The 231,470-nt window shown below is 36.6% G+C and overlaps 7 protein-coding genes across 12 annotated transcripts; 5 read left to right on the forward strand and 2 right to left on the reverse strand.

The window, feature by feature from the left end:
• Window positions 1-1,076: 1,076 nt before the first annotated feature.
• Window positions 1,077-14,393, forward strand: GLIPR2_3 (Golgi-associated plant pathoproteinsis- protein 1). 2 transcript variants are annotated; one of them, XM_051212400.1, is made up of 4 exons: window positions 1,077-1,266; window positions 4,701-4,882; window positions 12,347-12,421; window positions 13,518-14,393. In XM_051212400.1, the coding sequence occupies exons 1-4, from the start codon at window positions 1,211-1,213 to the stop codon at window positions 13,676-13,678; spliced, it is 474 nt and encodes a 157-aa protein (XP_051073346.1). In that variant the 5' UTR covers window positions 1,077-1,210; the 3' UTR covers window positions 13,679-14,393. The 2 variants fall into 2 exon arrangements, with proteins under 2 accessions (XP_051073346.1, XP_051073345.1); XM_051212399.1 differs by lacking the exon at window positions 12,347-12,421.
• Window positions 14,394-14,851: 458 nt separating this feature from the next.
• On the reverse strand, window positions 14,852-30,301 carry NMD3 (ribosome-binding protein). The gene is made up of 12 exons (XM_012941806.3): window positions 30,223-30,301; window positions 29,534-29,610; window positions 29,366-29,500; window positions 29,174-29,333; window positions 26,081-26,227; window positions 25,144-25,234; window positions 23,165-23,243; window positions 20,708-20,804; window positions 19,643-19,760; window positions 18,908-19,241; window positions 17,245-17,552; window positions 14,852-15,883 (listed from the first exon to the last, which is right to left on the reverse strand). The coding sequence occupies exons 2-12, from the start codon at window positions 29,557-29,559 to the stop codon at window positions 15,855-15,857; spliced, it is 1,524 nt and encodes a 507-aa protein (XP_012797260.3). The 5' UTR covers window positions 29,560-29,610; window positions 30,223-30,301; the 3' UTR covers window positions 14,852-15,854.
• Window positions 30,302-43,710: 13,409 nt separating this feature from the next.
• On the forward strand, window positions 43,711-56,299 carry POLD2 (DNA polymerase delta subunit 2). Its single transcript, XM_051212418.1, has 7 exons — window positions 43,711-44,597; window positions 45,819-45,922; window positions 45,966-46,234; window positions 48,076-48,337; window positions 50,845-51,206; window positions 52,199-52,533; window positions 55,356-56,299. Exons 3-7 carry the CDS (start codon window positions 45,974-45,976, stop codon window positions 55,738-55,740), a joined length of 1,605 nt encoding a protein of 534 aa, XP_051073347.1. The 5' UTR covers window positions 43,711-44,597; window positions 45,819-45,922; window positions 45,966-45,973; the 3' UTR covers window positions 55,741-56,299.
• A 2,467-nt stretch (window positions 56,300-58,766) lies between these two features.
• Window positions 58,767-146,584, forward strand: MS3_00004507 (uncharacterized protein). 3 transcript variants are annotated; one of them, XM_035734119.2, is made up of 29 exons: window positions 58,767-58,841; window positions 63,798-63,908; window positions 65,285-65,697; window positions 75,350-75,649; window positions 77,946-78,020; window positions 81,398-81,446; window positions 82,599-82,660; window positions 87,310-87,400; window positions 90,467-90,539; window positions 99,849-100,225; window positions 102,810-103,336; window positions 112,297-112,707; window positions 115,725-116,060; window positions 117,194-117,551; window positions 120,514-120,725; window positions 123,950-124,978; window positions 125,478-126,520; window positions 126,947-127,168; window positions 130,453-130,576; window positions 133,272-133,416; window positions 134,754-135,076; window positions 137,269-137,659; window positions 139,816-139,961; window positions 141,217-141,283; window positions 141,917-142,017; window positions 143,758-143,907; window positions 144,549-144,627; window positions 145,121-145,341; window positions 146,241-146,584. In XM_035734119.2, exons 4-29 carry the CDS (start codon window positions 75,434-75,436, stop codon window positions 146,310-146,312), a joined length of 6,900 nt encoding a protein of 2,299 aa, XP_035589166.2. In that variant the 5' UTR covers window positions 58,767-58,841; window positions 63,798-63,908; window positions 65,285-65,697; window positions 75,350-75,433; the 3' UTR covers window positions 146,313-146,584. The 3 variants fall into 3 exon arrangements, with proteins under 3 accessions (XP_035589166.2, XP_051073348.1, XP_051073349.1); XM_051212429.1 differs by lacking the exons at window positions 58,767-58,841; window positions 63,798-63,908; window positions 65,285-65,697; ... (14 more) ...; window positions 145,121-145,341; window positions 146,241-146,584 and having other exon boundaries at window positions 101,009-103,336; window positions 115,884-116,060; window positions 120,514-126,520; window positions 126,947-130,576; window positions 134,754-135,964; XM_051212430.1 differs by lacking the exons at window positions 58,767-58,841; window positions 63,798-63,908; window positions 65,285-65,697; ... (21 more) ...; window positions 145,121-145,341; window positions 146,241-146,584 and having other exon boundaries at window positions 109,248-112,707; window positions 115,884-116,060; window positions 117,194-119,854.
• Window positions 146,585-150,722: 4,138 nt separating this feature from the next.
• MS3_00004517 (uncharacterized protein) lies at window positions 150,723-161,813 on the reverse strand. Of its 3 annotated transcripts, XM_051212444.1 has the most exons (7): window positions 161,591-161,813; window positions 161,360-161,555; window positions 155,829-156,322; window positions 155,692-155,795; window positions 151,707-152,268; window positions 151,538-151,670; window positions 150,725-151,068 (listed from the first exon to the last, which is right to left on the reverse strand). In XM_051212444.1, the coding sequence occupies exons 3-6, from the start codon at window positions 156,009-156,011 to the stop codon at window positions 151,593-151,595; spliced, it is 927 nt and encodes a 308-aa protein (XP_051073351.1). In that variant the 5' UTR covers window positions 156,012-156,322; window positions 161,360-161,555; window positions 161,591-161,813; the 3' UTR covers window positions 150,725-151,068; window positions 151,538-151,592. The 3 variants fall into 3 exon arrangements, with proteins under 3 accessions (XP_051073350.1, XP_051073351.1, XP_051073352.1); XM_051212445.1 differs by lacking the exons at window positions 151,538-151,670; window positions 161,360-161,555 and having other exon boundaries at window positions 150,730-151,068; XM_051212446.1 differs by lacking the exons at window positions 151,538-151,670; window positions 161,360-161,555 and having other exon boundaries at window positions 150,723-151,068; window positions 155,692-156,322.
• An 8,876-nt stretch (window positions 161,814-170,689) lies between these two features.
• On the forward strand, window positions 170,690-187,566 carry PPP2R3C_1 (Serine/threonine-protein phosphatase 2A regulatory subunit B'' subunit gamma). Its single transcript, XM_051212459.1, has 8 exons — window positions 170,690-170,751; window positions 172,575-172,667; window positions 172,706-172,806; window positions 172,845-172,894; window positions 172,928-172,982; window positions 173,020-173,132; window positions 174,115-174,331; window positions 183,490-187,566. The coding sequence occupies exons 2-8, from the start codon at window positions 172,658-172,660 to the stop codon at window positions 183,772-183,774; spliced, it is 831 nt and encodes a 276-aa protein (XP_051073353.1). The 5' UTR covers window positions 170,690-170,751; window positions 172,575-172,657; the 3' UTR covers window positions 183,775-187,566.
• A 22,391-nt stretch (window positions 187,567-209,957) lies between these two features.
• On the forward strand, window positions 209,958-227,944 carry PPP2R3C_2 (Serine/threonine-protein phosphatase 2A regulatory subunit B'' subunit gamma). Its single transcript, XM_051212487.1, has 6 exons — window positions 209,958-211,163; window positions 211,202-211,627; window positions 212,610-214,987; window positions 218,880-218,955; window positions 220,202-220,467; window positions 223,550-227,944. Exons 3-6 carry the CDS (start codon window positions 214,746-214,748, stop codon window positions 223,656-223,658), a joined length of 693 nt encoding a protein of 230 aa, XP_051073354.1. The 5' UTR covers window positions 209,958-211,163; window positions 211,202-211,627; window positions 212,610-214,745; the 3' UTR covers window positions 223,659-227,944.
• The last annotated feature ends 3,526 nt before the right edge of the window (window positions 227,945-231,470 follow it).

A 231,470-nucleotide genomic window follows, 5' to 3' on the forward strand; every position in this document is an offset into this window, starting at 1 on the left:
ACTATGTTCTACTTTATTTGTATAAAACACGGTCATTAAGGAATGAGAATATTCATAAGTTACTAGTATTTGATGATAAGTGTCTCTGAATCATTGCTCACGTATTTCGAGACCACTGAATAAGCTATGTTGATATTAGGTGTGTGAAACTAGGTAACATTGGCAAATTGGTTGATGAGGTAGTGAATCCTCACAAATTGGTATGGCTGAGACATGTCTTATATAAGCCCAAACATCGCCTATCTCGACCGGCGAAATTCGTTAGAGGACAAGTAGGTTGTAAGAAATATAGGGGCTGGAAACTAAGATATAGGACCAGTCTATGAATCCAGAAACTGTAGGATTGAGCCCTGTATGTATAAACTATCATGTTATTGTCTGTACAATTAGCGTAACCAGTAATCAAACACTTTAAGTAATATGGCTTAGATTCACTCACAATAGTTCAGGTACATTCAGTCTTTGTCCTCCCTTAGATATTAAGTTCCAAAATCCTCCTATGCTTGTTTTCTTTTTCCTATATATAATCTCTACTAATACTACCAGCACTACTTCGAGTGATGCTATTATTACTTTGACTAAACTGAAATTCGTCATAATGATTTTACATCAGTTTACTAATATGGTGTAAGAACTTGAATTGATGCAAATCTGTTCGAAGTTGTGTTTTTTTTCTTATATAACTGGCAACCAAGCTACGACCAAGAGAATTATTGGGGCAATTATAAAACAAACTCATTAATATATTTAAAAATGATTAATTAAGTACTGTATTCGACAATAATAGGATAGTACAAATTATTATAATAATATTGAGCTTGAATAGTAATAATAATAATAATAATAATAATACATTATTCATTTCCTCTCTCTAAACAATCAGAAGTACATTTTGTATATGGAAATATGATTGGCAAGATTTGAATAGTGTCAAACGACCTTCAATCTTTTTTTTAATTATTTTTCAATAAATGACTATGATTAAGAATCAATTACATAAGTTTACTCAATTACATTAATATAAACCAATTGTATTTGTCCGTTTCTTTTTCTTTTCTTTTTTGTTTGTTTGTTTGTTTGTTTGTTCTTAGATATTTAAAAATCAACAGGATATAAATTTGATTTTTATTAGAAATATCTTCATTAAATTAATTGATACAAAGGGTATTTATTTAGTTAGTTAGTTACTAAATCAACTTGTACACTCAATATGCCAAGTGATTTAGATATAGAGTTTAATGAAGAATGCATTATTGAACATAATCGGTTAGTTGATTAATCAAAATTTCATTATAAAATCATAATATAATTCATGTTTTATGTAGTTTGAATTGATTTACAATTATACTAATAAACTATGATTATTGTTGGTATCATTATCAAAGTTTGATCTGATAATTTTAAACATATTAAGTATTGATTAGATTGTTAGATGCACATTGCTGAGGAGTCCCACAATAAAAACGAAACGGCCGTCCAATGCTTTCAGGTTTTCCATGGTGGTCTAGTTTCAATTGACTCATGAATTAAACTAGTAAAATTACTACAATCTCCACAAAACCCCTTCTGAGATTGTTATAAATAAGTTATTATATTTGAAAATATTCCAATGAGTAGAAAAATTAATATTTTTGCGTTGTTCTTTTGTATTATTTAAATTTGGATTAATTTTGATTTAGTTATTTATTCTCTGAAGAAGCAGCTTACACCGACTCATGAAACATCAGAAAGTTTAATTTTTCTACTCATTGGAATATTATAAATATAATAACTTATTTATATGATTGTTGCTGTCTGAAAAACGCCAAGTTAAATATAAATGATAAACAATATAGTATAGTCGAATTGTGATAATAGATTACTACAATTTATACACATAGTTCCCTTTATTATTTTAAAGAGAGCAAGAACAAAGGTTAGTGCAGAATAATATGGATTCATTTTATTTCGTTAGGTTCTCATCAGCTGCTTACAACCTAATAAATTGTGAAATTCAAAATTATTACAGATATTGACATACTTATACAACAGAGGGCGATGAAGGATGAATATATGTGACATAATGTAGCAAACATTTCGTTAGAGTTAGTGAAGTCATAAAATTTTGTTTCGAATATATAGAGTTTGGGAGGGAAAGTTCCAGAAAATTGAGATAGTGATTAGAAATCATGGAATTAAAACACATCAGACGATTATGTAATGAAGTAACTGAAAATAGATTAATGTTAATAAAGAGAGATATGAATTGAAATTCGTCAGTTATGAATGCTGTAATTATAAAATTCAGAAAGAGTTGGAATGACGTAATAAAAAGAAATAAAAATAAAAGAGGGTGGAGTGAATGTTACCAGGGCAAAGAAAGATTTATTACTGTTTCTTTTTGTATACAAAGATCTGGTTTTAAATGTTTGATTGCTATTGCTTCGGCGAATTTCAAAAGGTTTGAATTCGATTGCTTGTTGATCACCTTGAAATGCTGATGTTTTAATTATTGAAAAGAATAAAATAATAAATATACTTTAAGATCGTCAAGGAGATTGATTTTGACAAAAGTTTGTCAAAATTATGAGTTGCTAGTATCTTATGAGGGTAAATATGACGAAATTACTCGTGTACTTTAAAATTCCTTCATTGAAATGTAATTCATCCTATCGAAGCTAATATCTAAAGTCATTTCATTCACAGTACCGGTAGATTGGAGATTACATAACAATGTTATAAGCATAACTAATAGATATTTTTTTAATGGTATTTTTTATACCAGTCTACTGTAATCTGAATAGTTTGGTCTTATTGAGTTCCTTAAGACTACAAACACAATATTCAGATAAGTGTCATTTGTTTTCTTCAGGATAAAGATGATCTGGTTGATATTTCAAAAAATGAACGAAAAAATAACTTAAAAATCAGTCTAGCTAATAAATATGTCAAGACATAACACACTTATGTCACTGTACTGAATTTTTTTTATAAACATTAAAAATAGAAGGTAAAGAAGATTAGAATGCGTATAGATTTCAGTCTCATAGTAAACAAGTTAAAACAATGGATCAGTAAATCAGGTTCAAGTGGTTTGAGTTCTGAAAGAACAATGATATTTTATGCCAAACTCTCTCTCTCTCTATATATATATATATATATATGAAATCCTTCACCTAAGTGAATAATCGAAGGATTCTTAGATGTAATAAACACTATTGAAAGTTTTGATCTAGAATTTATTAAGTTTCAGCATTAAATGCTTATGATAATGACATTTTAGAGGACTTTTAAATTATCAAAATTAAATTTTGAGAAAAAACAATAAGGCAATTGTAAAATGACTGAAGCATTAATTTAATGTTAGTTGAAATATAAAAACCATGGACAAATTGTATGATCTTTTAGTTATCCAATAAATATCCTACAAAAGATGCTCACATACCAAAAATACTAGCTTGTGTGAAAGTATTAGTGATGAGTAGTATTATGTAATTTCTTCTGATGGTTGATGGGATTATAAAAATCTCCACATCTTAAGGACAGCATCGAATACAGTGGACAGGTTGGATGCAACTAGACGATTTGGACTTTGGAGATGACGTACCTCTTCTATTCCATACACATCAGTAAATACAAATCAAGACAAACAGTGTAGCAGCAGTCTCTGAATCAGTAGGACTCCACATACACAAAGAAATAAGAAAGATCCTCAAATACAACACAGAGAACACCAACCAAATCATATTTGATGCAGAAACTCTGAAACAGGTGGAAAGTGTCACGCATCTAAGCAGCACCTTTGATGAGTGTGGAAGATCTGACGAAGACGTAAATGCGAGGACTGGCAAAACAACGATAGCATTCCCACAGTTGAAGAACATATGAAATTCAGAACAGCTGTCAACCAATATCAAAGTGATAAACTTTAATACGAACGTCAAAACAGTTCTACTGTAAGGAGCTGAAACTTCGAGAATTACCACAACCATCACCAAAAGAGTATACGTATATTACTGAATTTCCGTTCGTCGGATACGATCATCAACAGCATACTATAATAGAGAACAAACCAGGTTCGAGCTGAGAAAGAAATTAGGAAAAGACGCTGGAATTGGATAAGACACACATTGGGGAAAACACCAAACTGTATCATGAGGCAAGCGTTAACTTGGAATCCTGTAGTGAAACGAATAAGAAGAAGGGAACAAATGGCCTATGAACCAATCGTTGGTCACCGGCTACCATAGGACGGCATCTCCTTACGATGCTCCACTGCCTTGTGGGTCAGACCTTTAGGTCAAAGATTCGGGGTGTGCCCCCCTAAGAAAACCACCTGGTTCGGTCTGGGCACGCGGGCAGTGTCACAGCCCATACACAAATATAATGATAGTGAAAATGATGGTATTTACTGAGAACTCTATTCCCGCTTTGATTTACAGTCAAACAATTCACATTATAGTGTGGCGCATATATATGTGGTGCCCTCTTGTACCAATATTTATGTGTTCAAATAAATAAATAAATAAATATATTGTCATTAGTAATACTAGCAAATATGGTGGTCTAGCTTAAGTCGACTCATGAATTCAACTATTCAATTAATACAATCTCTACGAAATTCCTTTCTGATAAAATTCAATATTTCTCTTTTTTTTCTCTTAATCATCAATAGTTTTATTACTTAAAATCATCATATAATTTCTTTTTATATAATTCAGTCTAAGAGCTTTACATGGATGTCCAGAATTAATCCTTGATTATGAATTAGCTAAAGATGCACAAAAATATGCAGAACATTTGGCAAGTGTTAATGAACTTGAACATTGTACAGATACTGATTCAGGGGAGAATTTAGCTTTTTTTACAACTACTACAGTTGCTCAGAAAAAAGATTTTACAGGTAAATTACTTGATATTTCTTAATAATGTATATATTTATTGAATATATACTTAAGTTAACAAATTGTGGTTTAGTTGAAGTTAGACATTAACACCGTTGGATACCCGCTCAGTGGTCTACTTGGTTAAGCGCCTGGCGCGAGACTGATAGGTCCTGGGTTCGAATCTCGCGGGCTGCGGGATCGTGGATGCGCACTGCTGAGGAGTACCATTCTAGGACGAAACGGCAGCCCAGTACTTCCAGGTTTTCCATGGTGGTCTAGCTTTAATGGACTCATGATTTCAATCTGTGAAATTGTATATTAAATATGTATGGTTATAGTATCTTATATATTCATAATTAGTTTATATAAAGCGATTTATGTTTAAAATTAAAATTTCTGAGCACAAAATAAGTGCTATTGCAATGAACTTCGGTTTTATATTTATCTAGTTTGTGAATATTCCAACAACAAAAAAGGCATATGAAATTTCTTTGAAAAGTGACCAGCACTATTCATCGTCATCTATGAATGTTTTTCATTAGTTTTCTCTTTTCAAACTTCTTTTCATTGATGTATGGATTCCATTTAAGAGATCATCTCTTATTTATCCAAAGAACAGATGAGATGATAAATCTACCATTATTGTAATATTTTGATTTATGATGTGTTGCAAGCTTTTTATAAAAGTACTTGAGTATATACAGGTCATATTCTTAAATTAATCCGTTTAAATAGGAAACATTTACACGGTTGAAAATAAGATTCTTAAAAGTTTAATGAAACAAACAGTATCATATTTAACCACCAGAGTAGTATTTTATGAATTTAGATCAAAGATATCCATGATTTAATCCAATAATTGGGATTATCTTAAACACTTCTAAGTGTATAATAAAAATGTGTTTGTATGTTAGAAACTTATGGTCTATTCAAATTTAATAGAGATTTCGGTTAGGGTTAGGGTAAACAATACTGTAACTGAATGGTATCTTATTACTGAACCAAGTTAATGAATAGATGCAATAAATTTTAAAACAAAAAGAGTTGTTATATATATATATATATATATATATATATATATATATATATATATATATAAACTACATAATGAGTCCTATCAGAAACCATGTCAGTTCATCTGAAAAACATAATGATTATGACTATTTACAAGATGTCCGTAAGTGATGGTAATAAACAATTTAGGTTACTTAAATGATTAGTGTTTTTTTTCTAATACCCTGCCGAAGTAAATCGATCACGATTAAAAGAAGTTCTAGTTCAACTAAATAAACTAATCAGAAGTTAATAGTAGAAGCGATGATGTAATTAGAATAATCCGATGAGTAGAGAATAAAATTTCCGATGTTTTGTGATTCATTTTAGGACATTTCTTCAAAGTATAAATAATTTTTTTGTTTTTATGGATAACAATCTACATAGTGCTAAATGTATTTGAAATTATATAGTCAAACTTTGGTAATTATACCCATGATCAGAAGTGATTTGACTAGTTAATCTATTATAATCAACCAGATCACCTATATCATAGTGATTTGACCATAGTTAGTATTCACATTTAGTTTATTCGTATTAATTAAAATTTCGATAAAGATTTTCAGATATTCAACCATTAACTTTGATCTGCGTCTGATTCTACGTTAGATTTTTCAACATACTGATATAGATTATCCTCTAAATTTATCACATCGATATAAAAACCCTGTGATTAACATCTTAATTATTTCCTGTATAATTATTAACACATTATTTAAAGAGAATAAATCAAAACATAATGTACAGTCATAATGTTCAGAACATACTGTATAGGATGTTAAAAGTTTTAATACAAAACTTAATGTTATGTTATTCTTAACAATTTCCTTCTTTTTAAATCAAAAAAAAACTTTAAGGATTTGATATAATACAAACTTAAACTATTAGTTGATTAAAAGCAATTGATGACAATTCTTAGAAGTAGATTTCGTGCAACTTATAATCTATCAGTAGGACGTATTCATCATATTGAGAGAACTGAAGAATTTTAAATGTATACTATACCTGGTAATGCTGCCAATTAGTTAAATGGTCAGCGATTGGACGACGATGAGTATTAAATCTAGGTTCATGACTTTATATTAATTGCCTTTATCCGCCTAACATCATAGAAAGTGTAACATTGTCGAATCGCTTAGACTAAGGGGGGGGGTAGTTTGATGAAAAAGACTTACTATGTCCGCTTTTGAGTTCAGAACTGTAAGTGCGATAATCGTGATTCTTGAACCTAAATCACTATATGGTTTATCTCAATGGTTACTTACTTGCCCATTTAAGCTTGATACTCCTCTTGGGGCATAGGCAACCGACCAAGGATCTGTTAGCACCTCTTCCTTAGCTCTCCTTTCCAGTTTTGTCAAGTGGCATCCATGATCATAATGTCTGCCTTCAATGTGTTCTTCGGTCTTTTTCTTTTCCCTAGAGGATTCTAGTTCAGGACTGGTCTTTTGATACAGTTTGATGGTTTCTGTTGAGTCTTTCCTGTTCACCTCCAGAGTCTTTTTCTAATTCCCCTCCCCATAAATGGTAGCTAGTTCGCTGACTGACAGAGTAGAGTATTGTTAATGGTCTCTGTTCAATGGATTGAAAGTATATTGAGTAAGCAGTTGTTTAAGAAAGCGGTGATCTTAATCAGACCAACAACTAGGAGAAAGAGAAGCGGCGTAAGAAGACACCTTTTTCCAACACCAGTCTTCACTCAGAATGGATCTGTGAGCTGCATTAAACTTTTGTAATATTGCTTGTCGAACTACACAATATTTTGTATGCTTCGGTTTTGGCTTAACTATCACCAGGTGTTGATCTAAAGCTACACTAGCTCCTCTATTTGTCTTGGCATTTTCCGTAGACATGTATTTTTGTTGATGCAGGCCCGATCGATCTAATTCTCTGTAGTGAAATCTACTGAAACCTATGTAGCCTGTTGTCTGAGTTTGCGGGGTAAAGTAGTGGCACTTATCAAGAAACCACTGTCTCAGGAGTTTTCTAAAGCAAAAGAATTCAACGAAATTCTTTGGCCTCAGATGAACATAAAAACATACATATTTTCAAGTTTTAAAATCTATAGACTTTACTTAGATTTATTATATTCAAAGTTTGATACTACCACCAGACAACATCAAAATAATTGAGTTGTACTCTTTCAGTTCATCGATATATGTTGACACAAAATGATAATTTTAGTTAATCTGATGAATTTACGTGGGAATCCATCTTTGATGAATATTTGTCGAAGTTGAAGCAGTTGGTCGCTTTTTTTTTTGTTATAATAGTATAGTAGCCTAGTCCTCGAGGATAAATAGTTAGTCAGGTTTCCCCTTCTACAGCTTAAGTAAGTGACTTCTTCTAATAGAAGGTCCTTGACTGATCATTGAAAAATATAATGAGAATACAGAGACAGTTTATCAGCAATAACCTACAACTTCTTACGTACGTACATCAGTTCGAGTTGTCACATCACATCAGCACAAAGATGCAGTTGTCGATTCAGATCCCGTAATGGTAGAGGCGGTAAGAGTATAAGCAGTAATCAGAAAGATTAGGGTTCGAAGATGTTATTCAAGGAGTATAATCCAGTGAAATAAATTTGGAAAGAGAAAAAAGGAAGGGACATGAAGAATTCAGAAGATTAGAATTTGGGAGAACACAAAGAATGGATGCACCTGCGCCATTGCAAACGACATTGAACCGTGTCATTCAAGGTCTCTAACCATCGGTTGCTATCATCTCGCAGTCCCCAACCAGGTAGTCTACACCTACCAATATGACTCAGTCCACTTGTCAGTGACTTCATGGATTTGTGCCATGTTTTGGTCTGGCCGCCCCTAGTTTTCTTCCAACGTACTCCTACACCATAAAACATCGCACGTCGAGGCATTCAGTGGTTGGGCATACGTAACACGTGTCCCAGCCATCTCAACTGATGAAGTTTCACTACTTCATCAATTGATTTGCCATCCTTACCTAGTAGCCGTTTCCTAACAACTGCTTTACTTACTCGATGGTCCCAGGATATACGAGCAATATTTCGAAGATACCTATGATCGAATACCAGTAACCTACGAATATCCTCTACCCTTATTGGCCACGTTTCACTGCCATAAAGTAGGACGGAACGAACTGCTGTGCAGTAAACACGTCCTTTGGTTGATAGACGGATATCTCGCCTACGCCATAAATGACGCAAGGGGGAGAATCGCATCCCGAATATGCTTGCACTGTTGCTTACGGTGAACAGAAGACTCTGCATTTTGTCAGCGTCCTCACCAAATAGAACTATGTCATCAGCATATTCTAAGTCAAAAAGTGGATCTCCCGGTAAAACTTCAACTCCTGGAAATTTAGATGAAGGAAGTATTATCTCTAAAAGCACATCAACGACAAAGTTAAACAAGAATAGAGACGGTGGACAGCCCTGACGAATACCACTTGAGGTTATCAATTCTGATAACAGTTTGCCATAAACTTTCACTCGACCAGTTGTGTTCGAATAAAGAAACTTGTATAAGGTTAATTTACTTCTTTAGTACTCTTTTCAGTGATAAACCTAATGATACATTGACTTACTTAAATTATATGAAGTAAAATAAGTTATCATTAATCGGCATTAAATTTCTGCAATACGAAATATTAACTCAAATAATCCAAAACAATATGTATAAAAACAACAACATAGTATCTTCGAAATATTTACCTAAAAAGTAAGCTTTACTGTAAATTTTGTCGAAAATATTTATACACTTGAGATTATGAGTTAATTGAAGCTAGACCACCATGGAAAACCTGGAAGCACTGGACGGTCGTTTCGTCCTGTTGTGAGAAGCAGTGACCAGTGGAGTTCAACAGGGTCACTTGTGAGGTAGTAATTCACTAATGACAATGGTGGATGTGTCGCTCAATGTCGTGGATTAGTTGAAGTTAGACATTAACACCATTGGTTGCCGGCTCAGTGGTCTAGTTGATTAAGCGCCTGGCGCGAGACTGATAGGTCTTGGGTTCGAACCCCGCGAGGCGGGGTCGTGGATGGGCACTGTTGAGGAGTCCCACAACAGGACGAAACGGTCGTCCAATGCTTCCAGGTTTTCCATGATGGTCTAGCTTCAATTGACTCATGATCTCAACTGTTTAAAATTACTACAATTTCCACAAAACGCCTTCTGATACTAAAAATATTTATGTAAATGCATAATGAGTCAAAAACTAAACAGAGAGGAGTCCCATACTAGGACAAAATAACCGTCCAGTACTTCCAGGTTTTCCATGATGGTCTAGCTTCAATGGACTCATGATTTTAACTAGTGAAATTTCTAAAATCTCCACAAAATCCCTTCTGAAATAGGAAATAGTCAAAATATATGTAAATATAATTAATAAAATAACACACAACTGTCATTAAATAATAAAATTTAATTAATAGAGAAAATAAGTAAATTAGATAAGAATGAATTGAATAGATTTGTTGTTAATGTAAAATTCATAAATCAAATGTATGAAAAAGAAAATCAATTATAAAATTTTCATATTGATTTTCATTTAATTAACCGAAAACTTATTTCTGTTTTTGTTTTATTAATTTATTACCAATAAATTCTGTTCATTGGTTTTCACCTTGTTTTGATTAATCATTATGTAGTTAGTTATTTGATCTTCCATGTATTGATTAAATCACTGTGACTTTTTTGTGTACAGTGATAATGACCCGGTGATTGAATTGAGTAATCTTTAATCATTGAATCAATATGTATAATTAGAGAGGGGTTTTGTGAAGATTGTAGTAATTTAATAATTGAATTTATGAATCAGTGGAAGTTAGACCATCATGAAAAACCTGGAACCACTAGATCGCCGTTTCATCCTAGTATGGGATGTATAATATAATTAATTTAAATGTAAATTCATTATTCTGAGTTCTCGATCAACAAATCTTTCAAACAAAAACTGAATTTCTTTCTTCAATTAATGGGGATGGAAGAATAGAACAGAAATAGTCCTATTCATCATACTGAAGTTGTGAAATAGTAGCTTAGTGCATAAACGCATGACCAATAAGTCAGATACATTTCAGTCAAAATGATCTTAATTCAATTCAAGTTTCCAATTACTGAGTCAAGTTGGCTTGATAAAAAAATAAGGACTGAGGCCGAGATGTAATCTAATGTGATTAATGATAAAATAATTCAAAGAAAAGTAATAATAACTTCGGTTGTGCGGAATATCTACGAATAACAAATTTAAGTCACAATTCAGAGCCAATAAAACTCACGACGTATTATCCCATTGAGTGTTAATAATAGTTTATAGGTTAACAAGACTGAACTGTGGTAAGAGAAACTTTGTATTATTTTGGTATGTATATCATTCTTAAAGTAGTTCATGAAAGTATCCTCAATTGTTAGGTTTCCTACCTATATATGTAGTATACTCACTCAGAATATTTTCAAGAACTCGCCAATAATCTTAACTGAAATCAATCACTCGTTAATTTATACCGAATATTCCCAATCCAACCATGTATCGTTCTCTTGGCCGTTTGAGTTCCAATGCTTCGATCTTAATTTTAAGGAGAAACTTATTCGAATTCTAAGAGGAGTGTTCACATTGATGGTTTTCATTGGTTCTGTGGAGTCTATTCTCCAACATACTAATTCTTATTGGAATGGTAACAGATGAATGATCTGGTTTAAACAAAATATATCAGTAACTATTCATCGTCATCGACGACTACAATTCACTATCCATCTATGAAACAAACAATAAGACAGATATTCAAGAGTATAAATCACTAAAATATCTTACGTAGGTAGCACTTACAATGTCGGTTTGAAAGTTCTTTATTAGTTTCAGAAAGCCAATCATGATATGTGGATTACACAAAAGCAATACTCCGTGAAAAACTAAAACACAAATCCTGCTCCTAAGACATCATTTTCTGTTTATCACAAATTAGAACGATGGTCTTGAAACTGTGTAATCGTTCCATTGATTTAGTTATGTAAAATACAGTAAGTAGTCCGTTGATGATACACTACTTCGAGCCACATGTGACAAAGTTCTAAGGGATGTAATCAAGTGATAACTTTGGTTCATATTGATATAACGATACAATGTCGTTTTTGTGATCAATGTTAACCAATTAGGAACTGAGTCAAACTGTGTGTGGAAGCGAGCGATACTATCTGGTTGCTGAAACTAAATCATGTACAGACAGGTCTGAGCTTGAAAACTATTGTTGAGAGATGCCGACTCCTTAAAAAAACACTAAATGATGGAATTAATTTTCTGGAATAATGGATCCACTTTCATTCAAGTTGTTTTAGATGCAGACAAATGTATTCAGTGAATTTCAGTATGATTATAACTTTAAATTTAGTTTAATCTGATGTGAAAATCTACTTCTTAATTTGAATTTGAAAAAAAATAACAACTAGGCGTAGATGCTACGAAAACATGGTATCAAGAAATAGAGGATTACGATTTCAAAAAGGAAAATCAATTCCCTTGTGGTAAGCTTTCCTTGACTTACCTTGTCGATAATAAATTTGTGAATTATGATATATATAATCACGGATAAGGAAAATCGTCGTAGATTAGGCTGACCTAAACTAATACTACTGATATGATCGTAATATCACAGTGATAGATTCAGTAATTCAATACGATATTTTGATCCAACATTTTAACAGAGATAATTAACAGACATATACTTAATGCTGGGTCGGCAGTTACTTAGTTACATGAAATATACTATTCAAAATCTCTCTGGACGGTTTTAGTCGCCTTGGTATCAAAAAGTTGTATCCAGTTACTAATCAAAATGCCTTCCGTTTTTATTTTAGGGGTTAAATCCATGTTAATCATATTGCTGCCACAGGAAAATATTTTCCAAGTCAATCAGCTTATGTTAGTATTTTCAATGTGAAGGGAAGGAGAAATTCAGATAATTCGGGGTAATCAGTTGTTACTGCATAACGGGTAAGTTACTTGGGTAGTAATCGACTGTTCCATAGCGAACTCATTAGTTGCAGAGAGCCTTAGTTATACTAACTTAGCTGGTCATTAAAAGAATACGAATAAGTAAAATGAAGATGGTGTACACATTTGAGTACCAGGCTTAGAAACAGAGATAAAATCAAAATACCATTCAGCTGTCTAAATGGGAGTGGGTCTTTCAGATCAAATAAGGAATGTTATTAAATCGGGTAAAAAGAATAGGCTCTAACAAGCAACACACTGGTTGCAAGTTGACTGCTAAAGTATAGGGACAGAAAAAGGCTCATTTTAGATCATAATAACAATAACAAATCCTCTTATTTCTATTTGAACAGAAGACTTTAGATGATTTATGGGAATTATTAGCACGTCATAGAATACATGTGTACTACTTTTCCGTGCTACGATAGTTGTAGCTGTTTATCGAGTTAATCATTCACATTCGGATTTATTGAGGAAGTACGGGTAGTAACTAAAAACATTAGTTTTTAGAAAGCTCCCAACTAGAGAAAATGATTTTCGAATTAGCGACGTTTGAATTTTGAGTGTTTTTCACACTCGTTACAATTAGTCTTGAAGCACTTCTTTTTAATGTTTCTGTTTAAAAAGGACATTTTACACAAGTAGTATGGAAGTCGACTACAACAGCTGGATTTGGTAGAGCTTGGTCAAAAGATCGTCATAGTATTTATGTCGTTGGCAGATACGATCCACCTGGGAATTTTTCGGACGAATTTCTTGAAAATGTCCCACCTTTAATTAGTAAGTAGAAACTATCTTGATTTAAACAAAATCACTTTGACGTATACGAATAAAAAAGGTATGACCACTGGTCAGCAACTGACCAGTTGTGATTAATAGTCGTTTGATTTGTATTTGTTTTTAATGTCAATAATAAGGATAGTTCAGATAATTTAAATATATCCCAAGTTTTGATCGTTATGTATATTAATTTATTCTTTTATAAATATTTAGTGAATCTGAGATCTGATTAAGTTTGGATCCACTAGTTCAGTTAGTAGATGATTTAGTCAATAATGTGAAGATAACTAGTTTGAATTTTTCCACAACTCACACGTTTTAAATGCTAATTATTACGCCTAGTAGGCTAAAGATGGAGTCAATTTTCTTCGTTTGAGTACTTGTTTTAATTGTAAACCAGTAAACAAGTTTGCACAACACTGAAATTGTTTGCTTGTCGGCTTAGTGATGAGGACATTAGACTTCCACCCGTAATTTTGAGAGCTCAGTAGTATAACAAACGCCATGAACCTTTAATTTTTTCGCTTGAACGTGTCACTACTACTATACAACACAGCGTTGTTACGTGGGCTTGGTAAAAGCTAACGAACACAAATATGATCGAAGATGTACAAAGTTTGGATTTTGTTGGATAATTATAAACAATTGGCAAAGAATACACGCTGATCTAAACAGAAACTACTTGTTGTTGTGGATGCTTTCAAGAAGTGACTGGAAATACACGAAATGCCGAACACGACGTCAGAGAATACAAGAAGAAAATTGTTAGGAATGTTCGCTTGTTTCGGGATTCCAGAGCTTAGTAACTAACAATGGTACTGAGTTCATGTCATGGTTCTGCAGAGGAAATGGTACTGCGCATCTACAATCTCCTCTGTACCATCTCCAGTTGAATGACCAAGTAGAAAAATTCGCGGATACGATAAAAAGGCTTCTAATTAAAGCCGAAGGGAAGAGTATTCCAGCATAAGTGGTCAGTTACTTCTTAATAGCCTACAGAGTTACACCCAATTCGGCAGTGCCAGAGGGGGAGTTCAGACAGTCTTTAATAGAATATTGCCACCCAGGAAGACAAATAAACCTACGAATGAGTATCGGACGGTCACATGCAGCTTCCAGGTGGGCGTAAGGGTACTTATCATTAGTATCAAAGTAATAGGGAACGGGGACCAGATGTTATAGAACGTCGGATTGGAAATGGACTGCACTTAGTTCGGAGAAGTGTTTGGACTTTTATAAGATATGTCAATCAAATTCAAAAGGAATAACGATTAGACAAAGTCGACTCCCGTTTTAAATGCTCGTGGATTCATCTCAAAAAAGCCGTAAAGAGAACGAAAGCAGATGTAAAATACGAAATGCCAAGACAGTGCCAACTTCAAGAGTGACGGACAGCAAGAGAAAGGCGGTAACCAAATTTCAAGTGAACAGGAGCAGAAAGTCTTATACAAAAGTGTGGGGACGGCCCCCAGTGAACTTCAGGAAGCCCTGAAAGAGCCGAAGACATTCCACCCAATCATCTTTTGGAATATTCTAGAATCTTGATGTGTACCTTTTCGACTGGATAAATGCTAAAAATCACTGCATGCGGGTTGGATGACTATAATGATGATTTCGTTTATACTAAAAACTGCAAACACCCGAGTGTTTTGTACCATATTTGACACTGTCTGGAACAAGATTCCCTTCCGCTCGTCTTGTCTTCTAACTTGCGTTCGAGTGCTTAAATTGTACAAATTCTATATGTAACACTATCCTTACGATGGACGAAAATTTTTTTACTTAAAGACATTGAGAAATATAAGTTACGCTTGTTTCCTATGCTACTGTGTGATTATTTGCAAGTTTTCACACGAGATAAACTGTGAATGTTTACTTCAAACACAAAATCTGTAACCATCGACCTTAACATAAAAAGAAGAAAGAAAGCAACGACAATGTCCAACAAACGTTGAATAAAAAAAACTACAACATAACTTTATTCAGACAAGAAAAGAGATGAATCACTTTATCACTTTAACATAATGATATGACTGATATAAACAAAATTGTTGTTGAAATCAGTATTTATTTATGAGAAATCATCCGAAAATAATATCAATAAAAAGCAAAATAAATACAACAGTGAATTATAAATACACCTCTGAGAGTTTCATTATTGTGTTAGGTTTCATGAAACTATGGCTAATTTAATGATGTTCCTTCATTGGGTTCTATGAAGAGTAAGAGAAAAAGAGGCATCAGTAGAATTTAAAAGTGAAAAACCTGAATGCAAGGGTTATATAAATAAACAAGAGAAATTTTGTTTACAACTGTTTATTACCCTTCAATACCTTTAAATTGTCAAAAATATCATTATTCCATTTAGGACAAGAAATCATCTTACACAAACTGTAAGATACACTAGAAATTATACACATGATGTAACTTGTTCAAAACGATTTAAGATTCATTACTTCAAAAAACCGACTGACGAGATAGTGAATCTTTATCGACCGAGATGGTTAAGATATGTATGACGCATGCCTAAACATTGACTACCTTGATGGCTGGTGTAAGAATAGGTTGAAGGAAAGTTAAAGGTTGACCGAACTAAAATATAGTATCAGTCCATGAAAACCCTGAATATAGAACTGAGTCATGTAGGTAGGTCAAGACTACCTGATTGGGTTTCATGCAATTATCGTAGCCAATGACTAAAGACTTTGAGTGACATGGCTCAAAAACATTCACCAAGGTGTAGGGCGCATTTAATCTTTGCTTTCTCTTACATCCTAAGTTTCTGAATTACCTTATAAATTTTTTTTGTTTTATTCCACCGATCTAAACTTTCTACTTAGATCGTATCACTGACACTTAATCTTTTCCACTACAACTAATACTGTTACTACCGTTACAACTCTTGGATTTACCTTGACTACTTTATCTCGCTGCATTGATGGGGTGTGGCAACTTGAACTGATGAGCACATGTGCCAGATTCCACGTTGAATATGACCGATTTAAGATTAATAGGTTGATTATTGTATTATATATATATATATATAACAGTCTGAGATTTGTAGATATTTTTTGTACATGTACTTAATTTTCGACTGTTAATAATATAACCTTACACATTTTGATTGTAACAATCGGTGTTATGATTAGTTGTCAGACATGAGACTAAACCAAGTACAGTCTATAATTCGAAAGTGAATAGCTGAGTTACATTAATTGATCATAGCATTAAACCATCCCACTCCTGAAAGTTAGGCAAGAGGAACATTGTTTAAATGTATATCATACTTATCAGGCTAGATATAAAGGTAATATCATAACTATTGAGACAAACTGAATTTGAATCTGTGACAAAACAATTACAAGTCCACTATTTATTCCACTGACCCACAGATGAAAAATATATTCAAGAGATACGAAAAATTTGGTTTATAACATCTTTTCTAATACAATATTCTTAACACCAATTTTTAGGTGCATCAAATCTGAGTTTACTTAAACTTAACAAGTAGTTATAAAATGTATAAACCAATAAATTTAAAAATAACTTCGCAAGATTTCTGCAAAACACTCACCATCAAAACTAGTGTCCATATTGAAAAATTCAAGTGTTTCATCCTCGTCCTCCTCACCGAATGACACATACTCATCCTCTGATGATGAGAAGTTTGTATTCACTGCCTGGGTAGAAGTATCACATTCAGAATCTGCTGCATTCAATGAATGTTTTCGAATGCGCTTACGTTTACTTGGTCCGTTGTTTTTATCCCCAGCTGCATTCTTTGACTGGCTGGGACGTAAAACTAGTATGATGTCAGGAATTTTATCTTCTGGAAGTTTTTCAAATTCTGTATTGTTTATATTGCAATTTCGCAAATCTAACCTGAGTATAGTAATTTTATACACATTTGAATATACAGTAAGGTTAGAAATCAGTGTTACATAAAAATTTCTGTATAACAAAACAATTTTATTTACTGCTTAACAAAATGAGTAGCTGAAAATAATTCGAGCTAATATTCACCACTAGAACGATTATACGAGATTACGTCTAGTTCCCAGACTTAAGCTAATATTACAGTCAATCTGACAGCTGGAAATGAACCACTATATCAGGACCTGTTGTTCTTTCTCTCTTCAAATTAGATATAGCATTTATAACCTCACGAAGAGTTTGACAACTGTTATCAAGTTATCATACAGGTTGGTTGGAGGTAATAGTTATCTTACGGAATAGCTGGAGGCCAGTTGAACTATCCTCTTAAGGGTTTCGCCCATTGGTCTAATCTTCTGGACTGAGTTAATAATGGCTCCATCTTCTTCCGAAACAGTCTAACATCTGGCTTATTAATATGTTTTATTGATAAGTGGGTATGGTTGTCTAGTACTACTATCGCAGCTACCTTTTCCATCCCTTTTTATTTCGTTACCTGCCATCATTACACAAACATTTCTAGCCTATGTTTGGGTTGTTGTCGCTCTTCATCACACTTTGAGTATATTGTGATGAGTTTTCGAGCATCTATCAAGTCAGTGAATGTCTTTCCTAATCCTTTGATGAAAGTTGTAAGTTGATGTCATCGTAGGTATTTACAGTTACTTGGATATCATTCCAAGCTCCGCGACTAACTAGGTGTTTATCTAATTTTTCATTATATGCACTCCTAACCCTTTTATCCCTGAACTGATATCTAAGGAGCCTTTCTGCTGTGACTTTCCTATGTCCAGTAGAACGCATGGAAATGAGTGCTTTCACTAGGACATGGTTGAAATCCAAGTATGTGTTCAATAAAGAGAGATAGTCCTCCATACTGAAAGTTTTGAGAATGATTTCTACCTAATTTCAACAAAGCTAACAATTTCTCAATAACACTATTCATCAAAATTGAATCTTTATCAGCATCTTGACTACAGTAGGATCGGATCGATCAACTACTACATAGTCTTAAACATCACATCAGCGCATTCGATCATGGTACATTTAATCTTTTTTAAACTAAGGTGTGATTAAAACACTCTATAGGGCTTTTAGGCAACCTTTTTAACTCAATAGGTTAATTAATTTAAATGTCTAGATAAAAACGTTAAAAGCATTATGACAAGCACACAATAATTATGAGGTGTTGATGAACAATATGAAACGGAATGGAAGAATAAAATCATATACCTGATTGACATGTAGTGTAGTAAAATTCGTATCAAAAAACAAGGTAATAAACTTGAAGTTGTCAAACTTACCCAAGTACTTTATCTCCAGGATGTAAAATACGGCCAAGATGTGATCTAGTATGAATTATACCACAATCCGATTCATTATCAAGCTGGACTAAACCTGTCTCGTTAGATGGATCTTTCATTACCCATACAGAAACCGGTGAGTGTTTTTGAGACAACTTTGCACCGACGGGGTATGAAGTACTTGATGTAGTGTATGATTTTTTGGAAGAATTCATTTGGCTAGAATCATCTCTTTGTTCTTCAATTTCAAGTACGACAAATGGTGAAAAGCGTTTTTGTGTTGTAATTGACATGAATGGAGATGAGAAATAAGCCTTACTGTCTACATAACAAACTAAAAAAAAAGTGAATTACATACAAAAAATGGTTTTAAAATGAGGTTAAACAAATGTAGTTAGAAGGACAAATATCAATTAGTTAATAGTTAATAAAATTTGTTTAGGGATTCAGAATATTTGGTAGGTATTATTTATCACCTTAAAGTCAGATGAACATTCGCTATGATGCCAAACCAAAATGAAGACACCGATTGTCGACCATCTATCCAAACAACTACTAAAAATCGAACTCCTTCTACTATTGGCAAAAAAATCTGAATAGTTATGGACGCTGACTGATGTCAAAATTAACTGACATTTACGTACAATAAAATGTCAAAGAATGAAAAAATGACAATATAAAAATTAAAACCTCAAACATGGAGTAGCTTGTAATTAAAGAAAAAAAACAACTTACCTTGACAAGTTAAAGGATCGATTAAGTGAATGGCATCGGTAACTTTGCTGACAACACACAACTGACTGATACCACCCAACTTTTGTGACTGAGCTCGAGATAAGCAAACTATGTCATTCTTAGAAAAAAAAGTAGATGCGGAGATAGTTTTCAATAAAATAACGAAAGATTACAGAGGATTTAGAAAAACACCTAAACGTAAGTATGACTCATTTTAAAATATATTAGACTCTCACAGGCGATTCCTTCTTTAATGGCCTTAATAGGTTACTGGTAAAAGTCAAAGAATGAAACTTGAATACTGATAGCAGGTGATGACAAACGGTATCTAGATAATGACTGTATCAAAAATGTGGTTATATTTACTTTTTATTTATCTAAACAAATAAATATTGGTACAATGAGGCACCAAAATATATGCGCAAAACAAATCATTTGATTCGTATCAGGGCTTGGATGCTGTCCGGGCGCCCAAACCGAAGCAGGAGTGAATCAGAAAATGCGATGATTGGCAGTCCCCTACACAAGGTTATATTTACAATAAGTATTGAAACTAAAAATTTTCCTATTATTATTTAGATTTAAAGATTTGTCAGTTACTTACATCATACAAAAAAAATAGAAATAGACACTCATACGCCAAATCAAGAAACCCGATTTCATTCATATTACTTATCTCTTCAGTATATCAAAACCCTGTTAAATGAATAAAGTTTCAAAAATTTAGTTCCAATAAGTAAGAGCACACGTAAAGACGGTATTAAGTGGGATATATAGATGAAAAGTCACCTGGTACTTAGTGAGTGCTTACCAACATGGAGACTACCGTAAGAGATAAATCAGCCGTATATAAATAAAGTTGCTACTACATTCTTAACGGTAATAGTCCAGTTTTGAACAGAATAGTGTAAATTCAGTCTTAAACTATAGAAAATAATGAAATAAGGTTTATTAATGAAATAGTGATTATGTAGAGGATTTCAACAGTTTGCTTAAAACATAGGCCAATTTAAATGAACAATAGTAATTAATTATTTATTTAAATGATCTCTATGATACACTTACTTTACAAACTGGTGCAATTTCCACAGAAAATGTGTATTTGTAATTGTAAGTATTATTGTTTACATCATGCGACTTTAAATGTTGTGCAGTTTGATAGCTGAAGATGAAAACGAACAGAATAATATAAATAAATAAGAGTTGATAGGACATTTGAGAAATGTACCAGAATGAGAACAATACCTAACTCGTATGAAATAATCAGTCAAATCAAATGTTTAAGCGACCGAAAACGTGAACTGAAATTTATGATTTGGAAGTTGTGAATTGATTTTTTTAATATCTGAGGGACTTTATGATCAGACTAATGAACAATATTCTTATTTGCACATAATTAAGAACCTCAAAAAACCAATTGTTTCTGTCATAAACAATGACTTTATTAGACTCGTATTTGGTCAAATATTTAATCAAATGAATTAGTGGAAAATTAAATCATGGATAGATAAATACATGGAATACATTACAGAGAATTTAGAAAAATCACTTATCCATTATCTAGATATATAATGAGGCTGACGAGTGCCATGTAGGACGCAATATAGGTTCAATGTCCTAATAATTTTTCTGTTTAGCTTTTGTTGACAACGTTCTTCATTACGGAATGGGGTTAACAACCCTATCGGCAACCCTCTTATATCCGGGTTTGGGACCGGTAATAATCCTAAAAGGGCTCCAAGTGGACAACTCTCATATAACACCAAAGCCAGGATTTTCAATACAAACGACAAGATAGATCTATTGTACAAAGCTGGAACTTTGGAAATTACTACAACCAACATCAAAAAAGGACAGATGTCTATAAACATGCCTACTCAAGATACTTCATATCCGTTGGCCGGACACCGTTAGCAACAACCTACTGTGGCACAGAACAAACCAGATTCCAACTGAAGAGGGAATTATAGAAAGAAGCTGGAGGTGGACAGAACACACATTGAGAGAATTATCAAACTGTATCACAAAGCACTCCCTTACTTGGAACCCTCAAGGCAAAAGGAAGAGGCAAACCGAAGGGCATTAAAAGAATAAATAGCACTGGAAAACAATTGGAAAAGGGATTCCAGAACAGAGAAGGTTGGAGATTGCTAATCGGTGGCCTATGCTCCACGAGGGTTATCGGACGTAAGTAATAAGTAAATTGAGAATATTTTTCAAACCTAATATTTACATGAAACCATGAAGAGTGTATACAGAAAATGCGGAAACGTTTAACATTCAAAAAATACAACATATGTATAATTGAGTGATCCGAAGGTTTAATGACGGATCAGAACCTTGGATAGCTAGAATGAACAAAATCAAGGTATCAAAAATCGAGTTACAAAATAATAACCATCGCATTCTAATTAAGTTAATTCCAGAAATTTCGAAGTTTCGATAGTGGTTAAAATCAGTTATTATTTAGGCTTTTTTAAGATGAGTGAAGAAAGCAATTCACCGGTTTCTAGACACTAATAATTCCTTAGTTTGTAACTAAATACACGCGGAAATTATGAAAATTGGCAAAAACTTGTATACCACGATACACTGATATTTTATGGTAAACTATGTGTCCAGAACATATTTATAATAAATAGCCATAGAGAAAACAGTTGCTGCAATAGAAAAAAATATATTACATTGTATATTGAGTAGTGGGTGACATATCTTTTACATTTAATGAGATACATAACTTTTTAATTTCTAATGAAGTGACCCAGTGATTTTCGTTTCGAAAATTTTCTTCTTGGTATTGACAACTACTAAGAGACATTTTTATTAGAAATAGGGTAGTATACAAAAATGTTAATAAAAAACCAATAAAACAATCAGATTGGAATTCGAACATTGAATAAAGAAAATTTTATTACAGGAGATATGATTTAACCAGCTCGAATGATGACTGAATAGCATCTTGTATTAATCAAAGGAACTTTAAACCAAAACACGTGAGTTAGACCAAGAGCATGTGAACTTTCAGTCAATGCATATGCTATAATCACTATTTTATTAGTCCAGTAAAGAATTCTAAAATTTCTTGATAACCAAGCTGCAACTAAAATAGTGACCTGATAGGAAATTGATTCATTTTACTGAACTTTATTTTTGAAGTTCAGGAAAATTCTGATGGAATTTATTTGAGATAAGAGTATGTTTTAAGCCAGACGGTGTAGAGAAGAATATAAACCAATATCACATTAGGTAACGTTTTTAAGTATTACTGCCACTTTTAAATATTCAAATCCCAGAAAACTATTATATCTTCAGAAAAATAGATGAAAAATTCGATCTATAGGTAAAACAAAATGCAACAGAAAATCGATTAATCTATGTTATCAATGTTTCAGGAGTATGAGAAATAAACGGGATTGTTGACTGTATCAAAAAAGGAACGAAGCTCTAAAGACAAAGGATTGAAGTATATATAGTCAGTGAATTTAAGAAATTAAAAATAAGATGGCAAAATTATCTACTTACCGGCAAGGAGAACGTTTGGAGAGAAAATTCACAAACGTGACTGCTTGTGAACGAGTGCTGAAAAAGAAGTCAATACCTCCTGAAAATTGTAAGAAGAAAACCAGGTATAAAAGGAAGAGAAATTATAGGCAAGTTGAAATATTCAGGGTATCCCTATAAAATTGGGGTCGTAAATATACCTAGACAATGTGAAATTCGCATATTGTAACCATACTACTTATGAGCACCCAGAATTGTTTCTTGTAGTTTGTTGATTAAACCGTAGATAAACTGACCGCTTTCTTATTGATTAATACATGTTCCAATGAGACAGCCCTATTGAATCGGTCATAAATGTGCCTGTCTGTGTTGAAAAGTGACTGTTGTTTCTGAATTTACTTCCTTGAATGTGAGTTTTAAGCTAATTACTGTCTATTGTAGAATCATTTATTACTTATATATTTTAAATACATAAATATTTACGAGAAGCCAAAATGGTCTTTTTACTTTATTTGACCTCTGGCGAACCTGACAGTTATTTAAGCAAACGTCAACAATACCACGACGAAATGGCCAGGATCATACATGCAGCTGGAGAAAGAAGAGAATTTCAACACAAACCATCGTGCAAACATTTATGCAAAGTAAATAGAACTGCAATTAGTCAAGCTCAGAATACAGCTTGAAAAATGGATTAGGTTGCAGAAGCTACGAGATCAGTTTCTGACTCTCATGAGGTTCGTGTAATTAAAAGGTTTAATGAACCTATATATAACGTGTTTTAGAATTTATTAAGTCAAAACTTCAGAAGTTTGATGATAATCGAAAAACGTAATGGGCTTTTATGAAGGAATTTCAGAAAGATGTTAAGCAAATAACGAGCGATGACTTTAAATAACTCAATTATCTAGTTCATTTTTATACAGGACAAGCTAAAAAAGACAGAGAATTGTATCATAAAGAATAGCACCGAGAGATTTAGATTAGCTAAGAAAATAATGAGGAAGCGATCCGGACATCCTATGATTGCTGGGTCTTTCACAAACTAAGTAATTGACGAACAACTAATTAAAATGAAAACTGATATCTTTGTGCAATCTGAAATAGATGTAAGCTTGTGAAATCAGGTATGAAAAAATCAAGTTAGGAATCCGATCTAAATGCTAATAGGATGTTAAAAACCATAGTTAAACTATTACCGTGGAATCTCTGAATTAAGTAGGCAGAGGTGGTGATACAGTGAGCCAATCAGAAGTACCTAAGTGGGGTCACTAGGTGACAGACAGAAATGACCTGAACGACAACCGCATATCACTGATTAAGAAATAGACTGATTTTCTAAGGGTTGATAACGTATATATATATATCTGTTACAATTTCTCTTATTACGACTCAGCTACTCCTATTGCTTAGTAATCATGGACACTACTTCACTCGACAAGTCCCCAAATTAGAACACGATTGAACATGAACGAATTATATCCCAAATAAAAAGGTTGGATGGATACCATCGGATACTATCCATCACAACTTGCGCAACTTGTCATGCAGTGAAATACAGTAACTTGCCGATGAACCTTGTATGACTCTTAATGTCAATATTTTTGTTTAATTGATTTGAACCACTGATATATTGGGTTGACATTCGAATTGTACTAAAACTACTAAATCTCAATTTACTAACTAACAACCTTAGTACAGGATAGTGTGATTGAAAAATATTGAAATTACATTTAAAATAGAAATTAATAAACACGAACAATTGTAAACCTTATAATACCTAATAATACCTTACCAGTCACACAGTAAGTATAACAAATATATTTTCTAGGGGAGCTTTTCTAGTCAATTTGAGTATTCTTTTAATGTGGTTTCACAAGGAAAAGTCAATGTCGAAATCTATGATTATGAGAACTCAGACTAGTATAGGAATCAAGCAATAATATTCAAGACCCGAATCACAAATACTTACCATCATATCAAAGTAAATAACTACCTACCTGAAACTTGCTTGATATTTGAACAAGTTTTATGTGCACCAGACCGAAGAATGACTTGTTCTAAATGCAATAGTGTTTTTTTATGATCGACCTAAAGGACGAAATATCGAGATTTAGAACATGTGAATTCATTGGAGAAATTTTACAATGAATCTTAAGTAAGGTGACCCGACAATACTTATTTGCCAAAACTCTAGTACGGACAATGGAAAGAGAACCTGATTCATGACACAAGCAAGATGATTCCGTTGAGTGAATGGTGCTGGGTGCCTTTAACAATCTTAAAAATAAATTACGACATTAACAGCTAAGTAATTTACAAATTGTTTATCGATCCTTTTTTGCAGACATCGTTTCCATCACACAAATGTATCGACTAGTTTAAAATAAGGACCAACGAACAAACCAGAAGCTAGAATACACGGAAAAGTATCGATACAGGAGTGATAAAACTAAGTGTCTGAGCTCATTTGCTAACCAGCATTGTAATGGAAACTTATACTTGTAAGCAACAAAATTAGGAAGGTATTCAGAAGTTTAACCCGTGTTTACAATCTGAAAGCATGCGAAAGACATATTAAAAGTACTTAAAACGAATTCTATGAAAACATTTTTTAAAGGAACGATTGGTAGTATGACCATATAAGTAAAAACAAATGATCTTCTATAGGATGAGACATAAAACCCCGACAGTCAGTTGATGGTAATTCAGTGGAACTGGCTTAACAAGTACGGGTTTGTTAAATGGGTTTTGAGCCATACTTATTGTTTCAGGATCAGAGATATAAAACAGCTGGTCAAGTTAAGATTAAGTCGATACCAAGGATCATCACTATAAGGTATATAAAACAAACGAACATCAGTTACTAATAACCATATAATTACCAACGAAATGTCTATTTATCGCTAAATTTCCTTCAAACAAAATGAAGCTTACTTTTTGACGAACTTGGACGCAGGCATTCCAAAAATCTTTGGCAGCGTTACGAGTACATGAGGTACATTGTTGAGTGTGAACTGTGAAATTGATTGGAATTTGCTGTTCAACACGATCACCTGTTTGTAATGTTCCCTGCACGGTTATCTAGAATATTCCCAAGACGTTAGATTTGAGGTTTAATATGTTTAAAAACCAATAAAATTTAGGGTTATTGAGGAAATATTTATTTGATACCGAATTTTCTCCAGAAATGAACATTCACTCTACATTTATACACATAATTCTAGTAATCGAAATACTTATGTAGTTATGTGTTAGTAAAGGATTGGTATTTTACGGTATTACCCAGAATATCCAAAACCCACTTTTTACCCACTTTGAGTGCTGTCATAGTACAGAATAATGGCAATCTGTAGTTTTGTGATAATAATACGATTAGTTTCTACACCATCTAATTTTTTAACAGAAACCCAAAAAATTCAGAAGTTTAAGGCTTTTAGATAGAATGTTGATATACAGTATGTAAACGAAAGTGTACTCTTAAACAGCGACCTCAATACTTTATCTACCTTCAAAGTAGATACACTAACGAATCTAAATAAAATATCTAGTAGTTCGACTTTTCAAGATATTCAGAGACGTAAGGGAAATAAAAAAACAAAAAGAAGTGTTTCTGCTTAGCCCCAAATGCCCTGGTGTGGCCGAGAGTGGGATGGGCCCGCCCTCCCTCTCGAAATTCTCTCACACGGCCACGCGTACACAGCCTCTGCCAGGGAAGTCATACTCACTACCTTCTTGTGGCGGGGGTGTTGTTTACAAAGGTCTGGGAACTAGAGAGTGTACCAACGTCATGGAATGAGTCGATAGTTGTCCCTATCTTTAAAAAGGGTTCACGTCGTTCCTGTAACAACTATCGGGGGATAGGTCTAATCCCGATTGTGTCCAAAATATTGGCTTCCATCATACTTTGCACGTTGTCCAAAACCCGAGAAAGCTTGACTCGCGAGGAGCAGGCTGGGTTTCGTTCTGGTCCAAGATGTGTTAACCATATCTTCACCCTACGCTAAATGTTAGAACACCGCCATACTTTTCAAAGGCCAACAATCGTAGTGTTTCTTGACATCAGGGCTGTCTTCGATTCGTTGGACAGGACTGTTCTCTGGGATTGTCTATTGAAGAAGGGTGTGCCTGAGAAGTTTATTAAGATCTTAAAGGCCCTATATAAAAACACCTCAGACAGAGTGAGGGCATACAACCACCTTTCTCCATTGTTCCATTCGAGCAGTGGGGTTAGGCAGGGTTGCCCAATCTCACCATTCCTCTTCAACTTTTCCATCGATAACATTCTGGAAACAGCTCTGATGGATATAAGTAATGGCGGTGTGGATCTGTTGCCTGGAGAAAGACTTCTCGACCTTGAGTATGCAGATTATATTGTCTTACTGTGCGATAATGCCCAAGGCATGCAAACCACACTTAATCAGTTGGCAATCAGTGTCCGTAGGTATAGTATGTGCTTTGCACCTTCGAAGTGCAAAGTACTTCTACAAGACTGGCGGGATTCTAATCCTGTACTCACTCTGGATGGTGAGCAGATAGAAGTAGTCGAGAAGTTCGTGTATCTAGGGAGCTGCATAAGTGCTGGTGGGGTGTGAGTGATGAGATCAATGCACGAATAGTGAAAGCCAGAGCGGCTTATGTCAATCTGGGCCATCTTTGGTGCCTTCGTGATGTTAGTCTGGCTGTAAAAGGTCGGATCTACAACGCGTCGGTGAGAGCAGTTTTGCTCTATGCTTGTGAAACCTAGCCTCTCCGAGTCGGGGATGTTAGATGACTCTGTGTTCGATCATCGCTGTCTCCGAAAGACTGCTGACATCCAGTGGCAACACCATGTTAGTAATGCAGAGGTTCGGCATTGTGTGTTCGGGCACAGAGACGATAATCCAATTGGTGTCACCCTCTTGAAACACCAACTTCGGTGGCTTGGACATGTTCTACGAATGTCGTCCCAGAGAATTCCACGTCGTGCATCAGTTGCCGACGCTGGGACTGGTTAGAAGAAGCGGAGAGGTGGCCAGTATATGACATGGTATCGTGGTATTAAATAAAAATGCAAAGGGCTGGCGTGTGTTGGTCCTTCACGACTCCCTGGCTGGGGTCCTAGAGATGGTGCAACACAGTGGCTAGAGACGTTATCAGATAAGGCTCAGAATAGAAGCCAGTGGCGATCCTGCTGTAACCTTCTTTTACTTTCTTCGTAAAAAGTGGTTGTACCTTCCTTAACTGAAAGATTTTTTCTGGTTGTACCTTTCCGTTTCCCCCACTATTACTGTTATTATTACACTACCTTACACTAATCTGGTCGTTATCTTTTTTTTTCTTTTACACTCCTTACCTTCCTTTTTTTTCTCTTCGAATTCTCATTGTTTTGTGTGGCGCATATATATTTGGTGCCCTCTTGTACCAATATTTATGTGTTCAAATAAATAATTAATTAAATTTACTGATTACTAGCTACAGAAATTATCAACTGAGCAATTGTTGCTTGAACGGGAAGCCATAGATAAATATGAAACGAATACATTGAAGGTCAAATGGAAAAAGTTAACGCTGAATAAGTTAATGCCCAATGTTAGTGAATGACAATCACTTTAAATCAATATACAGACTTTGAAGATAATTTCGCCATATTACGTTGCATTCAGGAACACAATTAAGACAAATTCCATTTTCCGTCGTGATATATATTTATATATGTAACAGAATGTTTGTTTTTAGAGATGAATTTGTATCAATCGACTCTGCTTGTATTGAAAGTTATCTATGAACATAAGTACGAAGAGAGCAGCCAAACAGAAAACTATCAAATGGACAGTATCTTTCTACATTCATTACTCAGAATACAGTGCCTGCAGTCAGCCATTAGTCTAGTCCACAATATATGCCCACGATAAGCAAACATGTGAATGAATTTGTACTACTAGAATGATGTAACACAGTTAATGATCTCGATTATTTAGACCATCACCTTAAATTCGTTAGTTTAGCAACAAACTGTTCAGACAAAAAGCAAAACAGATAAATTAGTACCTCTATAGATATTCTTCTACTATGAGGCTCCGTCCACATAAACCTAGCATTCCGAACTTCCAAACCTTTCTTCAGTCCACGGATCTTCTTGATGCATAATGAAAGCAATTCTGGTGACTCTGGTTCGGCAGAAACCCAATTAGATGGTGGATTTAAATAACTGAAAGCAATAACAGAACGCATGTATCCTACCGTTCACATTTCGGACAAAAAGTCACAGTATTTTGACGGTCGATATGTTCAGCAATGTCCGCTTCACTGGATAGGCATGTGAAGCACATGTTTGCAGTATTAGAATAAATTTGAACGCCACATTTGCAGCAGAGACTATATTCAAGTAATTTCTAGTTTTTAACTTACATTAAAGATAAACCTTGATCAGCCATCTTTTACGAATGGATCTCGAGGTATAACACAAGTGAATATTTATTTAGTGGCTGAAAAGGAAACGGATTTAAAAATAAGAAATAGAGTTCATTAGCGAACTACAAGGTTGTGGAATAATTATTTAGTGGCATTTAGAACAAAAATGACCTGGTCAGAAAGATTAGCATAAGCTGACCATGCTAAATAACTACTAAATCTTGATAGATTGAACAGTCCTCCGTAACTTGACTGCCTAGTATTCGTTTGTCCCTTACGAATGCCCGTGAATCGTACATGTTGTTAACTGCCTACCTGCTAATGTACAAAACGCAACAACATACATCCAAAGGGATATTTATGACTAAATTTAAAAACCCCTTGACTGAATAAGGAACTCATGTTCGAAATGCAGCGCTTGGTAGAAATCTAGCAATTTGGCTGCTGTCGTACGCACATGATCACCTTGTTCGCTTGTTGGCTTACAAAATCAATCATGGATAAATCGTCACAGATCTATCTGGAATTGATTTCCATTCTGGGCACTAGACAATACTTAGTAGGGGTAGCAATAACTCAAGTTTATTATTTGACGTTAGCGCAATTGTTCGAAAATACTATTTCCTTAAAAATTGATGATACCTAACATCTATGAAAATTTACATCCAACAGAAAACAGAATTTACTGGTGTTAATGTACAGTAGCTAGAAGTCTACCCGCATCCGAACACACGTGATGTCCTTCTTTTCAAATGTGTGAGACCTTGATAATCTTAATAACAGATTCGATTAACAACTATTATTTCTGGGATACAGAAAACGCTGTTTCTTAACGTCGACATCTCAGGTTTTAGTTATATAAAATATCGATTCTGATTGCGATGCAGCAATGAGACGCAGCTGTTCTTCTTTCACTCACATCATAATGTTATAGAAGGATTCTAGATCTTTGATACCACCCAGTCTGGTCACTTCTGTTCAGCACTCTAAGTGAATTTGAAAAAGTCAAGAATTTGACGATGCCGCATGTATGTAATGTTCCACTCCTCTGGTAATATATTGGCCTTCACTGAAGCCAGAATTAGCTATATGGGATTGACATAACGACGGACAGTACAAATCTATCAGTCGGAAGCGAATCGTCTGACCCAAAGTTCCACCACCACCTAGAAAGTGCGCCAATGCCATTGCCTGACACGGCAAACGGAGTAACGCTTTGCCACTAACCATCCTTAGAATTCGCTTAACCATTAAAATAAGTACCTACTCCCAATCATCTGGGCAAGTCCACGGCACAACTCTGAAATCAGCACGACAACTGGCCAACGGTGACAAAAAACAGTCAATGAAACACGTTTCACCGGTTGTTCATTGCAGACTGTGCGGCCGAATAAAGCGATACCTTCACGCAACAAGGGTCGTCTGGAATTTTCGAAAGACATCTGCAGACGTGCAAATTCATTTTTGTTCGTATTTGTGCCATTAGAAAACCATTTATACTATTTTATGGAGGACCATGACACTTCATCATCGACGAGAATGAAGGGAGGGAAACCATCTAGATAGACAGAATAAAACCTGCTTTTTACAACGATTAACGGAAGTAAGAAAATACTATTTTAGGTTAACAACTTCCACTGTTCGATACAATAAAGCCAGAGAACCACGAGAAACCAAGTAGTGATTATATATTCTCAACACGTCCAGAAAGGAAAGTTAAAAACATACACGCTATTTTCGTTTTGTCAATTAAAAAAGAACGAAATTAATACTGTGGAAAAAAGAATGCTCAGTCCATCCGGCAACGAACATGACCCCGGTAAACTATCTACTGATAGCCTATAAATTTTAGTAGCTTATGGTTGCATTTCTTTACACCAGATTCACACAATGCACAGTGAATATAACTCTGAAAAATTGTTCTTTCAATTGATTGCCATTTTTCCTCGCCTCTTAAACGGTAAACGGTACAATTGCCTATAGAAAAATAACGAAATATGGAAGCGAAGTGAAGATTATAATAATTCTGCATGAATGTATGAGCGTTACTGAAAATTCACATAAAACAGATGGGTATACGTTTATATACCGTGCGGCAGATAGAAAGTTCACTACACAGTGAGAAGTTAGATACCCTTCAGATAATTGTGATATAAGCAGTGTACACTAACACCAAAAAATTGAATTCTTTGTTTTTTTGGAAAAGTCATATATTTTAAAAATGTAAAAAGCGTGATATAGTATACAAAAATAAGATTAAAAAGTGAGTAGGCCATACCATTTCAAACGTACTGAACGTTCATGTGTTCTTAAAACTTCACGGTCCTACCAGAACGTATTGCTTTTTTCCTTTTGTTGGAAACTGGAAACATCTTTATGTGCCCACTGTGTTTTAATACTTTTACAATAACTTTTGTTCCGGTTTCCTGCGATGTAATGAGGATGTCTGTGAAAAAAAGTTGCTTTTCAAGAATATGACTTTCAACCAATTGATGTTGAAATTTTGTTTAGTTTTCTTCTCATCGAGAACAGTGTTTAGATTCATTCACCAGGACATTCTACGCAGCCAATCTTGCGTTAACCTTCTCTTGTCAACCAGCGATGTCTACTCAAACGAAGGATAAGTTACCTGAGTTGGCCTCTTCCATGTGCATTATTAAATTCAGCTGCTCCTGTGGAGATAGCTATATAGGGCGTACTACCAGGCAACTTAACCAACGAATGAGTGAACATCTACCAACTTGGTACATAAAGGGCCAGAGAAAAACTATTCGCAGTTCTATATTGGCACATCTTATTGATAGCGGTCATGCAGTAGATAAATCGGAATCATTTCGAGTTATCTATCGTATACCTCCATCATTTCCCGACGGAGTCCGTTCCCGTCTCCTATATATAGCTGAAGCCATTGGAATTCGTACATATAACCCCAATTTATGTGTACAGAAGAAATACGTGACTCCCCTATCCCTTCCATGGCCAGTTATAACTTAACTAACAATTTTTTTATAATTTTATTTTAAATTTTATTATTATCACTATTTATTTTATTCTATCTGTGTTATCGTTAACCTTATTTCCACATCCATTATTTGTTTGTAATTTTCCGCCTCTTTGTGTTCTTCACTATCTAATTATTTACACACATCTTATTACGTAATGATTTTAATGTCTTGTGATTACTATTCCTAGTCTATTTACCCATGTTTGTTTGACCTTCTATTTCCAACGATTAGCTATTGATAAGAGTCTTGTTATTGTATTTTATTATTCTCACTATCATCAGTTCACCTGTCTTCCTACTACTATCAACTTGTACTTTTACCTATTATGTGTAGTGACTTATTCTATTTCATAGTGATTATTGACCCATGTTGCCTTGATTGGTTTAAAAAATTTTCGTATAAATATTCATGTATATTAGAGTAAAGCCTGATGACGATCTAATTGAAAACAATTGTTCGCTTATATGTGTTGATCCGTTATACTTTGTAAAAGCCATTAAATAACAAATAAAATCCTGCTAGTGAGATGGCTCAAATGAGATGGGAGTCAGTATAATGTAATGTACAAGAGGCTGTAAACAGCAGCATGAACCAGATCCATGACGTAAAATTCATCACTCCTCATTCGTTCTCTTTGACCGTGACCAAACTCTTGGGACATCGGTAATTTCATACACTGCATCCTAGTCCAAAACGTTTGTTCAAAATTCATAAAGATCAGCAGTTGCCGTAATGGCTGCCCTTCGAATGCCATGGTCGGTCAAAGAAGTTATATTATGAGTCTAAACGACGTAAATTCAGTTCAGGTAGAAACATGGAAACTTGGTGAAGGCGTAAGAAAAATAAAAACTATAATAAAATACAAATATTACCAACTCAAATGGAATCGAAACGACTAACAAAATGTACAGACTGCAAGTGTATACATGGAGGGATTTTTATACACAAAGCATTCAAAATGGATCTTAAACCCCAAGTTTTGGGAAAAACGAAACTGCTGAGAATAGAAACCTTACATTCAGAGTAAGACAAAAGATTATTGCCACCGGAAAGTTATATATTAAAAGATCCCAGCGCATACATATTTATACGAATGGTGTCAACTTTTACAGTGTTTAGTGTTAGATCCGTTTTGAATGTTTTTTTGTGTGTGAAAATCCCTCCATGTATATACTTGCACTTTGTTCCTATTGATCTCCTTAGTTGTACATTGTTAGTTTTTTGAAGACATCTGAATTGTTAATATTTGTATTTTTTTATTATAGTTTTTGTTTTTCTTACGCACTTACTAAGTTTTGTGTTTCTTCCCGAACTGCATCTATGTTGTTTTACTTCATACTTGTTCTTGGCAGCAGCCATATTGATTTGCTCCTCCTTTTGTGTGTTCTGTCCAGTCAGGATAGAATGGCGTTCATTTGTTGTGACTGATTTGATTGATTGAGAAATGATTGGTTGAATAGCCAGGTGGTAATATTTGTTTAGGTAACGATTTATATGTAAATTTATGATGAATTACAGAACCGTCATTTACCCGACTACTTGTTTTGATTGTGACGGGCAAGGGCGCGTGTCTAACGTACCTGGACGGCTATTCATCCGTCCAAACCGTAGTTTGGATTCTACATTTAGAGTTACATGACTTTTGAATGCCATATTACTACTATATCGCCTCGTCCAAAGTATTTCCTCATCTCGTTTTTTTCCTTTTACTTATCACTATGTTTGCCCTGAAGAGACACTTATGCTAGTGTTTTACACCTGAATTTATGTGCTATTGTTAAGCGCTAAACCTATCACAACAGCTCTTCTCAAAAAGGCTTTATTGTCTGTTATATATTCTATGTTATGTTATGTTATATATTCTATGCCCCGATATTTTTTAACAGATCAAACCAAAATTTCAGTGGAAGTAGCTGCTACGTACAGAGCAAAGATGAGGCATGTTCTGTATCAATTATCTAAATAGACGATCAAACTGTTTTACTTATCTTTACTATCAATAAAAATACATTGCCAACCCCCAGGAATCCAAGATTAACCATTTGGTGCAGTAGGATTAACAATGTTTATTTCCAGCCAACAAGGAACGTGTTGTTTTTACAAGCACAGTCGATGGTATGTGAAACTTCGCAAAATAAATATGAACTCAATAGGGTTGTTAAAAAGAACACTGAAAGGCTCCAAAAGAAGCTATAGACCAGCTGTATTTTGCAGGATATTGCTTTTGCTGAATTATAATTCGATGATTTGGACGTGACCTTCAGACGCCCTATTAACTCCTCTGTGGGTGAAGTCATCTGTCTTGCGGGAAAACACCCAGTGTCAGACTCATCGCAACTTTACAATAAGCTGGCTGGTGATAAACATTAAAAGTCTTGTTCAAATGGTTTGAAAATTTGGTCTACTTGACGTAGTAATCTATCACTGCTTTGGAAGTTTAGAAGTTTCTTCTTAGGGTTGTTTAATATTCACTCAGAGAAACTAAAGTGGTTTAAATGAGTTTCTAAGAGGAATCCTGCTCGATGTTTATAGATGACCGACTGGGTATTGCCACGACGAACTGATTAGCTATATTCGCCTCACTCGTACAAATGTAATATCCCCTATCTGGATATCCATGGCATCTTTGGATGATAGTCATAAGCTGTAATCCAAATGATTGTTTCAAAATGTGGCTGCTTCATCTGAGATCCATTTTACAAGGTTGCAGCGGACTATTTTAATTGGTCTATTCGAGTCTGCAGTGCACCGATTGTTAGATCTATACATCTATGCAGGTTCAGCCTCTAACGCTATGTATGACGCTTTCTGTTAGTTCTAAATCATTTCGTGAGCCTAACAAAATTATAAAAAAAATTAGTGCGATACTAGTTTTCAGACCGACAGTTACGATACAAGAAACAGAAAAAAATTCGGTCTTCAGTAATAAGGATAGTAAGTTGGTGCACCTGTGGTAATCCTTCAAGATTGTTTTATAATGAAGGTCCAGATCCTCCACGAAAATATCCACTGATGAAGTCGATACCACTTGTTCGAGAAAGAACTTTTAGCTAATAACTACCCGATGAAAAGAACGAAACCTCAATCTCTTTTTATAAAATCGCTATTTCTTTACCTCGTTGTTATAGCTTTGGAGATGATTAGTTCTGGATGGAGCAAAAAGATAGGACATACTAACACCTAAATAGTTATCCAAGATATGGAATCTCAATCTACGGTCACCTCGTTTTCTACGACGCAGTAGGGAGCAGAGGATCGGGCGTTTTAAACGCCCATTGTAAGGGAATTTGGAAAGACCATTCACTAACTGTGTTCCCACATGTTCAACATGCTCAAGTATATTATTATTTTCATCAAAACATGGACTGGCTTCTTGGAAAAAGTACTTTAGTTATCGTCTTACATAGGTGGGATATAAATTTCGAACCGTCTCCTCCTGAAAGTATTCGAATGCTCAGAGAAGCGACTATAACGCCCCAAAACATTCATCAGCTGTGCAGTAGTTGATGAGTAATGACTTCTTGTCACCCCTAAGTCTTCGTATTCCTGCACTCCTGGAAGTGATTTACCGTCAACGGCATAGTGGTACCTCTTACCGGTTCCTATGGGCATTAGTACACCATTTCTAGGCCAACATTTTGAGACCATCTGAATAATTCGCTTAGGTCATCTTGGAGATCAAGACGATCTGCTTCACTACCTATTGTTCTCCAGATTTTGACACCGTCTGTAATAAAAGGCATCCACAACTAATGCAGTTTCGGGTATTTATTGACATAAATAATAAGAAGTAGGTCATTCAGGGTGATGACTTGGAGTACGCTACTTTTGACCGACTTACCATTTATCCTCACATTGTCTTCAGCCATAGAGGAATTTCCTTATCCACTATTGTACAACACCCATTATTCCAAAGCTCAAGAGCTCCTGCATAAACCTCAAGTAGGAAACCTTATCATATGCTTTGCTGAAATCTATGGATATCATATCAAGAGGTAAACCATTAAATTGGTTTTCTGTCCAATCCTCTCTCAGAATTAGTAAGTTGGTTAAGCATGATGCCTATCCCGAAACCCATGTTACTCGGGCGTTGACAGATTGTATGATTCTGTGCGGTTTAGTAACATAACCTCTGTGCTGGTTAGACTGGCAAGTCAGTAGTTATACACGATCTCTCTATACTTAAATATAGAGCTATTCATAGCATCCTCCGGACTCCCACGGAGTTGGGTTAACCAAAGTGACATATGATTTGTTCCGAAATAATGTGCGTGAAGAGTGACAGTTATCGTGAACGTAAGTCATCAGGGGCCATTCACTGATTAGGTCTGAGGTTAACGATCAATCGAAGAACAGTTTCCTTAATAATGTGTACAAGTCCCATAGCTGGTAGCGCAGTGATATAGTTATGACAAGTAATGTTGACAATTCTCGCAGAGTAGACGTAACTGAAGTAGTCTGATAATAACTCAGCCTTGGCCAGATTTTATTCGGCTAGTATACCTGAGTTTTCGTGCGAAAATAATGAAGGAACACCATCAATACTCTTTTTTTCGTTCAATATACGACAACAATTATTTTGGGAGGGTGTGGCTATCATGTGCCAACAATCTTTCCTATGTGATGTGACATCTAGTTGTGCTATTTACACATATATTTCGTATTTTTCGGTATCCATGCTTTAATGATCAGTGGTCTGTAGGTAAAAACAAGTTGCAGAAGTGTTTTCTACGCCTCAGCAACTTTTGAGTCCCCTTATCGATCCATATGGGCAGTATAATAGCCCAAATTTTGACCATGGGATGAATGGCAAAGTTATAGACTCGGATGTGGCTCCAAACTTATTCCATTCGTCTTCCATCGATCAGTCTGCAGTGACCGACCAACCTTTTGAGATGGCACAGACTCTGATTAAGGGAATGCTAGCCCACCAGATAATTAGATGGGGTGAAGCAGGTATGTACTGCACATTATGTGTTCTGAACCTAAAGTACAGTATAACGTGATCACTGGTTGCTAGTGAGGGAAGTATTTAATGTCGTTCTGATCATCATACTGGTGTGTTAAGGCGAAGTCCAAGAAGAACGATTCGTCGCTAATTCAATAAGTGTCAGTTTTGCGATGCATTATACTGATGATGTCACAGGTATTCAGTGTTTGACAACGCTTCTACCAGTAACACCTTCTAATATATTTCGTTCCCACCCAGAGAAATCAAAAGACAGAGTCGAGGAGACCGGAAGAGTATATTTGGCGATGACCAATATATCGGAATTCTCTGATCTAATCTGGCTAGCGATTGCGGTTGATGTTGAGCACGGCGTTACCACACGTGATCTGGTACGGATGCCTGACCGAGCGCCTTCAGCTAGGTGAGTCCACTAAAACATATGGTCAGCATCCAATGTCGAAAACTTAGTGCTATTTATTTTAGGGATTTATTTACCGCTACAGATCACTCCCCCCCCTAGTGGGGCAGTGACGACCCTAAGACGTGGCCAGCCAGAAGTTTAAACCCAACGAGTTTGTCGTTGGTAAACACTCTTCTGATAGCTTACTAAATTTAGCAGCGTCTGGTCGTCTTTCCTTACTATATGGGACGGAGGTACAACATAGTAAAAGAAGAAAATGTACAATGAAAATTTCGGATCCTCATAAACGTCATCGTTCTTTTCCAGCCGTCCTGGAAAAGAAAAAAGAAAATGTAAGTGCATGTCGAAATACACTCGTATGTGTGTAAAAGCACAATGTCGGCGGAAAAAAAATGGAAAATAAACTCATGAACACGTAATAGCATTAAAAAAATTGTTTTTTTTGTTTTGTTTTTTTTTAAATAGAAATAAAAATATATAAGCATATTAAAATTGTTTTTTTTTAAAAAAATAATATAAAATGTCGAGAAGTGCCTTACGTGCAATAGTCGTTTAAATGTTCTGGAAATCTCACCCTTCGTCCAGAACGCGTCGTTTTAAGTTTATTTTCGGATACTGTCGAAGTATCTTCGTGTGTGTTGGTTGTCGGATGAGGTATTGTAAGTATCGGAGTCGTGTCGTTCGATTGTACCGAAGGAAAATCCACGTAGATAGGATTTCCTTCTAAATACGCTGCTTTTAAGCGATCGATGCTGATGCTATCGTTGGTTCCGTTCTTATCGACTATATAGTACTTAGATTCACGTTGAAGAACTTTGAAGGGTCCTTCGTATGCTGATTCGAATGGTCGTCGATGCGAGTCTCGACGAACGAAAAGGTGTGTACTATATCGTAAGTCAGGTTGAACGAAAACATCAGTTGATTGAGGTCGAGTGAAAGCAGGTTTAACTGAACGCATTGCGTTTGTAAGCCTGTTCGTGTAGGAGGTTAGATCCATGTTCATTGAAGAGGATGAAGGATCCACGAATTCTCCTGGAAGTCGAAGTGTCGTTCCATAAACGAGTTGAGCCGCAGTGTATCCAATGTCAGCTTTCACTGCATTGCGGATACCTAGTAAGACGAGTGGAAGAGCGTCGGTCCATTGTGAAACGTTTGCAGCTGATAGCGAAGCTTTCAGTTGTCGGTGAAAACGTTCTACCAACCCGTTTGCTTGTGGATGGTAGGCGGTCGTTCGGAAGCGAGTGATTCCTAAAAGTGTGGTCAGACGACGGAAAAGATCGGATTCAAACTGACGTCCGCGGTCTGTAGTGATGGTTGAAGGGCAACCGAAGTTTGCTACCCATCGTTCGACGAAGGTGCGGGCCACTGTTTCAGCAGTGGTGTCCTTAATAGGTACTGCTTCCGGCCATCGAGTGAAACGGTCAACGCAGGTTAAGAGATAAGAGTATCCATTTGAATCTGGTAAAGGTCCTACCAAATCCAAATGAACATGGTCGAAACGAGCATCGGGAGTCTTAAATGAGCCTAAGGGACATTTATTGTGTCTGATAACCTTAGATTTTTGGCAGCTTACACAGGAGCGTGCCCACTCCCTCACGTCTTTATTCATTCCAGGCCAGCAAAACCGTTCTGCTATAAGCTTGATGGTTGCACGAACACCTGGATGCGAAAGTTTGTGCAATGTGTTGAAGACATTGCGTCGATAATGTTTCGGCACGATTGGGCGATCCCTACCTGTAGATGTGTCACAAAGTAAGGTTTCTTTACCTGTTCCCATCTGTTTGATGCGTAGTTTAAGGGTTGTAGACGATAACTCGTGCTGAAGATCAGTGTCTTCTTTTTGAAGCTCGGCGAGTTTAAGAAGGTCGATTCCTTGGAAACTGTTCAAGGAAGTTATACGAGATAAAGCGTCTGCAACTACATTGTTTGCTCCAGAGATGTGTTGAATATCTGAAGTAAACTGCGAAATGTAGTCCAGTTGTCGAGACTCACGGGGAGAGTACTTGTCGGAAGGAGAGCTTAACGAGAAAGTGAGCGGTCTATGGTCCGTGAAAAGAGTGAATTCACGGCCTTCGATATAGTGTTGGAAATGCCGTACAGCACAATACATAGCTACGAGTTCCCTACCGAATGTGCTGTACCTCGATTCGGTGTCTAGCAACCTTCTAGAGAAAAATGCCAAGGGTTGCCAGGAGTTGTTAACCCATTGTTGTAAGACTCCTCCGATTGCTGAGTCGGATGCGTCTACTGCGATGCTAATGGGTGCTCGGGTGTCCTGATGTGCGAGCATTGTTGCTTTAGCAATCAGTTCCTTAACTGTGGAGAGTGCTTTTCGTGCGATGTCGTCCAAATTAATGGATTTCGCATTTCCACGAAGTTGGTCGGTCAGAGGTTTCATAAGTAATGCGCATTTGGGTATGAAACGTCTATAGAAACTTACGAGGCCGTTGAACGTGCGTAATTGCTTGACGGTGATCGGTTCTGGGTAATCCAGAATGGCCGCCACTTTGGTCCTAAGAGGTCGAATGCCTTGAGCATCGATAGTGTGTCCCAGAAAGTCTAACGAGTCGGTTCCGAATTGGCATTTCTGAACGTTTACAGTAATGCCATGTTTTTGAAGCCGTTCGAAAACAAGATCCAGATGCTTGAGATGTGTTTCTCTGTCCGGACTTGCGATTAGACAGTCGTCAACATACGCATGTACAAAGTTAAGACCTCGAAAAACGTCGTCTATGAATCTTTGGAATGTTTGAGCAGCATTCCTTAGACAGAAAGGCATTCGCAAAAATTCAGAGTCCGAAAGGAGCTATGATAGCTGTTTTCGGTATGTCGTCAGTAGCCATAGGGATTTGGTTATACGCTTTAACCAAGTCGATTTTCGAAAAGACAGTTGTACCTTTCAAGGTAGCCGTCAAATCGTGAATGTGAGGCAACGGGTAACGATCGGGAATGGTTTTCGCGTTCAATCGCCGATAGTCACCAGTTGGACGCCAATCGTTGCTGTCCTTTTTAGGGACCATGTGCAACGGAGATGCATATGGGCTACTTGACGGTCGTATGATTCCTAAGTCCATCATGTGATCGAATTCGTTTTTCGCTAACCTTAGCTTTTCAGGAGCTAGTCGTCGTGCTTTAGAGAATACAGGTGGTCCTGTAGTCGTGATGTGATGTGTAACGTTGCTGGTTACACACGGTAGTTCCGGTTGAGTTTGTTGTATCCCAGGGTACTTATCGAGTAGTGGTTGATAGAGTGGGTCTATCATATGTTTAACTGTGACTGGGGATACTCTACAACCAGTAAAAGAAGTTACGCAAACGGACAAATTAGTGTTCCCGTCTACTAGCCTCCGTTTGCGCGTATCGATGATCAGATTGTGGTGTTGTAGAAGGTCCATACCAATGATTGGTATAGAAACATCTGCAACAACGAAAATCCAGTGTATGGGTTTGCGTAAACCCACGTTAAGGTAAACGTACCTTTTGCCATACGTAGCGATCGGTTTTCCGTTTGCCGCCTGTAAGTTTAGGGTCGATTCGTGAAGCCGGTCGTTAGGATTTGCTGGGAGAACGCTAACTTCTGCGCCAGTGTCGACGAGGTAGCGAACTCTCGTTGTCACATCTGTGACGAATAACAGACGGCTTTGTTCGCCGGCTACGGTTGCAGTTAACGCGTGCCGGCTTGGAAGTTTCCCGAATTGTTTTTCGAATCAGTCGGTTTCGTGTTGGGAAAATTGCAGGGTTTTCTGCAATTTCTGGAAAGCTTTCCATACTGGTTATGATACCAGCACCAGTCGGGGTTATCTGTCTCTCGTGGTCTAGAGACAGATCGCTTACGAGAAATGCTTCTACGTGGTGTGCGCGATCTCTTACGGTCGGTACGAAGACTAAGATAACGCGTGAGTGTGTGACATAAGTCGGTTATATCATTCTGAGTCGTGTGAGGCTTTTCTTTGACTGAAAATACCTCGGTAGTAGGTTTCGTAATTTCTAGAATGCGGTCGGCAGATGCAGCTAGCTCGTCTAAGCCGTTGTTCTGGAACGAGACCAGAACTGCTTGCACCTGTTGGGGAAGTTTTGACAAGAAGAGTTGTTTGAATAGACCTTCGTCGAAAGTTCTTAGGCCTATAACCTCTCTCATCCGTTGCAACATGTCTGTCGCAGAACCGTGTTGCAGGTCGATGTTATTGAAGAGTTGATCTAACCTTTGTCGATCGGTTAGATCTCCTCGTTTAAGAATTGAGCGTTTTAAGATTTCGTAAGGATCGGAAACATCACTAGTAAACATACTAGGTGTTACGTACCTGTTGAATTCGCGCGGTAGTGCCTTGACTACTGCGAGGAATTGTGCACGTGTGTCGATCACGCCGTGCTCGGAGAAGTCGGCTTCTGCGTAGCAAAACCAGGCTTCGATGTTGTCGGGCCAGAAAGGCATCAGTTGAAACGAAGGTGGGGACAAAGTCTTAAGCTTGAGTACTTTAGGTGTCTGTTCAGTCATGATGAAATATGAAGTACGATATTGAACGAGGGGAAAATATATATATATCCAAGAAAAAACACGAAAAAAAATCACAATGTTTAAAAAAAAATAAAAAATAAGGCAATGATATATAAAAAATCCCAAAAAGGAACAGACTCACAGTTGCAATTAGGTGTACCAGATCACGTCGGGCTCGCCAATGATGATGTCACAGGTATTCAGTGTTTGACAACGCTTCTACCAGTAACACCTAATATATTTCGTTCCCACCCAGAGAAATCAAAAGACAGAGTCGAGGAGACCGGAAGAGTATATTTGGCGATGACCAATATATCGGAATTCTCTGATCTAATCTGGCTAGCGATTGCGGTTGATGTTGAGCACGGCGTTACCACACGTGATCTGGTGCGGATGCCTGACCGAGCGCCTTCAGCTAGGTGAGTCCACTAAAACATATGGTCAGCATCCAATGTCGAAAACTTAGTGCTATTTATTTTAGGGATTTATTTACCGCTACAATACCATTGAGCATCGAATAATGATTGACAGTCGGCCTCTGTTAAAACATCCACCTGAATTTGCAAGCTCCATCTGGTTGATCTGCAGCCCACTGAAATCTCCGACGACGAGGCAATTATCGACCTAACTCTGAGAACAGATATGACTGAAGGAAAAGCCGTCAACAAGACAGTGTGGACTACGGATTTCTACTTCTACAGTCACTAACCCACAACCATACAACAAGCTACCTAGTATGTGCCACAATCATGCGCCTCTGATATGCTCGACTGTACGGGAAAGTGATCTCTGAAGTATAGTATTATACCTTTACCCTTACACTTTATAACTATATCATTTCTAATACAGATGTAACGTTCAATGGTTGGACAACAGTCTATATCTACAATGAGCCACTTTTTCGTGACAACAATTATATCGGAACCTAATTAACTATGATGATTAGAAGTATTCAAATTATTGTATGAACTAGGAATCACTGGAACAGTGCAATTTATGCCAAAAACAACTAGGTGAGCACAAGCGAACGAATTGTATTTAGAATTCGAACTCAACCACAAATCAAGTACAAAATGATAATTAGTTCGGACAAACACCACATTCACTTATCGTCAAACCGAACTAGGACATTTTATTTCTAAGACTACAAGCATTTTCGTAGCGTACATTTAAGATGTTTCGAGAACCACTCAATCTGCCCTTACAAATCTCGGAATCATTGACATCCATGACCTGACTACTCAAAAACCGTGGATATTAAAACTTGTTTCGTCATCTTGCCTCCGAGTTTTAACTCGGTAGAGACATTCTTCCACTTGATTTGATTCTCAAGTGACCAATCTGGTCAGATACTAATACATAGATAGCGAGTTTTGTGTGCGTTATTTTCTATAATGTCCCCTTCTTCGTAACTTCCGAGTACTAACTTCAAGATCATTCTTCATGAAGTTTCATTTCATTCCGCTTTCCGAGTCCTATTACTTCAGTAATACGTACTCCTGAAACTCCTTGTTGTATATTTCTGATAGCAGATCCTACTAACTCCAAATAGTGTTCATGCCCTTGGGTAGGGTCGTTTACTCTTGACTCCTCCAGACTCCAAATAATAAAACCGGTAAAAGATTTGACTTCTTTGAAAACCGTATTCAAAGCTCTCAATTGCGTTGCCATTTCTTGACTATGAACTTATGAAAGCTTTTCTTTAGCTTCTTTTGGATCCGAGCGGTTTGAGTTGAGAAAATTACTCATTATAATATACGAGTAGATCAAACTTTCCAACCACAACAGGATTAAGTCTAGTCTTGCTTCGGGACCTTGATGGAGTATTCTGTGACTTGGATTTTCTGTCTACCACAGACTTAACAACCGAATGGCGTTGCTTGTGGCCACTTTCCAATCCTTGTTTGTTTTTAAAGGCACACATTATTATTATTACTATTAATGGCTTTATAAATATGCACTAAGAAATGTTGAGATAGAAATTGTGTTTTTTGAAGTGAGTCGCAGGATTTTAAGACATCAACAGAATACCTTGACATCCGAACTCTGAAAGACTACGCAAACCCACACACTTTTAACTGACCTCTAGCACTTCAAATGAGGAATGTCCGCGTGAATCTGACTACTCAAGGTTGTTGAAATAAAAGAAGGTTGGATTTAATTGCATGGGATTGAAGTGGGCTTGATAAGTAAGTCTTGTGTTTTCTTGTCTACTTACTTCCACTGCCACGCATATATATTTTGTCACATTTTGATTGTGCTTCGTACTCAAATTTAGGTTTAAAAATGTCTCAGCCGAGATTTACTAGAGTAGTAGATACAGTGGTATCATATCCCTACATGGAGTGTTTTTTCTTACTGCCATCGGAGTAATTGCTTCTGTGAACTTATTGTTCATCTTGTGTTAATGAGGTATGGCAACTTGAACTGATGCATATATGTGTCTGGTTCTACGTTGTAGCTGACTGGCTGACTCAACTATCTACTAGGAAGCTTCATGTTATTAGTGAAATGTATTTATTGTGAAACGTCAAGCATGATGTAATACAAACACCAAAGAGCTTAGATTTCTATTTCATGAAATCTTAGGGCATTCAAATTGAATTTAAAGGATGTAAGACTGCGGATAGATAATTCATTCGTGGCTCAGTTTCTATTTATTTATTTTAACACATAGATATTGGAACAGGGAGGCACCGAATACATATAAGCCACACAAGTCACTTGGTTTGTGAGTAGGCTGTAATACTGCCCGGGTGCCCAAACCGAATCAGGTCGTTTTCTTAGGGGGCCACACCCAGAGCCTTCGACCTGAAGGTCTGATCCACAGGGCAGTGGAGCATCGTAAGGAGATGCAGTCCCATGGTAGCCGGTGACCAACGATTGGTCCATAGGCCATTTGTTACTTCAGGATACTGGAGCCCATGTGCACCACTGGTTTGAAATCAGGGTTTTCCAACTCCCCATAGGTGTGTACAAGATGTGAACTACTGGCTGGTGCATAAATAAATTTTCAATCTTACACTTCCTGAGTCAATCCATACCAGTCTTTTTCTATTTATCTAAGTAGAAAGAAACTAGCGTCCGCAGAATACTTATAATCTACTCGTTTCCATTGTCTTCCGTGTCGAGGTAATTTAATCTATTCAACACTATTGTTTGTTATGAAGCATCTGGTACAGGTATTTTGTCGACTTTCAGTTGTTACATCATAAAGTAAAATTTTGTACCATTTATTAGGACTTGATTGCTACATAGAGTTTTTAGCACCTGTAATCTTTTAAGCTATGTGTGATTACTGATTACTGGTTATTCTTTACAAAAAATATTTTTTAGGTAAATAAACCATTTGTTATGTTTAGGAATCTAAAGCTTACCTATCGTGTTTTCATTTTCTCTAAATTGTTCAGATTTCTTTGTTCTATTTTGGATTGATTGGACTCATTTTTATCAAGTGTTGTGAACCAGTACATTTTCAGTTACGGTTGTTGACTTCCTAACTACTGTTTACCAAGTATGATAATTGTAATTAACTCTGTTTCTACTCACGTGTTTAGGTTGAGTAATGACAATTTCGTCGATAGTAGAGCATAGTAGCCACATATGTAGCCGATTTCAAGTCACGCCTAATTCATTCAGCTTTAATCGTCAATATACCCAGATCTATTTGGCACGTCTTACTGCAGCCAAGGCAGTGTTGAAAACGTTGGCTGAACAGAGATGGTCAACTTCATCTACAAAATCTGAGGCTTCGCATTTCCCCGTTCGAACATTAGCTGAGCTAAATGGAGATGAAAAATGCATAATAATCGGCACACTTTTCAAGGTACAAGTTTGCTTTCGAAAATTCCTACCATTATTTATTGTGCTTTAGAAGCGTAGATCCTTCATTATAACTTCTCTTGATGTTATTTTTATACAAAGTATTCATTGATTATTTCCATGAGCGATTTGCGGAGCAATCTAATACCGAGCGGAGCAGTAATCAAATACCAGTCAGTTAGTCAGCAACAACGTAGAACTTTGTACGTACGTGCATCAATCCCAGTTGCCATACCACATTAGCACAGATGCAGTGGTCGATTCAGATCCCGTAGTGGTAGAGGTAGTCAAAGTATAAGCAGTAATCGGGAAGATTAGGGTTTGAAGATGTTATTCAAGGAGTATAGTCCAGTGAAATAAATTTGGAAAGAGAAAAAAGAGAGACAAGGAGGAATCAGGAGATTAGAACTTGGAAGAACACAAAGAATGGATGCACCTGCGCCATTGCAAACTATTTTGAACCATGTCATTCAGGGTCTCTAACCATCGGTTGCTATCATCTCGCGGTCCCCAACCAGGTAGTCTACACCTACCAATATGACTCAGTCCACTTGTCAGTGACTTCATGGACTTGTGCCATGTTTTGGTCTGGCCGCCCCTAGCTTCCTTCCAACCTACTCCTATACCACTGAACATCGCACGTCGAGGCATTCGGTGGTTGGGCATACATAACACGTGTCCCAGCCATCTCAACTGATGAAGTTTCACTACTTCATCAATTGATTTGCCATCCTTACCTAGTACCCGTTTCCTAACAACTGCTTTACTTACTCGATGGTCCCAGGATATACGAGCAATGTTTCGAAGATACCTATGATCGGATACTAGTAACCTGCTAATATTCTCTACTCTTACCGGCCACGTTTCATTGCCATAAAGTGGGACGGAACAAACTGCTGTGCAGTAAACACGTCCTTTGGTTGATAGACGGATATCTCGCCTACGCCATAAATGACGCAAGTTGGTAAAAGCTAGTCGAGCCTTCTGTATCCGTGCTGGGGCACCTTGTAATAGCTACACTCTGAACTCCATATCAGTGAATGGAAGCAGATAGGGTTTTTTACCTATTTGTCTGGACACTAGGCTAGCAGCTTTATATTTGAAGCTTACAAAATGATTCTATATTTTTCGAACCGAGTAACAATGTAGTGTAGTGAATCGATACGCCGGACCAAAACATGGCACAAGTCCATGAAGTCACTGACAAGTGGACTGAGTCATATTGGTAGGTGTAGACTACCTGGTTGGGGACCGCGAGATGGTAGCAACCGATGGTTAGAGACCCTGAATGACATGGTTCAAAATAGTTTGCAATGGCGCAGGTGCATCCATTCTTTGTGTTCTTCCAAGTTCTAATCTCCTGATTCCTCCTTGTCTCTCTTTTTTCTCTTTCCAAATTTATTTCACTGGATTATACTCCTTGAATAACATCTTCAAACCCTAATCTTCCCGATTACTGCTTATACTTTGACTACCTCTACCACTACGGGATCTGAATCGACAACTGCATCCGTGTGCTAATGTGGTATGACAACTCGAACTGATGTATATACATACGAAGTTCTACGTTGTTACTGACTGACTGATTACAAGGTGCTAAGTCTAGTATTGAAAGTTTTGTGGTTTCTTTTTACACGCAGTTTTCAAATTTATGGTTAGTTCTATAATTTCGTTTAGTGATTGTAAACATTGACAAGGAATATCTAGCAAACAAGATTTTTTCCCAATAAACTGTTATGTTTATTTCACGGTAAATATTGAAGTACCACTCAAATAATCGTAGATTGTTAGAGGACTTAATTTTATTTCAAATCATTACCGAAACATTTTGTTTTTTCACTCTAGGAAATGCGTTTAAAACCTAGTGTACTACATGATATTGCAGCCGTAGAAATTGAAAATGTTGAATCAGACATTCGCATTTCTTCAACTGATACTCACTCTTTGGTTCATCTCACATCGGACGATGATTTACTTTTTCTTGAAGATGAAGTACAACGTATTGCTTTGAGTTTTTGTAGCCAGACTTCAAAACTTTGGTCTCCAGCTAATCTGGTTACAGGAGTTGTAGTTGCAGCTCTTGGTTACGAGCCTGAATCTCAACCCGGTAATTTCATAATATGCTCTATATTCATGAATACCTCTACTCATTTTTCATGTTCATGTTCATTCTGATGATCGATGTAAACAAGCACAGAATTTAGTCAAGTGATTTTCAGCACTCATCGGATCACAAACTGGTGAGCACTCGACACATCTTCATGATTGTTATTTAACTAAATGTATAAACCGAAGCAAATTCCTAGTTAACATCTGCAAATCAATTTGCACATGTTTTCTAAATTCAACAAATATACTTTATGAGCAAATAAGCTGCGTTTTCGAAGGACGACTCTTAATTCAGCATAGTTTCCATGTTTTAGACATAAATTTTCTTCCAACAATGATAGTCATAAAGTTAAATTAGTACTTTGTTTATTTCTTTATTGTTGCCCTAAGATAAAAAAAAACAGGTTGTGCATTAAGATTCGTAATCGTACATATTCAGGAAGTGTGTTATCAAAATCGAGCTTCATTCCTAGTATAAATATTTCCCTCATGTTAGCGTTTTACGTTGAGCTACAAAAGATGTTCTTCAACTCTTACAGCTTTGATGAGTATCAGCAATACTCAGCTGACATTATGCATAATTTACTTTTATTTAGGTTATTTCATTATTAAACATTTGTAGAAACTAATCATACTCATACTTTACATATTGTAAATAACTATTTTGCGAAGGCGAAAGTATATGTAATTTCTTCAATGAAACAAGTGATTTTGCGTGATTCAGTTTGTTTATGTAGTGTGAATATATTAATTTATAGTGAATTTTATTTTCGAAATACTTCAGAATGCCATGGAACATAAGTGAATGTTCTTCAAATGTGTGTATTATAACTACATTGTTTATAAGTAACTAGAATTTATTCCTTCGCTTGTATTTCACTAATCAATCGTAAACTCTTATTGTTCGACACAATTTTTACCTTTCCGGCCACTATGAACCAATCATTTTTGTACCTGTATGCGTTGAAATTCAACTGTTGTTGTGTTCATTTCTTTGAATTTGAGTTTAACATTTACCGATTATTATTTGTTTTTGGGACTACTTAGTATTTATGCATATTCATCTATAAATATTCCGAGAACCTAAGATAGTCTTTTGATTGAATTGACTTCAGTTAAGTTGTTCCGATAAATCTAACACTCATGTACATGGAGAACATTTTACTGTTTGTGTTAAATACATCTTTTTATAAAGGAGGGATGATCGATAAACGAGATGCAATGATACAATATGATTGAGTGATAATTGCTCACGAATCTGAATCATTCCCACAAACTTGTGAATGATGTAAGATTAAAAACACGACCGTCAGCCAAAGTAATGGGTTTTTTTAGTAAAATGACATGCTTAAATCTCATGAACGGCTGGAGAATATCAGTTTTGAAGTGGGTGTGACTATTAGGCTTAATTCCTGCCCATCGTTTCATTTATTTTTTAAATTTTGAGTGAAGTTTAAGATAATATTTTAGCACGAAGTCTGTTTTTATGGATCAAAGTCCACTAATTCTACTCTTTTGAATCACAGAACATGACATCCTAAATAGAAATGAAAACCGTACCCGGAGAAATTCATTCCTGAAACAATTTCATCCTATGTATAATGAAGTATAAACATCAGTAATGAAGTCCCAAAAATAGTGGCAAAGTTGTAACAGCTGCTAAAAACTCCCTTCACTTACAAAACCGTCAACCCATGTCGCAACAATTGGAAGTCATACATCAGATCATTCGCGAGTTTTGTTTGTGAACGTAATTGTAGCAATACATGCTTTGCGTACATGAGAACTAGATAGCGCTGTGTCTTTCACAGCGTACTCGGGTTTTTAACACCTATTTTGGAAAGTGCTAGAAAAGAGTAACATTTGTGGCATAATAGAATCATGTAAATCTCCTCTCGTCAACAAGCCTTTTTATACACTGTGCTTTTGCCTGTTAGATGAAATGGTCAATAAATATTAGGAATACATCCACGTAACCCTCTTCGTCTCTTGTCATCTCAATAAAAGTAGTAAAAAAGTTCGGACAGCATTAGTGTGAGTGATATAAGAAAAATGTTGGTTGAAAGTTACACTTATATCCATTCAATATTATTAATAATTTACCACCTAAGTCAATTGTTTCTTAATCTTAGGTTGATTGATACCAGTGCTTAGTATCTAATTACAAAACAGTGGATTATTTAGTGGTCGTGTACTATTTACATAGTGTATGGGCTACAAATATTCTGAGATCTGAATTTTTTACCCAGTTACCTATTAAATCTGTAGATGGATTGGAGTTCGATTACATGAGTCCTTAACTGCCTCAAATTTCCCAACAATAACTTCTGTTTTCGGTCCACTGTATTTGTAGCAAGATAATGCAAACATTTCATTTAATACATTTCAATAAAAACAGTTTACTCAGCTTTGTTTTCTTAAGAAATATCAACTCACAGCATAATGTAATTTGATTTCAAAATAATTTAAAATCACTGAAAATACCATTTTTGTTAATAATCACAGGTTCTTTCTACATTGAAGACATGTTATTCTTAGAACCTCAACCTGAAAAACCTATTCATGTTCAAGAAATTTCCCATATTGACGTTAACACAACAGATTTTCGCAACTCTGGACCTTGGGTTGGTGTTGTTAGTGCCTTAGGTTTTGCAGGTAATGGTCAAGTAAAACCGGGACATTCAATAGCTCTTCAACTTCTTGCCGATTGGATACGTTGTGCTGGAGACTTCCATGGTTCATCAGAGTTACACACTGACTCTGGTTTGATACATCTTCTGATTTTGGGTGATTCAATTCAGGCATCAAAATCAAGTATAGATAATGATGGTGATAAGTGCACTCCAGCTGTACGTCTTACACAGCGTGTAAGTTTAAAAAGTCATTTACTTTCATTTGTCATGAAGTACCTTATTTACAAGTCATTCAGGTCGAAATATTTACGAGTTCAAGAATTTTAAAGTGTGGATTACTTTTGAAATAATAACACCAAATTCACTGTACTCATCAGTGAAGACTGATAGTACAGCTAGCTTGGAGTCAGGAATCTTTTATCCTTGTAGCATAAATAACGCAATATATATTCAAATGGTTGGGATTGGATTTTAAAATTAGAAAATCTATATGTATTTATTAAAAAATATGAAACTCACAGAATTCGATATGCACTAGCGCGAAACAGCTGTCTAGTCTTTTTTTAGTTTTTAATGGTTGTTCAAAAATAATCAGTCCATGATGCAAATTATGAACCTTAACTACCTCAATGAATCTGACAAACCTTATGGTAATAATTACCAGATTTCAGAAAATCATAGTTCTTGGGATTTATTTAGGCGGCACTTTTTCCAACTACTCAAGTCTATGAAAGTTCGAAGATAATATAGTTTTTCTGTTAGGTATCTGAAGTGCTCACAAAATAATTCCTTGTAAAACTTTCTATTTAAAGCACTCGCAGATTACTATAATCTTTGTACACGGTTATAGTTTGAAAACATTTTATGTAAATGTATAATGGGGTTGACAAACATTATTTAACCATTGATTTTCGGCATATTGTCCCAGTCACAACATGCTTTTCGTGATGTTTAAAAGTTCTTAGCTGATAAAAGGTGATATGCTAAAAAACCATATCTTTGGTTTTTATGGGTTTTTCCAAGGGATTTTCTTGATGACGATTGCCCATCATCTATTTTCTATTTTCGCTAGTGTAATTACTGCCAGTATGGTAGTACAAGTCACACAGCACTGAATAAATACCGACTAATTTTCCTTGTTTTGGAAATCATAAAGGCATGAAACAAATTGAAATCTAGTCATTTTTGTATGTGTCAGTTTTTGAGTTAATTGTCTTCCTATTCAGGCTCGCTACTTAACTCGTAATGCCGATGCAGAAACTGTGACCGCTATGGCTCGTTTTGATCAGTGGTTAGCCAGTCTCCCTATAGGATCAGGTTGTAAAGATAATGGCACTGATTTTAATGGTATATCGATAGATTTGTTGCCGGGACCATCTGATCCTACTTCAGTCCTCATGCCACAACAACCGATTCATTCAGCCGCCTTACCTTGTGCCGTTTCTCGTTCTGGTGGTGTTGGCAGTGGAAGTTTATGTGGTCGAACAAATCCTTATAGTTTTATGTTGAGAAATCGAAATATTCTGGCTACTTCTGGTCAGGGTGTAAATGAGTTATATAGGTAAGACTTTCCCGTTCAGTTGTATAACACACTACTATTCATATATACGTGTAGGAAACAATTATTTAATTATCAATGATATTAGTGGTTTTTATTCCACATATTTCCAGAAAATGGCTGGTATAGTCAACCTCTTCATTTAAGCTTGAAATAATTTACGGGTCTGAATTATGGAAGATAATTGTCCAATTGACAGATTTGAAGAAAAAGGACGTCATAATAATAAAAACTGAATAATAATGAAGAAAACTTGTTTAAGGGTAATAATAAATGAATTGCTTTCTCAAGCCGGTCTACCATTCATGGATGTGTTAAAGATGAACTTCCTTTTTGCACCACATCAATGTGCATCTATAAATTTGCTTGCTTATGTGGGACAGGTTACATTGGCCTCACAAAACGATCACTTTCCAAACGCATCTCAGAGCATCCGATATGGCTTTTAAAAGAAGAATGCAAAATAATTACTAGTTCAATGCAGGAGCATTTGTCAACTATGGACACATTGCTCCAAAGGAGTCTTCTTTTAAAATAGTCTACACGTCAAAGGGATTGGATCGAAGGGAGGTCGAATCAAAATCGTATGCATCGCTAAGGCATTGGCAATCCACCAACTCAAGCCCAAACTTTGCGTGCAAAAGCGATACGTCCAACCTCTCATCCTTGTTCGTCCCTAATTCCCTTTTGTAGTTTTTCTCGATTTTTTTCATTTTTTATTTTTGTCATTACTATTGATTTTTTTAAAGTAGTGTTTTGTAATCGGTTATTATTATTATCCTTAAACAAGTTTTCTTCATTATGATTATTCAGTTTTTATTATTATGACGTTTATGTTTGTCCTTTTTCTTCATATCCGTCAATTGGACAATTATCTTCCATAATTCAGACCCATAAATTATTTCCAGTCTTATATTCTTCTCTTATTCCTAAAGTATTTTGTTAAATAAAGAAGGCTAAAACTTGGAATCAATCTAGGTTTTATACTGTTGCGTGTTATAATAGATTCTTTGGTAGTTATGTATGTTTGTTTCGCTCATTACACTACTGAATTAAAGTGATATAATTATGATTTTGAGTAAAATCATTTCTTTCTACAACTGAAATCTGTGCTTTATTTCGTTGTAATAACAAAACTCTGTTATTTGAGTAAATTTGTTGTTCAGTCTATGTACTGATATATTTGTCCAGTCGTTTTCTTTCATTCTAATATTATCCATCCATAGCCTAGTCCAGTGCAGATTATCAGAATGAACTACTGGTTTATCCAAATTTTGCATAGATCTAATTCACAATGTTTGGAGTGGTTGTAAAGTGAAATGAAATACAAAAAGTATTGGAAGTAGTATGTTTGGGAAATACGACAGGTGATTCGTTGGAAATTGTGTTGAATTTTAAGACAGTTTAACAGAGAGAGATGATGATTTCTATCCATCGGTCTTTGAGCTAGATTCTCATTTAAGTAATGTTAATTCTACAGGTTTTCTCGATTATTTTTAAACCTCCAGGCTAGTTAGTTAAGACTTATGGTTAAGTATAAAATGCTAAATTAAAAAGCTTTGATCCAGTTCTTAACGTAGTGTGTTTTCAATTACCAGACTGTAATTTTTAACTCAGTTTCATGTATTTTGTTTTGGGTTACCATGTATTACCCTCAGCTCATAAAGAAGTGCGGGTAAAAGGAGGCACATGGGCTTGTGCTTGCTTACCAAGTTAACTTAATAGCGTACTGTACTTCATTAAAAACTAACTCACCTGATCACCGAATTAAGCGAATTCTGAACCTAGCTGGTACTTGTGGAACAGTGGTTTAGCGGATAAAACACGTGTTTTTCAACCACAGAGCCACAGGTTGAAAACTAAGCTCACCTACCTTAGTTTGGACAGCTAAGTCAGATCATTAGGCCGCATCCAAAAATTATGACTCAAAGTCAGTTGCATGAAGATGATCTTAGTTATGGAAATTATATAGGTAATTTCAGGATTCGTTTTCCAAAATAGCAAATATTTACACCTCCCAGTTATACTAGTGAACAGAGAAAGTTGTCTTTGTACGTTCGTGTAACTATTACGGTCATACTTTTCAGTCGAATTTGTACGTTGTCAACTGGTCAATCGTAATTCAGTTTATTTACTTTGACTTATTTGATTTAAAAATCTATCCTCACTATCGTCTCTGCGATTTCGTACAGTTGGTCAAACTTGCCTTCAGAATTAAGGTGAGTACTATTCTTTGATTTAGGTCGAGAATTAGTGTTTGGGATATATATATATATATATATATATATATATATATATATATATATATAATGACTACAGAGCATTTCGAATGCTATTGAGACTAAAGCTACAAATTAAAAAGGTGATTCCGTTCATTGTTTTCTCTTTTGATGCTGCACTTAATACACTCGGTTATCCAAAGTTTAATAATTTTAAAATTGGATACAATTATTGAGTAAATTTAGCAGACATATTTAATGTGTGAGTGATATTTGAAATGCTAAATATCCAATATTTAACAAAGTATATATAGATTACTAACTAACATGCCTTTCTATATAATCACCTAACTTTATCTTTTAAACAAATGAGATTGGTTGATATTATAGTTTTCATGTAAAAACTATGTTGGGACAAAACAATCTAAAGAATTATGCTTTAAGCAATATACTATTGTTATATAACACAGCTCAGAAGACAATTATTAACATCTCAACTAGACTGTTTCTTATATAGTTTGATAGTTAATTGTTTACATTTTTAAACCATGAAATTTGTATTCTGTCATTTACCGCATTAATATTTTTTATTATAAATTTTGTTAGATATACAAAATTAGAGAATGCTTGTGACAGGATGGAAGCTACTTTACTGTGGGGTCACTTAGCTCCTACTTGTCCTGATACTCTTGGAGGGTATCCGATGACCAATGTCGATCCACTTCTTCTCCGTTCATCTTCCACTTCATCTGCTCAAAACTTTAGTCCTGACTATCCTGACATATACATAGCTGGTTGTCAATCTGAAGATCAGCCATCTTGGCGACGTGCTCGCTTAAAGTGGAGTGAGGAGATAGATAAAAATAACTGTGGTTGCTTATTGGTATCTGTACCACGTTTTGATTCGACTTTCTCTTTCGTACTTATCAACTTAAAATCACTTGATTGTCGTGTAGTTCGCTTTGATTCAAGTTTGTTAGATGAAAATTGATGACAAGAGTATAAATATATCATCTTACTTTTGTATGATTGTTAGCACTTTTTAGTAACCTATGTGTGCTACTAACGCAATATTAGTGTGTTTTGCGATGTTAATTCCTTGCGGTCACCTGGATAACTTTCCGATATATGTTGAGAATTTTTTATGAGTAACCAAAACATCCTACTGAGGCAACCTATACTCTTTCGGTGGTTACCAAATATGTCGATTTTTGCACAAACCAAAAATTCCACTTAAAGAGAAGTTGAAAGACTTTGGAATAAATATTGAAAGATAATGTCCTGTGACATGACGACGTACTCAATGATTTGTGGCTGTACGGCATCTGATATCAGATTACTCACACTGATATGGTAAGCCAATCAGAAATAGCCAGATGAGAAGGTCAATCGATGGTAATACGAAGTGGCCTGAAGGACAATTGCACTCCACTGGCTAAGAAGTGGATTGGTTCCCTCGATGGTAGAGTTGCATTTGTATAAATGAGTATTTGTGCATTTAATTCAGTAGCCCAATTTGCCTTCTTGTCCACTCTTGAGTTTTCATCTAACTAGTTGGGGGGGTAGCTCTTAGAAAGTCCTTAATCCGTTTCAGATTCCCATAAACTAGTACGCCTCATGTAACATTGTTATCTGAAGATAAATTATTATTATATAGGTAGCACCACCCTAGGACTCTTCAAATAATAGCCTAGACTTTAGTGGTCCAGAAATCTTCGCAGGGACTATTTAAGGTGTGGGTAGTAACAGAATGCGCGTTCCGTAAGTGATAATGGGTTACAATCTAGTCAGTAACAAAATGTTTACTAGGAAGTATATGTAGATGTTTGCTCTCGAATGGCGAGCACGATAACTGAGGTCGTCCACCACTCGGATGACGTCACCTGCGGAAGGATTAAGTTTGTCGCGCAACAGTGCTTTTCATTACCTTACCGGCAGCGATTAGGGAGATTGTCATTTTCTTATTCGTAACAGGCTCTTCTACTTCTCTCTGTCTTTCTTGCGTCTCACGTGTTTTGTCGTACTCGTGTTTATGTTGTGTGCGCTTTAGCGTCTCCATCTTTGTGGGAAATGCGATAATCCGAACTAATTTCATTATATTCTGTTTCGCATTATCTTCCAATCTCCATCTACCAAGAATTAATGGTCTTTCGTCCAATTTCGTTATCATATTGCGAACAAACCGTTTGCAGAGAGCGAATCTTCTCAGTATTTTGGATCAGGTCTGAATAACTCCCTGTGGATGTTTCGCGTAGCTCTCCCGGAAATAAATGGACTAGAACAAGGTTCTCCTCGCCTGAATCCGGCCGGGCATTCTCGTTCTAAAAGTTAGTTCCGCGAAACCACTCATTTGGTTTAATGCTATCATCTAATGGCAATCCACACGAAGAATGCTACTTGGAGTTCTGTTTACTTTTAGCATGTCGCCGTTAGCAGTTCGTGAGTCATTGGTGATCTGTCGCTTTCAATCCTGGTTGCGTTTCCTATGCAATGGAGTACGATTAACGAATCCGTCCATTAAGTGACAAAAGAGATAGGGACACATAATTGTTGCTCCACGCGTTTTCTAATCTTAGCACACAGTACGGCAGTTGTTAATTTCATTCTAGAGATAGTGGTAGGTTTCAGTGGTGCAATCCTGGATTTAGCTAATAGAAGGGAACAGTGAACTTGATGAGAGACATCTTCAAAACGAGTGTACGCCGCAATAGGCATTGGCAAAGTAATGAATTTGAATAGCCAGATTTTGTCGGCTAATATGCTGTAATACTAATTTAGCTGGTATAACATCTAGGGCTATAAACCGAACCGGGTCGAATATAGGAGCTACGTATCACAAAATGACACTACTGGTAGGGGTCGCTTCGGATTCGCGCACTCTAAAGCAGATCGTATCCTTCCAAACATTGCACTTTACTCCTAGAGCCCTTTTGTTTCTTTCCATAGATAAACATGTCTGTGTTTCTTTCTCTGGAGTAGGCTCCATTACATCAAAAGTGCTGCTGGCCCATTCGGTCTGATTAAAGCCATATAGACGTACAATGTTCTTCAACTGAGAATACATTAATTTAGCTTCTTCTAATACATCAACACTGGCCAATAAATCTTCAACGTAGAATTGTTTCCTTGCTCTCTGTATTATACACTCGGGAAACTTAGGCTTGTTATCTAAGATAGACCTGTGTAGAGCAAACGTAGCGCAGCTTGGTGAGTAGGTTGCTTCAAACGAATCTACTTTCATCCTATAAGTTTCTGGTTCAGTTCTTCTGTCACCTTGTGGTCACTATAAGGGGCATCTAGATCCTGTGGTGGGACAATCACTTGATGAAACATAACCACAGTATCTACCGTGGGACCTATTGCACGCTGCCAAAATCTGGTGAAGACACTTAGCAGATTATTGACTAAATTCGGTCCATAATACAAGCTTTGACTTAGGGATATCCCGGAGTATTGTGCCGTACAGCTTACTAAGCTTTTTCGAATAAAAGATGCGGTGGTGTGGCAAGTACCGAGCCCGACACCTAATGCAGTTCTCTGTAAACTTCTCGGCGTAGGCCCGTTCAACATATAGTGCCATCAAACTACTATACTCCTTGTGTAATATCTGCTCACGGATAAGCCGGCTTCTCGAAGAATTTAGTCAACTCATTGCTAGTTTTCTATTATTAGGTAGGCTAAACACAAGACAACTGCGAAAATAGATGTTCAGTATTTTACGCAAGGAAAACCCCAATTATGGAAAAGGCGGGAAGAAGGAACTGATATAATTTGGGTTGATCGGATGGCATGGCTCGGCCTTGCAGGCATGGCCTCTGTTGGATGTTACTTTATATCTTTTATTCATATTAAATATATTGTCCTATCTCTAGTTTTAGCCTGTTCTCCATCAGGTGTTGGTGATTGTTATGATGCAATGAGTTGGTGTAGATGTTGCAACATCTACATCATGATGTGACTTCCACGTAAGATCTTATAGATTACGCAGTTATATCATGAAAAATCTACAATTTTAGGATCAGCCTATTATTCGAGAAGTACTAATAATGAAGCAGACCGTAATCCCACAGGGTAAATTCCTACGTGACGCAGGTAAGGAGGGAACTTCTAGATAGACTTCTGTACAACAAAATGTAAACTGTATCCAGCGTTTTTAATAAAAGTGTCTTGAGCTCTCCCTTTAAAACCAGACTTCTAGCTAAATCCTCTGTAATAATTGAAGCGTCTGTGCTGATGTCTATGAAAGAGCAAGTTTGTACTGCCCTTTCTCTCTATTTTTCCACCAATACACGTACTATTTCAAATGGTACTTGTCTTTGTACACACTTAGCAATTTCCTCCATACGGAGTTAGGTATTGGTGTGGATATTACTATTTTTTTCCTATATAACAAGAACTGGTGTCTCCAGTCATATCCTTCTATGGTACATTGCCTCGGTGCGTGGCAGCCTCTTGCTATGTGGTTCAAATTCAGACAGATAATTCACAACTTCCTTAGTATAAACTCTATCCTTTCATTAATGCTGTTATCTCCAGATCTTCCTTATTGGTCTAAGGGATGGTTTTCGGTACACAGTAAACATGACAATCCAAGAATGTTTCGTCCTATGTGTTAGTGTATTAGGGGTTTCAAAAACATGCTCTCGATATCATTTGTAGAATTCAGACCGGATACACGTCTCATCCACCTGCGTCCCACGAGAAAGTCTTCTTAAATTATCTGGATTATTCCCAAATACCAGTAATAATCAGCATCTTATCAATAAATGTACGAGCTACGATATAATTCTGATTGAACGTTTACTCGAGTAGCACTTACTCCTTACGATAGCTGTCTTCTGGTTCGGGCAAGGCATAATGAACAATTGTAGCCGTGGCTTTATCATCACATTACTGAATCAGATATTTTTTAATGTAAATCAGCATCTAACACATTGGTCGAAACAGTCTTCAAATTTCCGTATGAAATTCCAAGTTGCAAATGAGGAGACTTAAGACGAGTGAGAACAAATGCTGTTCTCAACAGTGTCAAACATAGTACAAAACTTTCAGATATTTGTAGTTTTTAGCAAAAACGAAATCATCATTTTAGTTATCCAATCCGCATACAGGGGGTTTTACCATTTGTCCAATAAGGGAGCTACACGTAGAGATTTGGGAATATTCTTCCTAAAGATGATTGGATGGAATAGCTTCGGGTCTTTCTGAAATTCTTAGAGCCTACTCGACTTCATCCAACGTCTGTTTTCACAACATATTTGTTGTCCAGTCTTTTCCAGGAGGAACTGAGCATGTGGCAGATATAAACTCGTATGACATCACCTTTTCAGCCACAGCCTGACTATAATGTTCTCTAACGCCTTGATATAACCTCCCAAGCTTTATTTCTCTCTCTGTCTGAGCTAAGCGTGCTTTAGCTCATTACAACTCCAACAAAGGTTCAATTCCGTATCCGTCTCCTTCAAACCGCACATCAGTTTGAGTTTCTGGATAGTGGGAAGACAATCCAGGAATCTGATTAGTCTTATGGTTTTCCTTCATAGACACTTAACAGCATTCAACTAACGTATTTCTGATGGGTCACTGGTCGAAACTTTGTAGAATTTAATATACTCTACAGATATCTTACCAGTACTGTAAATACAATACTGACGACTCAGAGTCTATGTGAAAGTCATAGTCAGAACAAAAACAACTTAGCTTTAAATGTTATCTCTTTGTAAACGTAAAAACACCCCGATTAGTACAGTAATTAAAGGAATTATGGTCACCAAGTGGATTACACAAACATACCGAGCAGTGTTGCGTGTCTTATTGAAATCAACGGAAAAATATGAGTCGCAGTCAAACTAATATGATAAGATAATAATATCTTTCAGTTGGCAAGTCACATGCAACAGGGGTATTTTACGGACATGTCAGAAAAGGTTGACGTGATATGCGTTTAGGCAGCGATTTTATTGGCTATATCTATCGGATAATCTAAATTTCGGAAAGTAATGCGGGCGAGTTTAAATAATTTGCTGGATGGCTTAACATGTTAGTGGTGCTCCTTAACATACACGTTTTTCCACTTAGACTAGCCGTATATATTTCTTATGAACCACTCTCCAAACGGTTTTCAGTACAAGATATATTTAGCGGCTTCAAGTGACATACAACTATGAGTGTGTCATTTTCAGGGAAGCCATATTAAGCTGAACATTAATTGTCACATCCTGGTTCTGGTCATCATTGCTACATAGTCATGATGGTCGCAACCTCCAATTTGTACCTAATTTTGCCAATATATTTTTATAGCAGCGTCCTTTGTGTTACACGGTTTTCAAAGCGGCCGTTGTACCTTGATACGACGAAGGGGTAATCCACGTTTGGTGCTTACTGCGAGGTATGACTTCAAAGCTAGTTAGTTCGTCACATCTTTCCCTTCTAACTCGAGTAGGCCCCCAATCATCCGACATACATAATCGGTGTTGGTGATCTACATTCACATAATTATCACTTATTACGTATTGAAAGAATTTTCTAACCATTCATATGCATCAGTAGTTTAAATAATTCCTATCGTAGTTAAGCAATAGTGAGGTCGAGATCTCACAGTAAATAAATAGTCCGTATTAAACTCAACAAACTAACGGAAACACTAGCTGAAATTCTTCCTATGCACATTATGCTTTTAGTTCAGTCGGCGTACTGATGAAAATGCAATTGTAAATCAACTCATATGGATAGGATATCGACATGAACATTAAATGACTTTCTAATTTAAACCAAAGACAACACCAATATCAACACTTCTACAATATTGATTGCTTTTCGATCTCTCAGTACAAAGTACACATACTGTCTTTAAGTTAAGCTATTAATCAACGGCTGTTACAACGCATTTCTATAACATTGTTATCTGAGAATATATTGTTATTATAAATATAGGATGAGGTGTTTCGAGATGCTAATTACTTTATCTTAAATAATCTATAAACAGTTTTATTGTCCTTTTTCCGTTATCAGTGTAGGGATTTAGTTAGTGGAGTTGGTTATGGAGAGTTGCTGTGAAACTGCTGAGCTGAAATTGCCGTACATTCCGTGGTCATGTCAGTAATTGGTCAATCCATTCTATTCACCCATGGCCTTAATAAAGTTTGGCAAACCACTAGACATCCAACGGTTATTTAATGACATTTATAAGTTCACCTAGACTAGTTATTTGGGTGGGATTTAGTGATATTTCACTAATCTTTCATTACTCTCATGTCAAAATCATTTTATTACTACATAATTTCAAGTAAATTAAGCATTGGGTAGAAAACCAATGACAAATATATTTTTTGTGATATCCCAACGAGCAAAAAATTATTTCTGACATTTTTTCACTCAATGCAAGTGCATTGATGAATAGTTTAAATGTTTAAATGACTTGGCCTTGCTCTTCACTGGCTTTCTGTCAGCCGTAATCACTGTTCCAAACAGAATCTAGAGGAAAATTTCTGATTTTGCGATGTAACAAGAGACTAATGTTAGTCTAAGAAATACGCGATGTGGAAGTCGATGAGATGTCACTCTCAATTCGTGTGCAAGCCACCAAAGTAAGCGTTTTTAGATGGTAATGACAATTTATTTTTGTCACCGCTCGAGAACACGTACTATCAAAATCTATCGCCCCTAAAATAGTACTGTCACTGAATATCAGAGATCCTTTAGAAACAACGATAACAAGTACTGAGAGTCGCTGAACATCATTGCCTCGGATGCGCTAGGTTTCAAATGGAAGGAAAACTCTTCTACAGCAGAAAATTCCAGGGAATGTCTCCAACTTACAAACCATAACTCATCTAGGACAAAGTGACACAACGATGTTGACCTGGAATTAATGTGACGGTGTCTTGAAATTTGACACGGCATGGAGATATAATCGATTCATGGACAATGAGGGTGTAAACGAGCCTTCTCTCACCGAGCAAGGATTTCACAGGTTTTAAATATTATCCAAATTACGACAGAGATCAATGGTTTGAATGCAGTGAGAAACAGAGTGATAGAGCCGTAGTTACTGTATAAAATTTATTGGTAATTATTTCGTTCTGTAATTCAGTGTTTTATTGAGTGACATTTTTCACTCATTATTCTTCCGTCCTGTCTTGTATTTTAACCTTATACTTTGACCTTCGTTATGAAGTTTTGTTGCCTCATGACGCTACGCAGTTGATAATAAGGTCGTGTTTGACCAGACTCGTGGTTGCTGAATGATTCTGTTAACCATTGCTGACCTTTGACTGCCTGCTGAATACTGTTACCATGATCCTTGCAGCTTGATATCAGATCCTATCCTGTTGGGAATACTCATGTTAATCCTCAGGTGCTAAACTCCCATTTACCAACTACACTTTTGTTTAGTATTTCGTCTTGTACCAGGCTGTACAATCTGTATCGTCCAGAGTATTTTGTAACTTCGATAAAATTTGTTTTCCTCGTTAGATGAAAACCGAATAAATTAAGCATATATTTTGCGTGCTGAAATAATTTAATGCGAGTGATTCAAAAAGGCCTTGTACTCTACATAGAACAAAATATTTTGGCTGAGCCTAATAAACTTTGGTGTGTTGGTCCCCTGGGTTCTGATTAAGTACTGGAAATTAGGTTGTCACACTGAGACTCCTAAACCTTTCCGAATAAGTCAGTTATCTCGGTGCCTTTTTTAGAATACCATCAATGTAGGTTAATGATCTGCAGTGGTTTAGAGGTTTAGGTTTTTCGAGGCTACAACCTAGGTTGATGGCTCATTTACCACTGATCAAAGATATTGTTTAAGGTTCCTGGGTTATAAGTATGTGTAATTTCTTTATATCCCCAGTCGGTAGACATCGTTTATGTCTGTGGTAATAGACGAGGCTATATGTGCGCACATCAAATAAATCAGAGGTCAAACATCCAATAAAGTGAAGCAGTGGATTTATCATTTGTAGCACTCATAACGATATTATTATTGGATAGCTTGATACTTTCACACACTGTCCGTGATATATCTACATTTCCTCTGTTTCTTTCTAGATTGGCATCACGTTTTGCACGATGAGGCACATGAATGAAATGGAATGGCCAAAACGCTGCACTGTAAAACTGTTTTTTCTACCAAATATTTTACAAGATCAGTATTTCGGAGTAATTCATAATTTTATTGGAGTCATTCCTTCACTAGCTTTGGTTTAGGAATAGCCCAAGTGGCCATACTATTCTGTTACTCTCTATCTTGGTCCACGCCAACCTTAGTGGACAGGTTAATTTACTTCTTTAATATACTTAGTGGACATAAAAATTCTTTCTAGATGGATTTGTATTTAAATGAAATGATAATAAAAAGGTAGTGATATTTATTAAGATCATAAAATAAGTAGTGTCAGACCACTTGTTAAACTCTTATCACGAGTGACAATGAGTAGTGTAACTAAGAAGACTATAGTTACCAGACACTACAAAATTGAACTCTATTTGAACAGGTCTCACAAAAACCTGCATATTAATCCTATCAGAAGTATAACTCCGAACACAATACCAAGACGTCCACATAGACAAATATACAATTTTGGGATTTGATGTATTGTCGTGGTAACAAAGATAAATGTACTAGTACCGCATTACACCATAATGCCACAGGTGTTCAAAATGAATTTTATGTCAGGGCTGGATGGAAAGTATTGCACAGTACTCGGGATTAAACCATAGAAAATGTGATTACAGTGTCTTTGATTACTGTCGCTGACTCTAAACATGACGCATAATAAAATGAGTAACTTTTGACACGTCAGCTAAACAGTATTCCGTTACATCCGGAATTTCCGTCTTTGAGGTAGTCTTTAACAAGTTATACACCACAGAGCAAATAATAGTGTGGCGTACAGTGTCTTAAATCTGATACTGATACATGGTGTGCTGCGCGCTAACCTACTAGCTGACTACTTTAGCGATGAAGTGTATTGGACTGCCGAATGAAGTGTACAAATGCCCATTCATATATATACCACTATACCTTGGGAAATAGACCCATTAACCCGATAAAATGTACCTGAATTTCGGACCATCTCTGATTGTCATCGATTAAACTTTTCACTAAACTACTTCCGATTTTCCATATCGATACTCACACGGAGTCGGCTTTAATCACTACAGGTTCTTCGTGTCTGAAACGCTCATCTAGTAACCTTGGCAGCATTCACTTCCATGACCAGTTTTAGAAGTACGACAGTTCTGTAGAAACTAACAGTATCCTATCTATCACACGTAGCAGAATTAAAGTTACACATAAAAACCGGATACGACATTTTTATAATCATTAAACTTCTCAATCTATCCAGTGAGATCGACACCAACATCGTTTATTATTATCCATGACACCTTACATACCCTTTCTTACCCCTTACATCTACCTTTTATTTTCTTTGTTGATATATTCTTCTTCTTTCTAACTATGAACTTGTTTATGCATTTTGGTTATTTATATACCTTGAACTTGTACCTTTCTCAACTTCTTTTTATTCCAGTTTTGAAACATTTCGTATTACAGCCAACTTGCAACGTAGCGTCAACTGATAGTAACTGTTAAGCTTTTGTGGGGAAAACGAGCTTATCTGTGTTTAGGAAGTACTAACCTTTGAATAACTGTCGGATCCAGTGGAACTAATTTAACCAAGTTGCCCAATTATCCTCATCGAATGATAACAAGGACTTGGAACCTCGCCACAAGGTCGAGTAGCAAAAATTAGGAATTCGGCTGGTTTCAATTAGCTCTACACAAAGGTAGTGGATACTGGAAGAAAATCCCAGGAATTGGCTTTATTCGAGTACGATGTCGGGTTACTTTTCTACGCGCCATGTGTAAAAGTGTTCGCTTCTTTCTTTGCTGGAAGTATTAGTTGTTTACTGTCTATGATCAGGAGTAATTATAATGTTAAATGTATGCCATCCTTATGTCTTTACGTACTTTTGTGAGTCTGAGTGTTTTCGTCTCATCTAATCATTTCGTTCTCTTGTGGTACCGCTTAACTTATTTGTGTAACTGCATAATGTACTTGTAATTTATGAGGCATAAAAAACCTAGTTTCCACGTTCTCAATCGGTGGATTTTACATAGTAATATAATAATAATAAGTTCTGTGTCTAGAGACAAATCATTCCGAAAAATCTTTTTCATTCTGTTGACATCACTAAAATATTTTCAAGTCATGTGGAATGGACGAGAAACGGTAAATACTTAGCGGATACCCAATGTTTATTTTATGGATTGTTTCTAACTACTTTGGCTTTTGAGCACCAGGTAAATAGCTTCGCTCCCACGTCCTGACCATTCGTAAAGGTTTGATTCGTGAACCTAATATTGCGGTATAAACCGTAATAAACATCCAAAGTCTTATATGGAATACGATGGGGTAATTTACATCCGCTACTTCGCTGAAAACTACGAAAACTTCGAAGTGACTTTGATGTTGAAATTTTTCATCATAAACTGTAACAGAACCAAGCTTTTGTTCCACGTATTAGTCACCAATAATTTTTACTTAGAATGTCGTTAACTTCGTATACAATCGTTTTTTTTTCAGCAAGTTAGGAATTTCGGACTCGTTTCTGTTACTATTACTCAGTAAATACACAAACCTTTGTAAATATAGCTATTCGCTCTTAAGCAGTATCTAATTAGGTTTCTTATTATCTCGTTAAGTTATGCTGATATATACACATATTCTTGTACCATAACTGTAATTAAATTCCTAGTAAACACATTCAAATGAATTTTCAAGGCATCTGGTAACAAAGTTTAGGTGGTTTCACTAGTGCATTCGATAGAGCTAAACTTTGAGGATGAGCTTCAGCGACACTAAGTCTATTTATTTATTTATTTGAACACATAAATATTGGTACAAGAGGGCACCAAATATACATGCGCGGCACAAAGCAATGAGAATTTGAGAAGAAAAAAGGAAGGTAAGGAGTGTAAGAGAAAAAAAAGGATAACGACTAGATTAGTGTAAGATAGTGTAATAATAATAGTAATAATGGGGGAAGTCAATAGCTTGGATGCAATTGGAAGTAGACTTATCCCCCGATAGTTGTTACAGGAACGACGTGAACCCCTTTTAAAGATAGGGACAACTATCGACTCATTATATGACGTTGGTGCACTCTCTAGTTCCCAGACCTTTGTAAACAACACAGTCAGTTTCTTAGCCAGAAAGTCACCACCATCTTTAAAAAGAGCGGGAGGTAAGTCATCTGGACCTGGTAATTTGTAGCGCTTCAAGAGTTGGAGTTTTTTGCTGGCTTCCACCTCATTTGGTGGATCAGTCTTCACCGGCCATGGAGGGCAGGACAGTCTGACCGATGCCGTCGCAGAAGACCAGTTGAACTGCCCTTCGGAGGATTCTGCTCATCGTCCAAGACGTCGATGGATGTTAGTGATTGGCATCCCGTCATCCTCACAGATTGTTTCGCTCACACCAGACTTCTTGTTGCCAGTGGCTCGGATGAGTTGGAAGAGCTTCCGGTGGTTACCAGATGCAGCTGCTGCTTCCAGCTCATTAGCACGCATCGACCACCAGGCTTCTCGGTCCTTACGCAAGCTTTGCCCGATTTCATTACGTAACAGCCTTCGTTTATGGTCAAACTCACAGTAACCCGGAGATCGACAGGCTTCGATGAGTTGTAAGGGGCCTGAAGAAACACAGTGCTTATAAGGGGGACGTTTCGCGAAGGCAGGTGGTAGAATTCATCGTTGATTGCATCCGGACTGGGATCTGTCAAGGCATAGGCGGAGATGACGAAAAGACATCGTTCCTCACGCCGATTTCTTCTCACTTTGATGGAACTTTCTAATTTAACAGCACATAACCGACTGTTAATGGGGATCCAATCGATTAGTGCTTCCTCAGCTCTAGCGCTTAGTGCGACACCAACGCCAGCAAGACCAGACGAATATGCCATAGGGTCCCCGGATAAACGCACGTAAAACAAGCTTATTGAAACGACAGATGGAGAGCGAATTTATAGTACTTCACCAGAGTCTTGAATACGGGTCTCGGATAGACAACAAACGTCGATATTAAGACTTTCCAAAGACATAGCCAGCCCTATCTGTTGTTCGACCTGCATAAGTGTGCGAACGTTGAAGGCAGCCAGTTTGAATGGTGCACGTAGTTTCAGAAAAACTTTCAGTATTCGTATTTGGTGGTAGCATACAATTTTCAATCAGTCAGTGACTCGAGAACGTTTAGATAGAACCGAGTTTCCACCATAGGCGAGCTGCTGTATAAGTCGAAAAATAAGGATACATAAAGTGGTAATAAAAGAGAGTGAATAAATGACGCAATAAATAAAAATAATGTGAATCGTTTGATTTTTAATCGAAGCAAGACAAGTATTTTCCATAAATATCGACATTTTCCTTTTATTTGTGTGTGGGCTGTGATACTACCCGGGTTCCCAGACCGAACCAGGTGGTTTTCTTAGGGGGCCACACCCCGAGCCTTTGACTTAAAGGTCTGACCCACAAGGCAGTGGAGCATCGTAAGGAGATGCATTCCCATGGTAGCCGGTGACCAACGATTGGTTCATAGGCCATTTGTTCCCGCAGGATACTGGAGCCCGTGTGCAAGATTGGTTTGGGATCCGGTTAAAGCGCCGGACATTCGCTTTTCGTCCTCTCATTTTCGTAAAGAAAACCCCCGCCACGAGAAGGCAGTGAGTAGGACTTCCCTGTCAGAGGCTGTATACACGTGGCCGTGTGAGAGCATTTCGAGAGGGAGGGTGGGCACTCTCGGCTATACCAGGGCATTTGGGGACACTAAGTAGTTCTTGCAAATTGCAACACTACGGATCATCGTCGAACAATCAGTTGAGTGGAACTCGTCACTATACATCAACTTCATTGATTATGAAAAGGCATTCGACAGTGTAGATAGGAGGACATTATGGAAACTTCTTCGACACTACGGAGTTCCTGAGAAGATTGTCACTATTATCCGGAACTCATACGACGGACTACAGTGCAAAGTAGTGCATGGAGGACAGCTGACAGATGCATTCCAAGTAAGGACCGGAGTCAGACAAGGCTGTTTACTCTCTCCCTTCCTCTTTCTTCTGGTGGTCGACTGGATTATGAAGACCTCGACATCTGAAGGAAAACACGGAATACAATGGACAGCTCAGAACCAATTAGACGATCTGGACTTCGCAGATGACCTAGCCCTCCTATCACGTACACGTGAACAGATTCAGATAAAGACAGCCAATGTAGCAGCAGTCTCTGCATCAGTAGGCCTCAGCATACACAAAGGGAAAACCAAGGTCCTCAAATTCAAAGCGGAGAACAGCAATCCAATCACCCTTGATGGCGAAACTCTGGAAGATGTAGAATCCTTCACATATCTGGGAAGCATCGTCGATAGACATGGAGGTTCAGATGCAGACGTAAAGGCGAGGATTGGCAAAGCAAGGGCCGCATTCCTACAATTGAAGAACATATGGAACTCAAAACAACTTTCAACCAATATCAAAGTGAGAATCTTCAATACGAACGTCAAGGCAATTCTACTGTACGGAGCTGAAACTTGGAGAACTACAACAACCACAATCAAGAAAGTACAAGTATTTATAAATAGCTGTCTACGCAAGATACTCAACATCCATTGGCCGGATACCATCAGCAATAGCCTTGTGTGGGAGAGAACAAACCAACTTCCAGCTGAAGAGGAAATTAGGAAAAGACGATGGAAATGGATAGGACATACATTACGCAAATCGTCAAACTGCATCACGAGGCAAGCTCTAACTTGGAATCCTGAAAGGAAGCGGAAAAGAGGAAGGCCAAAGAACACATTACGTCGGATAATAGAAGCAGATATGAAAAGGATGAATTACAACTGGAAGGAGCTGGAAAGGATTGCCCAGGACAGGGTTGGATGGAGAATGCTGGTGAGCGACCTATGCTCCTTCACGAGGAGTAACAGGTGTAAGTAAGTAAGTAAGTAGTTCTTGACTACATTCAGCTGGTAAAAATATGAAGGAATGATTCAGAAACTCAGAATTAGGATTTACAGTTAGGATCATGGTTCTACGATTCATAATTTGAGGTCATAACTAGGGTCGGCATTGCGTGTGTTGCGGATTTAAGAATATCATTTACTGTTAGAGTGTACGAAACCTAGGGTTACATTTGAGATTAAGGCAGTAGGAATGTGCTTAATGGACAGAGCAATGAGGATAAAAATGATGAGTTTCTTTCATGAATTTCAGAGCACTGTGACGGGTAGTTTGTACTTCATCAAGAGCTCAGTTAAAATTGCTGATATTTAGTTCTTAAGATATTTAATATTAGTAAATATATATACTGCAAAACTGTGCGGTGAATGTAACATAATGTGTGAGTTGAACTGCAATAAACATGTGCTGTTCATCAAGATTTTGTCCGAAACGCTTATTATTGGTTGAAGGTACTCGGTATTACTCGGAGAATTATCTAGGGTGTTTATGAGATCTCATAGTGATCCGTGCATCACGACCTAACCGGCGCAGAAAAATAATTAAGCATTAGTTGATTGTAAGTGATATAATCATCGGGTCACCGTTCGTATGCGCTATCTTGTCGGTCCTAATAACGTGTTGATATTAATGCTTAATCAGTGCAGTTACGATTAAAGAACCGCATATAGCCTTACAAAGGTTCTAAAGGTAAAATGAACTCTAGTAATATGGACGACATTCCGTATCACACTAAAGTTGATTTTCATACCTACGAGCTGATTACGGACTCCAACAAATTCATTAATCATGCGCAAACCGTATATACATTTTAATTTTCTGGGTTGTTAATAAATTATTGATTTGTATCACGTATCGTTGTTGGCCAAAAGGTCGCTGAGGGTCGTCCATAAAGTATAGTTCCACTAGTCGAGGCCATAACTAAATATTAGTCTCAACCTTAAGGTTACGTATCTAAAAATGTTTTTGTTATCAAAAACTACTATTTATGTTTGATAGACATTTTGTTCCAATATATGCACCGTGAACTTTGATTGACTTGCTCGTTCCAGATTGACTCTCCCTAACAGTTCAACTTTGGTCTTTGTCAACTTCGTGAAGAAACGCTTGTATCCACATTTGTAGGTTGGCACAGATTGAGAATATTGATTTGGAGTTGGGACCCCACACTCGTTTCATAAGTTTCACCACCTTAAAGAACGTAGGCTATATCATGGTCACCTAAGTCGATGTTACTTGACAGCTTTATCAACTGACTAGGATTTCTAACCTGGCGCCTTACATTTGACCTCACCTCTAAGTCCGTAGTGTTATTTGTTTTTAATTCGCCTCTTAGGAGTCTCGACAATTACATAGTATTACTTTTGTGACCTCCCTTTCGTACAAGTTTTGCTTTTGATGTTTACCACTAAGGATTATCGCACATATATTTTTATGTCTACATATGGGAATAATTACAGGAACCTGATTATTGTTATATTTTTCGGTTTGAAAGCCGCATTTTGCCTTGTTGGTTGATGAGTTTTATGGTAGTGGGTCATCAGGTGTACTGAAGTTCTAAATACTTTTCACTTGAATATATATATATATATATATATATATATATATATATATATATATATATATATATATATATATATATATATATATATATATATAAACTCTCAGGCCCTTCTTTATCACAGAATATCTTCGTAAGTTGAATAATAATTGACTGGTAGTCAATAAACTATTTTCTTGTTCTATTCAGTGTCCGGTTATTGCCCTATGTATGTATGTATGTATTTTTCCCTAAAGTAAATTTGTTGAAATACTTTATGCAAAGTGAATCTTAAAAAAGTGAGGTTTTACATTATCAATCCAGGAGATTGGATCGATGGGCAGAACACTTTAGGGATCAGTTCAACTGGCCTTCAGCCACACTCCGGTTTCCCACGATCTCCAGTCAACCTGAATGGCAAGTTAATGTAGGTCCTCCGCCTCCTTACAAATTTGAAAAAGCCATAGGAAATCTGAAGCGAGGGAGAGCAGCAGGCCCTGACACGTTTACTCCTGAGATTTTTAAGGATGGTGGTCCAGTATTAGCAGTGAGATTAACTGAGGTCTTAGGTAGAATTTGGGAACTGGACGTAATCCCTTCTGACTGGTCTCAATCACTGATTGTGCCAGTTTTTAAGAAAGGACAAAAGTCCTCTTGTGACAATCATAGAGGAATCAGTTTGACAAATATAGTGTCTAAAATATTCGCTTCAATAATACTTCGACGCCTAAACAAAGCTCGTGAAAAGCTAGTTTTCGACCTGGACGTGGTTGTATAAACCAGATATTCACACTACGTCAGGTCCTAGTACATAGATACACATTCAGACGCCCCACAATCGTAGTATTTCACGACCTTAGAGTGGCATTTGACACTGTTAATCGTGAGGTTCTACGGCAGTGTTTGTCATTGGAAGGAGTACCAAAGAAGTACATTAACTTTATAAAGGCTCTCTACTCGAACACAAATGGTCGAGTGAGAGCTTATGGTGAACTGTCATCAGAATTGATTACCTCAAGTGGTGTTCGTCAGGGCTGCCCACTCTCTCCATTCTTGTTTAACTTTGTCGTCGACGTACTTTTAGAGATAACACATCCCTCATCTAAATTTCCAGGGGTTGAATTTCTACCGAGAGATTCACTTGTTGACTTGGAATATGCTGATGACAGCTCTATTTGGTGAAGTGGCTGACAAAACACAGAGTCTTCTGACCACTCTAATCAACAATGCAAGCATGTTCGGGATGCGATTCTCTCCCTCGAAATGCAAAATGTTGCTTCAGGATTGGGTTACATCGACACCCGAACTAGTGATACGGAGTGAAGTAGTTGAGTGTGTCGACCGCTTCACTTATCTTGGAAGTCTCATCAGCCCTTTTGGTGTGGTGTGTGACGAAATCTCAGCACGGATACAGAAGGCTCGACTAGCTTTTGCCAACTTGCGTCATTTATGGCGTAGGCGAGATATCCGTCTATCAACCAAAGGACGTGTTTACTGCACAGCAGTTCGTTCTGTCCTACTTTATGGCAGTGAAACATGGCCGGTAAGAGTAGAGGATATTCGTAGGTTACTAGTATTTGATCATAGGTGTCTTCGAAATATTGCTCGTATATCCTGGGACCATCGAGTAAGTAAAGCAGTTGTTAGGAAACGGGTACTAGGTAAGGATGGCAAATCAATTGATGAAGTAGTGAAACTTCATCAGTTGAGATGGCTGGGACACGTGTTATGTATGCCCAACCACCGAATGCCTCGATGTGCGATGTTCAGTGGTATAGGAGTAGGTTGGAAGGAAGCTAGTGGCGGCCAGACCAAAACATGGCACAAGTCCATGAAGTCACTGACAAGTGGATTGAGTCATATTGGTAGGTGTAGACTACCTGGTTGGGGACCGCGAGATGGTAGCAACCGATGGTTAGAGACCCTGAATGACATGGTTCAAAACAGTTTGCAATGGCGCAGGTGCATCCATTCTTTGTGTTCTTCCAAGTTCTAATCTCCTGATTCCTCCTTGTCTCTCTTTTTTCTCTTTCCAAATTTATTTCACTGGATTATACTCCTTGAATAACATCTTCAAACCCTAATTTTCCCGATTACTGCTTATACTTTGACTATCTCTACCACTACGGGATCTGAATCGACAATTGCATCTCTGTGCTAATGTGGTATGGCAACTGGTATTGATGCACGTGCGTACGAAGTTCTACGTTGTTATTGAGTGACTGACTACCGTGCTGTTTACAATTTTTAGTGTGGTAACGTCTATATATGGTCACTGATATATTAATTCTTCGAGCATCTTTATCATTGTTTTGAAGAGTAGTTTTGGTCATTTATTATAATTGGTGTTCTGTGAAATGCTTTAGGTAGAGAAAGTCGATCATTTGTATTGGTTAACAACTTAATGCATGTGTGATTGTTGAGATAAAGTAATGTATATGGCTGACTAGTTGGCCTCAATCTGTGTCGTTGGCCGAAGTATAGGTAATAGTAAACAAGTTTTTATTATCGCATCAGTTTACGAAGTCAATGGTTGTTACTGGGAGTTCTTTCTTACCAATCCAGTTAGTGTAGAAGTTTAAATCAAATATATTAGAATTTCTCAATTTTGTAAACATGTTTTCCAAAATATCCAAACTCTATTCATTCAGTTTTAGTTTATGGTCGTCTGGTTTTAATGGAGTGCGATTTATTGTCGTTTTAGTGTTTGATTTACTATATAAATACCTAGATACAGTTTGTACAAAATCTATAATAACTGTTTTCAACATTTTATTAACCCAGTTGTTTCATTTATTGAAATTATGTCGACTAGTTGCACTGTCAATCCTACATTATTGTTAAGATAAGTATTTATGAGTTTTGTAAAAATGGCTAACATATTTTTTATCACGTTAAAGAAAATCAATTAAGTATTGCAATTTTTCTCTTTAAAGACCCTAAGTGAAATAAAGGATTTCAGATTAAATTCAGTTATTATGAGAAAAATGCGCAGACATGTGATTATTTGGTCGTATCATTAAAGGATTAATCAACTCATGTTTAGTCATGTGTTTATAAACTATCATAAACTAGTAGACAGTAGTGTACCATCAATCAAATAATTAGTTAACAGTTAGACATAATAATCTAGAACCCTGAGGAAGTGTACAAAATCAAGTTACCATAATCCGTAGCATCTTAATGATTATCAAGATAAAAGATATCCAAACGTGAAGAGAGAAGGAATAACGAGTAATGAGTGAATATATCTGCATCATTGTAACAGGTTATAAGCTGTCATCTAGTGTCTCTAATCGCTGACTTTCATCTTCTTGGTAACTCTGTATAGGATGTCTTAACTTTTTTATGCAATTCGGACAAACAAGATAATGACTACAAGTTTTATCGTATTTTTACTATATTAGTCGATGGGCTATTAAGTAACCTTCCGTTCTTACCTGACATAGATATGAACAACATCTGAAACTCAAAACTTGGTGTCGCATCTATTTTCTCATAGTAATTGTGATGGTCTTAAACATCTCGCTTTCTGTCCCTAAGATATTTTGATGTAAACCAAGTTATTTCGTACTATCTGACGTTCTGTAAGGCGAAATTAGTAGATAACAAAGGATCCTTCATCTCGTCACCGTATTCATGACTTGTATTGTCCGTTCAGTTTATGTTGTTCAGAAGTAACTGCTGCGGGAGATGATGATTCGATACATATTGATCTAGATTAGTATGTTTGCTGTAAGTTTGAACACTTGTAACAAAATTTATGTCTAGCGCACCCACCTTGTTTCCACACCAAAAAGCAATTTATTATAAAATCTTACATGTTAGCTTGACTAAACTAAGCAGCAAGTTATCCTCTGAACTATCCTCTATAATAAAATATCAATATTTGAAGGTGATCCGTATAAATAAAGTTTATACCAATAGGTATTAATCGATTAGATCACAAAAATCCAACTTTCTAGTCACTAACTCGTTCTTCATACTCATGTTATACATATTCTTATGAGTGCTTCATTTTCTGTATTTTTCCTAGTAAAACATACTTCAAGTGATTTGGAGACTCCGGTCTAGCTAATTGCTGTTTTTACCTTGGAAATTAAAGATCACCAATAGCAATATGTCCAACAATAGTGGATTAGATATAACAAATTTGGATGATTTACGTGATCCATCGGGAATCTTTTCACTCATCGAAGTTGTGGGTAAAGGTACTTATGGAAATGTATACAAGGGACGATACACGCGAACTGGTCAGCTAGCTGCCATCAAGGTTATGCCAATTACTGAAGAGGATGAGGAAGAAATTAAGCTGGAAATTGATACATTAAAAAAGGTTAGTCTTTCGTCTCATTTGTAGATTAAATAATTATGTTTTGAGGCCTGACAAAATTAGATAAGATTGAGGTTGTTTTGGAAACTATTATATCTATTGGTCGTCGGACAACCGTCCCATCATATTTTGACTCATGTTCTAAGAATGTATGTAGTTGAAATTCGCTTAATTCATTAGGGTTGATGCATTTATTCAACTGTTACCTAATTGTGGTGCGCTTGAATCTATTTCCTAATTTCATATGTACTGACAATATCACGAAACACTGTTAATCCCAGAGTCTATTTTAGTTAATTGCAACCAGAAGCTTAGTCTGTTGATCAGTTGCTTCAGCGCATATTATTTATTTCAACTATTACCTAAAGGGTTTACTTTTGCAGAAATCGATGGTTTTTTGTATGCTCTTTTATATTAAGACATCTTTTTATTCTGTTTATTTTACACAGCCTTTGGTCCGGTCGATAAATCACCGTTCTCTAATTGGCGGTATCATTGCGTTATATATTAATAGGGCACAAAGCCACAAGTTATAACACTTCCCAAGTCCTCTTTAATGTGACAATAGGTCTGACGTTAGGGATCAAAATGGTAATGTATGTCTCATTACGATAAATTGAAATCCACGATTTTATTCAAAGTTATATATTATTAGTTTCTGCTTTCTTATATACTTCGGTTTGGGCACCCGGGCAGTATCCCAGCCCTCACACAAATCGAATGATTTATGTGGCGCATATCTATTTGCTGCCTCCTTGTACCACTGTTTATGTGTTTAAATAAATAAATAAAATAAATATACTATCGACAGTTAACTACATGATCCAGGTTAATAGTCATTGTGAATTTATAAGGTGTTATCATATTTTTCTCCAATCACTTTAATCCTTCATATCCTCTATTGTTTCATTCGGCGGTGATATATAAGGGATACTCACTTATAACACATGCAACCTCTCTAGTGTATTCGAATTTAGTAAAGTTTTACCTGGTGTGGATAAGTGGGCTTTTAAATTATCATATTTCACGTCGGAAAGAGGTATACAGTTCCTAGGACCAACTTTAAAATAAATCAGCGAAAGAAACAAGCAAAAATATACTATGGTTATTAATTAGCAAAATTTTTAAGATTTAGGGAAGTATAGATGTTGGGTTAATGTGCACCATAACTATAGTCTAAGGTTTTCAACTATTAAACACAGCTTCCTTGTAGACGTCAGTCAGGCAGCATACTATCTCACTTGTATCTTGGATCAATGGGTAAAAATTTATGAACTAAAGTCATAGCCTAGTCTAACATCCTACTCTCACTGCAACCTTCATTTAACGAGTTAATGTGTTAACAAGTATACGCGGAGTTAGTTGATGGTTGCCTAAAAACTCATCAACTGATTTGTATTCTTCAACAGTTATTGTTTTCTTGATAGTTCGGGAACTAAATTGAAATAGTTCTTTGAAGGCACGTATTACTGACCACTTGTTATTTGTTGTTTTGTTCTGCTTCCACGATCCGTGTTTCATATCTGTATAGTGAGATAAAATGGACTGTTTGTCAATATACTTATTCTTTGTTAAGGATTCAGATTTATTTTACTTGAAGTCATTCTTCTAAGCTTAACGCGGATCTACCATAATAGATGTAGGTATCTTTTGTGCTTTTAATGTGCTTGTTATTATTGTTTCTCGCTACATATTTCAGGATATAACTAGAGTCAACTAGAATATTTTCTAAAGTCATGTAATACCAAAAAATATCTCCAATTTTTTTATTTCTGGTTTTGGGAATACATAATGTACTTTGTTACTCTATCATAGAAAATGTAGTTATCAACGATACTCACTGAATTTAAGGTGAAAGCAGATAATTCTTAGCTTATACGTATACATTCAACGTATAATATTAATTTTGACTGGGGAAAATGTTATCTCACGGTACTTTGATACATTTTTGTCGATATGACTTCTAGTTTATCCTGCTATTTCATCCTGTACATTCACTTAATTTATCTGTCTGTTATTCACTCAATGAATCACGGATTACAATATTGTTTATATTTACCGAAATTTAATCAATCAAGTTGTACCATTAGACGTTATGTATGATAATAACTTCAATTATTCATATTCATTGTCCAAAATAATGAACAATGTATTGTATGTAGCATTAGTTAAACTGTATTTAGTTAGTCTAAAATCAACATAACAATTTGTAAGATGTGTTTTCTTAAATTCTTTACATTAACATTTGTCAGATTCTTTTTGTATTCACTATTGTTGCTTATTTTCTTGTTTTGTTTAGTTATCGAATCATCGAAATATTGCTAGTTATTATGGTGCATTTATTAAAAAATCTTCACCTCGTGATCATCTTTGGGTAAGATATTTTTTACTAATCATAACAATTTTTAATAAAGTTATCACTATGTTGAATTTGTTCATTTCTTTTTTTACAATGACTTTTGTTTTATTGTAAATATTATTCTGTTTATGGTTTTAGTGTAATTACTTAGTCAAACAAATCTTTCGATTTAGATATTATTATAAACAGAGCAATAGTAATGAAATATATAAAATAAAATGATTTCGATCGTTGTCAAATGTTACCGTCCAACTGCAGTTAAAACAAATATGGTTGGGTTCCAGATACTTGATTTAGTGGAGTTGAGATGCAAGGTATAAACGAATTAGATAGTCAAATTGTGAAGAGGCGTTACAAAATTTAAGTAATATAGTTGACATTGATACATCTTAATATCTGCGTAACCTATTTACACAAATTCAGGGATGTAAGATCATAAGTAATCATAGTAAAAATAAGTGATTAGATGATTAAACAATATAATTAGGATAAAAATTAACTTATTGTGTGATTCACCAGTGACTGAGTTAAAATGCAATTGTGTTTAACACGCTTTCATTCGGTTTACTGAAGTTAGGTCGGGAATATTTGAGAACAATAGGTTATGAAAGGCTAAGTAAATGTGATATTTATTGAACTTTAACTCACTTGGTATTGTTTTACTTGAATCTTCCCATTAATGTTTTAGGACTGAAATTGATCATTCCCAAAACATCAATGGGAAGATTCAAGTGATATTTATTGGTTAAAGTTCTTGTCTGCTATTCTTTAAGTGACTGGGAATCGCACTTACTAAGAATGAAGATTTGATGTTATGTACTAAAAATAATTGACCTGGAACAAAGTACCATTTGAGTCAATTTTCTTCATTCATATCTTAAAATATCCCCACTGATTGGAAGACGGACAAAAATTGATGTTCCACTGATTATCATATATTAATGACTACCAGGATAGCTCATTTTTATTTTGTTATAGATTCCTTAGGGTTATAGTTTACAAAAGACTTTCATTTTACCACTAAACACAAATTTTTTATCATTTTCTACAATTTAACCTTGACTACTTGTTTTCGTATGGATATTTATTCTGTCACTTTATGGTGTTCTCACTTATATTCAGACTTTAACATAAAGTCCTATGAACTCAAGAAAACTAAACATCAAGCAGCTAGGGTACATGTAAACACAGTACGTAATACGATTGATCTCATCATTACAAATCTTTGGAATATGCAAGAAGTGTACGATGTTTAAAAGTTTTTCTTATTGTACTAATATATATACATTCATTTCACTAGCCTGATTTTCCATTTGCTTAGTTTTAACATTGACTTCGCTTCTAACATACGCTTGAATATCACTTGTACGACCACAGAACTCATGTCAAACCATATCTTATCCTGCTCCTTATGAGTAACACCTAGATCATCAGTTTTCGTGTTTATAGTTGGTCGAAAGCGAATCAGACTAGTAGTGTTTTCAAGCTATTCATTGTTTTATGTGTAGCCTCAACAATGCATTAGTCACAAGGTCGTACTTCTTTTCCCATCTAATCTTTGCGTTGTGGACATAGAAATTATGTCTGCCATGTTTTATTCACCTGTCTTGTAATGGAACAAAAAAAAATCAAATCAATCAATAGCTTGACTCATTAGTATAGTACTTGTATGTATACTTTGGACAAAGTAGTGCATTCCTTTTAATTTCTCTATCTTTAGCGTTACACACATATTTCTGATTATTGTCGTGCGTATGTGTTATTTATTCAATAATGCGAAGATGCATCCCACTCACCATGATGGTAAGTGGTGGACACATATTCATACAGACATATTTTGTGTTTATAAAGCAAATATGAAAAGCTTGTGACAATTTCCAGTTTTTTTCTCTACTCCTCCCATAATGTTTGTATAAATATTGAAAACAATTCTATGTTTATCAATTTATCAACCACTTCATACTCTTCATTGTTGTCACTAATATATCGATGGTTGTCTGTTAATGTCTGTTGGGTATAAAGGGAATAGTACAAACAGACAATGGAATAATATGATAAAACTGTTTCACAATATCTTCCCAGTTCTTTGTGTTGTTACAAATTTATGACTGATTCTTCATCTATTCTTTGCTATCCATGATAATAATGATATAGCTTACTAAAGAGAAAACTCAGAAAATCAATCAGGCATCGTTAAGCTAATGATACCAAACACTATGTCCTATGATGAAATTCAATCTATGAGGTTCATGTTTATATATTCGTCTTTGTAACACTTTTCGTAAGGGCTAGTGATAATACTAGACTACTTCTACCAAAACTAACTCAAGCACAGAAGCAACAGGACCAATACTATTGTCCACTTAGCAAAATAAGAACTTTATTAACGAACAGTAATTTACTACTTTTTAAGTCAGTAAAGTTCTCAATTCTACTGAATAGTGTATACATTTTCTTACAGAAAAAGGCTCTCACATAAAATGCACATGTACCGACAAAGACTGATCAAAATTCAGTCAAGATAATCAATAACAGGATAATCCAAACCCCTTCTAATCATGATATGAAAATTACACCCGTTCCACTCTTAACTGGCTATCTGAACTAAGTAGCTCAACGGATAACTCGTTAAGCGTTTGAAGCAAAATGTACTGGGTTCGAGTTCTGATGTAAACACTAACACTGGAATGCAGGCCCGACCAGCTGATTCGGCTCAAATAGGACGAAACGCTCGTCCCAGGTTTCTTTATTAGGCGCAATCCAACTATTCCATAGGGCTTGTAGGACAGGCTGACATTAAAACGACTGTAGTTGTTTTTTCTTTATCTCTAACGATAAATTTTGGGGCAATAACCATATGTATTAACACAAATAATGGTCGATTTAATTGTTATCGGAATATATACTCAATATGTCTAGATGCACACTTTTTTCGCCCAAATATATAGAAATTATAACATACGGAGGAAAAAGTTATCTCTGACTGCAACCACGTTTGAACTCGAATCTAAACTAGTGATAGTGTGATTACTAGAGCTCATTATCATGGTAATCATTACACTAATTATTAGCTTTTATTTCCATCTTAAGACGACAATAATAATTGATCATATCATTCTTAATATTATATTATTGGGTGACAGGTTTGAGGAGTGCACAGAGGGAAGCAATAAAATTTTTTCATCACGCAATGGTGTGTGAATAACAAATTCAAACCACAGTTGTTTTAACGTTGTTCCATTCTTTTTTCTTTTAACTAACCGTACAACAACAGGAGAATGTTTTTGTTTTTCAACTTTTTCGAAGATTTTCCTTGTTCGAGTTTGTTTTTCATCTTAGTGAAACAAGTGTTTGTTTTTTAATTTTGTTTTTAAACAAAAATTAATCCCTAGCTTGCTATGGAATATTGTGGTGCTGGATCAGTGGCTGATTTAATAAAAAGTGAGTAGTTTTTTTAATTGAAGACAAAAGTAGGGATAATGATTTGTATCTTATCCATTGTTACTTTGTTATTTCAATCCTCACCATAATTTCTTTTTATGAATAAACCAAAGGAAAAATAACGTAACGAAAACAAAGTTATCAGTATTAACAAAGAACTAAAAAAACTAGTAGACACAAAAGAAACGCATTTTAAGGAAAGTGCGCTTATTGGCTGAAATAGTATTCAAAATGCCAGGAAAGATAAAATATGATGAATTCATTTGGACCATGAGAACAAATTCTCTGTCTTATTGTTGTAATCTACAACCACCGAACATAGATACACCTGGTGGATCCTACTCACTTATGGTCCCCTATCTAACGTGGGTCAGCGGTTAACAGCACTATAAACTGAACTACAATCCTATTATGTGATATTCATTCACCTTTTCTTAACCTTTTGATATTGCAAGCTGTCTATAAAGAGTTTGCTAGTTGACAAGTGTGCATGACACTGGTCAATATCGTATTAGTTGATGATCATTTTTAAACTCTATAAATTCTTTTGTTCTCTTGATGAGTTAATGGATACACTTGTAATGTGCTATTGTATTTACTTTCAGGAAATATGTCCCACATTTATAGAGTATAATGGTATTATGACAATGAAACATTGTTTTTAGCCGTACAGTCAATTGATTACCTCAACTGTTATTGAAATTACCAGGTGACAATTCCTCATGAATCTTAAATTATTAATGCGTTGCCACGAAAATGAGCTAACATCAGTAAACTGTATAACTAGTGTGAACAAGATAGATTTCTTTTTCCTCTGAAACGACACTTATATACAAGATAATAGACAAAAAATAAATAGTTGATTAACAGTTACATAAGAGTGAGTAAATATAATTAAAAGGAATTTAATGCAAAAATGATTGTATGTTACAAATTTATCAGTGATACTACATAAAGTCTTCCACCTCTTCCACAAATTTGGCTTATATATTTTCTTGTATATATATTTTTTGTCAATATCATCTTGTTGCAAGTAGTAGTGTTTATTTATTTAAGAGTATTTCTTAAAAAGAGTTTTGGTTTTAGTTCACATTATTAGTTTTTCAGACGATTCGTCATCTTGTAATGACATTCTTTTCTCTACTGTTTTAGGTACTCGCACGAAATCACTCAAAGAAGATTGGATTGCTTATATTTGTCGAGAAATTCTCCGAGTAAGTAGATTATTATTATTCCTGTGAACTGATTGAATATGAATAGAACTTGACTACTGTCTTAGAGTATATATATATATATTCCCACTGAAACACGATGATGACCCTAGTCGAAAATACACTGATTTATGTTAATCTAATACTAATACAAAGAATATTGTATCTTGATTAAACATCATACTGTAATATATCAATGTTATGTTGCATACAATAACACATTAACAATAAAATAAATATTACACTGAGTAATCATCATATTAAATTAAAAATGAAAGTAATCTTGAACAAAAAAGTTATAACAAGTTAAAGATGTAATTTTGTTTTCTTATTTTCTCATATCACTATTTAACTCTCTATATATAGGAATATTATATTGAATTTGTACATGTTAAATAATGAATGTGACTTACACCTTAACGAGTCAGTTAGTTACAATGTAGAATCTGGTACGTATGCATATCGGTTCAAGTTGTCAAACCCCATTAGTACAGTGAGATAAAATTGTAAGGCCTAATTCCAGAATAGAAGAGGTAATAACAGTATGAATGGTAATAGGAAGGATTAAGCATCGAAGATAAAACTCTATGAGAAAATATAAATTAGTGAAATATAAAAACACAAGAAGTTAAGGGGAATTTAGCGGATGCACTGCACCATTGCAAACGATTTCGAATCATGTCAATCAAAGTCACTAGCCATTAGTAACGATAACCACATGGACCCCAACTACGTAGTCTACACCTATTAGAATGATTCAATCCAATGATCAGTCTTCATGGACTTGTGCTTTGTTTTCATTTGGCCGCCTCCCTAGCCCTTTTCCAGCTTACTCGTACACCAGACAACATCGATCTTCGATGTAGGCGGTGGTTGAGTATACGTGACACATATGTTCCGACCACCTCAGTTGATGATGATTTACTACCTCATTTATCGATTTACCATCTTTACCTAGCACTCTATTCTTAAACCAGGCATTACTCACACAGGGTTCCAAAAATACATGAACAATGCTTCGAAGATACTTATCATCGAATATCAATAACCTAAGAATATCTTTCATTTTTAATTGCCATGTTTTATATACATAAACTATAGCGGAATGAACAACTGCACGGTAAACTCGTCTTTTATTTGGAAGACGGGTATCTCACTTACTCCACAAATGACGCAAGTTGGTAAAAACTAATCAAGTGTTCTGAATCCTTGCTGAGTTTTCGTCAGATGCCAGACTATCAGAACTGGTTAGACTCCTAAGATAAGTGGAGCAGTCGTTGAGTTCAACCATTTCACTCCCGATCATTAATTCATGGGGTGACGCAAACCATTCTTTAAGTTACATTTTACATTAGGAGGCAAAGAACCTCATCTCAATCCAATGCTATTTTCGTCAGACGTTCTGATGTAATTTGGCTATTTTCAGTTAGTAATAAATCCATGAATGTGGAAAATAGTGTCTATTAAATTGGATGTTGCGATGAATATAATGAACAACTAACTATTAATGTAGATTATGTATCTTTAGACACACGATACAATTGTTTCAAATAAACTTTCAATTGTTTTAACAAAACATAAATAAATAAATAAACTTACAGTTTAAATAACAATTTTCATAAGCAAACTAGTTCCAACGTTATTTGAACATTATAAGGGTGAATACATAACATACTAATCATGATTAGAATCTAGGTATGGCGTCCAGAGAAATGAGATAAATTTTTCATTTATAACGTTCCTATTCTATTCTATGTGGACTAAAATGTTTCTCTGAACATTCGATTTATCACTGTGTGAGTGTACACCTTAGGGTTGTATAGTTTAAATCAATACTATCATAAGATACAATTAGTTTTGTCTTGAAAAAATAATATAAAGTTATTATATTAGTTATGAGGACACTGGAAACCAAATGGTATTGATCAACCTTATGCAAACACAGACGCGAATTTCGCATTTCTACAAACGATATTTATTTCCAACTGATTCTCAACTTGTGCTCATATTTAGACTAATTGTTCTTCAATCATTTCATAAACAGAGATTACTATATGAATAATTCTCTGTCAAATAGTCAGTCAGTCAGTAACAACGTAGAACTTCGTACGTATGTACATCAGTTCAAGTTGCTACACCACATTAGCACAGAGATGCAATTGTCGATTCAGATACCGTAGTGGTAGAGGTAGTCAAAGTATAAGCAGTAATCGGGAAAATTAGGGTTTGAAGATGTTATTCAAGGAGTATAATCCAGTGAAATAAATTTGGAAAGAGAAAAAAGAAAGACAAGGAGGAATCAGGAGATTAGAATTTGGGAGAACACAAAGAATGGATGCACCTGCGCCATTGCAAACGATTTTGAGCCATGTCATTCAGGGTCTCTAACCGTCGGTTGCTATCATCTCGCAGTCCCCAACCAGGTAGTCTACACCTACCAATATGACTCAATCCACTTGTCAGTGACTTCATGGATTTGTGCCATGTTTTGGTCTGGCCGCCACTAGCTTCCTTCCAACCTACTCCTACACCATAAAACAACGCACGTCGAGGCATTCGGTGGTTGGGCATACATAACACGTGTCCCAGCCATCTCAACTGATGAAGTTTCACTACTTCATCAATTGGTTTGCCATCCTTACCTAGTACCCGTTTCCTAACAACTGCTTTACTTACTCGATGGTCCCAGGATATACGAGCAATATTTCGAAGACACCTATGATCAAATACTAGTAACCTACGAATATCCTCTACTCTTACCGGCCATGTTTCACTGCCATAAAGTAGGACAGAACGAACTGCTGTGCAGTAAACACGTTCTTTGGTTGATAGACGGATATCTCGCCTACGCCATAAATGACGCAAGTTGGCAAAAGCTAGTCGAGCCTTCTGTATCCGTGCTGAGATTTCGTCACACACCACACCAAAAGGGCTGATGAGACTTCCAAGATAAGTGAAGCGGTCGACACACTCAACTACTTCACTCCGTATCACTAGTTCGGGTGTCGATGTAACCCAATCCTGAAGCAACATTTTGCATTTCGAGGGAGAGAATCGCATCCCGAACATGCTTGCATTGTTGCTTAGAGTGGTCAAATAATTTCACTTTCAATGAATTTTAATTAAACAATATCTTTTCTCATCAGTAATTAAAATTGTCTTGTAAACTTAGTTTAACAAGGTGGATTGTTTTCGTGTTAAGGAAAGCATTTAAAATTTGTTTTACAGAAAGAGACAACAACAAATTTTAATTACAAAAATGAATTCATGGTTTGCTGGTTTTTTCTTAAAAGTTACTACTCCCAATTTAATCACATCTCTAATAAAAAGATTAAAATTTCAACAATAAAACAGAATAGTTTGAGATGTATCTTTAGTGCAAATATATATATTAATCTTCTAATAGTGGTTTTGAGCTTGTTAGGGTATCGTGAATCCTGGTCAACCGAAGTGGTCGGAACATATGTGTCACGTATACTCAACCACCGCCTACATCGAAGATCGATGTTGTCTGGTGTACGAGTAAGCTGGAAAAGGGCTAGGGAGGCGGCCAAATGAAAACAAAGCACAAGTCCATGAAGACTGATCATTGGATTGAATCATTCTAATAGGTGTAGACTACGTAGTTGGGGTCCATGTGGTTATCGTTACTAATGGCTAGTGACTTTGATTGACATGATTCGAAATCGTTTGCAATGGTGCAGTGCATCCGCTAAATTCCCCTTAACTTCTTGTGTTTTTATATTTCACTAATTTATATTTTCTCATAGAGTTTTATCTTCGATGCTTAATATTTCCTATTATCACTCATAATGTTATTGTAGTGAACAAGAACACAAGTGGGAACAATTGAATTTATTCGAATATAGAATTACAGAACATCTTTGTAAGATCTGAGAACCATACAGTAAATACTTAATTTGCAAAATGTCAATAAGTCGTCTCATACTTCACTGTTCCTTCATTTCTGAAGCAATCATTCACTGTTCTCGCTCCCTTTTCTTCGATCTTCTTAACCCTCTGGTGCTAGGTATTTCAGTTTCGTTTGATGATACATACTACTTATATCTATCGAAATCAGTAGCATACACCACATTACTACCTCTTCTATTCCAGAATTAGGCCTTACAATTTCATTTCACTGAACTAATTAGGTTTGACAACTTGAACTGTTGTGCGTACGTACCAGGTTCTACGTTGTAACTAACCGATTAAATATGAGATATAGCATTCAAACTCACAATAGCTTTTCTTAGAAAAGACATCAATGTGATTTAATTCATCTGTTTTTACATTATGGGTTGCTATTTCATTCCTATGGAGAAACATTTATATGTGATAGTTAGTAATTAACTGTTGTCTATTCAGTTAATGGTGAGTTTTGAAATAAATAAGACTTGCATTTAAAAATCCTATTTTTTAAATTTCAATTTGATATGTTTCAATAATTTTTCTTCGTTTTTAAATTTTTGGCATTAAAAATTCTTTAACTGACACTATAATTTATTAAAATATTATGACCTATATCTGAAAGGTCATTGTTTTATTTTTGGTAAACTTGTTTAGTTCTTAGGTTTGTTTCTTCCTCCATATGCATTCCATTCATTTTTTGAAATATATTTGTTTTAAATAAAATTTACTTTCTTTCCTAGGGTCTTATGCATTTACATGCAAATCGTGTGATTCATCGAGACATTAAAGGTCAAAATGTATTGCTCACTGATAATGCTGAGGTGAAACTTGGTAAGTTCACTATTATCATGATTGTGTTATCATCATCACTGTTGCCGTTTTGGTTGTTGGTTGTGTTTATACATTTTATATTCTTTGATATATAATATAATGTATATATTATCTCAACATAAATAAATTTACATAAAAGAAACGTTCACTTATCCTAACCTATTCTAATTTCCCTTGAATTGTACTATGACTGATATGTAGTGGTTTTCCCATTCACTAACATTGTTCCTGGATTTTAATGTAGTAGGTATTTAGTAAAACTTAAGTCGCTAAAGATAATATTGTTATTCGCTTCTTCTGTCTTAATGTGATGGTCGTACCTTGGTATTATGATGACCCAGTTATGCTACTTTTGCTGGAAAATTTGTTCCTTAATGTCCTCCTACCACACTAGACAGGTCGGTCAGTGTGGTAAAACTAAAAACAACAAACTGCTGGCTGACTGTAAATGACTGTGAAGGCAATAAGGTATTACCCTCAAATATCTGTCAGTTTCAGTGATGCCACCTTCCCAAAACGTAAGGAGATTGGTGAAGATTGACCCTGAAAACAGCTTATCTCACTTTGCTTTAGATTTACATAGTCGGTAGTAAAGCATTGAAAGTAAGGAGCTAAATCATTCATAACTACTCACAAAGAGGTGTTGTGTAACCGGTTTGAAGCAGTTAACCCTTAGACACTAAGTTCACGTTCCCGGGTAGTTAAGACCACATCTAACTCAGTTTCCTTTTCAGATACTCCAATAAGAAGTATCCTTTCATGGCGCAGAGGGAAGTGAGAGAAACTCCTTGAACCGAAAGATGTTTTCTTGGTTGTACCTTTAACTGGACTTTCTATTTTACGCTATTCTCATCCACTTCTTTTCTTACTCATTTATTTGTTGGGATTGTATTCTCCGCCTTTCTTTATTTCGTCACAGTTTCATTCTTTTTATGAGATGCATATTTATTTTGGTACACAGTTGTGTCAATATTAATGTCTTTTAAATGAATAAGTTCATGTCACCAAGCTAACTGTACAACTATATTAGAGTTAAAACGTATGGATTCTAGTTTCAGCCAATGATTCGCGAACATATGAGATTTCCAAAGATAAAGTCACCTATTCAAACCTTTCTAATTGATTTTGTTGACCACTTAATATCATTGAGTTTTATGTAACAGGTTTGCTCCATAACCTAGTGGCTGATTCCTTACTTTCTATTGTTATTGTAAATATTGTTTTTTATGCAATGTGTTACCCATATAACGTGTATTAAAATTAGTTACCGTTTTTTATTTGACTGTATTATGATTTATGCTTTATGAAACTAAATTACATGAGGCTTCTGTGTTAAATTTTTTTGTTTAGTCTTAGATATTAGTAGTTATTGAACAACAAACAAAAGCAAGACATTATTGGAAATTTTGTGATTTGCACATTTACCAACGAGAGCATGACGTATCCGAATCTAAATAAGTTTCACAATGTATTGATTTTTTGGTTAGAACTGACTAACAAACAACAATGTTTTATCGGTTCTAATTCGCGTCACATGAAATTATATAATACTAAGCGAAAGACAACATGCCTAAAACTAGAATTGTCGTTCCGAAATATGTTTAAGCGAATATCTAAAGGTCACTACAGTGCTTTGCCTTATTTTTAGGAAACAACTTATTATTATTTGCTTCTGACGTTTACCAGTTTAGAAACTTGAAATTACAAATATAAATACCTGTATGAATCTTATATTGACTGACTTACCAGACCATTAGCGTTTTATGATCTAATGTCATAAAGGTGTTTTCAGTGATGCCCAGAAGATGTGAATTTTTTTGTTATATTGATGACATTCTCTCACATTTGTCGTGTTCACCCTTCAGGTTATCACTTACACTTCTCGTTTTGAAACTTTTCACGATTGGTAGATTTTTATTTAACCACTTACGGTGTCCTGGAAATAGTATATACTGGCAATCACCGGTTGCTGTATTTATGATATCTTTTACCGTATCTCTATTACTGGTTTGTTGAGTTGATGTGTGATGTCACGATATTACAGAGAAAACGCAAAAAAATCTTCACATTGTTCACATTTGGAAATAAACTAAGTGATTTGCTTATCTGCATACGTATATGTAACGACTTTCGTTGCATTTTAGTTACAGACATCCATGGATTGACATAACTCTATTATCTTTGACTGAACCATGTAAATATGTAGAGATTACCTGACTAGGGTCCACGTGATTATCATAATCAATGATTAGATATTATTAATACTGTTATTACCTCTACCACTCTGTGATTTACCCCGAAAATTTCATCTCTCTGTCTTAACGGGATGTTAGCTACTTGAATTGATGTACTGATGTGTCGAGTTCCACGTTTCATACTACTGTCTTTATCTCAGTACATCAAAAATATTTTTCAACGTGTCAGTTTACCTTCATTCTTAGACATTTTAGAATTGTAAAATTTAATGAATTATAGGTTGGTTTAGTGTGTTTGCATCGTATGTGTGACTCGAGTAATTCGAATAAGTTTCAGTAATGAATCATAAGGGCGATTATTTAGCGTGACATTCAATCTAATGATAGTGTCTAACTCTCTGAGTTTGTTTTACTATCAGTAGCACAGAGCTCATGTCTTTAATTTCTTGATATTTAAAAAACAATCGGTCAAGTTAATTAATTCATATTATTATCTTATCACCACAAAAATTTCTTCATGTTAAGTAATTTAAATGTTACATGTATTAACCGATAATTAACGACTTAAAATAAAAATAAATGGGATTGAGTTCAAATATGTTATTAAGTAATCAGGTAACACTTGGTTACATCATTGAACTGTAGCTATCATGTTATTGTTTGTTTGGGTACATCAGAAGTTTTTTTTTTTAAATTCAATATTTATCAGCTTATGATACTGATAGATTTCTGTTCAGTGTCATACTTAAAGTTTCTGTTGTTAACAGTTCTAATTGTGATATTAATTGTTTTTATTAATTTAGATTACATCAGTTTGTGACTTTTCTGTGTTTTTTTTCTTCGTTTCTATTCCTGTTGCCACTATGTTTAGTCGATTTTGGAGTGAGTGCACAATTAGATAAAACATTTGGTAAACGGAATACATTTATTGGGACCCCGTACTGGTAAGCTGGGTTTTTTTAAATAGCAAAAAGAATCATGATACTTCAGAATTTAATTGTTGGTGTTTCATAATCACAGTCATTTAGACATAGGATGTGTCAATCCCTCAATTTTATTAACATATAATCGTTGTATTGTTTGTAACCCTGTCTTCTTTACCTAGATCTCATAACTTTTGAAAATAGTGTTTCAAAATATACCATTGAGAATTGTATTACTACCAGTTTGTGACCTCTGAGTAATTCCAGAATCCTATTAGATAATATCCCAGCTATTATTGGTTTATTAAAACTAAAATATTATCATTTTTTCACCATTGACTACTTTTCTGAATTATATATATAAAGGTTTACTGTTTTGTCTTTTTTTTTTACAAAAAAGCAATGTGATTGTTTATTTATTAATTCAATTAATTCTTGTCTGTTTTGTATATACATCATTTGATTATCTCTTTTCAATTAATTGTCATCGGAGAATCGATACAATGTGATGATAGAAACCGATGGTTAGAGACCCTGAATGACATGACTCAAAATCGTTTGCAATGGTACAGGTGCATCCACTCTTTCTTCTCCCAAATTTTAATCTCCTGATTCCTCCTTGTCTCTTTTTTCTCTTCCCAAATTTATTTCACTGTTTTATACTCCTTGAATAAAATCTTAAACTCTAATCTTTCCGATTACTGCTTATACTTTGACTACCTCTACCACTATGTGATTTGAATCGACAACTGCATCTCTGTGCTAAGGTGGTGTGGCAACTCGAACTGATGTACGTACGTACGAAGTTCTAAGTTGTTACTGACTGACTGACTACAATGTGATTGAGTTGTAAATTATTATGTTTATAATAAGTTGAAAATAATACAATCCATTTTTTATCTAGAATAAAATTGAATATTATGTTCAGTTTATGATGATAGACAGGATTATGTAGTTTTTCTCAAATATATCGTGTATTACGAATTTTAAACCAAGCTGTAATAAATATTTACACCATCCAAGTGTTATTATTCTTTCAACTATATACAATTAATATTACAAGGTATATAGGACAAAACACTTTAAAATGATTTGTGTTATAAAACGGATATAGTTTTTTTAATTAATATTACCGTAGTAGATTGCTCATGTAAAATACATTAGTTACTAAGTAGGTAGTATTCAGTTTAAGCCTTAGATGAACTATAGATTGAATAGTGAAAGCACTCAGCATTTAAACATTGGATAGAGCTGATTGGGAATTTTCAATACCTATGTCAGTCTAGGTAGTCGAGTGTATTGACCTGTACTTGATAATCTACATTAAATTTCTCATTCACATATTAAGTTTATGATAAATAAGAATAAATTGCTCGCATGTATTTTCGAGCTTGAATCTACTGAGATGTTTATAACACATGTTTGTCATCTTTCTCACCTAAACTAAGCTATTAGCTTGAAAGAATTACAATAAAAATGAAAAATATTTCATTTCAAGTTGATGAGACTAGGTAAACTATTTCATCGAGTAAGTCGTTTTTGATTTAAGTTGTACATGTTAAGTTGTTCAAGACAATCAGCAGTTAGCGTCAGTTATTTGACACTGATCACCAAAAGTTACCTGGAACTATAAAGTAGCTACTGCATTAAGACTATTCGAATTAGTGTTATTCCACCGGGAACTTCTAAACTTTTTCAATCGTGATTAATCTTTACCAAATCTTTTGTATTAATTAACTTCCCATTTTCCCTTGTATCTTCGTGTACTTCGTTAAAATGTTTTCACTTTATTGATTGTTGTTTTGAATGATTTTTTGATATCTTAATATTTGTTCTAGTAGACTTTAACATAGATAAGTTAATCAGTTATCCCTTCTAGCGTGTGTAGAAAATCAAATCAGTGTTTATCATGTATACAACCTTTTTCGTAAAATAATACCTTGTTCCTTGTAGTATAAATAACTTGAGTTACTACTTAGTGACTTTCCACTAGTTCAACTATTATGCTGTTAAAAGTATCAATTATTTCATAAAGTTTCATTCTTTTTCTCTTTTTAATAGAATATTTTTTCAAATTTATGTGACTAAATTTAGTGCACAGAATTTTGACTATGTAATCTTGATTCTACCAACCATAAGTCTTCATTCTACGAAAGAGATTATGCGTTATTTAATTTTTGTCATTAAACGCAATAATCCTGCGTACAATTTTTCTAATTTACATTTTCTTATAACCCTTGTTCTTATCTGATTGGCTGTCACTACTTTTTGTTTGCTAACTTACTGTGCTTCAAGATAATGTTTTTGTTACTACATATAGAAAGTTGAACTATTCCAGCTTGTCTGCCTGAATACCAAGTTTCTTTGCAATTCCACCTTCTTCCTGGATTCCTCAGTTTCAGATTATTGTTGAAGGTTTTCCTTTCAAAAACAGTAAACAACGAAGCATATTAAATAATCATTTACTTATTTTTTTGTTTTTACTTAACATTTACACATGCATGTATATATACAGATATTTTTTTCATTCAATACATCTATTTCATGAAGACAAATAGATTCATTTTGGTTGGTTTCTCGTTTTTTTGCTCATCATATTTTGCAACATAAAACTATTTCCGGTTTATAGTTTATTCGATAAACATTATTTTCTCCCTTGTTTATGTAAGAATGAGAGTTGTTTTGTATGAACCTTTGAAAATTTTATCTATTACAAGTATTTATTTATGCTGAATAGCATCTTATAGTTCCCCTGGTTCTTATAAATATCGAGTGGAAGTTGAACATCTGCATGTGTTATTGTCGATGTAATCTGGACAGAAAATCAGTCCCTGTAAATAGGTACTGTTACCTCTGAAATAACATTAATGACTTTGTTACATCGAAGTGGGATATGGGAACAAAGATGATGAATGTTTCTGACTTTCATTGGTAGAATTGATCACTTATATACTTCTGCAAAATACATAGAAACATTATCTCAGTCGAAATATTCTCTGAATGGAAATACATTTACATTTAATTTGTCAATATTGTCTGAACATAATAAACACCGTTCATTTAGAAGTTCTAAATGTTTTACTTCCATACTTCAGCATCATTTTCGGTAAATGTTCGGAATTTTCATGACTGACAATACTCTATTTCAATAATTATCATTATGACCGCTCTAACATGATTTGTTTTGTACGGCTTTTTCTCGATTCATTTTCTCATTGGTTATTCGAGTCCCAGAGTGAACATCAACTCTTGGATGCAGATACATCCAGCTAACGACTCCCAAGTAGAACGAAACGCGCGTCCTAAAGGCCACTGTTAGACACCATCCATCTATGCTTATTCTGTCTTTTTAGGTTTTGATTTTATCTGTCTCACTCACATTGTAACCTACCATGTTGTGACACCACCTGAAAATTTCTTTTTCAATACAATTTTCGAAATCATCTCACGTGGTGATTACTTACTTACGCATGTTACCCCTAGTCGAGTAGTATAGGCCGCCCACCACGTGGTGATAGTCAGTCGTAAACTGTTTTTATATTTATCTAATCAATTTGACGGAAATTCGGCTCACAACTATTTCATTTGGTATTTCTATTCTGTGCCTGGAACTTTACATATCATTGAGGTCTGAGGGCGAAGTCGTACTGCTGACTATAGAGGGGTGTGACAGCAGTAAGGTGTTTCCTTCAGACAACCAGCATGACAGCGATGCTGCCTTCCCACAAGGGGGGTGGGGTTAGAAAAGGTCGACCCTAAAAATGTCATACCTCACCTTATCTCACGGATTTCCGTCTCCGGCGGTAAGGCCCTTTGAAGAACGGAGCTAACACTTCAAAAATCTTCCACAAAAAGGACGTGTGCGATCGGCCTCAAGCAATTGTCCCCTGGGCTCCGCGGTCACGCTCCCAGGCCGTTAAGGCCGACATTAATCCGAATTCCATATTAGGTTCCTCAAGAAATACGCTTCCACGGTGTGGGCAGCCGGGAAGTGACACCAGCCCTCATATCCGTAACTGCACACGAGACCAAGTTGGTCATGTTCAAATCCCTCCTACACCTCCTAATACTACTCTTATCTCCCCGACTAACCCTTCTCACGTCCTTTTCTCACCTCGCACCACTGGGGCAAACGATTCGAGTACGCGGAACGCCATTCCTGGTCTCCTGAAACCACGCTCTAAACTACACTTAGGAGCTTCTAACGTCCGAACACTGTGCCAAATAGGACAACAGGCTTCCTTAGCTAAGACTTTAGAATCCCGCGCCATCGGTGTGTGCTGCGTCTCCGAAACACGCATACAGGATCCAAGTAGCGTCATTCAGTTGACCTCACCATGCCAAAATAAAGAACCGACTCGTCTCATACTTCGTGTATCTGGAAGCCCTGATTCTGCTTCCCGTGGCCTCACCGGCGTAGGTATAGCATTGAGTCCTAGGGCAGAACTAGCTCTCTTAGAGTGGATCCCAATAGACAGTCGTTTGTGCGCTGTCCGACTAAACGGAACAGTAAGGATCCGGAAAGATAGGGACACTCGTCGTTGCATTTTTGTCGTTTCTGCCTATTCTCCCACTGACTGCAGCTCGGATGATGTAAAAGATGAGTTTTACAGAAAGTTCTCCGACCTTCTCCGAAAAGCTAGGCGCTCGGATGTAGTAATAGTAGCTGGTGACTTTAATGCTCAAGTAGGTAAACTAAGCGATAGGAAAAGACACCTGGGTGGATCTTACAGCATCGTGGCTCAAAGAACAAATAATGGCGACCGTCTGTTGCAGCTATGCTCAGATAACCGCCTCTTTCTTGCAAATACTAACTTTAAGCGTAAGCAAAAACATCTTTTAACATGGCGACCCCCTAATTCGTCCCAACGTTGGACCCAAATAGATCACATTGCTATCAGCCAAAGATGAAGGGGCTCGATAGAAGACTGTCGCTCATTCTGGAGCACATGCCTAGATTCAGATCATGCTCTAGTACGAGCATGTATTTGTCTGCGTCTTACTTGACGTAGAAAAGACGCTGCAAGGAAACCTCTTAGGGGCCTACTTAATGATAGTCACGCAAAGAGAATGTTTGAGGGACAACTAGAAAAAACAGTTAGGCAGCCATGTAAGTGATGCCCAACCCGAGGCAGCATAGAATGATATCCGAAAAGCTGTGGAAACAGTAGTGATATCTGCTAGTAAGGTAAACCAGAAGGTTAGGGAGCAACACTGGATCTCAGCAGCATCTATCTCACTGATAGATGCTCGGAATCTCATTCCACCCGGCTCTGAACATAATGAAGAGCGGAGTCAGCTTAAGAGCAAGCTGACAAGAAGTCTACGCAATGATCGTGAACAGTGGTGGGTAGCAAAAGCAAGAGAGATGGAAAAGGCAGCGGCAATAGGTAATAGCAGACAACTGTTAAGACTTGTTAGTGAAACTGCCATTAGGAAACCGACTGTTAGCGAAACAATCTCAGAGAAAGATGGACATATTATACATGCTCAATCCAGGAGATTGGATCGATGGGCAGAACACTTTAGGGATCAGTTCAACTGGCCTTCAGCCACACTTCGATTCCCTACGATCTCCAGTCAAACTTAATGGCAAGTTAATGTAGGTCCTCCGCCTCCTTACAAATTTGAAAAAGCCATAAGAAATCTGAAGCGAGGGAGAGCAGCAGGCCCTGACACGTTTACTCCTGAGATTTTTAAGGATGGTGGTCCAGTATTAGCAGTGAGATTAACTGAGGTCTTAGGTAGAATTTGGGAACTGGACGTAATCCCTTCTGACTGGTCTCAATCACTGATTGTGCCAGTTTTTAAGAAAGGACAAAAGTCCTCTTGTGACAATCATAGAGGAATCAGTTTGACAAATATAGTGTCTAAAATATTCGCTTCAATAATACTTCGACGCCTAAACAAAGCTCGTGAAAAGCTAGTTTTCGACCTGGACGTGGTTGTATAAACCAGATATTCACACTACGTCAGGTCCTAGAACATAGATACACATTCAGACGCCCCACAATCGTAGTATTTCACGACCTTAGGGTGGCATTTGACACTGTTAATCGTGAGGTTCTACGGCAGTGTTTGTCATTGGAAGGAGTACCAAAGAAGTACATTAACTTTATAAAGGCTCTCTACTCGAACACAAATGGTCGAGTGAGAGCTTATGGTGAACTGTCATCAGAATTGATTACCTCAAGTGGTGTTCGTCAGGGCTGCCCACTCTCTCCATTCTTGTTTAACTTTGTCGTCGACGTACTTTTAGAGATAACACATCCCTCATCTAAATTTCCAGGGGTTGAATTTCTACCGAGAGATTCACTTGTTGACTTGGAATATGCTGATGACAGCTCTATTTGGTGAAGTGGCTGACAAAACACAGAGTCTTCTGACCACTCTAATCAACAATGCAAGCATGTTCGGGATGCGATTCTCTCCCTCGAAATGCAAAATGTTGCTTCAGGATTGGGTTACATCGACACCCGAACTAGTGATACGGAGTGAAGTAGTTGAGTGTGTCGACCGCTTCACTTATCTTGGAAGTCTCATCAGCCCTTTTGGTGTGGTGTGTGACGAAATCTCAGCACGGATACAGAAGGCTCGACTAGCTTTTGCCAACTTGCGTCATTTATGGCGTAGGCGAGATATCCGTCTATCAACCAAAGGACGTGTTTACTGCACAGCAGTTCGTTCTGTCCTACTTTATGGCAGTGAAACATGGCCGGTAAGAGTAGAGGATATTCGTAGGTTACTAGTATTTGATCATAGGTGTCTTCGAAATATTGCTCGTATATCCTGGGACCATCGAGTAAGTAAAGCAGTTGTTAGGAAACGGGTACTAGGTAAGGATGGCAAACCAATTGATGAAGTAGTGAAACTTCATCAGTTGAGATGGCTGGGACACGTGTTATGTATGCCCAACCACCGAATGCCTCGACGTGTGTTGTTTTATGGTGTAGGAGTAGGTTGGAAGGAAGCTAGTGGCGGCCAGACCAAAACATGGCACAAATCCATGAAGTCACTGACAAGTGGATTGAGTCATATTGGTAGGTGTAGACTACCTGGTTGGGGACCGCGAGATGATAGCAACCGATGGTTAGAGACCCTGAATGACATGGTTCAAAATCGTTTGCAATGGCGCAGGTGCATCCATTCTTTGTGTTCTTCCAAGTTCTAATCTCCTGATTCCTCCTTGTCTCTCTTTTTTCTCTTTCCAAATTTATTTCACTGGAATTTACTCCTTGAATAGCATCTTAAAACCCTAATTTTTCTGATTACAGCTTATAATTTTACTACATCTAACACTACGGGATTTGATTTGACCACTGCATCTCTGTGCTAATGTGGTGTAGCAACTTGAACTGATGTACGTACGTACGAAGTTCTACGTTGTTATTGACTGACTGACATATCATTGCAAAATCTATGGTTTCGCTAAGTGTTCGCCATGCTTCAAATGTGTTATAACTGTGTAATATCTGTGTTTCCGATTACATCTCCAACCAATATATACCTACGTTTAACATTACTTTGACCCAATAGGTTACTTTAAATGTTATTTCATATTTTCAGTTTATTCAAAGCCTACGTGACATTTATTAAGAGATTATTCAACATTTCAGTAATATGCTTTGTCTTCTTGAGAATGTGAATACTGATTTTTTTTTATGAATCTCGTTATTTTTTTCATCAGTAAATCTAATGTATCGTAGACTGGCTATATATATATATATATATATGCTGTGTCCGTTTCTTATCTTCTTTTTTTTTCTTTACGTGTCAATTACTAACAGCCAAGAAAAGTTTCTTTTTCACTCTCAATCCCCATTTTGTTTATGCATTTTCATTTCAGCAATTTGAAATCCAATTGGTCAAATTTTGTCATGACCTAACTTTAATTACAACTGTTGACCAGATTCTTTACAAGTATCTAATATGTAATTCATTATAATATAATAAAGTAAAAGACCGCACTGAGTTTATCTATTTACAATGAATAAATTGGCTATTGACTTAAGGTGCTTTGTCTCGAAAAAAATCAGAAAGAAGTGTTAAAGTGAAATATGGATGTAAACTAGATAGTTTAAAGAACAAGTATAAGAAAGTAGTTGAAAAATTGAATAATCAGAGTTTTTGTCACAAAATGATAAGTATATTCACTGTCTAAAAAGATTTTCTGCCATTACGTGTTAATGCACTGGTATGATACAATATAGAATTAGCGTCTTCCTCTGATATACTTTTAGTGAGATTGTAATATGTAATAGTGTTCAAGTCATTTAAATATTTGATTCCCAACGGTTATCTCATGGGTTGGAGAATTACATCCTCGACTTTAGTTTAAAAAATCAGGTAATGTTATTATTTACTTGATAGTTTTAATACAATAATCTACTTAGTGAATGTCAGTACTAACTGAGAGGTAGACTTGATTATATAAGTAAAGTATAGTGTTGCAGTGGTATTGTTACGGCACTGTTACGATAGTAGTATAGTTTCAGCCAGAAATATGATGGTTACGGTAGTGTATTTTGATAATGTTTCTCCATCCATATACATGAGTTTTATGATTTTTCTTCACTACTTACATCTGTTGCCCCTCGTAGAGGAACATAGACCACCCACCAGTATTGTTCATCTAACTCTATCCTGAGCAATCCTTTTCAGTTACCATTCATCCTTTTCATGTTTGCTTTCAATTCTCGTCTCAGTGTGTTCTCTGGTCTTCCTCTTTTCCGTTTCGCTTTAGGATTCCAAGTTAGCACTTTCTCCCTGCTGTAGTTTAGTGATTTACGCAATTTATGTTGTCCATTTCCAACGGCTTTTTTAAATTACCTCCTCATCTGGAAGCTCGTTCGTTCTCTCCCACAATAGGCTGTTGCTGCTGGTATCCGGTCAACGAACAATAAGTACTTTGCGTAATCAATTATTCATAAATACTTGTATTTTTCTGGTGATGGATGTAGTAGTTCTCCTAGTTGCATCTCTCTACAGTAGAACTGTATTAACATTCGTATTAAAGATTCTGACTCCTTTTATTAAATTGTCAAAACTTGAAGTGATACACCGTCCTACTAAATTGTTTATCAGTTGAGTCACACAAATACATTAGTAGTTAGTAACTATCGTGTAATTGTGGCAGAAATAGTTAACTCATGAAATAGAACTGCTACTAATTACTAATCAGTATCGTTAACTTAATTTTCACTCTTGTTCTGCCTAATTGAAGACGTGCTCAAATGAATGATTCCTCCTGATGATATGGTGTATTTTCAGTCGCTATTGCATTATTATTACATTTCATTGCAAGTTTTCTTATTTTTTTGGAATTTATAGGATGGCGCCTGAAGTGATTCATTGCGAACAAGACTCAAGTTGTACATATGATGCTCGTTCAGATATCTGGTCATTGGGTATAACAGCTTTAGAAATGGCTGAAGGTCGACCACCATTATGTGAAATGCATCCAATGCGTGCACTTTTCTTAATTATGCGTAACTCACCACCTCGATTAAAACAATCACCGAACGGATCTAGACATTGGACACCAAGATTTCATGATTTTGTCAATAAATGTTTAACTAAAGATTTCCATAAACGTCCAAATACATCAGAATTATTTCGACATGAATTCATTACAAATTTACCAAATGAAAGACAAATTAGAATTCAACTCAAAGATCATATAGATAGACATAGACGAAATAGGCAAAGTAAATTAACTAACTTTTCGTTACTTATTATGACTTTATCAAAATAACACTATTCTATATCTTATTACAGTGTTTTTACTCCACACCAGTCACTAGAAGATTAATGACATTTTTGTAGCTTTAAAAGACTGAGTGCATTGTGACAACATAATACATGATAAAACAGAACAAGTCATCCTACATAAATTTATATGTAGGTCAGCGGTTAAATTTTTAGTGTTTTCCTTAAGTGCATTATTTTGATATTTTCAGTATTCATTCATGGATCTGATTGTTATAAGTGATATCTTTAATAGAAACATTATTTGAGAAAGTTATATTTGTTTATGATACCTTGAACATATTTGCTAGTGACTTTAAAGTGGCTGGAATATCGATTAGTTGAGTCAAAACTATCATAAGTTCTACTCAAGTAAGTTCATTGAAGATAAACAAAGTAGAAGTCAGTCGTCAACCGAACTACACAGTTCTATTGACACTACGATGCAGGTCCATGTCCCATCGGGGATCATTAGTTCCCTCATTATTACAGATATTCTTTGCTTCCTATTGTCTTCAACCATTTCTCACGATTAAGAGCTCGGATTCGTTAAATATAATTTGTTACACTCATATAGATATTTTTTAAACGGTTATTTATCCATATACATAATATTGTTGGAAAATTGATGAAAATTGAAATCTGTAAAAAAAGAATAACCATTTATCTTTCGAATAAAGCTTCAACACTTTCGTAGAAATAAATAATAAATCAACGTACGCATTTCCAGGACATAATAAAATCATATCAAGGATAAATTAATGGTCTTTTCAGTGAAAACATTTCCAAACATTGAAATTATCAGGTTTAAGAGTTTTAGTTTATTATGATTACATTAAATAGGTGAAGGACAATCGAAATAAAATAACTTATGGTCGGTCATATCGTACATTAAAGTCTATATATTGTACTTTATTTTTAAACGAAGTAACGCTATTATTCCTTTATTATACGGTCACAAACGAATGAATTACTTTTTGTTCTGATGAACAAAGCATCTCGAAATTTCTCTGTAGGTAGGTGATATTAAACTTCATTTCGATAATTCTTGATCATTTAGATTGATACTGATTGCCGAGTGATTATTCGACTGAAGTAGTTAGAACATGGGTTGCGTTTACCCGAACACTTACCTACCTCGACGGGCGATATTTGTTAGTGTGTAAGTAGGTTAAAATAAGCTAGGATCAGCCACAATAAGACATGGCATCGATCCTTGGAGTCATTGACAGCTAGTCTATGTCATGTTAGTTGACGCTGACTAGTACTATTTTGTGTGACGATCCACAATGGCGTTTGTGTATATTTTAACTCGTGTGGTTCAACGCTACAGTTATAGACTTTACTAATCGACTGTTCGGAATACATCTGACTCCTGCATGACTGAATTTTTTAAACTAAATAGTTATGAAATAATGATCATTTTTGTAATATCTATTCGTTAGTACTGACTAAATTTTATGTATTAAATTTGTTTTACGAGTATTTATCTAAGTAGCATAAATGAGAATAGTGAAATATTTACTTGAATAGTGAATAAATACCACAGTTTTCTGTCAGTTTTGCTTCGTATTTACGAAGTTTCCTTATCTATAAAGGTTATTCTTAGGTGAATTACAGTTAAGTATTTTGTCTGATTTTTATTTTCTTCAACTGATCAGTCCTATATGGTGATACAGCAAATTAAGTAATATTTGAAGCAAGTGAGAACGTATAGGCAGTATTTTTAAGGTGCAAGCTTCTTGATACAGTGGTATTTCAAAGTTTGGAAAATTACTGTCCGTTAAGTAATGAGGAAATCTACGGCGAGACTATAGCATAGGGATGAGTTTAAAATGACCTCAACAAATTTTCATCAAATTTCTAGTCAGTCAGAAAGTAGCTTTTGTAAACAGATAGTTCGTATAAGGAAAAACATCTATTAAAGTCTCCTAAAGGTTACTCTAGCTGTAAATTGAAAAAAATTACTTATAAATTTTTCCTTATGGATGTAAAATACTAATCTCGAATTTTTATGAGGACTTGAGTGGATAGGGTTAGGTATGTATAGCAAGAATCAGGGGTTTAAGAACAGGATCTTCATCTCCATCTGATGTCAGATATAATTCAAAAAGGCAGACGAGCGATTTTCGTGCAAAAATACAGTAGGCACTATAAATCTAAAATATAATGTCAGTAGGTTAAGGTATTTGAGGATAGTACCAGTCCTCTGTTTTATACAATCTACAGAGAAAGGGTTGTTCATTTTATGCGTTCAACGCTATCATCTTCACTCTATGATTTTTCGCTATGATTTTAAATGTTTTGAGTAGTGTACGAAGATACTTTGCCTTCTCTTAATAGTTTATATTCTAATTTCTCACAAAATCCTAAAAATCGCGTTTTTTATTCTGATTTGCTTCTTCTTATACTATAATTTTACCAAATCTACTTATCCTATTATAGTAACTCACCAGCAAACAGTTGTACACTTGTGTAAGTGTGAAGTAAATTTTTTGGCACTATCAATATAATCATGTTCTACTTTTTTATTTATCTCATCAGCTGAAGAACATGAAAAAATTTATGAATATGAAGGAAGTGATGAAGAGGAGGAGGAGGAAACTAGTGCAGCTGTTAAAGGAGCTGCTGCCGCTGCTCTAGCTATGTCAGCTGCTGTTAGTGGCAATGGTCAAGCACATCGTTTACCTAGTCAAATTAGCCATCATCCACCTCAATTTCGTCAACCAACGGATAAACCTCCCCATAATCAAGTGCTTCGAACTAGTGGAGTTCCTGATCAAAACGAAGTAGCATCGTTTGTTTCACAACCATCTGTATCTGGATTAAACTATAGACAACATGGACATATGATACAAAGTGGGAATATTGTAAATGATAATGTACCAGTGAATCCTCGATTTATCTCACGAAATCCTATGTCAGTAGTTAATAGGTTACCTGCTGTTACGCCACAATCAATGATGCCGCATAATAGTCGGTTGCCAAGGTTAGATGAAGGTGAGTCAGCAACTGTCAATGCTAAGGAACCAGGTGAAAATACACTTCGTCAAAATTTCGCTCGTTTACAGGTAAGTTGTTTGCTTTGTGTTTGATCCAAAGTTTTCACGTGCTTTTGGTATGATTTGTATCGAATTAGTTCTTTTTATCTGAGAATGCTTAAAAGTTATCTTTTGTTCAGGCTATTTATATTTGTAATTTTATTCTCATATATGCATACTATGCTTGCATAACACTTAGTAGTAAGACAGTTATGTTTCGTAGCTTTTAATCTCCGTTTTAATATTTGTAGGTAACGCTACTCAAAATCTGTGATTGAATAACACAGAAATTCTCAAATCTTAAGATTAAGTCATGAAAACATGATATGTGCCACATATTTATTCTTTTCTTTAAATAATATAAGTATTTTAATAAAAGTGTGACATTTACATCAAAGCAAAATCGTGATGAATGAAATATTTACTGTGTAACTGATTAAAAGATGAGTTCCTTGTCAACTCAACATCAGATATAAAACTACTCGAAATTCAAGTCCTTTCTTCTCAACACTCATTAACAAGTGAGCTATTGCTAGTTGTTGTTTTAAAGATTCTTATGTGATTTTTTAATTTTTGAAATTCATTCAATATTTCCTAATCCCATGAATGTGAAAATGATTACCTAGATATACTGATCGGTTGAATTGTCTCAGTATCAGTCATTATCTAGTTTTTAGATGATGAAGTAGGGATGCTATCGATTCTGTCTAAAAGTTCAACAACATCTTCATTCAGCTCAGAGAACACAACACTAAAAAATACTATATATTGTGAACGGAACATTGTTATGAGTTGAGATTTATCCCTCAGGTTTCTTTTGTCAGTGTATGTTGGTTTATTTGTCCAGAATTCACCTCATAATATTGTGAAAGGTATGATCAATTAATCTTTTTTAATCTATAGAACAAGTGTCCAGTAAATATCTGTATTCACGGGGAGCTTTTCGTATCCATCATTCAAAGACTAGTCTTATGGTTCCTATACAAAAGTTAGAAAGAGGTGCTTTGGAAAAGAATTTTCCCGTGTAGTGAATAAATATTAGGAGAGTTATCGGTTGATAATATGTTCACAAATTTGTTAAAAATCCTTGACATCCTAGATCCCAGAATTTCTTCAACGTATGGTTCCTAATTATAATCCAGTTGGAAATTTATAAATCTAGATTTAAGCTTAGTTTATGTTACCTCGAGATCTAATGGTCGGATTATAAATCCGTTGTGAACAGTAATAATGAGTTATTGTTCAGTCTCTACTGAATATTTTTTCAAAACTTTCATAACTCAGATTAAAAATTCGATCGGCGATAAGCAAATAAAACTAAAATCGTTTTTAGAATTGTGAAATTAGTCAGTTTACCTTGCAGTAATACAACATTAATTGTTTTGTTAGTTACTCATGATCAAATTACTTGATACCGTTATTGTATTATAAAATTTGACCTTAAAAAAAATACACATTCGCTTCTTCCGAGTTAAGGAAACATTTTAATAAGATAACATATTCGTCGAAATTGCTGACTACATAGTTTCGTTACATTGGCATCAAGCGATGTTTCTGTTGTAAAAATACGTTGTATCCATATATTTTTTGGACATAACGAAGTTGCCAAGAATAATAATTGAATGAAATGATATGATTTCTCCACCAACTTAATTTAATTTATTCTACACGGTTTCTCCATGGTTGGACGATAATTAGATATCTAATTATTGCCCTGATATATATATATACATATATATATATATATACTTGTAAGTGAATAAATTTTGTGTTATTTAATAATTCTTGTTAGCCAATGTTTATGTTAGCAATTAACTTTTATTCGGATGGTTATTAATAAATAGAAATGACTCGCTTCTGAATACACATATATTTTTTCTTTTTTGCGTAATACTCTCATTCAGTAACAACGTAAAACTTCGTACGTACATCAGTTTCAATTGCCATGCCACATTAGTACGGAGATGCAATTGTCGATTCAAACCATATAGTGGTAGAGGTAGTAAAAGTATAAACACTGATCGGCAAGATTAGGGTATGAAGATGTTATTCAAGGAGTATAATCCAGTGAAATAAATTTGGAAAGAGAAAAAAGAAAGACAAGGAGGAATCAGGAGATTAGAACTTGGAAGAACACAAAGAATGGATGCACCTGCGCCATTGCAAACGATTTTGAACCATGTCATTCAGGGTCTCTAACCATCGGTTGCTATCATCTCGCGGTCCCCAACCAGGTAGTCTACACCTACCAATATGACTCAATCCACTTGTCAGTGACTTCATGGATTTGTGCCATGTTTTGGTCTGGCCGCCACTAGCTTCCTTCCAACCTACTCCTACACCATAAAACAACGCACGTCGAGGCATTCGGTGGTTGGGCATACATAACACGTGTCCCAGCCATCTCAACTGATGAAGTCTCACTACTTCATCAATTGGTTTGCCATCCTTACCTAGTACCCGTTTCCTAACAACTGCTTTACTTACTCGATGGTCCCAGGATATACGAGCAATATTTCGAAGACACCTATGATCAAATACTAGTAACCTACGAATATCCTCTACTCTTACCGGCCATGTTTCACTGCCATAAAGTAGGACAGAACGAACTGCTGTGCAGTAAACACGTCCTTTGGTTGATAGACGGATATCTCGCCTACGCCATAAATGACGCAAGTTGGCAAAAGCTAGTCGAGCCTTCTGTATCCGTGCTGAGATTTCGTCACACACCACACCAAAAGGGCTGATGAGACTTCCAAGATAAGTGAAGCGGTCGACACACTCAACTACTTCACTCCGTATCACTAGTTCGGGTGTCGATGTAACCCAATCCTGAAGCAACATTTTGCATTTCGAGGGAGAGAATCGCATCCCGAACATGCTTGCATTGTTGATTAGAGTGGTCAGAAGACTCTGTGTTTTGTCAGCCACTTCACCAAATAGAGCTGTCATCAGCATATTCCAAGTCAACAAGTGAATCTCTCGGTAGAAATTCAACCCCTGGAAATTTAGATGAGGGATGTGTTATCTCTAAAAGTACGTCGACGACAAAGTTAAACAAGAATGGAGAGAGTGGGCAGCCCTGACGAACACCACTTGAGGTAATCAATTCTGATGACAGTTCACCATAAGCTCTCACTCGACCATTTGTGTTCGAGTAGAGAGCCTTTATAAAGTTAATGTACTTCTTTGGTACTCCTTCCAATGACAAACACTGCCGTAGAACCTCACGATTAACAGTGTCAAATGCCACTCTAAGGTCGTGAAATACTACGATTGTGGGGCGTCTGAATGTGTATCTATGTTCTAGGACCTGACGTAGTGTGAATATCTGGTTTATACAACCACGTCCAGGTCGAAAACTAGCTTTTCACGAGCTTTGTTTAGGCGTCGAAGTATTATTGAAGCGAATATTTTAGACACTATATTTGTCAAACTGATTCCTCTATGATTGTCACAAGAGGACTTTTGTCCTTTCTTAAAAACTGGCACAATCAGTGATTGAGACCAGTCAGAAGGGATTACGTCCAGTTCCCAAATTCTACCTAAGACCTCAGTTAATCTCACTGCTAATACTGGACCACCATCCTTAAAAATCTCAGGAGTAAACGTGTCAGGGCCTGCTGCTCTCCCTCGCTTCAGATTTCTTATGGCTTTTTCAACTTCGTAAAGAGTCGGAGGACCTACATTAACTTGCCATTAAGTTTGACTGGAGATCGTAGGGAATCGAAGTGTGGCTGAAGGCCAGTTGAACTGATCCCTAAAGTGTTCTGCCCATCGATCCAATCTCCTGGATTGAGCATGTATAATATGTCCATCTTTCTCTGAGATTGTTTCGCTAACAGTCGGTTTCCTAATGGCAGTTTCACTAACAAGTCTTAACAGTTGTCTGCTATTACCTATTGCCGCTGCCTTTTCCATCTCTCTTGCTTTTGCTACCCACCACTGTTCACGATCATTGCGTAGACTTCTTGTCAGCTTGCTCTTAAGCTGACTCCGCTCTTCATTATGTTCAGAGCCGGGTGGAATGAGATTCCGAGCATCTATCAGTGAGATAGATGCTGCTGAGATCCAGTGTTGCTCCCTAACCTTCTGGTTTACCTTACTAGCAGATATCACTACTGTTTCCACAGCTTTTCGGATATCATTCTATGCTGCCTCGGGTTGGGCATCACTTACATGGCTGCCTAACTGTTTTTCTAGTTGTCCCTCAAACATTCTCTTTGCGTGACTATCATTAAGTAGGCCCCTAAGAGGTTTCCTTGCAGCGTCTTTTCTACGTCAAGTAAGACGCAGACAAATACGTGCTCGTACTAGAGCATGATCTGAATCTAGGCATGTGCTCCAGAATGAGCGACAGTCTTCTATCGAGCCCCTTCATCTTTGGCTGATAGCGATGTGATCTATTTGTGTCTAACGTTTGGACGAATTCTGGCGTAATAATATTATTCAGCTCGTAGGTCATTTTATATTGTCACTTAATAGAATTAAAAAAATTAATTTATCCATTTGTTGTTTAGATTGTATTTATATTGTAAAGAAAAGTAACTGATCAAGATACTGAAGTTCGAGATTGTTCTTTTTTGTGCGAAACCAAACTACATGAGCTTTCTTTATACCCTTCCAGCTAAGTGAATAAACCCGTAGGGCAATGCTTAATGTAAGCGTAGTACTATTGAATACTGTTTCTAGTCAAGTGGGTTATGGCATCAGGATTCTAGAGAATAGAATGAACAGCCAGATATTTCCTTTCTTGAAGCACAATCCAACAATGAAAGTTAAATGCTCTCGTGAGAAATAATCATTGTGGCCGAAAAACCTAAGGGGTGTTTATATGGAATAATGACTGAATAACTGATTACTGTATTAGTAGTTATTCACAATTATGTATACGTTCTGTGAATTCCTGTTGTTTCGATACTACCGTAGTGGTCAATATTTTTATCTTATAGTAATATATTCAATAAAATAAATAGTTTAAGATTGTTAAATAATAGGTATTCGATTATTGGATCGTTCTATTTTTGGCGAGACAGCCTTGTCTAGATGAATAACACAGTTATTCATTTCATAGTTCTCAAGACCAATTCACTGTGTTTTCCCTTAAGAATTCCTATAACAACTCAGTTATAAAGGTGTGAGAGGGGACTCAGAGATTTTAACTACTTATTTGATAGATTTCTCTGTGTGTTTCTCTTGCTATTAACGCTCCTATCAAATTGTTGCAATGAATGACGATTTTGATAATAGTTGAATTTTGCATGTGTGTTTATCTATTAGTCTATTTTGTTTCTTGTAAATATTTGCAATCGTATTGTATATTACTTTTGTTATACACAAGTTTGTTTTTATCACATAATGTATACATTATTTATACTGCTACATATATTTTATATAATTTATGCGCTTTGTGAATCATCAGCACGATTACATCATCATAAACACACATATATATATTATAGCTTTCTTTCGTTTAATCTACTCTATTGGTTGTTGTATATTGGATTGTATGGTTTTTAGTGTTGATTTACTTTCCTTCTGTCATACCAAATATATTTTTGTTGTTCATCATATTTAATGTCATTATTTTGAGTAAATTTTGATTATTTCTGCTTGGTTTAAAACAGAAATAAACATATTTTCATATATATGTTTGAATTAGATCATTAACTCTTCTTATCTCATGTGTGAACTCATCTAACTCATTACATACTATTTTTAAGGGTGAATATCAAAATATCTGTTTCATCAAATTTTAACAAATGAGACCCTGTATGAAACTGATGAAATGTAACCATCAAAATATCGTATCTTTAATTTATGTAGCAATTAAACATTTTTATATATATATATATATATATATATATATATATATATATATATATATATATATATATATATATATGAGAGATAGTGGAGAAGATTCGTAGCTCAGGTGGATGATTTTGATGGAGTTTTGTTCTCTGAGCTGGATGGTTTGGTCGTAGAGCTTTTATCGTTCTTCTGAACGACATCATCAGTACAAACTTCAGGTAGAAGTGATGTGTTCGAATTTTTCCATATGTGGTCCACAGCTTGTCCTGTACATCTCGATGTTGATTGGTTTTTATTGAAAATACGTTTGTGCTGATGATGTCGTTCAGAAGAAAGATGAAATCTCCATGACCATGCCATCCAGCTCACAGAACAAAACTCCATCAATATATATATATTTATGCAATGAAATGATTTTCATTGCTTCGATAATCAATTAATTGTGTGCACTTTTATTTATCTAAATAATGTTTCTCTTTCATAATAAATTTTTCTACAATTCATCTTAATTATATCATCATCTGATTGAAAATCATTAAAAAGAGTTATTATTATTATTTATTGGTAATGATCCAATTTTCATGTTGGTTCGTTTTTTTTCTAATAAAAATAAACTAATGACTGTTTTTCACCAAATAATGGTAATAGTGAGAAAATTCTACATTTATCAATTTGTTTCATAAGGCAATTTCATGATGATGTAACAAAAATAGTGTGGTTAATAAAACAAGTTTGCGTTTTTTATATTTTTAATGTGATTTTCGTTATATTATTAACATTTATTCTAATTATTATCATAGTTTGATACACTTGATTATAAATGATATCTGATATATTTATAAAGAATGATTAAACTATCATAATCATATCTAGATTGAAGTTATTACAAATCATTTTTGTATAATGTTAAAGATTTAGTCGTCAAATAAATGATTTTTATCTTCAATATTTTAAGTTATCAGTTATATTTCTTCATTATAATGCTATTTAGACTTTTAGATAAAGTTTTAATATCACTGGGAACTTGTGATTATTAAGTGGCTCAACAAGTAATACATAAACTTAAATATTTTATTTCAACACATAAATATTGGTACAAGAGGGCACCAAATATATATGCCCCATACCATATTTGTGTGTGTGTCGGCTGTGATACTGCCTGGGTGCTAAGACCGAAACAGGTGGTTTTCTTAGGGGGCCACACCCCGAGCCTTTGACCTATAGGTCTAACCCACAAGGCAGTGGAGCATTGTAAGGAGATGCATTCCCATGGTAGCCGGTGACCAACGATTGGTTCATACGCCATTTGTTCCTGCAGGATACTGGAGCCCATGTGCACCATTGGTTTGGGATCCGGTTAAAGCACCGGACATTCGCTTTTCGTCCTCTCATTTTCGTAAACAACACCCGTGGTGCGAGAAGGCAGTGAGTAGGACTTCCCTGTCAGAGGCTGTATACGCGTGGCCGTGTGAGAGCATTTCGAGAGGGAGGGTGGGCCCACCCCACTCTCAGCCATACCAGGGCATTTGGGGGCCAACAAGTAATACAATGGGTAATCAATCAATTTCAGGTACTTACTAGTAAATAAAATTAATTCGTCAGTTGGATAAACAATCTGATACATGTAAGGGGGTTGGTGCAATTAAAGTTGTAGAGAAATATCATTTATGAGGTTTAAACAATAACTACTTAGCGTATGTGTAGAATTTCACCATTTAGGTAGTAATTCCAGATGACAGTAATTCATTCTTGAAAAAGTGATTGATTCATGATATTTCAGTTTACTTGTTCGACTTAGTGTAGAATATAGATAGTGTTCGGAAGGTTGCAGTATTGTTTGTCAATATGATTTATTCTTGAGCATAGTATCTACTATCTGTTGCTTTGAATACTCTATTATTTTACGCTCATTTTCTGTCTATATAAAGCCTAGAATTTGTGCCATCTGAAGAAAATTAAGGATTATTTAATATAATTTGTTCAGTTTTCAGCCATCCTTTTTCAATCTGTGTGTGAATATCTAATTGACTCGTATTCATATTTCTCTTTTCTACGGAACAGCCACAGGCCGTGACTAACTATATTATATTTAGTATTCTTATTTCTCCTAATGTTATTTTTGGTAACATCGGATTAGTTAACAGTTGAATAGTCGATAAATTTGTTATGACTGCAGATTAGAGCGCAGCGAATTATCGATCGAACCAAAGACGCGTAAAACACGTAAGAACGACCTAGAGTCCCGATTGACCCTGCTCCCCTGTCTAGCCCAGCCAGTTAAGTCCAGAACGCAAGTCTCAGCCTCTGATATATGAATCATTATATTTCAAGCATACTGAGTTTATACACCAATGAAACCGACCTCAACGTACCAATAAAATATAAAACAACATTTGTATGAGAACTAGCCAGATGTGGCTGTGAATGAGGGAGGTAGCGATTAACAGACAGGGAATAATTCATGAATGGTAAATCGTATGATAATAGTTCATAGGTCAAAATAAAGCTCATAATAAGATGGGCATGAATATGAACAGTTTAGTTACATAACAATTATACGATAAAAACGTACTCATAATATTGGTCCATAAATGGATCCCAAAAATTACCATTCATTATTCTTATCAGGATACAACAAAATTTTAATGCATAATGTAGCAACACCAAATAATTAAATGTAGTTTTTGGAAAGTTTGATTGTTCGAAGGTTTCCTGGTTAACATACAATAATGTATAGGAGGTTATGGTCAGATCTTAATAGGTTAGTTCATATGTGTGTTTTCTTAATTCTCACTTCGTTGTCTTAATTTTAATTTCATTGAATCAGTTTGTATGTGTATGCTTACGACTTTATTGATTTTCATGTTCATTTATCTGTGTTGTTTTTAAATATGCATACTTTAATTTCTTTCTTTTTACATTTTTGTTCGCACCACATATCTGTGGTATTATAACATTTTTTATATATATTATAGATTTCTCATACTGTTGTCATAGTATTATCAGGGAAGGAATAAATGTGATTATAAAACGTTAGCCTACTTATCCTCTGTTTTACATGATTTATATAATGACCGCGTGTATTGTCAAAACAGGTTTTATCAAATTCTGTCTGTCTATGTACGTATGCATGTAAATGTGTAAATAATCATGTTGATTTATCGTCTTCATCCTAGGAACGTGAACACCATCCATCTGTAGGTGTTGCCCCTCAACGATCTGCCAATGGACGCCCACAATCATCTAGTCATCACTTTCCTCAACATTCACGACCTTTGAATAGTAGTCGTGGACCACCGGCATATAATCAGTCACAACAGCAAATGCATTCGAATCAACCGAAACTGGGTGTCCTAGCTGCTGGGAGTCGTCTAGCTGACGCGGGTGGTTCATCATCTTACGCTGCTACTAATACTACAGTCTCAGATACACCTACAGATAGCCAATCTGTAACTAACAATGAGGTTGTGTCCACGTCATCGTCAGTTAATAATCCGGTCACTACACCCTTATCAGTTATTGGTGCAGTTGGTGATAGTGGGCAACTTTCGCATCATTTTCCCCTACAACATCATAGAGCATCTGTGGTTAGTAGTCGTTGTTGTTCTCGTTGAACATTTCATTAAACTATGTGCTTTGACCTTTTCCCTCATTTTTACTGCTGTGATCAAAAAGCTTATGTAGATAAAATGTATGCATTAAGGGAATTGGATAAGACACTTTTTGATCTCTAATTAGGATGTGTATATTCCATCAGTGATCATAATTGGAAAAAGTCAAATTAATTTGAAAGCTATTACTCATAATATAAAACATAATTAAATAGTCTTTACTAATTTGTCAAGATTCAGCATGTTCTCTTGTGTTTAACACTTAGTTCAGGATTTTTTACTCTGAGTCATAATAAGTTGACTGAAATAGATCGATTAAACTTGATAAAGTTGTTTCCGTTCTCACGTAACAAGATTCTATGTACAGCTTGGTAACCTATTGTTTCCAGTTTTATTTAGTGAATTCCATACTACTCAGTAAGATTTTAGTAACTTCAGTTTAATTCATCAGATCTTATTTCTGAGTTAGCGTTTTATCTTTACCAGCAACTTCTATCGAAGTGCTTCACTATTTGCATGATCTGTTTTCTTATTCACTTTTTCTACTGACTAATTGTCAGTGGAATATAAGTTGTTTATTTCATTTCATCAGTATAATTTAAACATTAAAATATTCACAAATTGTGATTCAAAATCGAATCAAATTCATTTCATTGCATTGAGAAGTGTCTTTATAAAACACAAATTAACTGATCGATAATTCATAACTCAAGATGTTGTTGCTGGACATTATCCTTCAGTTTACTTTTAGTATTTTTCTTCTTGTTTACTATACATTTCTTGTTATTATACATCGTTAGGTTTTCGTTAAATATTGTATTAAATATCGACCTTTTTTGTGTGACGTAGATTTTCTCTTAGATATTGTAGCTTGCTCATTTAATAACTAGAATATAGTTTTTCCTCTAAGTGAATTTCTCTTCAATGCAAACTTCTGTTCCTTTTATTTTGTTGAATTTGCTTTTTCTCAACATAAATTTATCTCATTGGAATTGTTTAGCGTTCAATTAAACTAGGTTTTCTGAAATGTGTTTGTAATTTGATGCATACATTACTAAAAAAATTCGTTATCATGAACTAATTCTTATAGATTAACTAAAACTAGTAGTTATTAGTTTATTCTATAATTATTATCATTAATAAGTCTAATGCCTGTCATGTTCTAAATTGATTACTATGTTCTAATGCGTTTATATATATATATATATATATATATATATATATATAATATACCTATTCATCTGTAGTCAGTCTGTATTATAATTAAGAAGTTCCAACACTGTAGACCATTTTACGTATCAATGCCAAGGTCGGACTTGATAGTTTCAAATAAGTTGAACATTGGGTAGAAAGTTAAAAATAAATATATTTTTTATTAGATGCTAATGAGTAGAGAATTGTATTTAAACCTGTATTAATTAGATTCGGTTATTCATTCACTCTGAAGAAGTGACTTACTTAAAGTCCCGAAACGTCAGAAATACAATTTTCTACTCATCGGGATAAAAAAATATATTTATTATAACTGTAGAATATTAATTGTAATCAATAATTATGTACTAGTTAATTCAATATTGATCAGTAAAGCAGTTAACTTTTTGCCCTGAGTTCTAAAGGTCAGCCATTTATACTTTGTATTTAATCAATCAATTTGTTGGAGAAGTTTTAGCTTAGTGTGTGTATCAAAACACTAACGATCTTAACGGTTTGTCCATAGAATGTGACTGATTTAATCCTAATTCTCGAGTATTGCTTATGTGAACGTTATTGCTTTCTGTCTATTTGCATCATGCTAAGTTATATTTTCATATAGTTTAACAAAAAAAATGGGTGAATGACTTCTCTAGGAGTATAGTTATATATATAAACTAACTATAGGGAGGTTGTTGAATTTTCTAGTTGGAGCCGTGGATACGCATTGCTGAAGAGTCGCATATTATGACGAAACAGTCATACAGTGCTTTTTAGTTTTAAATAGTTGTTTAATTAAGTTCAATCCGTAATGTTAGATATAAAATATGCATACTTTTGTTAGTGAAATGAATCCTCAGAATAACTGGACAAATTTGTGTATTCTAAAATATAGTAAGACTGTTGATTGTAGCTAAATAGTTTCTGCACTCTTCAGTTAATCTCAATAAATCTATGTTAAAAAATCATTGCATTTCGTTAACTTTCGTCAAATTGTACCATCGTCAGTGTACACATTTGCTTATCACCCAGTATTGGTTTATTGGTCACAATTATCAACTGAATATAGTTTCAAATTCCTTAAATAGTTTATTAAATCTCGATATTTTGTATTACTAAGTGCCTACATGGGGATTTAACCGTTAAGGAATTCATTTATTCATGTTACTTTTTGTGTAGATGCAAAATGTGTTTTGTATTTTTGGGTATTTTTTCAGAACGTATTTTTGAGACGCTTTGGTGAAATCCATAAATACATATCGTGTTTTGACTAAAAAATTGCACGCTTTGTGAATGTTGTTAGGTCACACCGCATCCAATCACACTGGAAGTTTAAATACATCTTAGTAAAATTGCGTATAAAACTAAATTCAGAAAAATAATCCGAAACCATTGTAAGGAATCCATTTTATGTAGACCCACTGTTCATGATAAGTATATCACTTTAATTTTATAACGTAAGTTGTCATTTTGTATAAGAATTATATGAGTTAAAGGAACCGATTTCATTAGGTTTACTGTAATGTCTTTTTCTCTGTTGAGTATTCGCCCGTATTTTCGTGTCATATAGTTCATAAGGTTTAATATACATACAAAGTCAATAACCTTCTCTCGTCATTCCACTTTGTTTTCATTTCGTTGTTCTTTTTTCTTTTTGCATGTGTAAGTTTGTAATTTAAGTTTTTTCTTCTTCTTTCATGTATTATTGCTTGCTGTTTTTTGGCTTGACGCATGTTGATTATATTGATGGTGATGCTGGTACTTTCTTTTGTAACAATTCATATGATACCTAATACTCATAGCCAAATCCACCCAACTCTTTTCATCCTACTGTTGTTACTTCTTGTTCCTCATCGTCATCACCATCGATATTTTCAAATGATCATTTGGGCAATTTACTTATTTCACCATTTCGTGCAAAACTTGCCAATCCTGGTCCACCACCCATTCCACTTCATCAGCAGGTTCGTATTAATAATTGTGGATTGAACGGGGGATTACATAATGCTTCAGGAGTGCAACATCAAACTGATGAAGTGAATGGTTCATCTAGTATAGTTGGCATGGGTAACCCTGCTAGTTCTCGTCTTCAGCACATTGTCGCACCGAAGTTTCCATCAACCCGTCCAACAAGCCAGGTATTTTTAATCTCTTATTTTTCCTGTTGAGTTCTCTAAATAATTATCATATAAACTATTTGTTTGTGTTTAGAAAATATCGTTTAGTAAAAAGTTATTTAATGTCTGTCTTTGTAATAGTGATGATACATTGTTGAAATATTTCAACTATTCTTTATACGGATAAATCCAAATATATCTTGAACAAAGTGGTTTCCAACTAACTATCGGGTGAATTTTAGAATTCTTATTATAATAAGTGACTAGTTAGATGAATCAGTTATGTTAATAATACAATGAATGAATGTATGTGGCTTTGGTACTTTATATAGCTGAAGACTGCTCTTAAATATACTAACAACTGTAGATTGTTGTGTTAAAATTATGTGATTGTGAACAATCTACCCTGCTATTTGATTTGTTAGGACGCAAAGACCATCATAACGTTCAACATTTAAAAGTAATAATATTCTCAGTCGTATTGTCAAAATACATTAATGAGCCTTCTGTCTCATTTTCACAATCTTGTCAGTAGAACTAATACTTACATGTAGTGAACATAATGCCTTCAACCATTTTTTTTCCTTGTCAAAATTCACTACCACAATTCTATAATATTTAAGAGAATACGTTTTTTCAATCGAACTTCGATTTTGTGGCGAAAACTTCCACAAAATGAAAACAACAGTTATTAGTTAAACTGGAAAATAATTGTTTAGAATACAAAAGATTAATATAATTTTGGAAATGATGCTGTTCATTCCTTATGTACACTAGACTATAATTAGTTATATTCATATGCCTATTCATATATGACCATTGTTCAATTTTATTATCTGCTAATTTAATATCCCTTTCCCTTTGATAGCGTTGATTTCTCTCAGTTAAATGATTTAATCAGGGAGCTTTCATTGTCATTCTGAACAAGATTTTCAGCCCCTACTTCATATTATTCCATAAGTGTTATCAGTTCATTCCGATGGCCTTGTTTGTCACTTTCATATGAAGTAGGCTCGGAAAATCTTGTCCAGAATTACAGTGAGAGCTCTATATTCGAACCATCTAATTCAGAAAACTCTGCGTCACCAAAATGATCTCCCTGGGCTGAGAATTCCCTCCACTGTTTCAAAAATATCCTTTATCTCTTTGAACAGGCTGTACCACATTTAGATCTTCGTAAACCACCATTAGAATCAGCTTTACCCCAATCAATCATCACATCAACTAGTCCAGTTGCTAACCAACCCAAGTCATCGGTAAACGCAAGTATATCGAGCCCTGTTAATCGGTCTAGTGGAGCTGCAATGGCTTTTGCTGTTACAACTAGTACTACCACCACCACGACTACGACAACATCAGTGCCAACTAGTACAACAACAATGACGACGGTGACGACAACAACAAGTGACGTTTTTAATTCTAACTTTGCTCGTCAATCAGCAACATCAAATTTACTATCTGGATTCAGCAATCGATCTTCAGCACACCAAATATCCTTACTTGGTGAAAATGGTTAGTTTTAATAGTTCTTTCAGCGTATTATTTGCGTGAATATGTATGTAAGCTTCATATAAACTTAAATACTATCCTCTCTGCAATAAAATTGTCTCCTAAATATAGCAGCATATAAATACTTACAATTACTATCACGTAAAACTAAATATTAGTTCAGTTGTCTGTCATAGTCAACATAGAGGCCTGGCATTAGTGTAATCCATGTCACCCAACTCCATTCACTGATCACTATAATCGCGCGCACCTCAACCAGACGGTATGCATCTACCAACATGATTCAGTCCAACAGTCACTGATATCATGGACTGATACCACCTTTTGATTTGGTTGCCTATAACTTTCTTCCAACCTACTTCTATGCAAGCAACCAGCTAATTTGTTAGTTAGATGAATTATCCTCAGTTTGAGCTATTAAGATCTGTTATCCTTAAAACTGTTTCCTACAGCCATAGAGGTATCGATGTTTCTATTCATTTGAAATTGCGATAAATAGGAAGGCTGTTGTTTTGTGAATATTAATAATTAATAAATACATATCCCAAACTAATCAAAAGTTATTAGATGACAAATGCCGTATCCCAACATTATAAAATGTTTTTATTTTCCCTCTAGTAGAATCTATCGTTTTTACAAGGAGTTATTATTGAACACGGAGAAAAAATGAGGGATTTGGATCATTTCTACTCATTGTCACTATTTAGTTCCGAGGACTTTAATCGTGGATTGTATTCTACCTTTTATCATGCCTTTTGACGAGCTTTTATTATCATGTCATAATAATAAATGAACGAAAGAGTAAATGCTCTATCGGTCAATGGAATTTATGTAGTGCCCTACTGGTGATTGCGCGCTAAAGCTAACCAGACGGCTACCAAAAATAAGTCAATTAGCCAAAAAGACTTATTATTAAAGGAATAAATTATCCATTCCAAAACTAAGAATACACATGTTTGGATAAATAGCGTGTTTCTAAGTTAATCTAAGTTACACTCGAATGCGAGTATCCATTTTGTGGATAAAGTAAATCATATTGTTTATCGATTACACGCACCATGCTTTGTATCCGAAGCCGTAAAAATAAGATAAGTTACCGACTTTCGATAAAGTACAGATGTGACTTTGTTTCTGACCAACCAGGTATCAAAATTCAGGTTAATATTCGACAATTGATATCTATTGAAATGGAAGTAATTTTGATAAAATGTTTTAATCATATCTGCTCATCAGTGGTTAATATATGCTTTAAATGACTGTTTAGTTAAATTCTTATGAACTGCGGTCTAACCACATGGGCTATATTGTTTAGTTACTTTTTGTTAAAATTAAATTGATATTAATGTACGGGGATGGTTCACTAAGAATAACATATCAGGTAATATTTAGTTGTAATTAAGGAGAGATGAAAATAAATGTAATCGAATTTCTCGACTTCACATTTGATTTTGATATTTAATTCAATTAGATACTCAAATTTAATACACGATATCATAATACTGTGAATAAATTTCACTTTTATTATCTAAACACATTAAACTAACAAAAAAGTTTTCTACCACATAAGGCTGTTAGTGTGTTTATTGGAATTAATGCTATCAATCGAAACATTAATAAGTTATATTTTACAAAATCTAACATGGTAAGACTTTAATTTATGGACGACCTTTGTGCAACGTCAAAATAACCTTAGAATGTTCACTTATCAAGGTTAAATGAAGGTTATATATAAGTGTGAGGAATTAAGATTAGGATTCACAGTTGAATGTTAGGGCGAGGAATTAGAATGAACATTTTCATCATGAACTGACATAAACTATAATGCCAAAATGGTATTTAGCCAAATGAGTGAATGAATTTCGCGCCAAAATCCAAGATCTGCCATCTTAAATATGATGTATTCGTCCATAAATTATAGTCTCTCTACTAACATTATTCATTCTACAATACAGTTAATGAAAAAACACACAACAAAATTAACCAAATAAAGATAAATTCTGAAAATAGTCTTTCTTCCTTTATAACTGTAGGATAATCACTGTTAATTCTTTCTTTCTCTAAACCTTTGTTTCCATTATATTGATAGATAATAACATTAAAAAAAAGGAATTAACTAGACTTACAAAAAATGACACAAACAGCTATCGAATTTTCGCTTTACTTTCAGTAAAATACATATTTTTTTTATTTAAAAAAAGATACATTGTGTTTCTCTCACTTTTATAGATATGTAAGTTGAGCTCATCATTTTAAGAAAAAATTTCATTCCTATTTACAATATTGATTTTTCTTTAATGATATCAATCGGAAATTATTGTATCATATTAAGTAACTATGCTTCATATGCTCCGTCTTGTAATTTATCATCTTTTTTGTTTTACAATTTCAAGACTTAAAATGAGCTGCTTTATATTTTCGTTTCTTAAAATACCAACTTCATTTGAATGGTAGTCAAAATAAATGTTCTAAATAGAAAATATCAATCGGAACAGTTTATCCATTGAATATTGGTTTTTCTAGCTTACAATCTCTGTGTTTTTTAATCATGGATACCAAATAATTTTATGTAAAGTAGAAAAATGTCTAGATCCACCGTATTTAGACATGATATTGTTGTATGTAATTTTAAGTTATTTTTGTTAACTTTAAACGTGTATAATTACCGGTCATAATGTAATGAGAATACTAGGTGCTGACACAGATTCACACTTTATTTCATTATGCATAATAGGAATTTATTTTTATTCTTTCAATTAAGAAAACATATTTCTTCATTTCGCTTAGAATTTATTAAGCTGTCTCAATTTTGTCTGTTATTGGTTTTACTTATAACAATAATATTATGTATAATAAATTTTAACATAATTAATCGGATATATTTTTGTTTCTCCCCTTTTTCATCTACTCATTCTCATTTGTAATGAATTTCATTCGAACAATATAAATTCAATTATTTTATTAACAGTTTCAACTAAGAACATCACTACAACTGTCACAAATAACAGTACATGTATAAGTAATAATCATAAAATGCATTCAAATCAACCTGGACTTCGTTCACGTGCAAGTAAACAATTGTCTAATCGTCAAAATTCAGGTGTTATCCCCCAAAAATTACATCATGCTCATCATTTACATCAGCAAAACAATCCAAATCACATAAGTAAAAAATCTGAGGTAAGATTTCACATTGTTCTTGTTCATTTAAACTTGATTTGAGTAACTTAATTTGTACAATCAGTCATTGTCTAGCTCAATAGCGTGATATATAATTAAACTTTTTTCAGGGGAAAACAGTTAACAGTAACATACAGTCATGTTTTACATACTGTATTGTAATAGTATAATATCCAGGTTGTAATTTATACTTGTATGTTTGTAGTTAGAAATATTTATCTGTGGGATCAGAACTAGGTTACTGATTATAGCAAAGTATTCGCCAGAAGTTATTGTTTTGTATTTGATCAAGCGAGATGTGATATTTCAATAATTATAATGTTTATTTTATAATTTCCTCCGATTTTTCAGTCGATATGAGCTTGGGTTAATAACCATGTTTAATATTGCTAAATCACCTGCAATCCGTTAATCTGAAATTATAATTTATCTTTTCATTTAATTAGTCTTAATTTTTAACTATTTAAAAGATTCTAAGTCGATGACTATATCATGCTTCTTCATAAGCCGTACCAATACATAAGAATTCTGCAAGTTGAAAGTAATCGGTTACCTCTATAATTCACTTTTTGTTTATACTTTACACTTTGTACGAAAAAGAAAGTGGCATAAATTAGTTTATATATTCGTGATGTACGAAGTACAAAACCCAGTGTCTGTATAAATTTGCCTAGACAGTAATAATAATAATAATAATAATAATAATAATAGCAGCTTTATCATTTTAATATATGCTAACTTATGGTAAATGAATAGATTATATCGATTCAATTATATATGTTTAGTAATGACTTCAATATATTGTTTTCAAATATCATTCACTTTGTATTAACTTAATATGATGATACATGACAACCGGGTTAGAAATCAGTTCATTCATCAGTCCACGGGATATGGGGTTCGTTTTTATTCATCGGTTTATTTTAAGACCTTATTTAGATTTAAGATTGTTATTTTTAAATGCAGATTCCTTAAAAGTTTTTGTTTTAAAAAATATCTAAATCTAAATACCATACTTATTATAATCATATACTTAACATTCCTCAATTTTCCATATTTCCTTCGAAATATATTTTTTATGCGTTATATCCCGATTACTACTACTACTACTTATATTATAATTGTTTTGGGCTTTGTGTTCTTCATTTTGTTCTAATTTCTATCCTCAGTATGTTTATGTGAAGTGTGACAGCTTGAACAACTACATTGTTTATGCTTAATAAATGAATGTATTTTAAAAAAATAATTATGATTCTCTTGAAAATTCCTCTTGATCTTAAAAAAAATGTTCTGGTGGATATTTGTTTGTTGCTACAGCTGATGTAAAATAGTGTCCCTTAAACTTGATTTTCAAGTCTTTTTAAAGTATTATATCTTGTATATGCTTTCTTTTGTTTTATATAAAGTGCTTGCATCAGTTTCTTATTTGTGGTTTTTAGTTTACTAATTTCAATACTAGTGGACGATCGTCATATTTTTATTTCACATTGGGATTAGGGAAATAGTTTTTTTTAACCTTTATTCCATTGAACATTCTTCAAAAGCATTTCTAATGGATTTAATGTAAAAGCAGTGATTTCGTCTACTGATAAAGAGTTGGAAAATTGTATGGAGAATTTGTAGTTTGTATTTCTTTAGATAGAATAACCGATTCAAAAATACTGAGGAATAATATACTTTAGATTTCAACATTGTTACTACACATAACAGTTCTAAATTTCTATATATTGTAGGACAGATGTTGTACACCATTGCAAAGTAGTGCCATGTTAATAGTGTTGTATTCTAAGTACTAAAGGGTTATATAAGGGATTAGTTGATACATTACATTGATCAGAACTTGTCTTTTTTATAGGCATAAAAAGTCATTCATCACATGTTACCGATGCATTTGATTACCTGGTTTTCCCAATAATCACGTCTTACGTATGAATTCACTTGTCTATGTATTAAGTAGTAATGTTTCTCACTACAGGTTATCCATAAAACTTGTAGATTTAGTGGGTAATCATGGTTCTCATTTGACTGTTTCAATGAATATAATTCTTTTTTCGTTTCATATAATATAAAGATATCGCGTCTTGAGGTAAGTGAACTTTGTGGTTTATGTATTGGCGTATATTTGCGAACATGTCTTTTTTAATCAATTGTGTGTGTAAATGTATACGCGTATGTGTGTGTTTGTTTCATTAAATGATTGATAAGGTAAGATTAGCTTTTTTCATCGATTCAATCCGATTCGCTAAAGCCAGTCACACCCCTCCTCTTGCTGGACCCCATAGCCCACATTCCAATTTTCTTGTATGCTCTATAATATGGTATGCTGTACATATGTACCCTTTTTCCTCCCTTCCTTTTACTCTAATTGCTTGACTTATCTAATTAGTTTTGACTAGAATGATTTTCCATAGATATTTGATCAGATTGCTTCATGAGTTAGATCTGTAAACTTTCCATTTTCTTATTTGCATTATCTTATTACAGTTTTACATTTATGTATGTTTTTTTAGAATATAATGTGAAACTAACATATGCCTTTCCCTTTTTTATCTTCTCCCTACTTTTGCTGCGCTTATCTTGCCCATTTTTGCATAATGTACGATTTCGTCGATGGCGGTACCTGTCTTTTACGGATCTGGATGGGTGGGGGTTATGTCATATAATACAATTCACTTTTGATGTTACTTTCTTGTCTTCGTATTCGTTCATCCTCGTTTCATTACGTTTTTGATGTATCACCATAATTTCATTTTCGGCTTGTAATTATGCACCTGTATGTGTATCGTTAATTCGGGTCACTGTGGTATTATACATCTGTTCATCATCTGCTATGTGTTCATCTTCCCTTCTCAAACCTTCATCTTCTTTCACTATATATCATATGGTAAATTATACTGTTCAATGAAACTATCACAACAAACCGATTAATAAAAATGAATGTATTATCACTTCTGCTGTCATTCTTCTATTATTTTGAATTGAAAAATTCTGAATGTTAAAACTTGTGTTGTCCCGTAATTTTGTTTTTTGTTGACACATGGTATCTATATAACATAAACACTGATTGTGTTTTCTTGTAAAAACCGATTGATATGGTAATGTTTTGGATGATAATCTGTCTGTTGGTGTTGTATATCTACACGAATATTATATATATCCATTTCTAAATATAAACGGTCTATTTTTGTGGGTTGTTGGTTGGATCCGCTTTTTGATGATAATAGTATGGAAAACGGAATAACTTATTAAAATCAATAGGAAAAGCATCATTATTACCTGTTCTAAGTAGTTCTGGTGTTAGTAATAGTATTGTCAATAATATTGTTACTAAAGTGGGCACTATTTTGCCAACATTACAAACAAATAGTGAACCGACCATTTCTTCGTCATCACATATCGTTTCATCTTCATCTGCTTATTTATTAACTTCCTCTCCTTCAACGGTTGTTTCATCAACAGATATATCATCTGAGCATGTTAGTACGCAACAGTTTCATATTAATTTATTCCAATGGCTTAAACAAACTCAGTTGAATCCATCGTCTGCATCATTAGTTTATTTAAGAGAACAGCTCCGACATAATTTATTCTCTCAGCGATCGCAGGACCACCAACTACAACAATCACAACAACATCATGGAACTGAATCAACTATACCACTTCCTACAACATTAAACTTAATGACAAAAACAACATTAACTACTACATCAAATATTGTTCATCACTTCCCAAGGCAACAACAAACAAATGTATTGAATGTTTTCAGTCATTCAGATGAAACTGTACGAACTACTCAACCGTTAGTAGATAATGATTGGTTTGGGTCTAATGTTGACTTAATAGAAGTAAAAAATAATGATAATAACAATGACAATTTAACTGCTGCTGATTTATCATTTATTCAGACTATAACCTCTGAATCATTATCAACGTCGCCAAAACCACCTCTAGGTCCAAGATTATTAAGGCGTAGACTACCAAAACCAAGACCAGATGAGTTTATTGTTGTTGAAGAAGGAGATGATGACGAAGAATTAATCGAGAGCGATCAAAATCCCACTTCAACATATCATTTTAACTTAGATGAGATCTCCCGCATTTATGACTCATCTATATCTGTTAACTGGGAAAAAATAGACTTTGTAAAAAATGAACCATCTCAACCTATTACTGAATGTAATAACTGTTTAAATGTAACTGAAGAGGATAATGATAGTCAAACAAAGCCTGAAGAAATGATTAGTTTGCAATCGGTAGGATATTTTTCACTGTGTAGCATCTATGATGCATAAGTGTTATTATTATTATTCTAATGTTTTCCTCACTTACGTGCAATGTACATTCATTTAGATCATTTCCTCTCCCATTCATTTTCGTTGTTAGTATAGTTTGTGTGTTACTAATATTTTTTTCAAATAAATTGGTTTTAACTATTAAGATGCCTGTGATATATTCGTTCTATCATTATTATTATTATTATCATTGTCAATAAAATCTCAGTCCTGAATGAGTTATCAATGTTTATAGTACCCATTGTTTTATATTAGTACTACTGTTAGTAGTACCTATTTGACCTTTTGCTTCACTCTTCATATTGTGGTAACAGTATACATCATAGTTTTGTTCCTTGCGTACTTTGTTTAAATAGCTTTCAATGTTGTAATATGAACAAAAATATCGGTATTGTCTTTTACCATTATCGCAATATGGAATTATTCTCTTATTATTTTTTTATATTTTTTACTCCTGTAGGAACTTGATCAATTAGCCGCACAATTGACTAATTTAGGCGCTGTTTCACCTAGCCCTCATCGACAAAATAATCGAAATCAGTTGAATGGTAAATCCGACACAAAATCAAATGATAAACAACCATCATCATCACAACAACAACAACACTACCAGCAACAAAAATCTTATGAAAATAATAATGTAAAATCATCAACATCTAATGAATTAGTTACATCAATGGAATCAGTATGTGCGGTTGAAAAACTGAATCGATCTAGTTCACTTTCTTCAACATCATCATCATCTTCTTCGTCATCTACCACTAATTCTTCTTCTATATCATCTGAATTTCACGGTAATGAGGGTTCACCAGTACATGTGGAAAATAAACATTCAACAAGCAACTCATCTACAATGAGTAGATCTCATTCTGTTGGTTCAAATCATGAATATCACACGTCAAGCACTTGTTCTTCATCCTCTGCTTCTACTATTTCTTCATGTGATTCTAATCAACGTAAAAATCATGAAAATGCGTGTCGAGTTATACTGAATGGAAAACGACATTCAGAAATAGATCCTCGTCGACTTACTGTTGTTGAGAATGTTCGTGTGTTGAATAACAATAACAACCAAATGAACCATAATACTAATGTTGATTCTAATGAGCTTGATGACTTAGATAGAATACAAAGAGATCCAGTACAATTCATCGCTTCTAATGATGACCAGATTGACGACTTTAACTATGGAGCTTACAACATACAGAATGATGAGGAGGATGACGAGGACACTGGAGGCGGAGGAGAGGAAGAGGAGGATGAAGATGAAGGTGATGTCATCGTTGTTGAAGAAGAAGAAGAGAATGGTGCTGATCTAGAAGAGGCTGAACAGTTAAGGGCTACTTTATCTATTGTTCGTACACGTCAAAGATCATCATGTGATGAATCGATAAGAAATGTTGATGGTGATGTTGGTAGTGCTGTCACAAATGAATCCTCATGCTATGTAGACGATGGAACGTTGTCCAATGCAGCAGTGAGATGGCATAAAGAGGGGACCTTGTAAGTTCTCTAATATTCATCTCTGTTGTACTAGTGTTTCTAGTTATATTTTTCCTCCTACAACATGAATATTATCATGTTCCCTTGAAATTAATTTTATTTATTTGATCATAACCTAATGAAATAGCCATAATTAGTTAGATAATTGATTACGCTGTATAATTGATTTTCATGCATGACTAATTTCATATTTGTTTTGTATTTTTCTTCCCACGTCCTATTCACTGCGTGCCTGTTTTTCTTTTTTTTTGTCTTTCTGCAAATTCTTGCTTTTATATAACGCTACCGTAAATTCTTTTCGTATTTTATTCATGGAATAATCCCTTTAAAAACACAAAAACATAAATTGCTCTTATATGTAACTAACTTCACGCTAATTTAAAAAATATAATAACATTCTTTTTTTAATAATCCTCATTACTGAAGTGACAATGTGGTGCACTCAATAAATCTTATGCCTAATTCACCAATTATTCAGCCTCCACCGCTTCCTCCACGCTCTAAACGTCATTCTTTTTACTTAGAATCTCACTTTCCTAAACCTGTACACCGAACTGTTGTGGTTTCACCGCCATGTCATATTTTATTAGAGTTAGGTTCATCCAATCAGTCAAGACGTTATTCTGCACCAGGTCTTTCAATTTTAAAGTAAGTTATTTTTGCCATTAGTTTTTGGTTTGTTTTAGTTAAATGCGCCTATGTTCTGCATTCCTTGAATTATTTCCCCTACTATCATCACCATCACTACCAAAATTAACAAAGTCAACAACAATTAAAATGTCTTTTTTAAAGCTTTAAAGTTTCATATTTTGAAGTGTTATTTACCCCATAATATATGCATTTGTTTGGTTCAAACTATGTGTGCGTGTGTGTGTGTGTGTATATATGTACTCATACAGTAAACGAACACCACACAAGCTAAGAGATTGTTTTTTCATCAATATTGTGTGATTACAATTATTGCTAACCATTATATTGAATTATTAACAAGTAGTTTTGCTCATTTGATCACTATAATTCTAGTATTTGTGTGTAAGTTTTTTTTAAAATGACTAGCGTACTATTTATGTATTCAGTGTTCCAGTAATCGTTAGTTATTTTGAAATAATTTGTATTGCATTAATTTTTTGTGAATCATTCACCCCTAAATGTTTTGTTTAGTTTGAGGGTTTGATTTCTCGGTTCCCAGTCATTCGGTTGACGATTTGAAAACGACATTGTTTAGTTTTTGTTTAGGAAACCTAATAATCTATCAGTGATGTAACAATAAATATGGCTGTCTTATACATAAACTTGTATTTAGTTAGTGAATTTCACAATTTTTATCGGCGGTAGATCGACTATAAACCGATGCTATTGAGAAAGCACTTGTTTATTGATGGTGATGTTCGATAGTATTTTAACCAAAATTGCAAAATTGTGACCGTTGGGACACAATTACTGTTACACAGTCTAGTTGTAACCACATGTGATTTTTTAGCTTCAAATTTGAATTAATCTGTTAGTTTTTACTAAGAAGGCGGATATTTAAACTAAATTGATCCCTTCTTTATCATTTATTTATTGCTATTCTATTAGTAAGTTAACTTTAAAAAATAACAGAATATTTGACCATAATAAACTTGTTATTCTTTCTATATAATAAACAATCAATAAGATTTAGCCATCGAATGATCATGAATTTATTCATTCGCAGTTTAGAATTAGGTAGGTTAATAGTTAAATATTCATCACTACATAGTATCTTTTTTAGTGATAATAGTCTGTTCTATAAGTTGAACAGTTTTCTTATGATCATTCTGTACTGTCATGTTAACCAACTAATATAACAGATAGTTTAAGATATTCTCTCTCTCAAGTATACTACGATATGTTAGTATGATTATAAGACTAGACATGTTATATCAGATCCGGATTCACGACCTAGAGTATAGGCTAAACAGTACATTATTCCACTTAATTACGAGCAGTCATTTCCAGTGAGTTCGGAGTACAAATCAATGACAAGAGTGGAGATCGCAAATTTAATAGTCAGTAGGCTGTTTTTCCATGCTCAGTGACCAGTCATATCTTACTCCCACTACCAAATATCACCAACTAAATTTTGTGACGTTGTTTGGAATGGACAGTATCCTAATGGTAGAACTACGTTACTTTGAACTACTGAATTGAAGGTTCAAATTCCAACCGACCTATTTCTATCCAGATAGACGGCTTATCTAACTAACTTGAGTAAAACAATATAGGGGTATAATAAGACATTTGTAATTGACCCATTCACCTGCGAGAATATAATAACACAAAAAGGATCCTATTACGTTACATATTAATTTAATCAATTCTATAACTTTGTTTATAATGTCCGATCTTGTCGATTATATCAATGGAGAAACGGAATTTCTAACTTTTAGTACAGTTAGTTTGTTTTTCATAATGATAGAAGAACTGTTATACATTGTTGACACTCATGCACACAGTGATCTAAACCAATTTTTAAGGATTTCTTCCGTTCATATAAACTTGTTTTACTGCCCAAATGTTCGTATTATAAGGTATTAGAAATAAATCCCAGACTAGTCAAGCATAGATACAGACTCAACATTAGGGAAAAATGAATTCATTGTTTATTTCTTTCATACACATTTAAAGTATCTTATTATTCTGCACTTGTTTTCTTCATCTATCTCTTCTCTGCGTAAATGTTTATTTTTCTAAGAGACGTGTTAACTTACATCAGCGCATTTCTCAGTTAATTTCTAGTTTTTCTTATATATTTGGGACAGAATTCTATTGTGTTTTTTTTAGCTAACAGTAGCTCATTATAAGGTCAGTAATTTTATTATTGTCATCTGCATATATATAACTAAAGAATATTTTTGCTGGTAATGATCAGAATTATTCAACGTTAGATAAGTTTTAATAGGTTTTTTTCAACCTAATTCAATCAATAACCAACTCATTATAGTTACTAGTTGTGAATTGTTCCATTTTGTTTTATTACGAGGGTTCAGTTTGATTAATGTTAGTGCTTAGTTTTGTCTTACATAGAGTACCGATAGTTCAATTTAGTGGCTTGATAAGGTGTCTGATTCTATTTTACTAACTTTGATATAACTGACTAAACTGATCAGTTGGTAGTTAATGAAATTAAAATGGATTTCTTCCTAATTGTCTAATCTAACTTACACCAATTTTCTCGACGGTTTTATTTCTTCCTTGATTTTCCCTTCATGGTTTACTACACAGTCATTCGTTTTACATTATGTTTATTATTTTATACTACCGTTTTCAGTGATGACTTATAATGAAAAATAGAATTCGTTTTTCATCTCACCCCTCAGTTAGCTGCTTTTGAATGGTATTATGTTATGATAGAGCAACTTGTACCGCTTTTCAGTTAGAATCACTAAACCCTTGAGCTGTTAAATTCCAGAAGTACACCAATCAGCTTCCTATTAGTACTGAAACATCTCAATCTTCCCTTAAACATTTAATTTAATATTGTGTCGTTCATTTTTTCTGAATTTATCTGTAGTTTAAATTGGTTGTATCGTTTGGAAGTATTTCTTACGGGGAACATTCTTTCATATTACATGTGTCGTTAACATTGATATTTCACTGGATTGGTGATCAGTGAAAGATCTCAACAAGCTTTCATCTATTGCCTGCACAAATGCATAGATTGTATGAGGTCGTTAAAGATAATGCGTAACTATTCACATTCAAATTGATGCAAAATGAGTTGTGTTTTTTTTTTTCATTAACTTGTTACCCGATAAATTAATTGATTGAGTAGATCAGTGAATTCAACCGTATTTTTCTTGTATGATTACTTTATATACTAATATTTAATCTGAATGCTCTTTGTATTTTGTCTTATCCACCACAAATTTTCATGGGTTTGCCACTTCATCTATATGTGAATACAACAGACCATCAGATGAATTTGCCAAAGAAACTTTATGCAGTTTAGCATCGATTATTGAGTCTACATCTGGGACAATTGACCAATCTGGATCTAATGTTAATCCATCAACTGGGAATAATAATGTTAAAGTAAGCTCGACTATCATTATTATTGCTATTATTTTCATTATATCAATTTACCATAATCCTTAAATCACTTTAGTTATTACGATTTGATCTACATCTTTTTTCTCATTTATCTATCTACTGTACTTCTCATAATTTGTTTTTTTGAAGTTGTTGTTAATTTTTAAAAAAATACATTTTCGATTGAAGCACCTTGTTATGTTAAAAGAAATAGTCTTCTTAGACTTTATGTTGCCGATTTACACAGTTAAATTTGTCTGTTTATATGTCAATTTTAGTTAGAGAACCTAAAACTACGAATAATCTACTTAGTATATATCAAATATTCTTTAATTCTCTTAAAACAAAACTAACGATAATCACAATCTGAAGTCAAATTATTGATAAGTTATTCGAAATCGTGTTGTTGAGAATGTTTTTTTTACGATAATGTAACGTCAACACATGAGGAGTATGTTCTGAGAAGTACACCTAATACAGTTGTGTTCCACTGTGTTCTGAAGACCAGTCGATAGGTTTTCTGAATTTTATCTCATAAGAATATTAATAATAATAGTTTTATTTAATATGATACATAAGTCTACATTATGACATCTTCAGCTCATTGCAAAAAAATTTACTTCAGGCATGCTGGGAGTACTGTAAAAAAAATGCAACGTTACTAAAGCCCTCTACATTTTCATATGATTCATACAACCAGGTCCCTAATAATGTAAACACCGGAGAATTGTAATAAGCGTTGTAACAAAAACGAAATTTTAAGCAATCCACCTAATTTATTTGGTATATCCAGATCATATTTAGGTAATTTTATAAACGTAAATTGATAATTCTTAGTTTGTTTTAAAATATGTTTGTAAGTATATTTATGGTTTTCAATAATATTTCCAGGTATATGCACGACAGTAGAAGCCAAATATTTTTATTGAGCATTGTAATCCACAGTTTGATCATTTCAATCAACTGTGTGTAGCTAAATAAATAAGAAAATATATACAATAATAAAATTCATAGTATCCGTAGCCTATAAATATAAGTATTATCTTAATTAATGTATATACCTTATCTTAATTGTTGCTGTGCAGCTATTCGTTTAAGCATACGACCCGATAATTTTGTTATATATGCATGTACAATCTTTCGTTGTTGAATTACAAATACAGTATTGAACATTGAGTTGATCCAGATAAGATTTCTTTTCATAATAATTGCGTTTTAATGAATTTACTGGATTCCTGTAAAGTCAACATTTAACATGAAGGATTTCATTTCAAATATTTTTAATCCTTTTAAAATGAGTAGCATACAAAATCTTCATGTAATTTTTTTATCTTCATAGTGAAATAATTTGTTTTGAATTAAAATTAGTTTGTGCATATTTTCATCAAAATAATCTATTCCATTCAAACCATACTTATTTTTTAAGTCTTTTATTTCTATCTAATCAATTTTAACAATTGACTATTTCGTACTTCTTGATTCTTTGATAAATGTAAACAGAACAAATCTTGATGTTCGTACTCTGTTTATTAAACCAACCATTTGACTTTGAAATGAAATTCACTTTTTTTTCTCTGTCTTACTAATCACAATTAAGTCAAGAACGCAATTAAAAAAGAATCTATTTCATAATTTTTCTCTACTCGTCCATAGTAGTCTAATTGTTTCATTGTTTATGAGATTATCCTTGCTAAACATTTCTCTATAACAGATAAAAATGATCAGTTTATATAAGAATACACGTGTATGTACATATTATACATATATATTCATGGATGGGGTTATATATACAATCATCATTTTCGTATACCGAAGTGTGTTACTTTTTATTATTTATTACATATAAATTCTGAAACAACTGGGCACCCCTCAAATGCTTTGCACCATTTAAATGTAGTATCATTGGGGTGTATAATAAAAACAGTGTAGGTTTGGAGACACAATTCAGCTGAGAATACAATCACGAAGACTTTTTTGAATTAAGCAAACTACAGTAGGACTGTTACTGGCTTTTATTTTGAGCTGTTCACACATTATCACATAATGTAGGTTTGATCACAGCTCAGTACAATTAGCATCCGAGTGAAATAAACACAGATGTAATTCATAGATTTTATAAGGATTGGGTTTTAGCTAGTATTGAAATCTATGAGGTAGGTCTCGTCGTTTTCGGACTCATCAACTGAATGTTCTTGGATTCCAGCGTTAGAGTTTTTGCACTAAGACTCACACCAACTATATTAAAAATATTGAGTGAATCCACTCAGAATACAAATACACCATCAGAGATTGATCAATTTCAGTTCAGAATATCAGCAATAGGAAATTGTACCTCATGCAAAGTATGTGTTAGATCGTTTGCGAAGTAAAAAAGAAAAGCTAATTTCAAAATATTTGAGAATATCTCGCTTCTATAGGAAGTTAGCAACTTCGCCAATAACTCAATGGTAACTTAGCTTTCTGTCTATGATACCCATGTTGAAATCATGTAGAGAACATCAAGTCCTACAAGATTGAGGAATACACCTTATTGACGAGTACCAAGTATCAAGAAACATAGGTCCAAATCTAGCATTATGAACTTCGATGTTGAGTTTGATAAATTGGTGAGGAATAGACCATGTGACATCACTTTCTGTTCAGTAATATATAAGTGTAAATATTTATTCGCTTAAATACTTTTATTTCTTTTGTTTAGTACACTGTTTCAAATGGTTATCCAAACACAACTGATCTGTCTTCATGTACAGATAAGGTGAAAGTTACAAGTTCATCTCAAAATGTTTCACATATTGGTGTCCCGCATACATCGTCATCAAAATTAATTACAAATGAAAAAGAAGGTAATATAAATATTTCATTTATCATTAGTAAAAGTGAATATGTTAGAATATATCTAACCAATGACCATCGTTTGTATATCTATAGTTTATACAGTCATTTTGCAGTCAACAAAATACATTCTAATGTTACAAGGATTTAGGCTTATCGATATTGATTCAAGCACTTGACATTTAAAATAATACTATTAGCTATTTAGTATAATATCTACTTTCAATATTTGATATACGAGCTCATAAATAATTTTTCAAGTGATCCTTTTCCCTTAGTTATATGTGTTTTTTTTTAAAATTAATATTTGTTATATTCATTCTATATGATTTATGTATTGTTACTCTGCCAACACTTTACCATTGAAATGTAATTTAAATTGGTCAATTCAGTATGTAAACAACGCTGCCCTAGAGAGATGCACTAACTTGTTTACAAATTCTTATATCGATTTTCTGCTATCCATTTATAATTTTGGATAGAGAGTAAATCATTGTGTGTTTTTATAACAAACTATATATGTCATTTAATTATCATTAAATCTATTAAAAATTTAATGTTAAAGATACCAAGATAATGGTTTGATTTTTCGACAGATTATTTTAAGACGATGTTATGAAGAGATTGAAATTCTCAACTTTCAACCAATAGGTTCATCTCATCAACTTCGGTTTTTGTGGTAGTTGTGTGGTACAATTAGTCGCCATTCAACTAAAGTATAACTCGAAGTCGAGTACATATCAACCTGTGCTTAATAAATGAGCTATGTTATAACTCCAAATGACTATGATGTTCCGTAAACTTTTTTGTTGAATAATAATAATAAATTAATTGTCATGCAAAATAACGTGAAAGGTACCAACATTTTTAGTTTATAAACCAGTGAATATCTTTGTAGCTGTTGGCGTTTGATAATTCTATGCCTTACAACAATTCCCATAAAGCCTTGATCACGTTCATCTATTTCTTTTTGGCTATCATTGTTATTAGATTTTAGTGAATTAGACTTTGAAATTACCAGCTGTCACTCATTTTGGAATTTCTATATGTGAATTAGTTATTAAAGATACAAATAACTTAACGATGAGCAATATGCAATAGAAAATGAATTTCCTTCACGATAAAGGTCCACTTTTGTGCTACAATAAGCTAGTCACCGAGTTATAACTCATCGAATATTATTATCTAAAACTATTAAACATCAGTTCACCGCTTCCTAGTTTATCTGCTATATTGAGATTGTAATCGTGTAGCCTATTTATGAGATCAGTGTCCCACATAAGTACAGAATTTTGTGAATGGATTGTTGTTAATCGCTATTCATTTATACTTCACTTCCATTCTTCAGGATGTACAAAAATACAAGAAACTCGATCACCGTCACCACCACCACATTCTACAGATGCTACTTCTGCTGTTCTAGGCGGTCCGTATAACAAGCCATCATATCAACCAACTGATATATGTACAAATATACCGACCAACCAACATTCATTAGGACAATCCAACTTAGCTCAGAAAACGAGTCCACAAATCTCTCCTCAGTCTGTAGTGATTACAGACTCAAATCAAGCACTTCCTAGTTCAGTTTGGTCAGTTCAAACAAACAATAATCTTGGTTCTCGAGTTTCAGAGCCAAGTCCACGTGGAGGTCAAAAATCGAAAACCCAGGTGATTAAACTTGACCTCTTTTTCTTACTTGAATGCATTAGAGTTGATATATTAAAAAAAAACTTTTTCTACTTACCTTGTTATCGTTTGTCCTTTTATGACCTTCAGTTATTATTCGTTCTTTATTTATTGTATCAATAGACTATAAACTTATTTAAGGCTAAATATTTTAGAGCTCTAAGGAGATTTTTAATTTGTACTAAGTTGTTAACTAATTTTAGTGTTATATATCTCGAACTTTGTTAAACAGTTGCTGACACGTCTGACCATTTTATCAAAAACCAATGTCAATAAATAAAGTGTATTAACACATACAAAATGGGACTTATAAAGTTAGCCATTTATACATAGTGAATACAGCTGTCTGTTTCTTTTCATTAGCCCAGATTGTCTAGATACATTACTTAATTATTGTATTTCAGGACGATTTTCGTCACAAATATACATAGGTTAGTTAGTCACAAAGATTTAGTAGTTGCCATAATTGTATTTTGTCATATATACTCATCTTCAAATTTCAACTGATCAGTGTTTGAATTGCAAAATCTAGTAATTTAGTGGATGGTATAGTATCTTTCAAGATGTTTATTCTGACACATGCATATATTTATTTGTTGATCTGTAGAAAACACGACTCATTATTATCAATTCACGTGCAGTGATTTATCATGGTAGCTGCTTTCAAAAAAAGACATTCGAAATTCACGTAGACTGATTCCTTAAAAAAAAATTGAACAGTGTTACTATCATCAACTAGTACGTATTATAGAATTCATTGCTAGTAATAATATTTTTAAAAATACCAATATAACTAAATAACTAAAGATATCACATGCTCTCGTGCTGACGACTTGAACCGAACGAATAATGAGTTGTACATCATATGGATTATATATATATATATATATATATATATATATATATATATATATATATATATATATATATATATATATATATATATATATATATAATCTCCTTGATACAGTTTACACATACGTATTCCCATCTACTGGTTGAGTTTATAGTCATTTGAACAACATAAGTGTTATATCCAAACGAAGATTAAGTGAATGGTAGCTGCTAGAACTTATTATAAACCATTAATACATATATTTCTATTGAGTAATTATTAAGTAACTAGATTACGATATGTAATCGTATTCCTTTTTTTCTTATGCTTTCATTTGACCTAGTGACTACTGTTATACGACTTATCATTCATAATTTATTCCCAATCTATTAGTTACAGTCTCCTATACTCACAGCCACTTTTGTCTTGATATTGCATAATTATCGTTTTTCATTTTATGATGCGGTGCTGTCCGGTTTCCTTGCATATAAACCAAGTGTGTCTGAAATATACGATTAATAAAGAATAGGCTGGCATTTGTATTCTGGACTGAACGAGCTGGGCTAGGTAAGAAGTTACTGTACAGAGAACCAATAAGGACTCAAGACCGCTAGTTCTGGTTAACGAATTATTAGTTTGGCACAGGGACAAGGTCACAGAAATCAGTTTTTCATTGGTGGTTTTGTATTTGATAGGCCATAAGACATAACAAAACGGTTAATTTAATCGAAAGACAAATTATGAGCCAGTCTCAGTTCAACTACTTTGACTATACAAAACACTAAAACTGAGGTTCTGAAATAAATTCACTGTTCTTACACACTTCATGTTTTGTAAGATAACTGTACATATATATGTAATTGATTTCTACGATTATGGAATGATTATATTTGATTAAACGGCATTTTGCTGAAGTATATACCTGTATTAAGGGATGATAGCTTGAAATGTAGTTTGAGAACATTTCAATTTTTATCTCGATGACTTGACAACTTATAGGATATTCCAATTCCCATGTTTAATAATACGTACAACAATAACTCAATAGTTTAAGTGTTTGTCTTTCATACGTTTGTTAATTTGTTTTACCTCATCAATGTTATTGTCTATGTTTCTCACGTAGTTCATATAACTCATTGTGTATGATTTCTCACCTTGTTTCTTCTTGATTGAATTTTACATATGGATCATTTATAATTTGTGTATTATTGTCATTGTGTTGAATCAATCTTTTCAATAACTCTTGTTAATCAATACGATTACCTTTTTTCTTCTTTAAGAAAAGAAAATCCTTTCTCTCTTTGATTTGTCTTTCTTTTCTTCTCTTCTGGATTTCCAGTTAGATATACAACTTTCACAGTCAAGTTCTAATCCTTCATCATCTAGCAACAGTGGTGGTTTAATCAAATCAATCGCTTTGCCTAATTCATTATGTGGTAATTTATTGAATTTTAATTTACCATCAATTAGTACGATAACAAGTACAGTTATTACAACTGGTTCATATTTATTACCTACAAGTATTAGCGGTGGTGCTGGTTGTATATCAACTGCTTCAAATAATATTTCAACAACAAATTCTAGTTTAAACAACAATGATACACCGGAAATACAAGTTTATAAAAAACGTTTTAATTCGGAAATTTTGTGTGCATCTATGTGGGGTGTAAATTTACTGATTGGTCTTGAAACGGGTCTTTCTTTATTAGATCGTAGTGGTGAAGGTCGTGGTAAGTCATTTAATCTATAGCAAATTCTGTAATATAGAAAGATTACTAAATATTATTTTTATTTTGGGACTTCATCACTCTCGTTGGAATGTGATCTTCATTGTTCTAAATGTTTTATAATAAAGTTGAGTTGCTTTGATTTTAATTACAGTTGCTTCGGTCTGGGCATCCGGGCAGTATCACAACCCAAAACACAAATCAAGTGACTTGTGTAGTGCATATGTATTTGGTGCCCCCTTGTACCAATATTTATATGTTAAAATAAATAACAGTTGAGACAAATTTCAAAATCTATGATTATTACCAAGATATATATATATATCTTATTGCATATTTACATGCATTATTATGTTACACAATCATGAAATTTTACATCAATAGAAATGTGTTAACTATAAACTGAAATTGTCCGAAACTACTTGACGAGTACTGCTGAGCAGACTCACACTAGGACGAAATAGATGCCTAATTTGTCCTGGTTTCCAATAGTTATCTGAATAAAACCAGTTGATGATGTAAACGATAAACGTCTTTAGGTGTGTTTTATTCAGTTTAAACTCAAATTTTGTGTTCTCTAACTTCATCTCCCTGAAGTTTTATTCCAGTGAAGATCAGTTAGATTAGCATGAGATGTGTTATTTGTGTATAACAAAGCAGGTTTGTTTCTGATTTCAAAATGAATTCGTCGCTTGATCATTTTATATGCAATAAAGTAGAACGTAATGGCTCATTTCTTTTTTTAGGAGTAATTTTTCATCTGGTTATAAAGTATGCAAAAATAGTAAAGACGTGTTTTATTTATAAATAAAGTGCAATCTGTGAGTGCAGACTCTAGACATTTCGTGAGTATATTGATAAAATCCTCAATATTTATTGGATTTTGGGAGAAAGATATGTTATTTTCGAGGATCTAATATAAATCTCTTCATTTTGTTAATCTTTTGTCGTTGCTGTGCGTTGACCTATTGTTTGCTGGGATACGCTTATTGCATAAATCGTTGGAATGGAATAATATTCACTGAATTTTGAGTGTTCATTTGAAAATTTGATTGATTTTTTAAAGTAAAAACTTACAAAATATGCAACTTTGTACGTTTTCCTTTATTTAAACTTATATGACGTAACTAAGAAATGTAGTTGAGTGGATTTTTTCTTCAATCAATGACGAATTATATGCTTTGATTGTGCATTCTTATGTGAAAATATCATTACTCATAGAACCGCAGCTTAATTATAGTACGTATCACTGAAAATAGGTATTTCATTATTCATGCTACTTATCAGCTTTGACGCTGTTTAATCTTTTCTACTAGATCTGATACTGTCAGTCTTTCTATTACTGTAACATTTATCTTGATAATTGTTCGTGATTGTGCTGATATGATACTGTTATGTTCGTTAAAGCTTGAATACTACTACTGATTCGTCTTACTCGAACGGAACGAAGGGTCAGTGATTCAGAGACTCGATAGCTATTCTGGTTCGTTGTCCCCGACTCAGCTAACGCGATCAAGAAGTCTTGGTAAGGCGTAGAAAATGTATTCTACAGGCAAACAGCAGATTACAGGTCAAGTCAAGCACACAAATCAAGCGTATTTATACAAATATTTACAATCGATATTGTCATGGAAAATTTTTAAACATTAATCAACAAGTTCATCAATTGACCGCTATTTAAACATTTAATCGATAAGTTAATCGATAAGATAAAATTTTAAAAAAATGAGTTTTGGGGATCTATCGTCCCCAACAGATACGTTGACTTGATCTGATCCAGATTCTTTGTTGGTTATTACTGACTAACTGTCTGATTAACTTTGAAGTAGTTTATACATCTATGTACTCATTTTGTTTAATACACAATCTATAATATTTTTAAATGTAGATAGAAATATGCTCTACATCATTGTGTTCCAGGTTTTATGTTTGTTTTTCATTTATTATAAAGAAGTTCATTTGTTCTTTTTACCTCTGCTCCATTAATGACCAGTGAAAGAAAATTGACTTTCGAATTGTGTTTAATGTATACCGTTAAACTTGTGATTCTAGAACAGTATTTTTTTTCAGTTAGTAAGACCACATTTAAAATTCGATGTTCTTTTTTCATCCATCTGTTATGTTTTCATTTTACTTTTTTCCCGATCAAAATTTTGTAGTTTATTCTTTAATTACAAGACGAAGATTTTCAAGGATGGCTGTTTTAGAAGGTCAGAATATTTTAGTTACTATATCTGGACGTAAAAATCGTGTACGCGTCTACTATTTATCTTGGCTTCGTAGTAAAATTATGAAAACGGAAGGAGTAAGTAAATTATAGTGTTCTTTGAATGTTTAGTATACAATAATATGAATCTGTCATTTTGTTCTGCTGACTAGCATAAAAGAGCAGCTTGAGAAAATTTCCAAAGGGAGATCAGACTAAGTCATTGATTATTCGTCTGAACCATATTGGGAGTTACAAACTTTCCTGGTTAGTGTCTGTTAGACGATACATACTTGGAGATTTTAGATAATAACTTAAAGTCAGTCATAATGGTATAGACAGATCGACTTTTTATTATTCTCTAAGTCTTAGGTCTTAGTATTCAACTATTTTTATTTCGTAACATTTCTTCTTGAAGTATATCCTTTTGAAGGACTTTTCAATCATACACATTATTAGAAATCAAATCAAAAAATTTCCAATTCCTTGGTTATCTACACTAAAACATATTACACAACTTTTAGATGGTGGTTGGAGGTAGTCAACAGGAAACCCTGGACCCGGGTTTCGTGCTACTTGGCACTCGTCAGCAAGGTATACCTGTAATCTTGAGGGAACTGATGCTCCCTGGCGGATTCGATCTCGTGTCACCCAGCTTCACAGTCAGAGACGTTACCACTGAGCTATCCGAGCCGTGACTAACCTCCTGTAGGACTGAGATGTAATCACAATTGATTGATCACTGGGTGGTGATCAATGTCATGCTTGTCTAGTCCTTATTAGTGCAGATCGAATCCGCCAGGGAGCATCAGTTCCCTCAAGATTACAGGTACACCTTGCTGACGAGTGCCAAGTAGCACGAAATCCGGGTCCAGGGTTTCCTGTTGACTACCTCCAACCACCATCTAAAATCTCAATACATAGTGCCCGCAGTGTCGAGTCACCTAGACTGGTGGCCACATTGCAACATGATCGATAGCATTCGATCTGCACTAATAAGGACTAGACAAGCATGACATTGATCACCACCCAGTGATCAATCAATTGTGATATTACACAACTATTAAGTTACCAGTTGATTGAAACTGGAAATGGAACTTACTATAATGAAAATAATCATCTTCAGACTCTGAAGTTATTGAATTCTTCTCCGAAATGAATGGTGTGTGACGCACCTTAACCACTTTTCCGATTAAAAGTAAAATTATTTTTAGACTATTATCGGTTTTTCTTTCAATACTGAACTGTAACGAAACGTGTCAGCTGAACTTCAGGTTAACTTATGAATTTTTAAACATTACTCAACATTTGCATAAGTAGATCGATTACTAACGTTTCATTTTCTTTTAACTAGTGTGACAAGAAGAATGGTTGGGTTAATGTCGGTGAAAATTTACAAGGTGCTGTACATTTTAAAATTGGTAAGTCCGATTCTCAATGTTTCATGTATATATACGATTGTATCCTATGCGTTACTGTTTAGTGAATGTTACACTCCCTTATTTTTCCTATTGAAATATAATTTATACTGATCATCTCAGTATATATATATATCGTACGGTCCCAGATGTCTTAGGTCCCTTAATAGTGCTTATATCGATCTTGTGTTATCCATATATAATTTTGTGTTTTTAGAGAATTTTTTTCGAAAATTTAGCCACTTTCCAAATATATCCTAAAATTTGAGACGTTACTGACCTATTGGTTCTATAAACATAGTCGCTCCGAATATTCTGTATGTTGGATGATTTTCACCTTTATGATATTATATGCACTGTTTAGCTGAATAATAGAACTTTATTTGTCATGCAAGATGATATAAGACGTGATGTGAATGTTTTGGAAATGATCGATCTATGTTGTTACCACACGCGGAGTCCAAGATATGCTAATACACAAGACTTACTATACAACAGTATGGATGCTTCTGATGATGTTAGTTTTTGCTTAACTTTTTCGGAAAAATAAAACACAACAATTTTTTTAACCAGTAACAGTTTAATTTGTTTTCTTCTTTTTCACTCCTTTCGATTTTTTAAAATTTCTTTTCACAGTAAAATATGAAAAAATTAAATTCCTTGTCATCGCATTGAGAGATTCTGTAGAGATTTATGCTTGGGCACCTCGTCCATATCATAAATTTATGGCTTTCAAAGTAAGTTTTCATTATAACCAAATCCTATTAGTATTTCTAATTTAACTGGACATTATTTTGAGAATTAAACAATATGACGAGTAAATCATAACATTGAATGAATTTTGTGATCAAACAGTGAAACGCAAATGTTTTATTTAAATGAGGTGGGCAGTTAATAGAGTTTTGTGTGTGAAAAATATTAGAGGAATTCTAAAAATAGTCGCTTCATTGGTTTTTATTTTGGACCCTAATGCGAGAGAGTCACAGGAAAATGGTTGTTACTGTAGGTAATTTGGCCTATAATAAATTGAAATAGAAATACATTTATCCATTTATTTATTTTATCTAAATAGTTGAACAATTTCTATTCAACATACACTTAACCTTCAGCCTTCTTGTTTTGGTGTTTTTTCCAAATATTCTCAACTCTTTTAATCCCTCTTTCAGTTTTCTCTGTTTTTTTTTTTGAAGTGTGATGTTTTTGTGCATAGCACTTTGTATTTGGTATTTGAGTTGGTCGGCCAATAATATATTTCGCTCATCAAATAAGCTTTTAAATTACGCACAAGTTTTCTTATTAGCTGGGATCGCATATTACTCATTCTGGACCCCGGTTATGTATATGCAGTAGTAATGTTATAATTAGATATCCTGGATTTTAGAGTATTTAGTGCTGGAGTATTCTGGACTAAGAGAAGCTGATTAGTACTCAGGGCTCTCTAGTTCCCAGCAAAATTTTTTCGTATATTCATCAGTGATGTAAAACTGTAGTAGAGTGAATTTGAATTATTAAATTCTGCAATCTACACAAACCTTCCTTTACTAATAATAATCATATGCTCACCGGTGGCTAGGTTCCAGATGCAATTCTCGCAGTTTTAGTGGGAAGCCATAACTAGTGGAGTTCAACATTGTCCTGTATGATATAGTTGTCCACTACAGGCAATCGGAGATGGTCACTCAGTATCGCTAATCTATTTTAGTCAAACATGTACATCATCGGATGTCGGCTTAATGATCTAAAGGTTGAACGCTCGCAAACGAAACCGAAGGCCATGGGTTCGGTTCCAGGTGGGGTTGTAAATGAGCACTGTTAATGAATTCCATACCAAACTGACAAAGCTATCAAGTCGTTCCTGGTTTTCAGTAGTTGTTTAGCTAGACTCAGGTCGATTCAAACTATAAAAATTCTGCTATGTCCGCAAACCTAGCTATACTAATTAAAACACTGTAATGACTTAATCTTACGTGATATTTCATCCTCCCTAGTGAATACTTTCAGTAGACTTTTTAATAGATAAATGGATACTATTATAGCCTTTTATGATAAGGTTGTGATAGAAAAGGAAACTAATTCGATAAATGTGAGATAACAATCGTGAATGTTCATTTTATATAATTGATCAACTGAACTATTTGACCATTATAATAAACATGCTTCAATGTCATTCCACTAATTTACCCCAATCGCTGTCTTGATTTCTTGTCAATCACATTCACAGAAATTGTATATTATTATTATTATTATTATTACTATTATTATTATTATTGTTATTATTATTATTATTATTATTATTATTATTATTATTATCATTATTATTATTATTATTGTTATTATTGTTATTATTATTATTATTATTATTATTATTATTATTATTATTATTATTATTATTAGTTAAATATGAATGTGTTATATATTTTATAGGACTATCTGTCGTATTTTTATTTCCCTTGTATTTCTTCTTCATTTTTCACCAGAGATTCTCTGAACTCAAACATCGGCCATTATTGGTAGATTTAACCGTTGAAGAGAACACCCGTTTAAAAGTTGTATATGGTTCATCTGATGGTTTTCATGCTATTGACTTGGATTCAAATATAGTATTCGACTTATATATGCCTTCTTTGGTAGGATATCGTTTTGTAAACTTGTTTACTATACAATAATTAGATATATGTGTGCATGAGTCATCTGGCATTTACCATAAATTTGTGCTTCTGATAAAGATGCAAACATTTTTCAAATCTATGCTAGATTTCTTACATAAATAAAAGTAATAATGAGGGAGTCTAAGTTTTATTTTCGCGAATAGTGATTTTTTTATGTGGACACTGGGGATTGGTGTATTTCATTAAAAAGTTATTATTATAAAAAAGTAATATCTTGCCTATCCGAACTATGTAAGAAAAAATAGCAGCTTATATCTATGTAGTGTGACATCATACATTAACTAAAATGACCGCAACATCATGTGGTATTTGGAAGCTAACCCAGCAGGACAACAGCGGATTATCATAGCATTCATACCTGTTTAATTATCATACAAAAATTTATCGTGAGAAAAGAGACTTAACAAGACAGTTATTTGATGAAAACTTATTCATTAATCTAATTTCTAAAGAAATCGACCACGTAATCGAATTTGATTACGTTCAAAATTGCAAATCTCTTATCTTGTTGAATGTTTTTGTAAGATAGTGACTGTTTCCCCCCCCTAAAGTATTAATTTTAGTTTCTTTTTTTCGCTTTTTCCTTGTTTTATATTTAGATTAATTCACATATTACTCCTCATTGTATAGTAGTACTTCCTAATACAGGTGGTATGCAGTTACTTTTATGCTACGACAGTAAGTTTTATTTATACTCATGTATTACTATCGATTTATTAGTTCACATTTCATTGTCCCACAATAGTAAATTTTTAGTGTTTATAGATTAAATGAAAGCAAACTGTCTGGGACTTGTCAGCCATATTCATTTGTATTCCATGAAATATCGGCGTTTTCGCTAAGACTATTTACATAGAACACTGTAAGCCATCAAATTGGTTTGTAACTTCCCAGTACTGCGACTATTTTTCCTTCTGAATTCCTTACAGTGACATTTCACTGAAAACAGTTTAACCTTGGAATTGATGTATTTTATCTGCCAACATTGGAACTTTTCATATTTTTCAGTGGTTCTTCGCTCTATCTATCAAGAATAAAGACCATCGTCAGAACAATAATAGTTACATTAAGTAAAAACTTGTATTTAATCCATTTTCTTATGATCAGCACCTTTCACAGAGTAACATGGACTTACTGTAAAACCGCTTTCTTGCATCGATTTTCTTTTTAGCTGAAGGTGTTTATGTAGATACTAATGGAAAACTAACAAAAAATATCGTTATCCAATGGGGTGAAGTTCCAACTTGTGTAGCCTATATATCTACCGGTCAATTACTTGGTTGGGGTTTAAAAGCTATTGAAGTTAGATCAGCTGAAACTGGACACTTAGATGGAGTATTCATGCATAAACGTGAACAGAAATTCAAATTTCTTTGTGAACGTAATGATAAGGTTAGTTGTTTTATTGATTCACTTGGAAAGAGCGTATGATTTCATATTGAATTAGATATTCAAGCAAGATAATATCATATGGGTCTGTTGTACAATTCAAGAATTCTGCTTAGATCATTCCATGTATATTAGATATGATCATTAAATTGAAGAATATTTTTAATAAATCCAAAGACTTTTTTCTACAAATATGCCCTAAAATGTGTAGTCATTATTTTACACTAAAAGTGTTACAGATGATAGTCTTCTAAATTTATTTTTCTATCTAAAAGTCCGAATTGTTTAAAATTAACTGTACCATTCTTTCGGAACAAGTTATCGTCTTGGATGTATCCGCATCAAACTAATTCTTCTAGAATGGTTTAACTGAAATCTTGGGACGCTTTCTGAACTTTACAATTATAATGATGAACTAAAACTAGTAAAAGAAATGAAACTCTTTTGCTTATTAATTTGTTCAGAATGCATACTTAGCTTTACGATGGCACAATTGATTGACGAAGTAGTGAAATGACCACAGGTAACAAAACTGATAATTCCAGTCGAACAGGTTTTAAAAACAGAATCATAGGCTGATCGAGTGAGACTAAAGCTCTGAATCCCTTAGCAAATATTCACCCGTGAAATTACTATGACTACTTCAGAACGCTTAATATAGAAGCCATCAAATTTTTAGTTGTCTGTGTAAAACAGACTCTATACGTCAATATAAAAGCGCTTACTTGGAGAGTCAGGACTAGATATCTCTTGGTAGACACTAACCATCCTTCAAATAAGCATGAGGTAATACTCAATTCTTTTATTTATGTCGTTAAATTCTAAATAACTATAATTTTTATTCTTTAAGAAATGTGACAACATATCTAATCTATCAAGATAATTTGTTTACATTACTACAGGTATTTTTCTCGAATACACGGTCTGGGCCACCCCAAGTATCTATGATGACCCTTAGTGGTATACACTGGTAATAAATTAACTTGACTTTTCATGTCTACAGTTTTTCTCGATGATTTTTAAACTGAGCACCACCAACACCACTACTACGCATCCTGACACCCATACAATACAGAGAAATCAATATCTTAATAATATTTAACTAATGCAAATTTACTACTATACTTTAATTTAATGTTTGACAATGCATTTCTGTTTGAATGTGTTGTTGTAATGGTAAATGACAGTGATTCTGAGTAAGAAGAAATGATAACTTTCCAACAAATTTATCTCATTTTAGTCTACAGCATTGTCCAAATAAACGTGCAAAAACATTTTCTCTCCTAATTTTATGCATAATTTACAGTTTTCTTCCAATTGACCTTTATTTGCGCATTTTGTTTGGATTGTGTACATTATCGTTGCTAATATTAACCCGCATGAATGGATATCAATTTTGAAATGTTCTACATATTTATTATTATTTCCCAGTAAATAAAAACACTACACAATGTATCCTAATCTGTGCTATGTGATGAAAGCTTATTCTTTATTAATCTTTTTTTGTTCTTATTCAGTACTATGTTATATATACAAATGACTTTAGGAAAATTTGATTTGTAGTTGTGAATTGTTTTAGAAATTTTTACTTCGAATTGTAACAATAACCTCAATTCCTCTCCTCCTATATTATATTGAACTACTTTGATATATCCATCTTTCTAGGTGCATATATGACCATATATTCTTAAATTTATCAGTTTTGGTTAGTGCTATTCATTTCCTGTTCATATTATCTAGAGGCTATTAGAATTTGACATATACGTTATTGTTATCAATCAATCATTCGTTTATCTACTGCTCTCAGATAATAGTATGGATAATCTTGCTTAACGAATATTCACTTCTCCTTTAAGTTTTACACATTTTTCACTATTATTTTCAATCCATACAGGATGATGATAGGTTTGTTACACACAAATATTTAGCATGTTTTGCTCCTTTCAGTGTTTCTTAATTTGAACTCTTGATAACAGTTTTCATTTCTTCTTATTTTTTTTAAAACAAAGTTGTTCATGCTTATTATCCTATTTGTCTCGTTTGTATTATTGTTAACATTCAGTATTTAAATGAATTGTATGAACAAATTTTATATATGCAAGGTAGTGTGATAGCAAAGCAAATGATTCACATACTGAAGAGGTTTCTTTGTGTACTTTTTCGTTGGAAGGGATTTTGCATCAATCAACAAGAAATAAGATCTATTAGCTCAGTGGTTTTCCAAGTTTTATTGTTTATTTCTTTAAATATTGACAATTAAGTCGTTTAAAAGTATAGTCCATGAACTGAAGATCAGATGTTTGAGGAGATTAATCTTGTTTACACTATAGACTATGGTTTAATTGCGAAGCTTCCTATGTTGTTCTGGTCAATACTGCCGACCAATATTGGTGCCAATGAATGCTTCGCAATTAAAAGACCCAACTCAGAAGAGGGACAATCAAAAGGATCGGCCTGAGCTACAAGTATAGCTTCATCATACATGTTACACTCAACTCACATCCTCGAAATTTGATATCGATACCCATGTAGTGGTAATGTACTTTCGACCTATCGCAGGCAAATCTGTTCTACATAGCATGCATTTAAGTTATTTGCAGAAAAGTTCAGTAGACTTCAGCAAGCATCACCTACACATTGCAAGTGATGAGTCGCATTGTTGTGCAAACGAGTTATTCCGATTGATGTATACTACACGAATAGTACGATTACTTTCATCAATTGTAACCAACATTTTGTACGCTTCCGATACTAAGTCTATTTTTTGATGGAACATTAATTAGTATCGCTTGCTGCAAACCTTACAATGAAGCTACATGACTAGTTAGCAAAAATCTGCTTATTTAGTAATTATTACAATCGTTGCATTTGGAGAATTTAAACCTACAATAGTTAATAACACTAAAATCTAAAACGACAACGTGGATCGTCGGGTTTTGAAATTGTTGAATTTTTGCTACTTAAGTGAGATTATCATCAATAAACAACTTGGAATTTGGGGTCCTAATCACTAATGGGAAGATTCAAACAATTGATACAAATTAATCTAGACTCAGCAGCTAAGTCGATTACGCGGTGGCATTTGAAGTGAATGGTACTGGATGAAAGCCAACTCTGCGACGAGTCCCGAACAAAACAACGCATGTTATCCATCCCACTTCTAGACACCACTCGACTGCTTATAATGCTTGTAACGTAATGACAATATCAGAGTAATCCGCAAATATGGTAAAGAAGACTGGTCAATTGCAGTCCTAAACATGAATGATATTTTAACAATACGAATGAACTACTTAAGCACATAAACATTGGTACAAGGAGGCACCAAATATACATGCGTCACACTTTGTCATTCGATTTGTGTGAGGGCTGGGTTACTGTCTGGATGCATCAACTGCAACAAATGGTTTTACTAGGGAGCCACTCCCCAAGCACTTAACCTACAGGTCTGCTCCACAAGGCAGTGGAGTAACTTTAGGAGATACAGTCCTATAGCAGCCAGTGACCAGGAGTAGGTTAATGCACTACCCGACCTTTCAGAATCCATGTGCACCACCGGTTTGAGATCAAGTTTCTAAAACTTCCCTGTTTTCATAGAACCCACCAACCCGATTTAGGCGCCGAATATCCGCTTCTCGTCCTCTCAATTTTCCGGCTTCGAGAAAGCAATGAACAGAACTTACGTAGCGGTGGCCATATGAGAGAATTTCGAGAGGGGGTGGGTTCTCCCAACCCCACCATACTAGAGCACTTGGAGGATTGAAGTATGGGATCTTTTAGAAAGTAATAACAACTGAAAGCGTGTGATCACACTATGGATGTTTTTAAAGGTCGACAAGATTTCGTGTGTTATATTTAATGTTAAACAGCTTTATTAATAAAAACTAGTGCATATGAACCTTCTGTAAAATCAAATTCCAAACTATGCAAAACCTTTCACAATTTTAAATTTCAAAATCAGTTGAAACTTAATGACATGGTTACTTGTCTTTTGTCGCAAATCTTTGACTATTAGCAAGGCAGTACTTAAGGCAGAGAAACACTAATACTTTACATTCCGGATTAAATTTGTCAAGGATCTGCTTAGATAGTTTTGAAATCATGGTATGGTGTCAGGAAGAGCTGCAAACTGCTGGTGAAGTAAGCCTGTGTTGTGAATGACTATTTAAATCATTGGACACTAAGTATTTCATTACTACTTGTGATTATTTTGTAATAGGGCATCATACTTCTGGTTTTGAATTCGGACGTTTTCGGGTCTTACCGTTGCGTTTAAGTGCAATATTACTAGTTCATAGTACTTTTCAATTGTCATACTTTGTTAACAATGCTGCACAGCAAGCTAAATAAGCAGACAAACTGAAGAAGTACGAGCTTATTTCCCATCGAGTGACCAAACATACAATTTTTGAATCTGATTACATTTCCATTTTTACAAACTAAAGGGGTGCATATACAATCCTGGATGTCTTAAAATTCATTGATACCAATATGAACATACTGATGATGAAATTGAAAAGCTAATAGTGAGAAAACTTTCTCCACTATAGTAACAATGGTTTTGCAGAGCATTAGGAATCGTCATACGCTTTTTCTTCGCATACATAATCTGTGATAGCTTAGGAACTTCGAAACTGATTTACCACTTTATTTTATATATTTAAACACATAAACATTGGTACGAGGAGGCACCAGATATATATGCACCACAAAAGTCATTTGATTTGTGTGAGGGCTGGGGTACTGCCAAGACTCTCAAACCGAGGCAGGTGGTTCACTGAGGCACATGAGCAACGTCAGGAGATGCAGTCCCATGGTAGAAGGTGACCAACACTTACTTCATACACCTGTTCCCTTAGGACCCTGGAGCCTATATGCACCATTGGTTTGGAATCAGGGTTTTCCAACTCCCCCAGGTGGATCGATCCTCCATATTCACCAACCCGGTTAAAGCACCGGACATTCGCTTTTCGTATTCCCTATTTCGTAAACAACACCTCCTCCACGAGAAGGCAGTGAGTAGGACTTCTCTGACAATGGATGTATACGCGTGGACATATGAGTATTTCGAGAGTGGAGGCTGACTCTCCCCACTGTCAGTCGTACCAGGGCATTTATGGGCTACTGATTTACCAGTCTTTTAATAACAAATTAACATAACTATAGGCATGTCATGACGAAAATATTTTAATCTACGATAAAGTATTACAATTATGGTAGATTAAGGTTTTCATCACTGATGGAAGCCAGATCAGAGTGAACTTTAGGATTCTCAGATTAACATGATCCTAAACATATTATAAATATAACTAGTTTATTACTGAACCTACACTAAGTGACTATATACAAGGCCATAAATTAACAGAAAAAGAACGAAAACCATATTAGATTATACAAATAGATTTTTTAACATTTTATTAAGTTCTCAAATATTTAGTACTGTCGACGAAGATGAAGGCGATTGTGGAAATTACCTTGAACACCAGTTACTAAATCCCAGTACTTTCTTTGTTCGTTTAAACGTCTCTCAGAATCGGCATTAGATCTATTCTGTATTAAGGCTTTGAAGTCTGGACGTCGTATTGAAACGCTCTTCTGTCCATTATCACGGTTCAATAATTTAGCTCCATCTGTAGCAGCCAAGTGTTGTTTATAAATTGTTCTCATCTTCCGATGACCTAGAACAGTACCAGATGGTAACCGTACTTCATAAACGTCTTCATCATCTGACTAGAATTCAATAGATAAGAGTATTGATTAGGAACTCAATGAGCCGTGATGAATTGTAAAATAAATGACTTAGAAATGATAAGATTATATACTAATAGCTATTTATCTTGCAGTAAATTTATACGGCGATTTAAAACTTGTCTGCAAAAAATACGAAAGAGGGTATGTATGTGAAGTGACGTTTCAAAATTAACTACATTTGATTTTTTCCAGGCAAAAATTACCATCTAATTTGTCTCTCTCTTCTAAATACGTGAAGTCATACTAATACGAACTAATGATAACTGTTCATACTTCCGTATCTCCAAACTATCACTTTATCTATCTAGCGTATAGCCTGTCATATTGTGTCACAAAATCTTTCTTTATGAATATACAGGTAGATTAATTTTTGTTCCCAAAAGTAAGGTTATTACTAAATGTCTCGAAATGGAGAGGTTAAAAGAGCTAAAGATGAGAAGAAACCCACCGTTGTCCCGTGTATGAGATTGATACAAAAGTGAAGACAAGTAGGATTTTGGTTACTAATGTACAAATCTGATTAATTCAAGATTCCAGTTTACATGAATAAGCTCCTGGACAACTTGAGTAATTAAGCTTCGCTTTAATACACCAATTAGGGATAAAAAACAACTTACAAGTATGAAAGATGGTGCAAGGACTGACTGATCGTAAAACTGACTAAACAGCTCACCACCTGCAAGAGCAGCTTTAGGGTAATTTATCTTGCAATCGTCATTTGACTCTTCTTCTGCCTTAGCTACCAATAATGCCACTTGGATTGGGTCTTCTACTCCATACCATACTTGTTTGTGGCCAGGTTTGTCCAACATATGACTGCGGACGGCAGACAGGGAGATCCGAGCATTGTCTGATCCTTCCACACAACTACCGTAAAACTGACGACCACAAGCCAAACAACAGCGTTCTTCCCCCACAATACGTCCTAATTCAATTAACAACCCGGCAGGATCGGTTAATCTTTCTGGAAATGGAACACTAAATTTGTGCACATCGAACATGTGATTTAGGACACGTTTAGCTAAATCACTTTGTTTGGCACTATCAAGTGACTCATTTGGCAAATAATTCAGTGATATATAGCGGTCACAGAACAAACATGACCCCAGTGGTAATGGTTCTGTCAAACAGTCTTCTGCTGAAGGTTTAGTAGAACTGATGACTGTCTGCGTAGTTTTCCTAAAGACAACAGGAATAAGTATATATATATATATATATATATATATATATATATATATATATATATATATATATATAACGGTGATTGGATAGGTGCAAAAAACGTTCTGACAATAACGATCGATGTGGTTCAATAATTACCCTCCTTTATTAAACTCGTATTTTTTTTTAATCCCTTGATACTCATAAAAAATAATATGTACCAACAGTGATTTTGAATAAAGCGTCAGAAGAGTGCTGATATTTACGAGTTGAATCAAACTAATATTATGTATCTTTAAGGACCTTATACGCAAATCAAATGATTTGTGTGGTGCATATATATTTAGTAACTCAGCCTGTAGCTCTTCTAGAGTTACTGCCGGTCCCAAACCCGGGTAAAGGAGGAGGGTTGGGAATGGGGTTAGCGACCCCATCCTGTAGAAAACTAACTCGCTAAATAAACGCTAACCAGAAAAAATAACTCAAACCATTAAAACTCTGCCCTGGGAGTTAGAAGGTCTTCATTTAGAAGAACTATGACGCCTCATGGTGAAAGCCGAGTTCCTTCGGAAGCCACGAGGTCGATGCCCCTTCTAACAACCAGAGCAAAAATTTTTATAGGTACATGGAACGTCCGAACAATGTGGGAGACCGGGAAGACCAGTCAAATAGCAATGGAAATGAGGAGATACAACTTAGCAGTACTGGGAATCAGCGAAACCCACTGGACCCAAGCTGGACAGAAAAGGCTAGCTACGGGAGAGATGCTGCTATACTCCGGTCACGAAGAGGACAATGCTCCACACACTCAGGGAGTCGCTCTTATGCTGTCCAAAGTAGTACGAAATGCACTTGTAGGATGGGAATCTCACGGATCCAGAATCATCAAAGCATCATTCAAAACAAAGAAGGAGGGGATCTTGTTATGACCTTGCGTCTCCCAATTATTTTGTTTTTGCCAAAATCCCCGTCGCCAATTGTTATGACCTTGGATGTCTGACTTTTCGATCACACGACTTATCTACCAATCCGAATACGACTTATACGAATCTTCACACTAGGCCAACCAATGACGTTTAACCGGTGTGGGCAGTTTAGTGTCCTTATTGGTCCTATGTCCTACGAGCCCTCCCACTTGAGTCCAGAACAAGATACCAGCTTCCGAATCAGAGCAGATCGTTTATTTCAGGCATACCTAGTTTATATATCAATCACACAGACCGCAACGTACCATAAAATAGGAAATAATATTTGTACACAAATAAGCCCAAAAAGTGGCTGTGAATGTGGGAGGCAGTAGTTAATAAACTGAACATAACTTAAGAACCGTAAATCGTACAATAATAAATTATAGGCCAAAATAAAGCTTGTCATAAGAGGGATATAAATATACATAGTGTAATTGTTGAGTAGTTATACAATAAGAATATTAGTCCATGAATAGTCCTCGGAAGTTACCTGTAATTTAATCTCCACTCGGATATAACAGATCTTAATGAATATTATCCAATGTTATGCACCCACCAATGATAGCAATGACGACGATAAAGATCAGTTTTACTAGGGGTTACAATCGATCACAGCAAAGTGCTCAGGAAAGGACCTGACAATTCTGAGGGGAGACCTAAACGCCAAAGTCGAAATGGAAAACACTGGGTATGAAAATACGATGGTACGACACGGACTGGGAGAAAAGAACGAAAATAGTGACAGATTTGCAAATTTATCTGCATTCAACAAAATGGTTATAGGCGGCACAATATTTCGACACAATTGCATGCACAAAGCTATATGGGTCTCACCGGACTACACTACAGAGAACCAAATAGATCATATTTGCATCAATAAAAAATTCCGAAGGACAATCGAAGATGTGAGAACCAGAAGAGGAGTTGACATAGCTTCAGATCATCACCTAGTTGTGGCCAATTTAAAACTGAAGCTAAAGAACAACTGGACAATCAGCACTACAAAGGTTCAATACTGCCTTCCTTCGAGATGCTGACAAACTCAATGAATTCAAGATAGTTCCCAATAACAGGTTCCAAGTCTTACACGATCTACTTAGTGAAGAAGAAACTACTATGGAGGACAACTGGAAAGGTATCAAAGAAGCATTAACGTCAACGTGTCAAGAGGTTCTGGGCCTCAAAAAGCATCATCATAAAAAATGGATCTCTATAGAAACACTGGACAGGATCAAAGAAAGGAAGAACAAGAAGACAGCAATTAACAACAGCGGAACACGAGCAGAGAAAGTCCAAGCACAAGCTGAGTACATAGAAGCAAACAAGCAAGTGAAAAAGAGCATTAGAGCCGACAAGAAGAAATACGTGGAAGAACTAGCAACGACGGCAGAAAAAGCTGCTAGAGAAGGAAATATGAAACAGCTTTACGATACAACGAAGAAACTAGCAGGGAAATACAATAAACCAGAGAGGCGGGTCAAAGACAAAGAAGGCAAGCCAATCACCGAAATTCAACAACAGCGTAACAGATGGATAGAATACTTCGAGGAACTCCTGAATAGGCCGGCTCCAATGAATCCACCGGACATCGAAGCAGCACACATAGATCTTCCTATAGATGTCAGCCCACCAACGAAGGAAGAAATCAGAATGGCCGTCAGACAAATCAAGAACGGGAAAGCAGCAGGACCCGACAACATACCAGCAGAAGCACTGAAATCAGACGTCGAAGTAACCACAAGCATGCTTTATCTTCTATTCAAAAAGATTTGGGAGGAGGAACAAGTGCCGATGGACTGGAAAGAAGGACACCTCATCAAGATTCCAAAGAAAGGAGATCTGAGCAAATGTGAAAACTATAGAGGCATTATTAGAAAGGATTACCCAGGACAGGGTTGGATGGAGAATGCTGGTGAGCAGCCTATGTTCCTTCACGAGGAGTAACAGGCGTAAGTAAGTAATATATATTTAGTGCGTCCTTGTACCAATGTTTGTGTTTAAATAAATAAATATCCGAGTTACAAACGTTTCATAGATGCATGAATATGAGCAAACATTGGAGATGCGACCAATATCGAGATGAAATTGAGACAAAATCTAAAATACACTGGGAATACAAAAAACATATAACGCTTAAGCTCATCACGATACAATAAATGGGAAGCAGAAGTCCAAGTAATGGTTGAGTAAAATTGGGTGCATTCATGACAAAAAATTGATATATGTGAAGTGCTCACCTTAAAACGAAACTCAGCCGTTATCTCAGATGTTCGTGTTTATGTTTTGATACAGACTGTCATCTATTGCATCTGAAATTCTACTAGTAGTCAAACTTCAGAGGAACTAATTTGTGTACTGAGTGATGGCTAGTACGACGAAGCTTTGCAAACGTTATAATAAAACCAACTCAATAAGCAACCCGTTGGTATGGAAGAATGTGGATAAAATGTGGATTTAGAAATATAATGCTTACGTTTTGAACAAGTGGCTGTTATGTATATGGCGCTTCGAAACCAAATGGGCAGTAAAAGATTTGTTATTTGCGAAGGATTTCTTGCAGGCGTCACAATACGTTTTCTAGGATAAAAATATGAAGCAAATTTTTCAAACCTCTATAGCCACAGGTGCTTCTGCAGCAATCAATTGTTTTTTATGTACAAACATATCTTCAGATATTGGCAGTAGACCAGAAACGACACGCTTTAGGTTGTATATATGCCAGTCGCTCCTGACATGATTGATTCTTTCTGAGACAGACACATCAGCCTTACACGACGAACATAAGTACGTCATGCCTTTGGTGGGTTGAGTCTTGTTTGAAGGTAGCTTTAGTAGCGATGAGGCGCGCAATGTGACAGCTGGAAATGAAGGCAACAGTCTTCAGTAATAAGGATAGGTCTATCGACCTATATTAATCCTTGCAGTTTGTAGTAATGTCAAGGTCCAATCTCGTTTAGAATATATCAACAGAAGGTGCTGATATTACGTGTTCTGGTAGACAATTCCAGTAATTTACTACTCGGTGCAAGAAACGAAACTCCAGACGTAGACAATTTGATCACGGTTTTTGACCTTTCTTAGAATGTCCTCTCAAATTATCAGTCCTAGACGGAAGGAAAAGATAAGACATATTAATACCAAGGTCATCGTCCAGTATACGATAAGCCAATATTAGATCACCCGTATTCTGCGGTAAGATAACGGAAATAAGTTGAGGTGTCTCAGTCTGTTTCCATAAGATAAGCCAGATAGACCTTGTACCATTTTAGTACCTCGTCGTTGGACTTGTCCCACCATATCCGCCTCGTACTTGAATCCCATATTCCAAATGCGGTCGCACGAAAGTTGGGTATAATAATCTAAACATTTCTTCATCCAAATACTGAAAAGACCGACGAATAGACCATAATACACTATAGCCTTTTGCAGCAACAGCCTTACAATCACTAGTACTGAAATAACTGCTTATTATGACTCCTAAATCTTCATGGTTTCTTACTTTGGGTAACACGAATCCCAATATTGTGTAGTGATACGAATCATCCTAGTTATTTAATTGTATCACCACACTCCTGTCAGGATTTACTTCTAGTGACCATCCGTTCATCCATGCCATTGATGAGTTGAGATCATCCTGTAATACTATTCTATCTGACATACTGTTTGTGGGTCTCCAAATCATAATATCATCAGCGAAGAGTAGAATGGACGACTTTGCTACAGTTGGTAATTCATTTACATACAGTAAAAAGAGAAGAGGACAGAGGATTGTACCTTGGGGAACTCCACTTTTTACAGGTTCCAACGCTGAGAGAGCTCTATATAACCTTGCCCTTAGTCTCTTGTCATAGCCAGTCAGTTACAACGTAGGACTAGGCACATACATGCAATGGTTCAAGTTGCCATACCTCATTCAGTCAGTCAGTAACAACGTAGAACTTCGTACGTACGTACATCAGTTCGAGTTGTCATATCAAATTAGCACAGAGATCCAATAGTCGATTCAAATCACATAGTGGTAGAGGTAGTAAAAGTAAAGGCAGTAATCGAGAAGATTAGGGTTTGGAGATGTTATTTAAAGAATGTAATCCAGTGAAACAAATTTGGGAAGAGAAAAAAAGAGACAAGGAGGAATAAGGAGATCAAAATTTGGGAGAACACAAAGAGTGTATGCACCTGCGCCATCGCAAATGATTTTGAGTCATGTCATTCAGGGTCTTTAACCATTGGTTGCTATCATCTCGCGGTCCCCAACCAGGTAGTCTACATCTACCAACATGACTCAGTCCACTTGTCAGTGACTTCATGGACTTGTGCCATACCTTATTAGCACAGCAAGACGAACACCGGATTCATAGAAGCAGGTAACTCAATGATGGTAATATATAAAGGAAATATTTTATGTAAGGATATAGTACAGAAAGAAAAATTAGTTCGTAGAAAGAAATATGTGAAATAATGTTAGTCTCATAGTTTAAGGGAAGACAAAGAGTGTATACACCTACGCCATTGTGATCGATTCTGAGCCATATCACCTAGTCGCCAACCATTGGTAACGATATTCGCGTGGACCCCTTATGATAGTCATCGAGAAAGTCACTTACCCAGTCTATGACCTTATAATGGATTCCAAAACTTTCCCGTTTTAATTTAAGACATGAATGGGAGACCTTATCAAAGGCTTTACCTAGATCTATGAAAATCACATCCACAGGAATATTTCAATCTTTTACCGCAGCCCAATCATCTCTTGCAATGAGATTTGTCAAACATGATAGGCCTTTTCGAAAACCATGTTGTCCCCTGGATAAAAGATTACGCCCTTCCGCATAATTCATAACAGCCATCCGAATAATCTTTTCCATTAGTTTTACAACTGCACCAGTTGGACAAACGGGTCGATAGTTACCAAATGAATCTCTACTCCCCGCCTTATACACCGGACTAATTATTGCATCTTTCCAGTCTCTTGGCAGTCTGAACTACTGCAGAGACATATTAAACAGTATGGCTATAGGTTCAGTAATTACATCCAATAGGGTTTTCATAATCCTAGGATGAATATCATCAGGCCCACTGGACTTATCAGGTTTGAGATGCTGAAGCAATCTTAAGACAGTATCTTTCTTAATAAATACAGGGTCCATCAACAAGCCGCCATACCTCATTCAGTCAGTCAGTAACAACGTAGAACTTCGTACGTACGTACATCAGTTCGAGTTGTCATATCAAATTAGCACAGAGATCCAATAGTCGATTCAAATCACATAGTGGTAGAGGTAGTAAAAGTAAAAGCAGTAATCGAGAAGATTAGGGTTTGGAGATGTTATTTAAAGAATGTAATCCAGTGAAACACGGCCACACGTATACAGCCTCTGCCAGGGAAGTCCTACTCATTGCCTTCTCGTGGCGGGGGTGTTGTTTACGAAAATGAGAGGACGAAAAGCGAATGTCCGGTGCTTTAACCGGATCCCAAACCAATGGTGCACATGGGCTCCAGTATCCTGCAGGAACAAATGGCGTATGAACCAATCGTTGGTCACCGGCTACCATGGGAATGCATCTCCTCACGCTGCTCCACTGCCTTGTGGGTTAGACCTTTAGGTCAAAGGCTCGGGGTGTGGCCCCCTAAGAAAACCACCTGGTTCGGTCTGGGCACCCGGGCAGTATCACAGCCCGCACATACACAAATATAGTGTGGCGCATATATATTTGGTGTCCTCTTATACCAATATTTATGTGTTGAAATAAAACATACACACAATAACAATGAATCGTTAGTAGTTCCTCATTACTGATAGAAAACACTTTACTGAAATATTTCGATAAAGCTTCGGCTTTTTGACATCATTTCTTGCCAATATTAACAGATTTTCTTCTACCAAAAGTGATGGAATTCCATCACTTTCTTGAGTTCGCCTTTTTATATATGAGAATAACCGTTTTGGGCTATTTTTACAATCCCTAACCAACTATTTTTCATATGACCGTTTAGTCTTACTTATTAACGCTTTACAAGCATTTCTAGCCCTACAATAACTGGATCTGTATTGTTTTAAGACAGTAGAAATGAACATATTCCAGTGCTTTTTCCTACGTCTAAGAAGTTTTTTGACTTTAGTTATCCATGGTGGGTAGTTATTCGGTCTACATGATACCAGGCATGGTATAAGCGAGAACGTAACTGAACTAAACTTGCCTTTAAATATAAACCATGCTTCTTCAAGTGATGAGCCAGTATCTACTGACCAATGTCTTAGCAGCGCACGTATAAATGGCTGACGTGTTAGCTCTCCATACATTTGGGCGAGGCTTGACCTAATCGTATATCATGTCATTAGCTCTAAACGTGAATCAAAAAGTGTGATCGCTATTCGCTAACGGAAGAAAATTTAGATTGGTAATATCCTCAGTCGCACGAACGATCACCAAGGCCAACAAAGATCCTTGGTTTGCACCAAAACGTGTGGGTTTGGATACATGCTGTACTAATGCATGCTCCATTACCGTTATCAGGAACCTACTATCAAAGGAGTTTATAGATCTTACCGTAGCCATCTCAATCCAACTAATATCAGGTGCATTAAAGTCTCCTAATATCAAGCATCTGTTATTTGCACTCCATAGGTGATTATGCACTAAAATAAAATCATCAGCTAAGTAGATTGCGCTGCGATGGGTGAAACCGAGTATAAATGTACAACATCCGATAGTGTGCTTGTAGCTTATGACTACCATGGGAGTCGCAAGCAAAGGAGCGGATACCTATATTATTGGTTATGTATAAAAACACCACCTTTCTTACATCTATGTCTATCACTTCTAAGGTAGTGGTACCCGGATAATTATGGAGTAATGTGGAAGTCATGAACTAACCAAGTTTTCGTCACAGCTATAATGGGTGGCCCCAAATTTTTCACTACTGCTCCTAGTTCATAGAATTTAATTCTTAGGCTACGAGCCTTTGCATATAAAACTCCTAGGGAAAATGACTTATCTACACAGGCCTTTGTAGCATTCGCTTCCAAGACCTGACTATTCGAAAACCCATTAAGCGATTTTCCTCACCATTTTGTCAAGGGGTGTCTAGTTCAGTTAGTACCGTCTTCTTTTTATTCTATCTTCAAGATACATGTCAGGTCTTACTCAAATGTCGGTATTGTCGTGACTGCTTAGCAGAAGAGCACGTTGCTTCTCCAACCTAGGATTACCTTAAGGGGTTTATCTGGTCGGAGTTTAACACCGTAGTCGATCCTCTCATCTATTCCTACCAACTTTTTGACCTTAATTCCTTTCGAGTTATCTGGTAAGATGCTACGGATATATTCCCCGAGCTTTTCCAAATTATGCACGTGTCCAATTTCGAGATCAGGGTCGTTTGACTCTAGCAAACTACTCACAATAGTATTCGATGAGATTAAATTCTTCTCAGTCATGCCAGAGTGGAGTTCTGTCTCACTATCAGACTTTGGTAGTATATTTTGTGACTTAGAATGGGAGTTCACCAATGGCTTGCCAAGCAAGTGCGTATCGCTCATAGCTCTTCTCGTTCCATTTCTTTTTCTCCATACTGCCGTCCATTTTACATCACTCAGGACAGCCACACCGGGACTATTTGGAATGGTGACGGTTTTATCCGGGTCTCCAATTTCCACTGGATGCATGACTACCCATCTCAATATCGAATGACGCTTTACTCCTCGTTAGTTTTAAAAGAGATTTTACTTTTCCGTCTATCACAGACAGGTGTTTAACGCATCCAGTAACAGCACATACTACAGTGACACATTCTTCACTGTCAGTATTCGTGTTACCAGTGCAACTACCACCTTTCTTCCTACAGGTCAAAGACAATAACTTCCTGGATCAGTAACATCTTATTTGTACAGCAAAACATACAAAGCCAATGCGAGTTGGGCTTCGAGCATCTTTAGTATGGAGTAGGACTTAAACGAGTACACATCTTAAGGGACAACTTTTTCACACTCATTATATTACATTCCTCCCTTCACGGGGAATAAACAATTTGGCTGTCTACGTATATAAACACTGCCAACCATTGTAACTATATTAAGAAGGTCTAAAATACAATATGATCACAATATGAACACAAGTGTTAGAGTCAATGGGAAAGAACGTACCGAAAAATATTAGAGAATTCCAAGTCTTGACTGAAATACTTCGAGTTAAAGTAGACCAAGAAAGCTTTTTGATGCAACAAGTACACAAAAGCAAAGATAATCACAAGTACTAAGTTACTGCCCTTTTTGAAAACAACGTAACTTTATGGCTTGATGGATATGGTTAAGTCAAATAAGGAAACGCAGTCTATAACAACTAATAATATCAAGCTTTAGGCTGAGACAACTTACTAATCAAAGCTAAGTCTGTTAACGTGACATTTCCAATGCGTAACAGTACTTGACCTTGACCTTGAACAGGGCAAAGTACGGTGACGCAAGATCAGCAATTTCAGATTTGTGTAGTAAGGACAGAAGGCATACGGCCTATGTTATTCCTTTTCTAGTATACTTCTGTGAGTGTACAGCCTTCTCTTGAATAAGTCAATTGAAGGTGCGGACAGCACTGCTTCGGGCAGCAGGTCCCAGCTCAGGTTCCCTGAACACAACACTGGTTCCCAAAAACCCTGTAGGTGATTCGACCCACGTTAGCAGAACCCAAAAGAACCGGGTGTCACCGCCTAAGCTGAGCACCCCAAGTGTTGTTGTACGGAAAACAACTGGTGATTTGGTCGCATAGTCAACCCCCAAGAATGTTCGTCCGGTCATCAAAGAGCCCAAGATTCAAAAACGTGCCTTGACCTCCAAACAACAAGGTATTAAACCTGAACCCATCGGGAAACCTGGTAAATCAACAACAGTTCGTGACGATTCTCTCATAATCATGAATCTCATTGACAATCCTGACCTTCCTCTCAGTCTGCAGGACAAAAATGATAGGATGCTTTGGGGTGAACTGAACAAGAACCTCGAACTTCCCAGAATAGAGCCTTTGATGGTCACCCGGCTCACTCGAGGAAAGGGTTCTAAGCATCTAACTCACTCGAGGCTTCTTCGAGTAACACTTAAGAATGCTACCGTCGTAGAAGACGTCTTGTTAGCCAGTCACTTGCTGAAATCCGATGGGGACGTACGAATATTGCCCGACATACCGTACTCTGAGCGCAATATCATACGGAACACTCCTAAAGAATCTCGCCAGAAGTTTTTCTGCGGAAGAAACATAACTGTGTAAGGTATACCGGAAAATACGGACCCTACTCAATCGAACTCTGACATCTGGGAATGGAAATTCACTAAACAGTCCTTGGGGCTCAAACACATACTGACTCAGCATGCGACGAGACTAGCCGAGAAGGATGGTGACCCTAGACCCCGTCTAATGAAGATAACCTTCCCATCCTCCCACATGGCGACTGCAACTCTGGAAACATTTCGTGCAAAAAGACGTCGATTGCCATCTGGAATCCACATGCACCCGGATAGGCCATACGAAGCTAGGACCGAATACAAAGACAAGATGGAGCTGACCATTCCACTTGTGGACTCTCTTGATCATAAAAAACGTGTAAAGGACAGGGCCTACCACCTCGGCAAACCTCGTATAGGTGGGCTACCTGTCCATTCACGTAAGGCTCATACAGACAAACAGGACGAAGCTCACGCTTATATGTGAACGCCGCGAGTCTACCAAACAAATTCGATGAATTACGTGAGCTTAGCAACGCTAACAAGGCCCATCTGATAGGAATATCTGAAACCTGGATATCTCAGTTCTCGGGCCAAGAGTTAGCATTACGTGGGATGTCTTTGTTCCACAACGACAGAAAATCAGGAATCGGGGACGGAGTGGCCGTATACAAACGTTCTTGCTTGGAGGTGCTCCAGGTTCATAACCTCGAGTTTAACAACCTTGAGGAATCCATATGGTGCTTTGTAAGATTGTCTAGTACTTCGAAGTGTCTAGGCGGTGTCATTTATAGGAAGCCAACTGCCGACATTGAGTACGATGGTCGTATGCTGGAAGGGCTATCCAGCTCTACTCGTCTTGGTTCCACACACATCCTGATTCTAGGGGACTTTAATCTTCCTAGAGTCAACTTCGCGGATCACATGTATACTGGAGGCGATAACTCAATTGAAGCTCGGTTCTTCAACCTCATCAATGACTTGGGATTATACGAACATGTGAGGTCGGCAACTCGTCGGAGAAACAGTCAGACACCATCGCGCTTAGACTGTGTATTCACAAACGAAGAATTTCTAATTGACAACCTCTCAATCCTGGCTCCCTGGGAAAAAGCGATCATGCCGTCATAGCCTTCAGTTTTGTCAGCAAAACTAAGCTAAGACACCCCACCAATAACTTGCGTTGGAATTTTAAACGGTTGAATGTGCCAGCTCCACACGACTATCTACAACAGATGGATTGGAATGTTCACCCTCAACTCGATGTGGACGGTCATTTGGACTTCTTACTGCACACGCTCTTATGTGCTACAAACCATTCAGTTCCTCAAACGGTTCCCAAAAGCTGCAAGCCACCTACAATAATCAAGAGCCGTACTCTTCGCCTGCTAAGCCACAAAAGGCACTGTTGGGCGGAATACAAACGAACTGACAACAACGGAGCGTACAGGCAATATAAACATATAGGGAACATATGTACGAAGGCTATAAGAGAACACAGGCTTCGGTACCAGACAAAGCTTATGGACAAATTTGCCTCCAATACTAAAAGCTTATTCCGTTATGCAGCCTCTCTTCGTCAAGCTAAAACTGGAGTTTCTTAACTGCTAGATTTTAACGGCCCGACCAACAACGATGGCGACGCCGCTAACCTTCTGGCTGAACATTACTCCCAGACATTTCAACCGACCGACATAAACTTTACTGATGACAGTTTCATCTGCGATTCCATAGGACTTTCCGAAGTGAACCTAAGCGCTGACTTGGTGTTCCGGAAATTGCAGCACTTAAGACTAGACACTTCTCCTGGCCCAGATGTGGTCCATCCTGCCATACTGAGAGAAGCAACCTCAATCCTGGCAATGCCGCTTAGCGTGATGTTCTCACACTCACTAAGCCGAGGCAAACTACCGGAAAATTGGAAGTTGGCTCACTTCACACCAATTTTCAAAGGAGGTCGACGCAATGAACCTTCAAGTCATTGGCCGGTGGCTCTTCTGTCATTACCTTCAAATATCATGGAGCCCCTGATATGCGACGGTTTAAACGACTATCTACTGTCCTTAAACTTCTTCTCAACCTAACAGCATGGTTTCAGGAAGGGTTGTAGTGGCATTAGACCATAACCACACAATCTTCAAAGCTGAACACAAGACTACTCAGAAAGTAGATATTCAATATTCAACACGGAGAAATACCTAACAATGGAGAAGGCGCGAAGAATGAATTGAATGGACTGGGGTTGATCGAGTGGCATGGCTCGGCCATGCAGGCGTGGTCTCTGCTGAATGTTACCTTATATCTTCTATTCATATTAAATATATTGTTCTTTCTCTAGCCTAACCTTGTTCTACATCATGTATTGGTAATTGATACGATACAGTGAGTTGGTGTAGTCGATGGTGTGACTTCCACGTAAGATCTTATAGATTAGACAGTTATATCATGACAAATCTACAAATTTAGGATTAGGTCTATTATTAGAGCAGTACTAATATCATAGTAGACCATAGTTCTACAGGGTTACTCTTGTATAACCAACTTGCTGACTGAGGTAGACAGATGGACAAGTATCCTAGACCGCAAGGGAAAGGCTGACATCATATACCTAGATTTCTCAAAAGCTTTTGATAAGGTTGACCATTTATGTCTTATCAATAAGCTCAAACGACTAGGTACCAGACCACCTTTAATCGATTGGCTTACTTCATACATGAGAAATCGACACTTTAAGGTTAGGGTTAATTTCACTTTGTCTCAGGCTATGGAATGCCCTAGTGGGGTCCCCCAGGGCTCAGTACTAGGACCTCTTCTCTTCTTGATATACATAAAGGATCTTCCTCAACAGGTAACGTCAGAATTGTTACTCTTTGCCGATGATGTTAAACTTTGGAGAGATACGCAATCAAGACGATATACAGGCACTTCAGGAGGATCTGACTCGACTCCAAAGTTAGGCAGATAATAATGGACTTACTTTTAACACTTCAAAGTGTAAAGTAGTCCATCTGCGACATGTCGCAAACTATAGTTACAACTTAGGAAACTCCTCTCTAGTAGTATCCCAAGTCGAAAAAGATTTAGGAGTCCTGGTGCCCCATGTTTAAAGTCTTACGCTGTGACAAAAATGCCTTCAGAGCAAACCTTGCACTGGTGACGTTGAAACGCATTTTTGGACAGTTCGACGGAAGAACTTTCCATATAATCTTCAATAGTTTCATCCGTCCCCACTTAGAGTACGGAAACATAGTACTTCCCCCTCAGTCCAAAAGCATAAGGACACTTTGGAGCGTATCCGACGGCGAGCCACGAAATCAGTTCGAGGACTCAAATTTAAACCTTACGAAGAGCGCCTCCATTCACTAGACCTTTACCCATTAGAGTATAGGCGTCTTAGAGGTGATCTATTAATGGCTTATAGTATTCTCAACACTTCTGGACATCCTCTTAAACACCTACTTAAGCTTAGTTCGAACACTAACCTAAGGGATAACACCCAGAAACTGGAGACACAACGTAGCAAAACGGAATGTAGACATAACTTTTATTCCTTAAGAGTTGTCAAATGCTGGAACTCGCTGCCGGCCGAGCTAGTCCAAGAGACTTCCCAGGAGTCCTTCAAGAGGCAAACTTGACCTATTCTTAAAGACCAAGGACAGCATCACACTATGATTTACCAATTTTTTCCTCTTTTATTGTTAACATACCTAGGATTTGGTGATCCCCTGCTACTAGACACGGAAGCCTGTTCTTCTATTCCGTCCGCGACCATTTGAACCATTTGAAGTATTGATGACTCGGTATGAGAACCTGTACGCCACGGGTATTTTGTTTGTTCTTGGCTTCTCCACTCGCCTGCTATGTCCCCTGGGATGTCCCGATCTAGAGGAAAGAAAAAGAGAGAATAAGTTAGGTCCAAAATCATTTCTCAGTATTCTGTACATCAAAATTAGATCCCCTTAATCTACGATAGGACAGAGTAAAGAGGTTCAGCTTTTGAAGCCGCTCTTTGTACGGTAAACCCCGGAGTTCTGGAATTGCACGGGTAGCTTCCCACTGTACCTTTTCTAGGATCTCCGAGTCACCTTTTAAGCAGAGGCTTGCAGCCTGAAGGCAGTTCTCAAGCTTAGTTCTCAACAAGGATGTGTATACTGTGATGAACATGGTAGTATCTAACTTGGTGAATGTCCGTTTTAAAGCCCAAAGGGTTCGAAACCTCCTAGGACCATGACTCACTGTCACCCCCAGATCCTTATGAGACCGGACCACGGGTAATGGCACTTCCCCTATGTTGTACCTATTAACCTTTGAATCCCCAAAGTGCATGTAGACACACTTTTCCGAGTTGATAGGCATCAGCCACTCTTTAGAACAGTTAATCATATTATTTAAGTCTGCCTGAAGAGCACATGCTTCTGTGTCTCCAGTTATTACTCCCCAGATCTTTACATCATCAGCGTATAATAACATTGGAGATTATACTATGATTGGAAGATCATTAAAGTAAAGGACCTAGGACGGTGCCTTGAGGTACTGGTCTCCAGACGGAGCGCTTGGAATTTATTCTTACTTTCTGTCGACGACCTACTAGGAAATCCTTAAGCCATTTTAAAGGTGGTTCGGCAATACCAAGGTTTTCCGACTTCAATAGCAGTCTATTAGTTGGCACCTTGTCAAAGGCCTTACTGAAGTCTATGTAGACAACGTCCACTGGGTTTCTGTTGTCTAGCTCCTTTATTCAATATTCATTTGCTGTAAGGAGGTTTGTCGTACAAGATAGACCCTTCCTAAAACCATGTTGTTCTATATTTATCAAGTTATTGGTTTCCATAAATGCCATTGTGGACTATTCTTTCCAATATTTTAACTACAACGCTGGTGAGGCTTACTGGTCTGTAGTTCGATGGAAGTTGTCTTGGTCCTGTTTTATGTATGGGAGTGACGATCGCGTCCTTCCAGTCCATCGGTAACACACCTTGGTCGAGTGACATATTGAATATCGTAGTCAGTGGGGTCGCGATATATTGTGCAATATGTCTCAAGATTTTGAGGTGTAGTTCATCTGGTCCCGTTGACTTCTCCATGTTTAAGATGCTAAGAGACTTGAGCCAATCGTCTTGATCGAAGTCCACGGTGAGCAGGTGTTTTTTGACTTTTTATTTTGGTCTGGTTCTTTGTCAGAGAGAGGTTCCTGAGTGAAAACTGCCACAAAATAGTCAGCCATAGCCTCTCCTTTTTCTGATCTTCCTATAACGTTTCAGATTGACTCCCTTCTTTAATTTGGTTGGGAATCCAATGATGCATCCTTGTTCTGTAGTTTATGTACGAGAATATTCTCTTGGGCTGCTTGAGTGCAGATTGTGCCAGCTGCATTTCACATTTTCTTTGAGCTTCCCGAATTTTCGTTATACACTCGTTTCTTATCGATCTGTAGCGTTCCATCGCACCTGCTGTGGCGAGGCGGATGGCAATATCCCGACACTTCTTCTTTTGTCTTAGTTGACGTCGAATATCCCAGTCTATCCAGCTATGGCCGTGCTCCTACGTCTTTGGAACTGTCCAGGGTATGTATGGTTGAGTTACCCGATTGTATACAATTGTATAAGAGTTCATGCCTCTTGTACTGATGCTCTTGAGTCAAATTCCCAGTTTTCAGTCGATGCTGTGGAATTGGTTTTCTCCATATCTCCCTTCCATATATCCTTTAACTGATATAATTTCACATTTGCAATGTCAAGATTAACATTTCAATGTCAAAAGCTGTATTATGTAAAATAATGATGATTAACACCAAAGCTCTCTTGTACACAAAGTGAATATATTTACCGCTTGTAAAAGTGTAGAATCAGAGAACACTAATTCTCAAAATTTTTCGCGAAAATTATTCAACAACCGCGCGCCCTTCGATTCTAGCGTGACTTCGTTGATCTCTCATTAATAACTGGAAATAACCACTTTTCAGCTACCACACTGGAATATGTAAACACTTCAGACGGTAAGAACAGAGTCTTCACCTGGCTGGAAGAAGATCTTAATGACAAATCTGACAACCGTAATCAAACTTAGATCGAACCACTATATAGTAGGTCTAGCTGTCTCGACTGATTGGTCACTTCCTCATTACTTCAACCGAGACATACACACTTATTTTCTTGCAAACACAGGGCTTGCAGACAAACCACTGGATCCACGTGGGGTTGCTTGCTAGGACGGCCAAAGGCAAAGTTGCATATTTAAATGTCTTTCAGGTTCTATTTTCGTGATTCATACATTCAAATACTCCTATCTCGTATCCATGTCGCTTATTCATATACTTGAAAGAACGAGGAACCACTGCGATTCCCATAACGCGAAGTAAGAACACCATCGCTGGTACAAGTGAAGATTTATTAGGCTCAAAGCACGACAACCCTAATAGAGGATAAACTCAAAATATATTAATGAGAATAGAATAGCATTTATAAAAAATGATGAGTTTTAACAAAATCAAATCTGTCTATCATACTGAGCGTAGTTCACATTAAATTTATACAATATCGACTCAGCATTGGAATGTATCCTGTGTAGAGGCAAAATTCACTGTCGATACTGCGGTACCTAGAAAGTATTGTGGATTTGTGTTAAGTCACCCCTGCCTATGGTTTTGATATGTCTGCCTGCAGTGTAGAAAAATATACAAGCTGAATGGACAAGAGTGTCATAAGATTCCTCTGGAAACAACCATAACAGTTCCCACTGGTATGTCCGATTCTTAAAACAGTGGCTCGACTAAGCACACGATTCTGGAAGCCAAAACTCGAGCTCATACATTAATGAAACTGCCGACCATTGCCAATAATCCAGTATCTTCTAAGGGTAAAGAGCGGTGGGTGAGTGTTGGGACGAGAATTGGTGAAAGCATGGCTCAGCACACGTTATGGAAGAGATGTTACCGAAATCTCAGTGACCATCGGCCAAGCGGTCATCTCAAATCCGAGTTAGACACGACAAAACGTGGGATGTGGGAGGTGTCGACAGAAGATCAGCAAAAACCCGAAAGGCAACCAACATGATGGTTCACGGAGTGCTTGATCTAGTGTGCGGTAGCCGGGTTGAAGCTCATAAATACCAGCTGCTACAGTAGCATTGTCTATCACGCAGCACAGGCTTTCACACCACTACAATAATTAGCGTGTCCAGGCTTCCTCGTCCGTTACCCCCACGGCCACAGTCTCCGCGTCCGATGGCTGCGAATTTCAGGAACCGAAGAGACTTCACGTAGGCTGTTCAGACCCGGTGATGCTTGGAAAACGACCCCCACAGTTGCATTCTATGTGAAAGTCAACTTAGGTCGGTAGGGCAGCAACAAATAATCCCAATAAAATAGACTTTGGTGTCAGTTTACTTTGATCGCATGGAAATGGCCAACATATTTTGAACAACAATCCACTTAAATCCCAGAAGACAGATGCGGCATCAGGTAATAGGCAAACTGTTACGTTACGTTATATCAACGCAAGAGGACCAAGGGGTAAATTACAAGAAATCAGAATGATAGCATATCGAGGAAAGAGAGCCCAGACGCGATTATATTTTTCTTATCAAGAGTTGCCTCCATTTACAAAGCTTTCCGGCCAAAGTGACCACAGTCCTGTCAATGGGTAGTTACAAGACGAGACTTGACGGACACATACTAACCTATAGATTACCATCTCTCTCTTAGACCTGCTATGTCTGATGCACATCATATATTTTACAAAGGTTATCACTACCACATATCAGTAACGGTTTCCTATATCTCTTTTTATCGTCTTCGTCTCCCTTCTTATTCCTTCATTTCCGTTTTCCTACACACTACCAACTTATTTACTTACGCATTATTCTTGAAATAACAGTATCCTCTTGACACTCAAACTACCACTTTGTTACTTTCGCAGTGCATCTAACCAGTCTTCTACATGGTAATGTGATAGCTGTTTGAATCCAGAAACCCTGGTGACATAGGACAAACGCACTCGACATACAAGACATACAAATCCACAGATAATTAACGAACAAACTAGAATAGGGGCAACCGAGTGGCTAGACTATCATACACCTGGAACTGTACCAAAATAACAGAAAACGAGCGCAAAGAAATCAGTCGGTTTATACAAGCTACATGGTATTGGATTCGGCAATGAAGAATAAGGAGTAAGTAATGGAAGAAGAAGGGTGGAATATTTTGAACATGTTTTGACTGACCTCAGACAAAGGAACATTGAAAATTATTTACTGTTTGGGGTAAAACCTTGGCGGTGACCGCGGATAGGATAAATTTGACCTTGTCCAGAGGACAAACTAGAGTTGAGTAAAAAAGAGTTTCCTTCGGAAGTCTAATAGATGGGTGTTATTGACAATTTATCAGCCAACAAGAAGACATCTTTAGGTTAATCGACTATTTATATCGCCCAAGAGTCATCTGCATATCATAATCTTACTAAAATATAGTAGAAAAAGCTGTTGAACGTGAATGATGAACTATTGTATGCAAATTTTCATGATTTATATTACGAATCGACATCATACATAATGCAAGAACTCCTTTTTGCCTTTTGGAAAGATTAGGTCTTCCCTGAATTGTGACTGGTTCTTCCTGGGATACTGAGTCAGGCGATAGTAGTTTACTGTTGTCAGTGATAAACCTGAAATGTACCTTTGATCCATGGTCGGCGAAACGGTAGGACTCTAATTTATGGACGAGCGAATCAGAAGCGTTTAAGGAATTTCAAGGTCACGGCGCTAAGTTCAGTGCGAGATGCTCACATTCGATCGTTTCACAGCAGATTTTAGAGAATAGGTGGTCGTTGAGAGACTACAGCAGATGGGACTATTAGGAAGTTCCTGTGTCTGTGACTGAGGCAATTAAATGGCCGCAGCACGATGTTCAGACTGCCGCGATGACATTGTATTTCGTTGTACTATATGTTGTAGAAAAATCTGCTCGAACTGGCACTTTTTGCCCGATCACGGCTAAGGCTAAGACAAACCATGATAATCGTTGCAAATTGGATCATAAAGTCTCCAGTAACATTAGCTGCGGCTAAACCGATGTTTGGAAGCGTATAGATGCCTCTCGAGACTTGGTTTTGTGCATCATGTTGTGGTGTACAAACGTCATTTCTTTGATCCAACGACGGGCGGTCCATACAAACAACGTTGGGGCATGTGGTCTAGGCTGAAGTATTCTTTAAAACCCTACCACGGCTCAGAGGACGATTATTATGGAGTCATATGGACGAGTTATTATACCGCATGCACTATGATTTCAAAACTTTGAACCTATATCAAACCTCAACAAGTTCTTAAATAATGTAAGAGAATATCCATTGTAATCATCACTTTTTATAATATATTTTTACTTTGTGCTAACTCTCTTCTGATTGGCTAATGTCCTCAAGGTCACTTAAAATTCGTTCAAAGTTCGTCCATAAAGTAGAGTTTCACCCAAAATTACATTTGGAACCATAGTTGATATCAAGTCGTGACGAAAACCCTAATTTGAATTCCTAATCCCGACTTAAACCTCTAACATCTAGTCTCGATTCCTCACATGAATTTATATCCGTATTTCGACTGTAGCAAGTAGTCGTGGTTCCCAAAGGCACTTTTATATTGCTCAAAGGTCGTTCAAACATTATAGTCTCGCCAATTGTTCCACTTATGTGCAAAGTCATTTAACATCAATTCATGCTTTTTCATTACGACTAAATATGACGGTTGTGGAAGTGGAGTACTGAATTTCATAAAACTGTTAAGGTCGTACCTAATTTATGCTTAGAAAAATTCTGTTTTTCTGCTGATATGGCTGTTTGCTATGACTGAAATAACTGATACTTATTGCAATGAAACATGTCAGCGCAAGAAAATAAACAAGACCGTAGGTGAAGACTTGTTTATTCACGTACCCTTGATTAATATAATATTAAAAGTAATGATGAAATATGTATGCAAATTTTTAAATTTCCAGTCAATAGATAAACAGTAATTTACATACTGTTATACACAAATCCTTATGTTCTTTCATTTTTTTTACCTAATCTCCTTATTTCTTTCCAATGACCACCTGTATAAAAACCAGTCTTCTTTAAGAGTTTGGTTTTTAACCTGTTCTTGTTCTGGTTTTCAGTTATCTGATGCCGACTAAACAATATGTCTGTTTAAAGCCTTTCTACCGTTGAATGTCATCCATTGTAACTACCAGGCGTTAAAATGTCAAGTGGTTTGTAACTCACTTTAACAATCATTTTTCTGTATTAGTAAACCTACATAGTGATTTATTCCTGCATTATTATAAAGCGTGGGGTGGAGTTGAAGATTATGAATCAGAGAACTTAGGGATACCAGATTTTTTTCAACGTGTTAGTACATATTAAGATACTATTAACTTACTGTGCAGGTACCACAAGATAACGAGATTTTACCTGCGAAATTACGGGAGGATGCTAGGTAGATATTTAAACAAACTATGATCATTTTTAGGTCTGCTTTGTTGGAGAGAAAAAGTTTGAGATTGTTGTCTAATGTTGAACTTCAAGTAAGGTAGTTTCTGTTATACGTTGTTTTTGTACAAGGAGTTTTGGTATCTTTTGGAACGCTATCATTCACCTCCTACAGTTAATGGTGAAAAATTCATGGACTATGAGAATTTTCGCAAGGCATCTAAAGAAGCATCTCCCAAGGCAAAGTAAGTATCAAATACTTTTTTCGGCTTGATTGGTTTTATTTTTGATCTGCTTTTAAACATTTACGTTTTATTTAGGCAACAGTTTATTGTGCAGTCAGTTTTAAAGTATACCTTTTGTGGTAACGAGATACTACGTTTATGTTATTATGGTCTGTAGAAGGTTAAATCCCCTACTTTTTCAGCTTGGTGTAGGTCCTGTCTTCAGAGGAAAAAATAACATTTTTCGAACTAGAACAGGAAGTTTTATTTTCTTCTCACTGGAATATTATAAATACGTTGTTGTCTCATTATTATCAGTCCAACCCAACTTATTTAAATTTATCAAGTCAAGTCTCCATAGGGACGATCATAATTTGTCATGCTTAAGAATCCACCTAAAATTAAAGAATTACGAGTCTCACAGATACTGAGCTATTTAAGCTCTTATAATTTTCAATAAAATATTCATAAAATGCCTAAAATTGTAGAAGAAAAGTAAATCTTATTTCGACAAACAACCTTGGAATGCGATATAGAACCTTAGACGTTAGTTCACTTTGCCACCTTTCTAAATATCACAACACAAATTCCAAAGGGAGGCACGATACAAAAATTACATGACATGAATTTTATTAATCTACTTAAAATATTTGTAGCTCAAAGATCATTCATTTGGTCGTTGTATCATGCACAAGCAATGATCTTAGATCCTAATGATCAAAAACTTGTCACGAAATCGCTCTTAAATCATTTCATCGCAATCTTATAAAACATGAACATTCATTTAGTCCTTTCATGTAGATATGATGCTTATCGGTCAACGCTAGCTATTTCTAGTGGTTACTAACCTATCAACTACACTTTTTACTTAAAACTACTACCGACCGATGTCGGGAATTAGCGTTTACTTATACCTTGAATATCTGTAAATTTTGTTTGTTTCTCATGATTGCAATACTTACAGTTACATGCTAATCAAAATTTACGAATTAACATATTTTAGGCAATATTTCACAGCAGCTACATTTGTAAAATTACTTCGTGAAGATGAAGTTTTGTCACGTATTAATATCTTGACATTTTTCAATTATGTCATGAAGAAAGTATGGTTGCAACAAACCCATGTTGGGATATCTCTTTATGATGTGTGCGGTGAAGGTTATTTGAGAGAGACAGATTTGGAAAACTATATGTTGGAACTTATCCCTACTTTGTGTCAGGTAACTTGTTCATTCTACATTTTATCGTGAATGTGACTGCTTTGGTGGAGGAATTGTCTTGATACCATTTAGGAGGTGATACTGTTTAGTTAGACCACATGACATGCTTTAAAATGTATTGAGTATTTGAAAAAATGAACTATGCGCTGTACTCATTAATTCCGTCAAACGTGTGACTTCAATATCCTTCTTAATAAATATGTTACTCTGATAAGGTGATAGATCTGACACGACCTAATGACCAGTCCATACTTGAGGCCCTCATTCATGCGCTTTTACATTGCTTAAAAATCAACTAATGAGACTAAGACCTGTATTGGTTAATTTTTATAAATTATTAAAAAAATTTGATTTCAAACCCTAACACAGAATCGCATGTCAACCAATTTTCTTTAATAACCAGGGTCTTCCTTCAGCATTCAGTATTGTTTAATTTCACTTATTAACTCATTACAGTTTTTCGTTGGTTCATCTTACTCTATAAATGCGATCAGTTCATGGCGCATGAATAATTCAACTGTAATACGTAGCTCTAGCTAAATAATCTAGCCACTCGGCTCCGATGGTTCAAAACCTTTCGGATATTACGGTTACTGTTACCCGCCCAACGAAGTGGTTGGAGCCTCATGGCTATTCGGGCATAGAGAAGAGCTCCAATGGACAGTACGACTGGACACTGGGGAATTATGTAGATGGGGATATGATATCAGTAGTATGAACGAATTTCTCGACCCACACCTGGTAGTGCAGACGTATTATATTGGCTTACACTACTCTTTTCCCACCACTTTCGGAAGCTTTTATGCAACCAAAAGCTCTGATAAGCTACTAATAAGTTCACCAGCGGACAAACGTAGAGCTTATCTGTACCTAAGTATGCTTCATGTGTACATATTCAAATGCATGTGTCGGGGATACATACATTCCAGTGACGTACATATTGGTATAGATGGGCACAGTTGCTAGTATGCTAACATATGTAGTCAAAGAAAGCGACGACAAGTCCACATCTCCCACAATTACATATAGACATAGAAGTTTCCACTCGCAAGTATACAACACATGTATATACTGAATGCTTAAGCCAGGCCCACGCACTCCATAGTATGCACATAAGCATAGATACGAATGCCCCAAGCCCAGCAGCATTTCACTGAATGAATATTGAGTATTCAAGTTAGCATTTAAGTCGTCATAGATGATGACCTCACTCCACGCTCTTACCATAAGCCGGTTTATTGTCGACCACTGCACTGGTTGTAAAATCCGAACTACGGTTTGGATGTAGAAGAATAACCGACCGGGGACTTTAGACGCGCGCCCTTTCCCGTCGAAATCAAAACAAGTAATCGGGTAATTAGCGCGTGTCTAAAGTCCCCGGTCGGCTATTCTTCAACATCCAAACCGTAGTTTGGATTTTACAGTTCTAAACAAATATTACCACCCGGCTATTCAACCAATGATTGTTCAATCAATCAAATCAGTTACAACAAATGAACGTTATTCTATCCTGACTGGATAGAACACACACAAAAGGAGGAGCAAATCAATATGGCTACCGCCAAGAACAAGTGTCCAGTAAAACAACACAGATGCAGTTCAGGAAGAAATACAAACTTAGTGAATGCGTAAGAAAAACAAAACTATAATAAAAAATACAAGTATTAACAATTCAAATGTAATCAAAATACAACAATGTACAACTAAGGGGATCAATAGGAACAAAGTACAAGTATATACATGGAGGGATTTTCACCAACACACAAAACCTTCAAAATGGATCTTACACCGGCCCCCAAAATCCCTCCATACCACACAAGCTACCTTGATGCCTACGGTCATGGTTCATTATATAACATATCACACCATAGGAACGAGTAGGACTTACAACAGTACGCCTACTCGACCTAACTACATTAATAACAACAAAGACTAATCCAAAGCTTCAAGGAGACCTGTTTCACCTGTTCTCTGGTGATCAACAATAACAGTCGTGATATAGACCTAATCACTCTTCCCCAAACTCCACCCATGCTGTTGGATGAGGGCCTCACTGACAATTCAATGTTTATCTTCTGATTCGACTGCTGCACAAACTTGCTTAACTCAGAAACTGTCACCACGAAGCTTGACGCGCCGTCACTGTAAATCTCCGGAGGTTTCCTTCTTCTTCCAATAAAACGTAATAGAGCCATTAAAAATGAATCAGTAATCAAACTACACATCATTTCAATATGTACTGCCCATGTTTGCAAACAAGTAAACACATATCCATACCCTTTTTCTAATGATCTTCCTATGTGTCCTTGTTCTTTATGACAATGTCTAATTATCATTTCCGTCACTAAGTGTCGACTGGGTAAAATTACTGGATATTTAAAAGCATTTGGGAAATCTGAGTATCTTAGTCGACCTCCAACGCAGAGTAACCCATCAAGCATTATCAACGATAAACCTTTCAGATCATCATGGCTTACTACTTTACTGCTGTTTTTAAATTCACTAAGTAATTCTCCATACACTTCTCTGAACCATCAATAAAATCTTACGCTTGGCAATCTCAAGCTCTTTGACCTTTAAACATCCTAGGTGAACGGATCCTTCACAACTCGGTAAACGAAGTACCATCAGGAATTCGATGAACCTTCTAAACCAGGTTACAACTCTGACTAATTTCAACCACTCGGAATAATAAGAGAGCACAGGTGTCTTGTTGTACTTTATACTACTCAAGTTAACCACAGCAGTTTTCTAAACTCAATATCGTCAAGAGTAGGTTCCGGACAGTCAGTGATTGTTATATAAAATTCGCCATGCAATAAAGTAGGACATTTGAACCAAGATTCAAGATCAGTCATATTTTGTATACTTCCTCTACATAATAACTCACTTATATGCTTAACGAAACTCTTTGCTTGATCACAAGTGGGAATGGATATCAAGCAATCATCAACATAGAAATTATTCTTGACATCATCTACAACATAACCATCATAACCGTCAGAGAATATTTGGGCCGTCTTATTCAGGGCAAAGTTCGCGCAAAATGGCGATGATGTGGCATCAAATGGATGGGATGTCATTTGAAACTCGGATGGTTCCCTCGACATGTCTCCCTCCTGCCACCACAGAAATCTTGAGGCTCCTCGATCAGACTCAGTGACCTTCACTTGCATGAACATTTCTTCAACATCTGCAGGGATTGCAACTGCCTCCTTGCGAAAACTTATTAATATACACCTTAACTCAGCGGTGGTATCGGGTTCTTGATAAATCATATCATTTGGGGGAACCCCTGCAAACTGGGCGGCATAATCAAGGACCACTCTAAGATCTGGTTTTTCATGTTTAATACTGCATGATGAGGTAAATACCATCGAGGGCGATAATAAGACTGCAGATATATTTCAAAGACCCTCCCCGCATAAGTCTTAGTAAAATCACTTTCAGTACTTTTGATATACTTGATGTGCAGAGCGCCCTTTAGACACGCGCCCTTTCCCGTCGAAATCAAAACAAGTAATCGGGTAAATAGCGCGTATCTAAAGTCCCCGGTCGGCTACTTCATAATTATCCACTTTCATGCTCTTTCCTATCTGGATTGACAATAGTTATTCTTCATTAACATCGACGAACTTTGACCTTGATTTCCTTGACGATTAACTGGCATTATAAGCGAAACGACCAATTATTTCCAGAAAATACAAAGGATTTCGGCCAAGTAATAATTGTTTAGAACTGTAAAATCAAACTACGGTTTGGATGTTGAATAGCCGACCGGGGACTTTAGACGCGCCCTTTCCCGTCGAAATCAAAACAAGTAATCGGGTAAATAGCGCGTATCTAAAGTCCCCAGTCGGCTATTCTTCAACATCCAAACCGTAGTTTGGATTTTACAGTTCTAAACAATTATTACTTGGCCGAAATCCTTTGGTAATCGTTCGCGGATTTTCTGGAAATAATTGGTCGTTTCGCTTATAATGCCAGTTAATCGTCGAAGGAAATCAAGCTCAAAGTTCGTCGATGTTAATGAAGAATAACTATTGTCAAGCAAGTACCTTTTGACGTCCTTAAGGGTCATGGTTCAGACTCAAATAGGGTTGATTATCATGGTAGTGATTCTAGTCTTAATTCGATGTCAGATGACGTAAAAATCTTAGTTTAAAGGAGAAGCAAAGGCCTGAATTACCAGGAAAGAGCATGTTGCCTATAGTTCATGTTGTTGGCCCAGAACTACCAAAGGTTGAACTGAGTTATTTCGATGGAGAGCCAAGAGGATACTGGAAGTTTATAAGGCAATTTGAGACGTATGTAGCATCAAGAGTCACGGATGATAGCCAGCGCTTGCTCTATTTGATACACTATTGTAAGGGCAAGGCTAAAACAGCTATTGAAGGTTGCGTCATGATGGAGACATCCTCTGGCTATAAAAGAGCAAGGGAGATTTTAAAACGTTTTTTCGGACAGTCTCACGTAATTGCTCGAGAAACACTAGAGGACTTATTCAGTGCTGTGAATTTTGAGTATATTGACGGGGACCAACTATCAAACTTGGCTATTAAAATGGAAAACTGTGCTATGGTCTTGAAACAGATGAATTATACTTCTGATCTAAATTCCTTAGTTACTTTGGAAAGAATAGTGAGACTCTTGCCTCAACCTATGCAAGCCCAGTGGGCGGACTGGGTGGATAAATTGACTGAAGATAACAGGGAACCGACCTTCGACGAGCTCACTCAGTTTATCGCATCGCGTGCGAGAGTGGCTTGTAGTAGATTTGGACGGTTAGCAAACCGTTCAAGAAAAGGGCATAACGTAAAGACGAACTGTCACGTGCAATCAGAGCAAGGGAATAGTTCGACAACGAAAACTAAATGCAGTATGTGTTCCTACGACCATGCCATTGATAAATGTCCACAGTTCTTAGCGCTTACAGTTCAAGACCGATGGTCTCACGCTAAAAGCAAGGGTATCTGTTTCGTCTGTCTTAGACAAGGACATAGAGTTAAGGAATGTAAGCTGACGAAGCGTTGTAACCTTGAGGGTTGTGAAAAGAAACACCATTCTTTGTTGCACAGTGAGAGTGAGAAACCTGGTATCTCGAATTGTTGCGGATATACTAAATCACTAATCAGTCAAGTGTGTTTAGGCATGATTCCCGTACGGTTGAAATCGCGAAAGGCCGAGATTGTGGGTTATGCTCTGTTGGACAACGGTTCTGATGTGACACTGATAAAATCAAACTGTTTGAGGTCTCTCGGGCTGAGCGAAGACGAAGCATCAGTGGTAGTTGAGACTGTGGGCGGTAATAGAACAATGAAGGTCACGAGTGCGCCTTTTGAGGTATATTCTTTAGATCGATCTGAACATGTTACGATTGAAGGAGCTCTGATTGTGGCAGGTATACCAGGTCATAAGCCAACAAAGTCAGCAATGAACAACCTAGTTAAGTGGCCGCATTTAAGTGATGTGCCAATAGATAGCCTAGATTCTGAAGAAGTTTTACTGTTGATTGATTGCGACGTACCAGAAGCACATTGGGTGTTAGACCAACGGTTGGGTGGAAGGAAGAACCCGTACGCTGTGAAAACGTTGCTGGGGTGGACGGTTTTCGGACCTGCGTCGTATTCGGAATATAGGAAAAGAGTTGTTAATCATACCAGTAAGATACAGACATTAGAGAACGAAATACGTAAGCCTTATGATGTAGAGTTTTCTGATGTTTATTCAAATGATAAATCAATATCACTAGAAGATAAGGAGGCTATAAAGATTGTGGAAGGTGGCACGCGCTTCGACAACGGTCATTGTGTAGTTTCTATACCGTGGAAAAAGAATCCAGATATGAAAGTGGATAATTATGAAGTAGCAAACCGTAGATTACAAAGTTTGAAGGGTATGTTGTCGAAGGATGTCAGTCTGCACATCAAGTATATCAAAAGTACTGAAAGTGATTTTACTAAGACTTATGCGGGGAGGGTCTTTGAAATATATCTGCAGTCTTATTATCGCCCTCGATGGTATTTACCTCATCATGCAGTATTAAACATGAAAAAACCAGATCTTAGAGTGGTCCTTGATTATGCCGCCCAGTTTGCAGGGGTTCCCCCAAATGATATGATTTATCAAGAACCCGATACCACCGCTGAGTTAAGGTGTATATTAATAAGTTTTCGCAAGGAGGCAGTTGCAATCCCTGCAGATGTTGAAGAAATGTTCATGCAAGTGAAGGTCACTGAGTCTGATCGAGGAGCCTCAAGATTTCTGTGGTGGCAGGAGGGAGACATGTCGAGGGAACCATCCGAGTTTCAAATGACATCCCATCCATTTGATGCCACATCATCGCCATTTTGCGCGAACTTTGCCCTGAATAAGACGGCCCAAATATTCTCTGACGGTTATGATGGTTATGTTGTAGATGATGTCAAGAATAATTTCTATGTTGATGATTGCTTGATATCCATTCCCACTTGTGATCAAGCAAAGAGTTTCGTTAAGCATATAAGTGAGTTATTATGTAGAGGAAGTATACAAAATATGACTGATCTTGAATCTTGGTTCAAATGTCCTACTTTATTGCATGGCGAATTTTATATAACAATCACTGACTGTCCGGAACCTACTCTTGACGATATTGAGTTTAGAAAAACTGCTGTGGTTAACTTGAGTAGTATAAAGTACAACAAGACACCTGTGCTCTCTTATTATTCCGAGTGGTTGAAATTAGTCAGAGTTGTAACCTGGTTTAGAAGGTTCATCGAATTCCTGATGGTACTTCGTTTATCGAGTTGTGAAGGATCCGTTCACCTAGGATGTTTAAAGGTCAAAGAGCTTGAGATTGCCAAGCGTAAGATTTTATTGATGGTTCAGAGAGAAGTGTATGGAGAATTACTTAGTGAATTTAAAAACAGCAGTAAAGTAGTAGGCCATGATGATCTGAAAGGTTTATCGTTGATAATGCTTGATGGGTTACTCTGCGTTGGAGGTCGACTAAGATACTCAGATTTCCCAAATGCTTTTAAATATCCAGTAATTTTACCCAGTCGACACTTAGTGACGGAAATGATAATTAGACATTGTCATAAAGAACAAGGACACATAGGAAGATCATTAAAAAAAGGGTATGGATATGTGTTTACTTGTTTGCAAACATGGGCAGTACATATTGAAATGATGTGTAGTTTGATTACTGATTCATTTTTAATGGCTCTATTACGTTTTATTGGAAGAAGAAGGAAACCTCCGGAGATTTACAGTGACGGCGCGTCAAGCTTCGTGGTGACAGTTTCTGAGTTAAGCAAGTTTGTGCAGCAGTCGAATCAGAAGATAAACATTGAATTGTCAGCGAGGCCCTCATCCAACAGCATGGGTGGAGTTTGGGGAAGAGTGATTAGGTCTATATCACGACTGTTATTGTTGATCACCAGAGAACAGGTGAAACAGGTCTCCTTGAAGCTTTGGATTAGTCTTTGTTGTTATTAATGTAGTTAGGTCGAGTAGGCGTACTGTTGTAAGTCCTACTCGTTCCTATGGTGTGATATGTTATATAATGAACCATGACCGTAGGCATCAAGGTAGCTTGTGTGGTATGGAGGGATTTTGGGGGCCGGTGTAAGATCCATTTTGAAGGTTTTGTGTGTTGGTGAAAATCCCTCCATGTATATACTTGTACTTTGTTCCTATTGATCCCCTTAGTTGTACATTGTTGTATTTTGATTACATTTGAATTGTTAATACTTGTATTTTTTATTATAGTTTTGTTTTTCTTACGCATTCACTAAGTTTGTATTTCTTCCTGAACTGCATCTGTGTTGTTTTACTGGACACTTGTTCTTGGCGGTAGCCATATTGATTTGCTCCTCCTTTTGTGTGTGTTCTATCCAGTCAGGATAGAATAACGTTTATTTGTTTTGACTGGTAATTTTCCCTCATCTTCTATCAACTTCTTTATTTATTGTAATTTAGATTTGATTGATTGAACAATTATTGGTTGAATAGCCGGGTGGTAATATTTGTTTAGGTAACGATTTACATTTAAATTTATGATGAATTATAGAACCGCTATTTACCCGATTACTTGTTTTGATTTCGACGGGAAAGGGCGCGTGTCTAAAGTCCCCGGTCGGTTATTCTTCAACATCCAAACCGTAGTTTGGATTTTACAGTTCTAAACAAATATTACCACCCGGCTATTCAACCAATGATTGTTCAATCAATCAAATCAGTTACAACAAATGAACGTTATTCTATCCTGACTGGATAGAACACACACAAAAGGAGGAGCAAATCAATATGGCTACCGCCAAGAACAAGTGTCCAGTAAAACAACACAGATGCAGTTCAGGAAGAAATACAAACTTAGTGAATGCGTAAGAAAAACAAAACTATAATAAAAAATACAAGTATTAACAATTCAAATGTAATCAAAATACAACAATGTACAACTAAGGGGATCAATAGGAACAAAGTACAAGTATATACATGGAGGGATTTTCACCAACACACAAAGCCTTCATAATGGATGTGACACTGGTTACGGCACAGATAATGGCCTACGCTCTGACCCGCCCTTGCCAGACCTCATGGGCCTTTCCAGACTAGTCTGTACAGGCGCCAAAAGAGAAGTTTTCTCCAATACCACAGCCACAAAGCCAATTCAAGCCAACCTCTCTTCTCTTATAATCAATGTTTAGACAGTGGGTGATTAGTCCGATCTCTATCTGACGGTGGTTGGTCAGTCCGGTTTCTACTGTGTCTCTTGCGTCGTTTCATGGGGAAAGAGATCACTCACTATCCAGAGAACACGAACACGCGAAAGTGCAAGTCAAACTTTGCCCTCCTCTCAGATATTGCTCCCTTAAATTCTATCTTACTCAAAAACCACTACACAGAATTTGACTGTACATAACCAAGACTCCTGGATTGTGACAGTAAGTTCTCATTTTACAGACACTAAAGTTTGGTTGACTACAGTACGTCAGAATTATTTTCACTGTCCCATTGTCCCTCAAACTTTTGCTAGCTTTTAAACCTTAATTTTGCCCATGTTTAATAGGACTTGACTATGTTCATTTGGTAATTATGAAAATTTTTAAACCCTTGAAACACTTCTTAAATATTAGAAAAAAATTGTATTCCTTACCCAAAAATAACTTTAGCTATCAGAGTTGGAGCCAACGTTCCAAACATTCTATGTATGCACGGCTGTACGAAAGTTCTTCTTTTTCCTTGATCCTTTACGTTCGGGTCGTGTGCGTATCACCGACATTTTAGCTAGTGGATTTCTAGACTCTATGCTTGAATTACGTGAAGTATCTACATCAGAGGCACAATTAGCCGCTAATTGGTTTAGTCATCAATCAGCTGTACGTGTTTACGGTAGCTATTTGCTCTTAGATGAAGACCGAAATGGCTTGTTAACACGCAGTGAATTATCACGGTAAGATGAATAACATTTAGCATCTCATAAAGGTTATTTTTGCCGTAGAGCTTTATTAATCTTTTTGATCATTCAGTTTTTAACTCTTCATTGTCATCAGTTTTTTATACAGTGACATTTTCTGAACTGGACACCTTTGTCGGTTTCAACCATATGACCAATACAGGCTAACTTGTGATAAATTTTTGGTATGTAAATTAAACGTGTTTAAAAAGTGAATAATCAATTATACGCTTTCTCTAAAGTTCTATGTTCGCCCTGTTGACGATTGTTATCACTCAAAACTCAATCAAAGTGAGAAAAATTAGTGTGAGAAAAGATGTCTTTTCGTCTGCACATACGCTCCCACAGATTGTAACTCGAATACAATGATGGATGAGTTTTGTCACCACTTAACTGTTCTACGGAAAGTGCGTTCGACAGATATTGTAGTACTAACCGGAGACTTGAATACTCAGGTCGGGCGTCTAGGTACAGAAGATAGTCGTTTAAGTAGCCGGTGGGGACTTGTTGGTTGCAGGTGAGATAACGGAGAACATCTACTGCAACTGTGCGCAGACCAAAACCTGTTTCTGGCTATCAATAACTACTGGCACAGTTGGTTGCAATTACATGACCCCATGAAGATGGCGATTAAAGTCGCTGGCGTGCCAATGAAATAGAAGCATCAGTTGCATCTAATAACTGTTGGAAGCTCTTTCAATTCATCCAAATTACTGGCATCCAGAAGTCTGGTGTGAGTGAGGCATTTTCCCGACCGTTATTGCTACCTTGACGTTGTGGTCGGGCTTGCCTATCGTGATGAACCAGTCGAGCTACGCTGGCCGGAAAAATTGTTATTCAAGGTTCTACCATGCCAGATAGGTCGGTTGAAGAACAGTAAAACTAAAAACAGTAAACCCAAGGTCCGAAGGCGAAGCCGTACTTCTGACTGTACAGAGATGTAACGGCAGTAAGGTGTTTCCTTCAGACAACCAGCATAACAGCGATTCTACCTTCCGATAAGGAAGGGTGGGGTTAGAAAAGGTCAACCCTAAGAATGCACACCACCGTCTCCGGTGGTAAAGTCTCAACAAGTACGGAGCTAACACAAAAATTACTCATAAAAAGGTCGTGTGTGACCGACCTCAAGCAGTTGTCCCTTGGGTACTGAGGTCACGCTCTCAGGTCACTAATGCCACTAATCCAACTTCATTTTCAGGTACCTCCAGTAGAACCCTTGCACGGTGTGGGCGTATGGGAAGTTATAGCCGCCCTCATATTTCTCTCAGCACTTGAGATCACTGAGGCGATTTGTGACGATGGTGGGAAATACAGTAAACCAGGGAGGCCGGTCAAAGACAAAGAAGGCAGGAAAATCACCGAAATTCAACGACAGCGTAACAGATGGGTAGAATACTTCGAGGAACTCCTGAATAGGCCGGCTCCAATGAATCCACCGGACATCGAAGCAGCACACACAGATATTCCTATAGATGTCAATCCACCAACTACGGAAGAAATTAGAATGGCCGTCAGACAAATCAAGAACGGGAAAGCAGCAGGACCCGACAACATACTAGCTGAAGCACTGAAATCAGACATCGAAGCAACCACAAGCATGATTTATCTTCTATTCAAAAAGATTATTTATTTATTTATTTGAACACATGAATATTGGTACAAGAGAGCGCCAATATATATGCGCCACACAAAACAATGAGAATTCGAAGAGAAGTAGAAAAGAACTAAGGAGCGCAAAAGAAAAAGAGAACAATGACGAAGAGATTGGAGTAAGGTAGTGTGGTAGTAACGAGGGAACGAAAAGGTACAATCAGAAGAAATCTTTCAGGTAAAGGAGACACAACCACTTTTTATGAAGAAAGTAAAAGAAGGTTACAGCAGGATCGCCACTGGCTTCTATTCTGAGCCATATCTGATAACGTCTCTAGCCACTGTGTAGCACCATCTCTCAGACCCCAACCAGGGAGTCGTGAAGGACCAACAGAAGCCAGTCCTTTGTAGCTTTCTTTCATACCACGACACCATGTCATGCACTGACCACCTCTCCGCTTCTTCCAACCAGTCCCAGAGTCGGCAAATAATGCACGACGTGGAATTCTCTGGGACGACATTCGTAGAACATGTCCAAGCCACCGAAGTCGGTGTTTCAAGATGGTGACACCAATTGAATTATCATCTCTGTGCCCGAACACACGATGCCGAACCTCTGCATTACTGACATGGTGTTGCCACTGGATGTCAGCAATCCTTCGGAGAAAACGATGATCGAACACAGAGAGTTGTCTTTCATCCTCAACTCGGAGAGACCAGGTTTCACAAACATACAGCAAAATTGCTCTCACCGACGCGTTGTACATCCGACCTTTTACAGCCAGACTAACATCACGAAGGCGCCAAAGATGGCCCAGATTGACATAAGCCGCTCTGGCTTTCACTATTCGTGCATTGATCTCATCACTCACACCCCCACCAGCACTTATGCAGCTACCCAGATACACGAACTTCTCAACTACGTCTATCTGCTCACCATCCAGGGTGAGTACAGGATTAGAATCCTGCCAGTCTTGTAGAAGTACTTTGCACTTCGAAGGTGCAAAGCACATACCATACCTACGGACACTGATTGCCAACTGATTAAGTGTGGATTGCATGCCTTGGGCATTATCGCACAGTAAGACAATATCGTCCGCATACTCAAGGTCGAGAAGTCTTTCTCCAGGCAACAGATCCACACCACCATTACTTACATCCATCAGAGCTGTTTCCAGAATGTCATCGATGGCAAAGTTGAAGAGGAATGATGAGATTGGGCAACCCTGCCTAACCCCACTGCTCGAATGGAACAATGGAGAGAGGTGGTTGTATGCCCTCACTCTGCCTGAGGTGTTTTTATATAGGGCTTTTAGGATGTTAATAAACTTCTCAGGCACACCCTTCTTCAATAGACAATCCCAGAGAACAGTCCTGTCCAACGAATCGAAGGCAGCCCTGATGTCAAGAAACACTACGATTGTTGGCCTTTGAAAAGTATGGCGGTGTTCTAACATTAGGCGGAGGGTGAATATATGATCAATACATCCTCGACCAGAACGAAACCCAGCCTGCTCCTCGCGAGTCAATCTTTCTCGGGTTTTGAACAACCTACGAAGAATGACGGAAGCCAATAGCTTGGACGCAATCGGAAGTAGACTTATCCACCGATAGTTGTTACAGGAACGACATGAACCCTTTTTTAAAGATAGGGACAACTATCGACTCATTCCATGACGTTGGTACACTCTCTAGTTCCCAAACCTTGGTAAACAACGTCGTCAACTCCTTAGTCAAAAAGTCACCACCATCTTTAAAAAGAGCCAGAGGTAAGTCATCTGGGCCAGGTGATTTGTAACGTTTCAAGAGTTGGAGTTCCTTGCGGACTTCCTCCTCATTTGGTGGATCAGTCTTCACCGGCCATGGAGGGCAGGACAGTCTGACCGATGTTGCCGGAGCAGCAGGCCAGTTGAACTGCCCTTCGAAAAATTCTGCCCATCGTCCAAGACGTCGATGGATGTTAGTGATTGGCATCCCATCATCCTCGCAGATTGTTTCACTCACACCAGACTTCTTGCTGCCAGTGGCTCGGATGAGCTGGAAGAGCTTCCGGTAGTTACCAGATGCAGCTGCTGCTTCCAGCTCATTAGCACGCATCGACCACCAGGATTCTCGGTCCTTACGCAAGTTTTGCCCAATTTCCTTACGTAACATCCTTCGTTTATGGTCAAACTCACGGTCACCCGGAGTAGACCGACGGGCTTCAATGAGTTGTAAGGAACCTGGAGAAACCCAGTGCTTAAAAGCGGGACGTTTCGCAAACCCACAACTGACTGTACCCGCCATTTTCATGGCGTCATGCAATTGCAACCAATGCTCATCTATACTTTTCGGTGGAGTGGTAGCTAGCCTAGAGGCTAGCTCGGTTCGATACTTACTTGCAACAGAAGTTGCAACCAGCTTGCTAACATCAATCTTTTGGTGGTGGTCACTTCGTTGGCCACTGAAAAGTAAGGCAAGATTGGCGCAGACCAAGGCATGGTCAGAGTCCAGATAGGTCCAAAAGGAGCGGTAGTCTTGTACACAACCACGCCAGCGGTAGCTGATCGCGATGTGATCAATCTGAGTCCAGGCTTGAGATGCAGAGGGAGGACGCCAGGTGGCACATCGGCGATGACTGTGCCGAAAGTTAGTGCTAGCCAGAAACAGGTTGTGGTCTGTGCAAAGTTGCAGTAGACGGTCCCCGTTATCTGACCTGCGACCAACGAGTCCCCATCGGCCACCTAAACGACTCTCTTCTGTGCCTAGACGCCCGACCTGGGCATTCAAGTCTCCGGCTAGTACTACAATATCTGTCGAACGCACTTTCTGGAGAAGAACTGATAACTGGTGGTAAAACTCATCCTTGATTGCATCCGGGCTGCAATCTGTCGGGGCATAGACGATGACGAAAAGACATCGTTTCTCACGCCGATTTCTTCTCACTTTGATGGAACTTTCTAATTTAACAGCACATAACCGACTGTTAATGGGGATCCAATCGACTAGTGCTGCCTCAGCTCTAGCGCTTAGTGCGACACCAACGCCAGCAAGACCAGACGAAGATGCCACAGGGTCCCCGGATAAGCGCACGTAAAACAAGCTTTTGAAGCGACAGATGGAGATCGAATTTGTAGTACTTCGCCAGAGTCTTGAATACGGGTCTCGGATAGACAACAAACATCAATATTAAGACTTTCCAAAGACATAGCCAGCCCTATCTGTTGTTCGACCTGCATAATTGTGCGAACGTTGAAGGCAGCCAGTTTGAATGGTGCACGTGGTTTCAGAAAAACTACTTCAGTCCTCGTATTCGGTGGTAACATACAATTTTCAACCGGACAGTGACTCGAGAACGTCTAGATACAGTCGAATTTCCACCAAAGACGAGCCGCTGTATAAGTATAAAAGAGTGTGAATAATGTGGAAAATAATAATAATAATAATAATAATGACAATAATAGTAGTAATAATAATAATAGTATTAATAATGACAATAATTGTATTGATAATAATCTGAATCAATTGTTTGTTTTTCAAAGCGAGAAAGGTAATTTCCATAGGCATAAAGAGTTCATCAATTTGTGTGTGGGCTGTGATACTGCCCGGGTGCCCAGACCGAACCAGGTGGTTTTCTTAGGGGCCACACCCCGAGCCTTTGACCTAAAGGTCTAACCCACAAGGCAGTGGAGCAGCGTGAGGAGATGCATTCCCATGGTAGCCGGTGACCAACGATTGGTTCATACGCCATTTGTTCCTGCAGGATACTGGAGCCCATGTGCACCATTGATTTAGAATCCGGTTAAAGCGCCGGACATTCGCTTTTCGTCCTCTCATTTTCGTAAACAACATCCCCGCCACGAGAAGGCAATGAGTAGGACTTCCCTGGCAGAGGCTGTATACGCGTGGCCGTGTGAGAGTATTTCGAGAGGGAGAGCGGACTCTCCCCACTCTCGGCCGTACCAGGGCATTCAGGGGGCTTTGGGAGGAGGAACAAGTGCCGATGGACTGGAAAGGACACCTCATCAAGATTCCAAAGAAAGGAGATCTGAGCAAATGTGAAAACTATAGAGGCATTATTAGAAAGGATTACCCAGGACAGGGTTGGATGGAGAATGCTGGTGAGCAGCCTATGTTCCTTCACGAGGAGTAACAGGCGTAAGTAAGTAATATATATTTAGTGCGTCCTTGTACCAATGTTTGTGTTTAAATAAATAAATATCCGAGTTACAAACGTTTCATAGATGCATGAATATGAGCAAACATTGGAGATGCGACCAATATCGAGATGAAATTGAGACAAAATCTAAAATACACTGGGAATACAAAAAACATATAACGCTTAAGCTCATCACGATACAATAAATGGGAAGCAGAAGTCCAAGTAATGGTTGAGTAAAATTGGGTGCATTCATGACAAAAAATTGATATATGTGAAGTGCTCACCTTAAAACGAAACTCAGCCGTTATCTCAGATGTTCGTGTTTATGTTTTGATACAGACTGTCATCTATTGCATCTGAAATTCTACTAGTAGTCAAACTTCAGAGGAACTAATTTGTGTACTGAGTGATGGCTAGTACGACGAAGCTTTGCAAACGTTATAATAAAACCAACTCAATAAGCAACCCGTTGGTATGGAAGAATGTGGATAAAATGTGGATTTAGAAATATAATGCTTACGTTTTGAACAAGTGGCTGTTATGTATATGGCGCTTCGAAACCAAATGGGCAGTAAAAGATTTGTTATTTGCGAAGGATTTCTTGCAGGCGTCACAATACGTTTTCTAGGATAAAAATATGAAGCAAATTTTTCAAACCTCTATAGCCACAGGTGCTTCTGCAGCAATCAATTGTTTTTTATGTACAAACATATCTTCAGATATTGGCAGTAGACCAGAAACGACACGCTTTAGGTTGTATATATGCCAGTCGCTCCTGACATGATTGATTCTTTCTGAGACAGACACATCAGCCTTACACGACGAACATAAGTACGTCATGCCTTTGGTGGGTTGAGTCTTGTTTGAAGGTAGCTTTAGTAGCGATGAGGCGCGCAATGTGACAGCTGGAAATGAAGGCAACAGTCTTCAGTAATAAGGATAGGTCTATCGACCTATATTAATCCTTGCAGTTTGTAGTAATGTCAAGGTCCAATCTCGTTTAGAATATATCAACAGAAGGTGCTGATATTACGTGTTCTGGTAGACAATTCCAGTAATTTACTACTCGGTGCAAGAAACGAAACTCCAGACGTAGACAATTTGATCACGGTTTTTGACCTTTCTTAGAATGTCCTCTCAAATTATCAGTCCTAGACGGAAGGAAAAGATAAGACATATTAATACCAAGGTCATCGTCCAGTATACGATAAGCCAATATTAGATCACCCGTATTCTGCGGTAAGATAACGGAAATAAGTTGAGGTGTCTCAGTCTGTTTCCATAAGATAAGCCAGATAGACCTTGTACCATTTTAGTACCTCGTCGTTGGACTTGTCCCACCATATCCGCCTCGTACTTGAATCCCATATTCCAAATGCGGTCGCACGAAAGTTGGGTATAATAATCTAAACATTTCTTCATCCAAATACTGAAAAGACCGACGAATAGACCATAATACACTATAGCCTTTTGCAGCAACAGCCTTACAATCACTAGTACTGAAATAACTGCTTATTATGACTCCTAAATCTTCATGGTTTCTTACTTTGGGTAACACGAATCCCAATATTGTGTAGTGATACGAATCATCCTAGTTATTTAATTGTATCACCACACTCTTGTCAGGATTTACTTCTAGTGACCATCCGTTCATCCATGCCATTGATGAGTTGAGATCATCCTGTAATACTATTCTATCTGACATACTGTTTGTGGGTCTCCAAATCATAATATCATCAGCGAAGAGTAGAATGGACGACTTTGCTACAGTTGGTAATTCATTTACATACAGTAAAAAGAGAAGAGGACAGAGGATTGTACCTTGGGGAACTCCACTTTTTACAGGTTCCAACGCTGAGAGAGCTCTATTTAACCTTGCCCTTAGTCTCTTGTCATAGCCAGTCAGTTACAACGTAGGACTAGGCACATACATGCAATGGTTCAAGTTGCCATACCTCATTCAGTCAGTCAGTAACAACGTAGAACTTCGTACGTACGTACATCAGTTCGAGTTGTCATATCAAATTAGCACAGAGATCCAATAGTCGATTCAAATCACATAGTGGTAGAGGTAGTAAAAGTAAAGGCAGTAATCGAGAAGATTAGGGTTTGGAGATGTTATTTAAAGAATGTAATCCAGTGAAACAAATTTGGGAAGAGAAAAAAAGAGACAAGGAGGAATAAGGAGATCAAAATTTGGGAGAACACAAAGAGTGTATGCACCTGCGCCATCGCAAATGATTTTGAGTCATGTCATTCAGGGTCTTTAACCATTGGTTGCTATCATCTCGCGGTCCCCAACCAGGTAGTCTACATCTACCAACATGACTCAGTCCACTTGTCAGTGACTTCATGGACTTGTGCCATACCTTATTAGCACAGCAAGACGAACACCGGATTCATAGAAGCAGGTAACTCAATGATGGTAATATATAAAGGAAATATTTTATGTAAGGATATAGTACAGAAAGAAAAAATTAGTTCGTAGAAAGAAATATGTGAAATAATGTTAGTCTCATAGTTTAAGGGAAGACAAAGAGTGTATACACCTACGCCATTGTGATCGATTCTGAGCCATATCACCTAGTCGCCAACCATTGGTAACGATATTCGCGTGGACCCCTTATGATAGTCATCGAGAAAGTCACTTACCCAGTCTATGACCTTATAATGGATTCCAAAACTTTCCCGTTTTAATTTAAGACATGAATGGGAGACCTTATCAAAGGCTTTACCTAGATCTATGAAAATCACATCCACAGGAATATTTCAATCTTTTACCGCAGCCCAATCATCTCTTGCAATGAGATTTGTCAAACATGATAGGCCTTTTCGAAAACCATGTTGTCCCCTGGATAAAAGATTACGCCCTTCCGCATAATTCATAACAGCCATCCGAATAATCTTTTCCATTAGTTTTACAACTGCACCAGTTGGACAAACGGGTCGATAGTTACCAAATGAATCTCTACTCCCCGCCTTATACACCGGACTAATTATTGCATCTTTCCAGTCTCTTGGCAGTCTGAACTACTGCAGAGACATATTAAACAGTATGGCTATAGGTTCAGTAATTACATCCAATAGGGTTTTCATAATCCTAGGATGAATATCATCAGGCCCACTGGACTTATCAGGTTTGAGATGCTGAAGCAATCTTAAGACAGTATCTTTCTTAATAAATACAGGGTCCATCAACAAGCCGCCATACCTCATTCAGTCAGTCAGTAACAACGTAGAACTTCGTACGTACGTACATCAGTTCGAGTTGTCATATCAAATTAGCACAGAGATCCAATAGTCGATTCAAATCACATAGTGGTAGAGGTAGTAAAAGTAAAGGCAGTAATCGAGAAGATTAGGGTTTGGAGATGTTATTTAAAGAATGTAATCCAGTGAAACAAATTTGGGAAGAGAAAAAAAGAGACAAGGAGGAATAAGGAGATCAAAATTTGGGAGAACACAAAGAGTGTATGCACCTGCGCCATCGCAAATGATTTTGAGTCATGTCATTCAGGGTCTTTAACCATTGGTTGCTATCATCTCGCGGTCCCCAACCAGGTAGTCTACATCTACCAACATGACTCAGTCCACTTGTCAGTGACTTCATGGACTTGTGCCATACCTTATTAGCACAGCAAGACGAACACCGGATTCATAGAAGCAGGTAACTCAATGATGGTAATATATAAAGGAAATATTTTATGTAAGGATATAGTACAGAAAGAAAAATTAGTTCGTAGAAAGAAATATGTGAAATAATGTTAGTCTCATAGTTTAAGGGAAGACAAAGAGTGTATACACCTACGCCATTGTGATCGATTCTGAGCCATATCACCTAGTCGCCAACCATTGGTAACGATATTCGCGTGGACCCCTTATGATAGTCATCGAGAAAGTCACTTACCCAGTCTATGACCTTATAATGGATTCCAAAACTTTCCCGTTTTAATTTAAGACATGAATGGGAGACCTTATCAAAGGCTTTACCTAGATCTATGAAAATCACATCCACAGGAATATTTCAATCTTTTACCGCAGCCCAATCATCTCTTGCAATGAGATTTGTCAAACATGATAGGCCTTTTCGAAAACCATGTTGTCCCCTGGATAAAAGATTACGCCCTTCCGCATAATTCATAACAGCCATCCGAATAATCTTTTCCATTAGTTTTACAACTGCACCAGTTGGACAAACGGGTCGATAGTTACCAAATGAATCTCTACTCCCCGCCTTATACACCGGACTAATTATTGCATCTTTCCAGTCTCTTGGCAGTCTGAACTACTGCAGAGACATATTAAACAGTATGGCTATAGGTTCAGTAATTACATCCAATAGGGTTTTCATAATCCTAGGATGAATATCATCAGGCCCACTGGACTTATCAGGTTTGAGATGCTGAAGCAATCTTAAGACAGTATCTTTCTTAATAAATACAGGGTCCATCAACAAGCCGCCATACCTCATTCAGTCAGTCAGTAACAACGTAGAACTTCGTACGTACGTACATCAGTTCGAGTTGTCATATCAAATTAGCACAGAGATCCAATAGTCGATTCAAATCACATAGTGGTAGAGGTAGTAAAAGTAAAGGCAGTAATCGAGAAGATTAGGGTTTGGAGATGTTATTTAAAGAATGTAATCCAGTGAAACAAATTTGGGAAGAGAAAAAAAGAGACAAGGAGGAATAAGGAGATCAAAATTTGGGAGAACACAAAGAGTGTATGCACCTGCGCCATCGCAAATGATTTTGAGTCATGTCATTCAGGGTCTTTAACCATTGGTTGCTATCATCTCGCGGTCCCCAACCAGGTAGTCTACATCTACCAACATGACTCAGTCCACTTGTCAGTGACTTCATGGACTTGTGCCATACCTTATTAGCACAGCAAGACGAACACCGGATTCATAGAAGCAGGTAACTCAATGATGGTAATATATAAAGGAAATATTTTATGTAAGGATATAGTACAGAAAGAAAAATTAGTTCGTAGAAAGAAATATGTGAAATAATGTTAGTCTCATAGTTTAAGGGAAGACAAAGAGTGTATACACCTACGCCATTGTGATCGATTCTGAGCCATATCACCTAGTCGCCAACCATTGGTAACGATATTCGCGTGGACCCCTTATGATAGTCATCGAGAAAGTCACTTACCCAGTCTATGACCTTATAATGGATTCCAAAACTTTCCCGTTTTAATTTAAGACATGAATGGGAGACCTTATCAAAGGCTTTACCTAGATCTATGAAAATCACATCCACAGGAATATTTCAATCTTTTACCGCAGCCCAATCATCTCTTGCAATGAGATTTGTCAAACATGATAGGCCTTTTCGAAAACCATGTTGTCCCCTGGATAAAAGATTACGCCCTTCCGCATAATTCATAACAGCCATCCGAATAATCTTTTCCATTAGTTTTACAACTGCACCAGTTGGACAAACGGGTCGATAGTTACCAAATGAATCTTTACTCCCCGCCTTATACACCGGACTAATTATTGCATCTTTCCAGTCTCTTGGCAGTCTGAACTACTGCAGAGACATATTAAACAGTATGGCTATAGGTTCAGTAATTACATCCAATAGGGTTTTCATAATCCTAGGATGAATATCATCAGGCCCACTGGACTTATCAGGTTTGAGATGCTGAAGCAATCTTAAGACAGTATCTTTCTTAATAAATACAGGGTCCATCAACAAGCCGCCATACCTCATTCAGTCAGTCAGTAACAACGTAGAACTTCGTACGTACGTACATCAGTTCGAGTTGTCATATCAAATTAGCACAGAGATCCAATAGTCGATTCAAATCACATAGTGGTAGAGGTAGTAAAAGTAAAGGCAGTAATCGAGAAGATTAGGGTTTGGAGATGTTATTTAAAGAATGTAATCCAGTGAAACAAATTTGGGAAGAGAAAAAAAGAGACAAGGAGGAATAAGGAGATCAAAATTTGGGAGAACACAAAGAGTGTATGCACCTGCGCCATCGCAAATGATTTTGAGTCATGTCATTCAGGGTCTTTAACCATTGGTTGCTATCATCTCGCGGTCCCCAACCAGGTAGTCTACATCTACCAACATGACTCAGTCCACTTGTCAGTGACTTCATGGACTTGTGCCATACCTTATTAGCACAGCAAGACGAACACCGGATTCATAGAAGCAGGTAACTCAATGATGGTAATATATAAAGGAAATATTTTATGTAAGGATATAGTACAGAAAGAAAAATTAGTTCGTAGAAAGAAATATGTGAAATAATGTTAGTCTCATAGTTTAAGGGAAGACAAAGAGTGTATACACCTACGCCATTGTGATCGATTCTGAGCCATATCACCTAGTCGCCAACCATTGGTAACGATATTCGCGTGGACCCCTTATGATAGTCATCGAGAAAGTCACTTACCCAGTCTATGACCTTATAATGGATTCCAAAACTTTCCCGTTTTAATTTAAGACATGAATGGGAGACCTTATCAAAGGCTTTACCTAGATCTATGAAAATCACATCCACAGGAATATTTCAATCTTTTACCGCAGCCCAATCATCTCTTGCAATGAGATTTGTCAAACATGATAGGCCTTTTCGAAAACCATGTTGTCCCCTGGATAAAAGATTACGCCCTTCCGCATAATTCATAACAGCCATCCGAATAATCTTTTCCATTAGTTTTACAACTGCACCAGTTGGACAAACGGGTCGATAGTTACCAAATGAATCTCTACTCCCCGCCTTATACACCGGACTAATTATTGCATCTTTCCAGTCTCTTGGCAGTCTGAACTACTGCAGAGACATATTAAACAGTATGGCTATAGGTTCAGTAATTACATCCAATAGGGTTTTCATAATCCTAGGATGAATATCATCAGGCCCACTGGACTTATCAGGTTTGAGATGCTGAAGCAATCTTAAGACAGTATCTTTCTTAATAAATACAGGGTCCATCAACAAGCCGCCATACCTCATTCAGTCAGTCAGTAACAACGTAGAACTTCGTACGTACGTACATCAGTTCGAGTTGTCATATCAAATTAGCACAGAGATCCAATAGTCGATTCAAATCACATAGTGGTAGAGGTAGTAAAAGTAAAGGCAGTAATCGAGAAGATTAGGGTTTGGAGATGTTATTTAAAGAATGTAATCCAGTGAAACAAATTTGGGAAGAGAAAAAAAGAGACAAGGAGGAATAAGGAGATCAAAATTTGGGAGAACACAAAGAGTGTATGCACCTGCGCCATCGCAAATGATTTTGAGTCATGTCATTCAGGGTCTTTAACCATTGGTTGCTATCATCTCGCGGTCCCCAACCAGGTAGTCTACATCTACCAACATGACTCAGTCCACTTGTCAGTGACTTCATGGACTTGTGCCATACCTTATTAGCACAGCAAGACGAACACCGGATTCATAGAAGCAGGTAACTCAATGATGGTAATATATAAAGGAAATATTTTATGTAAGGATATAGTACAGAAAGAAAAAATTAGTTCGTAGAAAGAAATATGTGAAATAATGTTAGTCTCATAGTTTAAGGGAAGACAAAGAGTGTATACACCTACGCCATTGTGATCGATTCTGAGCCATATCACCTAGTCGCCAACCATTGGTAACGATATTCGCGTGGACCCCTTATGATAGTCATCGAGAAAGTCACTTACCCAGTCTATGACCTTATAATGGATTCCAAAACTTTCCCGTTTTAATTTAAGACATGAATGGGAGACCTTATCAAAGGCTTTACCTAGATCTATGAAAATCACATCCACAGGAATATTTCAATCTTTTACCGCAGCCCAATCATCTCTTGCAATGAGATTTGTCAAACATGATAGGCCTTTTCGAAAACCATGTTGTCCCCTGGATAAAAGATTACGCCCTTCCGCATAATTCATAACAGCCATCCGAATAATCTTTTCCATTAGTTTTACAACTGCACCAGTTGGACAAACGGGTCGATAGTTACCAAATGAATCTCTACTCCCCGCCTTATACACCGGACTAATTATTGCATCTTTCCAGTCTCTTGGCAGTCTGAACTACTGCAGAGACATATTAAACAGTATGGCTATAGGTTCAGTAATTACATCCAATAGGGTTTTCATAATCCTAGGATGAATATCATCAGGCCCACTGGACTTATCAGGTTTGAGATGCTGAAGCAATCTTAAGACAGTATCTTTCTTAATAAATACAGGGTCCATCAACAAGCCGCCATACCTCATTCAGTCAGTCAGTAACAACGTAGAACTTCGTACGTACGTACATCAGTTCGAGTTGTCATATCAAATTAGCACAGAGATCCAATAGTCGATTCAAATCACATAGTGGTAGAGGTAGTAAAAGTAAAGGCAGTAATCGAGAAGATTAGGGTTTGGAGATGTTATTTAAAGAATGTAATCCAGTGAAACATGGCGTATGAACCAATCGTTGGTCACCGGCTACCATGGGAATGCATCTCCTCACGCTGCTCCACTGCCTTGTGGGTTAGACCTTTAGGTCAAAGGCTCGGGGTGTGGCCCCCTAAGAAAACCACCTGGTTCGGTCTGGGCACCCGGGCAGTATCACAGCCCGCACATACACAAATATAGTGTGGCGCATATATATTTGGTGTCCTCTTATACCAATATTTATGTGTTGAAATAAAACATACACACAATAACAATGAATCGTTAGTAGTTCCTCATTACTGATAGAAAACACTTTACTGAAATATTTCGATAAAGCTTCGGCTTTTTTGACATCATTTCTTGCCAATATTAACAGATTTTCTTCTACCAAAAGTGATGGAATTCCATCACTTTCTTGAGTTCGCCTTTTTATATATGAGAATAACCGTTTTGGGCTATTTTTACAATCCCTAACCAACTATTTTTCATATGACCGTTTAGTCTTACTTATTAACGCTTTACAAGCATTTCTAGCCCTACAATAACTGGATCTGTATTGTTTTAAGACAGTAGAAATGAACATATTCCAGTGCTTTTTCCTACGTCTAAGAAGTTTTTGACTTTAGTTATCCATGGTGGGTAGTTATTCGGTCTACATGATACCAGGCATGGTATAAGCGAGAACGTAACTGAACTAAACTTGCCTTTAAATATAAACCATGCTTCTTCAAGTGATGAGCCAGTATCTACTGACCAATGTCTTAGCAGCGCACGTATAAATGGCTGACGTGTTAGCTCTCCATACATTTGGGCGAGGCTTGACCTAATCGTATATCATGTCATTAGCTCTAAACGTGAATCAAAAGTGTGATCGCTATTCGCTAACGGAAGAAAATTTAGATTGGTAATATCCTCAGTCGCACGAACGATCACCAAGGCCAACAAAGATCCTTGGTTTGCACCAAAACGTGTGGGTTTGGATACATGCTGTACTAATGCATGCTCCATTACCGTTATCAGGAACCTACTATCAAAGGAGTTTATAGATCTTACCGTAGCCATCTCAATCCAACTAATATCAGGTGCATTAAAGTCTCCTAATATCAAGCATCTGTTATTTGCACTCCATAGGTGATTATGCACTAAAATAAAATCATCAGCTAAGTAGATTGCGCTGCGATGGGTGAAACCGAGTATAAATGTACAACATCCGATAGTGTGCTTGTAGCTTATGACTACCATGGGAGTCGCAAGCAAAGGAGCGGATACCTATATTATTGGTTATGTATAAAAACACCACCTTTCTTACATCTATGTCTATCACTTCTAAGGTAGTGGTACCCGGATAATTATGGAGTAATGTGGAAGTCATGAACTAACCAAGTTTTCGTCACAGCTATAATGGGTGGCCCCAAATTTTTCACTACTGCTCCTAGTTCATAGAATTTAATTCTTAGGCTACGAGCCTTTGCATATAAAACTCCTAGGGAAAATGACTTATCTACACAGGCCTTTGTAGCATTCGCTTCCAAGACCTGACTATTCGAAAACCCATTAAGCGATTTTCCTCACCATTTTGTCAAGGGGTGTCTAGTTCAGTTAGTACCGTCTTCTTTTTATTCTATCTTCAAGATACATGTCAGGTCTTACTCAAATGTCGGTATTGTCGTGACTGCTTAGCAGAAGAGCACGTTGCTTCTCCAACCTAGGATTACCTTAAGGGGTTTATCTGGTCGGAGTTTAACACCGTAGTCGATCCTCTCATCTATTCCTACCAACTTTTTGACCTTAATTCCTTTCGAGTTATCTGGTAAGATGCTACGGATATATTCCCCGAGCTTTTCCAAATTATGCACGTGTCCAATTTCGAGATCAGGGTCGTTTGACTCTAGCAAACTACTCACAATAGTATTCGATGAGATTAAATTCTTCTCAGTCATGCCAGAGTGGAGTTCTGTCTCACTATCAGACTTTGGTAGTATATTTTGTGACTTAGAATGGGAGTTCACCAATGGCTTGCCAAGCAAGTGCGTATCGCTCATAGCTCTTCTCGTTCCATTTCTTTTTCTCCATACTGCCGTCCATTTTACATCACTCAGGACAGCCACACCGGGACTATTTGGAATGGTGACGGTTTTATCCGGGTCTCCAATTTCCACTGGATGCATGACTACCCATCTCAATATCGAATGACGCTTTACTCCTCGTTAGTTTTAAAAGAGATTTTACTTTTCCGTCTATCACAGACAGGTGTTTAACGCATCCAGTAACAGCACATACTACAGTGACACATTCTTCACTGTCAGTATTCGTGTTACCAGTGCAACTACCACCTTTCTTCCTACAGGTCAAAGACAATAACTTCCTGGATCAGTAACATCTTATTTGTACAGCAAAACATACAAAGCCAATGCGAGTTGGGCTTCGAGCATCTTTAGTATGGAGTAGGACTTAAACGAGTACACATCTTAAGGGACAACTTTTTCACACTCATCATATTACATTCCTCCCTTCACGGGGAATAAACAATTTGGCTGTCTACGTATATAAACACTGCCAACCATTGTAACTATATTAAGAAGGTCTAAAATACAATATGATCACAATATGAACACAAGTGTTAGAGTCAATGGGAAAGAACGTACCGAAAAATATTAGAGAATTCCAAGTCTTGACTGAAATACTTCGAGTTAAAGTAGACCAAGAAAGCTTTTTGATGCAACAAGTACACAAAAGCAAAGATAATCACAAGTACTAAGTTACTGCCCTTTTGAAAACAACGTAACTTTATGGCTTGATGGATATGGTTAAGTCAAATAAGGAAACGCAGTCTATAACAACTAATAATATCAAGCTTTAGGCTGAGACAACTTACTAATCAAAGCTAAGTCTGTTAACGTGACATTTCCAATGCGTAACAGTACTTGACCTTGACCTTGAACAGGGCAAAGTACGGTGACGCAAGATCAGCAATTTCAGATTTGTGTAGTAAGGACAGAAGGCATACGGCCTATGTTATTCCTTTTCTAGTATACTTCTGTGAGTGTACAGCCTTCTCTTGAATAAGTCAATTGAAGGTGCGGACAGCACTGCTTCGGGCAGCAGGTCCCAGCTCAGGTTCCCTGAACACAACACTGGTTCCCAAAACCCTGTAGGTGATTCGACCCACGTTAGCAGAACCCAAAAGAACCGGGTGTCACCGCCTAAGCTGAGCACCCCAAGTGTTGTTGTACGGAAAACAACTGGTGATTTGGTCGCATAGTCAACCCCCAAGAATGTTCGTCCGGTCATCAAAGAGCCCAAGATTCAAAAACGTGCCTTGACCTCCAAACAACAAGGTATTAAACCTGAACCCATCGGGAAACCTGGTAAATCAACAACAGTTCGTGACGATTCTCTCATAATCATGAATCTCATTGACAATCCTGACCTTCCTCTCAGTCTGCAGGACAAAAATGATAGGATGCTTTGGGGTGAACTGAACAAGAACCTCGAACTTCCCAGAATAGAGCCTTTGATGGTCACCCGGCTCACTCGAGGAAAGGGTTCTAAGCATCTAACTCACTCGAGGCTTCTTCGAGTAACACTTAAGAATGCTACCGTCGTAGAAGACGTCTTGTTAGCCAGTCACTTGCTGAAATCCGATGGGGACGTACGAATATTGCCCGACATACCGTACTCTGAGCGCAATATCATACGGAACACTCCTAAAGAATCTCGCCAGAAGTTTTTCTGCGGAAGAAACATAACTGTGTAAGGTATACCGGAAAATACGGACCCTACTCAATCGAACTCTGACATCTGGGAATGGAAATTCACTAAACAGTCCTTGGGGCTCAAACACATACTGACTCAGCATGCGACGAGACTAGCCGAGAAGGATGGTGACCCTAGACCCCGTCTAATGAAGATAACCTTCCCATCCTCCCACATGGCGGCTGCAACTCTGGAAACATTTCGTGCAAAAAGACGTCGATTGCCATCTGGAATCCACATGCACCCGGATAGGCCATACGAAGCTAGGACCGAATACAAAGGCAAGATGGAGCTGACCATTCCACTTGTGGACTCTCTTGATCATAAAAACGTGTAAAGGACAGGGCCTACCACCTCGGCAAACCTCGTATAGGTGGGCTACCTGTCCATTCACGTAAGGCTCATACAGACAAACAGGACGAAGCTCACGCTTATATGTGAACGCCGCGAGTCTACCAAACAAATTCGATGAATTACGTGAGCTTAGCAACGCTAACAAGGCCCATCTGATAGGAATATCTGAAACCTGGATATCTCAGTTCTCGGGCCAAGAGTTAGCATTACGTGGGATGTCTTTGTTCCACAACGACAGAAAATCAGGAATCGGGGACGGAGTGGCCGTATACAAACGTTCTTGCTTGGAGGTGCTCCAGGTTCATAACCTCGAGTTTAACAACCTTGAGGAATCCATATGGTGCTTTGTAAGATTGTCTAGTACTTCGAAGTGTCTAGGCGGTGTCATTTATAGGAAGCCAACTGCCGACATTGAGTACGATGGTCGTATGCTGGAAGGGCTATCCAGCTCTACTCGTCTTGGTTCCACACACATCCTGATTCTAGGGGACTTTAATCTTCCTAGAGTCAACTTCGCGGATCACATGTATACTGGAGGCGATAACTCAATTGAAGCTCGGTTCTTCAACCTCATCAATGACTTGGGATTATACGAACATGTGAGGTCGGCAACTCGTCGGAGAAACAGTCAGACACCATCGCGCTTAGACTGTGTATTCACAAACGAAGAATTTCTAATTGACAACCTCTCAATCCTGGCTCCCTGGGAAAAAGCGATCATGCCGTCATAGCCTTCAGTTTTGTCAGCAAAACTAAGCTAAGACACCCCACCAATAACTTGCGTTGGAATTTTAAACGGTTGAATGTGCCAGCTCCACACGACTATCTACAACAGATGGATTGGAATGTTCACCCTCAACTCGATGTGGACGGTCATTTGGACTTCTTACTGCACACGCTCTTATGTGCTACAAACCATTCAGTTCCTCAAACGGTTCCCAAAAGCTGCAAGCCACCTACAATAATCAAGAGCCGTACTCTTCGCCTGCTAAGCCACAAAAGGCACTGTTGGGCGGAATACAAACGAACTGACAACAACGGAGCGTACAGGCAATATAAACATATAGGGAACATATGTACGAAGGCTATAAGAGAACACAGGCTTCGGTACCAGACAAAGCTTATGGACAAATTTGCCTCCAATACTAAAAGCTTATTCCGTTATGCAGCCTCTCTTCGTCAAGCTAAAACTGGAGTTTCTTAACTGCTAGATTTTAACGGCCCGACCAACAACGATGGCGACGCCGCTAACCTTCTGGCTGAACATTACTCCCAGACATTTCAACCGACCGACATAAACTTTACTGATGACAGTTTCATCTGCGATTCCATAGGACTTTCCGAAGTGAACCTAAGCGCTGACTTGGTGTTCCGGAAATTGCAGCACTTAAGACTAGACACTTCTCCTGGCCCAGATGTGGTCCATCCTGCCATACTGAGAGAAGCAACCTCAATCCTGGCAATGCCGCTTAGCGTGATGTTCTCACACTCACTAAGCCGAGGCAAACTACCGGAAAATTGGAAGTTGGCTCACTTCACACCAATTTTCAAAGGAGGTCGACGCAATGAACCTTCAAGTCATTGGCCGGTGGCTCTTCTGTCATTACCTTCAAATATCATGGAGCCCCTGATATGCGACGGTTTAAACGACTATCTACTGTCCTTAAACTTCTTCTCAACCCAACAGCATGGTTTCAGGAAGGGTTGTAGTGGCATTAGACCATAACCACACAATCTTCAAAGCTGAACACAAGACTACTCAGAAAGTAGATATTCAATATTCAACACGGAGAAATACCTAACAATGGAGAAGGCGCGAAGAATGAATTGAATGGACTGGGGTTGATCGAGTGGCATGGCTCGGCCATGCAGGCGTGGTCTCTGCTGAATGTTACCTTATATCTTCTATTCATATTAAATATATTGTTCTTTCTCTAGCCTAACCTTGTTCTACATCATGTATTGGTAATTGATACGATACAGTGAGTTGGTGTAGTCGATGGTGTGACTTCCACGTAAGATCTTATAGATTAGACAGTTATATCATGACAAATCTACAAATTTAGGATTAGGTCTATTATTAGAGCAGTACTAATATCATAGTAGACCATAGTTCTACAGGGTTACTCTTGTATAACCAACTTGCTGACTGAGGTAGACAGATGGACAAGTATCCTAGACCGCAAGGGAAAGGCTGACATCATATACCTAGATTTCTCAAAAGCTTTTGATAAGGTTGACCATTTATGTCTTATCAATAAGCTCAAACGACTAGGTACCAGACCACCTTTAATCGATTGGCTTACTTCATACATGAGAAATCGACACTTTAAGGTTAGGGTTAATTTCACTTTGTCTCAGGCTATGGAATGCCCTAGTGGGGTCCCCCAGGGCTCAGTACTAGGACCTCTTCTCTTCTTGATATACATAAAGGATCTTCCTCAACAGGTAACGTCAGAATTGTTACTCTTTGCCGATGATGTTAAACTTTGGAGAGATACGCAATCAAGACGATATACAGGCACTTCAGGAGGATCTGACTCGACTCCAAAGTTAGGCAGATAATAATGGACTTACTTTTAACACTTCAAAGTGTAAAGTAGTCCATCTGCGACATGTCGCAAACTATAGTTACAACTTAGGAAACTCCTCTCTAGTAGTATCCCAAGTCGAAAAAGATTTAGGAGTCCTGGTGCCCCATGTTTAAAGTCTTACGCTGTGACAAAAATGCCTTCCGAGCAAACCTTGCACTGGTGACGTTGAAACGCATTTTTGGACAGTTCGACGGAAGAACTTTCCATATAATCTTCAATAGTTTCATCCGTCCCCACTTAGAGTACGGAAACATAGTACTTCCCCCTCAGTCCAAAAGCATAAGGACACTTTGGAGCGTATCCGACGGCGAGCCACGAAATCAGTTCGAGGACTCAAATTTAAACCTTACGAAGAGCGCCTCCATTCACTAGACCTTTACCCATTAGAGTATAGGCGTCTTAGAGGTGATCTATTAATGGCTTATAGTATTCTCAACACTTCTGGACATCCTCTTAAACACCTACTTAAGCTTAGTTCGAACACTAACCTAAGGGATAACACCCAGAAACTGGAGACACAACGTAGCAAAACGGAATGTAGACATAACTTTTATTCCTTAAGAGTTGTCAAATGCTGGAACTCGCTGCCGGCCGAGCTAGTCCAAGAGACTTCCCAGGAGTCCTTCAAGAGGCAAACTTGACCTATTCTTAAAGACCAAGGACAGCATCACACTATGATTTACCAATTTTTCCTCTTTTATTGTTAACATACCTAGGATTTGGTGATCCCCTGCTACTAGACACGGAAGCCTGTTCTTCTATTCCGTCCGCGACCATTTGAACCATTTGAAGTATTGATGACTCGGTATGAGAACCTGTACGCCACGGGTATTTTGTTTGTTCTTGGCTTCTCCACTCGCCTGCTATGTCCCCTGGGATGTCCCGATCTAGAGGAAAGAAAAAGAGAGAATAAGTTAGGTCCAAAATCATTTCTCAGTATTCTGTACATCAAAATTAGATCCCCTTAATCTACGATAGGACAGAGTAAAGAGGTTCAGCTTTTGAAGCCGCTCTTTGTACGGTAAACCCCGGAGTTCTGGAATTGCACGGGTAGCTTCCCACTGTACCTTTTCTAGGATCTCCGAGTCACCTTTTAAGCAGAGGCTTGCAGCCTGAAGGCAGTTCTCAAGCTTAGTTCTCAACAAGGATGTGTATACTGTGATGAACATGGTAGTATCTAACTTGGTGAATGTCCGTTTTAAAGCCCAAAGGGTTCGAAACCTCCTAGGACCATGACTCACTGTCACCCCCAGATCCTTATGAGACCGGACCACGGGTAATGGCACTTCCCCTATGTTGTACCTATTAACCTTTGAATCCCCAAAGTGCATGTAGACACACTTTTCCGAGTTGATAGGCATCAGCCACTCTTTAGAACAGTTAATCATATTATTTAAGTCTGCCTGAAGAGCACATGCTTCTGTGTCTCCAGTTATTACTCCCCAGATCTTTACATCATCAGCGTATAATAACATTGGAGATTATACTATGATTGGAAGATCATTAAAGTAAAGGACCTAGGACGGTGCCTTGAGGTACTGGTCTCCAGACGGAGCGCTTGGAATTTATTCTTACTTTCTGTCGACGACCTACTAGGAAATCCTTAAGCCATTTTAAAGGTGGTTCGGCAATACCAAGGTTTTCCGACTTCAATAGCAGTCTATTAGTTGGCACCTTGTCAAAGGCCTTACTGAAGTCTATGTAGACAACGTCCACTGGGTTTCTGTTGTCTAGCTCCTTTATTCAATATTCATTTGCTGTAAGGAGGTTTGTCGTACAAGATAGACCCTTCCTAAAACCATGTTGTTCTATATTTATCAAGTTATTGGTTTCCATAAATGCCATTGTGGACTATTCTTTCCAATATTTTAACTACAACGCTGGTGAGGCTTACTGGTCTGTAGTTCGATGGAAGTTGTCTTGGTCCTGTTTTATGTATGGGAGTGACGATCGCGTCCTTCCAGTCCATCGGTAACACACCTTGGTCGAGTGACATATTGAATATCGTAGTCAGTGGGGTCGCGATATATTGTGCAATATGTCTCAAGATTTTGAGGTGTAGTTCATCTGGTCCCGTTGACTTCTCCATGTTTAAGATGCTAAGAGACTTGAGCCAATCGTCTTGATCGAAGTCCACGGTGAGCAGGTGTTTTTTGACTTTTTATTTTGGTCTGGTTCTTTGTCAGAGAGAGGTTCCTGAGTGAAAACTGCCACAAAATAGTCAGCCATAGCCTCTCCTTTTTCTGATCTTCCTATAACGTTTCAGATTGACTCCCTTCTTTAATTTGGTTGGGAATCCAATGATGCATCCTTGTTCTGTAGTTTATGTACGAGAATATTCTCTTGGGCTGCTTGAGTGCAGATTGTGCCAGCTGCATTTCACATTTTCTTTGAGCTTCCCGAATTTTCGTTATACACTCGTTTCTTATCGATCTGTAGCGTTCCATCGCACCTGCTGTGGCGAGGCGGATGGCAATATCCCGACACTTCTTCTTTTGTCTTAGTTGACGTCGAATATCCCAGTCTATCCAGCTATGGCCGTGCTCCTACGTCTTTGGAACTGTCCAGGGTATGTATGGTTGAGTTACCCGATTGTATACAATTGTATAAGAGTTCATGCCTCTTGTACTGATGCTCTTGAGTCAAATTCCCAGTTTTCAGTCGATGCTGTGGAATTGGTTTTCTCCATATCTCCCTTCCATATATCCTTTAACTGATATAATTTCACATTTGCAATGTCAAGATTAACATTTCAATGTCAAAAGCTGTATTATGTAAAATAATGATGATTAACACCAAAGCTCTCTTGTACACAAAGTGAATATATTTACCGCTTGTAAAAGTGTAGAATCAGAGAACACTAATTCTCAAAATTTTTCGCGAAAATTATTCAACAACCGCGCGCCCTTCGATTCTAGCGTGACTTCGTTGATCTCTCATTAATAACTGGAAATAACCACTTTTCAGCTACCACACTGGAATATGTAAACACTTCAGACGGTAAGAACAGAGTCTTCACCTGGCTGGAAGAAGATCTTAATGACAAATCTGACAACCGTAATCAAACTTAGATCGAACCACTATATAGTAGGTCTAGCTGTCTCGACTGATTGGTCACTTCCTCATTACTTCAACCGAGACATACACACTTATTTTCTTGCAAACACAGGGCTTGCAGACAAACCACTGGATCCACGTGGGGTTGCTTGCTAGGACGGCCAAAGGCAAAGTTGCATATTTAAATGTCTTTCAGGTTCTATTTTCGTGATTCATACATTCAAATACTCCTATCTCGTATCCATGTCGCTTATTCATATACTTGAAAGAACGAGGAACCACTGCGATTCCCATAACGCGAAGTAAGAACACCATCGCTGGTACAAGTGAAGATTTATTAGGCTCAAAGCACGACAAACCTAATAGAGGATAAACTCAAAATATATTAATGAGAATAGAATAGCATTTATAAAAAATGATGAGTTTTAACAAAATCAAATCTGTCTATCATACTGAGCGTAGTTCACATTAAATTTATACAATATCGACTCAGCATTGGAATGTATCCTGTGTAGAGGCAAAATTCACTGTCGATACTGCGGTACCTAGAAAGTATTGTGGATTTGTGTTAAGTCACCCCTGCCTATGGTTTTGATATGTCTGCCTGCAGTGTAGAAAAATATACAAGCTGAATGGACAAGAGTGTCATAAGATTCCTCTGGAAACAACCATAACAGTTCCCACTGGTATGTCCGATTCTTAAAACAGTGGCTCGACTAAGCACACGATTCTGGAAGCCAAAACTCGAGCTCATACATTAATGAAACTGCCGACCATTGCCAATAATCCAGTATCTTCTAAGGGTAAAGAGCGGTGGGTGAGTGTTGGGACGAGAATTGGTGAAAGCATGGCTCAGCACACGTTATGGAAGAGATGTTACCGAAATCTCAGTGACCATCGGCCAAGCGGTCATCTCAAATCCGAGTTAGACACGACAAAACGTGGGATGTGGGAGGTGTCGACAGAAGATCAGCAAAAACCCGAAAGGCAACCAACATGATGGTTCACGGAGTGCTTGATCTAGTGTGCGGTAGCCGGGTTGAAGCTCATAAATACCAGCTGCTACAGTAGCATTGTCTATCACGCAGCACAGGCTTTCACACCACTACAATAATTAGCGTGTCCAGGCTTCCTCGTCCGTTACCCCCACGGCCACAGTCTCCGCGTCCGATGGCTGCGAATTTCAGGAACCGAAGAGACTTCACGTAGGCTGTTCAGACCCGGTGATGCTTGGAAAACGACCCCCACAGTTGCATTCTATGTGAAAGTCAACTTAGGTCGGTAGGGCAGCAACAAATAATCCCAATAAAATAGACTTTGGTGTCAGTTTACTTTGATCGCATGGAAATGGCCAACATATTTTGAACAACAATCCACTTAAATCCCAGAAGACAGATGCGGCATCAGGTAATAGGCAAACTGTTACGTTACGTTATATCAACGCAAGAGGACCAAGGGGTAAATTACAAGAAATCAGAATGATAGCATATCGAGGAAAGAGAGCCCAGACGCGATTATATTTTTCTTATCAAGAGTTGCCTCCATTTACAAAGCTTTCCGGCCAAAGTGACCACAGTCCTGTCAATGGGTAGTTACAAGACGAGACTTGACGGACACATACTAACCTATAGATTACCATCTCTCTTAGACCTGCTATGTCTGATGCACATCATATATTTTACAAAGGTTATCACTACCACATATCAGTAACGGTTTCCTATATCTCTTTTTATCGTCTTCGTCTCCCTTCTTATTCCTTCATTTCCGTTTTCCTACACACTACCAACTTATTTACTTACGCATTATTCTTGAAATAACAGTATCCTCTTGACACTCAAACTACCACTTTGTTACTTTCGCAGTGCATCTAACCAGTCTTCTACATGGTAATGTGATAGCTGTTTGAATCCAGAAACCCTGGTGACATAGGACAAACGCACTCGACATACAAGACATACAAATCCACAGATAATTAACGAACAAACTAGAATAGGGGCAACCGAGTGGCTAGACTATCATACACCTGGAACTGTACCAAAATAACAGAAAACGAGCGCAAAGAAATCAGTCGGTTTATACAAGCTACATGGTATTGGATTCGGCAATGAAGAATAAGGAGTAAGTAATGGAAGAAGAAGGGTGGAATATTTTGAACATGTTTTGACTGACCTCAGACAAAGGAACATTGAAAATTATTTACTGTTTGGGGTAAAACCTTGGCGGTGACCGCGGATAGGATAAATTTGACCTTGTCCAGAGGACAAACTAGAGTTGAGTAAAAAAGAGTTTCCTTCGGAAGTCTAATAGATGGGTGTTATTGACAATTTATCAGCCAACAAGAAGACATCTTTAGGTTAATCGACTATTTATATCGCCCAAGAGTCATCTGCATATCATAATCTTACTAAAATATAGTAGAAAAAGCTGTTGAACGTGAATGATGAACTATTGTATGCAAATTTTCATGATTTATATTACGAATCGACATCATACATAATGCAAGAACTCCTTTTTGCCTTTTGGAAAGATTAGGTCTTCCCTGAATTGTGACTGGTTCTTCCTGGGATACTGAGTCAGGCGATAGTAGTTTGCTGTTGTCAGTGATAAACCTGAAATGTACCTTTGATCCACTGGTCGGCGAAACTATAATTCATGGCCTAACAAGTCAGATCTAAGATTTCGGTTCCTGGACTTTGGTACAGAATCCACTCATACATATAACAAAATTACATTTTGGAACCATAGTTGATATCAAGTCGTGACGAAAACCCTAATTTGAATTCCTAATCCCGACTTAAACCTCTAACATCTAGTCTCGATTCCTCACATGAATTTATATCCGTATTTCGACTGTAGCAAGTAGTCGTGGTTCCCAAAGGCACTTTTATATTGCTCAAAGGTCGTTCAAACATTATAGTCTCGCCAATTGTTCCACTTATGTGCAAAGTCATTTAACATCAATTCATGCTTTTTCATTACGACTAAATATGACGGTTGTGGAAGTGGAGTACTGAATTTCATAAAACTGTTAAGGTCGTACCTAATTTATGCTTAGAAAAATTCTGTTTTTCTGCTGATATGGCTGTTTGCTATGACTGAAATAACTGATACTTATTGCAATGAAACATGTCAGCGCAAGAAAATAAACAAGACCGTAGGTGAAGACTTGTTTATTCACGTACCCTTGATTAATATAATATTAAAAGTAATGATGAAATATGTATGCAAATTTTTAAATTTCCAGTCAATAGATAAACAGTAATTTACATACTGTTATACACAAATCCTTATGTTCTTTCATTTTTTTTACCTAATCTCCTTATTTCTTTCCAATGACCACCTGTATAAAAACCAGTCTTCTTTAAGAGTTTGGTTTTTAACCTGTTCTTGTTCTGGTTTTCAGTTATCTGATGCCGACTAAACAATATGTCTGTTTAAAGCCTTTCTACCGTTGAATGTCATCCATTGTAACTACCAGGCGTTAAAATGTCAAGTGGTTTGTAACTCACTTTAACAATCATTTTTCTGTATTAGTAAACCTACATAGTGATTTATTCCTGCATTATTATAAAGCGTGGGGTGGAGTTGAAGATTATGAATCAGAGAACTTAGGGATACCAGATTTTTTCAACGTGTTAGTACATATTAAGATACTATTAACTTACTGTGCAGGTACCACAAGATAACGAGATTTTACCTGCGAAATTACGGGAGGATGCTAGGTAGATATTTAAACAAACTATGATCATTTTTAGGTCTGCTTTGTTGGAGAGAAAAAGTTTGAGATTGTTGTCTAATGTTGAACTTCAAGTAAGGTAGTTTCTGTTATACGTTGTTTTTGTACAAGGAGTTTTGGTATCTTTTGGAACGCTATCATTCACCTCCTACAGTTAATGGTGAAAAATTCATGGACTATGAGAATTTTCGCAAGGCATCTAAAGAAGCATCTCCCAAGGCAAAGTAAGTATCAAATACTTTTTCGGCTTGATTGGTTTTATTTTTGATCTGCTTTTAAACATTTACGTTTTATTTAGGCAACAGTTTATTGTGCAGTCAGTTTTAAAGTATACCTTTTGTGGTAACAAGATACTACGTTTATGTTATTATGGTCTGTAGAAGGTTAAATCCCCTACTTTTTCAGCTTGGTGTAGGTCCTGTCTTCAGAGGAAAAAATAACATTTTTCGAACTAGAACAGGAAGTTTTATTTTCTTCTCACTGGAATATTATAAATACGTTGTTGTCTCATTATTATCAGTCCAACCCAACTTATTTAAATTTATCAAGTCAAGTCTCCATAGGGACGATCATAATTTGTCATGCTTAAGAATCCACCTAAAATTAAAGAATTACGAGTCTCACAGATACTGAGCTATTTAAGCTCTTATAATTTTCAATAAAATATTCATAAAATGCCTAGAATTGTAGAAGAAAAGTAAATCTTATTTCGACAAACAACCTTGGAATGCGATATAGAACCTTAGACGTTAGTTCACTTTGCCACCTTTCTAAATATCACAACACAAATTCCAAAAGGGAGGCACGATACAAAAATTACATGACATGAATTTTATTAATCTACTTAAAATATTTGTAGCTCAAAGATCATTCATTTGGTCGTTGTATCATGCACAAGCAATGATCTTAGATCCTAATGATCAAAAACTTGTCACGAAATCGCTCTTAAATCATTTCATCGCAATCTTATAAAACATGAACATTCATTTAGTCCTTTCATGTAGATATGATGCTTATCGGTCAACGCTAGCTATTTCTAGTGGTTACTAACCTATCAACTACACTTTTTACTTAAAACTACTACCGACCGATGTCGGGAATTAGCGTTTACTTATACCTTGAATATCTGTAAATTTTGTTTGTTTCTCATGATTGCAATACTTACAGTTACATGCTAATCAAAATTTACGAATTAACATATTTTAGGCAATATTTCACAGCAGCTACATTTGTAAAATTACTTCGTGAAGATGAAGTTTTGTCACGTATTAATATCTTGACATTTTTCAATTATGTCATGAAGAAAGTATGGTTGCAACAAACCCATGTTGGGATATCTCTTTATGATGTGTGCGGTGAAGGTTATTTGAGAGAGACAGATTTGGAAAACTATATGTTGGAACTTATCCCTACTTTGTGTCAGGTAACTTGTTCATTCTACATTTTATCGTGAATGTGACTGCTTTGGTGGAGGAATTGTCTTGATACCATTTAGGAGGTGATACTGTTTAGTTAGACCACATGACATGCTTTAAAATGTATTGAGTATTTGAAAAATGAACTATGCGCTGTACTCATTAATTCCGTCAAACGTGTGACTTCAATATCCTTCTTAATAAATATGTTACTCTGATAAGGTGATAGATCTGACACGACCTAATGACCAGTCCATACTTGAGGCCCTCATTCATGCGCTTTTACATTGCTTAAAAATCAACTAATGAGACTAAGACCTGTATTGGTTAATTTTTATAAATTATTAAAAAAATTTGATTTCAAACCCTAACACAGAATCGCATGTCAACCAATTTTCTTTAATAACCAGGGTCTTCCTTCAGCATTCAGTATTGTTTAATTTCACTTATTAACTCATTACAGTTTTTCGTTGGTTCATCTTACTCTATAAATGCGATCAGTTCATGGCGCATGAATAATTCAACTGTAATACGTAGCTCTAGCTAAATAATCTAGCCACTCGGCTCCGATAGTTCAAAACCTTTCGGATATTACGGTTACTGTTACCCGCCCAACGAAGTGGTTGGAGCCTCATGGCTATTCGGGCATAGAGAAGAGCTCCAATGGACAGTACGACTGGACACTGGGGAATTATGTAGATGGGGATATGATATCAGTAGTATGAACGAATTTCTCGACCCACACCTGGTAGTGCAGACGTATTATATTGGCTTACACTACTCTTTTCCCACCACTTTCGGAAGCTTTTATGCAACCAAAAGCTCTGATAAGCTACTAATAAGTTCACCAGCGGACAAACGTAGAGCTTATCTGTACCTAAGTATGCTTCATGTGTACATATTCAAATGCATGTGTCGGGGATACATACATTCCAGTGACGTACATATTGGTATAGATGGGCACAGTTGCTAGTATGCTAACATATGTAGTCAAAGAAAGCGACGACAAGTCCACATCTCCCACAATTACATATAGACATAGAAGTTTCCACTCGCAAGTATACAATACATGTATATACTGAATGCTTAAGCCAGGCCCACGCACTCCATAGTATGCACATAAGCATAGATACGAATGCCCCAAGCCCAGCAGCATTTCACTGAATGAATATTGAGTATTCAAGTTAGCATTTAAGTCGTCATAGATGATGACCTCACTCCACGCTCTTACCATAAGCCGGTTTATTGTCGACCACTGCACTGGTTACGGCACAGATAATGGCCTACGCTCTGACCCGCCCTTGCCAGACCTCATGGGCCTTTCCAGACTAGTCTGTACAGGCGCCAAAAGAGAAGTTTTCTCCAATACCACAGCCACAAAGCCAATTCAAGCCAACCTCTCTTCTCTTATAATCAATGTTTAGACAGTGGGTGATTAGTCCGATCTCTATCTGACGGTGGTTGGTCAGTCCGGTTTCTACTGTGTCTCTTGCGTCGTTTCATGGGGAAAGAGATCACTCACTATCCAGAGAACACGAACACGCGAAAGTGCAAGTCAAACTTTGCCCTCCTCTCAGATATTGCTCCCTTAAATTCTATCTTACTCAAAAACCACTACACAGAATTTGACTGTACATAACCAAGACTCCTGGATTGTGACAGTAAGTTCTCATTTTACAGACACTAAAGTTTGGTTGACTACAGTACGTCAGAATTATTTTCACTGTCCCATTGTCCCTCAAACTTTTGCTAGCTTTTAAACCTTAATTTTGCCCATGTTTAATAGGACTTGACTATGTTCATTTGGTAATTATGAAAATTTTTAAACCCTTGAAACACTTCTTAAATATTAGAAAAAAATTGTATTCCTTACCCAAAAATAACTTTAGCTATCAGAGTTGGAGCCAACGTTCCAAACATTCTATGTATGCACGGCTGTACGAAAGTTCTTCTTTTCCTTGATCCTTTACGTTCGGGTCGTGTGCGTATCACCGACATTTTAGCTAGTGGATTTCTAGACTCTATGCTTGAATTACGTGAAGTATCTACATCAGAGGCACAATTAGCCGCTAATTGGTTTAGTCATCAATCAGCTGTACGTGTTTACGGTAGCTATTTGCTCTTAGATGAAGACCGAAATGGCTTGTTAACACGCAGTGAATTATCACGGTAAGATGAATAACATTTAGCATCTCATAAAGGTTATTTTTGCCGTAGAGCTTTATTAATCTTTTTGATCATTCAGTTTTTAACTCTTCATTGTCATCAGTTTTTTATACAGTGACATTTTCTGAACTGGACACCTTTGTCGGTTTCAACCATATGACCAATACAGGCTAACTTGTGATAAATTTTTGGTATGTAAATTAAACGTGTTTAAAAAGTGAATAATCAATTATACGCTTTCTCTAAAGTTCTATGTTCGCCCTGTTGACGATTGTTATCACTCAAAACTCAATCAAAGTGAGAAAAATTAGTGTGAGAAAAGATGTCTTTTCGTCTGCACATACGCTCCCACAGATTGTAACTCGAATACAATGATGGATGAGTTTTGTCACCACTTAACTGTTCTACGGAAAGTGCGTTCGACAGATATTGTAGTACTAACCGGAGACTTGAATACTCAGGTCGGGCGTCTAGGTACAGAAGATAGTCGTTTAAGTAGCCGGTGGGGACTTGTTGGTTGCAGGTGAGATAACGGAGAACATCTACTGCAACTGTGCGCAGACCAAAACCTGTTTCTGGCTATCAATAACTACTGGCACAGTTGGTTGCAATTACATGACCCCATGAAGATGGCGATTAAAGTCGCTGGCGTGCCAATGAAATAGAAGCATCAGTTGCATCTAATAACTGTTGGAAGCTCTTTCAATTCATCCAAATTACTGGCATCCAGAAGTCTGGTGTGAGTGAGGCATTTTTCCCGACCGTTATTGCTACCTTGACGTTGTGGTCGGGCTTGCCTATCGTGATGAACCAGTCGAGCTACGCTGGCCGGAAAAATTGTTATTCAAGGTTCTACCATGCCAGATAGGTCGGTTGAAGAACAGTAAAACTAAAAACAGTAAACCCAAGGTCCGAAGGCGAAGCCGTACTTCTGACTGTACAGAGATGTAACGGCAGTAAGGTGTTCCCTTCAGACAACCAGCATAACAGCGATTCTACCTTCCGATAAGGAAGGGTGGGGTTAGAAAAGGTCAACCCTAAGAATGCACACCACCGTCTCCGGTGGTAAAGTCTCAACAAGTACGGAGCTAACACAAAAATTACTCATAAAAAGGTCGTGTGTGACCGACCTCAAGCAGTTGTCCCTTGGGTACTGAGGTCACGCTCTCAGGTCACTAATGCCACTAATCCAACTTCATTTTCAGGTACCTCCAGTAGAACCCTTGCACGGTGTGGGCGTATGGGAAGTTATAGCCGCCCTCATATTTCTCTCAGCACTTGAGATCACTGAGGCGATTTGTGACGATGGTGGGATGCCAATCAATAACATCTACCTCCGTCTTGGACGACGGGTAGAGTTCAACTGGTCTTCTACTTCGGGGACATCTATCAGACTATCCTGCCCTCCATAACCGGTGACGACTGATCCACCTACCGAGGTTGAAATCCTCGAAGAACTCCAACTCTTGAGGCTCTACAAATCACCAGGCCCAGATGACCTACCCCGGACCTTTTTATAGATGGTGGAGACTTTCTGGTTGTTTTTACCTACTTCTGGCAATTAGTGAGTGTTCCAACATCGTGGAATGAATCGACAGTTGTCCCTATCATTAGAAACGGTTCATGTTTTTCTACAACAACTATCATGAGACAAGTCTACTTCCGACTGTGTCCAAACTATTGGCTTCCGTCTTACTTCGTAGGTTGTTCAAAACCCGAGAGAGATTGACTCGTCAGGAACAGGCTGGTTTTCGTTCTGGTCCAAGATGTATTGATCATATATTCACCCTCCGCCAAATGTTAGAACACCGTCATCACAGACCAACAGTTGTAGTGTTTCTTGACATCAAGGCTGCCTTCGATTCGTTGGACGGGACTGCTCTCTGGGATTGTCTATTGAAGAAGGGTATACCTGAGAAATTTATTAACATCCTAAAAGCTCTATATACAAACACCTCAGGCAGAGTGATGGCACAAAACCATATTATTTTACTGTGTGATGATATCCAAGCCATTTAATCCGCACTTAATCAGTTGGCAATCAATGTCCGTAGGTATGGTATGTGCTTTGCACCTTCGAAGTGCAGAGTACTTCTACAAGACTGGCAGGATCCTAATCCCGTACTCACCCTGGATGGTGAGCAGATAGAAGTAGTCGAAAAGTTCGTGTGTCTAGGTAGCTGCATAAGTGCTGGTGGGGGTGTGAGTGATGAGATCAATGCACGTATAGTGAAAGCCAGAGCGGCTTATGTCAATCTGGGCCATCTTTGGCGCCTTCGTGATGTTAGTCTGGCTGTAAAAGGTCGGATGTACAACGCGTCGGTGAGAGCAATTTTGCTGTATGTTTGTGAAACCTGGTCTCTCCGAGTTGAGGATGAAAGACAACTCTCTGTGTTCGATCATCGTTTTCTCCGAAGGATTGCTGACATCCAGTGGCAACACCATGTCAGTAATGCAGAGGTTCGGCATCGTGTGTTCGGGCACAGAGATGATAATTCAATTGGTGTCACCATCTTGAAACACCGACTTCGGTGGCTTGGGTATGTCTTACTAATGTCGTCCAGGCGAATTTCACGTCGTGGTTGGAAAAAGCGGAGAGGTTGTCAGTATATAACATGGCGTCGTGATACGAAAGAAGACTGTACAGGACTGGCTTCTGTTGGTACTTCATGACTCTCTAATTGGAGTCCTTAAGACAGTGCAACATAATGGCCTGTGATGTTACTAAACGTACCTTAGGATAAAAGGCAGTGGAGATCCTGCTGTAGTTTTGTTTTAATTTCTTCATAAAAATGAACGTAAATTCTCTGGCTAAAAGGATTTTTCTGATTGTATTTTCGCTAACTGAACTGTTTCTCCCATTATTATTATTATTATTATTATTATTATTATTATTATTATTATTTGACCCTCATACATTAATTTCTGTTCATCGTTGTTCTTCGTTTTTGTTATACTCAATTTACCTCTCTCTCTCTTCACAACCTCGTTGTTATCGTGTGGCGCATATGTATTTGGTGCCCTCTTGTACCAAGGTTCATGTGTTCAAATAAATGAGTAACCATTCAAAACCAGACCCAAGACTTCTTGCCAGTTTTTTCCAAACAATTGACGTAGGAAAATTTTACGGTCTATTTGGTCTCATAATTATGAAGATTTGTTCATTTTATGTATTCATTTCAATCATGAACTGACTCGGGTTTGAGAACCATTGACAATCCAGTAGCACTAAATTATTTGTTCATCTTCGCTTGGAATTCTTTATTTTTACTCAACTATAATCTCAAACTAGATTAGATGTGGGAGCTTCTCTCCTTGTTACAAATAGAAAACTATGTCTCATTTTCTGTGGTTTTTACCTATTTGTGATGTAGCACCAACATTATCCTTTTTACCCTTATATAGTTTTGCTTAACGGATAAAATCTTTTAAATCAAGTCACTACTACAAATTTAACTACTATCCAATCTAGGCAAGTAAATGATGTTTAAGAGTAAGTGTGTTTGAGAAACTCAAAGTCTATTTCGAAAACTTAAACTGTAAGTGTGCCCAACTGTAATGATACAAATTCATTTCCTCTATATCACTGATGGGATCCAAACAATAAGTATTACTATATTTTTGCGGATCCTTTATTTTTCTCTCTATATTCGTCTTTTTTTATTCCTGTTTGAGACTAGTTATACTGATTTGATTTTTGGCTCTGCCATTTCCGAACCAATAATTTAAATGATTGTTTGTCATGTGGTCTGGTGACTTCGATTGATATCACCAACGAAGATGTTGATGCGATCTGTAAAAATTAGCATATGACTGTAAAGTTCGGTTAGTGTATTATTTTATCGCTATCGAAGGGTATTGATTTATATATCATTTTTGTAAATTTGTTGTAAAGATTTGGAAATGGTACATTGACCGACGTATTTCTCGATCGTGTATTTCAAGAATGTTTAACTTATGAAGGTGAAATGGTTAGTTTATTTTTTATTTACCAAATTTGCATTCAAATATTGTTGTAATAATAATTCTGTGATATTTTTGCCTTTCAGAAATAAATGCATATTTCAGTGTTATCCTACGTAGTGAATTTGTCATCATTTCTTATGATTACTTGCATTACAGCATTTCTAGTAGATAAACGGTATGCTTAGTGATGCTACTGTTTAGTGGTCAAAATGATGGGTTACTTTCACCAATGGTAAACTCTTAAAAAGTATCGAGTTAATGCCACAAAAACAACTACTCATTAAAATATAGTATGTAATCAGTAATCGACTCCATCTTCTTCGTCCTGAAACGTTTCTTTTTATTTTAACTTCCTCTCACCCTGTTATCAACCTTCCCTCTTAAACTTGATCTTCTCTTCGTTGTAAATAGGTGCTAAAGATCCAAACGCATGGAAGACTATTCCTCCTCTCTCGAAGCTAACTAGTGAAGCTAGAAAAAGCTAGGGACTAACTGATCAATATTAATTCTTAACGCCACTAACTATTGGATGAGAAATCAAGAAGTTCAGACTTCTTTGTTGGAACCCATATTATAGTCTTTATTTATGTTTGGTTACTTTTTATTCGTTTCTTATCCTCCTTTCAGTTTGCAGCTTACTGCTTTTCTATAGCCTTTTTATTTTACAACTTCATTTCTTCCTTTCAGACTAAATTTCTTATATTTGCTGTTTCTCATTTTCCCCCATCTACCTTGGCTTGGCTAACCAAGTAGTACCACGTACCCTCACACAAATGTGTGGCTCTGGGTTTAATTTGAGTGCCTATTATACTAAGTCTTTTATTTGTTATAATCAAATCAAACCGTTTAAAATGGGCGACCTCAGGTGTATATTACGCAGCAGTCAGTAACTCAGATATGTTTTTGATCAAGTATTATATCTATTTATTGTGGAATAGTAGTTTTGTAGATAAGGTGTTATTTTTTCATTCACAGAGTTTCGGGTTTACACTTGCCTCACTTACTTTACTTTGAGAATTTGCGTGGTACCACCTCATCACGAAAAAATGATGCATTGTAGCCTCGAGCCACATCGTTCTGTATTTGGTCGCCTAGTTGTATTAAAACCAGTTATGTGTTTAGTCATTATCCTTAGTGGTTAGTTGTGAGGTTGTCAGATCGTTACAAATGAAATCCATACGCGATTGTTATGATTGGTCACAGTAGCATTATGATTCCCTACTCAAAATTCATTTTTTACGTCTTTACCAGGACTACAAAACTTATTTAGACTTGGTTTTGGCTATGGAAAATAAACATGAGCCGCAAGCAATTGCTTATCTTTTTCGTATTCTTGATGTTGGTGGTCAAGGTAAACTGACTTCACTAACATTACGGTATTTCTATGATGGAATCGAAGACAAACTACGTGCTTCAGATAATGATATACCAAGTTTTGAGAATGTATTAAATGAAATTTTTGATATGGTACGACCAGCGAATCCCCATTACATCGCTTTAGATGACCTTATCAATTGGTAAGTCCATGCTGGTTTTTAAAAAGCTGGAGTTTCATATCTCTATTGGTTATGTATATGTATGAACTAGGTTAATTATTTCGATTTTATATTCGTATTGGACCTTCATTAACTCACACCCCTTAGTTCAGACAATGCCAACTGTAATTGAAATATTGTATTTACTGAATGGTAAAACACTGAATTTAGTATGAATACATGTTAATAGGAATTTAGCATTCACTAGTCATTAGTTTATAGATATACAAGTAGTAGGATTACTGCGACTTAATAAATTACTAGAACTATGGCTAAACAATCAATGAAAATTGTATTTACTATAAATTTACTTTATGGACTTATCGCGATTAGATCGAATTAGTAGTGTATTAGAGGACTATTTCGAAATTTCTCGATTTTGTTATATTTTGTGCTTAGATTCTTGATATACCGCTTATAACTTGAGCACTCGAACGCTAGAACCCTCTAAAGTCGCAAATGAGGAAACAGAGGACAAGTGAAAGTAATGCTATCCCAAATAGTGTCTATTATAGTACAGAACTGTCAGGTATTTATAGTTTTTGGTAAAAACGAAACCACCATTATAGTCCTCCAATCCACATACAGGGGGTTATTAGCATTTGTCCAATAGGGAAGCTCCACGTAGAGATTCTGGAATATTCTTCGGAAGGATGATTGGATGGAATATCTTCATCTCTTCCCGAGCTTCTTAGGGCTTCCTTGAGTTCACTCGTAAACCGTACTCACACTTCCACTCTTTAAAGTCTGTTATGTAAGACGTTTCTCTTACTTACTTACTTACTTACTTACTTACTTACTTACTTACTTACTCCTGTTACTCCCAATGGAGCATGGGCCGCCGACCAGCATTCTCCAACCCACTCTGTCCTGGGCCTTCTTTTCTAGTTCCATCCAATTTTTTTTTCATTCTTCTCATGTCTATCTCCATTTCCCGGCGTAATGTGTTCTTTGATCTTCCTCTTCTCCTTTGGCCTTGAGGATTCCATGTGAGGGCTTATCTTGTGATGCAGTTGGGTGCTTTCCTCAATGTGTGTCCTATCCACTTCCAACACTTCTTCCTGATTTCTTCCTCCGCTGGGATCTGGTTTGTTCTCTCCCACAGTAGGTTGTCGTTAATCGTGTCCGGTCAACAGATCCGAAGTATTTTGCGTAGACAACTGTTAATAAACACCTGTATTTTCTGGATGATGGCCTTCGTAGTTCTCCAAGTTTTTGCTCCATACAGTAGAACTGTCTTGACATTTGTATTGAAAATCCTGACCTTGGTGTTGGTTGACAGTTGTTTTGAGTTCCAGATGTTCCTCAGTTGTAAACATACTGCTCTTGCTTTTCCGATCCGCGCCTTCACATCTGCATCAGATCTACCCTGTTCATCAATGATGCTGCCCAGATATGTAAAGGTTTTTACATCTCCCAAATCTTCTGCGTCAATTGTGACTTTTCTCGGGTCCACCTAAAACTTCGTTATTGCATTCCTCTTGTAGTTCATCATTCTCGTAGGTTGTACCGCTTTGCCCTTGCGTCTTTTATCTCTTCTCCATTCGCACTCTTTTTTTTCGAGATGAATCCGCGAGCAATTGAAACGGGGGTCAGCTTTGTGGGATCAATGTTCTGCCATCACTTTTGAACTTGATTTACGTGTCTTATACACGTTCCGACATTTCTTTGGATTTGGTACAGTATATTTCCGATCCGACGTTCTATAACACCTGGTTCCCACTTTATATCACCTTGATACAATTTGACAAGTACCCGTTTTGTGAAAGCATCGACAACAACCAAGTAGTTTCTGCCTTGTATTGGACCGGCGAAATCAGCGTGTATTATTTGCCAAGGCCCGTTTGGTTTTGGCCATGGTTGTGGTTCAGCTTTAGTCGGATTCTTTGCAGCCTCTAGACAGGACCAACAACCCAGTTAGCTCATAGAGTGCATCTAGAGAGAAATTAAACATTGTCGGAAAAGTTTGCTGTACAGTTTCAAAAGGAAATGCGAAGACGAACGCAACACTATATCTCACAGAGAATCCAGGACTAGATTTGCTGGGTCTAGACCTAGTAGAAACGCTACAGCTAGCAAACCCACTCCATTAACCACATATACAGCTGTGTGAGAACGAACAAATCAGCGGAAAAGAATCTGAGGAATGTTGTGTTAGACATAGTCAAGTGTTCACGGAAGAATTTAGGGAATGCGAAAAGGTAAAAGCACTACTAGTTCCTAAACCGGAAGTCACCCCCGTTTTTAGACCAAAACGTCCGGTATCTTATGCAGCGCTACCTGTTGTTGAACAAGAATTAGAGCGCCTACAAAAAAGTGAAATCATAGGACCAGTGAATTCTTCTGATTGGGCAACATCAACAGTGATTGTTTAGAAGCCTAGTGAAAGTATCCGGCTATGTGTAGACCATTAGGCTGGATTAAACAAAGCACTTGAAGCCCATCAGTACCACTCGCCACTACCAAAAGACTTATTTGCAAAAATGAATGGGGAGAAGTGTTTTGCAAAACTGGGTCTATCAGAAGCTTATCTACAGATTCCAGTAGCATTGTTTGACAATAAACACCCATAAAGGTTTGTTCTGATATAACAGAATTCCGTTTGCAATAATGACCCCCCCTTCAATCTTCCAACAAATCATGAACACTATGCTACAAAAAATAACGTCCCTACTACGTTAGGGTAATATTTCGTTTGTTTGGTTCACTTGGCATGTTTTAATGCCGTAAAATAAATCCATCGTTTTCCAAATGTCACTTATCTTCCTGACGAATTAGCACTTGTATCCGATACTTTGTTGACTAGGCAGTCAGTTCACAGTAGTCATTATAAAATGACCCTGATCACTGGTATATGTTCAGTGAGTTAGTAAACACTAGGTTATTTTCATTTACAATGAGTGTCTGCGATCCCACTTCGTTGAGTGTATTTTTTTAAACTTTCATAACACTTCCTCACAAAAAGCACTATTTGATTGATTGTTTACGTCTGTTCTTGTCTTATATATTTTTCTTCCCATATATGTTTATAATTTGGAGTTTTTGTTCATATTTATATATACAGTGGTAAGGGCGACACCGTAATAAACATATTGATTGATCTCCAAGGTTTTTGGGCCCATGAAAATCGTGAGGCTTTTACTTCCGAAATACCAGATGAAGCAGAATTGTAAATCGGATTTTGTTTATTCACTGATATCCAGCATTGTGATCAGTGTTAATTTGCTCAGTGCATTGTTACTGAAAAAAACATTGATGAACTTATATACTTGTTAGATAATTGAACACTTCTAAACTCTCGTAACGTGCCTATACTTAAAAATAAACAGGACGTTTGCGAAGTATAAAGGTAGTTCTCTGTTTCTCACTCACTATTTTCCGTCTTTACAAAGCAATTGATATCAAAATTTTATACATGCAACTTCATTTCCATGCTTTAGTTAAACACTATGTCACATTCTGTTAATTTGTTTATGAAACTATGCTGTATGATTGCTGAATCTACGTTCTAATGTTCCACTGTGAATGTACCTAGTCAGATGAGTTTTCACGTAGTTTTCGATTGGTGTTTTTCTGGTATGCCTCTCAACACATATAACGCACTAAATGAGGAAGTCAGAGTAACCTTTGTGTCGATAGAGACTTGTTCTTGTTGCTGTTGTTGACTATTCCCATCACTTTCTAGTCGGTCTACGCCATTTGGTTGCGTTAATTTAAACTTCATTGTTTTAATTTAAAATCTGATTGTAAGCAATCAATCTTTTAGATGACTATTTACAGAGTACTTCCATTGGTGATATGTCATTCTGTTTTAAAACGGTCAGCTAATAGACAGAAAGTGTAGCTTTTCTTTCGTTTGTCAAAAATCAGACTTGTAAGATATTGCGCAGCAAAATGTCCACTCAACATGAAGGTTTATTATTTTTGAATACATATAAAACAGGTGAAATAACGTTTCTGAAGTATGGAAAGCTTTATACCCATTGCAGAAAGATAGAAAGATTGTCATTATCAAATATGATAAAGGGAATACAACAGTGATCATAAACAAAGGCGACTATCGCGAAAAGCTCGTAAACATCTATCAACGAGAGCATATTTAGGGATTGATTAAAAATAAAATCTAATAAAAAAATAAGTAAACTTCTGAAAGGGCTACATTCATCTATTGGCGTTTCCCTATAGATTACTTTATACCCTAAATCCAATACAACCTCACGTTTCTGCGGGCTACCAAAATTCACTAGCCTGACACTACTTTAAGATCCATAGTGAACTTCACAAATACTCTAACGTATGCTTTATCTAAATATCTAAGCAACACACTGAAACCAGTTCAACACAGATTATTTAATGTCGTAGAAGATTCATATGAATTCAAACCGAAGATCTCGGAATCATCCATCAACAAGAACAGAACAACCGTAAGCCATGATGTTGTATCTTTAAACACTAGAATCGCAATTGATAAATGTCGAAACTATAATAATTTACTAGAGGATCATGATACCCCTGTCTAGCACTTGTCCATTAAATATCAATGAAATTCCTCGAACTATATTTCTATATAAACAAACGAACGGAGCAGCCATGTGATCTCCAGTATCTCCGATTGTTGCTTATTTATAGTGTCTCGTGCTGAGTCACTTATTTTTGCCAGTACCATCAAAGCACGCATCTGGCTCTGATACTTAGGTGACACACTTGTCATTATTAAAAAGACTCCTTAAAAATTTCCCCAAACACATAAGCACGTTCTAAGAAAGTATCAAGTCAACTTCAAAAAAGAAAATGGATATAGTGGACTGCCATTCTTAGACTGTTTATTTATAATGAATTCTAATGGAAATCTAACCGTATACCGAAAACCGACACAATGAAGTCGGTATATTGGTTTTAACTCAGCACATTTATGCAGTGCAAAACCCTCTCTAGCCTCAATCTTTTCAGAAGAGTAACCAACATCATCACTTCAGAAGATAAGGTTAGAGGAAAAGAGGATGTTGCAACCATCCCACGATTTAATAAATTTCTTAAGAGCATTATTAAAAACTGTAAAGCGAAACTAATAGTCTGTATATAACAATCTTAATGAAAGATCTTGTATTGACACTGTGGTCTTATCGCCAAGGTGAGACAGCTGAATTACAGCGGATCTTACAACCTACTAAATTTCAACCCCATTACTTTATATTACGAATGCATACATTCTGCCGCACAAATAGTATCAGGTTATTCAAATTCTGACAAGTTGCGAGCCACCTTCACAGATTTAACCCATTTTCGGGGGGGGGTAGGACTTGTTATGCTTTTAATCAAGTGCAGTCGGAATCATGCCGGGCGAATCTAGAATTACTTAGACTAACTCAGATTAAAGAGATAACTTTAGTTGCATGGGATTTGGAAGTCATTGCAGACAATAAGCACGTACACTGGTTAGTTTGACCATGCTTGAAGCAAATTACTACAAATCCGTACCATGTATGTGCACTTTTACCAATTTGCCTTTTTTATTGAATACCACGTGCCCTGTTGGAAATCAACCTGTACGCGAATCCAAATTTTTATGAAGGACGCTCTCGTTCACTGCCTCTCACTATATTGCAAGTGAATTCTGGGATACTCTTGGACGTTACCTGATGTATGTGCTGATGATGTAGTCCAGAAGAACGATGAAGGATCCAAGACCAAACCATCCAGATCAGAGAACAAAACTTCATCAAAATCATCCACCTGAGCAACAAATTTTCCCCACCATCTCAAAAAACAAACATTATTCGAAATCATTTATTTGGTCCTTGTTTCAAGTTCACAAAGACTAAAACTCGTAGTATTGTGAAAAAAGTAAAGCGACTGAAAGAGTATGGCAGGGCAATATTTTGGAAACTACTGTAACCTTGCGGCCCCCCCCCAGAACGTATTGGATTTATTCGCTTGCTGATAGCTATCAGTGTCACCTCGTGTAAAACGTAGTATAGATTTTGCTAAAACGGCAGATTTAATGATATCGTGTGGGGTTTCAGGGATTGTTGAATGTTATAAAGATCACAAATCGACAGGAGTAAGGAAATTGTCGGAAACCAAGAGGTACTTGATAGCTGTTTAGCTCTGAAACATAAAGTTTTAACAGTGAGCATTCAGTAACCCAAGTATAATTCAAGATTATTAGCCCTCTCGATGGCCACTTAAACTTTAGGTTATTGAGCCACCATACAATGATCAACACGTTTAACTTCAATCGGTCAAGTATACTTACCAACCGTTTTTTATAATCTTTGGTGGGAAACTGCTTCACCTGATATGTTTGCAGTCCGATAGGTAAGATATCTCTCTCGAAGTCCGGATATTTCCTCCACAGACCCGGAGGTTCCGGATTTGTTTTCTGGTGTGTTCATGGGTGCACACTGCCTCTCTTTAAAAATAGATACAAATTACTAAGAACATGTGCAGAGATAAAAGACAAAGTGGCTAATAAAGTTGAGTAGCAAATTCTTTGAAGTTTGCTTTTATGAAAGGGGTTTTTCTCGCTGGGCTACAGGAAAACAAGTAATGATTTGTTGAGAGTGCGTAACGTGCTAGATACGCTGTCATACAACACAAACTTCCTAATTTGCCGCACTCTGCAAGTTATCATTAGAAAACTTTAAAAGTGAAAATACAAACAAATTCTCCGTTTTTATGACAAGTTTTCTTCATCCCGAATACTTCCTAGACTTCGGGGACGACGATCATCATGGTGAACAACTTCGAGACGAGGCTCACGCAATCATGTATTTCTCATGAACTACCGTCTCTGTATCAGTTTCCTTACCTTCATTACAGCTTAGAAACTGTAAAACCGAGCTAAGATTTCCTACCAACAACAGGGGCTGTAATCCCAAACAGTTGGATGTGTCAGCTTTACAGGACAATCTACAGTAGGCGGATTGGGAAATTCACGCTCAACTTGATGTGGATGCTCATTGGGGTTTCTTACTGCACACATTTGTATATACTAAAAGGCAGTCTGTCCCGCTAACGGTCCTCAAAATCTACGAGCAATCTACGGTCATCAAGAACCGCACTTTTTGTTTGCTAAGTTGCAAGAGGCACTGCTAGGTGAAATAAAAACGATCTGGTAAAGACGGCGCATATAGGCAATTCAGATTAATAAGGAACATATACACAAAGGCAATAAGAGACAGGCTTCATTATCAGATAAAAACCTAACGATAAATTTGTCTCAAATCTCGAAAGCTTATTCCGTCATGTAGCCTCTCTTCGACGAGCCAAAATCTAAGTTTCATAGACTCTACACTCAAACAACAACGACGATCACGTCAACGGTCTTCTGGCTAGACAGCACTTTCGGACATTTCAAATGACCCGCACTAAATATACTGATTAGAACATTAACCTGCCACTCAACAGGACTCCGGAAAGTCAATGTGGGCGCTAATTTGGTGAGATGGAAACTGCAGCACTTATAAAGGGACACTTCTCCTAGTTCGGATATGGTTCACTCTACTATACTGAGGGAGGCAGTTTGAATCTAGGCAACACTGCTTAACGTGATATTATCAAATTCGCTAAGCCGAGGTAAATTACTGAAAAATTGGAAGCTGGCTCATATTGTAGCGTCGCGTCGAGTCGAAATTGACTATGAACACCGCTAGAGAGAATACACGTCCCAAATAAATCCATAAAATCCCACGGAAGCGAAATATCAGAAGGCAGTTAATGGACCAAGTCGAGATATATTTGCTGGCGATCTCGTGGTATCGAAAGAATACCGAGATCGTGCCAGGATACAAACTTGGTTACAGAGCGTAACCGAATTCGCACGAGATCACAATCAAAGTGTAAGAATAATAATGGAAGCATAATATAGCTGTCATTAGCACAGTTAAACAAAAAGCACATTAAACAGGCACAGGTACAAATGGTTATAATAATAATTGTTTTCAATAAACCAATCGTGTTCTCGTGATAAAAGTGAGGCACTACAATATCATACCAATTTTCAAAGAAGGTCGATGCGGCAAACATCTCTCTACACCCTCAAAAGTTGTGCAGTCTTTGATATGTAGTGGTCTACGTAACTATATACTACCTATAAACTTCTCACCCCGTCACGGTTTTAGAAAAGGTCACTCGTGTATGATCAACCTACTGACTGCAGTGGACAGATGGACAGCCATCCTTGATCTCAAGGAGAAGGTAGATGTCACAAATGTTGACTCCTTAAAAGCTTTGATGGAGTCAGCCTTATTTATAATGCCAATAAGCTCGAATGAATAGGTATCAGATTACCTTTAATTGATTGGCTCACTTGATAATTAAATGATCGACATTTTGAGGTTGAAGTTAACTTCACTTTCTCTCGGGTTATGATATGTGGTAGTGGGGTCCCCCAGGGTTCATTACTGGAACCTCTTCTTTTCTTGATTTGTAAAAACGATCTTCCGCAGCAATTATCGTCGGATTTGTTTACTTTTCAATGGCATGAATTATACGACCAAGAGGATATATCGGTACTTTGTAGTGACTCACGTTTATCACGAGAACACGACTGGTTTGATAAAAACAATTATTATTATAACCAACTGTACCGGTGTGTGTTTTAATGTGCTTTTGTTTAACTGTGCTAATTATAGCCATTTTGTGCTTCCATTACCTTCCATCATTGTTCCGCGGTTTTTGGTACTGTTCGCACGTACTCCTTTCTTCTGCTTTCGCTTGTACCATTCCTTGGCACGATCTCGGTATTCGTTCAATACCACGAGATCGCCAACGAAATAAATCTGGTTACGTTCGATCCTCGCCTTCTGATTTATCTGGCACGTGTTTCTTGGTAGCGGTGTTCACAGTTAATCTCAACTCGACGCCACGCTACAATTGGTGATCCCAAAGTTTGGAACACGCCGCAACCTCGGGTCAAATCTTCCAAAGAAGTCAATTTGGTGAGTCTATTATTTATCTATCCACGTCTGTCGTATATTTTCATATTAATTTTTAATATATAATATACACGACATGACGGATAGCGAGAAGAATACTATTAATGTTATAGACTCTGACGTACAGGCCATTCATTTTCGACCTGTATCATTTATCCCCCACGACCCTGAGGTCTGGTTTGCTGCAATAGAGTCTCAGTTCGAGACTCGTCGTATCACGAGCCAAAGGCAAAAATACGCCTAGGCTCTCGAATCGTTACCCGGGGACCATTTAGTAGCTGTTCGTGAGGTCGTCCTCAATTCTAACGTGCCTAATGTTTATGACCGCCTCAAGGAGGCAATTCTCCGACATTTCCTCCCATCGAGGGAGGAACGATTGAGGACCCTGTTAGCACGTCACCCCTGGGTGATGCTAAACCAAGCCATCACCTCACGCGCCTGCAATCTCTTGCAGGACCAACAGCATCTGACTCGGAGATAGTTAAGGAATTATGGCTTGGGTCACTACCAGACCATATCCAACCTACTGTGACGGCACTGCTCGAGGACTCACCGCTTAACCAGGTAGCCCTCATAGCAGACAAAATTTTGGCGAGGACTAGTAATAGAGACACCTATGTAGTTGCTTTGACGGCACGTCCTAAAGTAGACATGGACGCCGGTCATTCCTCAGCTCATGGTGACAGGGCCGGGTGTATTCACACACGTCTTAGTTTTCGAGACCGTTGTAACGTACCCCAACCCTACGTCCCCCGAGCTCGCTCAAGTTCTCGCAAACCCGTCACCACTCGCCCAAAAAGGGCATCTTCCAGGCCACGCCGAAAGGCGGCTACGGAAGCGAGTGACAGTTGGTGCTGGTTCCATAGGTCCTTCGGGTCTGGCGCCCGCCGTTGTCGAGCACCATGCTCATACAAGGCGGGAAACGCCAGCGCCGGCGAGTAAAAGCGGCCGTACTCGCCGGCCCTTCTCCCCAGGTTGGTCGCCTATTCTATGTGCACGATTATTGCACAAACGCTAGGTTCCTAGTAGACACTGGGGCCCAAGTTTCTGTCGTACCACGAGGTAGCAGCAAGTCACAAGCCACAGTGCTTCGACTACGCGCTGCGAATGGCTCAGTCATTCCTACCTACGGTACACGACAACTCGCGGTCAACCTGGGCAACCGAAGACGGTATCTGTGGACGTTCATCATTGCTGATGTTCCCACAGCCATACTAGGTATCGATTTTCTACAGCACTATGAATTGCTTGTCGATTCACGTAGGCTGCAGCTAATCGATACTTCGTCGAACAGCAAATTCATGGGCTGTAAAGCCCACATGAACGCGTACCGAATCCTCGGCACTTTTTACTCGCGTGACGATAAATTCCACGCTTTATTCGAGAAATTCCCCGTACTCACTAAACCACTCGAGGAGCTTCCATCGGTGACCAATCGTGTGGTACACCACATAGTCACCCGCGGACCGCCAGTCACGGCACGACCTCGCCGACTGGCACCGGACAAATTAGCTTTTGCTAAGCGTGAGTTTGACAATTTACTAGCTACTGGTATTATTCGTCCTTCTCACAGTCCATGGGCCTCTCCTCTACACATGGTGCGCAAAAAGGAAGGGGTTAGTTGGAGACCATGCGGCGACTACCGAGCTCGAAACGTAGTTACGCGCTTTGATAGCTACCCCATCCCCCACATACACGACATCACGGCATCGCTCAAGGGCACGACTATCTTTTCTAAGATCGATCTGGTACGAGCATATCATCAGATCCCAGTCGCTCTTGAAGATATCGAAAAGACCGCTATTACGACTCCTTTCGGTTTGTTTGAGTTCCTACGAATGCCATTTGGATTACGGAATGCTGCTCAAACTTTTCAAAGGTTTATCGATAGCATTGTACGAGACCTCGATTTTGTTCACGTCTATATTGATGACCTGCCAATCGCATCATCAAACGTAGATGAACATTATCAACATCTTACGCTATTATTCCAACGCCTTTCGGATAACGGAATAGTAGTTAACCCAGACAAATGCGAGTTAGGTA

This window comes from Schistosoma haematobium, chromosome 1 (assembly GCF_000699445.3).
Source record: "Schistosoma haematobium chromosome 1, whole genome shotgun sequence".
In the NCBI taxonomy this organism is placed as follows: Eukaryota; Metazoa; Platyhelminthes; class Trematoda; order Strigeidida; family Schistosomatidae; genus Schistosoma; species Schistosoma haematobium.

Bases quoted from the DNA above. Each gene is read 5' to 3' on its own strand.
- GLIPR2_3 (XM_051212400.1), top strand. From the start codon at position 1,211: ATGCCAAGTGATTTAGATATAGAGTTTAATGAAGAATGCATTATTGAA. The intron at 4,883-12,346 runs GTAAATTACTTG...AATAACAACTAG, and splicing joins TCAGAAAAAAGATTTTACAG to GCGTAGATGCTACGAAAACA. The intron at 12,422-13,517 runs GTAAGCTTTCCT...CTGTTTAAAAAG, and splicing joins GGAAAATCAATTCCCTTGTG to GACATTTTACACAAGTAGTA.
- PPP2R3C_2 (XM_051212487.1), top strand. From the start codon at position 214,746: ATGCACGGCTGTACGAAAGTTCTTCTTTTCCTTGATCCTTTACGTTCG. The intron at 218,956-220,201 runs GTTAGTTTATTT...CGTCTTTACCAG, and splicing joins TAACTTATGAAGGTGAAATG to GACTACAAAACTTATTTAGA. The intron at 220,468-223,549 runs GTAAGTCCATGC...TTATATATACAG, and splicing joins TTAGATGACCTTATCAATTG to TGGTAAGGGCGACACCGTAA.
- NMD3 (XM_012941806.3), bottom strand. From the start codon at position 29,559: ATGGCTGATCAAGGTTTATCTTTAAT. The intron at 25,235-26,080 runs GTAAGCTTCATT...TTCGTCCTTTAG, and splicing joins GCGTCCAAGTTCGTCAAAAA to GTCGATCATAAAAAAACACT. The intron at 17,553-18,907 runs GTAAGTTTGACA...TACTATACTCAG, and splicing joins CCTGGAGATAAAGTACTTGG to GTTAGATTTGCGAAATTGCA.
- MS3_00004507 (XM_035734119.2), top strand. From the start codon at position 75,434: ATGTCCAACAATAGTGGATTAGATATAACAAATTTGGATGATTTACGT. The intron at 117,552-120,513 runs GTTAGTTTTAAT...TTTTATTAACAG, and splicing joins ATCCTTACTTGGTGAAAATG to TTTCAACTAAGAACATCACT. The intron at 133,417-134,753 runs GTAATATAAATA...TCCATTCTTCAG, and splicing joins AATTACAAATGAAAAAGAAG to GATGTACAAAAATACAAGAA.
- MS3_00004517 (XM_051212445.1), bottom strand. From the start codon at position 156,011: ATGACGTACTTATGTTCGTCGTGTAAGGCTGATGTGTCTGTCTCAGAA. The intron at 155,796-155,828 runs GTTTGAAAAATT...TTTTTATCCTAG, and splicing joins AAGCACCTGTGGCTATAGAG to AAAACGTATTGTGACGCCTG. The intron at 151,069-151,706 runs GTAAGTTGTTTT...ATTGAATTCTAG, and splicing joins TTGCACCATCTTTCATACTT to TCAGATGATGAAGACGTTTA.
- PPP2R3C_1 (XM_051212459.1), top strand. The intron at 172,895-172,927 runs GTAGATATTTAA...GATCATTTTTAG, and splicing joins AAATTACGGGAGGATGCTAG to GTCTGCTTTGTTGGAGAGAA. The intron at 173,133-174,114 runs GTAAGTATCAAA...AACATATTTTAG, and splicing joins GAAGCATCTCCCAAGGCAAA to GCAATATTTCACAGCAGCTA.
- POLD2 (XM_051212418.1), top strand. From the start codon at position 45,974: ATGACAATTTCGTCGATAGTAGAGCATAGTAGCCACATATGTAGCCGA. The intron at 46,235-48,075 runs GTACAAGTTTGC...TTTTCACTCTAG, and splicing joins TAATCGGCACACTTTTCAAG to GAAATGCGTTTAAAACCTAG. The intron at 51,207-52,198 runs GTAAGTTTAAAA...CTTCCTATTCAG, and splicing joins CTGTACGTCTTACACAGCGT to GCTCGCTACTTAACTCGTAA.